Source organism: Trachinotus anak, unplaced genomic scaffold (assembly GCF_046630095.1).
Source record: "Trachinotus anak isolate AG129_WGS33_773 ecotype Australia unplaced genomic scaffold, CSIRO_AGI_Tana_v1 ptg000015l, whole genome shotgun sequence".
NCBI lineage: Eukaryota > Metazoa > Chordata > Actinopteri > Carangiformes > Carangidae > Trachinotus > Trachinotus anak.
The window spans coordinates 6,010,148-6,295,710 of record NW_027273866.1 but is presented as its reverse complement, the minus strand read 5'-3'; the positions used below and the strand labels follow the sequence as shown (position 1 = coordinate 6,295,710).

Genomic DNA, 285,563 nt, shown 5'->3' with positions numbered 1-285,563 from the left:
CATCACCTCTGCCAAAGGCCTCTTCTCTCTGCTCAACAGGTTTGTAAAGAGGGAGTTATCTAACTGTTATGTATACACTACTTCAAATCCTATTTTATTTTGCAGTTATTTTTTTTTTACTTAGAAATGCTCTCTGCTGTGTCTTCTAAAAATAGTTCTGGCTGTAGATGTTGTTACTGTGGGTTTTATGTGAAAAAAACATGGCTGTGGGCTAAAGTCATTTAGAAGTGTAGCCCTTACAGTACGTGGGGAATGTTTTGGTGTACGCACTGACTTGCTGTTTACACGTTGTCCCTTGTTAAGAAAGCTGATACCTGCACATTGTGTTTTCTTCCTTTCATTCTCTCTTTGTGAGACTGTCTTAGATCCATAATTGTCTTTGTTCATTTGAATTACCTGTGTGGAATTAAATCATTGTACTTGTGCTCACAGTTCAGTCCCTCCAGTTTCTATCCAGACCTTTTTGAAATGTAATCCCTGTCTTTCCAGGTATCAGTTTTTGCAGCTCAGTGGATGCACCTCCACCAAGAACATATTCAACTACTGCAGAGAGCTGGGAGAAATTGTTCACAAGGTTGGTCCATTTATGACTTCAAGCAATTAATTAAAAACTCTTGCACATTTGTCCATCTGCTGTTTTTATTTTCATCTAATAGCCGCCATGTGCCAGTTCAGTACATTTTACTGTATTGACTAATGTTCATGAAAACATGAGGTGTTTATCTTAAGAGGAACCACATGCAAGTAAACCGTGTTTCTAGTGGTATTTTCGTGCACACTATATTTCCAAAGAGGAACTACGACTTATCAGGTGATCAGCTCTTTCTTTTTAAATCAGGCCCCTAAAACGCAACAAGATAAACAGATACTACACAGACACACTCCTAGTTCTTCATTTTAGCCTGAGTTCTTTATCTTTACATTCCTGGCATATTTGAAGGCCTACCTTGAAGAAGCTTGACAGGACTGCCAAAGAGGAGAGCTGGGTTTTGTTTGTGTTTACCCCGTCATGATACTGTGAAATGTTTGAAGGAAAAAGGGAGGAGAAGGAATATTCATAACTGGATGAATGTAAAGTGGGTGAGAAGTTCTCACAGGTAGAAGAGGAGACAGGCCTGGATATGTTGTAGTGCCTCGGGGAGAGAAGGAGAGAGGGAGGGAGGGAGGGAGGGAGGGAAGGGCAAAGAGAGAAGCAAAGGGGACGGCAGGGAAAGGAGGAGGAGACTGCGAGAGGGATTGCGCTGCAACCGTTTAATGACTTTTGACTCCTGGGGGAGTGTGTGTGATACTGAATGCTCAGCTCAGCAGAGAGCAACAGGCAGAGAGAGAGGGAGACCATTAACTCTGAGACCACACTGTAGTGGCATTAGAGTTAAAGGTGAGATGACGGAAGTGAAGAGGACAAAAAGAAGATAGAACTGCAGAGATAGCAAGAGTAATTAGAGAGAGGTAGTAAGAGGTGCAGGGAAGCTGTGGGGGAGAGAGGAGGCTCAGTATTTAGAGGAGTTTATATATAGCACTTCTATAGCCCGCTCTGGACGCCTGCCCAGCACGACAGGTACAGTTCTCACCTCTTTGATTGGATAATTCTCCACAAGGTGATGCTGCTTTTGCTGCTCTCGCAGTTAGCTTGACTGCTTAAAATGGCTCATGCCGACACTTATGTAAAACAGCAAGTGTATTTTCTGCCTGTTTTTTTTTTTAAAGTTGACCATCATTCAGTGTGGTTTTTTTGGTTTTCTCTAAAGGGTTGATAATAATGTCAGAGATTGTTCAAACATCATATGAGATATACTATACTGGCCACATGAGGACAGTCTGAACCAGATTTTTTCAGTTTCACATGTTTAACCATTCACAGGAGTTAACAGCAAGCCTCAACTTTTGTGTGAGAGTTAAGAGTCACAGTTTCTGTGCTGGTGTATAGTAACAGTAGCATTATTCTTATGGACTTGGAGGACCAGAGGGGAAGGAAGGAAGTATGGATTTCAGAGAATGATTTAGCTTGTTGACTCTGATCGGATGTTTTTGCCACTATGAAGTGAATCAGATTTGGGTCAGTCGACTGTTGTTCTCATTCATTGTCTGCTCCATAAGTACGCAGGCAGGGCACTCAGTGAATGATTAGTAATTTAAGACCTTCACTGTTTTTGTGGCCGGTCCCTCTCAGAGGTTGATCATCGTTTGGTAATGACTGGCCATTGTTTGCTCAATTCCTGTTTTTGAACTTTGTGCTCACTTGTGTGTCTGTGTATGCAGGTGCGTTAAAGGTAAGAATTATTGTCCATAAAAAAGTAGTTTTAGCATTTTGTCCAGTGAGTTCATGGTCATGTCAGCTAGTTTTTGATGGACATAGGACATACAGTCAATGAAGTGAAAGCTCATCTTCTGGACTTTCCCTATTCTCAAACTTCACCCATTGAATGAGTGTCCAAGGTTTAAATTACCACATAGTAACTAATTCCATTCACAAAAAAGGAATTGCTAATGGATAGGTTAGATTCATATCTCTAAAACCTGCATATTACCCATTGTTGTTATTGCAGGTGCTGGCCAGTTATTAATTAAAAAGCCTTGGCAGAAGAGCTAAAAGGTCAAATTTGAGCAGCCATTTATAAGACAAGAGAAAATGAAAAAAATCTTCAGGCAGACTTCATCTGTCGAACTGTCATCATAGTATTATCAACCTGCAGGCTGTGGAGAGGACCACTTTGATTCACACACACTTGCGTCATGTACTGAACAGCTGAGTCGCATTACAGAAGCTTATGTGTCTCCCTATACCATAGCAATCACATCAGCAACGTCGCATTTACCATAGCATTCATAGCATAGTGTAGAGCCATCACTGCAAAATGATGTGCTGTCAGGAGGCCACAGCTTCATCGTGACGTCTTTTTCTGTGGAACTGCATGCACACAATCCACACCACATCCTTAACACCAAAGAAAGGGCTCTTGTTTCCTCTTTGGTTGTGTGTGTTTGAGTGTTTGTGTGTTTCTTCTCACACACTGCGGGGCGGTCAGAGTCATTCAGTCAGCTGGTGCTGTTGGGGGTCCCACAGTGGAGTTGCCACTTCTGAGTTTCACAGTAATGCACGCTCAGCTGAGCAGCAAGTAGCTAGCAAAGTTCAGGAGAGAGAGACAGAAGGAAAGAGAGAGAGAGGGCTGTGTGAACTATTAACTTGGATTTGACAGCAAAAGCATTGCATAAAGGTATGTGAGTTTAAAATGGTCTTTAAAAAAAAGAAAACAACAGCTTTTCTGTTGCATAATCTAACTTTTGAAAGTGCCTTTGACACGAGAATCTCCAGGTGAAAATGTGACTCTAAGAGATTTCAATGTTTAACTTTTAAGAACGACATGCCTCTGAGACAAGTGTGACTGCTTTTTTGTTTAAAGGGTGACATGTTGGTTATGTAACATTTTTGTTTGTCAGTGAAGATATGATAGACAATGCATGACCACTGATTTTGAGCTGCTATCGGATGACAGGACAGACTGAAAAGGTGTCACCTCTGTGAGCTGTAAGAGCTGTGATGTTTATTATTTCTGGGGCTAAAGCAGAGAGAATAAGAGAAATCCAAGGCTGAGAGGAGTGATAAAAAGCAAGAAAGACAACATGGCTAGGAAATGAAGAGATAAGGAGCAGGTGTAAAAGAAATCTAACATGAATACAATATGTCTGCCAGTCTTTTTATAGCAAGTATGTGACCTGGTGGCAAATAGGAAATATCTACTGGTGAAGTCCAAGTACATAAACAAACTAGCAGACACGACGGGGCTTGGGTAGACAAGGCTTTTGATCTATTTGATCTATCTTTTGATATATTTTATTGTTGTGCCTATAACCAGCAGTCTGTTTGAACATGCATGTACATCCATGTGTGTTTTTGCATCTTTCTGTGTTAGTTTCAGGTTTTTGGGTATGCATGTCCATGCATAGCTGTGTACATTCTTGTTGTCTGCTTTTTTTTCTGAATGCAACACCCACATAATAGCTTGTCTTTGTTTCCTAGACAACTACAGAGAGAACAGCTTTCAGGCACAGACCACTGCTGTAAAGTTAGCTCACCGCCTGATCAAGCCACACACCATGCTTCACAACACAACACAACACAACACAACACAACACAACACAACACAACACATCACAAGACCTTTATTTAAAGTGAAGTAGACGCATGTTACATTACAGTGCAGAAGAATGCAATGAAATATTAGGGTATCTGTCACTGTGAAGCTCATTCTGCATGGCATCGTCTAACATTTAATGTTAGATTTTACAGTATGACTGTGGCGAACCTGTGACTACTGTAGTTATAGTGAAGTAGAATAAAGCGCGATCTTGAATGTTGATCAGTGTGTGATCCTCTTTGTCGTTGATATTGATATTGACACTTGTTTGGGTGAATGAAAGTCCAGAGCTGCAGTACTTGAGTGTTTCACCTCCGTGATCTTGGACCCCTTGTTCTGGTTTAGTAGATGGAGAACTGAAAGTACTTCAATTCTACAGAAAGTGCACTGTTTATGAATCGTCTCTCGCAAAACCTGAGGGGTTCCTGTGAAAACAGTAGCATTTGTTTTCAAGAGAGGTATTTTAATTAATATCTTATTGAGAGCAAAATCATGAAAGTGGAGCATGAACATGCTGGAGGCTGCTTGGAACTAAACATGTCCCACAGCTCTTCTCCTCTTGTCTCCTTTCCTCTTCTCTTGTTTCCCCTCCTCTTGTCTCCTCTCCCCCTCATGGGTCTCTGCCTCAGCAATAAAACAATGTCACATTGGCATCATATGCTTTACAAATATCACATGCTTTATATGTGCATGTGTATGTGTGTATGTGCAAACACCTCGTAGCTATATATGGAACTTAAAATTAAGGGGGATGTGGTGATAGATTTTTTTAATGACCTATATAGTATATGTCATGCTTATTATTTTTATACTGCATGTGACACATTTGTGTTTGTATGCAGGCAGACACAATGTCTTTGTATCTACATTCTCATTGCAAAAGCAATGGGAAGTGTTTGTGCTCTTTTCACACCACACCCTCCTGACATGACATCAGTTTCAGGGCAGAAGTGTACCTGTAGCCCACCTCGCACACAGGAAGGTGTCATTTCCTGTTCTGGTGGAGTTAGAAAAGAAATGCAGAACAGGTTTTGGTGTTGTGGGAAGCCTCCTGTGACATGGCTCTAATCCCAACACAAAACAGAGCTGATGTTTTTGTATTTTTACCATTTTTACCAAGAAGCAATAGTGAGACACTGGAAAGAAAGAGGTGTTATCAGAGAAGCAAAAGCAGAAGCGACAGTTTATGGTTGGAGGTGCAACAAATTTAAACCTTAGCTACATTTAGCACAACTGCCACTTACAATATGGATCTGGCCAAGTCATAAAAGAATGTCTATCCGAGGTTTTAACCCTTGTTTCAGCATTAACCTACATGTTACAGTGTAATAGTGAATCCTGCTGTATCTTCAGGCCACTGGTAGTGTGGCCTGGATTTACAGCAGTTAAAGAACATTTATTTTCGTATCTGAAATGGATCAGGTTTATCATAATGTTTACTTTGCCAGTCATTGCAAATTGTACTAAATGGTTACTAGCGTTGTGGCTCTGGGTTGGCAAAGTCATTATGTCAGTCTGTTAGATGGAATTGCCATGAAACTTTGTACAGACATTGATGGTTCTTATAGGATGAATCCCACTGACTTGAAGATCTTGTAACTTTTTCTGCGAGTTTACACACATACAGTTGTGAGATAAATGTGTCAACATCTGTCAGATGGGTTGGTTGGTAAATTTGGTGCAGCCATTCATTTTCCTCTCTGGATGAAATGTAACAGCGTTGATGAAAATGTTAATCTGTCCAATACTTTGATTTATGACCAAATGCCTGCAAAACTAATAACATTCCCATCAGCCTCTCTAATTGGTGTTCAGTGATAATTAGCAAATAGTGAGCGGTAAACATATCTGCAAAGCATCAGCGTTTTAACACCATCATTGTGGCTTTGTTGGTAAGCTAACATTAGCATTTAGGTCAAAGCATCACTACATACCGACTCTCAGGCTGTAGACTCTTTGTCTTGTTTGAAAACTCTTGTGATCGCCCTAATTTTCTTGTGGTATTGACATGTGAGACAAATTGCTCTAAGTGGCTAGAATTAATAATACATTTATTTTCAGATGCATTTCCCCAGGACTGTTCTGCACTAACAATATGTTTTGGTTATGTTAGCAGCAGGCTCTCAGAGCATTTGCACCCAGCTTTCCTCCCTATTGAGTAATATGTTTTTGATAACTCAATCTGTGTATGTCTTTTAAAGTCAGTCTTCTTGCTTAAGTTCTGTTTTAAATATCTATCCTTAATTAAATGTCTTTTATTCTCTGAATGAAGCCTAGCGAGCTAGCTAACTAACTAGCTACTTTAGCATCTAGCCAGTGGGCCATGACAAGGCTACTTTACTCAAGTAGGGATCAAGATGAAAGCTCCAGACATCTTTCAGTGTTTATACACAACATTTTGCAGTGCTTCTCTCAGGTATCCATACCCAAACAAATACCAGAAGGCGATACAGCAACATGCACACAAAACAAACACAAGCAGACCACTTGAACTGACCAGCATTCAGGACAGAAACCTCTCCTAGTCGTACCCCTCCCTCCAGCCTTGTGTCACGGCCTTTAATTAGCCCAGAAATCCAACCGTGTTCACTGTTGATCCCTTGTTACATTTTACAGGGATTAGTTTCCCCTTACAAGCCTTTATGTAACTCACACATCAGCATTGCAAATTAGCTTATGGGCAGTAATGGTTTGTGGCATTAGTCTATTCAATAAATATTCAGTGCTGTGTAAATATCTACCCTCCACTCTTTTAAACCTCTCATCATCCTCTTTCATTCAAAGCCTCCCCCTCACCTCTTCAGCTCCCAGGCCAGCTCTGGTGCCTGTAGGAGCATTATCAACACCTTCCTCCCAGAAACTAAACATCAAGCACTTTAGGTCCACTGTACTGATGCTAATAACTGTGACACTGACCACTGACCTCCTGCATGTGTGTTCATGTACTAGGTGCACACTTGCATACACTTCCTGTGCATAAAGTGGGTGCGCATGTGTGTGGGATTAGTGTGAATCCATGGATTAGGTGGAATTTACACACCATAAGAGGCGTTGCTCCCATGCCATACTGGAACTGGAACGATGCCCGTCTTGCCTCCGGATACCTGTGGCCTTTGACTTCCTGGCTCATGCTGTGAGAAGGAAATAGGACATGAGTTTTGAGTCAGATCGTCCCATTTCCACAAATCAATATCACCATCACATACCATAGGCTGCTGTGCTGTCGTTTGGATGTTCGGCTTTGTGAAACAGGCACTCACTTCATGTTGTTTCACTCATCCAGCAGGATACCACTGTCTACGAAAAGGAAAAGGACATAATCTCTGTAGTAAGTCTGCTAATTATTTCTCTATGTTTTGTCTATTTTACTTCATCTATAAGTAATTTGAAATATAATTTATTTAATTTATCAAGGATTGAATGAGATGGTCTTGATAGTATGCCAAACAGTGTATTTTCAATGTGTGCCAAATAAATAGACCAAACCGACGTCATCAGAATAAACTGTGTTTCAATCACCAGTGCCGTCAGTTGGTGGTGGTGTGTGACGAGATCGTGAACTCCAGCCCTGAAGCGCTTCTTACCCACACCGCCCAGCTTGAGAGTGTTGACTTAGTGCCTGTAGCACCTGGTGATCAGCTGGTAAGTATGTCTTCTTGCTCTTTCTAACTCTGAGCTTTTTGAGGTAGAGACAATGAAAAGTTTTTTTTATGTCTGAGCAAACGCAAATTTTCTTTACTATTTTAGGTGCCAACATTTTTACTGTACTGTACAGTATATTTGAGCATATAACTTGGCTTTCTGATGTTTAAATCATACAGCATTAGATGGGGTCTGTCAGTGGGTGTCCCAATGATCCATTTGATAATGTATAAGATGTATAACTGAAACAGTTAGCTGATTAATCAGTTAGTCAATCAGCAGAGCAATAGCTGGCAACTAATTTGATCATTAGTTGATTGTCTCAGCTTCTCAACTAGGAGAATTTGCTTCAGTGACTGTTCGCTCCATCAACTCTGTGCAACCATTTTAAAGTCTTTCTCAAGAGTTCTGCCTCTTCTTCTCTTTTTTTTGCAACATCTGTTCATCGTCTGCTCATCTGTGCTCCATCTTACCATCTCATTATTGTCATCATTGTTAAAATTCTTCTCTCCTTCTCGCACTTCACCGGTATCTTAACTACAAACTGTGACTCTCTGTCTCGTTTTCTCTCACTGTCTCTGTCAGTTCAAGTTTTCATTTTCTACCTTCATCTTCGCCTGGAGGTTTCCATCATCACTTGGTTCCACTCATCACCTCTTTCATCTAACTCAAGGTTCTCACTGTACCAGCTTCTATTCTCATTATTTTCTCAAAAACCTTCCCTCACATCCGGGTCTTCATCAACAACTTTCTATTCCCACCTCTTCTTTTCTCCTAATGATTATTCTTCAGTTTGAACATCTACATCTAATGTCCTTTTAGGATTCATTTCTAAAGAGAATTTCCGTTCAGTGCATTTGTATAGTTTCCTTTCCCTTTGTGCACTGTAGACCATTAGGTAAAAACCTGTCTTGTTAGATGATAATAGCAGTCCCAGCTCCTCGTGCTCACTCACCCACTTGATTGGCCTTTCGAATAATCCTCAGTGTTTTGCGTCTTTACGGACGTTGTGCACATTTTCTAGCCTCACTTCATCAACTCTGATGCTGTAGACAAGCATGCGCTTTGTTCGTGTTTGTGTCCATGGATGCATAACAGTCTGCGTGTCAACAGAGAAACACTGTTGCACTTAACATCTAGCAACAACACCTGATTATCCACACTTGACAGAAAGAAACAGATGGAGGGTAAACGGAACTAAAGACAGAAAGGGAAATGAGAGGCAGGAAGAATTATGATTCGCATAAATTGAATGTACAAAACGTAATTTACACTTCTTCAATTTATGAGGTAAACGTGAATCTGAATTTACAAGCTAGTTTCTAGCTAGATGAGAGAAGATATGCTGTTTTTGTAGCTTAAAGTATGGGAAGTAATGTTTTTTTATGTTTTCATAATGGCATAAATGCCATTTGTTTGGACTTAACGAAAAAATGACTGGGTAGTTAGCACAGGTGATGAATAGCTTACTACATTGCGTTTGGGAAGTTATCTCTGGGAATTGCAGAACCCTCCAGATGATTTACAATAGCAAAATCCAAAATTTACTAATCCAACCTATAGCTATAGATGGGTTAGCACTAATTACATTTGATAAACACAGCTGAAATGTTTAGTATTTATTAATGCACAGTATTTGTCAACAATTATAACTTATCTTACTTACTTATATCATTACATCATGTCTGATTACAGCTAAATCACAGTATTAGTTATACATTCTATAAATGTATGTATATGACATGTAAATGCTAAATGGTGGGTTAAAGTAAAGCGTTGCCATTACCATTAAAGACACCAAATTCACACTGACCTGTGCGAGAGAGTGTAATCTGGTGACAATTTCAGGTTTGCATTTGAATTTTATAGCCACAGAATTTGAAATGATATGATATGCAGTATGTGGTATACACGTGTCACAGCCTCTGCCAATAACACCCAGAAAACCTGGATATTTTCAGCCAATAAGCTAATAGCAATAGGTAATATTTGTACGTCCTATATTGTTTTTATGAGTGATGGGAGGAAATGGTCACCTAGACTCTGATCTTTTCAGTTCAAAGTTTAAATCTATCCATGTGTCTGTTGCCATGTGATATGTATTGATTATGTGATTGGGGCTGGTCTGGGGTGTGATTAGTTGGCTGTCCTTATTCCCATTATGACTAAAAATAATCAGTCAGGGCCGGCTGATGGGTAATTACAAGCTGTACCATCGATACATCTGGAGACAATCAATAGCTGCGCAGACAGAGCACTGTACATTATGGTGAATCATTTTGACTCAGTGAAGTGACATTGATGGCAAAGTATAAGGAGGTTTATCAGTCTGTATTATACACAGTCTGAGTGTATAAAACATCTCTTTCTCTTTCTCTCAGGGGATTGAGATAGCGTCCACTGGCTCCAGTAACCACTACGTGACCGGAACCGCTGCTGAGGTCAGGCTCTCCCATTTACTTTCCTCCCTCTCCTTGACTCACGAGCCACGCAGAGTTAACCATCACTGCCGTCTCAGTGCTCTTAACCAATCCTCTGAAGAGCAGCATGAGTCAAACCTCTGCCCCTCTTGAACTTCAGACCAAAACTTCAACTATAGTTTGCCTCTTTGAGGGAGCTCCATGCAAAGAGCTGTGGGTTACTTTCCAGAGAGTCTAGCCCTTTGTGTTGTTTCAGTTCTTACCTGGTTCTGTCTTGTTAAAAAGGTTGTTACTGTGTGGCCTGCAGAAGATAACACCTTTACACTTGTTTCCACTTCTGCTGAGCACAGACATTGCCTCTCATCTATAAGGAACTGGAAGTATTATTTTCAGTTATGTAAAGCAACTATAAAGAGTGGGATTGTTAGTTTTCCTTATCTGACTCACATGAACTCCTTCGATGTTTGTGGCGATTTCACTTAGTGGTTGTGGTCAGCGAATCAGGAGAATCAGTATACAATAATGTCTTTCTCTGCTTTGAATTCTGCTCTGCAAAGTTGCCTTTATCATGACAGCATGAGCTCTGTACAAGGCAGAAATCCCCTTGGAAGAGCTTCTGTGTGGCACATTATTTTTAGCTGTAGGCTTCTCTTTCTTTCTCTTTTGAAATTGAAACCAATCTGAGCCCTTGTGCTGCAAATACTTTGTATTTATAAATACCTACTTGAGGCTGCTTGTTCCAAATACTGCCGACAGCATGTAAACAATCATGACACAGCAGTAACTATGTCTGTGTATTAGTGTATTATTAGTATGTCGATTTTGTTTAGTTTAAATTGATTTGGCTTTTAATACACAGAGAAGCTTCTCTAGAAGGAGCACGGATGCATGATTTTCTGAGAAAGCCAAAGATCACTGAGATCAGGGGGGTTATAAAATAAACATGTGAGCCATGGGAGTATGGAGGAGTATTTATCAGCCAGAATAAGGAGGGCTTGTAAAATGAGTGTGAGGGCAGCACTCCTGTGGGACAGAAAGATGGAGAGGTTATTTTTCCATGATGTCAACAATTAAGTACTCTCCTGCTTCTGCAGTTGCATCATAATTGCAACTGCTATTAAGAGAAGTGACCACTGCCCACAAACACACAGACAATCAGTGAGCTCACAAAGTCATTGTTCCATTTAGGATTTTCCTCAGGTCCTGGGCAAAATCAAGACAGAGCAAAAACACTACCTCTACAATGTGAAATATAACATAATTAAATGAACAGTAATTGATGGAATTTTGTTTGTTACAGGTTTTTATTTGTGTTGGTTGTCTCTTCTCTTGTAGCCTTCGGCTGATGTCTATTTGAAGATCTTGGCTGGTGATGAAGTGATTCAAGTTAACGATCAGATAGTGGTGAGTGATCCAGAGTATGATATAGAGTATGTGTACACAAACCTGTGTGTATCTGCTCCATTGCACCGTATATTTCCGGTCAGCCTGTCAGTCTTTCAGCTTTCTTGTCAATATGAACCGTGAATTGTCTCAGCTACAAAGCAACACAGACAAAGTTCAGTACATTTACTGCGAAGGAATCAGTGTTATCCATATTCAAATAATCACCTGTGCTGCTGTGTCAGGTGGGCTGGAGCAGAGCAAATTTGGTGAAGAAGCTGCAGGAGAATCCCAGTGGAGTGACTCTGGTCCTGAAGAAGATCCCTGGGTCAGCGCGAATCAAAGAGCCAGTCCAGCAGATCTCCTCCACACAGGTCAGGGATCTTTGAAGTCTTTCTCCACTCACCTCATCACTCCACCAATCAGATTAACTTAAGTAGTCAGTGAAATGTGTGCATATATCTGCCTTTTAATTTGAAAAGGGTGTTGAGTTGTACACTAACCAAGAAATTGGTGGTAAGGAAATAAATAAAAACCTCAGGATTTAAACAACATTACAACCACCAGGAGCCACTTACAGAGTTTTAGATCAAATTTAGTTAATCCTATGATTACATCATTTGCTTTCTCATCCATGTGTCACACACAGTACTTTCACCACCAACCTCACTTGGCCAGAACCATGGGAAAAAAAAACTGTGCATATCATTACTGTATGCCAGTATTCAGATTTACTCACCACACACAGAGACTAGAACATTTTTAGGCGTGGCATTTTTTTTCTTGTTGCTTTTTTGCTCACAAGCCTCACAAGCTTGTGGGCTTGAAAATTTCTTCTGGAGAAATTCTAATCATTTATGAAGCCTTTGGAAGAAATCCCAGGCTGTTTTATTGTTGCACACATGCAGTTTTAATTATCTGCCACTCAATTTAAGTTGGTCGGGTGATTACATCCAGGGATTAAACATAAAATCATCCTTCAGAAACTGGATGGTTACCACAGTTTGTATCAGGGGAACCTGGACCTTCATGAGAATCCTCTTCGATTTCCGCTTCACATCACTGGGGATCTGTTTCCATAAACACTTGCACGCTTTCAGTAGTCACTATGCCAACTGTTGTTTGTCTTTGAACTACACAGTGAATTACACACTGCATCTGAAAGTACACACACACAGAGAGACACTCACACTCCGAACATTTCACACCCCCTTGTGACCATTGCCATGTTAATCGCAGATCTAGCTGGTGGTGCAGGCTGTGAGAATGCACATAAGGAGATGTGAATCGGCTGTGTGTATATCAACTCCTTATTGCCCTCACAAGATGCCCTGCTTTTAGCAAGAGTGTCAAGAGTTCTGTGTGTGCATTTGTGCTTGTGTGGTTGTGTTGTTATCTCATCTCCTGAGCCACACAGTGCACGGATGGAGAGTGAGGAGAAGACACCATTACAACCCACACGACATCCGCCTCCTCATCCCTCTACTAACCCCTGAGAACACATACACACACACATTTTGGCGTGCACACTCACATGCATGTATTTCTGCAGATTTCTATTCAGACAGAGGAAGCGGAGAAAGACGAGAGGTCAGAGGAGGAAGAGGAAAAGGACGAGGAGGAGAATCCAAGGCACTCCATATTTGAGAGGGTAGCAGCTTCTGTCAGGTCCCTGTCTTTCAGGTGAGTGCATAAATTTGCTTCTCCTCTAATAATTTGTTGTTACCTTTAATAATTGTGTGTATATAAGGTAGTCATTGGCAATAGTAGATTTTAATGTGGTTTTTGCATCACTGTGATGAGTTTTCAGATTTGTCAGCTGTTTAATTTAGTTATTTTTATCCATAAACAGTTTTTCAATTAATGTTTCCTGAATATTCTATATATAATATAGCAAGACATATAAATATCATGATATAAAATTAGATATACAGTGGTAGAGGATTACTGAGTTGCCTGTTCATAGACAAAGTAAAAAAAATAGAAAGAAAAAGAAAATTTCCAACCATTTGGAAAACCATTAGAAGAAACCCGAAGCCACAACATCCTTATAGTTGCATGCATACAATTTTAATTTTCAGCCACTCCACTCAAGTCCAGGATAATTACATCTAGGGGTGACATCAAATCATCCTTCAGAAATTGGATTATTTACATAGTTTAAGTGAGGGAAGTTTGAACTTCTTTTCCATGTCTTTTAGGTGAGAGCATAATTAGCTTTTATGCTAAATTAGCTTTATTTTAAGTTAACTTTAGGTGTTGTTTAGTTAAGAGGATAGATAGTTCTTACTTGTCCAAAGACAGTCAATGCATAAAAATGAATGATTCATACAATCAAAATACATTTTATTTTATATACTCTATTTTCTATGTATGTAAATTAAAGCTACCTTGACAGATTTATGACCACTAGTTGCGCTATTAAGCAAAGTTTGTGCATGTGGATACAAGTGACATTATACACCTTTCTGCTGTTTCACTCTATTTCACTGCACCAAGAAAAAAATTTTTGTGGAAAAAAAAAATGTAGAAAGAAGGTTTTTTAAGGTGCCTTTTATTGTAAAATAGCATGCACGATCACAGTATGCAATATGTTGTTGTTGAATGAATGAAGTTGATAAGTTGATAAGCAAATTTCTTAAAAGCAAATCATCTTGCCATTCTTCCATCTAGTGTCTGGGTCTCATCACAAATACGTTTTGTCTTGACTATGACAATTAGGCATTAGAATTACAGGAATAACCAGCAAAATGATCTGTGAATTGTGGGAACTTGCAATGTAATATCTCAGTATGCAGACAGAGCAGGTTGGACATTAGTTTGGTATACTAAATTACCAGAGATTTACTCAGTAGAGCTGAACCTCCCACGAACCCTTTTGACCTCGTTAATCTGCCAGGAACCGGTAGGTTTGCGATGAGGTCACACGGCAAATGCCATAAATTCCATTACAGACACCAACAACCCACATCTGACTGGAAATGAGTGAAAAGGAGGATGAGGAAAAAGATGAATAGATGAGTGTTTTGGATAGGTGACGAAAGACATATACAAGGGGAGGAAAAAAGAAAAGTATGAGAAGGGAGGAAAAAGTGATAGAGAGTCAAAAAGACACAGTGAAAGCTGATGGAGAGCAGGCGTACTCAGACAAATGGAGGGAGTATGCGTGGATGGTGCATTAAGGTTGTAAATAATTCTGTCACATGCTGATACAAAAAAAAACAAGCAAAAACGTTATACTGCTATCATACAGAGTCATATTAAATACCTTTAAAGGAGCTATTTATATGTTTTGCCAATTCATAGCCAATGTTAGCATTAACAGCTCTTTACTTACCAGTCTAGAAGAAACATTGTGAGTTCCGCATCAAACTTCATTCCTTTACTTGCCAATAGCTGTCTACAGCGTAACCCTCGTGTTCTATCACTTATTTTCTTCTACTGAAGTTAGCCTGCTAACCAGCTAGCTCTGGCCCGGTCAGCCCGCTGCTCACAGGGCAAATTAGAACCTCTTTTAAACGCAATGGTGGCTTAAGCTCTTGGCAAGACTGGTAAATAAACAGCTGTTGATGCTAACATTGGCTATGTAGCAATTGTAGCAAAAAACTTACAAATGGCTCCCTTAAGTGACAATAGAGGTTGTTTACTCTTTATATTACTATTGAACTTTTAACAAAAGGTTTCACTTCGTACTAATCTGTATGTATGGAACGTTTTTTTGTCAAACACACGTTTGCTTAATGATTATTTTTCTGTAAATTACATGTGTTTTGATTGCGGATTCTAAAATCTCAGACGTCTTGGCCTCTGAGAAGCCCCTGAATGCACCATCAGTGAGTTATTTTGATTGGTGTTGTGATGAGTCTTTTTGCTTTCCTTTACAGGAAAGCTATTCATGGCCCAGAGGTACATCAGCAGCCCATGGGACAGGAGGAATCAGAGTTGTCCTCAGACAAGGAGCTGGAGGGGAGTCTGACTCTCACTTCATATCAAAACCAGCAAGGGGGGTTGTCAACACTTTCAGCCTCAGGTAAGAAATGTACTGTAGAGGAAATCCAGGCCTTTTGCAAGATGTTTTCTTCCCTCAAAAGTCCTCAATATGTTTCAGTTGTTAAAGCAGGATATTGGCTGGAACATGGTGCAGAGAGGGTTCAGCAAAAAAGTAGTCTTTATTAACAGATATGAAAGAATAACTGAAGCTTAAGCCATTTAAATACATCTCTTGGAAAAAATTTGATGTTAAATAATGTTAAAAATGAAAGTCCATGATATACTATATGCAGGTAAATCAAAAACTCACAATTTACATTTGCTACTATGAGGCGTTTGAAATAGATCTGTCCACCTGTGATCTTTCCGTTTTAAATGTCTCCTCTGTAACTCTTATAGTAAGGGAATTTTCAGTTTTTTTGCCTCAAATTGTGACCCTGATTCTTCTTTAGTCATATTGAAAAATCAAGGGCTGTTTAGGTGACAGTGTTGGCTTTCATTTTACTTTGACATTAAAAAGGATTTCAGACTCTGACATCACAGAGATGCCAACAGTCACATAATTTTATCTTAATGGAAAACTAGTCTGAGAAATTGTTAGCTTAATGGATTCATTAGCCTTGGTACCATGAGATTCATCGCTTAGACACTGTGGTGTTAATTGAGGAAAAGATTATTTGATGTCGATCACTGACTATAGACACAAATTTAGTCTTGAATATAGTGTATTGAATAATCGCATTACTGTCATTTAACTGTCTACACAAATTTTCTCAGGGGAATTTGAGGGTTTGGATGGTTCAAGGCTCTCCCCAAGACTCAGACGTGACCGGTCACCATCACCCAGAAGTCCTTCACCCCTGAACTTTGGGTCATTCAGAAGTCCTTCACCTCAAGGAGCCATTCAGGAAAGAGCGAGCATCAGTTCCTGCCCTGAAATGGTTGGAAACGCGGTGAGCGGAAAAGAATAACCATAAATTTTAGTTTCGACCAGATCAGTTAAAGGGGTTTGTATTAAGCTAAATTTGAAACACTGACTGTTGGATTCTCTTTTCAGGGGAATAAAGACACTAAGAAGAGCTCTACAAAAGGTACAGTTCTTACTGAAATATAATGTAAGCAGAACATTCAACCAAAACCAGTACATGATGAATTCAGGATAGGGTTGACGGGAGTCTAGACCAAGTCAATTTAAAGGCAAAATGGAGGGAAAAAATATGACTTTCTTTTCTTCAGGATCAACAGATCTGTCTGCAAGACCTCAGTATTAAACCAATGTATACCAATGCTTATTCATTAAAAAAAAAGATAAGTTCATAAAAACAACTTTTCCCAATCTACTAATCAATGCATCAAGTCCATTTAATGCTACACCAACACCAATGTAAAGGCTATGCATTTGTGTATTTTCTAAAATAAAGTATGGGCTAGGAAGAGTGGAGACAAGGATAAGCAATTATTTTATATGTTTATCCTTTGAAAATGTACATTTACATTTACTCATTTGGCAGATGCCTTTATTCAAAGCAACTTACAAGTGAGGAACAGCACTAAAGTTTCAGTGCAGTAGGAGACCTTGAAGTACTAAATACAAAATCTGTTCACTAAGGCAAAGTGCAAGGATATCAAGGAAAGCAGTGAACTTGAAATGCATAGTAAGTGCTAGTTAGGCATGTTCGGGTGTTAGAGGTGTTAGGAGAGGAAGTGCTCTCAGAAGACTCGTCTCTTGTTTAGGCAGGAAAAGACAGATGCAAATCATAATAAATGTTGAAAATAAACTAGGTTTCCATGCTTCCGCAGTTCCTGGAACAATAAATCGAAAATATATATAAAATAAGTGCCAGACACAATAGGAAAGTGGTATTGTAATGAAATAAACACTCATATCAAAACTAATACTTTGTTACATTGCCACTCAAAAACTGAGATTACCCCTGGATGTCATTTCCTCCCAGGAATGACGACGGCTATGAGTCGGCGTCGCGTGTCCTGCCGCGAGCTGGGTCGTCCTGACTGCGACGGCTGGCTGTGGAAGAAGAGGAAGGAGAGCAGTGTGTTCATCACCCAGAAGTGGCAGCGCTTCTGGTTTGTCCTCAAGGGGCCGTCACTTTACTGGTACAACAGCCAGCAGGTGGGCATATGGGAGCAGGCACTGAATTTATTCCAGAGACAATTGTTAGTGGTTTGTTTTTAAATTTACGACTATTTTGTATGACTAGCAGTCAAACGCAATGTATAAGCTATTTAATTAACTTTACTCCTCAACTGTTCCTCTTTTCTTTAGTCAGTTTAGCTTTACTGAAATTGTTTTTCTTTTTCTACAGGATGAAAAGGCAGAAGGTCTGGTCAATATAGCCAGCTACAGCATAGAGAGCGCCGGAGAGCACAAGAGAAAATAGTAAGGATGAACTCAATGATAAATCATCTTAATAGGCTGGTGAACATTTTCTGTAGAAATATGCAGAACTTTGAAGTTTGTAGGTCTGATGAAAGATAACGGTGCTGAAATGGAAAACTAGTTTAGTCTTTTAGTTCGTGACAGAAACTTTATTGTCCCTGTGAGTGCAACAGGAGGAAGCTGTCTAAAACAAACCATTTTCCCTGTTTTCAAAATCAGCTGTTCAGGATAAAGTGGAGCTTGTACCTTATAAATTCATGAAGTCTCATCACTACTAACAAGGGAGGAGGGGAAGGAGATGTAATTTATGTGTATTAATTTCCCTGGGACAAGTGTCTTGTCCTCCGAGAGTCACGTCATGTTTGTGACTCCCCCTCTCTCTGTTCTCGCTTCACCAGCGTGTTCAAAATGTGCCACCAGAGGTTTCAGAACTTCTTCTTCGCTGCTGACAATGTCAGTGACATGAGCAAGTAAGTTCAGCCTGTCTTTGTTCTCTTTTATCGTCTGCCTTTCTCTTTTTTCCAGGCCTGAGGAAGTGTAATAATTCACGTTTAGCCACCAAAACTTAAATTCTTAGATAAATAACCAATGGTGGGCTAATACCAACAAAAGAGGAAATAGATTGTGTGGTTGCTGGGTTGCACCACCTCCACTACAATGTCGTCATTCACTCATTTTATTGCAAACAGTGAGCACGGCAAATCATACTGTGACAGGTGTTGGTCTGCACTGCCCCCTACAGTTGGTGTTTTAGGGTTTGTGCTGTTTTCAGTAAAGATCCAGACTCTAGAAAATATTGTGAATTGTATTAGTTTTATTTTTGATGTCTCGTCATTTTGTTCTCTCCAGATGGATTAACTGTCTGATTACAGCCATACAGAAGCACAAGAAGTTCCACGAAGGCCCTGACAGTGAAGAGGGTAGGTTGATGTTCTCCTTACACTTTTACCACACACCGCATCACTAAAACATGCACACTTAAGATATCCATTTAGCAGTTTCTTTTATTCAAAATTCATTACACCTCTGTGCCTATATTATTGAATTTGTTAGTAATAATGCACAGTGGGCAAGATGGTGGTGCTTCCTCCTCCAAGTCTTATCACTTATTCCATTATCAAAGGTAATCATTAAAGATTGTAGTCTGTGTTAATCTGTGGTCATGATAGTTTCAGCAGAGTCAAGTGGTAACACAGGATGAAGTATAAATACTGTTGCTATGGTTACCTGCATTTACATATATGATTTTAACCAAGCCAACCCCATCACCCAATTAGAAATAATCAGAAAAGTTGGATGTAGTACATAAGTATTGTCTATAAATTGTAATATGCTGTTCTGTCATATCACTGAGTTAAGACCTGTGCTGATTTGTGGACAGAATGTTACAGTGAAACTGAGTCGGAAAGCGAGAGATCTCCTTCACCCCGCAGGAGAAACAAGGTGAGTTAGAGACACACACACACAAACACACACACACACACAGACAGAGTATGATTCAGATCATAATGTGATTTCATTATGTGCCTCAGAAAGTGCAGTCCAACACTCTGCCTCGCCCCAAGGGGAAGATGAACAAGGTGCCATTATCAGGGACTCCAACAGGGGGCAGCAAAGGATCAGGTTTGTACTCTGTCTCCTCTTCTTTCTTGTTCTCCTCACTGCTTTCTAATTTTCTCCCTCAATGAATAATTTCTTTAATCTGTGAAGACTCAGTCCCCTTGATAAATGTTTTAATAGCTTGTGCTTCTTCTCCGTGACATGTTGTTTTTTCATCTTTACCCAGTGGCTATATTGTCCAATCAGCCATCACCAAATGGATAGTTCCAAACAGCTTCATGTGTATGATGCTGTCAAACAAATCCCACTGGCCATGTTTTGTATTTACTTCCTTCTCTTTCTCCTGTCACTTACATGTGAGAAGGCGTCCCGGAGGATGAGATGGGTAAGATGTTAAACAACATAAAGGAAGGAGGAGTTTCTCTGATCGGCCACGAGCAGCCGTTTACACACGACCACTTCAGGAAATCGTTCATTCGACGAAACAAGAACCCCGTCATTAATGAGAAGGCACACACGCTCCGGGCCCTGCAGAGCACTCTGAAGGTGAGGAGAAAAGTCACGTTTCATTTACTCACTCAACTCACAGCATCATATAACAATATGCTGACGTGGGTCCAACACCTTCACTCTGCTACATTTTAGCATTTACTGGACATATCATCTATAATGACAAATTCACCAGTTAAAAATGATGGTGTTGGTGATAATAATACAATCAGTTGTTAAGTCTTAAAAGCCTGTGTCTTTTGTTTTTGACTGAATTTAGGGGCTGCATATGATCAGGCTTAGATCAGGATAATTTCTTTTAATTTAAATTCTATAAAGAAGTAGATGTAATAGAAGTTCATCTGGGCAGAGGTCACACCTCTGTAGCATGTTTTTTCATTTGATTCAAGGAAATAAGCATCAAACAGGGTTGTTGTTCAGTCAAAAATTCATGTTTGAGTATGTCTGCGTTCTCACTGAAGCCCCTGTTCACTCTCCAGGCAAAGGAAGCAGAGCTGCTGCAGATCAACAAGATCCTGGACGACTCTGATCTGACAGCCTCAAAGTACCGTCAGTGGAAGGAGCAAAACGAGGAACTAGTTAAAGAAATCGAGAAACTGACCGCGCTCAAGGCCTCCACAGGAGGGGACAATGCGGCGGTGCAGGACACGCCTGCTGAGGAGGTTGCCTTGGAAACTGTCGCTAAGGAAACAGCCACGGCACACACAGAAGGCGCATACAGACTGAGCCTGAGTGATGGCGAGCAGCTAGTGGACGCAGAGCCGTCTGATGTTCTCCTGGAGATCCCACAGGGTTCTCCAAGCACAGAGACTAGTCCAGTGTTAGAACTCTCTCTGGGATCGCTGCAGGACTCGATAAACAAACAGCTGAGTGAGATGGTGGAGAGCGGAGAAGTTGCTGAGAACTACTTCTACATTTAAGACTGAAACAGTCACACCACTGCAGAACTGCTCTGTTTACGTAAAATCAGACGAATGGAAGACGCTGGTAATGCAACAGTGTGAGAGAGGTGCATCATCTGCTGATGAAAGGATCGGTTACAAACTGCCCCTCAATCAACGCTGTAATCAAGTATGTCGGTGAAATGCACCAGTTCACACTTGTTTGTCTTTTTCTAGAGGAAACACATTGAACCCTGTACTTGCTCACAACAAATATGACAAGTTTACAACAGAGAAAAGAACAATTTGCCAAGTGTCAATCTGAGTTCACTATATATTTATATTTTGTTCTTCTTATGATAAAAAATATCAAATAGAACTTTTCTTAGAATTCAGTGAGGACTTGTAATAAACGTTATGCCTCTTGTAATGTGATATGTAAATACAGTTTTGCTATAAATACTGTATGTGTTTGTTTATTACCTTAGTAAAGGTATAGATTTGAACTATTTTGCACAGAAAATTCAAAACAGAAAATTTACTTCTCACTGTTGTTGGAGCTCCTTGTTGGTCAAGGTTATGTCCTTGAGCCCTATTGTCTCTGTGCACCTGTGCACACCTGTGTATTTCAACCACATGGCAGAGCAGTATGACCGTTCTGGTTCAGTGTTCCTTATCGCCCAAGTTTGCCATGAATACAGCAAAACAAGTGAAGACTCCTTAAGCGCTCAGATGTCTAATGTGACCCTGCTCCTTTTTGCTGTAATCTTCCATCAGCTTAATAAAAAGGGGGCGAGACGATCACTGAAATGTGTTGTGAAGTTCCACCATTGTGTCTTCAGATTATTTTGATCCTTTTTTTTTTATTTCAGTGTTTGTTTATATGTGTATGTACGTGTAAGTTAATGTGAGACAGAGCGGGCAGATTATAAATGCATGCCTTTACATGTGTATGCCCACGTCCGTCTTTTTATGCGTGAATTTCAGTCTGTGATTTTTCTTTGATTCCAGCTCTTTGCATGAGCTTTCTGTGCTGAAGGTCACATCTCTGAATAAAAATAATGACAATTGTTCCTTTGCAAATGACTTTTTGACCTACCACCTGGTCAAAAAGGGAAACTTAAGGTTAAATTAATTTATAGATATAATAATTTCTATAATGGTCTAAACATCTGAGCCATTGGTTTGAAAATAGTTATGTATTTGATGATGCAGATTTGAGAAGACACACACAAATTGTGCGAAAAACACCAACATTCAAAGACATTCTTGTCCTATTTAAATATCCATAATATGTTAGTATCAATGAATTGATTTTCCAAACTACTTTTAAATTCAGTGCAATACTCTTCTTCAACTGCCTTTGATTGTGCTGCATTCACTATATTGCACCACTGGTGTCAACTAGATGTTTCCATTAACAATTAGTCACTCAATGGGTGATGCTGTTTGCTACTGAGATGTTGTTTCTCTCATCGGGTCGTGATCTGTTCACACAAGCTAGCGCATGTGATTCATTAAGTTTCAGCGCTGTGGCCTTGTCTGTTGTGCGTTGGCTGTGATGATCTCTCTGCCTCTCAGCTTTGTGTGGAGACGATGAATTTGAATCACTGTCCGACTCTATAAATAGCCTCAGTACGTTCAGGCGTGGCAAAAGATGTGCACATACAGCGTAATTAGCAAGGTATGATACGAGACTTAGTGCAGGAGCAGGATCAGTCTGTGCGCATTTATTCTGATAGGATAAATCTTATATAATCATTTTCATTGACTTCTGTTTGCATGAAACAGTAGTGTTAGGATGTAGCGCACAGTGAGGTGTTGTTGAAATGCTTTATTCAATGCAGAATGCACCAACGAGTAAGAACACGCCATACAACAAATAATATACCAAGAATAAACAACACCCTGTTGTACATCCTCCTCTTCAAACGATTCTACCAATGTTTGTGTTATCAAGTCAGTCATGTCACAATCGTCAGATGAAGGCTCCTCAGTGAAGGTGTCATACAAAGGTTTACACTGACAAACAGGCTAAGAAATTAGCAGGTTACTCGTGATGTGTTCACAGTAATCTGACCTCTAAAACTGGTCTTTTTCATTGCTTGCAGAGGCTGAATCTAAAAACATTAAAAGCGATTGCACATCTTTATGAAACAGACATTTCTTCACAATTGTTGGCTGAAACCCAAAGAACCGTATTTGCAAGGACAACGGGAATTAAAAATTCATTAGTTCAGCACACATTTCTGTTATCAAGTAACTTAAAACTACAAAGTACAGATGAAATCCAGTTTTTTTTTTTCAGTTTTACAGTGGTAATCTGTGTAAGTAAATCTAAAACTAGTTCCTCTGTACATCTCTGTTTGAAACCCCAACATAATCTAAACAACTTCTCTTATAATTTATCACAAATATTTGACATTTCACAGTTTTCTTCGGACACAGACAATGTCATGTTTCTTGCTAACAGTACAAAGGCATGGCTACATTGTAAAAGGCAGCACAGAGAGACACTAGAGTCATGTTTCACTACATGTCGCAGGTAAAGGCAGCAGGAACTTGAGCTCTTTTCAACCGTGATGATCTTCATCAGTCTGTAACGATCCTTGTCCTCCACCATTCATCATATTTTACGTGATATTTCTGCCTATGTCAAGAGGCAGCTGCATCCACCATGTTCATACAGATAGAAGCAATTTTCATTCATCATTTTTTAAATTAAATCATTTCTTCAAGTGGCAGATTTATCAGCTGATGATTTTGAAGAGACTCCAAGAAGTGTCCACATGGCAAGATTTTTCATCTTCACCCATTTTTTGAGTCTGAGGTTCACACTCTTCAACAGGTGACTTCGTATACATCTGTGTCTGGCTTAATCTCTGGGCATGAACGGCACGCAGGACAGACAGGCTGCTCTGGGCAGGGCGGGCAGCTCAGACATCTTGGCCGTTTGAAGCTGAACAGCAGAGCACTGCCTCCCAGCACCTGCAGACATGAACCCAGCCACCCAAAGTAGAGCGAGCCGGCCGGACGCAGGCTGAGGTGGGGGAACCTGTGGTTATTTATCCCTTGACCTGGATTGACCATTCCCAGCCTTCCAAGGTTGTGGGTGTACACCCCGAGGGCGGTCAGACTCAGCAGCCCGGCCATCACCACCAGGAGTCCACCTGTAGCTGCTACACCTCTCAGAGGTAGATCTGTCCAGCACCGGACTCCAATACAAGCCAGAACAATCCCAGTGCCACACAGGAACAAGGAGGTCAGGACCAAACCTTGCGCCAGACGAACCCGTGGGTCTCTCTGGTATGGACCTGCTACAGGCCAGCACTGCTTCAGCTCCGAGTGTTCCACCTGCAGGCAGCTCTCCCAAAGTCCATCAGAGCGCAGTAAGAGCAGAGCCTCCACCGACCCGGACCTAACCCCCATCCCATGACCCTTGGCTCCTGACCGAAGAAGTGACCCCGGCCCTGTCATGCCCAGACGTGCTTGTCCCTCTCTCCACTGAGGAGTGATGGCCGCAGTGAAGACAAGGACCAGTCCCAAAGGGGCAAAGACAATCCCCATCACCATGGAGGCTGGAGTGTGCATCGTAAGTGGTACAACCAGAAAACTCTCAAGACATACAGCTCATTTGTTTTCTGTAAGAAGGAACCATTACCTGCGTTCAGTGTGATTTCCAGTGCGGGTATTTTCCAAAAGAAGATGACAGTGGCTACTCCTCCTCCAGACACGGATGCTGCTTGTTGTTGTCACACGTCAATGTCATGGGAGCCCTTAAAACAGCAGCGCTCGATTCTGGGGAAACAACGTGACTGTGGTGATGAAGAGGATAAAATCTAACATAGAAGAAAAATCCAGTCACAGTTCACAAAAATCCCCCCTGACCAGACGCTGCTGATTTAACTGTGTCTGAGAACTTAAAACCTGAATATTTTCCTAACAAATATGATAGTAGCAAAGGCAAAAGAGGATAATGGAAAGATTAAAAAAAAGTTAATCAGTAATTACAGATTAATAAAGAGAAGTTCAGCCTTTACCTTATCCCTGAAACTCTCCTGTCTTTTTGCTGAAGACTCTTCATTCTGAATGCACGAGGGGAAGAGGAAGACTCGGTCAGAGAGGGAGGCGGCATGTCAGGCTGAAATGATGGAGAGAGAGTGAGGCAGAGACATCAGACGTGAGAGGAAACAGAGGTGTGAAGTGGAGCAGAGACAAGCTCCCGAGCAGCTGGAGAAAGCAGAAGGAGGTCTGGCTTCACGGCTCCAGCGCTGGACAGAAAAAGACTGAACGGTTGGTGCCTGTCTCTGTTGCTAGGATACGATAACCTGGTCATTCTCAACGTGACGGGGTGTGTGTGTGTTTACTTATTACAAGACCTAGTTAGACTCCTGGCCATACAAGAACCTTGTGCACACAAATAGTGGCAAGGTAGAATACAGTGTGTGTGTGTGTGTGTGTTAGTGTGTGTGTGTGTGTGTAGATGTTATCTCAAAGCTCGACGGGTGATGGCCAGACATGACCTTGGAAGAATTGAGATGGGTTGGTTATAACGTCAGGCCAGTGTCTGAATGCAGAGTGAGTCCAGCTACAGCGTCTCAGCCCACACGAGGAAAGGCAGAATGCCCTCGGGGACCGTGACAAGACAACCTGAAGATGTGTGTGTGACTCACGCAGACACACACAAACACAAGCACACCACAATCAGCACACATCTCAGGTGACACTCAAAACCAAGCTATTATCATGACATCCGTGTGAAAAAAGCAGCGCTGCCTCATTCAGTTTACAGTCAGAATCAATCACGCACTTTTCAATACAATCCATCTTTCCCTCCAAACTTTTTTTTTTATACCAAAAACCCAACATGATGATGAACAACAAGGCAGACAATGAACTGTTTTTGAGCTTCCTGTGATTTTTGGTCATTAATCCTAAAATCTAACCTTTACTTACCTATCATGGTTCACAAACTGCGGACACCATAGGATCATGAGCTTTCTTTATGAATTAAATGGTTGCAAAAGTCACAATACAATAAAACAATACAATAAAAGCTATGACTGACTGTTCCTGGCTGGGCATAGAGTATAATAATTAATCACAGGAATATTTTATGAACTGGAGCAGGCTCAGTGTAGAAGACTGTGAAAAATTTCTATCCGTCTTGAAAGGTATTTGTTTGTTACTGCAATATTGCTGCGCAACATAAAACAATGGAGAGGGATGTCCAGCCTATGTGATTCATATTTGTGTAATATGACTTGACTGATTGTGTGAAATCTATTCTGATCTCACTGCAGGGTTAATGACATTCAGCTTGAGAGTGCAGTGGATTTTCATAAACACATACCTGTGTCCATGCGTCATCAGTGTTTAAAATAAATTGTGATCACCCTGTGATGGGAAAGATGGCAGTGGTTCCTGTTTGTTTTGTTTTATTGACATGCCAGGAAAGAGAGACGATGACAGACACGGGGATCAGAGACCTGACCCGGCTCTCAGGACATCATTGCTTCTGCAGTTTGACAGTTGGCAGCTTGATGAAGTCTCACCTCAATCAGGTTCAGAGTATTTTGTACACAGGTATCACTTGTTACTCAGTAATATTTATGGCTCTTTCAGCGGGCTAAATCAGAGCTCTGTCAAAAAATCCTTTAGATCATGACAAACACTGCACCTGTCGTGCCCACTGCCACTGCAGTGATATACTGTGAACACACTGACTTCACAAGACGCCTGATTCATTTCTGTGCACCCATGGCCAGAGTGAAGTATGGAAGCATCTGCAGAGGCTGGTCATGATTAGAAAATGATAAACATACTGTAGGTTATTATTAGCCCCAACACTTTTTCTCACACATTTTGAGCAAATGCAAACACATGGTCTCTCTCTCTCTCACACACACACACACACACACACACACACACACAGCTCATGAAGTCACAGGCACTTACCATTCAGGAGGGGTCGTGTGCATCTCACTGCAGATCGGTGGCTGCCTCTCTGCTCTCGTCTGCAATGGTTAACATGTTTCTCTCTCTGGCAGCAGATGGTGCAACCACGTTTTCATTATTCTTGCTCTCTCTTCCTCCTCGTCTGTCTTTGCTTCAGCAGTCTCCCCCACTTATCCGTGCCCTCTTATTGTCTGTCTTCATGCCTCTGTTTGTGTTTGTCCTTGTGTCTGGGGCTTATTTTCCTGCTGCCTCCTCGACTGTCTGCATCTCTGCCTCTCTGTCTGACTTTCTGCGTGTGTGTTTGTATGTGTGTGTGTGTGTGCCTCTCTCGTTGACTTGCTGAAGGATGTCTGTGTTATATCTAGGACATCGTGCCTCCCTGCTTTCCCTGTCAGTGTCACCATATAGGGAATGAGACCAAAACCTCCTTCATGCAGATGGATTTCAAGCTTTTGTGTTTGATCTGTAGAGAGAACATAGTAATTAGCTGTTCCTACAGTTCCAATATACACTTCACCTCAAAAGGCTTATTATAATTGTACACGTGCGCACACACACACACACTCAGGAAACATTTCATCATTATCTTTTGTTTGCTCCACTGATAACTGATCCTGGCAGCTGTGTAATGGACAGCTTTGTACAGTAATGACTGAGAGTCCACAGAAGTTATTATACATTTTTTATTTTCTTATAAAAGGTGGGCAAGATTTGACTAAAAGCAGAATTGCCATGGTATAACAATGAAATATTACAAGGATACATGTTGGCTTTGAAATGATGCATAATGTATATAAGAAAAAAATCCTGCAACTTTTTACACACACACATGCTTAAAACACAGGCATACATATGAAAGTCCTCTGGCAGGCCTCAGGGTTTTAGGGGTTTGAACTTTTTCCAAGAAAAATCTGTGGTTTCACCATTACATACAGGAAATGTCCACAACTTTGGGCTAAATGACAGCCCAATACTAACTCTTGAGTGGTTTTATGGATGGAAATGTGTGACTTTTGGTTCTGAATGCAACCCAGTGGTGGGCCCACTTAGTCGTGAAACTAACAGGAACCTAGAGGAAAGGTTTAGGAGACAAAGATACTTTTGGCAGTGAAAAATGTTATCAGCAGGATGTGAGTGAGAAAACGCACCATTGGCTCTTGCAGAAGAAATGATGAGTACACTGAAAGCAGCAAGAATACCAACCTCTGAAAATGCTGAAAATGCTCTGTACATAAATGTACAGGGAACTGCAAAAACAATAATTGAAATACATAGCAATATGTGGAAAATGAATTGCAACATGCACATGGCTAGTTCATAAAACACTGTCATATTAAAATCTATTTACATTATCTATGTACAGGCTGTTCATTATAATTGCTCTTACGTTACAATATTAAATTCAAATAACAAAACCATAAGAACTGGATGGAGTGGTATTTACAAAAATCAAGAAACGATTTGACATCCTCTTCAATCCACTTCTGTCTTTGGTGTGGGCAGTCCATAGCTTACATTGTCTCTGACTGAGGGCAGTGCTTTGAGAGATGATTTCAACTGGCAGCTGTGATTTTTTTTTTTTATCCTTCAATAGAGCAGGCAGCTGACTTGTTCTCATACTTCAGTAAGAGTGACCTGGAACTGACCAGAGACCACCTCGGACATCTCGATGAGGAAGGCCGATTGGTTGGTGTAGTGTTCAATTATGTTATCGTCCATGTTGACGAAGATCCTGAAGAAAAGACAAAAAAAAAAAACTAAATGTTACTCCAGTGATCGTGCAGGAGAAAAATCTATGAGTGGTGCACAGAAAGTGGGACACATCTAATTGCCTTCACTAAACATTAATCTCCAAAACTAGAACATGCAAAATGGCTCTAAAGTGGGTTACCCTCTATTTTTCACTCTTTGTTTCCTGTTGCCTGTTCCTGTGCAACATGTCACTTGCTTTAAAGGAAGTTTCTCCAGTTAAAAAGAAAAAAAAACAGTGGTGGCATATCTCCTGCATCAGAAGGGGTAAATCAGGTCACTCTCTTCCTCCTCCCCTAGACTAACACTAACCTGCAACTCTTTAAGGCTTTAATGTATGAACGAGCCTCATGCATTCTGCCTGCAGGGATGGGGCTGATTGAAGACGAGGGCAAAAGAGGAGGGAGGGAACTGCAGCGAGAATGTAACCCAACCTGTTAGCTTAGCTGCTCCCCCTGCAGTGATAGCTGCCAGCAAGCAGCAGGAAAATCACCCAAAGGTGTTGCAGCCTTTGTCGAGAGGGCCTTACTATCAGCTTAAAACGCATCCCAAAGACATTTTTGAGACGTTTGACCTATAATGATAATTACTTCACAAGTAGATCATTCATCAAGAGGAGGTGACCTTTTCATTACCAGTGGAGTGCCACCTTTTTTCTTAATATCTTACGAGGAAATTAAACAAATTCGGCGCTGTTTTAGTGCACATCTTAAGAACTCATCTGACCTTTTGTCAGTGTTCAGCTGATATTAATGTGACCGCTCCCAGTTTAATGGCACAACCTTCAGCGGCTGACTAGAAGCGTCTGAAACCTTTATCGAGCCAGATCTCTCGTTCCGAAGAGACGAGGTTATGAAAGCTTAAATAAGCACAACAATTGCCAGTGACTCATCTGCAGGACTTTTGAAATGTTTTTATCCTCCTTCAGTCACCTGTCTTTCTTTTTGTGGGGGAGCTGCAATTAACACATTCCAGCAGCCCAAGCCGACTAACCTACCAACCCGGTCTGTCTACATCAGCTTCCTTTAAGGAGGATGAGATTAAACACACAACCTAAACCCTGATTTAATGCCCATCGTCCGTGTCAAACGCACGCCTTAAATTCACCCTGTGTGAGTTAAGCCAGTTGTATTATAGCAGTGCCTTAGACATATGAAAAGAAACAAGATAACTCACCCTCTCTTGCATTTTTTGTAGATTTTCCCAATGGTGTCTCTTTGCACACCGTACTTTTCTGAAATCTGAGGAAGAAAGGAATATGAGATGACAGTTAGCATGAACTCCCGCTGAAAGGAGGATGATACACTTGAGGGATTACATATGGTCAGGTTAATGCTATGTGAGCATTACGTGCGAGTATACAGTTCATTCAGGTCAGACGAATCAGGACCGTGTCTAAGTGTATCTGAAGTAGTCATGTGATACTCACAGCTTCTCGTAGGCCTGACAGCGTCGGCGTGCTGAGCATGAGCGCATCGAACACCTCGTCTGTGCCTGTCCTCACGTACAACAGAACTAATGGAAAGAAAGAAAAGAGAAAAAAAAAAAAACATTTAGATGACAAAGGCTCATTGGCTCATTATTGATGATTATCACCGTCACACTTTTAGTTTTCTATCTACCTCTCTGGGGGTCTTCTTTGCGGGCTTGCTTGCTGGGCGGTGAGCTGTTCTGGTCTCTGTCTGGGTACATCCTCTTCAGAGAACTCCTGATAGTCGCAAAAGAAAAACATTGAGATTAAACAAAAGCAGCCACTGTGTGTGTATTTGAAAGTAACTGATTGTGATGGACAGCTGTTGACACTGTTTACTATCTATGCTTACCTGTCGGTCTCGTCCATGGGAGCGGCCTAGAGAGACAAAGAGAAACAGAGAGGAGACCAGAGATCTGATTAGACACAACTTCACTGATAAAGACATTGCTTAATGTCCCCCTTCCCAGCATTATCTGTGTGCAACACCTTCAAAAAAAAAAAAAAAAGAATGTTATCATCACTTTAAGACCGCATTTCCCATAACCTCTAACAGAGCCATGTAAGCGTGGGCACTGATAGGCAGATAGGACCTTCCTGCACTTTATCGCACTGGACAATCAAAGACATTTGTCTGCTTTAGCCATTCAACACAGACTGTAGAGTGCTGCGTTGTAAAGTCATTTAGTAATTGCTAGTTTCTTTTTCGCATATTACTCTCTCTTTCTTTTTGTATCATCTCTTTGTATTGTCTACACACTGCCTCTCTCTCTCACACACACACACACACACACATCCCTCTACACTCCATACTGTGGGAAACCTGGCCTGCCTGAACAGCACACTCCCCTCACTGTTTTCGCGAATGTGTGTGAGTGAGAGAACACAGAATATGAGGGTGGTGCTCACTGAATGTCCGGTGTCTGTGTGCCTGAGTGCTGCTGCACCAGGTGTGTGTGTGTTATTGTGTAAGCCCCTATAGCTTAAATCTCACTGTCAGTAGCTGTAGCGGCTTGTACTGGTGCCTGGTTTCGACTCCAATTAGCTCATCTGATGTCAAGTCGGGGCTTCACCTCACTTTCGCTGACACCATCCCCTCCTCCCCTTTTCCCAGCCCACTTTCCCACCGCATACTTTCCCACAGTTTTTTCCCAAACTCTCTCGTGCCTGTAATATTGCCTGCAGGGATACGGACGGAGAGGAGAGGAGAGGAGAGGGGAGAAGAGGAGGAGAGGAGAGGAAAACGTGGCATAAAGTTGCCAGCAATAATAAAGTATAGTGAAAGGGGGACCTACCATGCGCTGTAAGTTGGAGAGGTGTGTTTCTGGGATGAAGAGAACCGGCTGGGTAATGTGGTCATCCAGAGTCTGGAAGAGGGTACAGTCACTGCCCATGGAGCTGCTCACTAAAGACTTGTTGGCTGGAAATGAAGCAGTAATGTCCACAATGTTAGAATACACTCTCTCGGATAGTGAAATTATCTTTAAAAAAAAAAAACAAAAAAGTGCTATTTATTTGCGACACTCACTGTTAGCATCATTAGCATTCTTTCCCCTCCTCTTGCTTCTTTTCCTCTCCTCATCGCGCATCTTCCTCTCTGCACCCTGGAGCCAACACACGCATTACACATGGTTACGATAATGACTTTACCTCAGTGGATGCCGCACTTTAATTGGAGTGGGTGAATGGAGTGAAATGACATCACTGACATACCTTATCACAGAAAATCTTGACCTGGCAAGCGGCTCTGTGCAGGAGCTGGTTGTTTCCTGAGCTGCAGTCGTAAGTGTCGATCTGCAGGTTCAGGGGCAGGCCTTTAACTCCCTTCTGAGAGGAGAAGTCTGTGCTCAGGGAGTTGATGCCGATGTACACCTTGAGGATAAGAAAAGAGGATGTTTTGAATACAGCGTATTGGCATCGGGCCATTTGAATCAACTGCTGTTCTCGCTGTCCTTTCTGGTGCCTCAACATGTTTATTTCACTCTGCCTTCTTGTTTGTTTTTTTAAACAAGCACAGTGTTAGGCTTCTTTATCTTCTCCTAATTTTCTCTATCCTCCTCATTTTCTGCATACACTTCCCTCTCCTCCTGCTTCCAGCAGGTTTGGTGGCCCCACCCCAGTGCCTTTGGGCCACAGACAAGCTTGTTTAAGCCATCGGGGCTCTCGCTTCTCGGTGTGGTGAAAGGAGCCTTGGGGCCAAACACATATCTTGGATTCCTCCCCTCCCTCCTCAGCCACTCCTTCTCTCTCCACCTCCCTTTTCTACCTTTCCTCTCTTTTCCTCTAAACGTTCCACCTGTTCTGCCACTTCTCTCTTCAGAGAACAAGCCTGCTTGTCAATCACACTGTTTGATAGCGTGGCGTGTTTACCTTGGCTTCTTCATTGGGGTTCCACACAAAGGACAGAGCGTTGAACGCCACCTCCTCAATGTTGCTAATGCCGCTGAACACTTCTTTGTAGTCCGCTATAAAAGAAAAATATTTCAGGTTTCTAATCAGAGAGGAATGACTGGTTAATTCTCTTATGCAACACATAACACAAGAGGAAGAAGAATCTTTCGCTGTCATTAGTGTGAGGGTCTGTAAAAGGTGGACAGTGATTTTACATGTGTGTTTTCGTATGAGGTGAACATACCTATGTCAATGACCCTCTGCTTGACGGTTGGCTGCCGCGCATGCCAGTGATTCCAAAAGCGGAGCTGCATTTCTGGGCTCTTGTCATTCTCAAACACAGCCATCACCACTGTCTGAATTGGAGAAAGAAAGGTTGACAGAAAAGCAGAGAATTAGGTGCCTTTGTCAAACTGAACGTGACTCTTTACACCTTCCTATGTCTCCAACAATGACCCACTCTCCTTTAAAAGCCGCCATGTTTCATTCATCACTCCAAATCCCCCTTTTCTCCTCACACTGTCATTGGTTATTTGCAGTGAGCTGGTGTGTGTTTGTGTATACTCTTATCCTCCAATGCGCTTGACAAAGAAAAGGGTTGTCGTCTATGTTTTTTAAACCACACCACACCTTCTCCTGCTCCTCTTTTTTTTCCACTCTGGGCTGCACTCTGGCCTCATTACGCCACCATATGAATAAATTACAAAGGGCAGGACACTGTAATTTTAATGGCACCAGCCCAATGAGGAGGGTGTCAGCAAGGGATTAATCACAGAGGAGCTGGCTCCAAGGGAGGGACAGATATGTGGGAAGGGTTGGCTTGGTGGCACGCAAAGAATTTATGTATTCATGAGCATGTTAAAAAAAAAAAAAAAGCCTGAAGGGAAGGATGCCACTTGGAACAACAATCACCAATTTTTTACACCTTTTTCTCCTGATAATGTGTCACCATGACTCACTTTGACTTTGGTGGCATTGAGGCAGGCACTGCTGTCCACTCCCTGCAGAGTGATGGGGTAGAACTGTCCCTTGTTCAGGTAGACCATGGGCAGCTCGCTGGACTTGTAAGGGGAAGCCGGGGGAGCTCCCAGGGAAAACTGGAACTCACTCCTGAATCTCTCTGGTGGGGAGCCAGTGTAGGAGCCAGAGTAGTCGGGGCTGGACTGCTCGTCAGGGAAGGGATCGCTGTAGGGAAGAGTCTGACATCCACACAAGGAAATGCGTTAATAAAGGAAAGAGGGAAAGGCCCAAAGATGGACTAGCTGCACAGCTACTGCTTTCAAATAATGACAATGCTTACCTCATTGCTGGGGTCGGGGTAAGCACTGGCTTCTGGCCACTTCTGCAGCAGGGAGTCAAAGATGATATTGAGGTCCTGTTTGTCATAAGGTTCTGTCACCACGCTGGTTAGGGTGGTGAAGTTGTCTGAAGGAACAGAGATGGGCATGGAGGTGTTCAGCTTGGATCCCAAAACTTCCTGGGGATGGCTGGTGGGAATGCTCTCAGACAGAATCTTCATGACGTTGGCGGACGCCTCCAGTGAAACAAGCTCATTGGTATTGGTTGGAGTCCTGGTGGGTTGGGTGGGGGGAAAAAAAAGGTGAAAAAGAGGAAGTAGGTGGGAAAGAGAAAGCCACCTGCGTGAGGTCAGCATGACTCAGCAGTACTCTCAACATGGCAAGGAAACAAGCAGCCTAAAAGTCACCGGCTGTAGTGCCTCAAACATTACAGAAGCCTGCAGACAGCCTGTGCAAACATACAACGGTCTCAGCACACACAGCTACTGCTAGGTCAGCTCACAGGGTTTGAGTCTGGGTGGGAACTATTTGTCTCTTAATCCAGGTTTTTTTCTTCTCTGTGTTTGAGTTTCTCTGTTAAAAATGTTTGAGGGGACAACACTGCTCCCCAACAATGGCCATTTCTCACCCACCTAAGAAGAAGTAGTAATAGGGAGCTCAGTGAAGAAAGGGGGAGGAAAACATCCATCTGCGTGTTGTGAAACTCCTTAAGCAAGTCAGAGATGAGGATAGATGGATGGTGGACAATAATCCCTCTGACTGTGTTTGATTTGGGGATTACCTGCTCACCTGTTAATGACCTCCCAAAGCCCTGCCTTTCTCTTTCTGTGGTATTGACACTCTCTCTAATATGTTTTATTCAGTGATAACAGGGGGTGGGCCTTTAATTTCAGCAAAAAAAATAAAGCATAATGATGAAGACTAAGTTACACAAACATTCACAACTATTGGGTGAACAGATGGACCGTGTGTCTGTGAGCTCTTACCTGTCTGTTTTGTAGATGCTACCGCCACGGTTGCAGGCAGCTGCCTTCTGTTCTTTCTGGCTCTGAGAAAACAAAAACATAATTAATAAGCCATCAAAAACAAGATATTAAAATTCACCCCTCTATTATAGGTCACTGTGGTTTCCCATTGGCACTGAGTCTACATTTTCTACCTTGCACTGTTCATAAAGCATGGTTAATGCTGCCAGGTCGTCTCCTGGGTGGAGTCTGGGTTTGGAGTGGTTCGGGTCAGGTACAGGGCTCTCCAGGTACGACCAGGAGTCCATGATGTAGTTTGTGTAATGGTTATAGTTGAAGTTCTCGCTCTGAAAAACCAGTCCCAGAGTCCTGCAGAGAGGAGAAGAGTCGAAAGTGATTAATAGAATTGACAGGTTGTTTGAAGTATTAAAAATATTCACCCAAAAAAAGGTTAAAAATGTTGAATTATCCAGTAGTCTGACAGGGAAATAAATGCATTCACATTATGTTTATGTTTATGTTTATTTGATAAAGTGAGAGCAGGCTGGAGTCGAGCTGCAGTACCTGAGCCTCGGAGCACTGTACATACTTGTCCCTGAGCATGAAGGGTTTCGATTGCAAAACCGCAAAGCTGAGTAACATCCCTCAGGAGCAGCGGTGTCAAAAAAAGCCAAGGGCCACCCACCAACACACATGCACATACACATATCTAGTGTTTTGTGGTTTGCAGTGTTGTGAAAGAAAAACAAGCCTGAATGTTGTATAAGCTTTCTTATTTGCATAGATCTTAAAAGACATGAAAAGATTTTCTTACTAAGTAAATAGAAACCCACAACCGTCAATGAGGTGTGCTCTGGTTTTCAATATCACTTGTAAAAAAAAAAAAAAATAAAGCCTGGGATTCTGAGGATTGGATTTGTTTGGAGAGTCTCGCGCTGATATTGGATTGTAAATATCCTGTCTACTGGGATAAACCCCCTGTTGAGTTTGTCTGAAGTAGCTGGTGAACAAATAGTGAGTTTGCTCTGGTTAAACAGTTAATTAAATGTGCTGACAGGAGGGAAAGAGCACAGGTGTTCACAAGCAAAGCTTAAAGAGAAATCTGAGGACTTCTCACAAGGAATAATGACATCTTATTGACACAGCCCCTCGAAAACTAGAAACACAGCAGTTGAGCATGGACTACTGTACATCCCAACTTTTGTTTTGATGCAGAATTATAGCTATAGTTTTTAGTTGATGTGATATTTCAGCCCATACACCTGCTCTAAGATGCACCTGTCTCTCCCTCTCACACTCAGTAGCTTCAGAAAAAAACTCCACCAGCCACTCTCCATTTTTCCACTAAAACCAGTAAAAGTGCAGATGTTTTTACAGACACAGGGGTTGGGGGGGGGGCTTGCGTCTAGGGTTTCACCATTATGTAATTCAATGCATTACATGCTGCCATTGCATTCTGTCACCTCAAGAGGAGATTCTTATTTCCCGGTCTCCTTTTGTGCTCTGTGGCCCCTAGGTGAGTGACAACACAAGCTGAAACAGACCTGCCACAACCCCAGACTTCTGTTCGTGTGTGTGTGTTAAAACTATCCATATCAATTTCCCCTGCAAAACACCCCTTTCTAAAAACAGGGATCTTTCACATGGGGGTCCCATTGCAAATAGAAACAAGGGGGGTCGACCCCCCCTCCTCCCAGACTGGAATCTAGCATAGAACATTTACTGTTATAGCAAGTCTATGCCAAAATGTTCTACGTGAACTGATGAACAGAAAATGTTGAGAGAAAAAATCTTGACGAAGCACAATTTAGACCACAACAGAAGAAAACAATCCTCACAGAACTTACTCAGTCTCTTTGGTCATGTCTCCAGTCCAAGTCAGCTGGAATAGATTCCTTTGATTTCAGCTCTTCGCGGTTTGTATGTGGTTCTCTCTCTGAGCCGGTGAGTCTATCAGTCTAGCAGAGAAGAGCAGTGACACACACACACGGATGAGTCAAGTGTTGTGATTCCCTCTGAACGAGGCCCAGATTTATTTCATTCCAGCACTGAGTTTTCCCTCTCTCTTCTGATTGGCTGAGAGCTGAGAAACAGGTGTCTGATAGGACAGGTGTAGGATTATTAACTCTTCCTGGGCTGGAGAGAAACTGGCTTGCATGTGTATGAGTGTGTGCAGCAAAAGAGAGCACTTTGCAAGACAATCCAAGGCAGGAGTGTTTTGAATCTCATTATCACACTGGATAAAAGAGTGAGATTGGGGATCCCAGAGGTGTGAAAGGTTTGGTAATGACTCTGAGAGAGACAGGAGAGGTCTGGAACTCAGCATTAACATGTTAATAGTTTTTCAGTATCATTTTTCACTCTCCCCCTTTATTTCCATGTCATACACAGGTTTTGGTCTCTTTATTTTCCGGCGATCATAGATGCAAAAACGAACGTTTCACTGTTGTGGTTAAAACTGCAGAGGAGAGGGAGGCTTAAGGGAAGCTCATCAAGAAAAAGATGCAATTTAAAGCCAAACTGAAGTGGAAAGTTGCATGCTTCAAAACCTCAGTGTATTCAGCATTTAAACAGAAACATTTATTTATTTATTTTTACATTTTGAATAATGCATTGTAAGGTTTTGCTTTTTAGTCAATATAGTTTTATTTATTACAAAATATGTTACAAGTTACACACAAATGTATATTTAAAGTACTCATTGTGAGTGGTCTCTTTAAGAAGTCTATAGGATCAATTTGATTCTAGATTTGGTCCCATTTAATATAGTGTTGGGCATTTTTCATCAATACCAATAAATCAGATTTTATGATTTGTGTTTGTTTTGAAAATAAAGATTTGTTCAGTAACTACAGGTGTAACTATGTAGTGGAGAGTGTTTCCTTTGAAATGCAGTAGGTTGGAACAGAAATTATAAAATGGAAATACCTGAGTGCAGTACAAGGATCTCACATTTTACTGAAGTACAGTACTTGAGTAAGTGTATGAGTTACTCATACACTCATACTCAGTTACTCAAGTGTATGAAATGTTCACCTTCACAACAACTTAACAGTAAAACACACACACTTCCTGACAAGTAAAACCAAAGCTCAAAGCTCATGTCAATCAGGGATATAATCTTCCACCCACACACTGTTCCACACTTACACACACACACACACACACACACACACACACACACACACAAACACAGACAGAGAGAGAGAGTAATGTGCGTGTGTACAACTGTATTTGTATTTGTTGATCTGTAAATTTTTGTGTGTGTGTGAACACCTCTTGCGGCTGACACCTGAGGGAATCTGGCGTGGTAACACACAAGAGTGCGTGCTGTGCAGCTTGCCCATACACTCACACACACCTCCACCCCACTGCATAGAGCACATACACACACACAAACACATATATACACAAAGCCCTGAGGGCAAATTGGCTCAGAAGAGAAAGAGAAAGAAAAAATACTTTCTGTGTACGACACACCTTCATTACTCCACCGTATATGTCCTGAACAGGCATCTACATAATTAAAGTTAATTAAAGTAACTCAAGCTGTAACTTTATCCTCCTCTCAAATGCAACTAAAGTGACTAAGTAACTAAAATGTATTTCTCTCATTCAATTTTGTACATTTATGTTTTACCAAATATCTCATTCAGACATTGTGTATTAAGAGAGGATGGCTGGAACTGGAACTTCACTTCTCATCAGCTCGTTGAGGGTGTGAACGGCTTCTCTCGCCTACGGTTTCTTTCTCTCTCACCCCGTCTTCTTCATATTTTCTCTGTCACTGCCTCATTAGTGTTGTGAAATTAACACATCAAAATGTGTCAAACTCTTTAATCCTCACTTCAGTCTCTCTCTCTCACTCTGTCATTGTCTGTGTTTCTCTCTCTGCAGTCCAACCACAGGAAATACCCTGAAAGGTTCACAAACATATAAACACAGACCATACACTCCATCCTCTGAAACACTCATTCAACACAAGAACTGTATCTGCTGCTCTAAAATGTGCAGTGATCTATAAGAAGGAACTGCTGAATACTTAATTGTACTTAATCATTATAACAGGAGCGGGAAGTTCTACATTTATAATTTATGTTATGTCATATGATACTGATGAAGATTTTTATATACATGAATGAGTGTACTGTATGATCTAGTTGTAATTTGAAAAGGGTGAAATTAAATTAAGATTTGATTACCAAATCATTTCCTAACGATTTCACAGTGTAATTTTGGACTAATTATAGTGAATTTGTCAATTTATTGCTAATTTCACATGAAGAGTATTTTAGCCAGAACACTGTTTTCAAAGTTACATCCTGTAACAAAGCATTAGCAAATTCTTTCTTTCCTTTTTTTTTCTTTTTGTGGTTACGTTACACATTTAATGTTTTAAATTATCTAAAATATATACACATCGTTAAATCTAAAGGAATATAAGGAAGTCGAGTTTCTGTTGTGTGTCTCATTGTTTCCAAAATTTATTACAAAAAAAAAGAAAACACTCCTACAATCAGAAAGAAACGTAGCTTTGCACAAACCCTGACAATAACATGCGTAAAAGTTCAGTCGAACATCCTCAAAGTCTTTCGTTTGGTGCGGTACTTTCATGTCTAATCGAGTACAAGTGTCAATGGCCCCATAGAGACCTCTGGCCTGAACTGATAAGCTAGGAAAGATGGGGAAACGGAAGATGGATGGACGTCACAAGATCTTCAAACGACTGCCTTTCATGCCGTGAAACTTGCCTATGGAGTAAGAAACCAAGACTGTGCTGGTGCTTTAATCTGTTGTGTGACTGCTTGTGTGCGTGTTCATGTGCGCCTGCTCTCATGCATGGCAGCATACAAACAGACGTCAGTGCTGGCTCTACGCACCAGTGCTGCTGAGAAGGTACTCTCTCATCACCTCTCTCCTCCCACGTTAGCTCTCTCTCTCTCTCTCTCCTTGTCCTGTCTCCCACTTACTCTTCCTTTCACCTGGGTTTCCTGCTCATCCTTTTCCCTTACGACTGTTTGTCCAATACATCTTATCCTGCTCCTACTGCTTGAAAACACTTTCAACGCAAGATGTAAAGATCATGCAATTCCAAACTCCTAAACCATGGTGCACGAGTCAAGCAAGGTGAAGAAACCGATAAAAGTAGCAGCCGGTTCTTTTATTCTGTGCCTGATCCTGCTCATCAGCTCAACGCACCGTACATATCTCTCCATCTCTTTGCCTTTCTATCTCTCCTTCTGCTCTAATGCCTGGTTTGTATTGGAGGAATGTGTGCTGAGGGTTGACAGAGATATAAGGAGCCCGGGGCGTGTTGCTGTGCTGCTCACACTGCGAAACTAGTGTGAGTGGTGCACCTGTTACCATAAAGCCCTGACATGTTTACTTCAGCTGCACTGCTTCTCCTTTTCCTCCAAACACTGCTTCCTCATTAAGAACTGACTTGACTTGTCTACCTCCACCCAAAGTGTTCTGATATAAATTCAGTCTAATTAAGAATAGCCAAAAAGAAAAAAAAAAAGAAAAATCAGTGCATTGTCTGGCATAATTAAATGTTTCTGACAGGTATAAAATCTCAACAGTATGGAGGGTCTAGGTTTCCATCTCATTTTCCATCAAATGTTGTCTCTTCCTTGGCTCCTCTGTTACTTCACTATAACCTCCTGACTTTATCACCGAATTGCACTGTCTGCACATAATGCTGGACATGAGGGCCTGTTTGGAAATTATGACACCAGCCTGAACACCAGTAGCACTGAAGATACAACAACTTCAAATCTCTACTTTCCTAATAATGAGGCAAAAATTCCAGAAATCACTGAGATACTGAAGTTATGATGTATCTAAAATATCATTTTACATGACATGGTAACTTCCTTTAGGCCCTCTCTAACAATTATTTTTCCAAACATCTGTTCTACAGTCAGTTCAAGTCTAATGATAAGGACTGACAGCACTACAAACAACAAAGGTACTTGTTTGCTACTTGAGCATTTTTATTTCCTGCTACTGCACTGCACATATTGTCCTTTCCACTCCACTCCAATTATATGACAGGTGTAGCAGCTGGTTATTTTGCACACCATACAAAACACATGATCAGCAACATGATCCAGTCTTTGGTGAAGTTATAGGACGGCAAGGCCCCCTGGGACAAATAAAGTTTCTTGAACTGCAAAACATGTGTGCTGATTTTAAGTATCAAACACACAAGCACACACACCCCTTCTTTGCCCAGCAATGAACCCATGAACATCTTTTGGTTTAGCAAACCAAAGCTGAAATGAACATTTGAAAGTTGAACACTCTAGGGACTAAAATAAGCTCTGTGCACAGTTAGTTTACCAATGTGTGTGTTTACATGGTTGGTTGACCTCGGCCAGGTGCTCTGACCTCTTCAGACCTGTGATACTGAGGTAAGTGGGGAGACCCCTTTAGCAAAATCCTGCTGTCACTTTGTTTGGCCAGGGATAGAGAGGCTCCAAGAGTCTGAAAAGACTATCTAGTCCCCCACCTCAACTGCCCCATTCCTTTCTCCTATTCCACCCACCAGCCAGCAGCAGCCACTCCCAGAAACTCCACATTGCCCCAAGTGAGGGATCAGGACTTGGGGGAGGATAGAGGGGTGGGGAGGATGGGGGTGTAAGAATAGGGGACAGAAAGGGTAAGATTAAGGGCAGAGGAGGTGTCAGTAAGAAAGGATAGGGCAGGAGATGACAATGCTGACAGGAGGGAATGGCAGAGTTTTAGAGCTCTACGGCCACTTCAGAGTTTCAGCACTCTGGCATTTGCACATTAGCTATTGGAGGTTAGGACACTACTCGCCTGAGGTGGGGGCAACTGCAGAGGAGGATATGGTGCCTGCATTGCTCAATGAGAGCATATTACTCTTAGCGATGCTCGAGGGCAACTGTGGTGCAACAGGTGGACTTCACGAGAGAAAAATTGGGAGCCTAGTTTCCTATAATATTATGAAATGAGCACAAAGTCATGAAGAGTAGTTTAGGTGAGATGGCATCCAGGCATGAATTCGATGAAATGAAGAAGATTTCTATGGTCATTGAAGCTTTGATTTCAAGGTAAAGGGGGAAAAAAAAGAAGTCTGTTCCAAATCACCAAATACTCTTATTTGCTCAACTTAAACCAAAATCTGTGTCACAACTTTTTATGAAAATGTGATTTATGTTTGGTATGTTGTCCAAGAAAATTTACAATGTCTGAGCTTTCAAACGTCTGCCTGAAAAAAGACCTAATTTTAGCTCCAGAGAACAGAATTGTCTTCAAAGACGCTCAACAGAGTTCAACAGAGTGGCACAGGTGGAATCTGGATAAAAGGAAAGTCCACATACCGAAGGTGCTTTCATGATTTTGTCTTTGAAAATGAAAGAAAAGTGAGAAGTCAGAGGACGATTCACAGGCGGTGCACTTTCATTAACTTTATAGTACTTGTGCATACCCCCTGTCCTTCCAACCTACTGCATGTTTCTACAAGAAGACAGGCATGTAGGCCCATTCCAAGCATATGGAGAAGAACTGCTTGTTTCAGATAGTGGGACGTCTGCTCGTATATGTAGTCTGTGTCATGTTTGTACACACTCATTCCTCTTTCATTTCTGTCTCAGACTATGCTTTTGTCTTTGCAACACTGGCATGAACACAAATGAAAAGGACGGTAAGATAACAACATCTGCTGAGTGACATGCGCACTGTTGATGAACACACGAGCTCACACATGCAGCTACAATTAACTTTTGCTCTTTCATATGAGAAGTCTCCAAGAACACACACATACACGGCAACAGATACACACACACACACAAACACACAAACACACACACAAACAAAGGTGGTAGATACAGACAGGTGATAATCTAGTCTGTCACATATCTGCATCATCTCTTAATTCTTCCACTCTGCCATGTCGACTAACAGACAGATTAATAAAGTAATGCCAATCCGAGGGAAACGTCTTGTGCTGATATAAATCTCAACACAACTTGGCTCTCGTGGCGGACCTATTCTAACCAGTGTTGGAATATTGATTTAGTATCTGAAACTGGCACCAGCTGATATTTGGAAACGGAGAACAGCAAAACGGAAATATTAGAGCTTTGTGAGTTCATTTATATTTGGAATGAAGACTGCAGCAGGTTGACAAGAGCATCTCACACCATGAGATGCATCTCACATCCCACACATACACACACACACGCACAATTTATGGTGTCTAGGCCACTGATTGTGGGCCCACCCAAACAGAGAGTGAGTACATCTCCATAACAGGTTTCATTGTGGACCCTGAGGCCAGAGAACTTCCTTTCATGGTTTGCCTCTGGAGGACACTCTCATCTGCAGCGACTAATGAACACTTAGAAATGTGCATAATTGCACTTTGACCGGAGTTGATGGAACATTCCCAGATCTGTAAAAGTCTGCTTTACAGAAAGACACAGTATCAAATCTATTGTCTAAAATAGTTTTTGCAATGCCAATAGTTTTCTGAGTTAAAAAAATTAATAATGGGCCATTTTGGTGAATAACTGCTTTGTTGTCAAAAGTTAGAGAAGACTGATACCACTAATCATGTCTATACGGTGAATAATAAGCTATTTGCAATAGCTGGTTAGCTTAGCTTAGCTTAACAAAACCCTCCTATTAGCTCCTTAAAGTTCACCAAGTGACCATTTTTAGCTTGTTTGTTTAATCTATTTACAAAAGGTTTTACTTGACTGGGCACAGTGACGTCTTGTGACGATTTTTTCTTTATTCTAAGCCCAGCTAACTGGCTGCTGGCTGTGGTATTTTAATAGCTACTGTACAGTAATGAGAGAGGTATTAAGCTATATGTCTAACTATTGGCAAGACATTGTATAATAACATTTCCCGAAGTGTCAAACCCCTTCCTTTAAATACAAATCTTATGAACTTCAATTTACAGCAGACTATTCCCTGAAAAACATATCATAGTTTGCATGTTGGGGGATCATCAATGTCAAACAGGTCTCAATTATCTACATGTTGATCTATCTGTTGGAAAGCACTGGCTATCTGCTTGGGAGAACGCTCACATTATGCAGTAGGTACAGTGTTGTATATGAGCTGCTTTAAAACTACTGGTATGCCCCTTTACAACTACTGGTATGGTCTTTTACATAAGACCTTCCTAATGCACCAAATGCCACACATCACATCATTACTGGCCTAAATTTAATGCAAAATGAGCATCTGCCAGGTGAGCTCACTGCATCCTCGTAGCCTCAAGCCAACACTGAGCCTGATATTTTGGTTAAAATTTCCCGCAGGCAGTAATACTACACACAGGTGGTGTGAGTTCACAGCATATACAGCACGGCTCATATTCTCCACAAAGAGATGTGATATGCCGGTTGGTGTTGCAACAATCTGCTCTTTATCTTTGACAGAAAGGGACACTGTTGCAATTACAAGAAAAAAAAATGTTCCTTATTGTTTCACTTGTTTGTATGAGTCAAATGTAGGTGCGTGATTTTTTTTTTTGGGTGTGTGCCCGTTGTTGCATGTGTATGTACAATCTGTTACATGTCAGGCTTGGATGTTCACATGCAGGTCAAAGTCAAGTGGAAATTGAAGAAGATGAGGGCAATACTGAGAATAATATGTTTGTGGGAAACGAGACTCGATCAGGCATACGTGCAGGCGTGATCAATTATCACTCTTATTTGAAGCAGGAACCACTTCTCTACACATTATTTCCTTCCCCTTACGATAAACATCTCTTTCTATCTCTCTCTTCCACCCTCTCATCACCCCTCTCTTTTCCCTCCCTCCTCCAGCTTCTTTTCCTCTTCCACCCATCATCCCTCTCTTGTAACTCTTCCTCTATGGATGAGTGGTGATATTCCCGTGGGATAGTGGAGGAGGAGAGCTTTCCAGGGACTTGTTGCTTCATCTTCCCAAATAAAGCAGGGAACATGTCCAGACCACCTCACCCTGGGTTCAGTAATGAAACCCTCTGACAGAAACTGATTTTTTGCAGGTATGCCCTCCTTGTACACACAATCCCTCCATTTATAATGTTCTCTCTTCTGTCTTTCTCCTTTTTGTCAGTTCAATGTATGTTGTCATTTACAACCCACTCTCAATATTTGGATAAAACCATAATATTTTCATTGCCTCTATAACTTTCCCTTATTTTGTTATAAGAAATAAAAAAATATATAAATAAATGCAATTTAGAATAAAGTTTACACGGACTTCCACCTGGCAAAGTTTCACACTGATCAGAGGAAAGAAAAATTTTCCATCATCACCTGTGATACTTCCCCATGATCTACTTCTCTCTCTCTCCCTCCCTTTTCCTTTCTTCGTCTCGCGCCCAGTTTCAGTCTACATGTCTTGTCTTGTCGGAGAATTAGAGGAACCACACACTCCTTTTCTCCTCAATCCTCTGGAACAATTACAGCGTGTCCTGCTCAAGAGCCGCAGCAGGGTGCGCCCCATCGCAAACCAGGGAACAAGGAAGGTTGACGCATTGGTGCATGGTCCCTGTAACCTCTAGGCTTGGTCCAAAGCCAGAGTCTGTTACCATAGTGATCAATTCATCTGTTTTTTCTCTGCAATAAGCTGGCTGCTTATCTATTCTATTATCCAGTAGGGGTGTATTTCAGAAACTTCCTTCTTAAGACAAAAGTTCACATCTTTTCCGTCTAAATTTTTTTTTTTCTTTTAAATCTCCTAAATTGTAACTTTTCTAAATTCCTCTATGAAGCTCTGGACTAAAATATCTAGGGGTAAATATTTAAAAGAGGATTTAGGATGTAGGCCTTTTAAAAAAAAAAAAAATGGAATCCTTGCAAATTAAAAACTTAAGTTAGTTCAACAATGCTAGGTTACCTTTAGCAGTATCAAAGGGTTTTTTTGACCTGATGTAGGTTATTTATTTATTATAATTTTACATTTCATTTACTCGTTTAACCAATGCTTCTATCCTAAGCAACTTACAAGTGAGGCCACTTGGGGTTCATTGTCTTGCCCAAGGACAATCTGGCACAGGAGGAGCTGGAGATCGAACCTGCTTTATCACCTGAGCCATAGCCATCCCAATAATTTTGTTATTTACCCAGACTAAAATATGGTTATTTTGATTTGACACAACAAGCTAATGTTTAAAAAGAGAAGACATAATAAAAGTTGGCAGTCATACAAAGAGTTACATAAAAAAATACCACTAACACCAGATCAAAACAACGTATTCAAGTATGTTGGCCTTAGTGGGTAGAAATGATCTAATAATATCTCATCTGCTGCAGAGCAGCTTACCTCACTGACATTCACATTTTATTCATGTCCTCATACTGCAAAGCGGATAAACTACTTCTTGGGAAGTATCAACTTTTTCAAAAGAGGAAAAATGACCGTTATTAGGAAGCATCAAATAACGTGGGGAGTGTACCAAAAATCTAATTTGTGAATAAAGGTGAAGATTCTTAGAAACTGAGATCTATCAGACCATTTTCAGGGCACAATTTACATAGACTGAAATGTTTTGATTTGAAAACAACTGACACAATAGGAATATGAAACTGTTGTGTAAGAAACATTTTCTGAATACTTTCAATCAAGTCAAAAAGAAAAACTGGGCTTAAATATATTTAAAGGGAGGTGATCTAATGTAAAGTTTAGATGCAGAGATGTAGCTGTGTGCATGGAAATGGGAACACTGTAGGACAGACAGCTTAAGTGGCATTAAGTTTTAATTAGACTGAGGTTAAGAGTTGGGTTATTTCAGTCCACACAGTCTTTTTGAGTCAGATCCGGCAGATATGCACCTGCTATTGTATAACTTAAGCCTCTCCTGAAAGACAATTCACCTGCCAGTGCACAAGGAGGAGGGAGAGAGGGACAGACAGAAAGAACAGAGGAGGCAAGCAGAGAGACAGTCATGCCTTCAAGACAAATGCAGTTTGTCACCTGTTCAAAAGAAAACGCAAATCAAGGCAGAAATGCGAATGGAAGAGTGGGGAAGTTGTGAGGAGATGAGGAGGTGTGGAGGAGAGAGAAAGATGAGGGGGGGGGGTGGGTGGGAAGGGAGGGACAGAGTTGTCGTCTCCCGCAACAAGTTTAACCTGAATCCAAAGCTAACAAGATGCCATGATTGCAGGGTGCTGAAAATATGAAGGAACAACCAAAGACAACAGAAAAAAAAGAAAATTAAACACAGGCTTTTGTTCACTCTGGTCTCCCCTCTCTCCTCAGGTTTCAGACAGATGAGGGTCTGTGTGTTTGTATGTGTGTGTGTGTGTGTGTGTGCATGTCTCTGTCACTGACACAAACACATACACAAACAGACAAGCTCTCACTCCTGAAAAAAGGCAGGTTTTCTAGCCTGGAAAGAGATGTAGCACACAAGATAAAGCTGCACTGGCAGGCAGTTAGGATGCACGTAGGCGTCTTCTGTCAGTCTGCACGAACACACACATACTCCAAGTCAGAACACAGTCAGATTTTCATGCATACATACAGTAACACACACATCTCAACCAAAGCAGCTGCAAAACATGGCTTACATGTCGAACCACTGGTGAAGAAGTATTTAGATATGCTTAAGTAGTATAGTACTAGTTTTCTTAAGAACTATTATCTGCAAAAGGAAAAGCTTTCATTCTGCTCAGTGACTGCTTTTTGAAACATTTTCAAATGCTAAGGTTATTAGTACTGTTGCACTGACTCATAAGCAGCATTTTAATGTTGTAGCTGGTCAAGGTAGAATTTTGTGAGAAAGTGCAAGGGCCTCAAAATTATACTTCTGTGCAGTACTTGAGCAAGCATTTTTGTTAGGTCGCCAAGTAACCACAAACATCCCAGTCCAATTTCAGATCTTGGTGTAATGCTTTTCTTCTCACCTTTCCACATGTTTTGTGTCTGTACACTGTCAGTGGATATTATGCAACACAAAACACCAGAAAATAGTCTACTGCACACTGAGCACATGTAAGCTTTGCATCAGAATTATACAAACTTCTCATAACGATCCAACTGAATGTAAAGTAGAGAACCATGGAGGGAGTAAAGAAAGACATTCATCATCTCATACACACACCCACGTGCACAAACAGCATTATTCATTACAACACTCAGGGATGTGTGACATATACAGTATGCAGGGGTCGAGAGTTGACACAAAGTGTCAGCTTACATTACTCAGAAATGCGGGCGAGAGAAGGAAAACGCTGCAAACCATGAGTCGTGTTGAATGTGGGCTCTCACAACAGCGTCTTTAAGTTACTGCAATAACAAGTCTGGCACTTCGCACTGTTTAAGGACATCGTGCACTTACTACTTAGAGCAAATGTATAACAACAGTTTTGTAAATTTACATTTTTGATCATTTTTGGTCATTATTTGTAATGTAAGATTATACGCTGAATACAAAACACAGAATCGAAAATGTCAGTTGAAATGTTAATTACTCATGTGTCAGACTGTCATAATCCATCATGAAGCATTATGACTCTGGTGTGAAACTATCAAGAGATTGTTTCAAGTTGTGCATCTACAGCTAAAGCCCTGAGACATAATAATTACCTAAGTCATAAGATTTTAAGAACAAATGATTTATGAGAATTTATAATTTTTTAGATTATTTGGAATTTATTAGGGGGAAATGTAATTCATGGTGTGGTTTTTAAGCAAAAATAAACCGTCAATTTTATCTGCATTATATAAATTTGCCTCAGAAGACAAAAGGATATTGAAATGGAGCATAATTACGCTATGGAGAAACAAAATGATGAGGATAAACATATAAAAAGTATAAAATCTGAGAAAATGTTGAGCAATTTACAAAAACATCTAATGTTATCTGAAGAATTAATTTTTAAAATTGTGATACATTCATTGTGTTTTAATAATCATCATTTTAATTCTTCTGTTATACCAAAATACAAATAAGGCAATATTAAATTTCACTTTCAAACTTACTAATTAATAATGACATTTACTGTCAATAACATTATCACATTGTCTTGTCTCATTTTGGAATAGGGCTTTAAATTCTATCATCTATAAGTACTTCATAATTATAATGGTTGTATAAAGGCCCCAATGACCACAATTACATATGATCTATACAAGCAACCTAATTATTCATGAATTTCCCTCCACCTGACACATTCCCTGTCTTTAAAGTCTTTAATGGAGTTGAGGAAGAAATATCATTTACAGCCTTTCAAACCTCTCATCTGTGTTCATGCAGTAAAAAATCTTTAATTACAGAGATTAGCAGACTGTAATTCTCCTCACTCACATAATCACCAGGTATAACACACAGAACAACAAAGCTGTGACTGAGCAGGGCATGCACAGGGCCAGCAGGACGTAAAACAGACACAGTTTTGCTTTTTTGATTATTATCCCAGCAGTCAAATGTTTTGGCATGTGTTTGGAATTTAAGGTAATTTGGCTAAAGGGGATAATCACTGTGAATTTTAACAAAGCCAAAAAGAGGGCAGAGGTTTAGTCATGAGAATCTTTTAATGAATGAAAGTGCCCTATGGCTCTACATTTGACGTGAGAAATTGCGTTTGGGAGAGTAGCAAACAAGCAAATGCACAGGAACAATCTTCCACATGTGAAAAGTCTGATCCCTCTGGTAAAAGTCTGAAATTATGTGATGTGTCTCTCAGCTTTCAGCCCAACACAGGCTCCAGACGCTCATGGCAGCAAATAGAAATGAGTTGCTTAAGAACATCCTTTTGTCATTGTTGTAAAAGTAATTTCACTCCATTCTCGGTCGATATCCATGCGATTATTGTGACTAAACACTGATTCCTTTGTCATGTGTTTCTTCATCCTGTTTGGCCAATGGTTAAAAGCGCACACAATGTCACCGAAACCAGTATTCTGGAGGGATGCCCAAAAATCACAATACACAGTCAGCATTACACCCACAGTTGTAAGCTTTGCTCGGTTAAACTCAAATATTCAATCCAGGATTCTTTATAATGTTGTCACTGTCACTTAGGAGTCATCGCTAGAAATGTTCCTGACAAGCTGGGACTTGCAGAGGTTTTAGGAAAAGCCTGCTCTTCCACCACCACTTTTCAACGTGTTAACATTCCTTCGCAAGATGGAGTATCACCTCATGGAGAAATGACTTCCTGTTGCATGGTGCGGCATAGTCATGAATACATACCCTTCATCCTCTTCTCCAATCTAACGTACACGCATTCTTCAGTCATTACAAATGGATGCTGGTCTGTTTGGTTTCTGAAAGTGGGGCCTGGCAGTTATTAAATACACACTGCCATGCTCGTAACTAACGTTCACGCATTCCTCCAGAGATAGTGGAAGGCGCCCACGCAACACGAGGAACTGGTGTAAGCAATGATTATATTTTGTTGATAGGAAACATAAAGCGATAACAAAATGTATCATCTTTTAAGGTGTATTATTCTTTTAGGTTGTAACGTCCATTATCTGGGTTGACAAAAGGAGCTGAAGGTAAGAAATGTAAATTAAAGGATGCCAAAAATGCTCCCCGTCACTTGTAAATTAGAGGAGTCAAATGCATTAAAAACAACACTGGTGCCTCAACCGGGCGCCAGAGGTGTAAACGTTCCACAAACTTGAAAGATGTCAAAAGAAACTTCTCTGTAACCTGAAGCTAAACAAAAAAAAAAAAAAAAAAAAAAAAAAACGGAAAGAAAAAGCCTTTGACTCAGTTTCCTCTATGACCTCTAGCCTGCAACATGCTCACGGAAGGTAGGTTGTATTGGATGAAAGCTGAGACAATAAGCTGATTTAATTATTAGTCCATAAACTCAACATCTAGAAGCTACAATTTTGATAATCAATCAATCGTTTAAATCAATTTTTTACAGCAAAAATGGAAAAATTCAATGATTGAAGCTTTTCAGGTGTGAATATCTTCTTGTTTTCTGAGTTGTTCATGATTGTTTGGACAAACCAAAACATGTGAAGACATCGTCATGGGATCACAGGCATTTGCTGACATTTACTGACAAAGCGATTAATTGATATATTATGAAGATAAATGGTAGATCAATCAACAATGTTTAAAAAAGTCATCACTAAAGGAGCTGAGGCAATTGCTTCATTCAAGTGAAGAGATCAGTCAAGCTATCTATCTATAAAAAAAAATTGCAACTGTTTACTCTTGCTATTTTCAGTAACAATGCTAAACATTTGCTGCTTTTCTTCTTGTAAAATTATACAAGTCACAAGACAAATGAAGTCATCAGCTTGTGCTCTGAAAACATATCTCACTATTCTCTGACATTTCATTAAAAAAAAGAGACTGAACTATCAGTCATTTAATCAAAAAAAAAAATCAGTAGATTGCTCAGTAATTAATCTTGCATTAATATTTCATTCACTCATCTGTACACACATCAACCTGTTAATCCATTCATTCTTCCACAAGGCCTTCACACACACACACACACACACACACACACACACACACACACACACACACACACAGCAGTGTCTGTCCACTATGCAGAATGACCTACACCTTTATCTGCTTGGACTTCTGACTTCTGAAGATGACAAAACTCCTGCAACCTCATTAAAAATTTGCTCACATTTAACTTTTACTATCATGCAGTGTAATTAATGAATTAATGAAAAGTGTTTTTAGGAGCGTTGTAAGGACAAGATAATTACAATTGCTGTATGGTGCATTAGCATATCAAATATCATAAAAGCACATTAAATGTAATGTCTTGATGTTTCTGTGATGATGTTTGTCTCTCAGCTGTATAAAAAAACATGAAAGAGGGTTCTGATTGTAAAGCAATGAATTATTGCATTGCATTACATTAAATCCACCATAAACACGTTTTTATTAACAATAGACAATAAAAATGACACTGAAGTGACAGTAAATTACAAAGAATTTGTACGTGCTGATTATACTTTATGTGTTGTGTGTGAACATTTTGCTTTGGAAATATAGATTTTTTCTTTCTTTACTGTTTTCTACATGTTGCATTTAGACTTTTTCTTCAAGTTTCATTTTCTTGCCCTCATTTCCAGTTTCTTTTTTAAACATATTCTCAGATTTTTTTTTACTCCAATAAATTTATCTATCACATTAATGCATTTCTCATTTTTAAACTTATCATGTGTGTAACAGCGCTGCCATTAAACTGAAGTGCAGAAAACAAATGAATCGACAACATTTAATTAAAACTAAACTGAACTAACAAAAATACACACACACACACACACACACACACACACACACATATTTTATATATATGTAAATCAATTTCTCAAGTTTTGTGTTAACTGCAAAGCAAACTCTTAATTTACAGCCTTATTATGTGAAGTGTTCGTGCTATACTATCTTTGTTTGCAATCATTACATCCTTGACATTTTGACTGAAAGGTTAATTGAAAGATACATTCAACTTGGATAAACATGATTTGTGGTTGATATGAGGCAGCAGAAAAAGGCATTCACCTGCATACCTCCACACACCTGTTAACACCCTGAGGAAGAAGCACCTGTTTACCATCTGTACTTATCTCCCCCTACACACTGTCTGTGGGCTGTAATCAGTGTCTGTGTGATAAATATCTAAGGTCAACAACACCACATCTCATTCCAACAAGTTGTAAAGGACTAAACTAAACTTAAACCAGCAGGCATAGAATTTAACTAGTCCCTACAATGCCTTTAAAAATGATTGATCTCTGTATCATATATTATCCATGCAAAACCTAACTGTTATCCATTTGAATAACATGCACAAGTGGTCCTGATTCCTCTTTTTCTGGCTAAAGATAAAAGGTAGTGCAACTCTCACTGGATGTAACAATGACCTCAAGGGCTGTTTGGGCTCTGTAGAAGGAGGAGAGTGCATTCAGCATTCAGATGTATCTATAAAAATGCCATCTGACATTCTACGGCAATAATCATAGCTCTGAGCAAATAACTGCTTAAGACAAGCTCCTGTGACCTGCCAGTCCGAAAAGGCACAGCTTAGTTTCGCCAACTACTTTCATGCATTCAGGAATTAACAGTGTCGGATAATTGCAAGATAAAAGCAAAATTAAATGACAATCAAACATCAAACGAGAAAAAAGAAAATTTGCACAGGGATGTCTCGGCTTTGATTTGAGCACAGTGGGAGAAGCTGGTGGTAATCTCCCGGCTGTGGTGTTTCACTCCCTCTGCTGGTTAGCAGAGGCAATTTGACGACAGAATGTTATTTGTGTCTGTGTCAAAAATGTGTCAAAAATGGAGGAGCTCATTTTGTTGGCTGACGAAATGTTCACATAATCAAGTAAACATCCGAGACCAGACTAAACAGGTTTTTATTCTAAGTTGCCAACTCTAGTTTAAGTTAAATCTAAGAAGCAGAGACACTTTGTTAAAGCACAGCTACCACACTAATTTGAAGCAATGACTCATCAGCTGCTCACATGATTTCCACCTGTTTTTGACATGAAAGAAAATTAACTCTACCGTCAGTAGCTAACACCCATCATTGACCTACCTTTGTTTTTTTTTCCGCAGCTCCTGTTATAGAAACACTGTTGCTGACGTATTGTTGCCATGTCCCTCCTTCACTGCTGCAATGACACAAAGGGAAGATAAAACATACCATCAGTGTTAGTCAGGATTAATAGGATGATCCCATGGTGAGATTGTCATAATCACGCTTTTTTCAGGCAGAGGAGGGGCTGCCTATGATTAGTTAAAGATTCAGTTTCAGGGATGAATCTGTTTAAGCTTATGTCACCTAATTAATGAAAATGTTGCCAGGTTGTAATGGATATATAAAAGGTGAATTTAAAAAAAAATAATTAGGCTTGGATTGGGATCTGGGTAACGCTCTAAACTGGACCGAAGAATTAACTGGCAATTAAGCACCAGTTAAACTGACCATTACCCTCCTCAGCTGTAAATTCTCTTGGATCAATCACAGCTCAATGACGCCGTCCATAAACCTCAAGTGGTACTGAAAATTACAAGCAAGACAACTGCTAAAAAAAAAACAACAAAAAAAAACAAAAACAGAAATTACAATGGACATTGAGGAAATTGAAAGTTGAAAGTCAACCCCTTTAGTTAATCATATAAAAGGACATAAGCTATCAACTGTTCCTGAAGTATAGTTATTTATCAAATTTCAAAATAAAAGAAAAATCGTCATAGTCCGCGATCACGTGATTTAAGCGTAACATGCGTCTTACGTCAGAGCGCAGCCCAAAACAAGTGACTTCAATGAGGAAGTGAGATGCCCCTTGTCCCAAAAGATGGTGTCTTCCACAGCGTAGAGCCACATAAACACATGTAAATGAGCGGTAGATACATCATGTCAAATTGACAAGATGAAACATCTGGTGTCTGAACATCTGGCTATCGCGGAGAATTGATAAACTGCCTCTGGAGGCGAACGGGATGGATATCAGAAGAGCCGACGGAGGCTCCTACACGGTGAGACGCTCAGCTTATACGCAGTACTTCACTTTTCTATTGTCTGTTACTCCGTTCAGTCGACTTTTTTTTCGTAGCAGTTGTTAAAACATTTACAGAGACGCTTTATTTGACTGTATTTTGTGCCTTTTCACGCCTATAAAGAATCAAATTAAACCAAAACTTTGAAGCTACATATCAGAGCACTGTGGATGCCGGTAGGACTGATGATAAAAAAAAGAAAAATAATATTTAACCTGACTGAATTCAATTTCTGTTTTTCTTCTTTAGGACAATCTCATTGGGACTTTACTTGCCATCTTTGGAAATGTGCTCGTCAGCATCTCTTTAAGTATTCAGGTAAAGAGCTCCCTCCTTTATTATAACTCTTGGATGTACCTACTCTGGTGCCTGCTGTGCCATCCAATCATCGCGATGATAATAACAAGTATTATGTCTCCTATACGGAGGAGTTTTGTTTCTCTACTTTCTGTGTGTCATGTACTTTTATGTCCGTACTCTGTGTAAACATAGCAGGAGGGTCACCTTGTTAGAATAACCCTTTAGGGCTGCAGGCTGTCATTACAGTAGCATTATCAGCCTTCAGTAAAAAAAACCTTTATGGAAGACATATACAGTTACCACCTTGCGAATATTCATCTCTGTCATTTTTTTATTCGCACTGCCCTTCCTGTCTGCGTCTGATTTGCAATATCTCTGCTACAAAACAATTTTACCTCGTTTATTTAGTTTAAGTCTACCTTATATGTTTGCATTGTTTAAGCCATGTGTACTGCTGTTGATTCTCTGTTTACCTTCTGTCAGTTACTAATGTGTTTTACCTAAATGCTTACTTGCAGAAACACAGCCATGTGACATTAGCCGGAACAAAGGACCCGCGTGCCTTCTACCGCACTAAAACCTGGTGGTGTGGTTTTGTGCTGACCTGTCTTGGGGAAGGAGCAAACTTTGTCTCTTATGCCTTTGCCCCACTCGCTCTCATAGCACCTCTCAATGCCGTGTCTGTCCTGAGTGAGTATTTTTAATACTGCTCTCTAATATGTTCGTGGTGATGTTGATGGACATAAGTTAGCATCATAATTATTGACATGTTTTTGGCAAAAAAAAAAAAAAGAAAAAAAAAAAGCAGCTACACACGGAAATGCCCCAATTTCACTCTCAGCATTTGTGTTGCAACTGACATTATGCTTTTCTGTTTCCAGCAAGCTCCATTTTGGGTCTTATTTTTCTGCGTGAGAAATCTAAGCTAAAGGACTTTGCAAGTAAGTTCAGCATATGTGTGAGACTGAAGATGTGCAGTTGCACTGACACTCAAATGCAAATAACATGGAATTTGTGCAATTATATGCAAATTCTTCAGTAACCTCACGGCACTTGGCAGACTACATGCTGCCTCCTCTGCTGCTGTAATGACTGAAATCACAAACTCAAAGAGCTTGTTCTGCAATTCTTTTCCCTCTTCTCAATATCTGGATGCTCTTAAATGGTTGTATATTCTATCTTATTCCAGAGCGCTATGGGCTGCCCTTCCTGGGCTGTGTCCTAACCATAGGAGGAACGTACCTGTTTGTAGCATTTGGACCAAACTCTCATGAAAAACTCGCAGCAGAGAACATTGTGAGGCACATTGTAGGATGGCCTGTTCTCTTGTATCTGGTAAGATATTTTCATTGACCGACGAGGTTCAGAAGCACAAGGCTCTACAAACATTAATCATTTGTTTTCCATCTTCCCATCTACTGTGTTTAATTTCCAACCCACACTCAGTAAACAGATATAAAACAGTTGATTAATGTGTAGCAGCCAAATGGGAATGTACGACATAGCATATTAAATATAGACATACTGTGTACCCTGAACATAAATGAAAGATGCAAAATCCTCTTAGAAATTTTCAGTATCATTAGAAATAAGTGGTGTACACCTATTGTAGCCATCATTTATATTCTACCAATATAACTCTAAAGCAACACACAACCCTGCAGTACAGGTTTGGTGACTCATGTTCTATTTTTCCTGAGAGTGTCAGAGGTGTTCGTTTAACACTGTGGTTTTTGAGGCCGCAGTCTGTCATGTTAACTGGTGAACATCCTGTGCCGTGAAGGTCTGTTTGTGAATGCTGTTTGGCATTCATGTCTTTTCACCTTGCGTGACTGCAGGTTGTAATTGATCCACCAGACATTCAGACAGTGTCTCCTTTGAATCACAATTACAAATGAACCTGCACAAGTGAGTCATATTAGGTGAAAAATCATTTCCACTCTCTTATTCGATGTAGAAAGGGGTAGAGGTCTGTGGAAACCATGAACACAGAGCACACAAAAACACTGGACAACTGCAGAGCCATAAAAGTGATTGTGGTGTTAAATCAGCTCCTATGACACATTTTACTAAAGTGGCTTTTACTGCAGGGCTGCTGTATTGTACAGTATGTTGTGTTCCTGTTGGTGATTTTATTATCAGGTCAAATCAAATTATCTCCTATAAACTTGGGCTGAACAGCAAGTTTCTCAGCCAGCCGTCTTGACCTGTGTTATTATTCAGCACAAATGTTTGTCTATTTCATTGTGCTATTACTGAACATTACCGCGCTTCCTGTTCTGTTTGTTTGGGATCAATTTTGTGTTCATTGTTGCTATTATCCTTATTAACAGCTCCTGGAGATTATCACGTTCTGCCTGCTTCTATACTTCTACAAACAGCGCGGCGCTAACTACCTCGTTATTATTCTGCTGCTGGTGGCTCTACTGGGTGAGTCCGCGGCATTAAAGCCAGTCAGTCTCACACTATACATCGCCACATTGTGAATGCTTAAAAAGCACCTAAGCTGTGGTGAAACTATTTTTAATGCCTTATTTGTGTCGTGCCTGACTGTTCTTTTGTTGGTTGGTGCACAGGCTCTATTACCGTCATCACAGTGAAGGCGGTGTCAGGCATGTTGGTTCTCACCGCTGAGGGCAGCATGCAGCTTGACTACCCGATCTTCAGCGTCATGTTTGTGTGCATGTTGGCTTCTGTGGTCTTCCAAGCCAGGTGAGATACTGGAAGATCAGACACACAGTATTTTATTACTCTGTGGGTGAACAAAATGAAGTCATGGTCTTTCAGTAAGTTTTCTTAAACGATCATTGTTTACTATTTTTGTGTTTTTGTCACCTTAGGTTTCTCTCCCAGGCTTGTAAGCTGTATGACTCGTCTCTGATCGCCAGTGTCAACTACATCCTCTCCACCTTCCTTGCTGTGGTAGCTGGTGAGTTACAGCATTCTTTATCTGGGTTTGCCCAGGCTGCTGCTGAGTCTCTACTTTGACAGGCAGCTTTCAATTGGACCTGGAATTACAGGTGAATGCAGTTCGCTGCCTGGCAAAATAGAAAAGAAGCAATAGTCCTGAAGCCTGAAAAGCTCTCTGAAGAGTCACAATATGGAGGTCATGAAACGGTTTTTATCTCTCTCGTCTCTGCTTTTCAGGCGCTGTGTTTTACTTAGAATTTAAGAATGAAGACGTCCTTCACATCTGCATGTTTTTGTTGGGGTGAGCGCAATGCTATAGTAAACATAGAAAACAGATTTGCAGTAAGCATGTCAAGACTCTGTGACCTTCTTTTGGATAAAAGCTGTAGCTGATAATTTTCTGCTTTGTACAGATCTGCAATGTGTTTCCTGGGGGTGTTTCTCATCACCAAAAACAAGAAAAAGACCAAGAACTTTGAGCCGTATGTCACTATGGATATGACCAATGGTTTGTATAAACTTAACTTGAATTACTGAAAAGTGCACAGGTGTCTGTTTAGCTTTAAAGCTACACAGAGCAAGCTTTCTCAAATGGAGAAGTGCCTTTGAAGATTCATGCAATTCAGTATGTCTGCAGGCTAAAAGAGACAGTGAATGTAATTACTTGTAAAACTTTTGAATAGGTTACCTTCCACCAAACCTGTCTAGTTTACCTTCAAGCACACGTACAGGGACTGTGTGAGATTTTAACTCTGCAGTTGCTTATTGAAGTTATGTTGAGAACATTATCCTACCTGTCCAGGTGTCCCAACTATTCACGACAAGGGCCTGGTGCTTCAGCCAGACTTCAATGGTTCTTTCTCCTACGGGGCTCTGGTCAACAATGATGGAGTGGCTCCTGTGACTCTACCAGTCAACCTGGAACAACCACCAGTCAGCGCCAGATCCACTGATGCATCTCACAGCCCACCTGACCTGAAAAAAGATTAGAACCAAAGATTCTTTTACTCCCCCCCCCCCCCCCCCCCCCCCCCCCCCTCCACATTCACGGGGTACCACAGGGGTATGTTCAGTTATTTTCACATATACACAAGACTAGTATCCGTCCCTGTAGGAGGTCTCCACTGAGTGTGTTTAGATGCTCTTATCACCTTGCGCTCCTCCCTACAACCTTTCCTTTTTGAATTCTCTAAACCAAAACATGACCTTGAGAAACTTTCCTTTTTTTTTTTTTTGAGATGTCAACTGTGGTAATTCCAAAAGTGGACACAACAAACTTGAAGCTTCTGGATGTTTGAGTGGATTCACAAACGTGGCTTCAGCAAATGAGAGCAGAGAGTGCTTTGCCTCGAAGCTCACTGCCTTGTACTGTGTGTTAGCTTTCATATGAACAGTAAGGACTCACTTCCACGACTGTTAAGCTGTTTTGTTCCCATTACAGGGGAACATATAGTAATCTGTTCTTCCATTGAGGATTGTGAAGTCCAGGTGCAGACTTTTTCACAATACTTGCCAATGAACATTTTGACTTTAAATGTTGTCTAACTGTCCGTCGACGAGCAGTTTTCACTCCACAGTTTTCCGACTCTCGTACCTGGGATTTCATTGTATTATTGCATTTCCTGATGTGACCAAAAATTGGTGCAACTGTTTTAATTTATTGTAATGTATTTATTAATTTTCAAGTTTGCTTTTATCGTGCCTTGAAGAGTAGCTTTACACTGGATAAATTACTCTAAGATGGCACATAACCCACGTAGTAGTGATGAATCACTGATCAGTTATTCAAAGGCAGCTGTGATCTGTCAGTGCCTGTCTGAGTCAAAATAAAAATCTGAATCCTTTGAGAAGAAAAGTGAGAATGCTTTTGATAAGTCAAATAGAAAGCAAGCGAGAAAAATGTGTGTCATGAAATTACTAACAGTGTAAAATTAAAAGTGACTTACAAAGGTGTAAATTTTAATGTTTTTGGGCGATAATCATTCCTGATGACAAACAAATTTAGAAATAAAATTTGGTCGTTAATGTTGCTCAATAACTACGTTTCCATCCGGTACATTGTATTTCAAATGTGACATCAATTTATTGACAAAGCTGAAGAATGATGCTGCAATAAGTGAAACACCCATGTGTATCATACTTAAACTGTCCATGAATAATGAACAGCTGCATATATTGGGATATGTTTACAGAGGTATCTTCTCCACATGCAGCACTGCATCTCTGGTGTTGATGAAGCAGAGCTACACGGGGGCTGTATGCCTTAGCCCAGTATTCAGCATGTGGTAATTTTGATGATATGGACTGCTGTTGTTCACTGAAATGTTTTGTGTGTGTATATATAAGCTCAACATTAACACCACTGTCTAAACCAGCTGAAGTCTGCCTTGTTATTGACACTGCCTTCTAAAGAAACAAGAACAGCTGCAAAAGTTGTAACTTTTCCATTGTAAATCATATGCAATCTTGTGTCATATAAAGTTCATGTAATCCACTTCTGTTGTATTTGGAGTAATGCCTCATGTACAGAAGATCCGCAGTAATGTTGGCACAGGATTTGTCTTTCAGTCTCTATAATATATATATATATATATATATATATATATATATATATATATATATATATGCATGTAGTTATGACCTGTTTAATGGATCAAAAGTAAGACCTCAACCTCAGATCTACTTCAACTGCACATCCCAGCCCACACAGTGAGGTTTACTAATTGTGGGAGCAACAGGTGGATCCAGAGGACTGAGCTGAGAGCCATAAACATGAAATGTCTGCAGAGATGTCACTTACTGGCTCATTTAACACAGCAGGTGAGAGGGCGGGTCCTGACACCGGCCGATTTCCCTCCGTCTGATGTCGACTATCGCAGGGAGCCGGGGTTTGCTGCTCGATCGCCACCAATCTTGAAGCAGAGCGTCCTCCCCCCTGCTGCAGTCTCATTGGTCGTTGCGAGCCTCCGCCGGCATTTCATTGGTCTCACCTGCGGGTCCTGACGCCGGAGTAGGCTGCGTGCAGATAGTGTCCAATAATCCAGTGATAAACAAAGACGTGTCTGACAGCAGCCTCAAAAAAAAACAACAAAAAAAAAAACAACATTATCAGACCAGCTTCACTCTGATTAAAGAAAGTCACCTGAAAATCCTGCTTTTTTTACTCCTCGCACAATGTTTCGTGTGGACCGCCTTCACTGACAGGTGAGGTGAGTGATCGTTCCGTTTTGAACCGACGAGGAATTAAAATCAAAGCAGCAACTTCACCCCGCATGAGCCCTGCCGCGACTCTGTGGCAACTTTGGTACCGATTTCCTTTGCAGTATAAATTAAAAAAAAAAAAAATGGATTTGGCTTTTGAGACGCACAGGGGAAAGTGAGGGCTGCTGTTGTAGTATCCAGGGGTTTCCGTGGACCCCCCCCTTCCACCCCCCCAGGTGTACTGGAATACACGCAGTACACATTTTGATGTCACGATCCTCTCCGGCCATTTACGCCGGAGACATGTGATGTTGTGGTGCGGTTTGTAGTCAAACCATAGCGATGCAGTTTATGGTCTATAATCAATATCCGCACTGTGTTATCTAAATGTTTGACATCCGGTGGATTTTTTAGATGTTATCGTGATTGAAATATTCATTGATAAGCGTCATTCGATCATATCGACCTCTAGATGGCACTCTACCCTCAGTACAGTGAGTCTGAGAGGAGAAGTTTCAGGAGCCAAACTTGGCTTCATTTAACAATTTTCATTTATATTATCCATGTTTTAATGCGTCCCCACCCCTTCCTTCCTCGGATACCTCATAAAATGATTAGATCTGAAATATTTAGTCAATTACTTGTTAATTCAGTCAGAAAATGAGTAGCAGCTACTTTGATAGTTGGTTTTGAATGTTCATTTTGGTTTTCTTACCCTTGTATTATGAATTAATTAATCTTGAATTCTGCACTGCTGGTTAGACAAAACAAACTATTTAAATATGTCACCCTGGGTTTTGGGAAATTGTGTTTCTTAACAAATAATTTATCTATTAAAAGTGAATTAATTAAAGGCTGATTAATGGCTGAATGAATCATTAGTTGCAGGCCCCAAATAGTATATAATGAATTCATATTTAGGTTTGTTAGACTAATATTTTTGAAAGTGAAGGTAAAGCTTATTTATATTGTTTTAAACATGAAATACCGTACCTCATGGCATCTGTGAAAGCTGCCTCTCTAAAGCGGCAGGCACATATAACTGAATCATGAAAAAGGCCTATAAGTATTTTTTGCCTCATCTTTGCTCCTGTTCATCATTATTTCCTCTTGTGATCTTTAACTGTCACCCTTTCCTTCATCATCCTTCTTTCCCTCTCCGTTTCTCTCTTTTATCTACCCTACAGCCTGTGTAGTGTCATCACTGACATTTTAATGCAACCCTGTAATCTTCACGCACCAGCGTCTCACTATCACCTCATTCTGTCTATGCTTTTTTTTCTGCAAACATACAGCCAGTATGTTCACCTCATCTCCCAACTTTCTATCTGTTTACCTCACCTCTCCTCAGTTGCAGCCCCTGTGGTCCCCGTGTCCCTGTCAGCAGTCTGCTAAAAGGCTTCAGCATGCTGCGGGAGAGCTCTAAGGCATGGAGCAACGGCTCAGAGGCCTACAGCAGTGATCCTGAGGAGGACGAGGAGGAGGAGGACATGGTATTTGGGGAGAACGATCAGGACGGCATGGCGGAGGAGATGATGGATCTGAGCGACCTCCCCACAGCGCTCTTTGCATGCAGCGTCCATGAAGCTGTGTTCGAAGAGGACGCGCACAGGGTGAGATGGAGCAAACTCATCTCCTGGGTCATATTTTGACTGTGTGTATGTGTGTGTGTTTGTGGGTAGGTGCGCCAGACTTTGTACTCTTTGAGTCACCTAGCTGAATGTGTCAGCGTGTTCAAGATTCAAGGCCCAGCAGCACATGTATGATGTCATCCACAGCTTTTGCTCCTGTCTGTCCAAGTCCAGTCATGGTCTCAAGCTGTGTTGCTGATTGCTCAGCCACAAAGGCACACACACACACACACACACACACACACACACACACACACACACACCTGATGCTGTCATTTATTTGCCAGGGAACATGAGAGTGCAAGGCAGCGGATTACAATATGACTTGCGCAGAATCCTGAGCCATACTCCATGTGCCTGTGCATATCATTTGATCATCACCTCATGCGGCGTGTAATTTATGCCCACTTATAGATGGGGCTCACACAGAAGCCCACAAACACATGTTGCAGACATCAAACACCATTACGTGTCTGCCCATGCACACATGTACTGTATATATATTCTGTTATGGCCTCTCTGGGATGTGTAGAGGCTCACAGTCACAGCTTTATCAGACTGATCAGAGCAGGGATACGTGGATCACTGGATCCTGTTCGCTGGAGGAGGATACAAAGAAAATACTCCTAATTTTCTGCCCCTCTAATCCAATTATGGTGTCCTACCATCCCTCCATCCTTCCAGCTGGCATGTTTCACATCTCTCCCTGTCTCTATTTGTAAGTCACTTTTAAGTCATTCTCCGTCAAGCCTACCCATCCATCTCTCTACTGTACGTCTCACCTCCCGCCTCATCTTCTGCACAAGTTTTCTCTTTCTGATATGAACTTTATGCTTCCTCAATTCTTTAAATAGTCCCCTTCTGTCTCCTTATCTGAGGCCTACTTTATTTATCCCTTCTATGTATGTAAATGCAAAGCAGAGAGGCTAAATCTGGCGCATGCACAAAATCCCTTTAAATGAATCACTCCTGCTTTGTGAGTTTGCTGTTTGTACACCCATTGCTGCTAGTGCTGGAGTCCGCCCCCTTCCCTCCCTTTCGTTTTGCCTCCTCACTTCATTACGATTCACACTCCGGCTTTTAAGTGGAAATGCCACCCACACACCCTTCACTCAGAGCATGTCAATAGATTGTTCTCCATATGGTTCGATTAAATGAGCTCGGCTAAAAATAGAACTTTTGACATTTATTTAAACTTTCAAAATGAGGACAGGAAGGGATGAGGCATGAAATTAAAAAAAAAACAAAAAAACAGGTTGCTTGTGATATTTTCAAAGCACAAACAGGGACTTATGAGGTTGTTTTTGGCTTGTAGCAGTGTTGTTTGATTCTGCGCACACACTCATACACTCACTCACTCACTCACTCACTCACTCACTCACGTAGTCTGTAAATTCTTCTAAAATTGCAAAAAAAAATTCCAGCTTTTTTTCCTGACTGCTGAAAACTTGACATCTCTACATCCAGCACCTACATCCTCAGTGAAGTACAGGGACATGGCAACCTACATTTTTGTGTCTTTGGGCTCTTGGCTCTCTCCCAACACCGACATTACCTTCTGTTTCAGTTCTCAAAGGCTGGGGCTGGAGGATGGGCTGTTTCTGTAATCACACTGTGCTCTTTGAGAGAGAGAGAGAGAGAGAGAGAGAGAGAGAGAGAGAGAGAGAGAGAGAGAGAGAGAGACATGTGCCCTCATATTTATAAGAAGCTCTTAGCGGGCTATGAAAGCCTTTCCCTTTCTTCTGCATTAGTGAAAAGGAAGTAAAACCTAGTGGCACACTTTCTCTCTTATCTGCAGTATTTTGTTCCCCTGACCAGCTTTTAAGTAAAAATGGAGAGAATGTGCTCACTGTTTCGTCAGGAAGTTCAGCTGAGGTCCGGTCACATCAGCCCACCCTCTCAGACTGAAATGACTGGGTGTATTACTCATTCACTAGAATTACTTCTCATGATTGGCTGATATCTACGCTTAATAATTTGAATGGTCTCTCATGGAGCTCAAAACATCAGTCTTTGAAAGCTACAATGCATAGTGCAGGATTTTAAATGAATGAACATGTTCTTCCTGCCTTCTTGTCAACCATTTACCATTAGTAAAAAAAAAAAAAATCAAAACTTGCTTGAGAAAAAAAATTCTTCAGAATAAACAGTACATCTGCAAGCCTTCCCTGTTGCTTGTTAGATATCTAAAAAAAAAAAAACGGTATTCTTTAGAGAAACATCACACTGAATACATCCTTCATTTTATTTTCCTCCTGAGAAAAAATTTTGGACAAATTATCCAGTTTTCTAGTTTTTTTTGTTCCTGTTTTCCAATATTTATTCATGTCAGACATCGAATGCCCGTCTCCTGCTTGATAAAGGTTTGTAGACTATAGACAGCAGAGACAGTGAGGGAAATAGGTCCTGGAATTATTTTTTCTATCACACACAAAGGCTGATATTTGATATATTTTATTAATATGTGCATAAAAAGGTTGTTATTAATCCAAACCAAGCCAAAAAGAGAACCTTCACCCACCCTCCAGTGGTAACCCAACTTTGATTGCACTGAATCTGTACTATGTCATATGAGATTCAACTTGAAAAATGCTGCGTTGCATATAACCCTGGTTAACCACAGTGGTTTTCAGACGATTGGTCAACATACGATTAACAGTACTGCACAACTACTGCTAATTTAGACGTGATTCATTATCTATAGGTCCCACAGAAAACAAGTGTGTATAAGGAGGGAGGGAGTTAGAGACCGAGGTGTGGCTAGTGTGGGCACAGTAACAAGGCAAAGTTGTTTCTTTGCTTGTCAAGAGAAAGATCAGAGAAGCCATTATAAATGGTCCCTCATAGTGCCCAGTGTATATCAGGCCTAATCAGCACAGAGCAAAGCTTTCACAGCTGCTCCTGCTGCTGTCAGACTGAGCTCCCCTCAATCCATAACCAGTGCAATCAAGCAAGCACCGGCTGCAGCCTTAATACAACACCAAGCAAACCAAACATCTCAAACCAACTCACTTCCAGCAGACAGCTGCTTCCAGAAACGAAGCTCTGATAAAGCCACTGTTCAGTACCTGCACGACATGACTGACAGACAAAATGAGCGACTCGCTGGTGAACACAATGGGGCATTTAGCAGCTGCAGAGAAAACTGAGTGAAGATGACTTGAATTTGTTGGGCGGCCATAAACGTGACTCCACATGAATGCTGATGTTACTCCTATGTCTGGATGCACAAAATACCTAGGCAACTGTTTTCTTTCTTTTAATGAAACAACAGGTTGACAGATAAGAACAACAGATAGAACAAATTATAATTCTTCTTATTATATAATATTCCTTCAGTCCAGGAAAACCTGTGCATTCAGTCGCCTGTGGGGAGTTAATATTGATCTTTCACTGATGACCTTTGAGGCACAAGGGGCAATGTAATTTGACAGTTAGTGTCAGTCTAAATGTGTGTGCGTTCAGTTTTATTGTTAGTGTGCTAAGCTTGGAGCGAGCTGGATAAAGGCCGGGCCACTCAGCTTGCTGTTAATATTGTCCCAGTGGTCACTCGTGGTAATGCAATAAAAAATAAATTCCCTCAGACCCAAAGATCATTTTCCCCACAGGGTCCAGTCCAGTATTCAGTTCCTGAGGTGCCAAGTCATTGTTTCAACACCTTTGATTTTCTCTAGTTAAAGGAATCATTGTGTTTTCTGACTTTCATTGAATTTGTGTCCAGTTTCACGACTGTTTCCTTTAAAAACAACAGACAACTGCTATTTTTAACATTGAAGGGAAGTGTGTTTAGCTGCATAGCTGTGCTCTGACACACATGGTATAGATAGAGGACACAACATGACAGCAATGTGACATTTAATAGCAACATCTTATTTCCCTAGTTATCGTGCTCCTGTTTCTGTGGGTAATCCAAAGTGCACAGATTTCACAGGGACTGTTTCAATGGGACTACTTTTTCGGTTTGGTTAGGATCCAGTAACTAGGACATTATTTCTGGAAAATAAAAAAAAAAAGCTGAGAGCACGACAAATGAAAATGAATTAATTTCCATTGTCTTGAGGTGGAGGCAAAAAAATCAGGTGTACAGTATATTAGGGGGCTGCGATAACTGGTACTGACAAACAGTGATTTAAAAAAAAAAAAAATTGTATTGTGCTGATAATTTAGCAAAAAGAGACAAAACACACAATAAAGTTAGAGATGAATGTTACTGATAGCATTTTTTTTTTCTCAGATTTTTTATGAATATCGCTGTCATGACTTCTTCTGGCTATGATAATGGTGTAATGATAACCGCACATTATGACAGCCCGGCAGTATATTAGTAAAGTATATTGCAGTAGCCACCAGCTGCAGTTCTCCCACTTGCATCTTTAATGCTGTCCCACTTAGTGATGCATTAGCAGTGTAGCAGCGATAGATAACTGTAAGTATGTGAAAAGTTGAACTCCTGCGGTGAACACATCTGTCCCACTCCACGCTAATGTGTTTGATAGTGTGACTCGTGTGTATCGGCCGATAAAGTAAGACAGCCTCAGCGCAGAGTGAAGCAATAAAACACATCAGGGACTAAAGATAGCGTGATGGAGGATGTGAAAGGTGAGACCTAAAGTGAGTGTGATCGTGTGTGTATGTGTGTGTGTTTATGTGTGTGTGTGTGTTTTATGTGCACACACAATACACGTACATGCAGTGTGCATGCATGCATGCATGTGTCAGACTACAGTCTATTTTTGGGTGTGGGACTCAGGGGGGTGAACGTGAGGGAGCGGGTGCTTGGCAGGCTGAAGGTCAGACATGATGCAGTGCAGAGTGAGTGAGTGCCGCTGGCCTCCCGCTCCTGCTGCGGCCGGGATATTATTCTGGTACGCTGACCGGGGTTGTCTCACCGACCTGGTGTGCTTGTTTTGCCTTTATTTATCCAGCAGAAGAGAGCAGAAAGCAATCTAAGACAATGGAAAAGCACAGTTTGGCTGAATTGCGCTGTTGTGGCACTCAGGGGGGCAAAATATTTTCCACATTTGCCATAATGACAGTGCTTTGTTTTGCAATGGCAGTTTTCCACTTTTCTCTGTTAAACTACATTACCCCTTGCATTTTGATGAGTATCTCAAGTTGAAGTCAGCTACTGGGTTTTTTCAGTAAAATCTGAGCTTCTACCGAGGCTGCAGATACAGCCAGGCAAGCTAACACTGTGCTCGTTAATACTGTGTGTGCTACAATGGGAAAATAGTTAAACAGGAAGGAGATACTGTGACAGAAAAGGCCTTCTGCAGCCAAGGTTACCCCTCATAGGTGATTTTAATTATTTTGGCTGATTAGTCTTTTCTTTGTGTGCTGTGTGAGTGAGTCTGTTCTTGATTGACATGTAGCTTTGTTGCACCTGTTACTCTAGGGCAGGACGAATTTCACCTGCTTGTGCTCCAAAACCTGACCTCTGTGTAGGTTTGGCATGGTTTCCCCTCCATTTCTAATCAGCACTCAAAACAACACATGCAGCTTGATCGAGCAGCACTGTTAGCTCCTAACAGTTACAATACAGACGAGTAAACACGCAAACATGTTGTTGTTGATGTGGCTGAAACCAATTGGAAATGCCACTGTGCTACTGTATCTCCACTGCCTGCTGCTGTTTGATATCAGAGGTACCTGCCGCCTCACTGCTTTTTCTGTCACTACGTAACAAGCAGCGTGGCCAAATATTCTCATTCTGACGTGTCAGAGTAGGAAAAGCACAGGTGTAAAATAATAAAATCAATTATGGCTGAATTCCGTTTCAGGGTCCTGATATTGTGCGTGCTGACTCTCTGTCACACAGTCATGTCTTACTGGGACACTTGAATCGTTCTGAGACATTGTTAATGTTGTTCTCCTGCATCGACAAGTCAAAAAGTCTCACTGTGGAAAAGGGCCTGTCCTTATTACTAACTGGAGTCCAGTGACTTCCAGTAAATCATTACTGGCCCACCTACAGCCTGAGCAGAGTGACTGAAAACACCTGTGGGTTTGTTTGATTCGAGCCTTTGCAGCAGTCAAGAGGTCAACTCTCTTCTTTTGTTCCAGGGCAAACAGAAGCCACCGTTCAATTTCGACAAAGGTGGTCATTTCTGATCGCGTGGAAACAAATGGTGACCAGCTAATGGACGATACTTTCAACAATCTATTGATGTGAATTGTGACTGCAGGTGGGAGAAAACAAGTAACTTGAGGATGTCACCTGATGGTCATTGTATGGATGAATGTTAGCGGTTGTGGCCCTGACCTCTACATGTAGCTCTTATTTCTCTGCTTCTCTTTATTTTTGTAGTTCCGCTTGGGAAACGCACATTAGTAATATCTGCCGTGTAATATTAAAAAATTATCTTTTGTTAATGTTAATGTGATTTAATTATATTGCACCTCACACAGCTGGTCAAATCCAGTTACATAAGTCCATGATGTCATGGTGTAGTTCTATGCCTCAGACATATCTGCATCTGTTTAAAGACAAACATCCTTACAGTCTGCTTACTTACAGACTGCACCTTCAGTGTAAGCTTCAGGGAAATAAATTCTTGCTCTTTGATGTGTGGTGATGATGATTGGTTTTGTGTTTACGGCTGCTTTGATTAATAACGACGGCTCGTCTTCCGCAGCCCCGCCCCTCGCCCGCCTCACAGGGGCTGATTATGAAACTGTAAGAATTGAAATGCTATGTAAGCCGCTGCGCTATTTGTTCTCAGTCGTGCTCCTGTGATTCTATTTAAATCAAGATTATTTTCTGGTTCAGTCTAAAAAAAGAAACGTTCCGTGGGCGCCTTCAAGAATGGCAGCTCACAATACAACAACAGAGTATGAGCTGTTATTTAACTGCTGCCAAGTAGAAGCGGACCCCTGTGAATTGAGGCGTAGCTGCAATCATACAGTTCGAGAAATGGATAATGTTTTGCAGATGACTGATTTAAGGCATGAAAGTGTAAAGTTAAGGAGCCGGAAATAAACCCGCGGGCAACAAGAAGTTTCGTTAGGCTGATTGAGAAAAACAAATAAAAAGGAGTGTATTTTTGGATCTTTTTGTTTCTTCGTCCGTGCTCTGTTCTAACTGTAAAGATATATTTGAAAAATGAAAAGCTGTACATCTGACTGCAGTTACTTGTTAATAGAAACACTGTACCTCGATGTACTAGCTCTAGTTTGGCTCCGGTCACGCCCTTATTTCTTTTTGCTTTTCTGTTTACCTTCAGAACTTTGTTGACGTCTTAATATAGCGTGTGGCCCCCGGGTCTGCACAGCCTGCCCCCCTGTGAGGCTGCTTCTTGGAGTTATTTATTAGGAGAGAGGAGAGTGGAGACCAGCATTCAAATCAATTTCTGCCAGTTGTCATTTACAGAAAAGGACTATTGACTGTGTTGTTGATTTTTCTCTTGGCACTTGTTTTCGCTGCTGTTACTTTGCCAGAAAAAGGGAAAACAATCATGTATGTATGTGACTCTCCCTCATTCAGTTTAGTTTACTTTGCTCCTTGTTTATTCCTGTTTTTCATTAGATGTTTCATGTGTTCATTTCCCCCCAGGGTGCTTTTTTTCCTCGTCATGTAAGTCTGTCTCCGTCTGCCTCTCGCTGTCTCCATCATGTTGCTCACTGATGGTGTATGCCCGAGTTGCTGGCGCCTGTGTGGCAGTTTGTACAGTTTGAGCATCTGCTGCTCTGGGGGCTGGTGGGTTGTCTGATTCGAATCTGGAAGCTATAGCACAACATTTTTTTTTTTTTTTTTCCCATTTCATTCCGCTTGCTTATAGGCCAACTCCATCCTTCTAAAGTTTGCTGTCTCATCGCACCAGTTCAGCACCTGTGCTCATCTCAGTTGCCATGAGGATCCCATGGCTTTAGATTAGATTTGTTTGAAGTGAAAGACTAGGGAGCTCTTCCTGTCCTCTGGTGAAGAGTCTATCATTTCGTTCTCCTTCTTTGTTTGCCTGCCTCAGAAAATGGCACCCACTTCTCAGAGCTCTGAGTTGTCTTCCAAGCTCTGAGAACGCCTTGGGTCCTTCCCTCCTTGTGTTTTTTTTTTTTTTTTTTTCCTCTTATTTGTTGTGTCTGGTATTCTCTCAGCATGCAGGTCAGAGAGTCTGCCTAACCCATCAAAAGATTTGACCTGATTTCAAAGCAAAGCAATCAGTGGAACCATCAGCACGTGTCGCTCTGTGCTTCCTCCTCCTCACCCTCTGTCTCTGTCGCATTCACATAGCTATATGGCAGCTCATCTCTCCAGCTATTAAGCTGCTGGACTGGGTTAAAACGCTGAACAGCTGCTGGTGACCGACCAGATGTGGGCTGTGAACCAAAAACATACTATGCTGTCAGCTCTCATGTTTGGACAGTGTCTGATGCTGTTTGTAAAAGCTGTGCTCTGTACATAAAGCAGCTTTTGTGATTTTATTTATTTACTAATGTAGATACCCATATTATTAAAAGATATTCTCACAGCAGTTTTTATATCCTTCAAAAACAAACGTTTTCCCACTATACCCAAGCAGCCATCACACATACTCTATATTGTTCGGCCTTTTTTGGTGTAAACATTAGGCTTAATGTATTTGACCCTGTAAACTCAAATGTCCATGACTGACTGACTGACTAACTGGTGACGGTACACCATTGGTCAACCCCTGAGTATTGGAGTCTCCCCATTAGTCGCTGCTTACTTAAAAATGGATTGCAAACAATTTCTATTACATCATCAGGGTGTAGTTTACAGGCGCTGTTTCCAACTTACACAGACATGAATGACCCCCTCACTTTCTCTCTGAGCGATCGTTTTACAAGTACATACAGCGGAAATCACAGCACAGCTCTCGTCTTTAAATTTGGTGTTTAGTGATTTTGTCAAACCAAGTACACATTGTCTGACAACAGACACAGAAAAACATGTAAATGAGATCAGCTTCGGTGGAAAGTCATCTGTATTAAAATGTTGTATATGTGAGCACACAGAGTAGGAGACAAGCAAACAGATAAGGGGTTGAGAACAGCTGACACCAGGCAGAATGCAAATACTACATGATTATGTCATGATTATGCTAATTGCCACATTACGTCATCGAGCGACATTAAATGACTTTTTCAGCGGCTTTAGCTACTTTCCATTGAAAGTAGTTGTTTATAGCTGTTTCACAACAGTTTTCCACTATGTCCTCGATTTTGCACGTTGACCCTAAGTGGCCCGGCCACATGCGAGGTTCTGACATAGTCTTGTTGTTTAAAGTGGGGTTCAACCTTAACACTTCCAACTTTGGCAGTACTGTGTCATATATATATATATATATATATATATATATATATATATCCAGTTGCTTCAGCTATACACTGTAGCTAATTCTGTAGTGATGCAGTCAAAGCCACAGTGATTTTACAGCTTATTGTTAACAAACCAAATCTATGGATACATCATGGCGCGCAAATAAGATGGGGATTGTGATTGATGGAGATTATATATATATATATATATATATATATATATATATATATATATATATATATATATATATATATATATATATATTCATTTATAAGAATACTTGATATTTTACCTGGGCAGTTGCATATATAAATTCTGTATGATAACAGGCTCATTTTTGTTAGTTAGGAGGGAAGAGTTACAGTCAGAGATCCCCTCTGGGAGTTGTCTGCCACTGTTCATTAAAGCTGGACTGTCAGAAGTCATGTAAAACTCTATCGACATTTTTCCACATCCACATGACTAACCGCTGCAGCAGCCGCTTTCCCTCCCTCACATTTCTTCCTGTCAGCTCGTCTGCAGAACTCAAACCACCACAGAAAACAAGTTTGGAGCCGTGATGATTGCTGATGGAGGCTTCATGTGTTTGTCATTTACAGTTGATGCCGGGTGTCTGCTCATGCTCAGGTATTCATGCTGTCCTTTGCACCTGGCAGGACCCCTCTCTTTTTCTCTCCGTCTCTGTGTCTCTTTCTATTTTCACTCACCCTCTCACCACTTTTATTCTCTCGACGCCATCCCGCCTCTGTGTGCTTCTCTGTTCTCCACCGCTCTTTCTCACCTACACTCTGTAGATCTGTCTCTCTGCCCTGTAGACACTCTTTTATCCTCCCATCCCTCTGTCTCCCTCTGGCTCTCTGCGCCTGTACTTGGCTGCTTGCTTTATAAATAGCTTGGCCTAGATTACAGCAGCTGCATTGGCGCTGGCACCATGGGTTGGTTTGCCTGGGCCAAGTGAGGTAGCCTGGTGAAACAAGAGGTTGGCATTGAAGGGATGGAGCCTCTGTGCGTGTGCATGTGTGTGTGTGTGTGTGTATCTGCGTGCAGGTGTGTGAAGATCATGAGGATAGTGCAGCCGCAGCCTATCTGCATGCCTGCAGAGGCTGAGCTCAGGAGTTTGTTTTTACACTGTCATTCCTTTTATTCTTCTGGTCTCTCTCTCTCTCTCTCTCTCTCTCTCTCTCTCTCTCTCTCTCTCTCTCTCTCTCTCTCTCTCTCTCTCTCTCTCTCTCTCTCTCTCACTCACACACACACACACACACACACACACACACACACACACACTCATATGGACAAAGCCCATGCTTGTGTGTCTGTGAGAACTGTTGTCATATTTTCATGCCTTTCTATTTCAGGTGCATTCTTGCCGTGAATACATGTTTACTAATGTGAGTCTGTGCATGTGTTCAGTCAGAGATGTTAAAGCACCAATACAGTCTATCGTCACATGCAGTTTTGCATTTTTGCTTGTGTGTACGTGTTGTATTGTTTTGCTCTGTGTGTGCCGGTGCGCATTAACATACATGTGTGAATTATGAGCATGCGTATATCGGCCCACCGTGATGATCCACTGCCCTGATTTCCTCCCTCCTGCTCCTCTGCAGAGCTCCGCTTCAGAATACAAATACTGCTCGTCAGTGAGTCTGAGACACAGCGTCTCACCCTTTGAGCATCTCTGCTGCCTCTCCGCCTCCTCCTCTCATCTCTTATAAACCACATCATGCACCTCAGAGACTCTGCAATAACGACATTTCTGCTATTCAATTAACTGTTTGCCTTATCTGTGAATTTATGCTGCATGTATGTTCATTTATTTTTGCATGCACATAAAGAAACAGAGGTTAAGTGGGGGAAAAAGGAGAGGAAAGATTTACATTTCCTAAATCTCACAATCTCCATCTTATTTGCGCGCCATGATGTATCTATAGATTCGGTTTGTTAACAATAAGCTGTAAAATCACTGTGGCTTTGACTGCATCACTACAGAATTAGCTACAGTGTATAGCTGAAGCAACTGGATTATCCTTGAATAAATATTTCAACATTTTGGAAAATACACATATTTTCTATTAAAGTGAGCCATGAGGTGAATCCAGAAATCCACCAAATCCACCATTCAAATAAGAAATGGCAACCTGCTGCTCTTAAAGTGACATACTGATGTTGAGGTTGTCAAGTCTTACAAGGTGGCACCATGTGAAAGGTCATAATCATTTGTGTTTTGTCAGAGATGAGCAGTGGCTCCTCTCAGTCTTATTTCAGGTGGATAAAGAATGTATTTGGCGCTTGATGTTTTGCTGCATGGAGTCTTGTTCAGGGCGTGCTGACTGTGAGATCTAACAGAGGGAATTGTGAATGAGGAGAAGAGAATGGAGAATGAGGAGGAGGAGGAGGAGGAGGAGGAGAGCCGCAGAATGAGGCCAGAGAGGAGGAAAAGTGCTTCATCATCCACAGCGATCCATTCTTCTTATCAGCAGCATCAAAAGGGGTCAGAGGAGCGCATCAACAAGGCGCTTTGATAACCAAAATCATTCAATTATATATCCAGTGCACTGCATGTTGATAGCAAGGACCATATTCCCAACCCCCACTGGCAGATGAGCTTGGCGCCCTTCATCAACACAACCCATCATGTTCATTTGAACTAATTTCAAAGTGGGTATTGACTAACTCTGAAACTGAATTGTCCATGTAGGTCAGTTGGATTGTACTCAGGCTTGGGCGATATCCAAAATGAAATATCTGGATACAGTGGAAACCTGTTTTCTGAATAATACATTATTACATTATTATATGTGTATCTATTATATGTTTTTTTTTAATAATATATAATTATGTTATGTTAATTTGTGTTTCAGGTATAAATAATACTGCCGCTTAGTGTACAAGGTAGAGTAAGCAAAGCAGTGAAATTGCAAACAAATAAATAAAGAAATAAAACATGATATTATGAAAAGTATTGCAGATGGAGGGAAATATTGCGATAATTGATATTATTGAATTTCTGCCCAAGCCATTACATTATTATTGCTGCATCAGTCATCCATCCATTAACCTTTAGCTTTCTATTTCAACCATTTGTCCACTACTATCTATTCTGAATGCTCTGCTAACTTGCTAACTAGCCTACTGGGGTAGGCAACAAGTACTCATTTTTGGGAAGTGCTGCTAAACAGTACAGCAGTGACACTTGAGTGAAATAGATTAGACTCGATCATGTCAAGACTAAAAGTCAGGCTAAGTACGCACAGCATGACTTTGAGGACCCTGGTCCAAATCCTCATATGCATCAGAAAAGCATCTGCTCGGCTTGAGCAAGAGTGAATCTCTACCATCTTCTGTTGACCCAAGTCTTTGTAAATAGGGGCAAGTGAAAAGAGAATTTTCCAACAAGGCATAAATAAATGATCACAACCTTTGGCAAGCTAAGTCTACATTAGATCTCAGAAAACAGAGTGGATTTAAAAGAAAAGGCGGCACCGGGCGCGCTGCTTTATCGCTTCTGAGCTTGTGATTAATGAGCTGTGGGGATGATTTTGAAATGATATCTAAACCTGTCAAGTAGCATCTTCTGTACTGCCTGCTCTTACTACCGTGACTTGAAAGAATAAAGCAGATTCACTCCCAGCAGATGAAGCAGCTGACGACGCTGTTCAAGCCCAGGCCGACATGCTACAGTGTCTGATGCGTGGCGTTTTTGGCATTTAGAGACGAATTGTTCCAGACTGGGTGACTAGCTGATGCAGTCTGGTGGAGGAATGTCACAGTCATCCTCACATATCTTTCTCATGTTCTCCGTCTGCACAGCGTGGACAATGCCTGACACACGCAGACATAAATAGCCCTCACCGCCTAGAGCCTTAATATTAATGGCTTATAGGGGACTTAGCTGTCTTGGCCGGCCTGGCAATTATTATTATGAAACGGAGGGCGGTAGAGGGAGAGAGATGATCTGACTGATGGAAAGAAGACATGGTTTGTTGGGATATTATGCAATGGTTTAATGTCTGTGGGAATTTTTTTAAAATGATTGGTCTTTAGCTGGAGTGGAAACTTGAACTGTATCATCATAGTTAAAAGAAAAGCTGTGGCAGCAGTGGTACACGCGTCTTCATCAGCTGCTTTATTGTGAGTGATAAAGAGCCTCGGTACAGTTAATCTCCAATCAACAAGTCAGCAGAAAAGTACTGTACAGCTCTCTGAGACGTCCTTTTGAAGTTTTCATATCTGAGTCTTGCCAGGATCAACAAGGCTTCTTGCCCCGAAGACTCTTAATGCCCAAATTAGGTGTCTATTAATTTTCTGTATCTATTAACAGCATGCAGGGAGACAACCACTTTGGCACTGAATGCATCAGCGTGACAGCCATGTAACCATGTTGTTTGCCTGTTATTCTTAAGCCCCTGAAGCCACAGACCATGTCAACTGAAGGCAGCTCTAACTCTGGAGCATGCAGCTGACAGGCACGGTTATGCAATTATGCTATGACAGGAGAAAAGAAAAAAAAAAAAAAAAAAAGTGCAGTAGATGCCTTCAGTGGGCGGCGGGTTTTTGATGCGCAGTGCTGTGGAGATCTGTCAGTTAGCCATTCGTTTGAGTTCATGATCTATACAAAACAGTGTTTGATGTTTCAAATATAATTCCTACGATTGTTCAATTTGAAGTCAAATCAAAGAGAGATTTCCCCTTGTCAGAGGATGTAATTTGACTAATTTTCGAGGCCTTAAGAGATAAAACATGATTTTTCAGAACTATTTTCAGTTCAGTTTATTTTGGGCCTTTAATTATACTTAGAAAATACACTTACAAATAAAGCACAACAGTAGTGCTTGAGAAGCTGTAGGCTGAAGCTATAGCTCATTACACCTGCCCTCTTTAGGACATAATTGCCATTACTGGATAGTCAAATACTGAGATAGCAATCAAGTGAGAGAGATATGTGAAATGATATGAAATATATAGGTCCCCAGCCAGGTTCACGTTTGGTGCCTTTCACAAGAAAAAAAAAGCAAAGACTGGAGAAAGGTTTGAAAAATAACCTTAACATTACAGAATTTTTGATTTCCCAGTAACCTCCTGACCTCTGAGATTCATCTTGTGACCCCACCAAGAGGGTCCACAACCACAGGTTGGGAACCACTACTCTAATGCAATCCAGTGTTTTTGACCTTGTAATTCAGTTTTTGATGTGAGATGAGAAGCATCAAAACTAAATCCCAGGCTCTCTCTTGGAATACACTGGGGTTTGTGACACTGATGCTGATATGATCTGATGGACCAAGCACATACAGTTCGGGAGATTAACAGAATTTTTTCCCAAAGTGGTTGTGACACTTTTTTTTTTTTCTGTCAACATGAAACAAAAAAAAAAAAAAAAAAAAAACCACACACAAGAAGAAGCGGTATAAACCGGACCGTGAATTCTGCAGTGCCCCATTGTGTGGCTCGCCAACCACTGTAGTGGCGTAAAACACGACGAACATTGGGATGGTGATGACGTCAATGTGTGAGCCGTGGAGGGGGGGGGGGGGGGGGTGCAGGAGAGAGAGAGAGAGAGAGAGAGAGAGGGAGAGGGAGGGAGAGTTTGTGCGGCTGCTGCAGCATCACTCACAGCAGCGCAGTCAGTGCGGTGAGGAGTCCAGCAGCAGCTCTCCCAGCTGATAGAAGCAAACACCACAGTCCGCTGGACCTAACCTCGAGTTTGTGGAGGAACAACTGATCTGACTCTTTCTCTGCGACCCGACGAACACAGGAGGAGAAAGACTTTTACTCCATTTCTCTTTTCCTTCCCCACCCCACCCCCCCCCCAACCACGAAAGGGAATGCCATCGATAAATATGAAACTGGAGATGGTGACCATCATCGCCTGCGAAGTAGACACCGAGGTATTTACGTCAGACAAAATGCAGGTACGGTTTTTACACAACCAAAAAAAAAAAAAAAAAAATGCACGTTGCAAACAATCATGGCTTTGCCCTTGTTGTGTGGTTGTGCAGCAGTTTGCTCTCAGGACCGACTGACTGCATGCTGCCCTGTGCAAGTGCATGCCTGTGTCGGTGACGTTAAATGCAGGATTTTTATCAATGGGAGCCGCAGCTCCCCAAGACGCAAGTCCCGCTCCGCGCACACGGACAGTGATTGACGCTGGATGAATTGCAGAAATGAGTAGACAAGGCAAGAATGGAACACGCACACACACACACACAAGAAAAAAAAACCCTCAATGTCCCAAACTGTTATATGATTGTGTTGGTTTTTTATAGCGTTTTGAGGTCTATTTGAGATGGTGCGCAGGTTGAAGAGGAGGGTGTGATGAATTGAATTGTCCATGCAAGGCACATGCAGGGAAAGAAGTGAGGCAGTTTTTTTTTAGACGCAGTGGCGGACAGACCCTCTTCTCCCCCCCCTCTGTGTCTCTGCTTTCTCCTCATCCCAGCGGCACTGCAGGTGCATTAGGTTAGATGAGATACTGAGAAAGGAGCCATGACAATCCAATGAAAGATTGATTATACAAGCATCAGATTAATGTTAAAATACTGTAGTTTAAATAATCCAACCGTAATTGTCGGAAAGGTTTGTTTTTGACTCCACAAGGAACAAAAATAGAGTAAAGCGGTGTGAGTTTTTACCCTTTTTGATATAAAACAAAAATGGCCTTGGCTTGGAGAACATTTAGGTCACTATAAATTCAGAAGTGACTAACCTAAGCACTTGCCCTAAACAACCTCGCAGTAATATTTAGTCGGTTTGTCCTAAGGTGTTGATATGTTGCCTGTCAGTCACAGGACAGGGAAGCGTTTGCACTTACATGTGTTCAAAGTGAGCCTCGGGACCCCACCTTTGGCACTGCAGCGTGCCAGCTTTGGGGCTTAAATGGCCACACAGATGGTCTCCCAAAGCTTGGCTCACTCACTAAACCCTTTGGAAATTCCATGTCAGAATATATTCCCTCACCTGCTGGCTGCTTGTCAGCTTGTCTGATTTGACTCATGACCAAAGAGACGCAGGAAGGGAGAAAGAATAAAACCAAGCCACAGTGCAGCTCGGGAGGCTGGCACACAGTTAGTGCAGTAGCATACACACATAGTTCGTCACAAGCAGCCAGTGTAGGTGGTGTTTTTTTTTTTTTTTTTTTTTCTTCTTCCTCCCCTCTGTGCCACTTGCTCTTCAGTGCGGATGCACTCTCGTGTGATGACGGCTGAATTCAGCTATTTTTTGCGAGCAAAAGCAGCAGTTGCAGGTTTTAAGCACCCAGTCACCCCACCCTCATCTCCACAGCACCTTGGTCAGCCATATTTGATCACTTTTCTGCAACTCCATGTTTATCATTAATCTTACGCTAGCTGCCCGGGTGTAAATGTCCTGTTTCTTGTGTCTGGGATGGTGTGATTTGCATGTTAAGAGCTGCATGTGCTTGTAGTTTGATGTCACTGAAAAACCAACTGCACATATGAACACAAACCATGCACGTCAACACCTAGAGTTGTTCCAATACTAATACTAGTATCGGAGCTGCCTGGAATACTGTACCAGGTATTGGCAAGGATGCGAGTCTATGCACCGATCGAAAACCATATAATTAATTAATAAACTTTCTAGTTTCGCCCTTGGATAGAACAGCAGTTTCCCCAGTTCTTCTTCACCACTCTAAAGCAGTAGCCTACACAGAAAGTTGTGCTCTGCAGCCACTGGAAACTACTGCAGTTAGCAAAATGCAATATTTTCCACTAGAGCCTCCCATCAGTAAAAAAGCAATGTGTACAGTATGTGCAGTACGCAGGGGTGGCACTAGTGTCAGGACAACAAGTATAGGAATTTCTAGATTTATTTATTCGATAATAAAAGAAAGATTCTCTGGCATTTATGTGTGTATTCATGTTTTACCTGAGCTATGCCATGCAACAATGATAGCAATCAAAACACATCCATACAAGGTTAGTGATACATAGCTGTAAAAAAATTAAATAAAATAAAAAAAATGGACGTAATGGTATTGGATTGGCACCTTATATCGACTGATATACAAGTTCAGGTATCAGAATAGGTTTCTGGAAGGAAGAAATGGTATTGGAACCTCTCTAGTACCACCCTTTGGTATGCATCCCCACAATGAGCCAGGAAGCTGCTGTGTTTACTCCCAACCCTCATTACTCTCTCTATCCACTGCAGACCAGCCAAGGTGAAAGACACCAATGTGTCATCCTGTAGTTGTCCTGTAACTATAGTGGTGATGGTGGGCATCATACCAGATTTTCTTGGGACTGTGGATGACATGAAAATAACTGTGAAGGTAGAGATCTTGATCATGACATATTGTGACTGTCTTTTTATTTACCGCCCAGGACTAGTGCTGGCGTGTTGCATCAGGAGTCATTTATTTCATTGTGATGTACTTTCGTTAACAAAACCTTGTTTGCGCTCATAGATCAGCTGTCCTCTCGAGACAGGCTTGACACAGCCATTGGCAGGACAGTCTGATCAGAGCCTCCTGTCAAGCAGCTCTTATCAGCCCGCATCTCCCAGACTCACCCAAAGAAAACGAGGGGTCTGTGCACAATTAAAAGAGCAGACAGAGGGGCTGACTTTCGAATGGCACAAAGAACACCACTAATCCTGGTTTCTGGCGCACAGAGAGCAATGGAGAGCGCTGAGGGAGAGGGCAGATTAAAGCAGGGCATGTGAGGAGCGGCCTCTGATTGAGCTCACCTCCCTGTCTGCCTGCTCTTGTTTTTATTGTCGCTCAACAAGACCTGAGCCCGTCTTAAGGCCCCTGTTTTTTTTAATATCCCCAGATCTGAAGATGAGGAACAATAATCTGACTCCTGTTTCGTTGCAAAGCACTGTGGGTGAACTAATATGCGGATTGACACTATTTATAGACACGGCACGGAAAGATTAAGGCAATGGCAGTGGTGTGTGAATGGGCGACATGAAGAAAATAAGTGAATGGTAGGTTTTTAATTAGAGGAGATGCTTTGTTGAATCGCTGTGGTGTTTTGGAGCCATTGTTTTGACACTGTTGAAATGGCTTGCCCACGCCTTGGCTCAGTCCCCGCCGGTTACATCATTAATGAGCCAAACAGAGAGGCTGTGGACAGGGCAGGTTGTTGTTATAATAGTGGCTCTTATTCCATAGTGCTCTGTTTCCGTTTTGGAGAAAACAAACGCACTATTGTGGCTGTGAGGTTTGGCATGGCTCAAGCTGTGGGTTGGTGGCAGACACTGTAGTACGTGTATGTTCATCACAACACTATCATTACCTGGAAAAATCTACCAGCATCAGCAGATGATCGCACAGGACACATGGTGAAGGTCATAGCATGTTGGCAGGTGCATGTGTTACTGAACACAGAGTGTGACGCAAGCCTTTACAGTCACCTCGCATGCTTGAGCTGATGTTGGCATTTACGTCTAATGTATTTATTTATACACTTGCCAGTTTGACGGCCTCCCATTTGTTTGCTCCTGTATATGTATAAAAAATTAATCAGCCTGTCAACCTGTTCTTTCTCCTGATATGTGCCTCTCTGGCTTCAGTCTGTCACTGAATGAAATGTGTATTTTTTAATTAGGAAGCGTTTAACACATCAAAACCAGGATTTAGACATAAAGACCTGTTTACACTTTATTATGCAGAAACCTAAACACTACAGAGGCTGCACTGCGAGTCACAGAAGACTGCTATTTTCAACTTAAGCCTGCGCTCTCCCACATATACAGAAAACTGTAGTAACACTGACACAGTCACACACTCCAACCACAACAGTGAGTCAGCGGACTCACAGACCTACAGACAGACACCTCTGTCAGCAAAGACAACTGCTTGCTGAGGACGCCTGGAGAAGTTTCCATCCGCCTGGGTCACTTTCCATTTGTCCTCCTGTCTGTCTGTCTGTCTGTCACTTGTGTCATGTGTCTGTTCTCGGGCTTCATCGTCACAGAAATTATGCTTGTTTTGAGGAAGGAGGAGATATTTGATGACTAATCTGTTATTTGTAGTTCATCAAAACTGGAGGGATGTTGCTGACGTCTGTGATGTTTTCATTCCTTCCCACGTTCTTTTGTTAATATACAGCCTTATATAACATGTTGTCATTCCCTTTCATTTCTGGTGATTATTTGGAGCATCTAATCAGCCAAGCGAGGCACAAAACAATGGACCATTGTATTATTTTCTGTGATTTGATATCGCTTATAGCCCTGTAATGGACTGGCAACCTGTCCAGGGTGTACCCCGCCTTCGCCTAATGTCAGCTGAGATTGGCATTTTTGCTTGAAAAAATACTTAATTAATGGGTTAGTTAATTAATTGTTAAAATATTTGCACATTAATTTTCCTTAAATTGAGTTATAATTGATTGTTGGGCTCTATAACAGACATTGCTCATAGTCTCTAAATCAAAATCAAGTTCAAGTATAATCCTGATGAATTGCTATTTGCTGTTATCAGTCAATTGGCCATTTAGTTTGTAACCCTTTTCTTTGCGTTGCTTTATTCTCCACTGCTCCATGCTCATCAATCATGAATTAGATCCGAACATTAATATGATCTCAGGCTCACATTTAAAAACACTTTGACCGGTTGTTGGGGTGAAGGCAAGAGGCAGAGGAGCAGCAGCAGGACAGACATGATGGATGTAGACAGTGACAGTATCATTTTCTGTGCTGGTAGGAAACCAGATCTGCATCTTGGCAAGGTTGAGCGATCCTGGGCCAGAGCAGTGGGCTCAGGTGTGCCTGCTCCCCCAGTCTGGGCACTAGGCAGGTGGAGATGGGCAGCTTACATTGGCCTGAAACCCTAGAGAAGTGTTGTGGCTCAGGTGTCAGCTAAAGGTTAGCACTGTGTCCATTAGGGTGACGTAGAACAAAGGCCAGTCTCCTGGGTGGGGTGTCCGGTTACCAAGTGGCCAAGACGACACGACTATGAAGTGATAAGATTAGAAGCAAAGAAAAAGGCCTTGCAGTGGAATGTAGAGGCCCACAATTTACTAGCCAATGAAAAAGACTGACACACAACGTCATACAATGATTGGCCTTTGTTGCTGAAATCACTGGTCGAACATAATTTTGCTGTCAGAATTTCCAATGGGATTTCCAGTCCAACACAAATGACTCTGGAAAGATGAGGCAGTTGTTGTGCCTAAAATAGCAGTGCCAAAGCCATTACCTTAAGACAGACGCTGTGTCCACAGCCCACTGCAAGCTAAAGGTGAACTTTAATGATGTTTTGTAGCGTTTCCATTTTTAAGTACCTACAGTAGTGCTGAAACAATCAGTGTTTCCATTAACAGAATTAGTCAATCCACGCAAAATTAATCAACTGCAACTTGATAATTGATTCATTCGTTTACTTTTTTGTCATAATGAAGCAGAAAGGACAAACATTGGCTGGTTTCAACTTCTAAAAACATGAGGATTTGAGCACCGGTACAAAAGCACCGGTATCAAAATATACTTAAAGTACCAAATGTTAAAGCACTTATTATACAGGATGTCCCTCTTCAGAATAATATATATTATATTATTGTTTTATAATTATTTTACATTAATGCAGTAATGTATGCATCACTTTGCAACGAATGGTAATTTGATATATAATAACGCATTATAATTTGTTTGTTGACGAGTAATGTAAGCTTTTTTATATGTGTATAGTACAGTAAAAAGTACAATGTTTACTTTCTAAATCTAAGTTATGGAAAGTGCCTCAAAATTGAACCTAACTACAGTACTTGAGTAAATGTACTTAGTTACTTTCTACCACTGTCCATATGTTTCAATACTGAACGACAACATGCATTACACTTGCAAGCTGTGCAGCCATGCTGCTACCTTTGCTCCTGTTATACATCACTAGAGCTGTGTACTGCATCCCCACCAACGTGAAGCACTGATTGCCACCAGAAAGGTAGAGAAAGAGGGTAAAATGCAGGAGAGGGCAGAAGGTAGCAACAGAATGGCGGTGAGTAAAGAGTAAAGAGTTCATCTGTCCGTATGCTGTTGTGGCAATGAGGTATGAGCTGTCAATGTAGCATCTCTTAGCCACCTTATGTAATGTTGTGTAACCCTGTGGATTACCGGCGCCTTTAAAGTGTGTGGATCTGTGTGGGAGCCTGTGTGGACATACTTGCATGTTAAGAGTGTGTGATGTAAGGAAAAGGTGTGAGTGTGTATGCGTGTTCATCCGAGCCTAAGTGCTGCAGACGAGGAAAAGCTTCTGCCTCAATAAAAACCGTAACGACCACATTGGTGGTAATAGGATTAATGTGTCCCCACATGCTGTAAACTGATTTCAGTCCCCCTGCCATGGACGCTGTCCCAGAAGGAGCGGCAGTGCAGTGCAGCAGCATCGGCCCCTGTCGATACCACTCCCCGCTCGAGCTATTGATCTCACTGAAATAAGACTTCAGCCCATTCACATGCTTCTCCTGTGCTTGTGTAGCCTTCACAGTGCAGACAGGGCTATTAATCATGAGTTGTGTTTCTTGTTTTGTAATACTGGGGATTTATTGCTATGCTAATAGTAATGGCTGCTTTGACAGAGGCCATGTTTGCCTGTGTGTCCTGAGCGTTGGGTCACCACGCGCACACACACACACACACACACACACACACACACACACACACACACACAACCAGAGTTTATCCAGTGATATCAAGTCTCTGTTTTTCCTGTGTCCACACATTACCTAATTTTAAGCAGTCAGCAAGCTAATTTGTTTTAATTTGTTTACTACTTTCTTATAGAGCAAATTGTGACAGTTACATATTTAATTCCAGACCCTTGTAAGATGGACATCCTCTGAAGCAAAAACATATTAAGCAACTTAATAACCTAAGTGGTTGTTTTGGAGCTGAAACTCAAAATGATAAACAGCTGGTGGCAACTTTTCAGCTTTTGGTATTAAATTTACTTTTCAAGACATTAATTTCAGTTTCTTGTGCCCCACTACGAGCGTAGGTGCACAGCTAATCACGCGTCCAATAAAGGTTGAAGACCAGATATTTTGTTTGAAATTTAACTGGAAGACATTGTGAAATGGTGAAAACAGTATTTGACCCTATATCCGGTGATCGCACAGGCACTGCATGAATCAATTAGTACAAAGCTATTTCATTTATTGCATTGTCCCTAATGCCTTGAAGAAACAAAGTGTCACCTGTGGGTCATTTGTATGAATTTGACTGCTGGACCGTTTGTGTTTACATTTCGTGTACAGACGTTAGCTTTAAGCTAGCTAGCGACGGACACACCAACTATGTCTACAGGAGAGTGTGTGTGTGTGTGTGTGTCTGTGTTTAGCTCAGCCTCAGACTGAACTCACCTCTCTGTTGTCTCCTTCCAGAGTTTCTTCTTGTCTTCTCGCCTCTGTATGATTATGAAGCAGACTCACAAAGGCGTGGGGCGCACTCAAATGTCTCTCAAACACCGAACCATTTTCAATGCACCCAGGCTCTGCTTCACATCAATTCGTGCCGCCCTGGCAAATGCATAACTGCATCTTTCCATTGACTGAGTATGGAATCGGGCTGCTGCTAAAATTCACTTTGCATTCTGCGTGAACCCACAGTAAAAGAGTAAAATAGAACTGTGTTTTTGTTGTTCAGCAGAGATATGATTAGCCGATTTAATACAGAATAGTACTGGATGAACTTTTTATGTGTAACTTAACAATGTTTTTAGCACATTAGCTTCACAGTTCTGGGTCTGTGAAAAATCACTGTCAGAAAAAAAGTCTCTCTCAATCGACAGTCAACACCTCATATCTTCTGCTGCTCATCATAACCCATTTTTAGGTTGTAGCTACAGGTTGTTAATCAAGACGGCGTAATTAAGATAGCTTAATTAATCTTAATGTTGTAGTAAATTGTGCATTTTAGTAGCGACCACTAAAACTGTAATCTTTTGTGGTTTCCTGCCCAACAACAGGCGGTCACAGATCTAAAGTGAATCTTTAAGGTGTAGTTATTTATAACTTTAGATAACTGCAAGTCATGAAAGCTAAACTTAATGTGATTCAATAAAGGGTTCAAAAGAATGTGGATTTGATGAGTAGATTCGGATCTGATAAAATGCCTTTGAACCCCAACCTTGCATAACAGTTAATCCAGCAATTATTAACAGTCACTTAGAGCGCTGTATTAGCAGCACATTAACAGCAGCACTAGTGTAACGGCGAGCTTGGTTAGCGATGAACTGATTACTGAAAAACTGAATTAACAAATGACAAAACAGCTACAATGAAAAGAGTATCTACAGATGATGCTCCAGAAGGGGTAAAATCAGATGTCGGTAAATATTTGCTCCCTCACAGATCTGACAAAAGCTAACCAGCAAAGTGCTGGGGAGCTGCAACATTAGTGGTTGCTGCTACCGCCAGAACATTCGACTGAAGCCGAACACTTGTGTCAGAATGCAGTTCAAATGAAGTTCCGCGCCGTAGAACAAGGCTGAAATCCTGAAAAATGTAATGAAGACATCTTAATATTGTGAGTATTTGTTTCACTTCAGTGTTCATAGTAAGGTTTAAGCAGCTGAAAAGATCTGCTGTGTTTTAAACATAATACATTTTCATGTCAGCAGTGATAGTTGTGACTGCACACAGGCAGAACTGCAATGGAAAGTTGGCTCCGGTTTATGGAACGGTCATGGAAAAAATATGGAATGTGATAAGCAAAAATGTGCTGGAACAGACGTGCATGCAGGTATGAGATTTTTCATCCAGCTCCGTCTGTTATCGCAACAATCTGCCTTGCTAGTTCGACCTCATTAGACTGGTTCCAGTTTGGCCCTTTAGGGAGGACGGTAATTAAAAATGATGGTCCACACACTTAAGAAATGAATTTTCTTAATTATTCCAACATGGTCTATTTTTAGTGTAACACTGTCCCTGACTCACCCAGAGGCTCCGTGGCCCAGTTTGTTGGTTTTCACCCAAATCCCGTTCAAGCGCGAGGGTCTGGATTAGACTGTGCTAAAGCCACGCACGTGTCTCACAGAAAGATGAGTGATTCACCAAAGGGGGGGGGGGGGGGGGGGAACAAAACACTGAATAACCCTTCTTTACATCTCAATTAGGCTGGGTTAATCTTTTCATTTTGATCCAAAATACCAGATAGTGTAATTCAACATAGAATTGCACTATCTTGTGGATTACAATTGTGGATTTTGGTATCCGAGCACCAGTGTGATTTAAACACTGCACGAGCTTAAATGAGAAACCAGATTAAAATAGGGCATTGTGATTCTGTCAGTGAATTTAAATGCTTTGGCTGCGGATTTTTGCACAGATGAAGCTTGCATCTAGATACTATATCAGGGCTGAAACCAATCATTATTTTCATTACCGTTTAATCTGCTGGTTATTTTCTCGATGAATCACTTAATCTTTTTTTTTTTTTTTCGCTAAAAGGTAAAACTGAAGTTTTGAAAGTGCTTGTTTTCTCCAGGTATTCCGTTTACTATCATTAAAAGATTGAGAAAACTAGCAAATATTTACATTTTAGAGGCTTTTTTTTTTTTTCGCTAAAAAAAATAGCTTTTTTTGACTTCTTGCATGAATAACATACAGCAATCAATAGAAGATCTCTACATGCTGTACTCTCACTCTCCTCATTTAGCAAAAAGCTTTTATTTTCAAATTAGAATTAAAATTGGGACAATTTCTGCCTCTTTGTGTGTGCATGTTGGTGCATTTTCAGGCACGTCTGATCAAAGGAGGTGATGGGACGTGTCAGCGTGTTTCAGCTGATGTGACTCGTTCACCAGCGACAGAGTGCAAACGGCTGAATATCTGGACCTTATTTAACTCCTTAAAACAGCCCAAAGAGCCGACGAAAGCAACAATGACAGGCGAGGGTACGCAGGAGCCTTCATGGAACATCACAGTTTGGACACAATTCGCTGAAAATATATTCAGAATCGAATATTTATGCGGACGTTTTCGGTGCTGCTGAGGTTGGATTCAGCGCGTGTTTAAATGTGACTGTGTTTACCCTGCTAACAGAACAGGATGGACCTGATGCTCCGCTAATTGTCAGTGATCCCTACACGTTGAAGAAACTTAATCCAGCCTTTACATAAGGAAAACACTTAAGTCACAGTCATCTGTCACAGGGTTACACCTAATTCCACCACTTGACTGATTCATTACCTGGAAGAGGTGTGGGGTAGATACATGCTACAGATTTGCTCGTGCCTCAGCTTTATCGCCCTGCCTGTCTGCCATCTGCCTCTGCACCGCTCTGTCAATCACTGCTGTTTATTGTTCTGCCGCCTGACTTCGCCCCAGATGAAACCCTGTCGTTGACATCACCCAATAAACCTGCGCCTCATCCTTAAGCCAGCTGATCTTTTGTTCAGACGGTTGCGTGTCGGGACCACTAGCTGGCTCTGTGCTCGCTGCCTCCCTGTGCCGCTGAATGTGAGTCATGCCTGCAGTCATGTCCTGTTGCCACTGTGATGACAGCCTTTCCATTACCGTCAGGAACATAACTGCCTCATTACCCAAGAGGCAATCTGCTGAAGGATAACCCTGCAGCTATCAGTGGAGTGGCTGCAGTCCACTAGCAAGCTTTACATTTCTCCACATGGGCTTTTTTATAATCCTGGTTTACTTTTTGTTTGTTTGTTTGGCCCCTTTGTATGTTATATTCTTGTTGACTTCGTTACTACTATAAAATTACAATCAGCAGTTCGTCTATTTTCCCCAAAATTTTTCTTTCACTTTCTACTACCAGAGGCATTTTCTGAGCTATTGAGAGTGAAGTGTGGCCATCACTGTCCTCTTGCTGTAGGAGACAGGACAGCTTTTGAGTATCTGGAGAAAGAAAATCCAGGTAAAAGTGCTTCATAGTAGACTAAAAATCTAGTATAATTCCCTGTCATAGAAGTTAAGTTGGGAGGAAAAGATCAGAGATTCAGTGCAACAGCTCAGTGGTGCAACCTCAGTGCAGTGTAATGCAACAGTTTAGGACAGGAAGGGAAGGGAATTCAGCCCGTTGAGGTACACCCAGGATGTTATGTAAAGGTGACATGGAGAAACATGCAGTCAGCAGGAATGACCGCACTCGCCGTTTCAATCAAGCCAAGTTGTCGGCTATTTGAGAGCTGTGACTTCACACCTTCCTCCTCCTCTTAGCTGCCCCCGCCCGAAACACATCAGATTTCTGTTGGTAGAAAAACAAAACCTGTGAGTGAACTTCGATGTGTAAGCATGAAGGTGAATTTCGGCTTATAAACTTTTTTTTTTTTTTTTTTTTTTTTTTCATGATTTGTTTTCCAAATATATGAAGCCTCCTCTTGTTTCCTGTTACCTAGCTACTGTAAGTGAGATAAATCATATTTTCGCCCAGCTTCTTCAATAGATGTTATCTGCCTTGTTGACAATGAAAAACAAGAACATGCTGTTCTCTTCTCCTCTCTCACCTGTTGTCCTATAACTCTCACTCACTGCAGATACAGTAGTAGCAGGTGCTGGATCAAGCTGTGTGAGTGTGTGTGTGTGTGTTTTGTGTGGTTATCAGTCTATATCTGCTGACAGTCAACGGGTCGTCCTTCAGTTGTGCTTAGATACTAATGGTGCTACCTGTCACATTGTTTGACCGCACACACATGCCCTCTGTGCGTGTGCATGTGTGTGGGTGCCTACAGAAATACCAGCTATTTAATTCTGGAAACACATTGAACACACTGTCCACATCACACACATGCTTACCCACTTGCTATCTCTCTCTCTCTCTCTCTCTCTCTCTCTCTCTCTCTCTCACACTCACACTCAAACACACACACACACACACAGACACAAAGAGAACAAAGCGAGCGGGTCACGGCAGGGAACGTTGCGATGGCAGATGAGCAGGCCACTATTCAGCCGGGTGTAACTCAGCACCCCCTCTCCTCTTCCTCGTTTCCCCCTCCTCTTCCTCCTCTCATTCCCTCAGGATGTCCGCTCATAGAGACCACATAAATTAGTGATCAGCACGCTCACTTGTTACACACCAGTCGGCCGTGGGTGTGTGTCAGCGGGGTTAAAAACAAACAGTACATGCTATTATGGAACATGATCTTGGAGCTTTCCCACATATCCGCTGATGCCAAAACATCAATTTAGGTTAAGGAAGTATCCATTGTGTGTGTATGTTTAGGTGTATGTGTGTGTGTGTGTGTGTGTGTGTGTGTGTGTGTGTGTGTATGTGAAAGATTACCTTATCGGTTATCACACATGGAGTTTGATGACATGTGAGTCACAGTAGCTGACTAAGGCTCATGGAAAATTCACGGTTTGAATGAAAGCTTAAGTGGGCTCTGCAGATAGGCCAAACAAGTGCTATCGCTGTTATTGTTGTTGTTCTCAAGCTAATTATAATTAAACCCAAATCAGGAGGGTTTGCAAACAAACAGTAGCTCATCGGTGTAAAATGTCTTGAGTTTGATTGTAAAGAAACTTAGTTTTTCTCATTTCAGAAATGATCAAGATGTAGTTTATGATTTACAATTGTTTAGTTCAATTTCTTACAGCTGCACTGCAATATTCTTGTCAGGACTTGGTGGAGAACAAAAAAAAAAGAAAAGTGAATATTGGACTTAATGTTGATCAGATGCCCAGAAACACGACTCCAAATGAATGCTAATTTTGCTCCATATCTGCTGGATTTATCAACAGTTTGCTAACATGTTGCTAACATATCATCCTTATACACCGATAGTATGATAATAGGTCAATGATGTGTTTGTTTCACTGCTCCAAAGTGGCCAAAAAAAAAAAAAATCAATTCATGTGAGTTTAAACACCAACAGTGTCCATGTGAGTGTATGAAAATCAAAACTATGCCCTATCAGGTCACTGAAAAATCTGTTGTGTCCACCTCAAAGCCTCTTATAAACAGTTCTGCTACAGGGTGTGTCCTGGTTTCTCTGGCTTTAACAGGGGTTCAAACGCCGGGAAACACGATGGAAAAAAATAATAAGATTCTTAAAAAAGGGGGCTCACAGGAGATGGATTAAAACACAGATCTGTGTTGCAAAGGGTGACTCTGTAACCTCTTTGATAAGATGTTTTGATATATCACTCTTTATACTATAAACAATTAAAGGGAGGAATCTATTTGGTTTGCTTCAGTTTTGCAGCCGACTGTTGTCTGTGAGGACGAGAGAGTCAATTTTAAATGAGCACGCTTACCACTTGGCTGTCCCTGCATCGCGGTGAGTCACACCCTTCCCTCTCCTCTGGCTTTTGGAGGTTCTTGCCTTCTAGTTGCTAAGTTAGTCTGTAATTCTCCTCAAAATGCTTAAAAGGAGTCAAGATATTCAAACATTCCTGACTTGACCTCTTTCCCATGCTTCTGCTTTAGAATGCACCTTGTATGGTGAGCTACAGACCTGGCTAAAAATGGTATCACGGAGCTCGGAGGTGAACTCAGCCCTGAAGTTTAGCCAGCTACCCCGAGGTGTTCAGCAAGGGAAGAGCAGATGCACTTACATGGGGAGAAAAACTGGAAATAAAACAAGAAGGGAAGGAGAGGGTATTATGAGTAAAAGCCTTAATCTGCTTATTTTTGAAATGCAAATTGCATTACGACAGTGTACACCACACTGCAGCATAACTGTGTTTCACAGCTTGCTGAATCATTAATAACTCTGCATGTGTCAGACAGGGTGATGATGAGATTTCTCTTCAGAGATGCGCAGTCCAGCCAGTATTTTAGAGCATATTCACTGCCTGACACTGACAATAGCTAAAAATTCTCAGCACTTAGCTGCATGGAAACAGTCAGTCATCACAGACTGAAAACAGTAATACCTTAATTAATAATTGTAACATGTTTTGCAAATAATGCCTATCGTCTTTCTCTTTACTTTCCAGTCCTGAAGTAAAATATAACAATGTGTTTCATATTATGACAAACTCAATATCTTTGAGTTGTGGACTGTTGGTCAGAGAAAACAACTCAAGCAACTCAATATGACTTGGACAGATTTCAGTGGGCATTTTTCACTGTTTACTGATATTTTAGAGACAAAATAATTGGTCGATTAAAGAAGAATAAATAGCAGGTTACATAATAATGGAAAATAATCATTGTTGCAGCCCTATGGCAATGCACAGCTTACGTCACACATATGGTGAAGAATATGTCATTAAAGCGTGTCCTCCCTCTGATTATGACATGACTTTCACATTGGCTCATTGGTTATGACAAGCACACCCAAATCCTTGTGTTGTGTTACATAATGTACAAAATAAATCCTATTAAGTGTTAAAGTATAATAGAAGTATAATAGCTTTTTGAATCACAAACAAGTTTATTTATAAATATATATATATATATATATATATATATTCTACATGGATATTCTCTCTCTCTCTCTCTCTCTATATATATATATATATATATATATATATATATCTAACAGGACACATAGACAGAACTATGCACTCATTTCATTGCAGTGTGCTGAGTTTATAGACACCTGGTGTTTCCCATCACAAAGCTGTCACTAATGTGCAGAGACAGATCTCACAGCCGACATGCTGCCTTCAGGTAACAGGTACCCTTCCCATCTCGGTGAGAGGTGCTGTGTCAGCCGAACAAAGGAAGTGCTGTGGGAGTATTTCAGTTTTCTGTCTCCCACGGCCTCTAACGGAAAACAACATATATTCACATAGAAGGTGTCATTCAGCAGCACAACCGGGCAGATTCAATAGTGGCACGTACCAATTGATAATGATGCCACTGAGTGCACACATGTGGCTCTCAGGACACTGGGCACATGAATAAAACAAAGAGTAGGAAAAGGAAACAGCACGGTCATTTGCTTGGTATGCTGTGTAAATTTGGCTGTCACAGTGCAAAGTGATGAAATTGTTGTGTGAGAATGTGATTGTGTGGCCTAAAATGAGTGGAGCAAACACTGAATAAATGGCATGACAGCACCCTTGGGAAGCACCTGTGAAAACTTGCAGCGGTCTAGATCAGGCCTGTACAGTTCATGACAAGTCTTGCCATTCAACTGGCACATTCAGTCAATCGTCCATCTTGATTCTTGGACAGAAGATTCGGCTCCATAGTCATGTTTCTGCCTGTGCTTGGAGATGGTCGGCTAGGAGACAAAGAATAGCGCGACTGATTACTCAGAAACCAGCTCTCCCGGCGGCCTTTTTCCTTTTCCTTTCTCCCTCCTACTGAGCTGCTTGATTGAGTTCACAGCTGAGGAGGCCAATTTGGTGCCCGTGGAGAGGACTGAGTAAAAAACATAGGAGATGTGGGAATATATCATATGGGTATAGTTAAAAACAAAGTGTGATGCATAAGGCAGAGGGTGCAGTGATCAGAGACGGGAGAGAATTACATAAAGATAGAAAAAATCTGGAAAGGGGGAGTGAGAAAAGAGAACTGTGAGACAGACAGAGAAGATTGCAGGAAAATGACATGAAACAGGAAATGTAATTTCCCTATTAACTTGATGGCAAATGAAATAGGTGCAGAGCAGTTAGAGTCACGTCTGCTGCTCAGACAGAGATGTCGGTGAATAATAACTGAAGTACCAAACTTTACCTCAGCATGAAATGTGTCATCCTTCAAGAAAAAATTAAAGCGCAGCACAATTTATGTGGGATATTTAAAGAAAATATACTTATTGAGAGTGATTTAGTAAAGTTCATTTGAAGGTTTATTTATACACTGTGACAAATCAAGTAATAGAAGAATGATTGACATGCTCCAGTGGACATTTTGCCAGAGGGCAACCACTCCCCTGTGTAGCTACTGCTGAAACAATTAGCTGATCAACAGAAAGTAAGTCAACAACAATTATTCACCTAATTAACTAAGCAAAAATGGTTAGTATCTGTTGGTTCCAGCTTTTGAAATGGGAGCTTTTGCTATTTTCTCTGTTTCAGATCAGTGGAAATTAAATATTGTTTGGGTTTTGAAAAGTTGGTCAGACAAAAGAAGAAAGAACCTGAAGATATTAATTCAGTTCTTGGAAATTGTGATGGAAACTTGTCACTATTCTTAGACAATTTAGTGGCTAAACAATCAAAATATAATATAGTTCAGCCCTACCTGTAACTCCTGCCTACTCGCTGTTGATGCCATTTCACATTATTATTATTATTATTATTTCCATGAAGAGTGTTTTACCTTGAGCGGGTAAATTGAGTTTCCTCTACAGTGTGCAAGATGCTAAACAACAGTCTGCTCAGTCATAAAACATAGATATCAGTCACTAATTAATTTGTACGCTTGTCTGTTTTCTTATCTTCTACAGGAGAGGTTTGAGGCGTTGTTTAGGATCTATGACGAACACACGACTTTCCAGATGTTCAAAAGCTTCCGGAGAGTCCGTATCAACTTCAGCACCCCAGAGGCCGCTGCCCGCGCTCGCATCGAGCTGCACGAGTCAGAGTTCAACGGCAAGAAGCTGAAACTCTACTTTGCCCAAGTGAGTGTCAGTTGAGAGGTCTGGGAAAGGGCAGGCAGGGGGCCTGGGACGAGGACCATCTAAGAAATAGCACTGCTTATTTACATGGACGATTATGCCCTAGTGCATCATTCTCTCCAGCGTTTTCAACACATGAATTCTTATTTTCTTTTCCACCATAGCTGTATGTGTGTGTGTGCCTGCATGTTGCCCGTGGGGAAACGAAGCGAAATGTGTTTTTAGTACAAACACAAAATAAGAGGAGCACAAAATAAGAGTGCGATGTGATGAACTTGCATATTATACTCTGTCATATCTGCAAACAATGAGATTAGAGTGGGTGTGGATTTGAATGTTTAGGCATCTCATTTGTTACATATGACCATTGTTTCAGCAGCATTTAAATGACTATATTTCAAAACATAATTGATTGAAATGTCACTAAAATATGTCAAAACAGCAGTTAAATATAACCAGGATGTCTTAAAAAAAAACACACACACATTTTAACCCAATTGAACCTGGTTTTAGCCCAGATACTTAGATGCCATATGGTCTGCAAACAATCAAATTCATGCTCGCTGGGAAATCATGAGTCAACTTATAATTGATGCCCACTTTGTCACAAATACATGACCCCTGCTGCACCTCTCAGTACTTTGATATAAGAGGATTAAGGATTTTACAGCTCAGACAGATGCCACATGTAGGTATTGTAATTACGGCAATTGGCAGCTATCAAAACACCAAAATCCCCTCATGGGAAGGAGCCTGCGATTTGAGACTAAAAGACTGAAGCTGTGACTGTAAACCTAATGTGCTTTTAAGTATCAGGATTCCAATTTAAAAAGTACAGGACCTTCAGCAGCTTCACCCAATTTGACTCAATTTGCACAGCTTCCTACTAGTGTTTCAAAGATTCAAGAAAATATCAATTTACTCGTACTTCTACTCATTGTACAGAGATCCAGGACAAGCTATGTCCAATAATTATTGTATTGAAACAGTGAACCATGAGATCTGTACAGAGTAGAATTAAATACAAGAAATACTCTTTTAGAGGAATTTTAACAACTTCACACACTTGATATCACTGTGATGTTCTGTTTAGATCACCACGGCCCTCATCAGTTGTCGTCTTCTCTCCAATAGGTCCAGAATGGCGATGAGGACATTGACAAGTCGTACCTGGCCCCTCCCCAGCCCGTCAAACAGTTTCTGATCTCGCCACCTGCCTCGCCACCAGTGGGCTGGAGCCAGAGTGAAGATGCTACACCCGTTATCAACTACGACCTGCTGTGTGCAGTCGCCAAGCTAGGACCTGGTCAGTACTCATTCGCTTCAATAAGCTAATGCTGTATGCACTTTGACACTGAGAACACTCAGAAAGCAGTCTACGATAAAGAAATGTAATCTGAGTCATTCATCTCTGAATGGTAACCCAGATACAAACAGGAAATCTTTTCACACTTCTCTGCCGGGTGTTATAGAAAAGCTATGTGTGTATGAGGCAATTAGGACAATGCAATCGGGGGGGCGGGCGTTGAATCATCACTGCTTCATTCTTCACTTTTCTTCACCTTTCATGTTTGTGTATGTGCCCCTTCGCAAAATGTAAAGTGACCATTCATTACATCCCTCCACCAAACCGTGATCTTTGGATTTCTCCAAATGCAAAAGTGGGATAGCAAGAGTGACACTTGGCATTTCAAGTTTTTTAATGGGTTTTCTGAAACCAAAAACCACAAGAGCAAAACAGTGTGTTTGTTTACTCCTTTTTATATACAGTCTATGGTTTAATCTAACATAAGATACCATCATTAGCATGTCTGGCTAACGAGCTTACCACCTACAGTATTAAACAAACATTACTTCCATGGCGAAAGCCCACCTCATTAACTAACTCCATTACTTTGTGGAGCTAAGCTTTAGCTAATCCTTTCAGTTTAGGACACAACTAACTCGACCCTTCAATACAAGAACAATGTGTTTCTTTACTTTTCGTCCACACAGCTCATCAGCTGATCATCAGGTGAGAAGGAAAACTTTTTGTTCGGGAGCTGTTAGCTTTAGCCTCCCTCTTTTAGCATCATGTAGCCATGACGTGCGTATGTAAGAGACAAAGGAGCTGACGTTAGCTGAACCCCTTAAAAGCTATCCTACAGCTGATTAACTCGTCCAGTTACACTTATTTCAGCCAACTAAACTGACAGCTGCAGGCTAGAAATGAGAAGCCTTCTTTTGTCTACCTGTGTCTGAAATCAAAGGCACATTGTTTCTGAAATGACTATGTTCATCTGCTAGATTTACCGCTATTATCATCGTAAACAGTGTGTTGTGAGGAGGGAATACAGTCGGTTCCTATAAAGAAAGCAATAAGTAACACTACCCCACAAACCAGTGTAATGATTAGAGTGTAGATCAGTTTCACAGCACCACAGACAGATCTTTTTGCAGTTCATGTCCCTTCACAATTTTAGCAAGTGTATTAAATGTGTCGCAGCTCAGCACAGTTAGATTTGGAGGATTTTAAGACCTTTCCCTGCAGCCTGGTTCCCCAGCCGCTTTTGTGCTCAGTAATGTCTCCTCTGTCTGAGTTGTCGACAAGATTTTAGATTGCAGCAACCTTTATAAAATGTCACCCAACACACACGGAAAGGTGTGCCATGTCCACAATGTCCTTCCATGTTTGTGTATGTGGGTCTACTCATGCTGATGAAGTGGAAAACATTGTGTATAAGTCTGTATTCAGTTGAACAGTGTTATCTTTTTTTTTTTTTTTTTTTGTTATTCTCAACAAAAACATGATTAAACTTTCCACGAACACACACACACACACACACAAACAGTATCCACCCCAGAGGACCACTTTTGACACATTTTGCTGTTACCATAACAACACAAGGCATCAGGAAATGGCTTTGTTCTTCGCCTCACATCCTGGCATCTAAAATCAGATTAGCACCGGGCTGCAGCACAGTGCGCTGACTCCCTCTGTCAACTCCCTGCGGTAACAGCAGGACTCTATTCACTGTCCATCTCTCTGTTTGGCACAACAGTGAAAAGCTACTAGACCAATTTCCTCCTGTCTGCCAGCTGTCTGATCTCATCTCCATGGCAACTGTGATACAATCTCGCAAGTGTATGTCCACTGAGTTGGACATCTGGACAAATGGCAGCACTATTATAAGGAAAAGTCTATTTGTTTTCTCTTAAATCCATGTCCTTCCACATAATGGAGTAAATTATTATGTTCTGTAAAAATTCTCTCAGTGCTCTCTAAATAAATCTCAATAGTAAATAATAAATTGCATAGTCATGTAATTCCAACTAGAGCCTGTCTTACCATTTGAAAAGACACTTGTTTTTGTCTCTCTAGCAACAGTGGTGAAAGAAATATTCAGATCTTTTGCATAAGCAAAATTAGTAGTCAAGCATTCAAAATGGTACTTAACTAAAAGTACAATTATCAGCCAAATGTAGCTGCTAAAGTATTAAAAATGAAAGTCCTCCCCTATGCAGAGCAGCATTATTATTGTATATATCATAGTAAATTATTATTATCACATTATTAATACAATCATTGCAATTTACAAGCTGATCAAAGGTATATTTGTAAAATAATAATCTGCAACGTAATCTGCTAAAGAGCTCTGAAAGGCAGTGATTTAAAAGTTCAAGCAACATCAAAAAGAAATGCTTGAGTAAAGGACTTCAAAACTGTAGTTAAAATATCAGGCTGTCATTTTTCTATATTTTTCTTGTTGTCACCAAGTCCCATGAAGCAACCAAAACCCACAATGTGTCAGTCAGTATATCAGTTTCAACCATTATCTAGAATGGGAAAGTGGGGTATTTAGTTTGGAAATATTTCACTCGTAACCCTTGCTCTGCCTTTCTTTCCATCCCTTCCTCCTTGCCTTCCTCCCCACAGGTGAAAAGTATGAGCTGCATGCGGGGACAGAGTCCACCCCCAGCGTGGTCGTCCACGTGTGCGAGAGCGAGACGGAGGAGGATGAGGCGGCACGGCCAAAGCAGCAGATCGTCCAGACCAGACGTCCCGACGGACCCCCCAAGGTCTTCAATTAGAGAGGCCTCCCCCCACACCCCAACATCGGCGCGGCCCCCGACCGCCCTTTAAACCCGCAACACACCTGCCCTCTCTCTCTCTCGTCTCTGCACTCACAGAGAGCGTTGATGCCCCTCATTTCAGTTCAACTACAAGCAAAAACAAACCAACAAACATTGCTCGAAGACGGTGTTTGTGGGGAGCGTGGCAATGGAATGAGGTGGCTTGAAGGGGATGGATGAGAATCACACACACACTCATCACATTCTGCGGACAGTGTGGGGAGCGGCGGGCACGCTTGCCTCCACCCCACCAACGCCCCCTCGTTTTCAGCAAGAGGGGTCCAAATACCTGTCCCAACGCAGGCACCTGTCACTTATCACACACACTCAGCTCTCATTGCTAGTCCTGCTCAGTAGTTTGCTAGTTAGTTAGCTTGTTAGCCATACCTCTCCCTTCGTCTCACAGTTGTATGTACAATAACCTTTGGTTGAGGACATGTAGTACCTCCAGACAAAGACATTTTTCTGTTCTTTTTTGGAATAAATTGTTTTCCTAGAAATATATCTATATGTGTGTACATATAAATATATATATATATACACATTTGGTATATTTCATCCATCCATCATATCTGCTGGTTTATAGCTTCAGCTTGCATCAAGATTGAGTGTGCGATGTTCCCGCTCTTGTCTGCATGTATATACTGTATTACAAAAAATACGTACAGAAACACAAATACTAACAAGATATATCAAGAAAAAGGAACCTATTTAACATCACACACAGCACGAAGCACCATATGTGACTAACAAAGTTGTGGTGGTTGTTTGATTTTTTTTTTTTCCGCTCGTTTTCGCTTTTTGTCTTTTTTATTTGGAGAGGTGTTGTTTTTTGCTAAACTACTAGATGTGTATTCTTACTATGTATTTGATACCCCAGCACTTTTTGCATGCTTAGTTACTGCTATAGATGAGGAGCTGAGGTGTTTTTTTATTGTTCTTTGTGATGACAGGGAAATGGTGTGATGCTTTTGACGCAAGTGCATATCCCCACGCAGAGTTTAAAGTGATGTCTTTGGAAAAAAAAAAAAAGGCTTAATGGATTTTTTTTGGAAGATTGACAGTTCAGTCTTCAATGTGATGGCAAATTTGTCCTTTTTGTTTTTTGGTTTTTTTGGGGGTATTTGATGGATAAGGAACAGTTCATCCCCCTAATTTTGTTCAAGGGGTTTGATATTTAGTTTTTTTTTTCTCTGATTCTGTAATTCATATCTTTAATGTCTTGGTTATGTTTTTGGATCTTACCCACTTTCTACGTGTCAGGTTTTCTTCTGAAACCTGCTGCTTGTTTTGCACTGAGTATCTCTTGATATCTCCAAGCAATTGCGGGGTTCTCGAACGTCTCCTGCTGCGCACCAGAATACTGCGCTGCTTTTTGCTGTAAATAGCTGAGCATAGCATAGATTTGTGGAAATAGTCCTTTTAGATTTTGTAGTTTACCTGGAAGCATTTTGCTGAGAAAAGGGAAAATTAGGTAGCCTCATGAGATATCAACCAAAGCATTTACTCACCTCACATTGTCATCCAAACATAAAATGATTTTTCTTACTCAAAGACACTGCTGTATATTTGTTAAACTAACAAAGAAATCATATTTTCCCAATCTAACTGCAGTGCTTTCTTGCATTTTTATTTTATATTAACATAATGTTTTTTCCACTAAAAATCATAAGGTTCTTTCTTAAACTTTTTTCCTCTTTTTTATTGAATTCTTCCCACAGTCTCATATCAGATTAGTGTATTTCATTTACGCATTTGATGAAATGATTCAGTGCTTTAGAAGCAACAGGAACAAATGTTTCTAACAGGGCTTTTGGGTGTCAGCAGTGAGTCTAAACCTTATTTGTCATTAGGCAGCAACTAATCTAATCTAATCCAATCTAACTTTTTTGCAATATAACAATATTAGTAGGCAAAAGTCCATCTGCATGTGAGCACTTTATTGTCCAGTGTTTTGTTTGTTTCCTTGATATACTACTCTCTTTCTTGAGACAAAGTAGGAAGCACATTGCATTTCTTCTCTGTTTCTTTCTTGTGTTTTTTCTTTTATCTCAAGCTGAACACCTGGTTAGCCTTTTCACCAGCATATTGCAGTGAGTGAAACACTCCACTTCCTTTTTGCTAGTGTGAACCATGGAGAATTTCAGGCCTTTTGGATCAGTTGGAGTGTTGCTACTGAAAATGTGTAGACATGCAGTACAGTTATAGGTTTAAAATGAGACAGGTTGAACAAAATCAATGTCTTTGTTTTCTTGTTTGTCCACATGAAGCATTCATCTTATCTTCTGAGAAAGTTAAACAGTTCTTTGAAATTCACCGTGCTGGCAGAGTGCAGTTTTATTGGCACTACAGTGAAGCTGTCACGGTTATCTAAGCAGATAGCAGATTGGTGGAACTACTGAGGTGGATTAAGATAAAGAGGAAGCAGTGGAACAGGAGGAAACAATTTTATACTCTGTTCATGGTGTTTCAGACTGGGTGCATTTTGGTGACAGTTGAAATGAAATTGTATATTTATGTACATATGCCAAGTGGTTTTTTTTTGGTTTGTTTGTTTGGTTTTTTTTTTTTTGTTGCTGAGGCAAGTCCCAGTGTGCAGTTTGTTACGGCTTCTCTTGGCAATGTTGTAACGGGAAAAAAAAAAAATTACAAAAATGTGTAACTAAGTCCTGAAGATGCTCGATCAAAACCAACTGTCATTGTGTTGTGTTCAACATGGACTCTGTTTGAATGTTTCTTTTATTTCTGGGGAACGTCTACTAAAAAGGTCAATAATACAGTTCGTCACTGTTGTACTGTTTCTGTTGAAATATGAATATTGTGTCTTGTATTGTAGGAATCCAGAAAACAAAGTAGCAAAACAAGCAATAATTTACAGTTCTATAATACCGGTATGTGTATTTTCATGTTCTGTACTTATTTCTCGGAGATGGTCTCTGTCTCTTACAGTATCCGCTTCTATTTGTGTAGTATACTAGTCCTTTGTTTCACATAGAGAAATACATAAAGACTTATTCTTAAAAGCCATGTTTAGTGTTGTTTATTTTAGGGGTTTCTTTACTTTAGGGGCTATACTTGACATGCAAACAAACGAACAGAAACAAAATGTAGATTTATTGTTTGACATATGTTCATCTGAACATATCTCAGCTAAGCACCCCTTTTTTCTGAGAAATAATCTAAAGAAAGTATTTTTTGTAAAAATCTTAAGGTTCTGTAAGAACACTATTTTGAAGGTATTTCCTGAATCCTTTAGTGAATCTGAAGTTATGTAGCAAATTGTTGCTATATTTCCCAATCGAAGATGAGCCAGAAGTGCTAAGTCGCAACTTGGAGATTTTTTTTTTTTTTTTTTTTTTAAATCCAGGAGAGTATCTACAGGTGAAAATGTCACCAAAACTTTAAGTGTTGTTAATCAACCTTTTTTAGTTAGCCACATTAGCGGTATATTTTTGTTTAGTGTTAATTACCAAAATGTTTGCATGCTAACACACTAAACTAATAGGTGAACACGATGAACATTATAAAATGCCAAAATGAATGTGTTAGCATGCCGGAGTTAGCAATTAGCTCACTACCATGTCTAAGTATAGCCTCACAGAGCCGCTAGTGTAGCTGTAGACATTCAGTCTTGTGTAAAAGTAGCAAGAAAACACCCCTAGGTTTGTGACTGCAATGTAATAATAATACATTAAAGACTCGGAGTGACGCGTTACATCAGTCCAGTCATGCAGATGAAAATATCAAATGCTATAATAAGTTTCCATCCACACATAGACACACAAAATGCTGTTCCAAACATTTATCATCTTAAAATCTCTAGTTCTTTTCTGTTTTCTTGTCACTATTCATGAAAGTGTCTCAAAGTGTTTGAATTCCTATTGGTTTTGTGCAAACCACGCAAGGTTATCAAATACACAGAAAAGCCTTTATCACTGCATTGGCATTTATTTAAATCTTACTTTATAATGCTAAAATAGGGAAGTAGTACTGTCACTTGCAGTTAGCACCTCATATTTCCCCCCAGCGACCTACAGTTAATATTCTCAGAGGTCAGGTCCTTGTTTCAGTGGTAAAGACAATGACAGCAATGTTGAGTTAATGATTCCTTTAGTGGGCCACACTGAAAATGAAATTTATAAAAGGTGAGGTGAGTGTGTGGAAATACAGCCATGACTTGCACTTTAGCTGCCTATTGATTTTCACAGCTGCAGTTTCCTTGTGTCAGTCACGAAGAAAAGACAGATGACTGCTCATGTGTCCTGTAACAATAGATTTCTCTCATCCCTTTCCTTCTGACAAACTGCATCTTATTATGGCATGAGGAGAGAAAAAACAACAAAGCCAAAACTGGCACGCTGTCATCTCTCATTTCACAAAAACATGTTTTGTAAGCACACGTTTTGCTCGCAAAGGAGAGGGTGTCTAGAAGATCTAAATGAGTTTGTTCTAGTCTGGACAAAACTGTACACGGTTAAAGCACGTACACAGAACGTCCAAGGTCATAAAGGTTACCTGTGTCACCACTGACATACTTAATCTAGTCAATCTTAGAGATCAAAACAAAGGATGACTGTTAGTTAGAGGACTCAGTAACAGCAATGAGATGAGACCTGCTCTGCACCACTCTGCGTCTTCTTCTCCATGATACAAAAAGCCTTCTCTTCACGGTGCGGGGATTTGGAAATTCCTCTTCACAATAACCCTCACTGTTGAACGTGACGATGCATGTGCCCCTAGGGGAGCAGATCGGGTTAAAGTGGGCCCCGTGGATGTTAATGGAGCCAATACCTCCAGATTCCTTTAAAGGTACTCTCCAGAATTACGCAATAGAAACATCTCAGTTGCTCAAGCAGGAATGCTAAGTGAGGCATTAGTCATTAGCAGACAGAAATACACTGTTAGTGTGTGTGTGTGTGTGTGTGTGTGTGTGTGTGTTTGTGTGTGTTTGTGTGCAGTTTTTTGGTAAAGCAGATCCTTAAAAGCACACATAGTGGAATCAGTAGATTCTGTAATGCATAATATAAATAATTACATAAATAAATGCTGTAATACAAGTAATAAGTCCTACAGTGAGTGGACTACCTACTGTTTTGGATTTCAATGGCAATTTATTGTTTGTGGTCTGTAAGAGATTATGATGTCCTTAAACACCCTCGGGTTCTAAATCAAGTGAATATTTAGCAATGCTTTAGCCAAGGCTGGATGGACGCCACTGTCAACTGCTCCACCACTTTGGTTCTGACTTAAATAGCAACAGTTAAATGGATTTCCATGACATTTGGTAAGTTACGGATGTTTGTGGTCACCAGAGAATAACCTTAACGTTGCTGTGGTCAAACTTTCTATTTGTTCAATGCTTTGGTTTATGGTGGGCTAATGACTTGAAAAATGAATGAGCTGCACTGTGTGTTCAGTGCCATTAGCATCAGTACTGTTATCATCATAGTTTAGTATAATTTAGCATGCTAACATACTAAAGTATGATAGTGGTCATGTTTAGGGTTACACCTGCTTAGCATCACCACTGTCATTGTGAGCATGTTAGCATAATGGGTTTGGTTAGCAGGCTGATATTAGCCTTTAGCCACTGTGTCTAAGAAGCTGTAGTATAATACATCCATGACAGCGTCACAGAATCACTAGCTGATCTTGTTGAAAACATCTAGAGAGCAATTAACCCAACCGGTATAGTTAATATATCATTTTATTCCCCAGTTCATAAGCTATACACAAGAATTAATTATTATTTTCCAGCAGACACAAACTATATGCCTCATGGACTGAAAATACAGTAATATAATAATTTTAGACCACTGTACTTTTACTTTTACAATAAAAGTTGACATTATGAGACAAAAATGAAAAAGCATGAAGACAAGAGCATGTTTTAGTGTCAGAAATGCTGATACTTCTCCCTCCTTACAGTTGGAAACCTACCAGACAGAAATATCTCTTACGGAGCTTTCCAAAGAATGAAAAATATAACAGGCAGATTTAGAAACCTTATTAGACTGTTAGATAAAGCAAAAGCCAAATAGGAGAAACACAACAAAGTTTTCCTAATAAAAAGATTTGATTAATAAATAGTTAATTTTTTATGGATAAATGAAGCTTATTTATTCATCTATTTATACACTCCACCTGTTGTTTCACCTTCAGTGGAATCAGACAATATTAGCACACAGGCTGTTTACGCCATTTTCACTGGACTGAAACCAACACAATACCAGGATGCCATTTTGAAAGATGTATTCTTCTCCATGAAACCTGACCTCTAGCTTTTGGACTTATGTAATGGTCTTCCATCACGGTAAAACGCAGAGACATGGGGACACCAGTGCTGTGCACAACTGAAGTCAGCGCTTTCAGCCCGTTCGGTCAAGCAGAACAATGTGTGTCTGCCCAAATGAAGTTTAGTTACACTTTCTCACAAAGGCACAACACTGACTTGCTGTATAGTCGTGGGCACCACCTAGCCCCTGGAGGTAACATGAGGCTCAATCCTGACGACTTGGCAGTGTTGGGGGAAAGTGTGTCACAGGAGCTTATGTGTGAGAAAAAGAGCAGGACAGATAGAAGGAGAGTTGGAAAGATGAGCAAATTAGTGCCAGTAAGAACGTTTTGTTTGTTCAGTGGACAACTTTCACACAGATGTTGCCAAGTGTTTGAATGGACCTTGTGTCCCTATATTTGGATAGGAGAAAAGAAAAGGCCATTACATACAACAGTATCTGCTCTACAAACACACCCAGCACCCTTTGAACAAGTATTGTAATTCACATAGTTAATTTTCAACTACATACATAAAAACACATTCATGAAGGGATTTGTGATAACACTGAAAGCGCATACTTTGTCGACACAACAAATCAAAATTGCACATTCAATACATGTAGTTATCTCCATAGGAGATAGTGATAACGGTTTTTTTGGGGGTTTTTTTCAGTTTAATAACGAGTGCATACCGTGGATTTTAAAATATGAGATTTTACTTTTGAGATAATTGTATCCTCTTTAACAGAGTGCACAGAGACACACCCTCCACACTTCACGTGAGACATCCTATCAGATGCAGACAGACTGATTTTGAGAGGCAGTAATCATGGTGAGAGCCGACAACAGAGCAGACAACTCTGGAAAGGGATCCTTGCTTTTTTTTGATCAGCGGCCGCGGCACGCCTAGGGGCCAGGCGGAAGGACCTGAAAAACCAGCTGCCTCACATTATTACTCTCAGCGAGGAGCAGCGGGTGAGCAAGCGAGGTGCCTCCTCCTCCTCTTCACTCTCCTCCTCCTCTTCACATAAACACTCTGATTCCCACAGAAACCACACACATACACACACACACGTACACACACTCAGGAATCCCTGCTTGTTTTTAGACTGTTTTGTCCTTTGTTTTTGTCTGTCCCGTCTGCTTTACCTGTGGGACTGTCACTTTAGCAGCACCTGGGACTTAATATTCCTCTCTTGAAGTAGCTCACACACTTTACTAGTCCCTCGTGTCTCCCTCCACAGAACTGTGGACTATGCCCCCTTCAGTCAGCTGAGGGAGGGGGCTCTGCGCTGTTCAGGCTCCCATCTAGAGAAGGCAAAGAGGGGACGGTTAGGTAAGTCACAAGGCTAATCACAGCTTATGTCTCCTTTCTCTTGGTAGATTTAGAGTTTCCACCTAAACTTTATCACTTGCGGATGAGAGTCATTTTTCACTGTGATTGTGTGTGCGTGTGTGTGTGTGTGTGTGTGTGTGTGTGTGTGTGTGTGTGTGTGGGGTGGGGTTCCCCCAGACAACATGGCGAGACAGCGGGTGAGTCTCAGGTGAAAGGGAATAGCTCACATTCCAGGTCTCAGATTAATAAAGCTGCTGTTACTGTTGAACCAGTGGAACGACACAGATTTATGTCTGAGTGAGGAAGATTCAGTTTCAGCTCCCATCACTATCTGCCTCTGTATCTCTTATTGATAAGTGATTGTTTGATGGAATGGCTGCATTTATCATCACATCAGTTGCCACTACGTTGTAGGAAAATGTGGCCGCAGCTTGTACAGCACTGCTGCGCTAATTCAAAGCTCAACGGTCTCAGTTTGCATGTGATGCAAGTGTAATGATGGTGATGTGATAATTTGTGGTTTTCTGACCAGGGGGAGTTGACTGTGTAGTTCTAAGAATAGATTTTAGTTTTCTAGTTCTTCTGGTGTGTTTTACTCCTTTTCACGCATTAAGTCGGGCTATAGTCCTTCTTGTAAAGGTTATTGACTGTGTTTACATGCCAGCTGTGCATAAACTGCTTCAGCAAAAATTGGGCTAAAATTACAGTTTGGATTACCATAAAATGTCACTGGGACAGAGACTAGTTTGTACAGTATGTTAGTTAAAGTAATATGTTTTTATTGTTTTATCATCTAGTTATTGGTGTGTTTTTGTTTGACACATGGGTAGACTGTAAAAAGACAGATTTAAACCCCCAAGGCACAAAAACCTGAAAAACAGGCAATAAAGGGCAATAAACAATCTATTGCCTCTATCCAGGGTTCACAATATGACATCAGCTCATTTTAATGATTAAATTATTCAATTAAAGAGTTTACTAAGCCGCCAGACTCAGTCATTACCACAACCCAACCCTACCTGGGAAATCAGAATGAAGTGACCATTTTCCCATGAAAAAGAAAATAATCTTCTGGCTGGCTCAGTAGATGATAAGCATGTAGTTTCTTTTGTTATCATTTTTAACTCTGATAAGCATTGTTTGGAAATATGTGAGTCTCGAAAGCATACTGTACTGTACACCAGCAAGCCAAGTTTCTGATGAAAAAAAATACAATAGTCATACTAAGCTATGAAGTAGCTCAGAGCAATAAACTCAAATTTATTATGAAATGCTAGATAGAAATTGATCATTTTAGATAATGTAATGCAACTCCAAAGGAAACTCAGCTCTACTACATGACTTTATCGGATCACAAAACTCATGAGGAGCCAGAATATCCTGATGGGATGATCAAAATTTCATCCCAACCAGTTTGGGCAGGTCTCTCAGTTTTCATCAGGCTTAGAAATACCTAAATAAATGACTCCCACGGAAGCTCTTGGCAGCCTCTGATTACAGTAAATAAACTCAGAAAACCATCACTGCCTGACAGTAGCTGTCAAAATGTCAGTTTTTAAAGTTTTCACAGTGAAACAAACCAACCAGCATTCAGTCTCATCCATATCATCATCTTCATGTTTGAAGAATGATAAAGTTTAGTTTAATTCATACAAATATCAGTCCAGTATTTTGTATCAAAACAGACACTCATCAATCTGTTTCAAACTCGGCCACTTCACACAATGTGACGTCTGGAAAACAAGTGGTACGGGAAGTTTACATCTGACAGATGACCTCTCTGCTGTGACTTCCCCCTGCAAGCCTGCTCTTCCAGGCGAAGCTGAACTAATAGCTCCACATATGTCTTATTACCCTGCTTCAAACTGACTGCTCAAATATTAACCCCGACTGCCATTCGATGAAGGTCATGCTTTGAATGTGTTCATGAACGTGTGTGCACAGGAAACATGCGGAGGGGAAACAACTTCACCTGGTTTTGCCTCATATTAAAAAAAAGAGGAATCTAAATTGTTCCTTTTCTGTGTTGAGAGACATCTCTCTGAACAGACCAATAAATGATTTGTTTACTGAGGGTGGAAGAAAGGATATTGAATGTGCAGTGTAGGTGAATAGCTGCAATTTGTAGAACAACAAACAAACTATTATTACACTGCAGAAGATACTGACGTCTGAACATAATGTATAGCCTCCAAAAAGTAAAGCTAAATTTAAAAAAAAAACAAAACAAAACTATTCAAATTATAAATAACTGATTAATTCCAATAAAGCTTATCCTCTGTAACTGTAACACGGATGCACATAAGTGAGATCAAATTTCACAGTGAGGTCAATGTTACCTCCTGCACAAGATGCTTTTATGCTCACGGTATACATATTATGACGCCAAATAAATGAATTAATATATGAAGTCACACTTACCACAACAGCTAAAAACATATCAAGTCTGTAATATCTTGATGCAGCCAATGAATATTCAGTATACTTGACTTTGTGGTTAGCACTGTTGCATTACAGTAAGAATATCCTGGCTTCAAATCTGTGCAGGTTTTTATGATAATGTTGGTCTCTACCAATTCTTACCCACATTTTGAACTTACTACCTGCTATTGTTCTTCACAAAGTCACTGAGCTTTACTGGCAGTCACATTTCAATTTCCCCAATAGTTTTCCCTTCCCTCATTGTGACAATAGAGAATGTGACTCAACACTTCTTCTGTGGGTGACTAATTTGAGATTAATACTGTATTTCAGTAGTGTGCAACCTGGTAGAGAGATATTATGCAATACTAGACATTGTTATACTGCCATTCCCTCCATGTTGGTCAATTCCTTTTGGCTAGACATCAGATTTCACCTTCACCTCGGGCGGTCGTCTTTCAGAACTTTCAAGCATTTCTTTGTTTGTTTGTGTTCATGCGTATCACTTACGTACTTGTGCTGTATGTGCTGCTCAGGCAGAAGCGAGCACAAGCTGTTTCTATTCTAGGAAGCCCAGTCATGAACTGGCTGTAGGATGGTGATCAGTACACGGATTAGTTACGTATTGAGGGGGAGCATGAGGTGTGTTCACTGTAACTGTTTCCTCAAGTGAGGGTACTCCCTATACTTACATGACCTTTTCCACACCAAACCTACACCTAAACCTAACCTGCAGTCACTCTGATGAACAATGTACGACACACCCACCCATCATTGATGTAATGCCAGCTTTTGCCAGGGCTACAGTCGCATGCGTTATACATGCCATTGAGAAGCGTGTGATTTTCTAACTAGAGGTTACGTCAAAGAATCATTCAGGTATTTAGTTCAGTAGCAACAACATAGTGACATACAACAAAGGTTTTAATAACCCAGTTTTGCTAGAACATGTGTAGGCTGTGAAAACAAATCTCCCTCCTGGAACAATAAAGAACGTCTATCTGTCTTTTGCTCTCTGCAATCATGCCCTCACCTCTTTTTGACAAAAGCTGGTTCAAATAACCCCTGGTAGAATTGTGTTGTGCTGGCCAAGACAGTTTTTGTTTGGAGCTGGCAGTGATGTCCTCTGCAGCGGCTGCAGCACTGCTATGACAACGCACTACAAATAATCTGTATTCAGTAGCTAGTAACTTTGTTAAAACTAAGTGCAATTTTAAAACCGAGCATCAAAGTTTAGTTTCCAGCTGACTTTAGATGATGTATTTGAAAAAATAGTTTTTCCTCACAGGGTAGCTTTTCTTTCATCCATCTATACATTATTAAAGGTTTGGCAGAAATATGATTAAAGTGGTGATAAAAGCAACAGTAACAAGGAAATGTTCTAATATCATCCTTTTGTTATAAGAAGAAAACAGTTTATCAGTCATCAAATTAACAGCATGATTTGATCATGTTTGTCCCATTAGCATGAAACTTGCTAATTGCCAGTACAATCTTGTCCATCAGAATTATGACACTGTGAACAATATATATCTTGTAAGTATCCACACAGGGGTACAAAGTCCATACTGTACAGGCAGAATAGAATTGGGTCTATTTTATGTGGTAAATGAATGTCTTAGCTTATGTGTCTTTGTTTGGACCTAATGTTCAAATGCTTCTTTATATATTCATATTTACTGTACATTCAAGAACTGACGGTGTCTACAGATTCAGAAAAAAAAGGTTGATAACTGTTCTGTAAATTATCACTTGAGGCAATATTGTTAGTATTGTGCCCTTTAAGCATAACTTTGCCAACGTCATCAGCACGCTGTATTCTCCACCATGTTACCAAAACAGAGGTGTTACTAACCTTATACAGCATATGATCACTTAGCCACTTATCAGAAGCTGTCACCTCTGCAAACAGCAAACATGATATATGTCATTACTAATCTCGATGCTTAATAGTATGTCAACACAGGGAGAGTTGGTTGTGCAATATTTGCTGTGGAGCAGGAAGCTGGATAAGATGTACAGTACACACGAGTATTGAGCACTGGCTGTAATTAAAACTCCTTTCATCACATCTCAGTGAGAAAATGCCAAAATCCTAGTTTGAGGAATATGTTCTACAAATGATGACCCTGTTACAGAAAAAAACAGGAAATCTAATAATCTGTGTGAACTCAAGTGGGTATAATCTAAAAAAAATGTTTTAAGTGCTGAAGATAATACCTAATTTAAACAAACATCTACGGCATGGAGGAAAGAATGTTTTTTAGAACAATTGCTCGACATTTTGGGAAGTATACTTCTTCATTTTTTTGCAGGCAGTTAAATGAGCGGATCAAATATGTAGCTGGTTAGCGTAGCTTAGCATTAAGAATGGAAACAGGAGGAAACAGTTAGCCTGGTTCTGTCTGAAAGTTGCAAAATCTACCTACAAGCACCCATGATCTGAAGCTCACCAGTTAACATATTTTAGTGCCCCAGGCAGAGAAATAGTCTAACAATCCTCCAAATTGTCATTTTATACTTTGGCTTCAGTTTGGATTAAACAAATGAGATACAACCTGTTAATTAATGAGCCTTAGGAGCCAGGCCAACTGTTTCCCCCTGCTTCCAGTCTTTACGCTACACTAACCAGCTGCTGGCTCCATCCTCATTTTCCATACAGGCACGCTACTGTAAGCGTGTGTGAAAGAGAGAAGAGAAAGTGTATCTCCCAGCAGCCAGGTGTTCATCCCACATTTTATTTTAAGAAGCTTTTTGTGACCACACCAGCTACATACTTGAAATGTAACAATGGAGTTATAATATATTATTCGGCCCCAGGGTTTCATGTGTGAACTCATTCAGTAAAACAAAGGTAGAGCTGTCTTTTTTTTTTTTCTTGTCTGTCAGAAACCTCTCAGTAAGTCAGCCAGTGGTTTATATCATTGATAGTGTTTGGCGGTAACTTCACAGATTGTGGTGCTATGGACCTGTGGGTTCTGTGCATTTTATTGTGAATTTGAATGTAATCAATAGAACAGTCAATCTAACTTGGAGAAGAAAGACAGCATGTATGGGCCTTGTGTGTGTGTATATGTGCGCGTTTGTGTGTGTTCATGCGTGTGTGTGTGTGTGTGCACGCGGCTGCTCTTCCGTGTGCCAGGTTTTTCAGCTTTTTATAGCCGATGCAAATTTTGTCCGCTTGACGCACCTGCTCTGATTGTGCTGCTGTGCTTCACCCCCAGCAGACACAATACAACGTCACTCTATGTCGTAGTTGTGACACTGTATTGATGCAAAGCCTCTGTTTTCTTCCATGCACCGTATAATGTGAAGTATGGTAGTGTATTGAAACGATGACATGTTTACACACTGCACTGTTGGGATTAAACGGAAGCTGCTGAAGGTGAAGAAGCACCAAAAGACAAGTCACCACTTATTTCAGAAGTCAGCAAGACTTACAAAAGTACCCGCAACATGATGATTGTAGTGCAAGAGATGTGGAAACTGAACTAATATTTTATAGATCTTATCAACAAAGTGACTATGTGAGTGAGTTTCCAGAGCATGCAATATTTTTTTTTCATTAATTTTAACACATTAATTTGCATTGTCTGGTTTTAATTCTTTTTATAAATCACTTTTTAACCTTGTTAAGAAAAGGTCCATATAAATAAAGGTTATTATTATTGCTATAAAGGCAAATTATCTGGACTCAGGGGGAAGTATCAGTTATGGGGACAGCCCTGACCTACAGCTCTGTGCAGATTGTTTCCTGAACAGTATCAGTGATCCTCCTAAACGAGGATCTCGGCGTGACGCATAAGAATTGCATCACAGTAGATTATATGTCGATCAAGATTACGACATTTGAGAGTATGCATTGTTCAGGATGGATGACTATAAAAGTTATGATCAAGAGAACACGAATCGCATCAATACAGCGTTTTATTAGGAAGTGTACAGCATTATAAAGTTCCATTATAGATATTCAATAGAATGATTGAATAGTTCATTTTCTAGGTGTGTGTGCCACTTTTTCTTCACCTGCAGTTTTCCTTTTACAAGCTCAAACTAAGAAGAGATGCAGAAAAGATTGTTTCTGATGAGTTCATTAGCATTACACTGAGGAGAAGAGAATCTTTATAATTGCTGGTCTTATAAAATGGTTAAATAGTTTCCTAAAACAGCAGAGAGATGTATGTTTCAGAAAACAGGAGTACAAAGTGCATTGTGATGAGTGATTTAATCATTAACATGTGTTTTGATTGCTAATAAGTGTACAGTATGAGCTGTACTTAAAAATTATTTTAATAATAGCTGAAGCATGGCCAGGACATCATTCCTATACAGTAAGTGGTTCATACATGATGTTCTGTTGAGGATCCTCATTCCTGTAGTTCCTACAACGTGTTCATTTATTGCCACTCCCTCAGCTACTGGTTTTATTGAGAGCTGTGTTGCACAGATATTTTTGTCTTCAAATCACATCAATTCTTTCCTCGTCCTGTTTTTGTTTCCTTATCTAATCTGCAGAATCTGTTTCATCCATGTGGATATTATCCTCACATAAGTGTAGTGCTGCGTAGTCATGCTTTCACTGAGTATACAGTTGGCTAAAGCGATTTCTTTTTTGTTCTTGCAGGTTATTGCTGAAGATGCAAGCTTCAACTGTCTCACCTGTGACCAACACTACAGTTCCTTCAAACACAACCTCTGTCACAAAGTCCAGAGAACAAATTCTCATCCAGAGTAAGGATACCTCACGTGTGTGTGTGTGGGCGCCTGCTCACACATTGCGTTCATGTTTGTGTTTTGTCCTCCTTGTCCTCTGAAGTTGCATATTGATAAGGCACACCCTTGTGGATTAGGTTTTTGTTGTGGATACCATCAGATCTTAAGGAGTGTCCTCTATGGTGGAGATTCAGATCCAAAATACATCATATGATAAACCAAGCCTCCCTTTTAACAACCTATTGCATCATGCAGTCTAATCTAGATGGTTTGTGCAGGAGTGGCACTCTTGCATTTTAATAGAAACTATTTGCTGTGTTCTGTTTGCCTGTGAGCAATGCCGTTGCTAAGCTACTACACTACTTCTGGAGGATACACAAAATAAGTTGCACCATGAGAGACGCACATGACCAAAAAAACAAGCTTTCAATGTGCTGATCGCCGATTCCTCCTCTCTGTGTGTCTCTCAGGTTCCGGGGCTATGATCGCTGTCATTGTCATAGGTATCATCATCATTCTTACCATTCTGCTGCTCATCCTGAAGACATACAACAGGTGGGGCCACATTCCTGTTTCACAGGACAATTCCTTTATTCTGAGCCACAAAACAACAAGGATGCTATTTATATCTGCTTCTAAGAAGACTGCTACTAAAAAGCAGCAGCCTTTACATAGAAAATAAACATATTCATATTTATCCTATCACAGCAAGTCAGAGTTTCTTTGGCTTTTAACCTATAAAGTGACACAGTGTTTACTCATAACCCCTTTTACAGATCATATGTATCTGTAAGTTGCACAAGCATTTTTTTTTTTGTTTGTTTGTTTTTGTTTGTTTTTGTTTTTGTTGTTTTTTAACTAAATTCAAGGAAGGTCAAACAAAGTCTGAGAGGATTGTTGTTGTTCCCATTCTGCACTGGTGGCAGGAGTAGTTAGATCTTTTATTTTAGTAAAAGTAACAATAGCAGATTGACTGGTATTGAAGTCCCAAAGTACTGTCAGCAAAATGTACTTCAAATATCAAAATTAACAGTACTTTTTATTCAGTAGAATAAACCCTGTCAGTTTATTATAATATTACTGAATTATCATTTTTGAGATATAATTTGTAGGGTGCATTTTGTTTTGTAGCTGGTCATGAGATAATTGTAACTACTATCTAGTCTGTTGAGGAGTTTAATTCACAACAGTTCATCATATATTATAAGATGGTTTGTCCTGTGTGTGAAGTCTTAATCATTATCTTATTAATCATTATTAAGCATTATCTATCATGTCATGAATCTGACGGGTTGTAAATGATGAATGTGATAGAAGAGAATCAACTATTTCTTCCAAAGACTTTTCCATATATTTACTTAATTTATTTTTTTTGGAAAATACTGAATAGTTTTACTCTTTCAGGCTTCTTCAAATTCAAATTAAACATCGCAATTTGCTAAATAATTGTCTACCAAATAGTATGTGAGTAATGTGAGATTTGTTTTAACATCATGGTCTCATTGTTGCCAGGCGGACACATGTATCCAGAGTCCTGGGAGCCCGCGGTGGCTCCAAACCTCGTCCGAAGATGTCGCAATCCACAGGTCAGAGCAGCATGCCACTGAGCCCCGTGGGAGTCAACTCTGTGTCGGGAGGCATCGCCAATTCAAACCCAGCCACAGAGAATGGCTTCCAGCTGCCCAGAGTGGAGCTCAACAGCGTGGAGGGAAACCACATAGAGCAGTTCAGCACCACCAGCAGCTCCACTGTGGTCACCATACATGACACTCCATCATTAGGAAACACATAGCACCAGAACAGGCTAGCCTCACAACGGGCATTGACTGATGTGTTCACCCATGAACACATACTGTGTGCTGACTGAATCCTGTGGAAATTCAATCTGTGACATTAGTGTTGTCACTGTCAATCTCCACCAACTGAGCCACTGCTGGTGAATACATGGATAACGTCCTTTTGATATACAAAAATATACATCATGAACAAAATGGTACCAGAAACAGACACAATGGATTGCATGAAGGATGTTGCATGACAGAAAACTGAGACTTTCTTGTGAAGTGTTGCTTTTAGGCTACATTCAGTGTTCAGAGTTTAGTTGCCATACGTTTCTTACTGTTTGTATTCTTTGTTGGAGTCCCATCACCACTAGTACAATGAAGAAAATATGTAGTAAAGACTGTAATGGTTTGACAAAGTTGGTACATTTCTGTATTAAGGAGAACCATACAGGTTCAGGAGTAAATGTAGAATTAGTACAGTATAAGACAAAGACAGTATGACAGAGCATAACTAATGTGTGTAATGGTTACCAGTATAATTAAAGAAATATGTTGATATTTTGACCAGCAATATTTTGTACTAAATCCGGTTCATGTTGCATCATACTGTCTTAGTCTTCTGCCTAAGGATATTTTTTTTTACCATGTAGAATGAAGGGACCACAAAGCGACACAGAGTGCCTGTGTATCACGCTGACATGAATCCTTTTTAATTTGACGCCAAAGGATTTTGCACTTTATTTTCGTTGCTCCCTGTATTTGTATTGTTTGTGGTTCTATATGAAATGAGAAGAAGTGAAAATAAAATGTAATATTTGTAATTGTGGCTGACCTGTTTGTGATTTGTAATTTGTTGAGGAAAGCGTGAAGTAAAACGGGGAATGAAGTGTAAAATTATGCTGTAAAAGCCTCAAAGGCCATGAGGAAGCAAGAAAAGAAAAGAAAAGAAAAGAAAAGAGGGCTTGGGTATTTAAAAGGGTAAAAATGTATGTTTATATAAATTATTGCGCCATCAGCTGGTACCTTTTCGTCCTACAACATTGAAAAATTGTAAAGCTGCATTCAAGGTTACGCGAAATGTTGCAAAATATTGTGTTTCACAATAACACCTTCGTTATTGAATCGTTCGGTACGTGGGTTTTGTTTCCTTTAAGATAATTTCATATAATATCAATGAAAAGATATATTTGAAGTTGTTTTATTCATTTTGCAAACGTTTAAAATGTGTTAACTAGGAACTGGAGAACAGTCATTGAATGCGACTCCACAGCCGCTGTTTACCTTACGATGGCGACCGTAGGTGAGTGGCTAACCAGCCAGTTCTTCCTCTTCTTAAACCATGATACTGGCCAAGATTTTAATGGCTGTTTGTGTATTTTTAGTAACGCAACTATACGCTTCCTTCCCAGCATTAACAACACAAAACTAACCCAACGCGAGCTAACATTTCGAGGTCCATGCTAAGGAAGAAAGCTAAATAGCTAACGTTAGTACCTCAGGTGCTAACCGCACTCTTCTACTCTTTGCCCCGTTTTCGTCGGATCACGGCTCGGCTGTTGTTGACCACATGAGCCGTATAACGTAACCAGAAAATAATATAAGTAGGATATGAGGTGACATGGCGATGGTAAGTTGCTGTCGTGTTTTGCAGTGGAACTTCTTAGTCTCCTGCTGGTGTCTGTGCTGTGGGGCTGCACCAACCCTTTCCTGAAGAGAGGCACAGAGGGGTTAGAAAATGTGACAGGGACCAACAGAGTGTCACAGCTCCTGGCTGAGATCAAGTTTCTCTTCCTCAACATGAAGGTAAAGTCGCGCACATGTGTGAAATCATTACTTTTTCTTATAATTGGTCTAATTACGCCCTCTTCTTTGTCCAGTACCTGATCCCCTTTCTTCTGAACCAGAGTGGCTCTTTGATCTACTATTATACACTGTCCACCTCAGGTGAGTCATGCACTAGAGGTTTCTCTTCATCACTGTCTGATGGTGGCTGTTGTTATACTGAAAAACATAGGGTTCATTTGCAACATAGGGTGGTAGCCATGAAAAGCACGGGTGTAACTAACATCAATCATAGAACAATTCTGTCATTGACTCACCTAAGTGCAATCCTGCTGTCATTAATGTTACTACTCACACCTATGCTTTTCCAGCAATGACACATCAAAAATGTATTGACAAATTGCTTTGTTCTCATTCCATAGCCTTTAAATTAGGGTTTAATTACACTGAACATTGGTCTTTGTTAATCATATGATTATGTCTATTTTTCAGGAAATTCCGTGTCAGTAAGCACCAACTTGAATACATTGGAGTTGTCGAGTTTCGTAGTTGTGTTATGGCTTAGAAGTTGACATAAACACTATTTACAAGTCAGAAACACAAGCCCTTCTTGTCCACACTTTTATTGATTTATTTAAAGGAATGTGTTTTTGGAATATTCACTCTTCCTGAGTTAAACTAAAGGGGTAAATGACTTTCGAAAGTAATCATTATTGTGGGTAGAAAGCAGTAGAGACCCACCTCTGACCTCACCGCATTTCTGCCTAGTGCAAGAGGCCTTTTTCACCGCAGATGTTTTCAATTGTCATAGAAGGAAACGCACCGGGGTTATTAATAACTTTAACGATGATTCCCTTTTGTTCAGGTGTTCCAGTAAGTCATGACAGTAAGCCAGCATGCTCAATGGCAAGACGGGAAGTGCAGCTGTCATTAGTTTATTATTATTATTATTATTCATTATATTATTATTATTGTTTATTCATTCCTTTGCTTTTCCTACTGCAACATGTCAACATGTCTTTAATGGAACTTTACTGTTCCAGCTTAAACTGTGTTTTTCCCACATAAGTAAGTATCATTTGGTAGATAAATGCAATCTTATGCAAACACTACCAAGGAGATTAATGTATACATGTCAAGAGAGGTTAAATATTTAAGGGCAGCTGACTGAAGACTGCAATAAATGGTTATTTTTGTTACTGATTCCTTGTTGTTTTAAAAAATAATTTTTGAAATACATTTTTTGCCAATTCTGTTGATCCAAAGCTGTTGATTTGAAACAGCAGTATAAAAAAATCCTTACATTTGAGGATTTCGAACATTCAAATATTTGGGACTTTTGCTTGCAAAATGTATTTAAACAGGATTATCAAAATAGTTGCTAATTCATTTTCTGTTTCAGCTCTAATCTGATCCCACACCATGGTGTAAGAAATAATGGCCCTGCTTGCGGGAACTGATATTTCTACCAGCTTTTGTTTTGTAAAAAAATGAAAATGACTGTATTAGTAGTTTTCTTGGATAACATTAGATAAAGAATATTTTCAAATATAGGTCTTGTTGGAACAAATGGCTGTAAATGCTGATATAATGCTATATTATTATAGCTGTGCCTCTGTCACAGTCATCCTATCCTTTCTTCTTAGCCCATAGATTCATCAAAAATAAATTCAAGCTATGTGAATAAAGAAATACAGTTTAGAATCTCAGGATCTCGAAATTGCATGTGTTTTGCAAATCCTAATTAATTCTAATATTCAAATTCCTCTTAAGTCTTTTTTCGTGTTTTCTTAATCACAGCGGGCATTCTCCATATAGTGCAGAGTTTTGCATCAGACCATGTGTCTATAAAGTACATGATGAGTTGAAATTAGGGCAGATGTGAAGATGTTGGCAAATAATCCTTGAAAGCCTTAGTTAGGAAAATGTTAAATCAATTTTTCCCTCACTTCTCTTCTTATCCAGAGTTATCGCTTGTTGTTCCTGTGGCCAACTCTCTCACCTTCCTTTGCACTCTGCTCACGGGCAAGCTACTGGGTGAAGAGTTTGGAGGCAAACGTAAGGCACACATGTTGATGATACTGATGTATAATCACAGCCAGTGATATAAATTCTCATAACAACAGATCCAGGAATTAAGACGCTATACGCTTTAGGATCAAACTTTAGGCTACTGGAACACATTTAGAGATTTTATTGACTAATTCAGCAAAGTCAAAAAAAACAAGACACAAGTAATGTTTACCAAACATTAATTTACTGACTTGTGAATACATTACTGAGCAATGAATTATCTCCTCTCCTTTAAAAATACCACACTGATTGTCTTATGTCTTTTTTCAACTTTCATTTTCTGTCAAATCCTCCACCACGCACCTTACTCTCTGCAGAGGCCGTCGCAGGAATGTTTCTCACCACGGCCGGCATCACTCTGTGTGTTATAAGCTCCATCGACAACCGAGACACTGGGAAGCAGGATATGGCTCAGACTGTGCACTAACAGAGATCAGATTTAAAGGAAATTTCTCTGTACCTTCAAATGATTCCTTAGCAGGGAAGGAAAGAAGGACATGGCAGACTTAGAGCAGGACTGCAGGGGGCAATTTAGATTCAGGCAACGTTTCCTTAGAGCTGTGGTTCTGATGGGAGAGCTGTGCCTGAATGAACTCAGCGTGAGCTTCAGAAGTTGAAGTTGAAGGGGAGCGGGGTTCATGTAGGGTTCACCCCAGAGCTAGATTAGATTTATGATGCTCACATAGAAATCAGTGGTAGGTGGTTGTTAACTTTTGCTTGTAAGCACTGTGCTGCCCCGCCATGTGACTGCTATCTGCATAAAAATAGAGACCACTTTCAAATAAGGCTGGAGTTTGAAATGGACCAATTAGATGTCACCTCCTGGTTTAACAGGGGCATTTTACTGCTGCTGCCTTCTGTCCAATGTGCTGTGCGTTTAGACACAGGAGAGGACAAATTGCTGTTTAGCAGAAGGATAGTGCTGTTTTTCCTTGTATACATGATGTATTACTGGGATAGACACACCACTGTTTTCACTGTTTACTAAAGTAAAGATTTCTTCCTTTTTGAAGGAAGCATAAAGGTTGTAGTTGCTATAAGGGTGAGTGGCCTTGTTGTTTGCTCTCTAAACATATTTGGAAAATTTGTACGGTACTCAGAGATAAATTACATGCATAGTAATATATATTTTTATTGTCACAGTATTTATTTGACACAGAGCACTGTACAGATGACTTTGTTATTGTTGCATCTATTCAGCTTGTCATGTTGCTGATATCTTAAGAATAAATTGTTGGCAAAACATGATTCTTTGTCTGTGCTTTTCTCCATCACAAATTTCTGCAAATCAAAATACAGTAAGGCTTAAAATGTCCCAAAACACTGTTTCCTATGTACATATTGTAACTGGAATTAATTGCATCATTGATCATCTGCTCAATATCTGCATCAGAATTATCCCAGGAAAACAGGATGGACACAATATCATAAACATGTACACAATACAATGCAGTCAGAAGCAAAACTCAATAACTAATACAACTTTGTGAAGCTAATAATGTTCAGTTTTTTTTATTAGCTACACCCGCAGTGTGGTAATCTGGGCCACCACTCTCAACAACTATCAGACAGATTGCTATTGAGTTTTATGTCGACATTCACAGTCCTCAAAGGATAAATCCCTCTGATTTTGGAGTTGTTTTTAGTAAAATCAACAGTCCTCTCACTTCTCATTTTACACCATCATCAGGTCAAAACACAAGTTTGTCCAATACTTTGGTTTATGATCAAATACCTGCAAAAACTAATGAGATTCTTCCTCGGCTACACTTTGCGTTTACTGCCAATAGGCAAATGTTAACATGCTTACACACTAAACTAAGATGGTGCACAAGGTAAACATTACTCATTAGCTGTTTACCACCAGCATGTAAGCGCTGTCATTGGCAGTGTGTTAGCACACTGAGGCTAGCATTTAATGCAGATGCACCGAGGTACAGCCTTTAAAAGCTGCATGGCTGTATTTCATGCATGACTGTAGACTTGTTTTCTTCAGAGGTGTTGATTTTACTGTGTGATCTTTTTCAGGGTTAGTTAATGGAGTTGTTGCAGTGGACTGTATTGTACTAGAATGAATGATATTGCATCCACCCCCTGTAGCCTTTGTTCTTTTTTTTTTTTTTTTTCTTTGATGAGCAAGTTCACATTTTTGTCTCCTAAATTTTCTAAAACAAAAAAACAACATAAATGAATGTTGTCACTTGGCTCATTACCGCAGCTAAAGTACTACCGGTTCTAACATTCATTTAGCCACACAGGTCATGTTGAAGCAGTAAACAGTAATTGCTTGGTTATCTGCCTTGCATTTGGCTGTTACTCTGCTGATGTGACCTCCTTGATGAATCCTCTGTGCTCGTCATTCACCAGTCGTCCTGATGATGGTTCTGTTCTACCGTATTTGACAGAATGTCCTGTGGGCCGTCCTGTTAGAGAAAATAATTAAAACAGAGTAATTAAGCAGACATTTTCATTGGGCCTGTTTAGAGAGGAAAACTGGTCCTGCGCTGATTTAAAACGTGAAGTGGGTAAACTTACTTTTTCTTCCTTGTTCTTTCCCTGAGAAGTGGACGATGAAGGCCTTGACGTTGAAGGGGGGTGCTTCTGCTCAGGTTCCTTTTTAAATGAAAGACACAGTGATTGCTGACTATTTTTTTGGTATCTGTGTACTACTCAATGTAAGCTGTTACTTATTGTTGGGTTTGGGTTAGGGTTACTTGTGTATACCAGTATTTCGGCAGCGGACTTGTCAGTCCTGGCAGAGCCTTTTGTCCGTTCCACACCACTTTGTTCAGATGACTGAGCCTTTTATAGGACAAAAAGATGACATCCCAAACGCGTTCATCCAGAAAAAGTCAACTGAACCTTTTCATTTGGACACTTGTATTCTGATTATCTACACGTAACCACCCACTCACACATACTGTACCTGTTTTCCGTCATATTTGTGTAGGTGCTCTCTCTCATTGTGCTGCCTGCGCTTTATAATTCGTGCATTTGGTTTCAGTATCATCCATGTTTATGACAGTGAGCAAAGGATTTTACTCTACATGGAAATGAAGGAATACTATCACAGGGACTCTCAATGTCCTATTCATCGCTCACATTGTGTAGACTATAATCTAGCAAGGGCACCATAATAAATGAATACGTGAATTCATTTCTCATCCGGACCATCATGGACCCATCATCTTCTGGTGTGATCATTGTCTAAATTATACCCTTGGTGAACGAATGTGGAAAAGTCATGCCTACCTGCTTTGTGCTGTGCAGGGGATCATCTGTGTTGTGGAGTTCCTCATCTTCCACCACCTCTGCCACTCTCTTAAAGAGGAAATCATAGACAGATCCAGATCAAGTGTTTTAAGCACGTGCTTACATATAATTAATTTATCTCCTTGAAGTATTGTTTTACCATATAATACAAATACAGTAGCAGCATTGTATCACACAGTTATAGGACAGAAAGGACACAGAGATGACTGGTATGTTAACCTGGTCAACAGGAAGCTCTGTAGCTGTGTTTTCATCCTCCTGCACCTCCTCGGCTCCTCGCACCTCCTCTCTCCTCTTCCGTGCTGCTCTTTTAAATACGCTAGGCTGGACTGTAATAAACACAAATCAAAAAGCTGCTGCCGCGTCACTCATTAACACGAAATGAATGATGCTCATTTGGAATGTGAAGACATTCGATTGTAGGTGTGATAAAATTAGATTTGATAGGGCTCCTAACCAGATCCACTACTGAGTGGCAGTCTTGTCAGACCTCTGTTTTTGCGGATCTTGACCGGCCTGGCAAAGAACGCAGACGTCTCATCTGCTCCCTGTCTCCTGCTCCTCTGCTGTGTGGCTTGTGGAAGTGCAGCCTCATCTCCTGTCGACTTCACCCTCCGACCATCTGACTGAAACTCATATGATGCAACTGAATATTACAAGAAGCCTCCTGCAGTGTTTGTCTCACTAGTGTATTCAGTGTGTTATGCAGTATACAACAAACAAATTAACAGCCCTGATATAGCTTCTGTAGTGTGAATACAATACAGAGGAGGATTTTTTTTTTTTTACCTCTGGGGAGTCGAGAAGAGCTGAGTCACTATACTGGTCTTCTGGACCGCTTCCTGCTTTCCTGTTCTGAGAAAAAAAAAAACACAAAAGAGGTTTTGTTTTTCACTTATTATCTTCTGAGTCCTCTCATACAGACCTGAAATGTGACAAATGAACTGTAGGCTGTAGTATAACAATACTAAGATATGAAAATAATGTGTGTGAGTTACAGTATAAACTGAAGGTACCTCATTTCTCCTCAACAGCCTTCTCTTTCCTGGGTAATATCTACAAAATATCAACAAAACATTGTAGTGTGAAGAAAGTAAGTAAAAAAGTGCACAGTATCTTTCTGTCCATGTTCCCTCTTGTCTGACAGTCATTGTGTTATTCTATAAAGCAGAATAGCCGAACAGATGCACACAAACGTGACCTTGCATAACAATACCTCTCTGTGGCTTTTGAAACCAACAGCTCCACATATGGAAGTTTCTTGAACCTCTCGGTTCCCACGGCAACATAGCAGCGGCCAGTCTCCAGCTCCCCAGCTGAGGACACAGTGGCTCCTTCCAAAGAGCACAACCTGATAAAGCAAAGGGGTTAGAGAGGTGTTTAGCTGATTTGTCACTCACTCTCCGTCTGTATTCCACAGAGAGTATGTGTGTGTGTGTGTGTCAGACAGTGTCACTGACCTGCGCACAGCTCCAGTTCGCAGGCTGACCTTTTCTGTGACCAGACTCAGGATCTGCTCCAGATCCTGCTGCATGCTCCGAGGAATGATGAATCGAAATGGCGGACACAGGAGATCTCCGTTACGGAAAACACTGAACAGAAGCATTAAAGGAGAGGTTTATATTTTTTTTAAGTCTGTCTGAAACAATATACTCATATGCCCATAGGAAGCGTTTTTGATCACTATAATTGTTCCTCTTGTCTCTACTGGCCTTGATGAGACCTTCTCCTGATGTTATTTCTGCATAAGACATGGGGAACAAAATCTAGTGTCCTGGTTCTGCAGAAAAAAGCATTTCGAAGTTCAGCCAAAGCTGTTGTGATGATGGTGCTAGTGGAAAAGTCAGAGTATCACCAAAGTCATTAGGTGCCATCATCTGAGGACAGGGTAACTGAAAACTGAGGCACTGGTGGCACCACAATGGATCATTAAAGTCGCCAGGGTCCACCCTCCGGGCATCGTGAATACCTGAATCAAATTTCATGGCAAACCATTCAATAGGTGTTGAGATATTTTTCCTCAAAGCCAAAAGTGTCAATAAGCTGGTCAAGAGGAAATGTCAGGGGATCAAAGTAAGATGGACTCATCCTCAGGGGATCAACATCTAACCATCTAACCAGTAACCGTTGAGAGTGTCACTGTGGACCAAAGTGGTGGACTCAGTGGGAGAGTGACATTGCCATCCCTGCAGCTATATGCTGCTTTTAGACTTGACTAAAAACAATTAATAATTCAATTTGGAAGACAACAATCGGATTTATGTAAGTCTGACTGAGGCCTGAACATCCCTATGGACACAAAAAACAATTACATCAATGACTTTCAATATTACTACTTCATTTTAAGACATACTTTAAAAAATGTGAACCTAGCATTCAAAGAGAGTCTCGCAGATACAAGTGCTATGAATAATTGTATGCGTGTGTTTGCCTTTTGTTTGTCCAACTCACTGTATAATGCAAGGTACAGGTATAAACTTCCTCCATTTGGCTGAAACAGTAGGCCTCTGGGTTACTTTTGCCTGGAGGGGACATTCAGAAAATCAGATGCATTGTACAGCAGAACATCATAATCTTGTCATTTTCTCAGCAATATTGAAAATTCCCTTATTAGGTTTACGTCATCCATGTCCTTCACATCAGTTACATCGCACGTCCGTCAAAGCTAAATCAGTTATCTCAAATGTGAAACGACTGACTAACTATTCTGCTCATGTCAGCTCGAAAGCTGCAGCCATGGAAACTAACATCACTTCAAGGCTTCTTCAGTGGCACTTTCACACGGCGTATCTGATCTGAGGGCTCCTCTCCACGCTGTTACCCATGTCGTCCCATATCAATGAAATCTGGAGCCAATATCCGCGTCTGCCTCTGATAACCTAGCTGGAATAAATCCATCAACTCGGAACAAAAACAGACATTGATAATCTTCCCTTATTGTTTTTACTTTTAAGGGGGCAGGCATTTAATTTATAGTGTGTCTGAGCAGAGATGGAGGCATGGGGAGGTGAATATAGGCATGAGGCCTGCCCAGACATGCACATAGCCCTGATAACACTGTGTGGAAGCATAACTCTTTGTTTCACCCACAGGATCAAACACACTCTTATACAGACACACTTCCTCCTGCATTGCTCCACAGCAACCACAACACAGGCATTTAAGACTTTAAAACCCACGAAAAAAAAAAAAAAAAATCTCTCTTCCAAATGGCAGACATCCAAGGCACACACACAATTACTCTCCACTCTTTTATGTTTGGCAGAAAAGTAACACATTGCTTAAGACTGAGAGCACACTCTGCGTCTGAAAACTCGCTCCTGCCAGATGGTCAGAATACAAAGCGAGCACTTGGTCAGTTTCAGTGGCTCTATGTGTGTGTGTGTACTTGTGTGCGTTGCTTTGAAATCGGTTTTGAGTGAATTTTAGGAGTGCTTCTGCCTGCATACAGTCATCATCACGCTCCATCTTCCTGTCAATTTATAGGAAAACACTAAAGAGTAAAGGATCATAACTTCTGATACAATTTGTAACGCAATCCAGATATAATTACTGACTCTAATGTCACATGAGAGCCTTGAAAGGCCAGCCCACTGTTTGATGGACAACACAATCATTAGCCTATTATTAACAGTAATTTACATGACAACCAGTGACATCAATGGAAGGGTACATGCAAAGGGTGACCCATGCACACACACACACGTACACACACGTACACACACACAATGTGCATCTAATCTAACTAATGCCAACATAACAGTGTCATCACATTTATAAGCAAATATGAGCTTGTCTCGCTAATGGAAAATCCTGCACTCAATTTCCTATTTGACTTGGCAGGGATTCAAATGGATCAACTTGATATGAGCGCAGTGTGGCCTGGTGGTGCATTCCTCCTGGTTAGACTGGGATTAATGAGTCATGGACTGTGCTGTAGGCCTAAAAAAAAAAAAGAAAAAGGAGGCAGCCCATGTGAGAAAATAAAAGCCTACCTGGGTTTCTTTGCGGGCAGCAGGCTGCTTTTTTGCTCCTACGTTCAGGTAGCTATACATGAAGACAACACATAGACAAGAACAGAGGGGCCAACAACAAATTCATTTGCCATCATTTTAGAGACAGAAAGCCTTCGTTAAAGGAACTCGACCCCCGTCAGCTATCAGCTCTCTACATGGCTTTTTTACTCACTCCAGTTTCTTGAATCTTTCAAAGCCAGCAGCAACATACTGGGCTCCTGTCTGAAGGTCCTGGAGCTCTGAGACCCTGGTGCCCTGCCTGGGGGTGTACAGGGTCCTGACAGCAAGAGGAGCACCAATGTTCTGGGTCACTTCATTCAGAAAAGCCTCCATAGTGGTCACTTGTCGCTGGTTGACCACAAACCTCCGTCCGTTGTAGAAGGGGTCACCATTCCTGTACACCATCACGCTCTTCACTGGAGGCAGGACAGTCGTGGCTGCAGTGCTGGCAGCCATCTCTGAGCCAGCTGTTACTCCACTGTTAGCTGTTAGTCCACACACAAACACACACACACACACACACACATACACATACACACACATTATTCTCTCCACTCATATAGTTTCCAGTTACATTTTTTGATCATTTTCATACAGAAGACACACTCTACAGTTTTGGGGTCATGCTCCCTCAACAATCACACATTAATACAAACACATGATCTTTGATCCATACACACTGCTCAGTCAGTCACAAGCCCGGTGGAGGATGAAGCAGGGAAATTGCAGGATTGAAGGCAAAGGTGAAAATTAGTCCCCTCTGTTGTTGTGGTCTGTCTGGACTCCCACTCACGTTCTGTTCCTCTCTGTCCCCCTAACACACACACACATACTACTCCACTGACGGCGGTGAGTATTTCCTGGTTGCTATGGCAGCACAGCCAGCAATGACTGGCTTCGCTGGCCAAACCATCGGCAGCAACCACAACAAAAGACTCAGACAGAGGAGGGGAGAATGGGTGGGTCGCTGTGTTGTGAAGCTGAATCAATAAGATAACTTCTACACCCAGTTGTCTGTATTTTCCTGAAAATAATTACCAAATATATCACGGATATTAGCATTAGGAAGCAAGTGTAAGACCCAGAAGGTGACAGAACCATGACAGAAGATCCTCACAAGTGACTATTCTTAGCCTTTAAAAATTGCTTCTTTCCATGGGTGCTCTTTAATGATGTTAATACCATAAGACAACAGCAGCCTAATAGGAGGCTCTCGTCAATATTTGTAAGATGAACACCTCATGTGCTGAGTGAAAGCTCATTCATTGTAACCCACATGGGAAATTTGAGCTTCCGTGAGACAACTTGTTTAGAGCTGAGGATCTTCCCATGAATTGCTTTCAATAGAGATTCTACCTATACAATAGTTAACTACCTCAGCCTCTCAGAATTTATACTATGAGGACAATATAAATGAAACAACAGCAGTGACAAAAACAACAGAAAGAAACCAATGTGGAAAAATAACATTTATTCATTATTTTACATTAACAAATAACATACACAGTAAAGGCCATTGGTCAAACACATGATAAATACTTTTTTGAAAGCAATTTCTTTAAATAATATATAAAAACAGGTTAAACATGTGCTGTCAGAGTGAGAGCTTCACATTATCAAATCCAGTTCACACTGCTTCTGCTGTCAGGATATAGTCAGCCTGTTCTTCAGTGACAAGTACTGTAGGGGAAGAAGAAAGATGGGAAAGCATTAAAAGCTCCACCTTGTAATCTAAATTTATGGGTTAGCACACTCCGTGTGCATGAGAACAAATATATGAAGAGTTTTCCGTTTTGTAGCTGAAATTATAACATACATATACATACATGTTACAGTATGTAGTTAAGATTTTCTGTGCACAGCTGCATTAGAAAATCAAAAGCTAAAATACATCAGCACAGTTCAAGTGCAGATGTGTTGTCTTTGCTCATTACTCCATGTCTTGGCACCTTTATGCCCTCTGTAGCTGCTGAGTGCTTCACAGCTTGATGGTTAAACATAAGTTACAGGATTTGATCGACACAGAGTCTGAGTGCAAAGGGTGCAGCCAGTTGAACATGCTAAACACAGCCTTAGAGATTTATGCCCTTAAAACACAGACCAGACTTTAGGAAAAGCAAACTGAATCATGTAGATAGCTTCAGTATCCATATTTACAAGTTAGCAACTTAACAGCTTTCTGGCCATGTTGATTGTAGTCAATAAATATCTTCTGGCTATGGTTATTATTCTGATACTGATACTTACAACGCAGGTATTCTTTTCTGTGAGAAATACTGCTTCTTGGACCTGTTGTACTGACTTATTCTAGAGGTCACAAAAATAAATTCTGGGGTGCAGCAGAAGCAATTTTCTTACAGCAGGTGACTGCTACTGCTGAATAAACATAAGGAAACACTATATCTCTCCGTTTCTCCACCTTACCTTTTTCCTGCTGTCTATGGCCTGTTGTAGCCAAACCAGCTCCATGGTCAGGGTGTTTCTATGGAGACGCAAGGCCTCTGGTGTATGGGGCACCTCCTGAGCCAAGCAGTACTGCCGGGGACCTGGAGTGGAGATGGCAAATTTGAAGTGTCTTCTCACTACACCGGATATAAATCCCCTTGTCCCCCTCCTTAAAGTGACAAACCTCCCAGTGTGATAACACTTGTGAACTATTTTATCTCCTCGAGCACCTGGAAACTGAGATAGCCCTTTCTCACACATTTTCTTATATTTTATAGGCTTACTTGATTGTGAAAATAAGGAGGTGTGAGGAGAAATTTAGAATTCCCTTTTGCCATAAATGACAGATAAGCCAGAAAAAAATAATAATTTTCTCTTTTCAAAACTTTTAATTATATATATCACATACACATAAGATAAGCAGTGATCCCTAGTATTATGTGCACAACTCTCACCCTGGTGAGACTGACTGTAGTTAACATCCAGCTCCAAACTGCTCCAGACGGTGGTGGAGTCTTCAGTGCTCTCCATCACCCCTCCATCTTTATCTCCCTCCTGATCCTCAACACCCCTCTGTCTCTGGCCCTCCCCATCTCCTCCAGCATGGCTGCTGGGGAAACGGTCCCTGGAAAGAAGGTTTTGGCCTTTGGGTTCTGAATAATCTCTTTCAGCTTCTATCTTCTGTGAAATGATACCATGTCCTCCCGCTCTCTCAGGCTTTAAGGCTGCTGCTGCTGCTGGGTAATGGAGACTGGTGCTGACACCTAACCCTGGATCTGCAGGCTTGCTGGCAGCAATGTTGGGTCGTAGAAATGAGCCGTCCTTGATGATACGTGAGCAATAAAAAAAAAAAAAACAGCATGAGAAAATGATCGAAAAGCTGATTAAAACCCACTCTCATAACAGTTCCAGTCACTTACAGTGTCTGTAAAGTGGGGGATGGGGATAACCGCCTCCCTCCACCGCAGGTGGGTCAAACCTCCATCGATCTCTCTCACGATGTCTTCAAAGTCTTCATGTGCACGACGCACCTCTTCTCTCACCAGGTATCCAAGTGCACATGCCTGTCGAGGAGAGGAGAGTAACTATAGTAACGGTAACTATAGTAACGGTACTACTTGTTACGCCAATGCCAAAACAAAAAAACAAAACAAAACTACAATCAACATTAGCTGCCGTTGTCAAGGGTTAGCTAAAAAAAAAGTAGCTAAACATCCCGAACTAGCAAAAACACAACTGGCTGGAAGTTGTTGAAGGTATAAAGACAAAGCTCGGTACTTTACGACTTGAAAGCAGGATAACTGGATAAAGTTATTACCTGAAAATGGGTGAGTATCTTCTCCCATTTGCCCCTGTCCATTGCTATGGTAACATGACAGCGGTACTGCGGAAAGCGGGAGATGAACTCGAACTCTTAATTTTCTTCCGGTGTCAGACTCAAAAATTAAAAGCTTGTCCATCTGAGATTCATCGACGTACGTAAACCATGAGGATTTAGCTTGATATGTTGCCGTTGAAAGAACAAAACTAAAATTTTACAATCGGCTGTATAGTCAAGCGCTCGAAATAACAGTGGAATTAAACCGTCGTTTCGTACGTGGTGTTATATTTTGAAAAAACGTTAGCGGAAGAAACCCAGTGTTTGTACATTCAGTTTGCAATGTTGCTGCTCGTCACATGGCACTTTTTCTCAAAGTTTTTCAACACAGCTGAAGAAAATGAGTACTGGTTCAAATCAGAGGACTTTGTTCCAGACTTGGGGTGCATCCGTCTCCCAAAACAAATGTGTTCAACCAGAGAGAGATGACGCTCGGGGGCGCAGAACAACCCCAAGCCGTACTGCTCAGGTAGCTACATCACAGACTCCTCGAAATCCTTTGTGGACTGAAATAGGTCAGGGGTCCACATGTACATCAGACAGCGCAGTCAGGACAGAGGACCCCATACCTGCTTATGAAGATGGAGATGACGACGATGATCTTATGGTGGTTGCTGTCTACGAGGCTGAAAAGAGCCTGCAAAGTGATAATGCAAACTTTGTTCAAGATGACAACCCTGTTGGACCAGAGAGCAGTGCCCTTTCTCCCATCCCATCAGGTGTACAGACATATCCAGACTTACCTGGCTTTGACAGCTCCTCAGCTAAGGTATGGATCTACCCCACTAACTACCCTATTCGGGAGTACCAGCTGAAGATATCAGAGGCTGCCCTGTTTCAGAACACACTGGTGTGTCTTCCCACTGGTTTGGGAAAAACCTTCATAGCCTCTGTGGTTATGTACAACTTCTACCGCTGGTATCCATCGGGGAAGATTGTATTCATGGCTCCCACCAAACCCCTGGTGGCGCAACAGATAGAGGCCTGTTATAAAGTGATGGGGATCCCACAGGCACACATGGCTGAGCTGACAGGTAAAAAACATATAACACAAAAAAAAATCACTGTCACCTATTACCTATTATTAACAAGACAGCATCTACCAATTCACAGGTAGCACAGCGGCAAAGCAGAGACAGGAGGTGTGGAGGTCCAAGCGTGTCTTCTTCCTCACCCCTCAGGTCATGGTGAATGATCTGACCAGAGACACCTGCCCGGCTCAGCAGATCAAGTGTGTGGTGATTGATGAAGCACACAAAGCATTGGGCAACCATGCTTACTGTCAGGTACACAAACCCTCCAACCGATGATCACAGCTTGCAATTTGATTCGGTGAAATATCGCTGCTGACTATGTTTTAAGGTTATAGTTTTCTTGCAGAGTCCATTTCTGATTGTGAAGTGATAATCCACCGTGAATATTTCTCCATTAAGTAACACTCACCCTTATAAATGTGAAAGGTGGTTTCAAAAAGTGCATAACAGAGAGTGGAGTCTGTGGTCAGACTTAGGGAGCAAATTATTACTAACAGATACAATTTTGTTAACCCCTCTTTACTCAGTGCATCATTTGGATGTTCACACACCAGTGATGGTGCTGTTGCTATGACTGTAGCTACATAGAAATGTGATATGTAACAATCAAAGCATCTTGATATGATTGCAAAACTTTACTCACTTTTTAAAAATGTATTTCTTAGAAGTATTGGACGATATGACAAAGTACTGTATGCCAAGGCAGCTATCATTATAACATTTCTTGTTGTGCTACCATTGTGGAAAATGTATATCAATGACCAGGCCTGCTTCCTGGCAATTCTTATGTGGTTTTCCATCAATGTAATGTAGTTCCATGGTTTGTCAGGTTTTAAATTCATTTTATACACAATACACTTACTTTATCTGTTAACAGTTTCTAAATCGAGTTTCCAGGAAATTTACTGCATTATGATTTATATCCACATTGTGATATAAAATTACATATATCATAATAGCACACTTTATCTAATATCTATCTAACTTCTGTTTTTTAACAGGGAAGCCTCTTTAGATTTGCATCCTAACACTTTCAGTTAATTTAATACAATAATCTAAGCATTATAATTTATACAGATAAGGTGTGAAATGGTCTTTACTTGCTCCTCTCCCTGTTACTCAGGTGATCAGACAGCTCGGCAGCCAAACTCTACAATTCCGCATCCTGGCCCTTAGTGCAACTCCTGGGGGAGATGCAAAGGTGAGAACAATATACAGTATCTGTGCCTGTACGTTTTTGTCTCTCTGGTCTAATGTGCCCTATTTTTTTTTTTTTTTAAATTCTCAATATAACTGTTTTTAAATCTGATTCCATCATTCTTCTCCCACTCCATCCCTGCAGTCGGTGCAGTCGGTAATCTCTAATCTGCTCATCTCCCACATTGAGCTGCGTTCTGAAGAAAGCCCAGACATCCGGGCCCACTCCCACCAGCGCAGCGTGGAGAAAGTGGTGGTTCCTCTGGGAGAGGCCCTTTCTGCTCACCAGGCACGCTACCTGCAGGTAGGCCCATGCAGTGATGCATCATATTTAGCACAGCACCTTTACAGCTTCTATTTTTTTCCCCCTACAAATAAACACTTCATGTAGCAGTCGGAGTTTAGGGAATTTGAAAAAGGTCACTTTTTCATTCAATGCCAAGCACCGAGAATAGATTTCTTCCTTTCTGATACCAAATTAGCTAACTAATTAATTCTATCAGAGTCTTGTCCATGATGTTTTCAATATCGGATTTATATTAATGATAAATACACAAACACACAGCCTTACAAGCAGATTCAAACTTAGACAAAACTTACTTCTATATTCAAACTTCCCCTGTTGGTTACATTTGGTTTTTCATTGTGTTGAGCTTTTTTTGGTGATTTGCTGCCATCCTGTGGTTACTGTTTGCTCGCCTCTGTTGTAAGAAATCGTCTGCTGTAATTCTTTCTCTGTATCACATGAATTTCCTTTCACTGTGTGGTTCTTACTGGGTCAGTTAACATTGAATAGATTGATTTGTCTTGAAAGCAGCATTCTGGTACACTCGTGGTCTGGCTGTCAACGGTAGAATTTGCAGATTATTAATAGACCCTCTTCCCTTTGGAGGCTGGTTCAATGCCTGTGTTTACTCTACTGTAAAAGTGCAGCTAAAATGTATCTGTCTTGGTGGGCTTGACAACTGGAATGTGACAGCTGCATTTGAAAGTTTAGACCTGTTGTATATTAGCGTCAGATTATCCTTGGGTCTTCTTAGATTTGTAGTAATAGTCACTACAGTCAGTGCTTTTTATTCTTTTTATTCTTTAGTTACTTTGACTTTCATTTTTCACCTTCTCTTCATATTACCTCCCGACTGGCAGGCGTCTGCAACCTGCTTGTTAACCTCCATGCCCCACTGCCCTCCCTTAATTTGACCAGACAGCACACAAAATAGAGATAACACTGTGGTCAGGTGTGAAATGAACATTACTGCAGCTATTCGGTTGGAATTTAATGACTGTTGGGCAAATCAGAAAAATGAACCAGTCATGCAGACAGGTTCTTTTGGCTTAGTTGTGTGTTTTTTGGCCCATTTTATCACAGCCATTAGTTAGAGGCTAGTATTTGTCCATATAACCCCTAAAGTAGCCTCCTCCTTTCTCATGCCTCAGCACTGTGATCTTGATTGAGTGTGGAAGGTTTTTTTGCATGACAATGCGTGTAATGTCAGTGAGCAACTAGGCCACTGCGTCCAAACAAGTGCTGAGATATCCGTCATAAAGTTTACACCCTGTGTTGTGTTGTAAGTAAGTAAAGAAAACCTATTTATTTAAACCAATGTGCTTATGTTTGTCATTAAGGGGAAAGGAATTTGTACTTTCAGAAAAGCAGTTGTCATGTTTTAACATGCTACAAGTTCTATATTTATACTGTTTCTCACATCTATTAGAGTACACTGTATTTTTAGTTTACCTTTGCCTCAAACGTAAATGTATGTCTGCTACACATTTTTTCATGTTCCCTTTTGTTTTCTTGTAGGATCTCCATCAGACACTGTATAGAGTGTGCTGTATTATATAATGAGCACTACTGTAATGTGTGTTTGTGTGTCCCTCTTCTGAGAGGTCATCATGTTACTATGGTCCAGTAACTGAGCACTGGTTCTTTTTGTGAATTGGGTTATGCTACACGTCCCATAACGAAGTAGGGTGTGACCCCTTTTGTTTGACACATTTGATCCCATAAAAAGGAATCCCTTTAGGGATTTTCTGTAGTACATTGGTGCAGAAAGGTAAGTCTAAAAGGCAACCTACTATGCCTGTCTTGGTTCTGTTTTAACGCTGAGCATGAAGCAGAAACTGCACAATTGTTGCATTAGTAGGAATGTAAATCGTCAAGTTATATACCACATTTTAAACTTTTGAAATTTTCATGAAGAGCCTGTGAAGGGTTTTGGGTTTTTTTTCTTATTTTCTGTAACATATTTCATTTTTTTTTGTAACATTGAACATCATTTACACAATGCAGTTTCTGCAGTAATAGAATGTGTAGAATGTGTGTAAATAAATGAATAAAACCCAGGGTCACTGTAGATTTCAAAAGACAGGAGACAAGCACATTTTTATTGAACAAAGAAAAACACAGTAGCTTCTGCTGTTGTTGCACTTGAATTTTCACAGTACAGCACACTTTTGCAAAACACTAAAAAAAATAAGCAAAAAGAAAGGAAAACAAATTAAATTCTCACACTTGATGTTCCCATATAACCAGGCTCTTAAAGGGAAAACAAACCTACACATATCATGGCTTTGCAAGTTTACACACTACAGTTGTCATAGATCCACTCTTTAATCATTAAATGCAAAATAACTTCTTTGGATCTGAATGTCTTGATGTCAACCAAACTGCTTGACTTTAAGACTGGGCAACCTTCCCAACCCAATATTAAACTTTCTTAACTGTCAGTTCCTTTACATTTTTTTGTGGATTAAATAAGATGAAACCAGTTTTCTCACAGCCTGAGCTGCCTAAGCATTTCAGAGGATGCCCCTGCCCTGGTAAAAATGCTCACACAGTGATGATTTGGCTAGTTCACTCCCAGTTTTATTTCGCTGGCACCAAAACAGTAAATTCAATGTAAATTTCCAAAGCAGAAGAAACATTCCTACATTACTGTGAACTCTACATATAGCTGGTTTGACGCTTTGTTTTTGTTGCATTGCATTGGTATGTTTTATTTAAAAATATAGTGAAGATAAACATACATACTCTGACTTCATAGATTCTTGTTTAGATTGGTGATATAACATTAAAACAGTTAACTAAATCAGAATTTAACTTTTCTCTATGAAAAAAAAGTGTAATCACAGTAGAGATATTCTCTAAGCTCTATTTTTCTTGGTTGCATTGTTTCTACTCAGCAGCAGTGGTATTTGCAATACAGTAGTGAATGCATACTCACTAACATTGACACAGCGTAGCAAGTAGAAAGAGCATGAGAGAAGAGGTAAAGAGGTCACTAGTCCTGTGTGTGAAAGCGGCTTGAAACATGAGGAATGCATTGACTTTGTTACAGCCGTTGAATACAGGAAAGGATGTACATAATATATAAGTACTTCCTGATTGTCATTCAGCAGTAAAATCAGTGAGTTCTTCAGCGTTTGGTTTGCAAATGTGTGGCATTTGTTTTCACCCCCTCCCTGTACTTTTACATTCATATTTTTTCTAGACTATTGTCACCTATTGTGATGAGCTTATTTATGGTTCAAGCCACTAGTTCTGGTCTGGATGTTGTTTATCAAGGTTGTGTTGCATGCTGCCTCCAACTAACCCACAATACCTGCGACTGAACACACCCTTAGATTGGGTTAGGTTAGTGGCCCAGGAACTGTAATCACTGGCTTGTTGATTATTGGTTATCTGATGAATATTGCACTTATTTTTAAAACAAAATATGCAGTGTGACTGGCATCACATAGACAGGTAAACCTGTAGTGAATCATGTAGTCCAAGGATTAAAAAAAACAAACAAAAAAAAAACAACAAAAAGAAAAAAACAGCAGATCAATAATGACAGTCATCTCAACAAACTAGCGAGAATGATAGAGAAATTGTTTTTTCTGTTGTGCATTGACCTTCACCCCATATGACAAGACATTGTGGCTCTGCAAAAAACAGAAAGGGAGCACAATAAGGCTGCATGTTCACTGGGAGCCTGTTCCCACTGTGGGAAAGACGGGCTGTTGCATGTTTCTGACAGTACCCAATGGTCACTGTGTTCAGAGTACTAAGACTATTTCACCTTTAAGAAGAGAGCGCTGTGCTTAGGAAAGGTTTGAGTCATCTCAGTGAAAGAGCAGTTGATGAATGCTACACTTCACCTTAGCATCTGGGTAGTGTCAATAAGAGATTGGCAGTGGTTTAGTTAGTCATTTAGTCATTTTAGTCATTTAGCAGACGCTTTTTATCCAAAGCGACTTACAGAAAGGGGAGGATAAGTTAGTTCTTATGAGTGAAACGAGGCTCTATCTAAATGAACATGAATGGCAGTTCACTGAGAGTAGAGTAAGGGCCAACTGCTCTGGAGTGTGTGGGGCTGGTGGTCGTTTCAGGTAGAGGTGATGGCTACAGAGGATGTTGCACCTGAGGCTGTAGCTGAGTTGGGGCAGTGTTGAGGGAGTCCTTATGAGGTTCGAGGGTTGGATAGAAGGATGCTGCTTAATCCTCTCGTCCTTCAGCGTCGCTCTAGGAACCAGATCTCGTTCTGACGGTTGCTGTGAGCAGGGTTGGTGTAGCCAGCCACGATGAATGAGTCGTTGACACACAATCCAGGAGATTCTAGCAGCTCCGCCATCGTATTGATCTGGTTAATGATGGTCACTTCATTGGTGGGACCGGTGAAGCCCCTGGAAGCAGAAAAAACAAGCAAACAATTTATTCTAGCACTACTGATCATTGATTCACACAATTATGTTATCTCTGAGCACTAACAGGGGGAGGGAGTTGACTTAGAATAGTGGAACTGGTCATTTTTATTTCATTCTCCACTGACCTTGTGAATACAACAGTGGCAGGCCAGATCTCTATGACGATCTCACTGTCATGAGGTTGTGGGGGCTGGGCCTGATGATGAGCAGGAAGGTAATACGCCACAGTGATGTCATGGGAGATCACAGAATGGTTCTCATCTGTGCGTACCACTGTGACGATGGGGAGCGTCATGCCCAAGTAGTCACCTAAATGAAGAAAATGGCAGCCGTCAATATTACCAGTTGGGCTGGCGTGAAATATTATTGGTTTGGAGATGATCATCAACAACTGAAATAGAGGACAAGGCTGGGATTCAGAAAGCCAGACTCTGATTGTAAGAACAGTCTCTTGTTTGTGGACTCACCTAAAGAGTTCTGTTGGCAGATGTATCTCATTATCCTCATAAAACCATAACAGATGCTCTGTTCGTAAGTGTCCTCACGCATTGTTATGCAAGCCCAGTGACCTTTTTCGTAGTGGCGCTTCTCATAGAGCAGCTCCCCACACTGACAGATGTACAGATGATGGAAGACGAGAGACAGAGTTAGAACTTTAACACTTTAAGAATATTGTGTTAAATTTAATTAAGGGTCCCTGTGAAACAGATTTTGTCATTAGTGGAGAATGGTGTTGAAAATGCCAGCAAATGTTTTGACAAATGAGAAACTACCTCATATCTCATACAACCTTTACTACTGGCAATTAAAATCATTCTAGAGATACAGTGTTTTGACCTTTTGAGCATACTCAGGAAATGACATCATGTTTGTGAGAGTTTTCCCACAGATTTCCAAAGCTCTATTTGGGCAAAATGTATTTCACAAGGGAGGTTGTGTAATTATGACACGTGTGTATCTGTGTCTTTGATCCTAAGTTTTGCATACTACTGTGCCAATAAACACCCTGTCTTTTACCAACTATCACATAACCTGAGAATTGTACCTTAGGTTATAACAGTCCTGTCCGATTGATATCTCTGAATTGTTCTAAATATAAACATGTAGATACATTAGGTGTGTACATAAATCAGTGATGAAAATAAGCTTAAGTTTTGCTGTAGGATATTGTTATGTGATTAGTTTTTCTTTTTTGGACATTGTGTTTGCACTGTGACCACAGCAGCTCAGGTTTAAGACCCACTGCTTCAGGTTTGCTTGCTGTCAACGTGCTGTCTGCACTGAAACCTGCTCTAAGAATAGAGTGCCACGACTGTCCTTTGTCTAACAAGGGTGTCCAGCCAAGTTTTAATGAACTAATTAACTCAAGTTAAACCAATTAACCCTCTTTATTTATATGGTCCCCTAAGGAGTTTAAAAGGCTTATTGTATTGAGTGACACAGTCATCTTGTCGAAAATAAATAGCTGACCTATACTCACACAGAAGATCTCTGTGTAACCGTAGACTGAATGCCTGAGACGCTGAAGCCTGATTTATTTGATGTTGCTGTATGTGCACTACAATATGTTAAAGGTTTATAGAGATGCTGTTAAGTGTGTCTCGGTATTAAAAAAAAAAAAAAAAGATTATTGGTTAGAACTATGAAATGAAAGTTGTTCTGCAATCATCATAATCTACATACAACTATATGTTCATGTACGGGACACTTCTAACCTAAAATGAACAGACAAACAGCTAGAACTGCAGAAAAAAGGGGCTCTAGAATAGTTTGCTCCTCCAAGAAAAGATTTAATCATATCCTAATATTATAATATCCTTATACTTAAGTTATTTCTGCCTTCATGGTGAATCATGTAGCTCAAAGTTGATTTTATCAGCTACTCCTTTTCGGATGTTTTGCAATGCTGTGGGATTCTTGCAGTTGATTATTTTAGTAGTCCTGTCAGGTAGATTAAGGTTTTCAACTTCTACTCTTTAAAGACTGGGTTGTGATGCAAGATCATAATTTGCAGATCTGCTCCCAGGTGCAGACACAGTTTTCTATATTGAACCATGTCATTGCTAACTCTTCATGTAGAACATGGTGAAAGATGTATGAGTTACACAGGCTCAGTCTATATAAATCATTTATCATGATTAAAGCAGTAAAATTCAGGTGGCTACCTTCTCTTTGCGTGCGAGGAGAGTGAAAGGGATGCGTTCTCTGGTGCTCTGTCCTTGGTTGTTGCTTGTTAGCTGCTGAATGGGTTCTGCCATATCTGTCAGACAGACAAACAAACAGTACTTGGTCAGTTTAAACCATGGTCCAAAACAGGACCTTGAATAAACATAAAAAACATTTTCAGAAGAGCAAACAAATGCTCCTATTTATTTGTGTGTTTTTTTGCGACAGTTGAAAGCCTTTAATTAAATGCTTGAATCAGATGCCAACTTTGGCTGCGTAGCAATCAAAAGACAAAGAAAGCAGATGTTTTGAGCCAGTCACAAAGTGCAATTATGCCTCTCTTGCTGATATTGTGTGTTTTTGGCCTGCATGTTGACACCATTAAGATACATTGCAACCTCTCAAATGATTTTTACATACTCACAGTGTGCATACAGTACATAAACTTCCATATAACTTTATTCCACTCACATCATTTGTACGCTTGCATTCACCTCTCTCTAATCTATATAAAAACACCCTCATTTCCAGTAATCTGCTGGCAGGCCACCAGATGGACAAAGCACTGTTGCAGGATGTGGCAGAGAGTAATGTTTATTAGAGCTGATGGAGAGAACACTGACTAAAGCTGCCCAGGGCCGATATAGACTGGCAATAACAGAGATGTGCTACTGTAGTGGCCGGTAGTACCTTTGCTGTACTTTATTTATCAACAATGGAGTTAACTCTTATTGAGCTGTGACTTAAAGAGCAATGTTTGTCCAACCAAAGAAATTCAAACCTATTATAGACTATTTTATTGGACTCATGTTACAGATATTATATTTACCTGCACATGCTGAAAAACAATGTAGTGTGGACCCTAATCCCATAGAGGCAACTTATACACAAATATGTCATTGCATCAAACATTAACAGCGTAAATGCCCAGACTCTTGTGTCATATTGTCAGATTAAATAACAGCATTATGTTCCATTGTTGAACCGCCAAATACGAGGCACTCAAGGTGAACCCAATTTAATCACATTCTGTCAATCAATACAATGGAGGACAACTGGGTCAGAGGAATCTGTGGTATTTAGGTGATCAATCATTTGACAACAAACAGAGCTGGTGGTTGGGGTGTGAGTGTTTGCCAGTGTGTACATCTAGTGTGTAAAATGTTGATTAAGGAAGTTGCTCTGGATGGCTCATAAGCATGAACATTTGACAGTTAAATATGACCTTCTAGTTAGCATGTGTTATCTTTAGTGAGAGTGACAGGCACACCTACACCTACCTACCCACCCACACCCACACCCACCGTACCAAAGTCACGTATACTTTCTGTCTGGATCCTGTTACGCTAACCTGTTTTTTTTTTTTTTTTTTTTTTTTTTTTTTGAAAAAGCAGCTATGTGTAGTTTAAATAGGAACACATTTCCTTAACTGTAACAGAAACAGATTTTGTAAAGTATACCCTGTTGACATGTCTCATCTTAAGAGAGATCAAAATACAAAAATACATACTAAAGCAGAGGTTTAGATGAACAACAGCAAACTCAGAGGTGAGTTCAACTCTTCGTAGGTAATGAGAGTGCTATCTATTTGTGGCTTTGATTATATGTAAAATTGCGTAATGTAACGCAGTGTAAGGCACAACAGTAAAACAGGTGTGGAAGTGTTAAGGTAAGAAGTTATGTGAGACTCTATTATGAGCATTACTGTCAAACATGTGTGTACCAACTTTAAATACATCACTGGCTAGACAGACTCCATCCATACACACTAATTAAAATGTTTTGAATTTGGCAAGACTGCATCCATACTTTGCCAACCACTGCAGGGTGTTGACTGGTCCGTAATATTGACACTTGCTTACAGTGGCACCAATGATAAAGCACTGATGGGAACAGACTAAATACACATGCTAACACTTGTTTTCAATTAATCTGTTTCAAACACGCTGACAAATTGGAGCGATTTTTTTTTTTTTTTAAATCAGCATTGTCACAATAGATTAGTGCTGCTTTAAATCATCAGCATTCATTTGGGTTGGCATGAGGACAGTGCAGTTTAATTTGTTTGTATTTTTTGCATTGAGCTAATGCACTTATTACTGTCAGTATTTATGAGGGGAGAGTGAGACAGATGGACAGTTTTGTTCATTAAGTGTTCATTTGGTGATAACTGATGTGAAGTTAAAAAGAACACTGCGCAATGGCCATTTGAGAGTGCTCTTGGCCTGCATCTTTGGAGCAATAAATGTCATCTTGTTTACAAGCTACAAGGCCTTCATACATCCACATCAGTTGATGATATCTGCACCTTTGGCCTCCTTTTACTTTGCAATGAGCTATTGTAAATATCCACTGCAAATAATATCATCTTTGTTTCCAGTAAATAATGTTACTGAGAAGACATGGAAATCATACAGTCTGTAAAAGACTTTCATACTGTTTCATGATTGTATGAAAGAGTAAAAGATACAAAAAATGTAGATGGCTTGAGCACCCTAGATTAGTGCTTACAGCCATCTTGTTTGCTGGAGGCCACAATAATACCTGTTGCCATGGATACCATATGAACTGTGTTGGTTGCGTCTCTCTCTGTGGCTTTTATTTATTTATTTTTACAGTACTTGACTTAAAACAATTATTAAGTAGATACAATGGAATCGAACTTGTATATGAGGCAGTAATAGCTCCAACTGCTCCATGCACTCAGCAGCCCATAGCATTTCTGCACTGACGAGCTGAACACCAACCTCACCCCACTTCATCTGACTCCATCCCAATTAGACTAAAGGAGTTTACTGTGGCCTTGGCATGCGTCCTGGACAACAGCATTGTAGTGCAGGACTCAGCAGCTACAACCTCAGTACCAGTGCCGGGAAGGTAACTAATCCCCCCTGAGTCAGAAAGGCCCAGCAAGTGATTTTGCTCTAAGTCCTCAATTAGTGCACTGGTCTGGGGACGAAGGAGAACGAGGATGTGCCAGTGTTTGTTACTGGATTCTCATAAGGCACCCACAGAGTTACAGAACAGATAGCCTAGCCAACCAACCAGACCCCCTCACCCCCCCAAATCTGAATAAGAAAGAATCAAAAACATGTTTCTTAAATACAGATCTTATATACATATTTTTATATTAAAAAAAATATAAAAAGTAAATAATTGCAGGGAAACTTAGTTTACTTGTTATAGACATTTTAAAGTAGTGTAAAGAGGTTAGACGATAACAGTGGTTCACATTAAGGGGACACAAGCCAAAAAGGCTGGGTGTCACTGGCCTATATTATACTAAGAGCATTTACCATGCACAAGTTGAACTTGCAAAGAAGACTTTGATATTCACTTTGTTTACTGGTTTGTGTCCTACAAAGCAAAATTTGATATCTGTTGTGTGTTTTGAAAACAGCATTTTATTGCTGTGAATGGGGAATTAAAATGTCGAAGTTTCGCTTATATCAATGAGTCCATTGTCCAGGTCTGCGTTTCCAAGATCTGTGATTAGCAGTGACTTGGAAGGTTCCAGAGTTCAAAATAACTGCTGTCTGCAGCTGCGCACAATGTCTGAACTTGTATGGTACAATCACACTCCCAAAGCTACAAGTTGTACAATGTTACTACGTCAAATTAAACACTAACTCTTTGAATGGGAAATAGAGAGTATAGACCATTGTAGAACATTTTTCATACTCCAACAGTGCTGCCTGAGGTACAGCTCAACTGCATGCTGAAGTCAGACTCACTCACTGGATTGATCTAGTAGCCATCTTTTCAATTCAGGGGTTGCTAAGCAGTTCAGCCTTGAGCAGTCCTGACCATGTTCCAATTAAAAACAACAAAAACCTCACACCATGCTCCTGTGAAGCTGCAGTCGTAGACTGAAGTAAACAAACCAGTAATTAAAAACAGAGCCTGTCATCATCCAGTTAGCTTCACCTTACAAGTTTTAGGTCAGAATTAAGCAATTGTGTTACTGTACAAACCTCAAAAAGTGGCAATATAAAACTGTTTATACAGTCGGCTATATGCTTGATTTTGTTTTTACACCCACATAACCCCACTGTGTTACTATTATGTCAGGATGTACGGTAGTGTCATATCAAAGGTGGAAGAAAAAAACCTCATCCGCTTCTTTAACATGTGATGGTTGGTGTTTATCTCAGCCTATCCAATTTGTTAGGTTTTTTGATGCATGCATAACACATTATCACAACATGCTTTTTTTTCTTCCTTCTTTGATATTTCATATTGCAGCTAATATAAACAATATTAAAACATTCACAGAAGCAACATGCCTGACAGAATGGCAGACATAGTGCTAATTCATATTCTTAAATCACTCCATGTTTTGCTTTCTCTGTGTCTGACAACCAAGCACTTTAAAATCCTTACAAAATGCCAATAATGTATTTTATTTTACCATACATCTTGTTAATGACTGTTAACTGCTGGATACCACAAACTCTAGTATTACTGCACCATTAGCCATACTATTACTGCTTTAGTATGAGACTGTACTCCTACAGTAATATCACTACTGTATTATTATGATGTCAATGATATTATTACTGCATTTTAAACTACAAGAAGAAACGGTTATTTCCTATTGTATGCCTGATAACAAAACATATAGTCATGTTTACAGACTGGATCTGACCCAAAGCAGTGCCTTACAAACCCTATATTCCTGACCCTAAAACAAATGCTAGCTTACATGCAAATGCAATGCTTATTGCAAACACCACAGTTTAATACCAATCTCCTGCTGTCTGTGAAACAACATTAAGCGCCTAAAAAAAGTATATACAATTGACAGTAAGCTGGGCAAAAGAAACACATCTACAATGCCTGAATGCATTTAATGCATCAATATCCCTACAGTTTAAAAGTTGAAACGCATGGATGTCTTGAAGGCAGGGAATGTGTTGTCCAGGCTGGAACTGGTTTAACTATGTGCCTCACTGGAAACTAGGTCAGTGTACAGTGGTACAGTGGCTGTATCCCATGAGGAAGTTGAGCAAAGTAACCTAACTTAAGTCAGACACGTTGTTAGTTGTTGTTTTCGCTTGTCTGTACACCTCAAGTTAAAGATAACACCCCATAGAGGAAAGGTGGGGACGAAAACATGAAAGTTATTTGTAATAGCGTCTATATCTCATTGTTTATTTAGCTTCTTTTTTGTTTGTTTTTTTTTGTTTTTGTTTTTTTTTTTTTTACCTTGAGAAACTTCCACTTGGTGTCCCCTTGCTACGTCCTGCCAGTAATGCAGCAGTCGGTCTTGATCTTCGTCTTCCTCCATGGTCTCTCCCTCTTCCTCCAGGCTTCCGTTGCCGGAGTCTGACAGCTGGTCTTCGGAAAAAGACTCGAGGTCCTCCAGTGTGATCATGCCGTGTCGGTCAGGCCCGCTACCGCCGCCGCCACCGCCGCCTCCGCCTCCGCCTCCGCCACTCATTTGGCAGCCACCTCGGTCCATTTCTGTTAGTAAGACCTGTACCTACCGGGGAAAACACCTCAAAATGTTGACTCAAAATATAAAAAAGCCACTACTACTCATGAATCGTCGCTGAATTTAAGCTTCGGTGAAGTGCTAGTCTTTTTTTTTTTTTTTTGTTTGCTCTTTTTCCTTCGGACCTCGATAGGACAAGCGTTACTTTCTGGCCAAGAAACCAGGCACTACAAAGCTTTCCCCGACGCATTTAGCCATATTTACATTCGCTGTATTACATCTGACTTGAATGAGCCATACTCCTCTGCTGGGTGCACTTTTCATTCGCTTAAAAATAAACAAGCAAGACGTCGTCTTCTTCGCCTGTGCGCTGCAGCGTGACGCCTCCCTCGTCGTAGCCGGAGGTGGAGGCGATGTTTATAGGAGATCAGGGCGAACCACGTGACCCTGCTCCCCCCCCCCCCCTCCTGTTCCCGGAGTCGATAAATAAGCGGGACCCTCATTCGCGTGCTTTTCATCGGGGTGGGGGGGCAAGATGGTCGTACTAATGTGAGGACAGAAGCCTTGAACAGCATCTTCGCAGTAGTTCCCATGCCTATTTGTGGTTATTATTTCTTCAATTCACACACGGCTGCAACTAATGACTATTATCATTATCAGTTCACGTTTAGGTTATTTTCTTGATTAACCGATCAGTCATTTAGTCTATAAAATATTAAAAAAAACGTGTGAAAGCGCGTCCATGTCTGCTGCAAACAAGCAATGGGATTTTCAGTTTAAAACGATTTAAACCAGAGGAAAACAGAAAATGTCAGATTTGAGAAGCTGAATTAGTATTTGCTCTTCACAGATAATTAAACATTTTATTGTTTATCAATGTAGTTGATGAATAATTTTCAGTTAATTGAATAATCAAAAGGTATTTCTGCTCTATTTTTGTATCCTTATATGTTGTTTTTTTAAAGTCATTTTATTCTCTTTTACTTTCCTTTTAATGTGTTTTTCACATTGTCATTCAAATGCATTTGTTCACCTTATGTAAAGCACTTTGAGTTATTCCTGTTTTTGAAAGGTGCTATGGTCGCATAATGATTAGGTAAGGACCTTCCATTCATCCCTCTATCTTTTGATACATTTTTGTGAAATTTTACACTCAGTATAATAGAAAGGATTTTGAAATCTTTTTAATTTTCTAACTTTTTACATCAGTATATTAAAAATATTGTATATGCGCACAATTATTAACACTTATTAACCTCAGTCACTGTCTACTTACAGATTAATAAAGAGACTCCTTTTGGATGAATGCGTTCAGTTACAGTGGTATCTTTATCTTTAGTGGTATCTTTAGCTTATTTGCCTGTGACACCCTGTTTGCAGTGACAACTTGCTGCATGTCACTATTTGCACCACAACCCTTTAAGAAATTGATGAGTGCCTTGACAACAAGACACCCAGGGGTAGGAGGTGGCGGGGAGTGAGTCAGGAGTGTGTGTGTGCATGTACACATGTCTGCGTGACAGTCACATCTGCCCTCGTAAATGTAAAAGGAGCGGGAATACAGGCTCACTGCAAAATGCTGCAAAATACAAAAGAAACTGTAAGGACCAGAAAAAGTGGCACGATAAGGCATTTTAAATAATTATGTGTTATTTGCTTTGGTACATCATTATAAGTAGTCTTTTATTGTGGATGATGATAAATAAGAAATTCCCAAGCAGAGGATAACAAAACAAACTTTAACTTGTGCACTAGGGGACAGACTAGGCAGGATTTCCTCTAATCTGTGTCACTGCAACAGCCAGCCACCATGTTGCACCCTTCAACATGCACGTAGAGAGGCTGTTACGTAATCTTCTATAGTCCGTGGGGGAGTCTCCATATAAATACACACATGCAACCATGCAAACACAAACATACATACACTAAAACACACACATCTGACAATCGTCTACAGGGAGGTGGACCTAATAGGGTCCGTGTATCTATTCACTTACACCACCACAGGGGTTGTCTTTGTCCTCATGTTTGTTCCTTGTAAATCCACACAACCAGACAGTGATTACATTTTGGTTTTTAACAGCAGCCTTGCAGCAACAATAGAGTTGTATCACATAATTAAGTATAGCATATTGAGATTTCCACACTTTATTTGAGGAAAGCAACCCCCCACCCCTCCCTCCACCCCGCCAACCCCCCCACCCCCCCTCTCCCCCAATTAGTGATGGCAAGGCAAGCTTTACCATGCGCACACATATATACACACACACTCACACACACACACACACTAACATGTCCTTTGCATTGTTGACATATGAGAGTGAGTTCACCTTAGTGTAGTTTCTGTTATTAATAGCTTTCTACAGTCCAGCTTTTTCACTGATTCCTCACGTCACTTAGCTCCATGCCCTTCAACCAATCAGCTGTTGGCCCCTGCAGAGCATGCTCAGTGAGACTCCCGTCGACGATGTTGTCATTTGGTCCATGTCCTCTCCTCTCCTCTCCTCTCCTCTCCTCTTTTTATGAGAACCTTACACTAATTTTTTGCTAACCCACAACATGCCTCACCTTATTGGTGCTACCTTGAGCCTTTTTATAAAATCGGTGTAATATTATCATTATCATCACCGTCCCTGCTTCACATTAAATCAGCTCTTTTCCTGTGACACCAGCCTGTCTTATACAGTGTAGATACAGGTAGCTAAAATTAATTGTAGTGTATTGTAATCTTTTTGTCATCACTTATCTTTTTATTATCACTGTATGCAAGATTTAAGCAGTAGATGTGAAGTGTGTGGTAGATACTTTTTTTTCCCTTTCTGTCATTACGGTCACTTTGTAAAATATTTGTTAACAGTTTTCATCTACTTGATCTTAATTGTGACAGGTTTTCCATACATGTGTTTTAGTGCTGCAGTTTGCTGTACCACCCAGGCACACTTACTCCTGTAATTCTTAACTGTGAAGGAGAGGCCCACAGACCCACTGTTATTAGAACATTAATATCACCCACTTAATTTTTTCAATGTTCTAAAAATGTCTTCTCAGCATGCCATGTGACATTCAGCAGTAAAGCGACAGCAAAGACTGAATTTACACTTTGTGTTTTTCGGATTTAATGGCTTCCTCTGAGCTAATCAACAAACAGCAAAACTAAACAAATTAATAATCCATTTTTGAAACAAACCGGTCCTGACAGTACAGAAGTCAAAATACACCTCATGACATAAGGATAAATTTAATCAACAGGTATAAAATCAATTAAATCGAAGTGTAGGTAAGAAGCAAATTACACTGAAATTATAGTTGAACTAGCACACTGTTTTATTTCTGCACATTTTGTCATTTCACTCCACATTACAACCAGACAAACACAGCGGCCTCGCTAATCTGGTTTTGTGTAATCTCATAATCTGGCCCTGACCGCTGCACTCACATTCCCACATTGTGCTCCACCTGTCAATTAACTAGAGGAGGGGGGATTGTGCCTTGTAACCAGCTTGTGGCCCTTTCTCTCAATGTTGTTGTGTGAAACCTCACAGGATGAGTTCGAATAGGTGACTCTAAATTCTCTTGTAGAAGCAATTGCGAGTGTGAATGGTTGTTTTGCGTTTTTAGCGACTTGCTCACCCAATGTGAGCAGGGATAGATCAATCAGAAAAAAAGGAGCGGGTTTAGATTACAGATGGGTGCATACATGTTAAAGTGTGAAGGTGGTATGATCAAATACTAAATACGGTAGCTTTAATCCTGTCATGAGCTATAGTGTTGTTGGACAAGTGCAAGTTAAAAAATAATAAAGAGTTTTGCTCTTAAGACCAAGTATTTCTTTATCAAATGGTCATATGGTCAAGTAGTCATCAATCTGAACCAAGGTGTTCGATGGAGGATGAATTAATCACATTACATTGTTGTCTCTACAGCAGTGCTGCTAAAATGAAACCAATTCAAGTGTCTGAGGAACAGGATCAGCATTTACTTTATGACATTAAGCAGATTGCCTGAGCACATCTGCTGCTCATCATTTTGCAGAGGATGTAATTCATCTCTCTGAATCAGTAATGAAGAGGCTGTGAAATATGTTGAGCAGTAGAAAATGTGACTCAGTGTTTGCTAATATGAACTCAGATCCTAATCCTGGGTTGTTGTCATCACCCATCAGGTTGAGCAGGAAATGCTTTCTACGCTACAGGTTTGAATCACAAAGTCCACAGTATTTTCTGGCCCATCTGGTCTTTCTTTTTCTGTACCCAGAATTACACACCTTTACTGTGCAATTAAATCTCCATCCATCTTCTCCCATCACTGGGTCCATCATTCCCCTCACCTGTCACAACTATGACTGAATCATCTTGTAACTGAACTGTTTGATTAGCCTGAAAATAGCACCTCAGACGTTACCATGTAACACCAGGTGTGGTACTCTGCAGTATGTAAAAGAAAACAAACATATAAAGTAAATATAACATAAACTACAAAATATAATGAAAATTTAGATGAAGAGATTGAATGAAACATGCAGTTCACATGGAAATACACATGCTTCACATGCCTATTGTGTACATTTACCTACACACTGAAAGTATTACTTGCTCTAGCTCTTGGTCTTAACATCTTTGCAAGTTAACAATTTCTCTTTGTTTTCAAAGTAACAAAACTAACAAAGAAGTAACAAAGAAGTTAAAAAACTTCTCTTTTGTTCAAATAAACCTCTGTTTTCTGTACCTTTTTAAATTAGTGAACACTTGAAATCTCACTCTACTGCACACAGCATTAAAAAAAATAAAAATCTTAATATTTTGAGTATTTGAAGAATATAATTTGGTTCCTCAGTAAATCCCCTTTGGCAACACCTGTTAAGTGATCTGCCTTCAGGTTTAAACCATATCATGTGTACTGAAGGACAGACCGAAACAGATGGACTGGCCTCCTCACACTCTGATGAAAGAGCATTTAGGGCTAGGTGATATAGCTGTTGATATTTTCTGAAAGGTCAGAGGAATTAATGGTTGTTATTTAACCCTTTGCTTTTGTTTCCATAAGCTCTATGAAGTACACTCGCATTTCACCTCGGAGAAACGGGCTGAGGTTTAACAGAAATAATACTTCAAGAAGGAGGCTTAATTTCAAATTTTTCCTCGCTGCTCTATCTGTTATTGTCACTTGCTCTTCCAGTTGCGATTGTGAGGGTGTTTTAATTATAAAAGATATGTGTAATGACAAACAAAACGCAAGTAAAGAAGATGGAACAGTGGCTGCAAAATGAATAAAAATAAATAAATATATGTATATATTTTTTTAGATCAAATAACCATTTTCTTTTCCATTTAAAATGTTTGAACACACATTTTTTAACCTGTACTTTATCTTTTATATCTTCTGCATGATATGTCAAAATGAAAGATGACAGTCAAAATGTTTTAAAATAGTGTATATAATCTCAAACATATAAAAATATATAAAATTTATAAATAAATAAATATTAAAGTATACCTTAAATATATCAACAGTATAGCATATGATCTTGTTGTTGTTATTGTTCTTCCTCTGCTCCTCCTCCTTCTCCCTTTGACCTACTTTCTATCACCATTTACAAATCAAAACGCCGGTCAGCCCACTTCTTCTTTCAGGACAGCTTTTATTCTGTCCATTTTCCAGAGCAGTTGTTCCACAGAGCTGAAATTGAAATTGTAATGACCCAGCCTCCCATCATCTGTGGTCGTGAGGATGAATAGATATTGTTAAGATTGTCTGTTTGACAAACTGCCTCCATCTCTCCTTCCATTATTACGAATTGAGGACAGGGAGAAAAGAAAGAATCAAGCACATTATATATGATTATGTGTCTCTTGTTGAAGACTTTCATTCGGTCTGTGCAGGTCTGTTTACCTATAAAGGAACACTTGTGAATCTCAAAGTGTCACAGAGGGCGTGTGTGTGTGTGTGTGTGTGTGTGTGTGTGTGTGTGTGTGTGTGTGTGTGTGTGTGTGTGTGTGTGTGTGTGTGTGTGTGTGTGTGTGTGTGTGTGTGTGTGTGTGTGTGTGTGTATGCACTTTCCAGCCCTATGCAGCAGGGTGCTGGCTTTCAGTCTGATGCATTACCGCCTAAAACAGGAAATGGCTCATTATTGATGACCTACAGTACTTACTGTGTATGTGTGTTACTCTTCCTGACAGGTGCTGGAGAAATTCATGTCTCGTCTGGTCCAGAACCGGGTGATGGCACACAAGGACCTGAGGACTCTCACCAAGTACCAGCTCATCCTTGCCAGGGACCAGTTCCGCAAAAACCCACCGCCATACATCAAGGCACGGACTCTGCTCTGCTAATCATTGGTTGCTACTTTGTGCTATGCTATGTGCTATACAGCAGTATAGGTAGTTCAATAATGTAAATGTAGAACATAAAAAAACGTTTGATTTTGATAGACACAAGAGACCTGCTCCTGAAGATAAGGTAATGTTATGAAGATAGAAGTATGGCATCTGTTCAATTCAGGAAGTATTTGGTCATTAACTTTGTTAGTGTTAGCTTGCCAGCTGAGATGTGTATAAATATTTATATGATGTATAATATGAATATAACCCCTCTAGACTACTGGATTTGTCTTCAGAGAAATGTCTGTTAGCTGAATTGAAATTGACAGATTTTCTGTCTAAGTTTAGATTTTCCAAATAAGATTGACTTCATAAGAAAGCATTGTGTTTGTATTTAGTGGAAATACATCAGATGATATTATAATTTTATTGTATCACATCCTACTTGCAAATGGAACTCATGCCTTAATGTATTTTTATATACAGCAGAAGCAGGACAGAGGATGTTATTCTAACATTTGATACGCATAAAGTTCCTAATCTGAATATTTTATTTATTCACACCTTTGAAATAAATTTACATTTACATTTACCCATTTTTGACACTTTTATGCAAAGCGACTTACAAGTGAAGGACAATAGTAAAGCTTCAGTGCAGTGGGAAACCTTCATGTAAGTATTAGGTACTACATCTATATTATATTCAGTAAGTGCTGGGAAATTGTATAAGGTAGTGCGTCAAAAGTGCATAGTAAGTACTACCATTGGCCTCACAATGATCTCATAGACTCACATAACCTCACATAACCTCCTGCTCTCTACAGGGTCCACAGCAGGGAATGCTTGAGGGCGACTTTGCCCTTTGCATCAGTTTGTACCATGGCTACGAGCTGCTGATGCAGATGGGGCTCCGATCACTCTTTTTTTACATCCAGGGAATCATGGATGGATCAAGAGGTCAGACACCTTACCTCTGGGCTTATTTCTTAAACTTTGAATCTTTCATATGCCAGGTTTTTCTTCCTTGCCACTGGTTGTATGCGTACTTAATAATACTGTTCAGTTGTCTCTCCATGTGCTCTTTGCTTCAGAGATGTCCAGGGCGAGGAATGAGCTACAGAGGACTCCCACTTTCATGGACCTCTACCATGAGATGGAGGCAATGTTTGTGAAGCCGTCTGCTGGTACCTGAGCACTTACTCACACCATATCAGTCAAATTTCTGACCCTTTATTATTAGATGAGGCATTTTGATGGCAACTTCTTAATTTGGTTTGTGCAGCAATCTGGATTCCATTTCTCCTCAATTTAGACACAAAATGCCTCAATTTACCAAGTGCTTTAAAGTGTAGGTCGGAGTACACTGCATCTGTGTGACTAACGTCCTCTGTGATTAATATTTGAAGGTCCAGATGAGCCATTCATTTACAGTCACCCCAAGCTGGAGAAACTGGAGGGGGTGGTGCTGCAGCACTTCGCACTGTGGGCTGAGAGCTCAGCAGACAATACTGGTGATTTACTTATTATAGCACTGCAGTGCTGTGACTCATATGTGGAATGATTCTGACTTAAAGCTGAATCAATAATTCTCTTTATGTTCTAACTACAGCAAAGAAAAAGCAAATAGCATTGCGATTTAGTGGATTAGATATGTTCTTCTGCTTACATTAAAGATGCAACGGAGTATTATCTTGTGGCTCCTCTATAATTCCTGGTAACTATATAATACCACAGTGTCCATACAGTACTTCAAATCCTCAGTTATCTTGTCCAGAGTCCTTCTGAGTTAGCAAAAGCAGTAAAAAGATCCACAATATAGGATTTTTTGTAAATAGTTCAGTCTGTAGAAATTCATATCCTGATCCTAAACTTGGGAGCAAATACCAAAATAAATTTTGATCCTCCATTTGGAGAGGATCACAGAACACAGCATTCCAGCATCTGAATCAAATGGGCGTACTGTATGTTCAAGTGCCATAAGAAATTGGCTCATGGTTACTGAGGCAATTTGTAATCAGTCTTTTTTTTATTATTATTTATTTATTTATTTTTTAAACCTCTCTCATTAATGTCCAGGTTCAGGACCTCAGGAAGTAAACACACGCGTGATGATCTTTTCATCGTTCCGTGAAAGTGTACAGGAGATCGCAGCCATGTTGAACCGCCATGCTCCGCTGATCAGGGTCATGACCTTTATGGGCCAAGCCTCAGCTGGGAAGGGGGTCAAAGGCTTCACCCAAAAGGAGCAGCTGGAGGTAGAGACTACCTGCATTGTCCTCTGTTTTAAATCAAGGGCAGATTTTTTAGTAATTTTCAAATACTATAGTGTTGAAATTTATATGTTTACCAGTCTACTGCTCACCCTTCATCTCTTTTTCACTGTCTTGGGGATAAGATCAATTTTTGAGTTTGACAGGTCTCATTTAAGTCTGGTAGTGTGGTACTATATAAATGTACCGAAAAAGAAAAAAAGATGTCTGCCTGCTGGTACATTGACTCTGTCTGTGCCATTTCCTCTGAGTAAATAATGCAGGAAAGGCACTTGCATGCAGATTGTAAATAGCTTTGTTTTTGTTGTCACTTGTGTTTTAGGTGGTGCACAGGTTCCGTCAGGGAGGCTTCAACACACTGGTGTCCACCTGTGTGGGGGAAGAGGGGCTGGATATTGGAGAGGTAGACCTCATTGTTTGCTTTGATGCACAGAAGAACCCTATCCGCCTCGTGCAGCGAATGGGACGTACTGGACGTAAGCGGCAGGGACGCATTGTTGTCATCCTGGCTGAGGGACGTGAGGAGAGAGTGAGTGTTTCCTTGTGACTTGCATCAATAAAAGCAAGACAAAGTGAGCCTCAAATTAAAAGTTTGGTGCACTGTTCATTTCCTTATTCTGTTTCCCTCAGACCTACAACCAGAGCCAGAGCAACAAGCGCAGTGTGTACAAGTCCATCATTGGCATCAAAAGTGGGTTCCACATGTATCCCAACAGTCCCCGCATGCTGCCCGAGGGGGTGAACCCCACCCTGCATAAAATGCACATTACCTGTGGCCAGTTCGACCACCGGGAGAGCAGCAGGCGGTCTGTCAGGGGTCGACGGTCCCACTCTGAGGGACGGGCCTCACTCATCCACCCTCAAAACCTGAGTAAGGGGCTAGGCAGTTTTGTTTTGGTTATTTGAAATGGAGATGAAGAAAAGAAACTGGATATGGGTTTCTCAGTTTCTGTGTGTCTAATGTGCTAGTTTGGCAGGGCAGTTCAACGTCAGACGGGTTTCTGAGCAGTACAGAATATTCCCTGTGGGCGTCCACCATGAGGCTGGAGGAAGATGAAGCTCATCCAACCTTGAAGCAGTCACACTTCATGTCCATACCCACTGATCTACCACCTCAGGTATTCTGTCTGCCTTTATTTATGATGATGTTGATTTTCTTTTGTTGGAGGTCTGAAAAGTACGGAGGACAACGTACATGAAGAAAAGCTGCTCATTTTAATACGCATCCATGCAATGAAAACCTTCACACTAACTGTTCTTTCTTTTTTGTGATTAAACCTCTTTATTGCTTTTTTCAGTTTGCGAACATATAATAAACACAAGATTCACACATATAAATTATAAGGTAATTAAAAAAATAATAATAGTAGTGATAAGATAAAATAAGAACACAACATGCACATTCCTCAGTGTATGATACAGCCTGTTAGACATCCACATTACACTTCATGTTCGTCCATAGACACTTGTATGATACATAGGGACGGGATACGGAAATATCAGTTGTCTTGGCGATCATCTCTACCTATTGCACCCAAATATGGGCTTTTTTGTTAAAGAATATTTCAAACTGAAACAATAAAATTAATTTTTTGTCCTCACTATACTGTCTTCAGTATTGCTACAATGACTTTAGAAAAACACACAACACATAAGGGGCTGTTTTGCCTAGATTTGAATTTACAGCTTGTTGCCATCCTGGCAGTCACTGGCTAATACTCCTGTTTGTCAGGCAACATGCTCTCTAGCATACCTCACCTTAGACTGTAGTATCTTTTGATTCAATACATGTTGTCAGATTCAAATTCAAAAAGAAACACAGTGGACGTAGTGAAACTGCCAACTGACACCATAACTTTTGAGGAAAAAAAAAACAACAAAAAACTGACTGAACATGTAAATATTTGAATGAATTTCAATGGATTTGAATTTGTTTGCACTCTTCCTACACTGCATACTGAGGAAATTCTCCACTAGTTCCAGTTTACAGCCATGCATTGAGTTGGCCATTGAATTTGCCATGATCTCAGTTAGCAAAATCTCCTGCCCAAGGTTGGAAAATTTGCATGTGGAAAAGTCAGGAGAAGTGTAATATGTGTCCTGCTGTATTCCTGCCTGTTGGCCATTCATTATTGGCGTGAATATAATGCTACTATTTTACTTAAAACCATATATTTTATGACATTTGATTTTCCAACAGAAGGAAGTTTCCGAAATAAGGCCCCCATCCAGAGAGCTGTCTTTGTGGGAATGGAGACACTGGCAGCACAAAGTGCTTCCTACCCATGTTGTTGATCATTCGCTCCGCTGCCACCACTTCATTAAGGTGATGGAGCTCATAGACGGCATGAGAGAGGAAAATGAGGTGAGAAGAGGAGCAGTTTGCTAATCTATGATCACATTGTTTTGATATCGTGAACATCAAGGCAGACGCTAATGTCGTGCTGCTGCGTGGCATGAAGGAAAAAAAAACAAAATTTGAGCCTTGAATGTGTCAACTGGTTAATAAGTTAACCAGATGACCGTGTGGCCACTAATTAAAAGTATACATCACTTAATCAAAGTTTTCTGGGGTTTGGCAAATAAAATGGCTTGAAACACCTTGAATAAATCCTGGTTAGTTTCATAAAAGAAAAAAAGTAGTCTTTGTTCATGCAAAGGAAAAAACAAACTTTATGAACTCACCAGACTGAAAGGAGTCAGCTGAGGTGCATGTGAAAATACAATTGTCATTTGTGTTAAATTATTACAATCGTCGTTTAGATTTCGAAGGCAAATTCCTGGCATGATAAACAGGCTCCATGGCATGACTGTGGTTTTCGTCGGTATTCACCAGGGTGTTTTCAGGCCGCTCCTCCTCCTGTCGTCTTTCTTCTAAATTAGATTTAACAAAAAAGAAAAGATAACTTTTTCCCAGTCTATATCATTTTCTAGTCACCTGTATTCAAATTTGTGATCAACATTCATAACATTTTTTTCTGGAGAAGTTCACTTGTTTTTCTGCCTCAGTAAACAAAGCTGCTAAAAGAGAAAGTTTGGATGTTTTTCAGCTCATAATTCATCTGCTTTTGCTGTATGCTGACATAATAGCAGCTTGGTTCATGGTCTTAGCTGCTAGTCAATAGCAGTCTTGTTTTTCTGGTAGCTTGAATGGATCAATTATATCAGAGAGGTCATCAACTAGTCACGTAACAGTTGTTATCATGTTGAATCTACAGACCGTCTTCAACAGGGATGACTTTTAAAAAAAAAAAAAAAAAAAAAAAGCAAATACAGCAGGCTCATACAACTGTGTGGTTATAATGTGGTTTAATAATCAGTATCAGACAAGTAATTTAACCACAAGACTCTTCTATTACTCTCTTCCTGACCTTGTTTACCTTTAGCCAGTCCCTCATCATTGCACACCGTATCTCCTCAAATATCAGTTTAAAGAAAGTTCCAGGCTTCTTTGTCCCACCATCTGCTGTTGCACAAGATTGTGCCATCGATAAGACCCCTGAATTTATTCAAATCCTTGAAATTGGGTCAGAGATTATGGTAAAACTGACTATTGGCTGAACTAACAAATGGGTTCTTATTACATTTTTTTCTACCGTGGGTCTTGACTATACAAGGAAAGGGGAGAATTAGCCCACCTGTAAAAACAAAACAAGTTTACATGGCGAGATGGCAACTAATGCCTCACATGCCTCCATGGATGAATTCAGGTCATGAAAACACCAGTGAACAAAACAGAAGTTATATTCAAACATTAGATTTTACATGAAAAAACAACAGTTTCCAAAAGTAAAAAAACAATACGCTGCAGAACACATAAGTGCATAAACCCGAGTTATTAAGCAGTGCTTGTTTAATGGCAGCAAGATACTGTGAATACTGAATAGTTCTGCTTTGTCTTTGCTATTTGGCTAGATTTGCTTCAACATAAATGATGCAGTGTAACCTGGCAGTTTTTCTTCAGGGCATTCAAATAATTCTCAGCAGGTGGAGTTGCACGTTAGCTTTATTTTATATATTATTTTATATTATCCCATAACCGCCACCTCGACACAATCTTCTAATCTTGTAACCTTAGTAAAAGGAAATGTGTAAACATTTTCAAGTTCAATAAACTCAATGAATTTGGAGTCAGATTTTTCCCTGTAAAAGTTTGCTGTAGTGTGAGGAAAAGGGCTGAAAAATATTCGAATCTTGCAATGCTGAGAAATCTTGGTAAAGCTTTACTTTACAGATCCGTTTTTTCCTAAAACTTTCTTGAAAGATTCCTGGAAATAACCATGTTGTATTAATACAATTAGTTGTGTTTATTGCTGACTTCCAGATTAATTTCCATAAAAGAAATTGTCCTGACTTGACTTGCTGTCCTCTCTATAAAAAAACCACATGGTCATGTGAAAATTTTTGGATTATTTGGAAGTTAATTGGAATGTTTTTGTTTTTTTTCTTTTTAATTTCACCAAACAGACAAACAAATTGGACTAAGAAGAAAACCTTCTTGGAAAAGCTTAATTAGTTTATAATTTATTCAACAGTTCTGGGGAAAACTACTCTGTTATGATTAAACAAGCAAGTCCTTTATTGGTTTGTGTATATGTCAGTTTTTTTTCTTTTTCACAGTCTATATGTTTTTCTCTTTAAATACTGCAGAAGTTCAGACGTCCAAGAAGACAACTCTGCTTACAGATTAACAGATGTTAAATTTGACAAATTGCCAATCCTCTTAAAATATATTACTCATTTTTAAACATGGTTTGGTGAACATCTACTCTCCATTTAGTGCTGATGAAAGCAACTTAGACCCCAGCTCTGTCCTACACTCATCTGTACTCTGTGAGGAATAATGTTAGTCACAACTTACTTGCTTGGCCTGAATTTGCGCGGAGGTCTTCTGACCCCTTGCCCCAGAAATATAAGCGGGGGAACACGAAAAAATAAATAAATGAAGCACCTAAATGAAAATCCAAACTTTATTTTTCTTATAAATCTTGCCCACACATATTCTCCGCCCTTTAATAGCCTTGCCCTCCAGAAGCCATTATCCTCATCTGGGGCCATTTTCTGTCTGGGTGGGTTCAAAACCATGCTGTGTTTTTCATTGTGCTGCCACTTTCTCTTTATGATGAGGAGACACATGGCAGGCAGGCCTCCCCTCCTGTGATTATGTAACGATTCTCTGAACTGTTACATAAAGCCAGGAAGCTAGAAGTAGGTCATGCTGTAATGACCTAGATGTATAGTGTACGGGCTGAAGAGGCGCGAGTGGGAGATCAAAAAACAGATGAAAAAAAAAAAAGAGATTAAAAAAAGACAAATACAAATCTGTTTGAAAAGAATTAAAAAGACACAAAGTTATAGGGTTTGCATTTTCAGATGAGCTGAAATTTACAAGTGAAGTCATATTGTTTGCAGCTAGTAACTGTAGCTGTTTCTGTTGTGTAGCAGCTTCATAGCAACTGTTGCTAAAATGTCTATAATCAGTTTTTAGTTTTCAGTATTTATAGACGATCATCATTTGAATTAGGGCAGCTGGTGTCGGTCCGAGTCAACCAATCTGAGGACAAAGAAACTCAAGGAATTCTTACCCTGTAATGTGGCATGTTTGGAAACAAAGTCATGCAGACTAATTTATACGGATGATGCATTCTTTGTGTGTGTTCATAAGCATCAAATTCTTATGACTGTTGTAGTGCAATGAGATAATCAGGAGAGAGGAGTTTCCACTTTGCTGCGTCCTCCTCATGCAGTCTGAACAACATAAACCCTCTGACCCTCTGACAGTCTCTCTCTCTCTCCCTCTCTTTCTCTCTCTCTCCCTCTCCCTCACTCCTTTTCATCAAGTTTATTTCAGTCTGCCACATCTCTAGATCTAGAGACGTAATCTGGTCATTAATTAATTGTGGGCTAGGGCTTAAGGTTAATCCTGTGTGAATCGAGTTCAGTGCATTATTTTTCAGCAAGACAGGCTATTAAAACTTACTATGAGTTAGATATTTAAATTTTTCTTCCAGGGAGGCACATGACAATAGATTCCCCCCGATGTCCAGTGTGACTAAATCCTTGACTGCCTAAAAGCCTCTGTTCCACTTTTTTTTTTTTTTTACCAGGATTGTGATGCTCAAAGGACGTGGTCTGCGGCCTTGGTGGATAGTAATGACTAAAACTGTGTCTGAGGGATACAGGAGTTTTAAGGATTTGTATAAGATGGATTACCCCAAAAAACCTGTGATTTATTTCTCAGCTGGAGGGTAATACTTTCACAATATTTCACAGCCGCAGTACAGAAACTTCAGTGAGAGCATGTTATGTTAGGAAACCTGCACTTCATGTGTCTTTATGTGATGTGATGATTTGTTGACAGTCTGTGAAAGAAGTACCTGACTTATCAACTCAGCAGTCAGGTGCTTCTTTTACTTTTGACTATCACAGACCCAAAATTTGTGAAGAATGCAGTAACACAAACCTCTAATAAGAACATACACGCTCATGCATGTAGAATAGCCTGTGGAAATGCCAAGACATTTTTTACTTATATAGCAAATCACAACAGACCTCGTCTCAAAGCACTTCTCACATAGAGCAGGTTGAGACCGTGCTCTTTGTTGTTTGGTCTGATCATTCAAACTTCACCTCTCTTCGCTCAGGTCACTGAACTGTGGACTGTGTTGATGCTGATTAACTGCAGGGAGTAATTATCGAATATCTCAGTTGTTAATTAAGGCCAATTTTCTTGACTGAGTTGTCACACAGGTGAAAAGGCGAATGTGTTACTAACAGCATTATAAAGGCTCTGGATCAACTGTCCCAGAAAGAAAATTACAGAGCTCATCCAGCATTAATTTTATTATTTACACCTGCTTTTCCAACTGTGATATTTCAAAATGTCTCTTTTGTCTGTGAAAAAGGGCTATTATTGAATAATATTTATTTTTTCAGTAACTATTAGAAAACCATAAAATGATTAATCATTAAATGGACAAATTAATTCTTTCGTTAGAGACACAATTTGTGATTCCAATGTGAACAAAAGGGCAGCGCCACCATCAAAATTCAGAACCCACGACTGGAAACCAAATCTCAGTGACAGATGCTGAAATACACAAACTAATACTAGACTACAACTAAATCTAAGTTATTGATATTTTATGAAGCTGTTATTAGTCAAATTAGTAACGATCATAAACACAAGTGTAAAAGTGTCCACAGTCTACCGTCCATGAGTCTGAGACCACTGTATATTTTTAATAATGATCAGTCCTGATTTAGAATTTAAACTGCTCAATGTTCTGTGTTAATATTCGTTTTTTACAAACAATTTGAAAAATGTGTAAAATGTAAACGCATATAAAGACAAATCTATATTATTAATAATGAACAGGAAAATACAAAATCCACATTTTTCATCTAGAATCCCAAATTTTCAATTTTATATGTGAGTATGCAAATAATTTATATGGTCAAAAGTATTAATGAATAGTAAAAAAAAAAAAAAAAAAAGATTGGTTAAATGGTTTAGTAAAACACAAACACAGGTGGAAATGGGTATATATTTTTATGCTATGATCAGCTAAGAAAACCACAAAATCCTGATATTTTCTTTTAAAATTCCAACTTTTAAATTTTATATGTGAATGCCAGTAATTTACACGGTCAAAAAATACAAATAGGGAATTAAATGATAACGAAAATTATTTTTGATTGGATCGGTAAAAAGACTTTTCAAGTGTCTTATTCCATTTAATGTTTTTTTTAACTCAGAAACTGATTTTAAAAAAAGTCATACACGCCTACATTTTGAAATCACATTAATACATTTAAGAACATCCACTCTTTTAGTCTCCTTGTACTTATGTAATCACACTTTTTTCTCTTTTTAAAATATAATAGCTGTGATGTGGTTATGTTTTCCATCAGATTTGTTGTAACATGATCCAAAGCCACAGCAGCAAATTAAAAACTCCAGTGATAATATTTGCACATTACTCAGAGACTGTTCAGAAGTGTAAATAGATTATAATCTTCAGGAGAAAGCCTCGCCTTGGAACAGTGTTCAGCCCTTTATGGGAACTGCTGAGAGTTAAAGTGTTAATTACAGCTCTCATGCTTTGGCTGCAGGAGTGTGACACCTGCAAGCTGTTGTTTGCTTCCAGGTTTGTTTGTCTAATTAAATCCTAGGTGTGAAGAAATAAATGTACCAGAGTTGTCTTTATTCTTTTATGTGCTTTTCACAGGAAATATGTGTGTGTTTTAAGTGCTATTTTAGATGGCAAACCTGTCATGTCAGAGTGTAATGTAAGTCATTTATTAATGTAAAGTGGTTGCATAGATTACCTATGTTTTATATAGGTTCTACAGTCTCTATAAAGGCTAAATCTCACTCCCAACATTGACTTAATTACTTGCCTGGCTGAAGAATTCAGACGCTGTTCTCACATGAGCATGTTGGCGGATAAACATATCAGGGACACAATGGCGTGCAGATAAGGTGTGAAAGACGTGAATAAAAAAATGTTAATGACACACAACCTTTGATACTGGCACCATGTCTCAAAGCCGAAACCTGTTGATCAAGATTCAAATTCATTTCATTTCTAAAATGTCCTGTGTGTTGTAATGTTACAAACAAAACTATCTGCTGATGCTAATTCAGCTGCACAATTAATCAAAAGTAAATTCAAAATTAAACGAACAAAGCAAAACAAAAGGAATCAGTAAATCAAATCCTTTTTGACTAGTTTGTAGCCTAGCTAGCAGCTCCGATCAAAAAAAAAAAAAGCAAATACATGGTCACCTTCAGCTGCAAGTCTAGATTTAGGAATTGCATGAGCGCCCTTGTATGGATGTATGTATGTATGTATGTATGGCCTTAGTAGGTCAGAAATATTTAACACCCAAGTGATTAATACAGTTTTGGACTGTATTCTGAAACAGATAGGAGACCACTGAAAGGATGCTAAAACTGGGTTAATGTCATCTCTTCTCTTTGTTCCAGTGAAAAGGCTTGCAACTGCATTTTGGACCAAGTGAAGACAGTTTATCACTTTTTTAGTGAGCACTGAATATAGACAGTTAAATGATCAAGACACCAGGTCAGCGTCAGACAGAAAATGATCCAATTTTGAAGACACTTATATGTTTGAGTAAACTTAGTTGGTATTGAAAAGATTGTCTTAAAAATGACTAAAACAGTTTCACAGTCAGTGCTTCTGCACTATGTTGAACAGGTTGTACAGTGGACAGGTGCTACCATGCAGTGCTTACTACACTTGTTGTGTAAAGACCCAGCAGTGTCTTACCAACCCTGTCTGCACCAAAAGGCTGTGGCCTGTTTTCTGCACTAATACACAGTTTAATAACAGAATACAAGTGGAAACATGTTGATTTTCATGTGAGCTGGAACAAATTTCCTCGTCCTAAAAAGGTCTTTTACGCAGTTTCCCATTTTTAACAACACCAGGGGCCATTTGTTCCCATTTAAACCATTCCCACTCTATTTAGTGTGAAGCTTTATCTAATACAGTGACACAAGGCCTCCTCTCATTCAATTTATTGCCCTCCTCCGAGGAAAAACCGGAATTTTGCTCTCCACGCACACTCACGCCTTTTCTGGCTCTCACTCTACACAAGGCTTCTTTTTCTTTTTCTTTTTTCTCTGTATTCATGGAAACACCTTCCTCCTGCTGCTCACAGGGCACCCTGCCGTCCCATGCAGGGTGCCACTCTCGATGAATCATTTCCAGGTCACATGGTCTGTACATATAAGTGTTGGATGATTACGATGTGTATGCACCTGTGCGTAACATACAATGAGAGAGAGATGGAGGGACGACAACGTTTTTTAATTTTTGGGGCAGATTCATAGTTTTATTGTCCATTAAAACTGTTTTCCTGGGGAACAATATCTAGTTGTGATGACACTTTCCCATATCTGTCTTCGATGTTTCACAAAAACTAATTTGGGGAATGTTACATCAGACGTTTGTATGTGCCACATGTGTGGCTGCCATGTGACATCTCTTCATAGGACACTTCCTGATTATATTACTGTTTGATTGCCGAATTCGCCGCTGTGGATATCACATGTGTTCTAAAACGGGTTGGCAAAGTCCAGAGGTTGATTACAGCTTCCTGACCCTGGTTCTCCTGCTGTGGGATCTTTTCTTATACAACTCTTCTGTGTGTGTGTGTGTTTGCTTGTGTTCAGGGGGAATGCCGTTACGAACAGGAGCTTCTTCCTTATCTCCACAAAGCCGATGCTGTCGGCCACGTGAAGAAGAAACAGAAGAAGCAGAGGAGCACAATGACCTGCTCTAAAACTACCAACAACAAACCCAAACTGTCTTACTTGACGTTGTCTGATGCGGAATGTCTCGACGAAGAAGCAGAGAGGGAAGAAACGGAGAGAACGAGTTTAGTTTCCTCGTTAGCTGTGACAAAACAAAGACCTCCAGCCGAACGTGATACTGAAGCGCCTTATGAAGACTTCACAGACCGCCCAGGAACTGAGGCCATTTGTCCTCTTCCTTCAAGACATGACTGTCCAGAAGCTGACATGGGCGACGACTGTGTCATTATTAACGAGGATGCCATAAATTCAGAGTGTGCACTGACAGAGCCTGTGAATTTGGACAGTATTTCACAGCTGATCACAAAAATTGACGAAGATGAAGATGTGGAACTTGAGGCTATGTTCTACCTTCCTAAATGGGCATCAGCGCCTCCTCCCTCCTATGCTAAACCCCTCCCAGGGAAAGATGAGAGTGTGAAGGCCATCCTGGCCAACGTGGCGGAGCTCCTGTCCCGATCTCCACCGTCACCATCTGCAGGTTTAGAGGCTAACGTGGCTGCTCCGTCACTTCCTCCCTCTCCTCAGCGGCTTCGTCCACCATTTCAGGTCAGCTTTACCCTGGATGTAGATGAAGATGATGATGATAATGATGAAGTGATGTTGAGTGACGCTGACAGTGCACTCGCGAGGGCAGAGTCACACCAGCCTCCAGTGGGTGAAGAGGAGAGTAAAATGGATAATGATTGGCCTCATCAGGAGCAGAAGCCTGTCCACAGAGCAGCCGACAGTCCGACCTGGGATGAGGTTTTTGAGGATGAAGAAGTAAACGATGATCACTGCCTCAGGGAAGACGGCAAGGAGACAGACGACGAAATGTGCAATAACGTCCAGGAGGCACGGACTGGTGAAGAGGATGAAAAGAATAAGGAAAGCTGGGATGATGTGAGGAATAGGGAAGTGCCAGACTTGATGGATGGAGGGGTAAAAGACGACAGGGTCTCGCAGTGCAGCTTTCAAACGGACGAGAGCATGGACCTGTTTGGGGATGACGAAGCCTTCCTGCAGATGTCCATCCCAGACATCCCCACTCCTGGCATCACACCCAGGACATCCCCATGTGCCGGAGACGTTTCTAATAGTACACAAAAGATGACGAACACTGCACAAATGTATGAATCAACAAACCCATGTAGCAGTATGCACACAGCAGCCAGCACACATAGATTAAATACAGTGCGAACAGATGAATTGTCGCACACAACGCTGATAACACATACTCCACATGCCAACCTGACATCCCAGGATGTAAATATTTATAACACTACAAAACATAACACAAACACAATAGCACCCAGTAAAGCTGTAATAGACAGTTCGGTGACAGACAAGGTGTTTACAGCTCATTGCAAATCTCCCACAGTGCAACAAAATGCCGACACCTCCCAAGAATACTTCTCTGTCAACTTTGACCTGGGCTATTCACTGGAGGATTCTGAGGATGAAGCAGAGGTAGAGGCCGCCCCATGTATCCTGACCTCTCCTCAGCCTAAAAAGCGGACTGACTCCCCGCCATCTTTGCCGGCCGTCTCTAACTCGTCCACTCCCTATAACAGCTTCACTAGACAGAGCCCAGTGCGCAGGCCTGCACAGTTCAGTGGATCTAAATTGCCTACAGCACAAATGTTTTCAGAGCGTAGGAAGAGAGAAATGTCTTCTCCTCTGACTTCACCTTTGATGCCTAAAGGTGGGGCACTCCCATCTCCAATCACGTCATTGGGAGCAAGGAGGACGCTCATGCCTGGTCCAGCCGGGCCCCGCACACCGTCATTACTCTCCAGCTTGAAACGGAGACGACAGGTGGGTCGCGCCGTCGAGGCTGAGAGAGGATCCAGTGTGGAAAACAAGTCACATCAGGAACCTGTTTGTGTGTCTGACTCCCCTCCTCATCCAGGTTTGTTTACCCTTCAAAAAAATACGATTCCTAAACTTTATATTTCTTTATATTGGCTCAGTTTATTTTGCCCTGATCCAGTTTGAACCTACTGTCATTTTTCTGTCTCCCCCTTTTTTCTTAGTGGGTTGCCACAGTGATAGTGAAGATGAAGTTGTGGTTCTTAAACGAAGACATCAGAACAAGGTCAACCCCTTGTCATCCCCAGAAGTGGTGAGCAAGGAGCAATGCCTGTTGATATTAGGGCTGCAACTAATGATCATTATTTTATTAATCTGCTGTTTGTTTTTTTCAATTAATAGATTAATCATTTTGTCTGTAAAATGTCTGAAAATTGTCTGGTACCTCACGGAATTTAAAAAAAGTCCCTGTCCAAACAACAGTCCAAAACCTAAAGATTATTATCATAGAGACTAAGAAAACCAGAAAATATTCACATTTGAGGAGCTGAAACTAGTGAATTTTTGCAAGGTCAAGTTTAAAAAAATCATCATTGCTGCAGATTAATCTTCTGTCAACTGACTAAATGTTAAGTGACTAATCGTTGCAGCTCTTTTTGATATATATTTGCTCTTTCTTTTAATTCTCACAGGGATAATGAGGTGCACACAAGACATGCTAACTGAATTCATAATCTTTGTTTAAACATTACAAATAAACAGTAAACAATAATCACGAGGTCACCTCTATGTGCTGGTACAAAAACAGCAGCCAAAACGGGAGATGTGGGACTCACGACGGCTCAGGCTGCCTCTGTCCATCATCTCCAAGGTACCTGCAGTTGTCATGGCAACCAGCCTTCAAGCTTTGAGAAGCCTTTCAGCTCCTAAAATGTCTCAGCAAAACATGTTTCGATTTAAAAAAAAAAAAAGAACCATTCTTATCATAAGCATTGACAAACTTGCATTATTCACAAGTAATGAGTCCAGAGAGAAGATTTATGTATGTATGTATGTAAAAGGTGACATGTCTTGTCTCTGTTAGTCCAAGGTCTTCAGCGACGTGGACTCTCCGGTGGTTGTGAGCAGGAAACGTGCAGCTGCACTTAATACTGTAAGATGTTCTTCATTAGTAATTAAGTATGCCACACGATTAAACCATTTCAACAGCTGATTTGATTCAAATTCTTGCACTCCATGCATTACATGGAATCATTTCCCCAAGTGCTCATTATTTAGTTAATATGCAGCACAATAAACCATTAACAGCGTACAGTATTTGACTAATTTGCTCTCCTCATCGTTCTCCAGTCTGGTGAAACGGAGGGCGAAGTTGCTTCTGATGATGATTTCCAGAATGAGAGTGTGTTCACACGCCGAACCACAGCACAGGGAGATCAGAGGAAACAAGTCCAAGCGGCCAGAGCCAAGGTGTGTATGCTGTGATCTGAATCTGAATCCTGTCATTTAGTCATCGTGTTTTCATATAACCACATGCAATGAATGATTCAAAGAGAGATCTGGTTTGTTTCTGCCTCCGTTTGAAGTGTAAATCTGAGCCCTACTCTCCTTCATTTGATTTAGCTACTACTATTTGTCTCTTTCAGAAATACAGTCAAAACAAATTTCAGATCATATTTGTGACCATGGAAATGCCAAATCTATAAATATCTGTTATCAGTTGCACCTCTAGCATTCGTCAACCTTGACATTTTCCATTGCTCCTTTGTTAGCACACTATATCCCGAAAAGGGCGTCAGTTCCTGGATGAAGAAGCAGAGCTGTCGGAGGATGCAGAGGGGGCAGATGTGTCATCTGATGAAGAGGATGGAGACGAACACAACCAGTCTCTTGATGGGTTTGTGGTCGACAACACGCACCTCTCCCAGGGACTGAATGGTACAGCACCAAGAAACGCAATTGTACTGTAATCTTTAGCATTTAATTCTAATCGGCTTCACTGAACTAAGTGTTTGAGTGTTTCAGGAACCTGAAGGTGTTTTGCTGTGACATTCACACTTGGGCTTCCTGTCTGTTCTCCTTTATATCAGACTCAGAGATGCATGGGGTTTACCTGAAGTCAGTGAGAAGCCCTGCAGTCCAGGGCAAGTTCAAAATGTCTTACAGAAACAATCACGTCGACATCTTTTCCCAGGTATACTATATATTTTATCCTCAGCTTTTCTTTACTCAATGCAAATAAAAATTTTCCAGTGTCCAAACTTAAACTATCCATGTTGCTAACATTTATTCCCAGGTGCCTGAGATGGATGAAACATACGCAGAGGACAGCTTTGTGGTTGGCAGTGAGGTGGAGGAGGTGGAGAGCAGCGAGGAAGAGGCTGACGACATTGAGCTGATGCCTGAGGACTCGTATGTGGACGGTAGGAGGCAGTATGCCACCAGACGACGTGTGTTCCTGCACAAAGTCAGAGCAGAAGCCGGAGCCGGTGCTAAGACCAGGACTGAAGCTCCACCGGAGCAGAGAGCCAGGGTGAAAACCAAGCGTCACCGGGTCATACGCATTGATGATTCTAGTGACGAGGAGATAGATGAAGGTGATAAAGAGACAAGAGGGGATGTTGCTGTCCCCTTGCAGCTAAAGGCGGCACAGCCGGAGCCCAGCAGGCCTCAGCAGCAGCAGAGAGCTGTTTCCTCCACATCTTCAACAATAGCATCCAAGGTCTCGTTGTTGAGTAAAGTACAAAGGACCTCAGTGACTGAAGAACAGCAGAATGAGAGGTAAACAGACCCTCATAGTTGTACACATGTACAAACAGTTAGCAGTTACTAGGGTATTGATTGTGCTCTCCTGCAGGTGTCGCCAGAGGTTAGAAAATCAACATCTCCTCTCTGATGAGTTGGACTTTGTGGAGTCAGTATCACTGTTATCACCCAAGAATCAACCCCAGGTAAAAGAAAACAAAATCAGATATACATATATACATACACACCTGTTCGTAGGGTCATACAGTATGTGTGGAAGAGTACATAGACACACATTGTGCTATTTTATTTCAGATCAGATACCTAATTTCTAATACTTTCTCCCTAAAACAATTTCTTTAAGACTTAAAAGTATCTACTTTTGACGTTTGATTTCTTATGTCCAGGCAACCTCTGCCACCCCCTCAGTGCCTCAACCCCGCAAGTCCATCGGCCAGGATGTGTCAGTCAGTGAGCCCCCTGCTCCACCCGGGTCTGTCTGCATTCTGGTTGACAGTCGCTGCATCAGTACCGGAGTGGACTTGATGACAATCCTGCGTCAGCGCCACGCAGCCACCGTCCACGTCTGCTCACTGGACGGCAGCTACTTCATCGTCAGCAACCGCATGGCAGTGGAGAGGCACAGCCAATCAGATCTGGCCGCAGTGCAGAACCGGAAACGATTGGCTGAACGAGTGAACAGCTTGCAGGGGTTGTTTGAGCGTATTTGTCTAATTGTGGAGAAGGACCGTACCAAGTCAGGTCAGTTGGTGTATTGATTATGCGACTTATTACGAAGCCATATTTTTTTTAAAATATGGGAGCTATACTGTGACTTTTATAGATGCTTTATAATTGGTTTCTCCTGTAAATACTGTGACTTCAAATCGTTAGATAAGAAGATTGTCAACACTGTCATGTCTCTATACTTAGCTTAAGCTCTTATTTGCTTTATCTGAACTAAAGCCCCAAAGTTTTATGGCGATATAGAGGGTTATGCGCTCGACTGGATCTTAGCTAGATGCAGTGACTTCCTAAAGTTTTATCTGCTTTGCAGTCAGAGACGCCAAAACTCAAGAGTAGTCACTACACCTTACGTCAGGCCTAGAATATAAAGTATAAAAAAATAAGTAAGGTGAAGATTGGATGAACTGTGAGATTATGTTTCTGATCTTTATGAAACCATCACTCAGGTGAGACTTCACGTCCTTTTCAACGGACACGGTTCTATGACAGCACGTTAGTGCGGCTAGTACGCACCGGAGTTCGCTTGCTGTGGAGCGATGGCACTGAGGAGAGTGCCGGCTTGCTGGCGGACCTAGCACGGCTGGAGCAGCGTAAAGGTCATGGTATCAGTGTGCCGCTGGAGGTCAAAGGGCAGCACAGGCAGCAGGCCCTGCAGCTGTACTTGAGCCTGCCTTCAGTCAACTATGTCCACGCTCTCAACATGAGCCACAACTTCAGGTCAATCGCCCAACTAATAAACAGGTAAAAGAAGTGTGTGTGTGTATATCGTGGTAAGACAAGAGCATGATACCTTCTTTCCCCTTTTGTCTACACATTATAACATCTACTCTTGTTTACTTGTTTGCCTCCTGCAGCTCCATTGAAGCCATACAGAAAGGAGGCTGTATGAGTCAATCCAGAGCTGAGGAGATCTACCGCGTCCTGCGCTACTCCTGTGACTCCTTCCTTATGAACACATCCAAAGCAGGAAAAACCAGTTAGCAGCCTTAGGCAGACTGTAGGAATTCCACAAGTTGAAATCCATCTCTGACACTGATTCCATGTATTTCTTTCTTTCTCCTTTTCTCCACGTCATACTTTGTCTTCCCTTTTTTTAACCAAAGTGTCTTTACTTTTCTCTGCCCTTTGTTTTGCCTTCTGTAATTTTCAGTGCGCCTCTTCCTCTGCTGAGCGCAGTAACTGCTCTATTTGATGTTGCATCTCAATGAGAGAGGAGCCTCAGGGTATCACCTCAACGTTTTTGCACAAGTTGAAGGGGAACCCCACTCAACCTGATATAATTATTATATAATGCAATGGGTTTGTCGGTATAAGACATATTATTTGTTTGAAATCATTTGGGTAAGTAGTGTTTCCCTTAAGACTTGTACTGGCACTAATCCTGTCAGACAGTATTAGACAACAATGATCAGAAGAATTCAATCAATATTTGATTGATACTTAAATAACTTATTTTCCTATAATAATGAACACATTTTGTTTACAACTGTACTTGGAATAAAAAATGTGTTGAATTTCTTTAATAAACAGTGATATTTATTGACATGATGTCTGTATTTTTGTGACTGAAAAATATGGATGAGTCTAATCCAAACACCAAATGTAGGTAAAACCTGTGATTTCCACATATAACCACTAGAGGTCAGCCTCTTGTTTCTTTAAGGGAACGTGGATCAGCACATGTTGGATGACTTTCATCCATTCCTTTATTCTCTGTTCGTTTCAGGTCGTGGGAGGTCTAATTACTTAGAGTTAACGTTGGATTTTTAAAACTCAAATGCTCAACATGTAGCGAAAGCTGTAACAAGTGCTGTGTCTTTCAGAATATGAGAAAAAAAAGTGGCTTTTATTTCACCATTCTCTTGAAGAACTACAGACTGGGCACACTACTTTGGTACACAATATTGTACATAGACAATTACAGAACACAAAGGCAATATTAGATATTTAAAGCATCCCTTTTACAACATCGCAATCATGTATCATCCACCAATAAAGTGAGACAAACCAACATTTGTATATAAACATCATGAAATAGAGAACTGAAGTCTTGAAACAGAAATACAGAATTGTAATGAGGGTAAATTTAAAGTCCAGAGAAATATCACACCTTCATAAGTAAGAAAAAAGATTACATGTGAACATAAAATGCCAAATTCACAGTATGCACATTGTAATGTCTTTGACAACTCCAAAGCAGTTTCAGACCTGCATATCTGACCCTGCAGTCCCAGTCTACACTCTGCCACCCACTGGTGGGAAAAGTTGAAAACAGCAGCAGTTGACAACCGCAAGTGTAGCCATGAAGATGTGCAGGGAAAGTAATAGCTTATGTAGTTTTGACATCTGTGCCACCTGCAAGCCAGTTGACCTTTTGGTTATCTTGTACGTTTACATTTTAAACGTGCAAACCTAAAGAGTTTTCACTTGTGCAATTGTTAACGGGGTAGAGTACAGAGGTCACATTACTCAGTGACACTGTCTGTGCCCTCTGTCCTCTGTTTGTCCACAGATTAAAAAAATAAAAAATAAAATAAAAAGGACAACAGAAGCATTCACAAAATGTGTTGCTTCTATATTTAGTGGTAAAGCTTTGGACTTCACTTCTTTTTTGCGGAATAATATATTTTTGACAAGTGACTATTTCTCAATAAAAATAACACTTGTGAGTCTGGTGGTAAAATGTCTGAAAATGTCATAATGTTGTTTCACGTTCATAAATGTTTAGAGACAGAAGTAAATGATTAAATCATTTACAAAACTTTTCCTAGTTAACATGTTTGAAGCCACAAGTTGGATTTTATTTCTAGTTGAATATTAAATATCCACTGAAGTGATGTTTCATCATTATAACTGAGCTAACAGGTAGCAGCAGCTGTACTTTCTTAAACTCACAAATAGAAGCTGCAACAGACAAAATATGCAGCTCAAAGTGTTATGAACTTTCTCTGCCTGGTGCAGCTTACTGTGTACGTGACTGGTCTGACAACGCCTCCTTGTGGAGAACATGGAACTTGATAAACGTGCTTCACATCTAATGACGAGAGGAAGGTTTAAAAATGCATTTAGGATTTTAAAAAGCTCACTTTTTAAATAAGCCATCATTTTTGCTCGACACAGATTTCTGCATTAGTGGTAAATACAAAATATAAAATCTATTGAGTGTAGAAGTAAAAAATATGATTGCCAAAAAAAAAAAAGTAACCATATTCTTAATATCATACCATAAGGTGCTTTCTTTGGACACGGTACAGTGTCCAAAACAACATTACAAACTGCATCAGATCTGGTTTTAACACAATGATTGTTTCAAACATTGTTTTAAACATTTTAAAGAAATTACTAAATATCATTATTCTCTCTGACTTCTTCTAAACTATGTGTGTGTCCTACTGCATTGGGTCAACATCCAAGCCTGTAATATGTTCACTTTAAAATTCAGAATCTAAAGGTATTATATTAGAGTGGACAGTAAAAAGAAGACAACCTCACACTCGCTTAAAACATCAGGCACCAGTCGCAATTTGGATTAAACTACATACACAGTTGTAGCTTCAGACAATGAATACAACCATATCTACATAAATGTACATGTATATTTATAAGGTTCTCTTACTTGTAACAACACAATGCTGAAATGCTGTGTTCACAGAGGTAAACAGGAAGGGGATGATTTGACCTGGATGCAATGGAGAGAGTATTTATTGGTCAACCACTTACATTTTATATACCAAATCATATTTATTTCATTGATTGGAGTTGCATGCCCAATTGTTTTTTGTAAACTGTAACTGTGAGTGATTACTCTACAAATTCAGGCTTGTTGGTAATAGTGGAGACCAGTTGTTAAAATGACTTCCAGGTGTAACACAGCATCGAAGAGTTGTGTTCTTTGACTCCAAATTCTAGGGAGAACTGTAACCGTAACTGTTGTAACTGTCAAGTTTCCTAAATTACTTACAACTCAACAAAATGTGTATAAAACCACGGATGTTTAAAAAGAAATCATATTTACAAGTGCAGATTTTATCTTAAAATATATATTATTTAAATACTACGTGGTCACTTGGCTGAAGCTCAGATGCTTACCTAGGATCAGTTTACCTTTGTTACTATGGATACCAGTTAACAGATCACAGACCTGCCAGAAGCAGCACAGTGGCTTACATGCTGGTTGGCTGTGTCTGTGTCTGTGTCTGCAGAGGCTGCAGCTGGACGGACTGTGGCTCAGAGTCCTGAATGCTACACTCTTCTCCCTCACGCATGTACATTAAAAATAGAGTCACGGTGGCAAATGTGGTAGCATTCACTGGAAAGGCACGGAGCAAAGTGGACGTGAGTCCACGTGTGAACACACTCCACCCCTCTTTCTGCAAGCTCTGTCTGACACAGTCCATAATGCCATTGTACTGGTTGACACCGCCGACCCCATCTGCCTGCAGGCGCGACTTTATCACATCCACGGGGTAGGTGGAGAGCCAGGAGGCGATGCCTGACATTCCGCCAGCAAACAACAGCTTGGGGATCATGTACGGGTCTTCTGGCTCACAGCCCAGGGAACGTGTCAACACGTCATACGTGAGAAAGTACACGCCGAAACCAGGTGTCTCACGCAGCAGGGTGGTCACCATGCCGCGGTTGATACCTCGGATTCCCTCCTTCCTGTAGATTCTCACCAGACAGTCCAGGGAGTTCTTATACATCTTCCTCTTAGACTTTTTCTCTCCAGTGCCCTGCATCTGCATGCGTGTCTTGGCCAGCTCCATTGGGCAGCAGATGACACACTGAATGGCTCCAGCAGAGGCTCCAGCCAGGAACTGGTTGAGCGGTGTGTCGCGGCCCAGCTTGCGCATGGCATTGCCCTGGACACCGAAAACTATGGCATTGATGAAGGTCAGCCCCATCATCGGAGAGCCAATGCCTTTGTACAGGCCGAGTGTCTACAGACACAAAGACACATTAGTGGGGTCACTGAGGGCACACCAAAGAGTTAGATCAATACCTCAGTACAGAACTGCAGGAATCAAAGGTTAAGTTTTTTTAATAATTTATACTTTTTAATTTTCTACTTATGTGCACTAATTTGTGATTTATTCCTTCAAATTGATAATTTGTATCCATGAATTCCATCACAGTACTTAATTAATTCCTTTAAATTAATCTTACAGTTGTGGTAGCAACTACAGTTCCTATAGTTGCAGTGGTGGGTGGTGGGTAGTCCAGCCAGTTATGGGAGAGCACCCAGAGTGTTAGTGGCAGACTAGCAGCTATAGAGGTGCAGTCAAAGAACTTCCTCAGATACTAGTGTTATTTTCATCCTATGCCCCCTCTTTGTATTGAGTCTGGATTTGATGTTAAAGCAGTGCTTCACTCTAGCTTCTGCTGCTAGGTGAACACATGCAGCTGTCACATCATGGCCAATCTAAATGGACTGTGTGGGTTTAAAAGTTTTAATTTAGACGCTGATGGATATACTTAAGATCTGTGCTCTTAAACATAGTGATGTATCTTATACAACACTTTTTTGTCCTATGAATTCATGAGCAATTGCTACTCATCTGAGGAAATTAATTACTATTAAGAGTTTTGTAATTTCTTCACAAAAACTGGTGATTAACTGCTCACAAGTGATGTGACACTAACTCACAATTTTTTTGATACATGGCTCAATTACAAATGGCCCTTCTATTAAGTCTTAGATCAATACATGGTTTCAGCTCTGCAATGACCATTAAGTTATCAGAAGATTTTCAGTCTAGGCTCTGAAAACCTCTGATGCTCTCAACTAAAAAAAGCAACATTATGAGCTCCGCCAATCTGTAGGAATACAGTAGTGCAATGTTGTTGTGTGAATTTGTCCCCAGTGTATGTATGCATACGCTGGGGACAACTTTGTTAAACAAGTGTACTTCATTTGCCCAATATTACATATTGGCCAAGATGTTGGTATCAAACCCTTTGACAATAAGGAGCCTTTCTTCAATAAGCTTTCCACAATAAGATGAATGTTTTGGTGTATCAGAGTGACCTTGATGCAGTGTGCTTATTTAACAGTCAGACTAACAGAGGAACACCTACCAAATGAGATGCCATAAGTTATGATGAAACAGCATTGAACATGTCAAGTTTTAAAGCCCCTGGGCTATTACGGAGACATTGCTGGAATACTGAAAAATTACATAACCCCGCTGATACAACTAAAACGAAAACATGTACAGTCAAATGTTATAGCCTGCTGATGCTTTTTAGTCTCCAAAAATTATCATCAAACTTTCAAATTAAGATGAGAACCCACTCAATTTTTACATCTATATAATATTTTACACATAGATTACATTGTACTGTGGGAGGAATACAATCCAATGCTTCCATGAGAAATTCACTAGGACTGAGTATACTCCACTCAGCTCAAATGCCACGACATCCAAATCTTTATTTAGCCCACACAGGAAAAAGGTCCTCACCGTCCACCCCCATTCACCCCTAACACCCCATGTTAGGAATATGCTGGCTGATCCTGGGATGATGAGACTGTAACTGGACACTTAAATCAGTGCGGTGGCCATTCTCCACACTGGCACAGTAGAGAGCACATGGCGAAAAGCTACACACAGTTTTAAATGCAACTCAAGGATCCTTTGACATTAAGTGGTAAAATATTAAGAGTGATTCACAACAACAAGCACAAGCTTACCGACTCCTGGCGTATGATGGATTGGAAGCAGTGCAATGTCCCACGGTAGAGAGGTTTGTCCACATTTTGAACTTGAAGCCGCACCTGTGGATGACAGGCCTCATGTTAGGGTTGTATGACAGAGTAACAAGGCCAAAGAGAACCACAGCAACTAAAAACCACATATTGTAACACATTCTAAAGGGAAGCAAACAGGCAACGGTGTTTTGAAATGGTTGCTTTTTAGGGTAAAAGGATGCTTAAGGGGGTGCAACATGAGGAAAAAAAAAAAAAGAAATTAACCAGGAGTTAAGTTATATTGTTAAAAAACAAAAACATGTCTTCTGTGCTTTATATTTCTATAGCCAAAGACAGGACATTGGGTGAGAGAAAGAAAGACCTTGACCATACTTACTAGGTCACATTTCCGTCGAGAGGTTGTTTATTTCTCTCTCTCATCTACAACACAGTGACACTGTTGCTGTTAAAGACAGCCTCCCCCGGCCCCCAAACAGACACGAGCTCAGGGAGAAACAACATTGAAAGCAAAGTATAGAAGAGCTACAACCAAACCATTCATTAACTCTGTGTGCCTTTTAAGTGGATGCTGCAAATTCATGCAATAGTATTCTATATCAAGTGAGTGAAAAGTTAAAGTCAGGAAGAAAATATTTCTCTATTATTATTAGTTTTTCATTAAATTTGATTTTAACAACAAGCTTAAGGATAAAGGGGTAATGCATTGACAAATTGACTAACTTTATTTTTCCTTCGCAGTTAGCTGAAAATTATGACTGTACTGGATTAGGGAGTTTTTTTTTGTTTTTTCAGCAAAATGATACTAACTTGATAAATGATCATTTCAATGAAATCTAAAAGGCACTGAATGCACCTTTATTGATAAGAAGGTTAAGCATACAAGTAGCCATGAAATGGAACAATATTGCAAACTTGTCTGGTGGTAGACAACAATACAAAGACGCTGTAGCTACTAATCTATTGGAGGTTTTACTCTTTCTCTAAACTGTATATGTAGCACTTGCTTGCTGACAAAAACTTACATTCAAATGATCATTTTAAATAACTAATACATTTAGTAGTAGAGAAACTCAAAATCTGATATACACAACAATTATATGTATTTAATAGTTCTACAAATATCTTTGTCCTATCCCTATAGTAAGCAGATGGCCAATTACCCGTGCTCAGTTAAGCCATTCCTGTTGTATGCTGACAGTGTAACTTTAGGTTATCTGGATGCAAATTCAGGCTGCCAACAGAGTGGTCTGACTTACAACATTTTAACAGCACAGTTCCTGGATCATGATATTGCCTAACGTGAGTAAATAATGAATAGGATGAAACAGACACCCACCTTCACAGTGTCAAATGGATGCCCAACCAAAACCCCAGCAGCACCTGAAAAAGAGGAAGTAGGATTTAAATCATGTTCTTTAATTTTTTTATTCATTAATTTAGATCAAACCTGTCATTGTTTAATTGACCCACTAAAAGTGCATCGCTAAAGCTATATGGTACAATTACAATGTAGCCCAGTCTTCAAGTCATCACAGTGACACACTGCAAATAGATTATGGTTTGATTTTGGGAAGAAAAATTGCTTATGATTACGTGGTTCATCTCGCAACAGTGGACAGTCCACCCATCAACAGACTAATCAGCTGGTCACTGCACTGTACCCAGTGACGTAAGCTTGACAGTGCGCTGTCCTTGACTTATGCCAAGGAGCAGAAAATCCATTATACAGCAGCAACTTCTGACCATGTCTTATTAGGACTATTTAGCCCAGAATCATCAGAGGTATCTCAAATGTAATGCACTACTCCATTGTAAAAAGACTGTATTTTAGTATCAATAAAGATTTTATAGAAATTATATATTTATTGTTTGTGCAAAAAAAGTTAAGATAGTATTACAGTTCAGCTTCGTATTCCATTATGCAAACAAACATCTCCAGGCTTTCACTGATTAACCACAGATATTGGGTATGTCAGTACAGTCAGTGTACTCTCAGGTTTTTGGTTTCTTCAAAACAAAAAGCCTTTCGAATGAAATTATTATTTCAAAACTATTACTTCAAGACTTGCATCAAACTTTTGCATGGATGTTTGTAATAGTGAATCGCAGTCCTAATGTACCAGTCTGCAGTTTATGATTACATATTATACACACACCTGTTCTCACTTGCAGGTAACCAGCTTGCTTTGGGGAAGGCTTTGGCATGTTTGAATCACAGAATGAAAAACCCTATGTCAGTGCTGGAGTGAATCCAGAGTAGCTGTAGGGAAATATATTGGTGACTGTCGTTGGCTCACATCAGACTACAATGTTATGTGCCTGCCTGTTATTCAGTCATAATTTACTGCAATTATCAGACTAAGGCGTCCACGAGTCCTCATCATTTTAAATGCGGCTCTGGTTAATTTAAATGAAACATATCACAGTAAAAACAACACAACTCCTTGGCCTGGCTCTCTGGAATTTTATCACACCAGGACATGTGAGCCTATCTGGGGTCCCTGGTGTACTAAAGTTTGGGAAGACCTGTCCTTGGGCAAAGACAAAACAGCTGACAAGCTTCCCAAGGGTTTGGGATTGGGCTTTACTGAAAGCAGTGACTGCAAGCTGTAAGATCCATTCAAACGGGAAAGCATGAACTCAGTTAACTTGGTGTGGCTTTTCTCTAGAGGGCTACTCCCTCATGTGGAATGGAGAGTGTTTATCAATGCAGGATGGGAGAGACTGTTATTTAATAACCGTGAAAAGTAGGATGATGCCACATCCTGATGCTGACAGAACTATTTTGAGACCAAAAACAAAACGTTTCTTTCATTTTGTGTTAAGTTAAACGTGTTAAAGTTTAAGTTCCTAGAATCATTGAAAAAAAACAAACAAAAAAACAACAACAAAAAAAAAAACAAACCACTCCTGTGAGTGAGCCACAGGTGTGGAATGTAACTTCGCAATCGTATTATTACATCCGGGTTTTACCACATAACTCCGAAAAAAAGACCTTGCAAAAGGTCTGAGTCTGAGTCTTTAACCTGCCACTCTTGTTTGCTTCTAACGCTTCTCAGGCGTGGCAGCCGGCAATAAATCACTACGGCTTGACTAGCTGGAAAAAACACCGACGGAAGGCTTGCTAATGCTAACGCTAGTAGTCGTTAGCTCCAACTTGTTAACCTGGCTGCTAACGTGGCTAACTACTTACCTCCTACGCAGCCCGCGGCGAAGTCCAACGCCATTCCCTCAAAAACTTTCAACGGCTAAAACCTGTCAAGCTAACTCGGCGGCTGACAATTCACCAGGTCAATTTACAAGTCCCAAGAGAGCTCTTTGATGTCGGTGTCTGTCTGAACCTGGTATTTCACGAAGCCCAGCTTGCTGTTGAGCCGAGCTTGGTACCCTCTTTTTGAGTTGCGGACGCTGCTGATGCTGAGCAAACGGCGGATAACGATCTCCGGGGGCTGGTGCTAATCGGCGGGACTCGCAGCTTGAAACCGTGACAGATTTATTTCGATGATGTGTCCTCTCTCTGTCTCTGTGTCTCTACAAGACGCGCTCTTTCTGCCAAATCTTTCTATTTCTGTGCCATCGGAGGAGGCGGGGGCTGAGGGCAGAGGAGAAGAAGCGTGTTTGGCCTTTTTAAGGCAGCCCAATCGGACGACTCGGAGGCAGACAACTCCCAGCGGCCGCTGTCCGCCCCTCGTACCCATTGGCTGCTACCGGGCAGACCCGCAGAGGAGAGCTTGCAGTGGTCGCCGCCGATCTTCCTCACCCTCAAAAACCAACACTGTTATCACTGTGGTCCTCATCAGCATGTACTATATGACCGTCCAGCTGGGCTGCTTCAGCAGGGCCGTGTGCAGCATATTGTGCTAAGTTTAGGAGACAACGTCAGAGAGCTATTTGCAGTGTGGTGCAAATCTTATACAAATCTTAAATATTATAATCAAGAATACAGATTGAACTCTTGCTTATGTTAATTTAGAGTGCACACTAATACTGGCTGTCAGAAATGGATCACCACCTGGCTGAGGCGGGCAACAGCCCAGGGGCCCCAAAAGCCTCAGGTTCACTCCACATAATCTGCATCTAAAGAGCCTCCACATGATTTCGGTCATCGTAATTGCAGATTTTGAAATGTACACCTCTTGAGTGCAGTGTGATGGTCCTCCCTCATACAGGAGTCCTATAAAGCCCCACAGACTGCAGCGACCAGTGAATCATCTCTCACAGTTTCAACACAAAATAATTCATATATAAAGTCAGGACTGCAACGGTTTCAGCAAGGCCTGCGTAATAAACTAACAAGTGGGTGAATAATATTTGCTTTAAAAAATGTTGTTCACACTTATAAGGCTGGCTGATTCATTTTGAGACACCGCCCGGTTCTGACGTTGGAGGTTACGTCATGACGCATAATAGAGCCGGCTGTGAGCTCTGTGGGAGCCCATTCACTCTCATTTAAGGAAAAACGTTTTACTTAACAAAGTGTATACAGACAGTGAGAGCACATGAGGTCGGAATTTGGGCTGTTTAGCAAAACAGTTTAGTTGGATGCGAGCAACCAAACAGCTAAATTATTTACTAACATATGCTGCAAAACATAAGAATAATGGATTTTATTGCTGGATCTGCAGGAGGTATGATTATGCTTTTAGAAAGTTAGACTTTGGCTAAAACTATTGACTATTTTATTGATATTTATCATTTATTTGTTTCATTTTTATATATAATATAAGCATTTCTGACTTGTATTGGACTCAGAGAACGTTCACTATACTCTTCACACTTTGTGTTCATCATCTGATCTGATGCTTGTGTTTGCAGGGGCATTTGGTGTGATGGTTGGCTACCCTTTTGATACTGTTAAGGTATAGTTAAATACACACACACACACACACACACACACACACACACACACACACACACTGTCCTTACTGCTGCTTGAGATGCCACATCTTGAAAACCTTCTCTCCTTTATGAACTCTTTGTAGGTGAACATTCAAACCCAAAACATTTACAGAGGAATTTGGCATTGTGTCCAGTCGACATACAAAAACGAGGGGGTGAGTGTCTCAGAGTGTCAGATATGGTCAGTGACATCTGATTTTTCACTTCTGTGGCATACTTTAAACTTTCTGTGTATCTACACTGTGAAAACTCCCTGTAACCCCACCACCTACCCACATAAACACACATCTGCAACACTATCACCCTTCTTAGGTGTGTGGTTTCTACAAGGGCATGACGATGCCAGTCATAGCTGTGTCCCTCAGCTTCTCTGTGGCGTTTGGCACCTACAGGAATGTCCTGCAGTATCTCTGTAAATTACGTCATGGGACACCTGAGGCCCGGCCCGCCACATGTGATATCTTCCTCTCAGGCCTCACTGGAGGAGTTACACAGGTAAATATTATTTTGAAGTGTATTTATTCAACTTTGTCTGCAAACTGTCACGCTGACGTCTTATATTCAATAGCATTCAAGAACAATTCAGATGTTTCTAGAAGCACTTCCACCTATACAAATGATATTTGCACATGTAATTCCTGTTTATATTTGTTTTGCAGCACATGTCTCATGTAAAGCAAACACATTTAATTCTTTACAGCCTCGAAGAGACTTTAACATGTGTCTCCTTTGAATGACTGGAGGCTAATTTCCAACCAACAACACCAAACAACCAAAGCAAAGAGGCAAAGACCTGTCTGGTGTAATTGTTGTGTTCTAGAAAAATATTGAAATGCATTGTTTTTCTGACTCGTCAATACAGGTGGAATCCAGATCTTTCATTTTCAAATACTTTAATACTTCCATTTCTTTTGCTCAGGTTTTGCTGGTGTCCCCAGCTGATATGGTGAAGGTGCGTCTGCAGTGTCAGAGGGTCGCGTTTTCTAAACTCACAAGAGAAGCCCCAAAACCAAAGTACCATGGCCCCATCCATTGTCTGCGGACCATCGTCTGTGAGGAAGGAGCTCTGGGCCTCTACAAGGGAGCCCAGGCTCTGGCTCTAAGAGATGGACCTTTCTTTGCCACCTTCCTCACTAGTTATCATATTATCTGTGAACAGCTGACACCTCCAGGACTGACTGAACCAGGTAAATCCAAACACAAACTAGAACACAAATTACCCGTCAAATACAGAAATATAAATATGGATTGAAAATATGGATTGCACAATCAGAAGCCAGTTGTTTTGTTCGTAGCTTTTATAGTGTCATTTGAATTGTATCATACAAATGTTTCCTTTCTGTACAGAGTGGAAAGTGGTGCTTCTGGCAGGAGGTCTGTCAGGGATGTGTGGCTGGTGTGTTGGCACACCGATGGATCTGATCAAAGCTCGTCTCCAGATGGACTGGATTGGGCAGCGGAGGTACCGAGGCTTTTTGCACTGTATCACAGACAGCGTCCGCTCTGAGGGTCCCGGTGTCTTTTTCAAGGGTCTGATTCTCAACTGCACACGAGCCGTGCCTGTCAACATGGCGGTGTTCTCCTCATATGAAATAGTGATGCGCCTGCTCAAACAAAAATATTAACTCAAACTTGCTTTTCTAATCTTAATGTCTATAGTGAAAGGGGATCATTTGAGAATTTTACTTCCCACATTTGTAGCAGGGAATTCTCAACAAGTCTGACAAGGGCGATGGATGCTGTTTGAGAAAAATTCAAATAATGCTGTAATGAAGGATTTTTTCCCGAAAGGCTGTGCTGGATAATATATTTATATTATTTTTGTATGACACAAATTTATTAAGTAAGTAAATGTGTTTTTATAAAGAATATTCTATGAGCTGTGGAGTTGTATGAAATTGACAATGACAATCTGTAGGGGTTTTCAGGTACCTTTGATACTGGTTCAAAGTGAAATAAAACGTCAAGAAGACAACCGTTTTTTAGTATTTATGCACATATGGTTCACTGTGAACTCAGATTTTAGGGCATCGTCCTCAAAAGCATCTCATTTGTCTCACTCCATCTTAGCACTCAGAAAATGTTGAAATAAACCAAGATTATTGCATATTCTGGTTTATGAAACATGTTGCAGTGTAACATTCTTTTGGCCGTATAAATCATTGAGTACTAATATATTATAGTTCCTTATTTATTCATTAAGTAATCTATTGTTTTTTGCAGAGAACTTTGCTAAATGTCACGTTTTCGACATCTTTGATGAAGCTGATATAATATTCCCTTTCTCGAAACCCTTGCAGAGTCATGCAACAGATAAAAACAGTCTTCATCATTCAGTCATTGATATGTTGTTTTATCTCAAATTACAGGTCTATTCAGATTATCTGTGGATCATAGATTTTGTTTTTAAAGTAACAAAATATAATGTAATACGTAATGTGGTATATATCCATTGTTCAATGCTCATATTATCTCCATGACAACAGGTGTTTTTCACAGCAGGCATTTTGACTTGTGGGTGAAAGTACACTAGGTACACACTTATTGGAATTCAGCCTTTATGACTTTTACACCTTTACTTTTCCTACTGTGACTTGTCAACAGGTCTAACATGAAAAACAAAGACCTGTGGTGCAGTCATCATATCACTAAATGCCTGTCTTCATGTTTGATGTGTGTGATACTGTGGAAAAAATGGGTACTCTTTCTGTGTGACCCTAGAAATATTTAAAAAATATTACTATTATTATTAGTATACACACACTATTCGACACTTACATGAAGTCAGATATACAGATGGGTGACAAAATAAAAACCTGAAAAAGAAAAAAATGAAAATGATGAGAATCATATGCTATGGCCTTAAAAGTCACCAGATTTGGGTCTAGAATATGAATACGTTTTCAAATAAAATGTACTTCAAAAAGTTTTTTTTTTCATTTTTTTTTTTTAAGTACAATTAAATTTTTAATCTGGGCATAAATTGAATGAAGCGTCTTGATTTAGACCATGCTTAGAGAAAAAGTTGATTCAAGTCCCCTTTGCTGAGAATTACATTTGCTTTAATTCCCTTAATGAAGACAGATGAAGACTTATTGGTATGTGCTCAAACTCTGAAGAGAAGAACGTATCATAATATCTATAATATATTATCATACTAGGCCTCTCTCTTCACACCATATACAATGCACCTGTTTTGATGATCACAAAGTAACAGTTACTGTTCAGAAGCCCCCCCCCCCCCAATGAAAATAAGACTTCTTAACCAACATTCAGCAAAGTGGATGTGCAGCTGTGTTATTGTTGGTCACAGATCTTGCCACTAAATGCATTTGTACTCCACTTTAATCTTCTTTCACTCCTGAACTGATTTCAGGACGAGGAGCAGGGCTCGTGTGGTGTTACAGCAGCGCTGCAGACACTCAATGAAGATAAACGTGTACATTTAACAAGTAGCATGACAAGTAGCGTGAAGGCGTGGGCAATGCCATGCTTGACACAGAGAAGCACATCATCTCCAGTAATTTACATTTACATTTTTCTCCAGTTCTGGTGCAAACTGTATGAGAGGATGTCCATCTTCCCTTTTGAAATTACATGAATTTTAGATGGAAAAAAGATGGATGCATTATTTGTTCTTGTATTGAGATTAACAACATAATGAGCCTCGACATCTCAGAAGCTCAAGCAGGCTAGAAGTTAAAATTCAAAGGTCTTGGAGTCATGAACTGCTTGACTGTCTCCTCTGTAACTTGTTTGCGTCTCTCTTGATGCTGAGCAATCATCGGCTGCAGAGACTCAATCAAAATCTTCTTCAGTTCTCCTGTGAGAAGAGCTCCACTTGCATAGTCCTGCAAAGAGAGAAGATGTGCAGAAAAAAATTTAAGAGCAGGATGAGTGAACAGAGAGGAATGATAAACAAGATGAAGAGGTCATGGGACAATACAAAGAGCAGAGAAAACATAACAAAGAAGAGTGTGGTTAGCAAAGGAAAACTCCTATTTAATTCCCTTGTTCTTTACAGCCTTACCTGTCTGATCTTCTCCAGCTGTTCATCATCCTCCAGGAAGAAGGTCAAGTACATGAAAGAGACATCTACGTCTGGGTTTCCACCGTACTTCCTGTGCTCTTCCACTGTGTCTTTCCCCCCCGAAAATGCGTGTTTGTTGATCTGTACGTAACGGTTACACAGATCAGCCATTCAGCAAACATAGGCAAGATTCATCTGACTGTTAACTGTTGACTCATAATAATTACTAATAGCAGCACCTTGTTTTTGATCTGCTTGGGTGTGTCTGTGAGGAAGATGGAGGAGTTAGCATCACTGGCGCTCATTTTGGTCTGTGCCCCCTGCAGGGCGGGGAAGAAGGTGGAGTGCAGCAGTGCTGGTTTGGGATATCCAATCCTTGGAGCTACATCACGGGTCATCCTGAAGTAAGGGTCCTGCATGAGTGAGAGGACAGATACAGACACGTCACTGTAAACAATGAATGCCAGTACATAGTGTCGTTAAGAAGTATTAGTGCAACGCTGTCCTGACCTGGTCTATGGCGCAGGGGATGAGGCACTGTATGTCCTTTCTGCCTCCAAAGATCTGTGGGAAAGAGTTGCTAAAGGATGGGGCTGCCTGGATGGCTGGGAAGCTGATCTTTCCTGGATGGACAAAAAATAATAAACAGCATAAATACCAACAAAGTGTTCATACAATCACACTTCAGAAACAGGACATAATAACTTACAACCACAAGCACGAGATTGTCCATCGAAAATATTAGCCAAGTGCCAACATTTGCTGGTAATTACCTCATATATGTGAGCTTTGTTATGACACTGGCCTAACAATGACTGCAATTACAGAACAGCTTTTTGAACTCTGGCAAACAATTTTTGGAATCTACCTTCTTACAAATTAAATTGTTGATTTAAAGAGAATGAATTGATCACTTACAAAACAACTGAAGCATACTGCGGCATTTAATAGTTAATAACATGTTTCCTCCTCTTTCCAAAGTATTATGAGAAAATTTGAAGGATTGCTCAAAGTCAAATGCTTTGTTTTCACTGAAGACTTTTCTGTTGTCTTACCAATGCAGTCACTGTCTGTAAAGCCAAAGATGCCTTTGACCTGGTTAAATGTGACATGCTTCTGGATCTTAACCACATTCCTGTAGAATTCGGGGGATGCTCTGTGAAAAATAAGTTGAAGTGAGTATATTAAAGAACAAACAATTAAGGCTACAATAAGAAATTCTATAATGACTCAGGTTACATGAACAAATAAGGTGGATCTTTCATTGCTAAACGTGGATCCTAGAAAGCCTCAGCAGCAAGGTCTGCCAGAGAGGAATATAAGATAGCTTTCCGTCATATTTTACCCCATGTAATCGAGGTCAGAGAAGATGAAGGTCTTGTTGACATCAAAGCCACAGGCGATGATGTCCTTGGCATTTTCCACGGCAAAGCGGTGGCAGTCTTCTATTGTTAGATCCTTCCACAGATACTTTTCATCATCAGTCAGCTGGATCACCAGGGGGATGTCAAATACATCCTGAAGCCACCTGGAGAAATGAAATAAATTTCAGTTATGAATTACAATCAATAAATAAATCTCCATGCAATAGCAGGTATACACGCGAAAGACTGAGATCATTGCTTGGTGAGAAGAACTCACTTGGTAAAGATGAAGGGGATGAGGTGACCAACGTGCATGGCTTCAGAGGACGGACCTCTGCCAGTGTAAAGGTAAAAGGACTTGTGCTTCTCATATGCATCCAGCACCTGATTCATATCTCTGTCAAAAACAGCGATAAGAGGTAAGTGATTCATTGATGTGTTATTGCCCATGAACTCTCACATTTTCACCACCATCTATTTTACCAAACAGGAAAAACCTGAATGATACTGTCAAGGTAAAAGGTTCAGAGTGGATATCTCTATGCTGACATGCTGATGATGTTCCGCTCAGTAATTTGTGAAACACCCATCCATTGATGCTGATGAAATATGTTCAGTTCCTAAAATGCTGACCTGTGTGAAAAGAAGATTCCTCTTCTTAGGAAGCGGTGAGGTTTCTGTCCAGAGACTTTTTCTATTCTGTCCACCAGTTCCTTTTCAATTTTACTGCTGCCAAACCTCACTAAACAAAGACATGACACAATGTAAATTATTCATTTTGAAGTAACCTCAAAGAGCTGCATAGTTAGCGCTCTATTGCTGACATTCATATGAGTCCTGAACTAAGAATTTAACATAGAACTTCAGCTGTTTAAGGCCACGTTTGAAGCTCATTTGAATCTTACCTATGAGTTTGTCGTAGTCTACCCCCTTGGCATTGGTGGTGGAAACATTCCATGGGTCAACTGTGTCTTCATCATTTGCACCATCTGCTGCTGGCCCATTGTCAGGGACAACAAAGTTTTCTGAGGGTGGACATCCTGCCTTGTAATCCTGACCTGTCATCTGTTTGTAGTCCACCTTCAACTTTAGCAGCAACTGGACAGCAGCATCAATTTCAGCCTGGAGAACCCAAACACTGCTGTCAGAAAAACCACACGAATAAAAGCAGCCAAATCCCACCAGAGTCAGATATAAGATTTATATTTGAAATGATCAGTTCATCCAAATTACACAATAGCCTTCCAGATAGTGTCAGTTTTAGTTCAAATATCTGTCTCTAAGATTTCTGCTTCCCCCTATTACAGTGGAGATGAATGGAAATTTAGTTTGTGGAGTAGTGGCAGAAAATCTCAATAGATGTTTATCTCAAAACCCCAAACTGGCTATAAGCAGTAAGTAAGAATGCACTGTTTTTGTAATTTGGTTTACCAACCCTTAATAACAAAACAATAGAGTAAAAATATTGTTTTTCCAAGGTACTTTACAAGCACTTACTTTCTCAGCTTTAGCTGTTTTCAAGGCTCTGACTTTGTCTCCTTGAGCGTTCAGTTTCTCAAACAGCTCCATTGGACTATTCGCTCCTTCCCCGTCACCCTGACAGTCTGTCATCTTCTTCGCACTGCACAAGCGATAGGATAAAACTAATTGGTTACAAAACACATACCATAGGTAAATATGACATGTTCTGAATAACATCTGGATTAAAGTTTAACAGTATTAGTGAGAGTACTCTTAACACCCCCTACAGCAGTTTGAGAAGCCTCCCATATGTGAACACACAACAGCTAACTTAGCTAGCTATTTAACAGCTAAGCATCGGATATTACCCATTCTTTAGATTTATCTAACCCTGACAGATGTCAAGTATGATACAGTTAGTGAGAATATAATAAATGTTGGAGTAGTGACAATATGAGAGTAAATAAAGTGACCAGCCGGCGTACCGTGCAATATTCTTCACACAGATGACTGACAGCTTGCATCAGCCTGAGTGAGGTAGTGTTCGGATCAAATTCTTCCCAAGCAACACCGCGTCCTCAACAGTTCCGATATGGATTCGATAATGCGAAAAAAAAGGCCACCTTGGGAGCTGCATTAAATAGTCTTATAGCATATGAGGCTTCTTTTTTTTTCAAAATTAAACCAAAAGCCTAAATATCATGGAAGTAAACCTAATGCTGACATATGTGGGAAGAGAGGGACCGACGTTAATACATCCATGGTTCCTACCGGCTGCTTTCAAAATAAAGGTTTTACGCGTAGGATGACTCTGTCACAACATGAATGGACAAAGCGAAACGTCACTTTTATTCTGAAACGTTGCGTTAACTCAAATGGTTTTGCGGGATGTTAGTACCAGGTGTGTGGCTGTTAACTTTAACAAATCGGATATGTTGATGGTTTTACCGGACTGCTGGTATAAAGGGATAACGGGAGATTCACCGGATAGTTTTTTTTCTTTCTTTGTTGGATATATTATGCTTTGACTCAGAAATGCAAATGACTGACGTTAGCTAATTTTGCTACACTAACGTGACGCTAAGACTTGACGTTAAACCTCGAGATTTAAGTTAACGTTTGTAGTGACAGCGTAAAGTCTGTACGTTCATACGTCAGGTGACATTATGAGAGAGTGTATTTGCTCTGTCTGAACATAGTAAATTGACCTAGCTGGCTATTTGCTCTCTTTCTGTTTTGGCTTTTGTGTTGACTAGGTCACACAAGACCACACAACTATTCGCGTAGCGTTACTTAGCCTTGCCTAACTCTAAATTCAGGGCTCTCCCGCTATCTGGGCTCTCAGTTATCCTACTATCCTGTCCTGCTTCGTTTGTTTTATTAAGACGAGTCCATAGTGGAGCTTCCTTCTTAATACTTCTCCCCCATGCTGCTTGGCTGGTACTTCACCAGTGACAATAAATCCCCATTTGTAAACTTGTGGTCAAACTGCTAGCCCAAGTTAAATTCATGTCAACAAATCTGCCTTAAAGTGACAAGTGAGTATGTTATTTTTCGATGCAGAAATCCAAGCAACCACTAGATGTCACCCTTGGGTATCTTATGGAATTTTACTTAACTTTCACTTGATGTCCCTTTTATTTTCCTGTCATGTGAAGATGTCTTCATTAGTGGCCTATGAGGATTCAGAGTCAGAGGATGAAGCTCTGGATCAAACAGAAGGGGGAGCATCAGCCTCTGTCCAAGCTGGATCTTATGGACAAAACCAAGAAGTTGTGATGTGTAATAGCTCAAAGGAAACACCCAGTCCTCAAAGTTTTACCCCTAACCCTGAGCAGGCAGTGTTTGAGTATCATGGGAGTATCTCAGACAGAAGAGTTTACTCACTACAAGCCCATTTACAGCCACCGAACTGTTTTGACAGGAGCAGGACAGCACAACATAAGAATTTTAAAGATGCTGCATTTCCTCCTAGTTTACCTGCAACTCAGGGGAAGATCTTACCACTGCACAGTGTTTCTCACATGTCACAAAGCTTTGGTGATAGGACGAACCCAGCAAAACGACAGAGCACTGTCCCCTCTGGTGTCAGGCCGTACATTCCCAAGAGACAGAAACTTGCCACTTCAGTCAAGGCAGTGGACCAAAAGTATCCAGCAGAGCAAGCCATGGGGAATCAGACCAGGGAAAGCCAAATTCTCTCAGATGTGTCGGCGATAGTGAAGCCGTATCTTGCTCACAAGCCTGTCACAGCAGGGATACCAAGGAAACTTCTGATGAGCCTGGGAGGCCACCAGGGCCCGGTCAACACAGTGCAGTGGTGTCCTGTGCCTCATCTGAGTCACCTGCTGCTGTCCGCTTCCATGGACAAGACTTTCAAGGTAATAACAACTAGAATAATGTATTCTCTTATTATTCTCTTCTCTTATTTAATTCAAACTGGTTTATGAAATCCAAGTTATAGCTATTAGTTTTAGTTCAATGCAATAAAATTTGTCATCCTTTCTCAGGTTGTCTCTTACGTATACCTGGTGGTCTGTAGCACAAAAGTCCATTTATCAGTATAGTAACAGGCAGGTGTCAAGCGCATCAAGGAGGTCTAAGAAGATAATCACTTTACCTGACATTCAGCGTAATTGGCATGGTGTTACAGGCAGGGAGATAATATCTGCCCCACTGCCTCAATCTATAGATGCACCGTAAACCCCCTTCTTTAGAATAATATCTGTCACTGTCAGTTGAATGTATGTCAGGACCCATGGGACTTCCTATTTTTTCTCCCTCTCCCTCCCCGTCTCTCTCTTTCTGATTTCCCCCTCCCCCTCTTTTTCTGTATTTCACACCAGGAAACAATCCCTCATTTCCCTACTGCAAAGGTCAAGCAATGCAGGTGTCCTCCAGTGACTAAATATTTCTATCCGAGTGCGAAATCACCTAACCCACCAATATCCTAAGAGGACTCAGAATAATTAATATTTAAATATGCATGAGATCATTTGCATAATCACACAAGTGCAGCAATATGGCAGCCACCTCTTCTGGCTCCTGGAAAGGGCTGTTTGGAGCGGAAGGTGGAGACTTGTAAAAAAGGGGAAGAAAAGACTTTGTTGTTTGTATGCAAGGAATTTTTTTCTTCTCTATCTCCAGCCGCTGAACCCAGTGTTCTCTGTGAAACCAGTAGATAGAGGAGCTTTTGATGCACTTTTACTTATCTACATAAGTGTTTTCAAATGGTATTTTTTCCCTACAAGTTCATACTGAGCTCAGAGATCAGTATTCAGTTATGGCATAAAAGTTTCAGTTGTCATAGCAGCATGTATTTTGGTTTGTTGGAATCAGACTTGGGAAAGAGAATTGACTTGATATTGCAAGACGCTATAATTATAATGTTGTATTTTATGTTTCTGTTGCTTTTTTAAATAATACACAATAACATTATTGTATTTTAAGTTTCAGGTGTTTTTAAAATAATATATATTACATATTACACTGAACAGTAGTTCAAAGTTTTATTCGTACAATGTACAGTAAGCCATGACTAGGCAGGAGGGAAGCCAAAACTATTAATGATATTGTGAAAAAAAATGTATATGGCAGGAAATACTGCAGTATTCAATAATACCGAATATCAGCCCAATCCCAATAACAACTGCATTTTATGGCCAAAAATATTTGTTTCAAATATGATCGTTGCTGTTATAACATGACACCTCAACACAGTTCTGGGCAACAGTTTATCCACTCTTCTAAATCAACATGCAAAATACAGTACAATAAAGTGCAGGTAACCATAGCAACAGTCCTTTAGTTTCTTACAGTGTTACCCAGTTAATAAAATCTAAGCATGGATTATACTAAGTAGAACCTTTGAAAGAAGTAGGGCTGTAACTAAAAATTATTATCATTATTAATTATTTGTAGATTCATTGATCACTTGCTTATTAAAAGGCAGCCTAGGACTGCAGCTAATTAATATTTTCATTAATTAATTATTCCAATTAATCTACAGATTATAGTCTCTATTAATTGTTTAATGTACAAAATGTCAAGAAATTGTAAAAAAAAAAATAACTATATGCCCTTCACAATTTCACAGAGCCCAAGATGACATGTTGAAATTGCGTTTTTGTTCTTATGGTCCAAAACCCAAAGATGTTCTGTTTAAAATTATATAAAACAGAGAAAAGAAGAAAATCATCACAACGGAAGAGTGGGAACCAGTGATTGTTTTGCATTTTTGCTTGAAAAACGACAAATATCCCAGACAGTTGTGAAAATATGGCATTGTTTATTGTCTTCATAATCGCTTGCCATGCATTTTATTGAAATACTGTAAAGCAATATTGATTATGTCTTTGAGCACTTTGACAACAGCATTTCTGTGCTGTTTGGCTGAAGACAAAGAGGGGGCACACTCTATATAAAGTCTTGACACTTTCCTCTTTGTGGTAGTATTTCTTCACCAACACCCTTCAGGCCTCCGACTCCTCTTCCTCCATCCTGTCTGTCACTTCCTCAGAAGCAGAGTCTGACTATTATTATTCCAGCCTGTTTGCAGCTGTCGTCACCATGGCTACAGCAGGTGTAAGGCAGCAGTTTTAAGTTGATAACACGAATACCAATTTAGTTTTAATTACTGAGAGTCATTTAAGACGCAGATTACCCCAATGAGTCATCTGCGAGAATCCGCTCAGCATGTCTGTTAAGTGGCCGGTAAAATTAAGGGGGATGCAAATAAACAAGAGCTCAATTTCACCCATGCACAGGTCTCACATTGTGTTGGATTATTGCAATTGTGTGTGGATTGAATGGTGTTGTTATGGTGCATAATCATTAACGCTGTCATTCATAGGGAGCAGCCTGGAGAGAGAGCTTAAACAACATGCTACATTGTCAGACTTGTTATGTAAAAGTCTGTGCTTAGTTTAAAGCTTTTGTGACTATAGATTCTGTCATCAGTGGCTGTTTAACAGATTTTCATGTTGCCTTGAGATGGCAGTGTTTCCCTAAGCCTAAGATTTTACAGAGAATTGGTGTAGCCTGTTGCGCAATGAATGGAAATATTCTTAATAGATGCATCGCTCGAATATTTAGCTTTTTAGCAATCAAAAGTGTGAGTCTCTGTCTCTGTTTCTCTCTTTGTTACTTGTTTTTCACCCTGGAGGCATCTCTGGCATTCTGTTTGTTAAACTACTGCCTGCTGGATTGATATGTCTCTCTCCCCCGTCCATCTTTCTTTCCCCGCCTGTCTCCTGTGAGAGCTGTGACACAGTACTTCTCAGTGTGTTTCATATGCTGTATGAAGGAGTCATCTTTAATAATGAAACACAGAAAGAGGCAGAGAGGGATCTGCAGCGCAGATCTTCAAAGTTCCTCTGTGGCCATGGCAATGCCGGGGAAGTAAAGAATACTTCATCATTAGTGTAATACCTCATCTCAATGGGCACCAGACCACCCACTAGTTTTTAGGCTGGGCTTCAGGGAGAATCTTTTGTCTTGTGACATGCCTGACAGAAAATCATTTATTTTTATCAGCCCAGAATCAGATGAAAAACATGTTACAATATTGACCAGCCGGTTTGCCAAGTGATCTTTTTTGAAACACAAAAACTTCACACCAGTGATTAAAAACAAAGCCAAAATCAACAATAGAACAATCTGGCAGATTAACACCTCATTCATGAATCAGTCAGCTTTTTTTAGGCCCCCTTTTGTACTTAATTCACACTATGATATCACATTTTTAACCGGCAAAGTGTTAGATAGCAGTTATGGCGACCACAACAAACAGAAGGCGGCTGGGTGCTTTTCTCTTCTGCTCTGTCTCTAATCAGAGAAATCTCTAATAGTACAAAACCATTAAAGCCATTACATCCCACAGGGCACTGATTTATAGACATGCTCAAAGGTAATTAGTTTAAATAATTAATCACAAAGGTCGCTTTTGCTTTTAAATCCTGCAAATAAGCCTGATTTGTATACGTATTATGCCAATTTATCCGGCGGCACACAGAGTAATCTCATTTTGTTTCATTACAATAGAAGTCATGTGAGCAAGGCTTAGATTACATCTTTCTCAGCTTTGACAAAGAGACAGACTGCTTTCACTAATTCTCATTTGCACAGGAAAGATTTTCAGCACTGGGGGACACGTTACATGCATAATTTGTAAAGGCATAGCAACATTTTTTTCTTTTCGTCTTTTTGGTGGGGAGAGCAGTGTCCGCCAAGTCTGATCCACAGTATTTGATTCTTAAGAAACTTGAAACCTCATCCAAAGAATGCCGGTCCTTTCTTCTTGTTTGTGTGAAGGAAGCACAGTGTGTCAGTGCCGTCTGATGTCTCCTCTTTTCCACTGCTTCTATCTGTCATACTGCATATTGTTACATTAGGTGTCTGTTTGCTGTATAAAGGATGCAGGGTTCAGTGTAACCTTTTAGCCTTTCAGCACACTTACAGCACTTTTTGCTATCACATACCTCATTCTTAAACTTATAGAAAACGCATCCTCCAAAGACTAAGAACATATAAATCACATCTTCATAATCATTCTTCTATTCTGGATTTCACAATTGCTCATTACTCGACACCAGTTCTTTTCAGTAGAAGTTGTTCTATATCACACCCCCTGTCTTCCATGCAGTGGAGGCAGAACAATGAAAGCTTTCTTCCAGAACTATTTGAGCTTGTACTCAGTCAGTAAAAAAAAATGACTTTGTTGCTGCAGTTGAGGTGTATTTGTGACTTTGGCTTGATGCGATGTGACCATGTCTGGCAGGTGTGGGATGGAGCAGAGAGCGGGCGATGCCTCAGGGTTTACACCTGCCATTCAGGAGCTGTGCGTGATGCCTGTTGGACCCCCTGCGGGCGACACCTTCTCACTGGCTCATTTGACAACACGGCTGTGATCACAGACGTGGAGACAGGTGAATAGCAACACTTCTCTCTGCAGGTTTGAAGAACACAATGTCACATAACAAAGCATTAGATTTACTTTTTGTAAAAAAGTATGTTACTGTATTTGTCCTCAACTGAACTAAATATTATATACAATTTTACATGTGTCTACAGTCCAGTGCTTCTCACCTGTGGCTCAATACATTGAACCAGGACACCTGTGTTGTGCTTCTCTATTTTCCTCCAATATTAAGAAGGTTATGGTCAAAACATCTTATTGCTTGTGTTGTGGGAAAACAAAACTTCTTGGCAACTTTACTTCCTACTTTTAAAGTTGATATAGTAATTTATGTGTGGACTGACTTTAAATTGCCTTGGGCACCAAAACCTGTTACAAGCCCATTGTACAAATTACAAAGCTCTCTCTCGCTCTCTCTCCTGGTAGTCGTGACCCATTTCAGGGGCCGCCACCTTCAAAATCTGCATTTTTAGAGTGAATACATCATAACTGGCCAACTAACCCATTCCAAAGACTCCCAGCCAAGAAATGCTGGCCTCTTTTCTCAAAATTGAAATGAAACAACTGGTATTCCCCTTTAAGCCTGTGGTATCCCAGCCACTTTTTAACCTGTGCATATAACAGTTTACCACAGAGTTTGTACAATAGTAATATGCCTTCCATGTGTCATCCAATGTATGTGATTGTATGATTTTAAGGGTAAACATGAAGTGACCAACAAAGCGTTCCTCTGTTTGTTATTGTTTTATTGTGTTATTATAAAATACCTACGTCTATAATTATTATTTGCATTATTTACACATCGCAATTATAGCCCCTAAAATGGCACATATCACTCTCTTTATGTCTCTCTCTCTCTTCTGGTATCTCACACTCATATCACACACTGACAAACACACACACACATGGTATATGCCTAAAAAAGTATTCTTTAGTTATGAAAACCTTTTCTTGTGTAGACATTTTTGTCCATCAACAGTAAGCTTTGAGCCAAATTCACAGGCTCGCTGTTTGCAAGCCCTTTGTGTGTTCAGTTGTTTCAGCAAGTAAAATGACATGAACTCATTTCCTCCATCTGAATTAATATTTACTTTTCTTGACACCTGAAATTCAAAATGTTTGTCCATGTTTTTGTCCATTCTGTCCATTCACCAACATATAATAGTGACATACACACACAGAAAAAGACCAGATAGGCTCAACCGAATGAGCCAACATACAATAGACATTGTTTCGAAGCCCTGTGGCATCTACATCTCCAGGGTCAACACATTGCTGTGATGACTTGCTGCCGTATGCACTTCCCCTCTCAGCATGTCTGTCAATACTGCCAATAAAGCCTACCGGATAATAGCTTGGCCAGCCCATTAAACACACAGGCAGCTCCAGGAAGGGGATCAATAATGGATACATCACCACAGGAGCAGCCACCATGACCTTATACTGAAACGTCACCTACCACAACCATAAACAAACAAATGTTTATTTTGGTCTTATACTTTGGTAGCTGCAATTGCCTTGCTCAGCACTGCTGGAGGTCCTAGTAGGGGCAAACTAACAGCTTTGAAGGAATGTCAGATGTCCAGAAAGCCCTCACACATCAATCCTGCAACAGTCTTTCTATTTTTTAGTGATATTTTACTATTCTTATTTATATTCCTACTGCTGTTATTACTTATTTGTGTTTGAAATTGAATAAACCATATTATTTCTGAGGAAGAGGATGTGCAGATGTGTGCTGGCATGACAGAGCAATAAGCACGCATTCCTTTCGTAGTGTGAGATGAAGAAAATTCAATTTAGTTGCATATTAATATGGGAGTTAGGAGTTTCAGCTCAGTTTCTGCTCAACTGTGGAGCAATTTAATGTGGTGGAGCTAAGACTAAGGCACCAGCACCAATCATGCTCGATGAGTGAACAGAACATGGAGGCCAAGCTGCATGTATAATTTGCCTCATAATGATTTAAATACAGACCGACATAAGTGTAGTTCTCATCACATCATGGTTAGTATATTTCTTTTATTTCTGACACATATACGAGGCTACACCAAGGTGTTGGCATGATTATGACAGGGATACTGAGGGATCTGAGTGTTTGTCGGCTCATTGTCAGACTGTAATCAGGATTAAATTGATCTTTACATACTTCACAATACTGCTGTGCCTCTCAACTCTAACAAGGAAGGCTGCTGGACCTATTCTGCTCAATTGAGCAAGAGTCTCGTAGGACACCTGACCCCTTATTTCACCACAGTATACCTAACCAAATAAGTGCACCAATCGGTATGTTTACAGAGAAATGGAGTTATAGGAGAACCTGTGCATTCAGAATAGTGTGTGGGCCCATTTTCCTTGGCCATCTTTGAAGTTGTTCCTGTGTCCAATTTAATTTGTAGAATCTTACATCCACTCCCAGTGGGCCACAGGCAGGCTGTCACAGCTGAATAGCAATAGTAGAGAGAGCGGAGGATATAGGGAGGGAGAGCAGGTTAAGAGGCATATTGCAGCGAGAGAAAGGTAGAGGAGAGCAAGAATGCAAGAGAAAGAAATCAAAAGAGGCAGAATAAATTCAGAGAGAGAAAAACAGAGAGAGTAGGAGTTGGGGAGTGGAATAAATGAATTTCATCTGGAGGGCATTAGTATGAAGTGGCAGCTGTTGTCCAATGCTTTCACGGCTGTCCTTGGAAAAGCTGATTGGTGGAGGAAAATATTCCCGTATGCCCACAGGCTGCCACAGGTTGATGTGTCAGATCATGCATGTGTATGCAGGACTTGAGTCTTCTGTCCAGATCCCCTTCAGGCGCTGGCAGAAAGGAGGTTGTCCTTGCTTTCCGAAAACCAATAATACACAAAGATAGTGCCAGTACTGGAGTGGGCTTGTGTATTGTATTTCCACCTCACGTTGCCTTTGCAGAATCATATTTGCTGAATGTCGCCACAACAATAGTTTGGTTGTAAGATGGAATTTCACTTTATTGCAAATGCATTACTTTCAAAGAGGAGCTGCAAGCTACACACACCAGTAGTGCGAAGACAAAATACCGAGTCATACTGTGATGTTAGGGCTGGCGTCATCTCACAGAAAATTGTTTGTTTAAAACATATCAGTACTGTATCTATTTGACCCAATTGGCAATCCAATGCAAGAGAAGTGGCCAGAGGCTTTTAGCTCAATATTGTGAACTGGGACAGGGGTTTGTTTTATGCATCATTGTTTTTACACATTTAATAGTAATAACTCCAGCAAAAAAAGTCATTTTAACTTGAGTGAATTTAACATAACTTAACTTGAATGGATTTTCTTTGATATTTTTCATTTTACCAAAACACCTCATTCATACTTTCAGGGAGGTAACCAGTACAATATGGCTGGATAAACGCTGGAGACTTATGCATTGCACGCCAGGAGCAGTAGCACAGACAGACACACACACACACACACACATACACACACACAGACTCATTTACTCCAAATGCCACCGGCAGGCTTATCTGCATTTTGACCTAGTTTGAAAGCTGTATTTTACAGTGGTTACCTGCTTAGTTGCCACACGTTTTACCCTGTTATGTGACAGGAAAAAGAAGCAGACCCTTGTTTGAAAATGTTTAAAACCCAGACTGGTCTTTGGTGCATTTATATCATACATTAGTGAAATTACTTTCAACAATGAAAACATTTGTAGGTTTGTAACATAACTATAGCAGCAACATGAAGTAGGAAGTGCAAGCAGTGTTTTGAAGCTGCTTAACACTAATTTTTAGTTTTTATTGTTCTGTCTCCCTACTCCCCCCAGGAATTATGTTTTAATACCTTTGTAAATATCTACAGTATTTAGCACAGTTTGCAGTTGTGACACCCATAACTCTTAATGGGGAAAAAAAATGATGAGTGATGCTTACACTTTGAAAAACCCCCAAATATGCAGACTTTGTGCACTGACTTTTAAATGGAAGAGGGCTAATTAAGCACATGATAATTACAATGCACAAACATACTTTTACTTTGTTTAAGAAGTAAGTCTGTGTTTGTGGATGCATGTTGTGGCAATTGATGTGAAAGCTTGGTACTGCCTCACCATGTTTTCTATGGATAGTCAGGCCAGTTGCTGGTTGTATATTTTTGTCCAGTTAAATTCCAGTTGTCTTTTTGCCTGTGGTTCCTATAATGTTGTAAATTTTGAGTATTGTTGATGTCATAATCATTAGCTATAAAGTGTCTCACTGTCACTATACAATAAGTCTTGAAGCTCTCTTTGTTTATGACACTCGCTGTGCAGTGTTGAAGGAAGCACATGAAAAAAAAAAAAATTCTCACCTTCTCCTTTACCAGGACTCAGCACATACTAAATGTGAAATATCTTTAAAGATACAAATTAGTTACAAACATGGCTTATTAAGACTATTTCCCAAATATTTTTTGGATATGACAAACCAAGTAATGTCTCTCTAACCTTTCCTTATGTGCACTGACAGCAGCCTGCTTTGGCGGATGTGGTAATGAGGCAGAATATCCACTTCATCCTGCTTCCCTCTGCACTAAGGGGCTCATCCCTGCTGTCCCAATCACCCCTAACATCCTCCTCTCTGTAGTCCGCCACTGTGTGTCAGCTCTACAGTATGATCACAGTTCTTTCAGGACTACAAAGTAAACTATAGCAAGGGAGGGACAGATCACTGCAGTCTTCCCTTATCTCCCCTCTCAAAAGCAAGCTAATTAATCTTGCTTAATTAAAACATGACAAGGCCCTATTTATTATGAGAAGAATGTTGATTTCTCATCGTCTTGCCAAACATGAGTTTCAAATCTCGACGACAGATCTTCTCCATATCGCTACGGGTAAGCCAATTAAGCTGGAAGTGTGAGCTTCACGAAATTGCCTGTTAAAACTTGGGATCAATGCAATCAAATGTGGGAGCGAGCTAGTCCACCATTAAGCGAAAGAATGTCCATTTTTGCTGTTCTTTATTAGCTGTGACTCATTCTTCCCTTCTAAAATGACTTGGTAGGAAAATCCTAGAACAAGTGTGTAATGAAGTGTGTTTTTTTTTTTGTGGGTTAACTGCCTAAGACTGTTTTGGATGTGGTCTTTGTTGTTTGTTCGATGAATTAATGAGGAGCTGTCGAACCCTGAGGTATACTGCTTTGCATAGCCTTTGACGGAGCTGCTGGCTCATCGTCTGGCTCCTCGTGTAGCCCTCTTCGTGCTTTCCCAGGAAGCTAATTTTTGGTCACACCCTGTCAGACTTAATTATATTTAAGCCCCTCAGTGTTTTTGTTTTGCTTTTAAGTGTGACATTTTTTAATTGATTTAGATAAAGCTGCCTCCAGCCAAAACAGTTTTCTACATCGCTACAGCTTTGTCAGATTAGATTATCTTTTTGTCTTGAGAGATTTTTAAATCAAGTACCTTCTCAGGGACTGATAACTATGATACGACAGGCAGGCTGTGGCAAACCTGCTCCAACCGGCACACTAAAGCGTCAAAATCCATGCAGTCATTTTGGTAAATCCTGTCACCCACCATCATTACAGTGCTATGTCAGTGCTATGCTACAGACTCACAGTTCAGTTGTTGAACTGACCTCGGGCATCTAATGATAAAAATAAAAGCTTTATTTTATCACAAGGAACTCTCCACGCTCTCTTGTGAGATTATGTGCATCTTTTTTTGTGACAGACATGTGATCAAAACCTGAAGCCTTTACACAGGCATAGCTGCTGCCTCTGACCTGAAATGATCACAGAAAGCTTCTCATCTCTTTTAGTTCAATGTCATTCCCTCATGAATTTCAGAAGGTTCTCTGAGTTGGGAACACTATCTTTGGCAGCAGCTTACAGCAAGATTTACTGTATCTTTTTATTAGTGAGCTTGTTCTTGAATCACTCGGTTTATCAGCAAATGCGATGGCACAATTTAATTAATTACACACAATGTTTACTGCACAGGAATCTAATGGGCCTGGGTCCTCACAGTGAGCTCAATTAATAAACCAAAGAGGAGTTTGAGCAGAATTTGAGTCTGGCGGGGAAATGTTGTTGAAATTTATGTTGTGTTTAGTTTAGTCTTGACAGCTGAGAGAGACAATTAATCAAGTTAATCAAGCTTTAAATGCAGAACAAACAGCAACAGTTTGTCTGAAAACATTATTTAAAAGTCTCAATCTTTTTATTCTTTTTGAATCTATAGAAGATTATCAAAGATGGGAAGACATCATGAAAGCAAAGAAACTTTAGTTTTACTGATAATACTTAAGATTGATTTTTATAATTTTTAATGTTTTATTATTATATCTGACATGAAGGGGTACTGTCGGAGGTTATTTGAAAATATTTTTAAAAAATTTTAAAAATTAGACTAATCAGGAAAAAGTAAAGGGAAATCCACTGTATATATAAATTGTTCTTGTCATACAAATACAACTTTTATCACAAGATGTAACATATTAAACAGATATCTTGTTTTTTCCATCATACTTCAGTTAGTAGTGCATAATCCAAGGGTTCACTATTAACAAAAGCTGCTAAGATTTATTGTTTCAAAGAAGCATTGATCTTGTTCTTTCTTTCTCTCTCTCTCTCTCTCTCTCTCTCTCTCTCTCTCTCTCTCTCTCTCTCTCTCTCTCTCTCTCATTTCTTCATGTCTACAGGGGAGCAGGTAGTTAAATTGGACAACCAGTTCAAGGTGATGTCTGTGGCCCTGCATCCCAGCAACCCAGATGTATTCTTGTGTGGAGGTTACAGTTCAGTGGTGAAGGCCTGGGACTCTCGCAGCCGCAAGGTCAAACTTATTAACCTCCTTACAGTTTATCATTTTTATTGACTGTGGTTCATGGACTATTGTTTGACCTTAATAAATCTAAGCCATGTAGGCGTTGAACACATGCCCCTCATTCACATCTCCCTCCTACACACTCAGATTTACACAGCAGCACAAACAAGATAGTCTACATTTGGCCCTGCACAGTGACCTGTGCTATATTTCACTAAAAAGATCATATTGCCGCAAACGCATATGAGTAACACTGCAGGTTTTCTCACTAATAATTCCAAGCTAATTTTAATTTCATTCAAGACTCATAAATTGTTCCCATGAACCTGCAACCTAATATTGCTATTAAGCTTAATGGGCTCTTTTATATGGTAATCCTATTCACTTCCTCAGAATCTGAATGCTCACATGTAATTTTTCCCCTTGGCAAACTAATTCGTTTCCTGGCAGGGTTTTAGACTTAATACAGCTGGGATTGCTTCTGCTAGTAGGTGTCAGTGTGAATAGCAGAGTGAGTACAGACCAGTTCTCAGCAAATAGGTTGTTAATGCTGTAGCATCCTGGCTGCCTGTCAGTCTTAGCCCTGGGCTGTGTGTTTCTTTCGCTGGGGTGAAATTACCCCACTAGATGAAAAAGGCCTGAGACCAGCTCACCCACCCACAGGCACAAAATTAAAGCTCTCTGAGGTCTGAAGTCTCGCCAGAGGGACTCATGAGGTTGAACTGGATGAATGGGATTGCTCTACTATGTTGTGTTAAAACTTCTTGTAAAGTGCAAGTGTTGTGGTTAAAGTCACAAAGTAGAAGAATAACAGTTAAAGTTGTAGTTAGGGGTCAAAAGTTAAATTGTCTGATGTAGAGTGTAGCCGCTTGCCACTCGCCCAGCGGCTCTGAAATTAAACCTAATGCGATCAAACACTGTGTGAAAATCTGGTCTGATAAGACTGGTCCAACAAAGAAAGGCATGAGTAAACTCTTCTCCTCAGTTTATGTTATGACTGATCGAATCTCACCATTTCATATCTTCCATCATCTCTTCTCTTCTCTTAACCGAAACAAGTTGTAAGATGCCACAAGTATCCATGTCCATGTGGGTCAACAATACATTGTTTTTCCTGTGGCTTTTGTTTTGGTGTTGAGTCTAAATTTTGTTATTCATTTTAAACCTTTCTTCTCAAGATCATCATCATGATATATTTTGATCCACTCCAATCTGCACAAGCCTCTGGTTTGAGAGCAGGAAACAGGCAGGAATCAGTTGGTTACGATAACTTTCAGTTATTGTAGGTGCTTATGATAACCTGTTAGCACTGTTGGCATGAATAAAAGTTTTACTGAAATAAAAAAAAAAGTTCTTTTAGCCTGATATATTTAAAAAAAAAAAATTTGATTAATTAATTGCTGAAAAATATCTAAGACAGGAGCAGTGTTTCAGAGGTCTGTAACTAGGTACTGCTCCTCTGAGCTGAGTGCCATGAACAACATGTATTCAATCAAGAAGTACTGCGCTGTAAAACCACAGTACTTTTACAGCTTCAACACTAATTCTGATTAAATTAAATGGCACTAAATGTACTGAACGTGGTATACACAGTATAACTACTTGAGATTCTTCACACAGTAACACTTCCCACTACATCATAGTTTGAACTGCTTTTCTCCATTTTTTTTTTCACTCTGAATTTTAAATAGCTTGATGCTACTTTCTGTGTGTGTGCATGTATATGTGCGTGTGTTTCCAGATGGTGAAAGTGTACAAAGCAGGGATCCAGCAAACCTTGGACATCCTGTTTCTGAGAGGTGGTGTGGACTTCATAACAAGCTCTGACTGTGTGAGCAGGGACTCTGCAGATCGCACCCTCATCGCCTGGGACTACCAGACCACAGCCAAAGTCTCCAACCAGATCTACCAAGTAAGGAAATCTGTGTGTGAATAAAAAAAAAAAAAAAAAAAGAAGTGGGCCCTTAATAAACATAGTGCTGTTTGGCACAAATCATCAAATAAAAGGCTTAAAAGTGGTTTAAATTCTAACAGGCAAATCACACTTCCCATTTAATGTAAAATCCATGAAAATGTGTGAACCTCCTGATGGGAAACAAGTTGGTAACGAGGCATGTGGAACTGGCATATTGTGACTGTTACACAGTGCCAAGTGTGCGCTCGAACGAGTGCCACCTATTTTAAACGTGTGTTTCTCAAATTGTGTTTTTTTTTTGCTGATCTCTGAATCAGTGTTTCTGAAGTTGAATTGGGAATTTATTGTACAGTACCAAAGTTTTAGGAGACCTGCAAATTCTCCATACTACTCTGAATATTAATGAAAGGAAGGACAAAATACCAGGAATTTCATCTAATGCTTTACAACACAATCCCTTACAACACAAAGTGGGGACTCAGAAATCACCATATTAGACTGATTGCATTACATTATTAAGTGTTTCTGTTACCTTGTCCACCCACTGCACCTCAGAACCGAAAGCTTTTTCAAATTAATAGACTAGTTAAAATGCAGTTGACTCCATGGTTAGTAACAGCAAGAAAAGGTCAATTGAAGAATTAATTTCCCCTCTGGATTTTTCCTTCCGCTCATTTGGCCACCAGGAGAGATACACGTGCCCGAGTCTGGCTCTCCACCCGCTGGAGGAGTCCTTTGTCGCCCAGACCAATGGGGACTACATGGCAGTGTTCTCCTCCCAGCAGCCCTATAGAATGAACAAGAGGCGGCGATACGAAGGACACAAGGTCAGTAACGACTGTTGCCTCGGGGGGGGGGGTTTCAGAGGGCCTGATCAATATAAAAAGCGCTGCAGTTGGATACACACACACACACACACACACACACACACACACACACACAAACAAACAACTTCAGCACAAAACTGTGCAAAGCCAGAATAAACGTATACACACAGATGAAACACTCATCATAACCTATACCACAAGTAGATCTATAGCCTCCAGCATTTCCTCTATAGTCCCCTTCCCCAAAACAAACACACTAAGGACAATACAATATTTCCACTGAGGGCAAAACAGCAGAATATGACTGTAGGTCATAAACATCACTGACAACATGCTGAGCTGCTCCTGTGGTGTCTGGATTTTTGATTCAAGAAAAATACAAACGTGGACAGGAAATAAGTTGATGTCTCAGACTCCACAACCTGTTTTTTTCCATTGTTGGTGACCCTGAGGTACAAAACACAACAAAAATTTCATTTTTCTTTTTCATCTTTTCTTTATTATATACTGTTTTGAAGCAAACAGTTAAAACAGTATACATGTGTCTGAAGCCAATCAATTTATCGCATTGATTATAAATACTTTATTGCAGTCTGGATGCAAATATCAGTCATCAAATCATATGGTTTGTGTCTGTCTCACATGTTTATTTGGATGTGAAAGAGTTATTAGTCCCTGTAATCATTTCTTCTCTACACTAGCCCAGTAGAGCCCTGACCCTGTGTAGAATAGATGGGGAACAATATCAAACTTCTGTCCTTGATCTGTCTGTCCTTCTGTCCAGCCAAAGTTACAATGAGCCTTTAGCTGTCTGAGTTGGACAAATCAATTGGTTATCCTCAAAAATGAATCTTCTTATGATCATACTGCCTCTTTGTGTTTCCCAGGGATGTTTCCTTGCTGAGCTACAGTGGAGAGATAGTAACACCATTCTGCTCCTGCATTGTTTTAGTCATCTGCAAGTTACATACTATTGAATTTTTAACCACAGCAATATATTTAATAACATTTATTTTGATGTCAAAAATACTCAAAATACTCATCAGAATTCTGAGGATATGGGATTTTGATTTTGTTTGCAAATTTGTCTCAGTGCCTCATTTTTTTTTACCTCCTGTAACCAGGCTAGTGGGTTGCAATATGGACAAAATCCTCTGTCTTAGAATATCTAATTTTACATTATTGATATATACTCATTTAGTGAACTGTATTGCATCATACAGAGTTTTCGTTCTTTTATTAGCCTAGCCTCATTGATATATATAGGGTGGACAAAATAACACCTATCATATTGCAGTATAGTTAAACAGCACCATAAAGTACAGTCTCCAAAATGACTTGAAGTGGAATCAGCACCACTCTGAAACACAAACTGAACATTATAACCTTCATGAAAGTATGATTTATAGTAGGGCTGTTGCATTAGACTGCATTAGTTTTAGCTTGGTGTACCTAATAAACTGGAGAGCGAGTGTGTATTGACATATCAGGGTATATAAAGCAGAGTATATTCACTGAGCACAAGTGCTCTTTTCCAGGAACATCCTGTTCCACCTACATTCAGACCTCTGAACAGCACAGTCTTATTACAACCCACTGAAGTAGCCAGGGTCCTAAGTGCCTTGTTCAAGGACACCCAGAGCTGATAACATGGGATAGTCAAGTGTACCTCTTTTACTTCCTCAACACAGTTTTATTCTGCTGTTCCAAGCATTAAACTGGCAACCCTGTGATCACATGCACATTGCTTCTTTAACATTTCAGCTGCCCTAGTCTGTAATCTACTGGATCACAATACACTTATCCTGCAGAAATGGCTCCTGGTTGGAGGTCAATGCATCATAATAAATATAATATATTAGATATATATTTTTGTCCTAGGTGGAGGGATATGCAGTGCAATGTGAGTTTTCTCTGGATGGAACTATCCTGGCCTCAGGGAGCGCCACCGGCTCCGCTCACTTCTACGACTACCACAACGCTAGGATGCTGCACACTCTCCGCGCCCACAGCCAGCCTTGTTTGTGTGTGTCTCAGCATCCTGTCCTGCCCGCCACTGCGGCCACCTGCGACTGGGCTGGTGAGATCAAGGTCTGGCGCTGAGGACTGTGATAAAAGTTCCAAGATGTAGCAGGTTTGCCAAGAGTGACTTGCCAAGGCTTTGTTAAGCTGCAAACTCATGTGCACATACATCTTCAAGACTATATCCCTTGTAATTTCTTGGTATAAGATGATGTGAAATTCTGTCTCCTGCCTTTGGAAAAGAATATTTTTACACTGTGTATTTTGCAATGTTTTTGTATTATTGTTTAATTTTAAAATTTCTTTTGGAAACCACCCACATATTCATACAGCTTGATCTGAACTGATGATGGCACAAGAACAGTCATTATTGTGTAAATCTTAATGTAAACATGTTATTCATATTTGGCCCATCTTGTATTGTTTTAATATCCTGAAATCAGGTAAAGTTACACTGCATGAGAACAAAGGAGGTTTCTTTACAATTCAAAGAGTGAACTATTGTTATGAGTTTTACCTACAGTGGTGGGCGGTGAGAAAGCAGTCTAGCTGCACACACACACACGATCTCACTGCTTTTATATTCTGCTCCCCACTCCAAATACAGCAAGGGAGATTATGATCATTATTATCATCATCATCATCACGTTCTTAAAGTTTTTGTCAGAACAAAAAAAAATGTCTGAGCATTTTCTAATCAGAATTGTTTTTCATTGAATGTTCTGCATTCACATCACTTTCCTCTGTGGCCTTTTGTTCTCTCTGGCTCTAATATGACATTTCCTTTCACACTGACAGCTTAGAGCATCACACAGATGACCAGAGATCTTAAAACTTAAGGGAAAAAAATAGGTCGAAGTCTGTCAAAGCACTGCCAGGTTCTTCCACAATCCTGCCAGTCAACAACAGAGCAGTTACGTGCAGACAGAAGCGTGTGATCTTTATTCAGTATCTTGTAGAACAGTCGTTAAAATACACGCTGTTGTTTGGCAGTAAGGGAAATTCTAATGGTTCAATACTTTGTTCCCTTTTTCCAGCCCCTGCGGTTGTTTACCCTGTAGTTAATAATAGTTACATTGACATCGTAATTGTCTTTAGGGCCACTAAGCGAATTCCACACGGGTAAAAACTGCTGCTGTTTGTAGTGGGTGCTATGTTGTTGGTTTTTTTTTTAGTTATCTAGCAAGTAGAAGATCCTTGTAAAACCTACAATCAGACACAGGAGAGAACGAAACAACAATGAAACTCAAAAGTGAGACAAAGATTAAAGAATGAACTTCAACCAAAGGTCATCTCATTATCTATTATTAACTATTATTGTGATAGTTAAATGCAAAAACAGTGATATATTGGCAGTTTAAAAGTGTGTGAGGAATCTTGGGAAAATCACTTCTGACAACTCACCTACACATCAAGAGTATGGAAGTTTAGGAAAAATCTTAATGTCACCAGATTCCCTTGAAATAACAATAACTCTAGAAATTTGTTCTTAAAAGGAATAGAAGTTTTTGGTCCATGACAAAAGACAGGCATGACAAACTCAACTCAAAAAACAAAGAGACAAAACACTTTACACTAACTGCAACACTTCCCCAACTGATCACTGCTAATCACACTGACCTTTGCAAACGAGGAAGAAGTTGAATTGGATGTTGGCTAGAATGACTTGTATCTTGACAGGACAACAAGCAACAACTTCCAAGGAATTAAGGATGAGATAAAGACAAAGTAACACAAGGAGCGGCTCCAATCAGTCAAGGAAAATCTGGACATTTCTAGGATCTTCAAGGTTCAAGGTGCAAGGTCCTGGAAATAAGTAAAGTAAAATAATATCTGCAGAATTCTACGATGTATTTCCCAACAGCCATCTTTATTAAATAAATAAACATACAGCAAAAATATATAACCATGCATCAGACAATACATGTTGACATTTAGACAGCTGGCCTGTTGTTTGTGGAACAGGACTGGAGGTAGGACGGGACAGAAACACTTCAGCCTCTTCATTCAGGGTCAAAACATTAAATAAATATAACAACAATTGAAAACTGGATAAAAAATATACATAGTGTAGTAACAACTGTGTATGCAGTATCTATATCTCTTTTTATACATTATATCCACCACAAAAATACCATATATCCTCTCAATCCCCCTGTACAGTGGTTACATTTTTGATTGGAGACTTGTGGCGTGTGGTGGTGCAGTTTCACCCTCATAAACATGACAAAGCCAAAAAAAAAAAAAAAAAAAAAAGAAGCAGTTTTAAAATCTTAAAAAACAGCCTTAAGCCAGTTCCCAGATCTGCAGGAATGGGAGAGGTAGAAGCATGGCCCTCAAAAAAAAATCTATGCATGACTGCTCAAGGGCAAAGCTGAGTTCCCGTTATTTAGCTTATACATGTCGCTATCCCTTTCAGATCTATAGAGCTACACAGGCAGGAGGAAATCCTTTAAAAACCATCATGCCAAACTGGTGCACAGACACTGGAACTTTGTACTTTTGATCCCATCTATACTAGTAACATAAGCAAGTGGTAGCATGATTGCGGGGCAGCAGGGCAACCTCTCTGCAACTCTTTATCTAACATGAAGTACAGGACAGCATCTTCTTTGCCACTTTCTCTGTACATGTCTATACACGCTTTGCCTATTTTCACAGTGTTTCCTTTAAAATAGCCTAATTGAGCATGCTGGTTTAAAAACAACACACTTGCTATACATTTTGTCTTTAATCGGCTTTGTTTCTTACTACCTGTTCAGTTAACTTTCCTGTCCTCCCTTTTGCGCACACATTGCAGATCTGCCAGCTTGCCTGGAGAGTTTTCCAATTAATCTCTGCTGAAACCTAGAACAACCAGCACTTTTCTTTTGGTTTGTGTAACTGGTGCCAACAGTGTTGAGGAGCCATGGTAGAAATTCGGCAGCACGTCTCTGATTTCTAAACAGGGATTAAGTCTTGTCATCTTTAATTAACACTAATTTAAATGGAGAACTCCGCTGAAAAATATCCCCAGACTAAGAACATACATAATCCTCCAAAAAAACTGGCCGTGTGTGTGTTCTTTGACAGGAAGAACGAACGCTGTATGTAGTAACAGTAGTGACAGTAGCAGTAGTGATTACGTACAGTAACGATACAGCAGATATAGACTATATACACTGTTGTTAGATGCTGTAAAGGAGACCATCCAGTCCACTAAACAGGATTAAGGCAGTTTCACAAGTGTCCTGGTATAACAGTGACTACTGTGCAGTTCAGTCTCAGACTTGATCTTGTTTTGATATAAAAATAAGAAAAAATCCAACTGAGTAAATCCTAAAAATCTTGAAGCTCATCTGAATCCTCAATATATTACTCTTTAATTCATGTGTAATCATTTCTACTGAATGTGTACATTGTGGTATTTGTACATTTCTGGCAACCAACTGTAATTGTGTCATAGACTTGTATATAGATTTTTTTTTTTAGAACTATTATACCAACAAACAAAATCAAGGGTTCTTAACTGGATCTAACGTGGAATTTTTTATCTTTTATGCAGCCAATTTAAAAATATTTATGAAACATATTGCTTATAGTAAGTGGTGCTTACAGATAATGTCCCTATGAGAAACAGTTTAGCTGGAAATATGTTTTGCCATCTTATTTATGTGCATTATACAGCATGCATTTTCTTTAAGAGAAAATAAGGAATGGATAAATCTTTGTAAGAGCTTGTAGTTAGCAGGGTCCACTGTACATAATAGATAACCTCTCCCCTACATTAGTAATTATTGTTACTCCATTGCACACATTTTGTCCATTATCTGTACTGTATATATTAAAGCAGGGATTAATTGTCTTTTGCTGGTTTTACTAACAGTTCTCAACACCAAAAAAAAGCAAACAGCACAGTATGTTCATGGGTCTGTGCTGAATTTCTTAGGGAGTATGGTTTTATCTCAGTGGCTCTAATTGTCATCATCTCTTAACATACTGAATAGCTGCTCTCAGGTAGCTACACTGCATCATGACACACAATAGAAAAGTTGTTGCAGACTGCATGAAACGTGCCTTGGCTAAGAGATACATAAAACGGCAACATCTTAATACCCCATCACACCATGTATGTTTGCTGCAGGGAGACATACAGTACAGTAAGTTAGGAATCATCATTATCATCATCATCATCATGCATAAAATGAAAAGCTCTCTGTCTTCGTTCAGTTCAGCAGTGTACCATATAGCTGTGCCTTGGTCAAACTGTCCTTCCTCGTCAGTCCCGTGCTGCCAAATTTTTGGTATCTTGGAGAGGTCTTCTTTGGGAGCGCAGGGCCGATGCTGAGAGCGGAGCTGGAGCTTGGGCGAGGCCGGACGGTTGGTCGGGGGGTAGGGTAATGTTGAAGGCTTGAGGCCTCGAGGGAGCTTTGATGTAAGGACTCAGCTGAGCTGTCTGCACTCAGATTTACATAGTCCTTCTTGGTGCTGCTTCCTGCCATCACTCCTCCACTACTCTCCTTGTCTTTAGAGCTCCCTGAGAGGAAAAGACTGCACTCAGAGTCCTGACTGTCATCCTTGGCTCTATACAGCATAGAAGTTTTCTCCTGCTTACGATGCTCTATAGGTTTGGGACTGCGGCTGGGTGAATGGGAACCCAAAGCAAAGCATTGGTCCAGCATGCGGCTATGGAAGACGTCATCTCCTTCTTGGAAGCTGCTGTAGAGAGACCCCTTGACCTTATTGGAGGGGCCCATGGCAAAGTGGCACTCAGAGGAACTGTACGGAGAGACCCGCCCTGTGATGTCACGATAGGAAGATGAGAAGGTGTTGATGTCTTCCACACTGAGCTGTCTCCAACGGCTGCTCAGGTCATCCTCAGAGACCTGGACGTCACCTCGACTGTCATGACCTCCGCCCCGAGCCAGGCCCAGTCCAGTTGTGGATCCCATACTGTGAGAAGAGGCCAGGCGAGGGGTGCTGGAGTGGTATGGTTCACTGAAGCATGAAGCCGTCCTTGTGTATGCTGGTGAGGTGCCCTTTTGCGGGCTCCTGGAGGTCACCATGTGCTGGATGCTGTGGGACTTAGGGAAGCTTGGGGCGTCTTTATCATATGAAGACATGCTTTTGCGCTCATAGTCCCCACTTCCACCATCTCGCCAGTCCATGTAGAGCCCCTGGTGGGAGGAGGATAAGGTGCTACTGGCAGTGCGCCCACACCCAGTGCTAACTCCTCCTTTTTCATCTGATGCAAGGCTGAAGCTGGAGTAAGAACTGGAAGCAGGGAGGCTGCCAGTGCCAAAGTCGTCCTGGTGGTGGAAGGAGGATGGAGGTTCATGGTGGGAGAAACTTCCAGAGTGGTAGGCCTCTTCATCTGGGTTGCTGTCTGTGGAGTTCTGGGCGTGGAGTTGAAGCAGTCCAGTGCCATGAAGGTCGACGCTCTGCCTGCGCTCTGTGTCGTGCCATCGTTCAGGGCAGTAGAGGGCTGTATCGCTGCAGTACAAGTCAGATGTCTTATACGAAATGCGGCGGTTCAGGTGATCAGTGCTCCCTGTTCCTGTAAGAAAGTCTCCTTCCTGCGGCTGTGGGCTTGGTGATCGTGTTACAGGGCAACTGCTTCCTGGTTCCGGCTTCTCCAGTACCTTTGCAATTATGGACGTGGGCACGGCGTCAGAGTAATTGGAGTGGCACATTGCCATGGTGGCTCCACTACCCCGATTATGTTTCTCCATGTGGGAACTGATGCGCTCCTGGAAATCCAGCGGCAGCTGGAAAACAGATATACAACGAGACAAAAGAAACTTGATTAAGATGGGAAATTAAAGGAAAAACATACACAGATCTGTTTTGTTGAAATTGTGACTGCAGAGTGAGCCAGTCTTCAGATTATGCCAATTAAGCTCTAAAAAATTCCTTAACAGTTTTTTCTTAATTATTTATTCAATCAACTTGATGTATAAATAAATTCTATGCTTTCTGTGTCCGCACTGAAGGTTATTTTTTGTTCAAGGATTTCAGTCTATGGTTCTGGTTTAGTAAGGAATTAATTCTCACAAAGCCCACACGGTCCAGACGAGTTCACACATGCCAGGGGAGTTGCACAACTCGGTCCTCCTAATGAACTTGTCAGAAAATTGCCAGTTCATTTATTTATTTACTTTGTCCCAAACACTATAATGCTTTCCTTTTTGAACTATTTTTTTTCTGTCATTCCATAAAAACAAATGAGGATATTAATAGTATAATAAGTTGTTCACATCTTAAGTTAAATTAAATATTTCTTAGATATACATAAATATTTCCTCTTTCCAAATGATCTCTCCTCTGCTCTCTCCCAGCTTTTCTCAGTCTCTCTTTCTCAATCTTTTCTTCCTCTCTTGCCGTGTCTCTCACACAGACATAACATAATCTGTTTGATTGGCTCATGTTTGAGAAAACACTTCCTGTTAATTACAGACGGGTTCTTTGTGCCTATTAAAGCTGGTCAGGGGTCAGTAGCTGCTGTTCCTGCCACACTGAGTTCTCTCTTCTCTCCTCTCTTTCTTTATCCTTTCATCTTTCTCTTCTTGCTCCACTGCCTTCTCAACCAAAAAGCCCTCATTCCCTCTCTCTCTCTCTCTCTTTTTCTCAGTGTCTCTTTCTTCTGTGTACCATCAAACATATATCAGTTCCACAGGGAACAGCTTAGATTCAAATTAAACCAGTGCTCTGGGTCTCCAGCTGGGAATGGAAAAAAAAGATAAAATACTGACTTGGCTTTGTTAAGAAATAGAAGCTCGCCTCGGCATAAAATAACCTGCATCTTTTAAGTCGATGCTATTTTTAGCAGCTGCTGCCTCCCCAGAGGGACTAGAGATGGAAAGTAGGTGAGGCTGGGGGGGGGGGGCACAAGATAATATACAATGTGTGCTCCAAGTAAGCTAGTTCAGCATTAGGTGCTATATGAGGCAGATTTTAATTAACAGTCACACAGTTCTGCAGTGGTAATCCATGTGACAGCATACACGTCTACAGGTCTTATTGAAATAAGTGGTTTAATGGTGTATAATGAAACTGGCATTTAGTACTTTAGGCATTCTAGTAGTTCACTGTAAAAGGTTCAATTTACTCCACATTTGAAAAGGTTTCACTTTTTTTTTTTTTTATTTACAGTGCGACTATGTAACCTCAGAAAGAGGAAAAAACGCAGTCTTCTTCTAACAGACAATTTCAATTCATTAGCGAGAAAGTGCACCCGACCATCTCTGAGCCTGTCCCCGTTTATAATTTCAGGTCACAATGATAACAAGGCAGATTTATTACTCAACATTTTACAGTAATTTATCAAACAGTTGGTCTTCAAGTTCACACAGAGGTAAACAAAAGGGGTTTATAATTTCTAGCCGATGATTTTATCATTTCAAAAGACAAATGTTGCGACTGGTTTTTATCAGGCATAGCTAGGTAGCGTAAGATAATGCTAAAGCTTGACTAGTTAATTGGAAAAACTCGTTCTCCAGCTGACTTTTTAACGTTTCCAGGTTACTTGTTTTTAAAACCAAAAGTTTGTAAAACAGTCTTAAACATGCACGTGATGGCTGAGATGCTAAAGCTACATGTCCCAGTCAGTGACATCCTCAACAGACGATGAGCTCTCGTAAACAAAAATAAAAGAGCAGCATTGTTTTTGTACTGCAGGGTAGAGCTATCCAGCCATCCCTTATTAAAGTACACAAGTAATGATTTCAGATTTAATCTTGGTCTCGTCTGACCAGTAGCTTGTGGTGGTTAATGTTGGCTAATGTTAGCAAACTTAAGACAGGTATTTCTGTTTATCTGAGTCAGTTTTCTGACTTACAATTAAAAAGTTAGCATTATGTTATGTTTTTTACCATTATGTCATATTTCATGTATTTACTGCTATCCTGTAGCCACTGTTTAATCAAAGTCATCAAATCATTATTTAAATGAAATCTGAATTATAAAAAACAAAACAAACAAAAAAAAAAAAACCCATCTCTTTAGAGGACTAACAAGTTGAGTTCACTGTTGTCCCATTTTATTTATCTCATCATTCATGATATTTAATGTCAAATGTATAGTGTTCAGTACTTGCGTCAATTATCAGTCCTGTTTTAGAATATTACTTTTATTTTTTTGTGCATCAGGTGTGATCTCAGGCTAGCCTTTCAATCATTCATTCACTTATTATGTGCAGGCAGGCTGCAGAGAGAGAGGGCACTTCAGACAGCAGACCTTCATCAGTCTGACTGATGAGGCCATGAGCACTGTGACTGCGTCTTATTGTGAAAACCACTCACCAAGGCTTTTAATGGTACACCGACACAACATGGAGAGCCTCACTCCATTACAGGGGTAATTCAGAGAGAATTTCAATTTCATTAGTACACTAATGATGTACAGCAGAGGTTCAGTGATGGATGATGTAGTTTTATTGATTGAACTCACCCCTTTGAATTTTGTATTATTTGCTTATGTTTTATGTAACAGTTAAGTTCTATTTTTTTGTAAATTATATTTTCTAACATGAGGGTCTACATGCTCTTTAAAAGCCTTTTCCAAACAGCCAGGAATGAAATTCTGGTGGTGAATTGCTGAGCCATTGATGAGCTGGGTATTGAACCGTAATACATTTTGAGCATCGACCAAAATGTGTTTTTAGTGTTCAGTATCGAGAACTGTCAAGTACTGCAACTGGGTTTTGAATGCTTGGCTGTCAGATACATTGTTTCATCAGATATTTCCTGCTTTAAGTGAGGCAACCTTTCTAATATAGGCTAAAATGTATTTTCTTCAATTGAAAAAATAAAGGCATCTTATAGGCACCAGTATTTTTTACCCTTCACATTACTAAACCTAACCTCAGTGTCCTTAATGACCGCTACAGCCCTGATCAAGCTGCTAAATCTTGATCATTTTCAGCCCTCTGCTACTGTACAAGAAGTAAAACACTAAAAATTCAATGTTTTTTTCAGTATTGGAATTTTTCAGTGTTTTTTTACTGACATTGTTTAAAATTGTTTTTAAATCTCATGTCAGAAAACATTATTTTGCTGCAGCACAGATCTGACTTGACACATTGATGCAGTTGTAGCAGCAGTGCCGGGGAGCTCACCTCGGACATCTTGTGTGCTCTGTAGTGAGACTTGGAGCACTGCAGCAGCTGGGCTGCCAGGTTGCAGTCTTTCCTGTACAGGTCCTGTAAGAGGCAGAAAGATTATCCTAAATCACTGAACTCATGCTTTGAACATATTTTGGCAGCCTGATGGTTCGAGTAAGCTTTTGACCAAGGGTGATTATATTTGAGCAGCCCCTGGGAAAAATCTGTAACACTTTATATTATAACCCTTTAATTGTGATTTAATTATTTTTTTAAATAATTGGGGACTTAAGTTACTATTTATGAGGGAAATTAATTAGGGTCATGGGGGAAACAAAACTAGAAACATGGCATGACTGTGGCAACAATTGTTTAATTATGTGTAAATGTTATTTCTTGAAAAGTATGCTTAATTTAAATTCTCCAGAAACATAGGCACTAGATTTAGCAATTCATTGATTTAATGGTGTGTCAAATCAAAGGAACAAATTCATCCATTGAAGCTGGAGGAGTTTAATTAGTTCGTATTTTTCACCTTGGCTACATTATTTCACTGGGTCGACATAAGGGGTTTGCATACTCTTAACAACACTACCAAACCTTTTAATACGTAATATATCTTCTACAGTCTGTGCTAATTTTATTATAGTTATCTAAAACAATGCATTCACTTATCTCCACCTTCCAGTCTAGGAAGCTAGTGCAACATTATTTACCCCTTTCTCTGTGCTTTCTTTCTATAATGGATGTTTTTTCAGATTTGTAGTTAAATTTCAGAGCAGAGTTAGGGTGGTCCACTGGCACGGCAGATGCTTGGTTTATTTGTTTTCGCTGACTCTATGCATGCATGTGCTTGTGTGGGTGGTTAGCTTGTTTTTTTTCCCCTCTAACTCTGTTAGATCCATCCACTTATAAAGGTCAGACTTTGCTGCATTGTAGCCTCCTCCTGACAATAATTCCCATAACATCAAAGCCTTCTCTTTGACAGTTTCAATTCCCCCACCAGTCAACAGTGACTGCATTTTGAATCACTTTATTTCTTTTCATTCTGTTGCCAGGGGACATTCGGGCTCCCTGTAGTTTTGTGGATGGTTCAAATAGACCAGTGAGACCTCAGTGATGTCTTAGTTAATGTGAGTTGTGTGGTGTGTTTCTCCTGGGAAAGACGACCGCAGCTGTGTGGTGAGCCAGTTTTTGTGAGGTCTGAAGATGAGATCTTAACATACTTTACATATTTCAAATGTAATAATGACAATTTCTTGTGGCTATATATAAACCTGGTATTCGTGCAGTCTATTCACTAGTAATATGCATGGACAGATAATGAGACATGTAGAGCCCCCCCCCCCCCCCCCCCCCCCACTCCTACATAGGAGCATGACTCAAACTGATAGAGACACAAAATGACTACAAATGACAAGGCTCTTTTTTCTCTTTGTGTCCTTTATGTTGTTTTGTTTTTCCATGTGGTCCTTTTGTGTTTGTAGTTATTTTGAGTCTGTTTGTGGTTCTTTATGTCTCTTTGCTGTCATGTTGCATTTCTTTTTGGTCATTTTGCATCAGTCTTTGTAGTCATTTGACTTTCCAACAAAAAATGTTAGGAGTCACTTCAAATAGAGGCTCTGACTCAGGCGCTCCCTAACTGCTTTGGATACTGGGTTTGTGCCTGGTAGGCCTGTTTGCTAATCCATCCATCTCAATAACCTACTGTAGATTAAACTGATCTATCACATAAGAGCAGCACAAATGTCTTGCATTTCATTTAATATGACATATTTGCTTTCCTCGTCAGGACTTTGGTATGTCACGTGAAGATAGATAGATAGATAGATAGATAGATAGATAGATAGATAGACAGATAGATAGACATGTTATTCATCCCCTTGGGGAAATTCAGTTGTCCAAATCTCCACCCACTCAAAATGACTCCAATCAGCCTGGATAGATCTGGAGGGATTGTCAAAATACTCTGTGGCTCAGAAGTGCTAAAAGCTGCCATAGACCAAGGAGAGAAAATCTAACCTAACCTGGAGCCCCCAGTAGAAATATCAGTAAAATCACATCAGAGAAAGTGAGGCACCAGATTGCCACATGGCCCTGAGCTCAGACCCACGTGGCCCTGGCTCCAATTCCTGGCAGCCCTGAGGATGCCCATTGATTTCACGATAATCACTATAAAACACCCAGCGGTTTAGAGTTAATTCCTCTATCTGCTGTGGCACCTTGAAGCACAAATATCCAAGATGTTGCAGAAATAAAGTGGATATGAGACTTTTTAGCAAATGTGTTCACAGAGACTGCTGCCAGTGTGACCGGTGAAAGTTTTTCCATAAGGACAATTAACTTTTCGACAAGTTGTCATTTCATTCTTGCAAGCGAACTGTTGTTTTGGGTGCTAACAAGGCTGGATTTCTGACCAATCAAGGAAAGCAACAGCCCCAGGGACCCACATCTCTGTAGCTCTGAATGCTCCAGGCTACTGCTTAATTTTTGAGCCTGTAGGCTAAACGTAATTTGGCCATGCCCTCAACCAAAAAAGTTAAGATACTGTACAACTCAGCAACAGTAACCTTACTTTCGGTTCTTGCACAGGTGTGACAGGGATGTCAGTGGGAGCCCATAGTACATGATGCAGCCCTGAGTACTCACATTGTCCTCTCTGAGTTTATTAATAGTGATCTTCGCCTCCATGAGGTGGTTGTTGAGGACGATGATCTCCCGGCTGAGGGCTCTCTTTTCCTCTTCATGGTGCTGGGACTGCAGTAAAAGAGAGAGGGAGAGGAGAAATTAGAAAGAAAAAAAAAGGAAACAAAGGATGATAGTGGTAGACAGTGTAGATGATCAGAAGAGGGGTACAGGGTTAGTGGAAAGAGTTGAGTGTTGAGATAACAAGAGAAAGCTGGAGCCACAGTTGGAGGAGCAATAGAGGAAAAATAAGATGATAGAAGAGGGAATGAAAAATGAGTGGAAAGGAGCCCTAAGTTACTATCAGTCTGAGGCCAGTGCCAGCAGCAGGTCTTAATTAAAAGAAGATTACACTTGCCAGAGTTCATATCATATCAATTACTCTGGGAGTAAGAGAGAGGAGAAATAGAGGGGGAGGGAGAAAAATAAAGAGGGAGAAAGCGAGATGGCGAGAAAGACAAATGAAACACTCGTTCCATTTTCAGTGATTACTGTCAAAGAAATGCAAAATGACTGTGCTGGAGTGACATTTTAGACCCACTAACAGCTGAGCCTAATGATGTTGATGTCTGCTGGCTGGCTGGTCTGTCTTTCTGTCTACCCACATTTGTCTCAACAACTGTTGACCAGACTGTCCTGCTGTTCATGTTGCCCCAAAGATTGTTTCTAATGATCTCGATGGCCCAAACCTTTCAACCATTATCATCAGCCGAAAACTTCTACTATGAAACTAATGATACAGACAGCAACACATCTTATAACCTAATAAACAGACTGTCATGGAATAAACTGACCACATTCATGCTCTCCAAGGGATAAACTCTTTTGATTTTAAGGACGCCATGGACTAACACTACCCTCAGGATAAATTTGGCGTTTCTTTATCCATAGAAATTATGTCCGTATCGGACGACTCATGGGCACCTTACGATGTACACTCAGTGCTGATGGTCAGTGCAGTGGTAGAGAGTAGTGCACCGTTTATGTTGTGAAGTGGAAAGTAAGCAAGTGGTTTCCAGGTTTGGTTGTATGGGTTTGTAGCACATCTGACTTTCAAGCAGGAGACTCGAGTTCACATTTTCATCACAAACCTGCTATTAACATTTACTGTTTATTAACCATAACCACAGTCACTCCCTGACCTTAACTCAGCCTAATTTTAGTTGCCTACCACTATCAATATCTTAACCATGCCTTGTTTACTATAACCATTAACCTAAACTTAACCATACTGTGAATGAAAGTTACTGAAGTAAGATTTTTAAAAACATTGGCACTAGACTTCAACATTGCATTCACTAAAAAGGACATTTTGATGTTCTAAACCAACGATTGGGTTGACCAGTTAGGCCCAGGTTGTATGAATTAAAATTATTCTGCAGTATTTATGACAGCATGGTCTCAATATCAGAATGTTACAATATTTACTAAATTAACAGTAACAGTTAAACTTGTGCCCTTCTATTTAAATCAAATGATTCATGAAGCAAATCCTTTAATTTTCAAGTGATTTTCAAAATCTCAATATTTTATGCAGGGAGAGATTTTTCTAAAGTTTAGCTTATTCTTTAGACATGAGAATGACTGTGTTGATATCACACTTTTGCCATGATACACAGACAATTAATAGTCCTAGATTGTAAACATCATTCACAATGCATGGTAACTGAGCTGTAAACTCAATCTGATGATTAAAGCCCCAGAACAAGTGATTAATTGGATCTTGATTTGAGATGATTAAAATTATTAGTTCATTTGTTAATTCTAACTTTTTTTTTTTTTTTTCATTGTCACCTGCAGTTAAAAATACAGCCTCTAGGGGCCAGTAATGGGTTCTGTTGTCTAAGAAATTGTGTTATCTTTTTGTCAGTCTCTCTCTCTCACTCACTCGCTCACACACATGCACGCGCGCGCACACACACACACACACACACACACACAAACACACACACACACACAGTAGTAATTGTAAAAATGTACCACACAGCAGCAGCTGACAAATGATACAGCTCTGAGCACTTGCTTGGCCTCCCACCCTTCTCTCTTCTAATCTCTCAATGGTGGTGATTGTTTTGAAATACAGGGGTACAGAGCCAATCTAATAGGTGGCAATTAATGTCAGTTTAAGCAATAGGCCAGCATTGATATTCAAATCCAATTCTGTTAGGGTCTCATTAATCAGCTGTCGAGACATAGGGCTCTCCAGCACTCCTTCTCCAGCTCATTACTCTGAATTTCTATTTAATATTTTGCAATGCTGACTGTGCGGGTGACAAAATCAGGGCATTTTAAAGCTCCAATATGTAATTGCTCCCTGTTTTGTCTTTGTTAACATGATGTTTTATCGTATCAAGGACAATTTTTCACTCATATGTTAACATGCATAAAAGTGTTGTAGATTAACACATCGCTGCTTTTGGTCCAATGCCTTCTGAATACAAGACAAACAAATCTTTCAAAAGATAAGAGCTACTTGTGTCCTCTGACCCTCTATGGCTCAGAAGGAGAGAAAAATATACTACTCATGAAGGCAGTGGCGGATACTGATATGGGCGATATGGTCAGTCGCCCAGGGTGGCATCTTGCAGAGAGGGCAGCACGAGCGCTTGCAAAGGCGCAGGGCGTCATAGAAGCTACAACCACTGCTGCATTAAGGTATTATAGGTCATAAAGGCAGAGTGCCAATTATACAAGGACAATCGGGGGGGAAGGGGTTGGCGTCAGCATAACTGTCAGCAACCTTAAACTTATACAATACATTGTAAGGTTTTCTGGGAGATTAAAAAATACAAGTGTGATGTGATGTTATGATATTGAAGGAGACAGAGCTCAACTCCAACGGGCTCAGGCCCAATTTAACCCCTGTGAGCCACTAATGGAATGAGGCAGATAGAGGTGACGTCCAGCTAATGTAAGGTTAAGAAATGGTACGGTCCAGTCTTTAGGGGTGTCTGAAACTGTATTGCAAGATTCTTTCAGGCATGAATATGGGGAATATATTGTAATATTTACTGTAGAACTGAGGGGAACTTCAGATTCAATATTATAAGATAATTCTCTGTGGGTTTGTCAGCATGAACAACCCCTTTCACATTACACATGGTCATTTGATACAGTGTTAATTTCAAAATATTGACTACTGCAGATTTAAAACCAGTTTCTTTTAACTATTCTTTAAACTATTAAAAATAAGGCCTAAGTTGTTTTAAAAGTTCTAATAAAGTGCTAATATCATGTAAAAACATTACTTAGTGCAGCCTTAATATTAGCAACAATCGCAACAGTGATTTTTTTCATTACTTCATTATCCACTCGGAACACTGACGTTTAATATCTGATTCTTCTAATGTTTAAAATCTCTCTTGTGATAAACATATTTCAGACTTGTGTGTTGTGTGATGCACTGCCACTGTGAAAACAGTGTTGTACATTTTTTTAAATGAATCTTTGAGGCCAGGTGTAATTATAGCTGCTGGCTTTCATAACTTTCATATATCCAGTAATTGCTTGGGTCTTCTAACACACTGATGCTCCTTTTGCGGATGATTAGAGGCAAAACTTTTTACCTATTAGACTAAAATTGATAACAGGGAAATCTTAATAGGTCTGATATGATGAACATGATCTTGTGCTGTATTTTGGAGAGTGGGAGAAAGTGTAATTTTAATTACAGCATTATGATCCAGCGGAGGAATTACAGCTGTGCACACTGATTTTTGCAATCTCCTCCTCATTAAGCAGGATTTTCAAATCAAGACACCAAAGAAAATATCTGGCACACCCGAAGTGATTACTGTTTGTGTCAACTTCTCACGTGAGGCAAACAATGTTTACTGCAATGAATAAGACTCCGTTTTTGACTGATAGAAATCAAAGAATGAAATTGAGCCTTACAGCCATGGTTTTACAAATCGTTTATATTTCACATCACTGGTGGTTATTGATTACATTTTTTGTTTCCCCCATTGTTTTATTTGTTAAGCAGCCAGTGCGGTTCAGTTCATCTGCTAGAAAAGCATAAATCTGGCTTGAGATACAGTAGATAATCCATCATGACCAACATCTACGCCACATGAATAAACTTTTTATTTCTTGGGGTCAGTGTTGTTGTTGGAGATGATGCAGGCGTGAACACAGACTGGTTGGATACTCCTCCTTGATGATGTGATATTGCTTTGTATATGGCAGGAAGCATCACGTGTATGAGCTGCTTTGTTGGGAAATCAAACCTTGAAGGCAAAAAAATAAGCAAACATGGGCTTAAAATAGTTGCCAACTTGTCAAAGATAATTCTGTTGTTTTTCTATGTTTTATTAATGTGTTATTCTATCTTGAAATACTGTCTGAAATCTCTACCTTGTTTCTCACTTAGCCCACTGGGCCCTACTGAAGCTGTAAATGTTTAAAAATGGATCATAATTATGTAATTTCACATTTACAAATGGCTCCATTCTTTCCTAAAACAGCAGGGCATTGTAGTATTTAGCAAATGTTACTAAAAACAGTAGTAAATACAGCATTTTGTTGGGGACTATTTTTGGTTGCGGATTATAACACAGTTGGTGCTCTATTGAGCGTGGGATTGACTCAAAATAAACAACAGTGGCCATATTTATCATCATGGAGGAATATTCCACCCAGTGCAGTACAGTGTGGCTCATTAATGTGTCTGTAATAGTTTTTGGACAACAATTGTGCTTTATGGCACAGAGGAATAAACTATATTGGGAAGTGGCTACAAGACAATACTTGTTAACAGTTCATTGTTGGTTTTTATCTTTTCAATAAAACAATAAGAAGAATGTAGAATAACCCCAGAATTATCCTTTAATTACTACATTTTTCAATAGTGAATCAAAATAACTGACTAAGAATAAATGAAAAGTTAGAAAGTTGGCCACTATCTGGATATCTCAAAACTAATCAATATGTCTGTATTTTAGAACTTGTACTGAAATGGAACGAGTGGCTGGCTGTAATGTAAGAATAACATTTTTAAAATAATTTTATGGTAACCTATGGAATATGTGTGTGAAACAAAGAATTCCATGACACTGGGTTTAACATTTTTTTTTACTATTCTTTTCTGCTCCAGAGAGAAAAAGGAGTAAATAATCATGTGCATTTACATCTGCCCGGTTTCACTATGCTGCTGCTCCCCTGTGTGTAATTTGCACTTTTCACTGAAGAGTTATGATTAACAACTGCAGTGTTAATGGCTTTAATTAGTGCACTGCAGATGCACCCTGTTGATGCTCCACACATATAGAAGGGTACACTCATACAGAGCAACACATTAACACACAAGGCACAAAAGGTTTCCTCACACATCTCTCACTTACCAGCAGGGCTGATATTCATCTGACACATTTCACACTGGTAAACAGAGCCATTATTTGCTATTTGGTTATTCTTTTGGGAATCAGTGACTTCAAAACAACAGTAAATGCTTCTCTATCTGAGGTTTCTATGACTACTCTGTTCACCAACCACACACTTTCATGTTTTAGATTTAGATGTCAGCTGCACACACAATTATTGGTCTGATATAGCCAATGCAAGATAAAATGCATTGATCCAGAATCAAATACTATTGATTATCTTAGTGCTTTTTGTGGAGGCTTAGTTCATAAAGAACCAATCATAAGCCCCCGAGATCAGACTGAGCCTCTGTTTCATAAATAAACATAAATAATTCATATTGATTGTGACAGGTGATAGATTCATACATCTGAATAGAAACGAACTGCATCCAAAGAACCAAGGTAAACCAAGCAGCCACTCAGGGGGATACTTAGAGGAGGGCTGCAACTAGTAGTCATATTTCATTATTGATTTTTCTATTGATCAAACCTTCCATTGAGAAATAATTTTAGTCAATAAAGTATGAAATATAATGACAAATGCCCATCACAGGTCTAAAAATAGCTTATTCTGACCAATAGTCGGTTCTGAACTTTTAAAAATCCCCATCATGTTACACCTGAGGGGGGATCTGGGAATCTCCTAGATCAGTCAGCTTTCCACTTAACACTTCAGATTTGAGATTTAGCATCACCAGTAGCAGTGTAACATCACCTACTGTAGGCTATAATATTATGGCTTATATCTTTGTGACTTGCCACATGGCCGTCTCTCATATTAGTTATAGACCACTAACTCCATTAAACCATTCCCTCCTTAAAGTTTGATTTTTCATTAAAAATAATATAAGATTGCAAATAATTTCAAGTAAATCATGGCAGGACTGTGTTAAGTGATGACAGCTGCCGATGAAGTCAAAATTATCCTTATTAGGAGGGCAGTCACTGAGTAAGTCTTTGATTTCCTGGCAGTTCTAGGGCAGTTATTAGTGAACTGACCCTGCCAAAGACTCATTCTCATGAGGATTAAGAAAAACAATGGTTTTCAGCACCACGGACAGCTCCTTCACAACTGAAGAACCTTAGTACAGCATCTTGTTAAAAAAAAAAAAGATTGAATATTATACTTAAATAACCCATATTATATAAATATAAATTACACAATCATAAGTATTAGTAGAATTTATATCTTACATTATTATTACAGACTGAATCTTTCAGGTTCCTTCTATTCTAATGCAGTCTATATGGTATATTTTGGGCGCTGCAAACAAAAAGGCTACCTGAATAACAATTGTATGCAAATATGTATTTTCTGCTTGAATCAGCACTGTCTCAGAAGGAGCTCAAAGATTTAATTTGAACTCCCACTAAAAAGTCTCACAGACACCAATCTATAACTAGTCCAACACCTGCAGTTTTTTTAAGACAGATAATGTGTAATTGCATCCATGCGAACAGCTTCCTCTGCAGCACAGTTTATCTACACATCAGATCCACACTGACTGCAGCTGCTCCAATGTCATCACAACGTGCATCTTGTCAGTTCTTCCAGGCGTTAATCTCTTGCTTTGCTCTTTATGAAATGTTTTATTCCTTGCTTTTTTTTTTTTTTTTTCAGTTGACCTTGCCAGTTGAGGCCTCTCAGAACTTTTAATTATGTATCTGATTTGATTGGAGCTGCCTTTGTCACTGCTTGCCTGCCTGGGTTGTCTTCTACAAAGGAACATATTCCCCCCCTTGAAATGCCATTGCATGACATGACATCAAAAGAAATGGCAATCCCAATGAGGCCTGCCTCCAAAAAAAAAAAAAAAAAAAAATTCCATGCTGTCTCTAGCCATGAAGAACGATTTGCTTCACCAAGGTTATCTGCTAGATAGACAATCCCTTTGAAAAGCCAACAGTTTCACATGACTAGAATATGTTGATGTGTTTGTCTCCTGTATGAGGGAAGACCTTGTGGGCTCTCAGTCAGTTCATAATATGGCAAAGCAAGAAGGTTTACGTTGGAACATAACAAATAATGGGCTGCAAATGCTACAAGATGGATGGCTGTTGTCTGAATGTACAGTCCTGTGTTTCACGTCAGGGTTGACTTATCTCAATTTTCATGGCTCACTGCTCGACCAGCATGCAGAAGTCCACAGAAAAATCCATCCAAAAAACCTCCATTATGTGCCACAAATAAAAATATAAGCATTCACAGTAAGTTCTCCTAACAAATTACTCATAGTGGTATCTCGTAGGGCTCTTTCGAGTAAATAGTAATTGATTCTGTGGACTGTGAACATGAATGCACATGTGCAAAAAATGTGAACGTGGGAGTCATATTATGTTCAAGAATGAGACAGATTACATGTTATTGACAACATCAGATATTTCAATTTTAATGTAAAGAGTACCAGACTTGCACCAGCTCCAGCAGATTCTGTTGCATTGTGATGATTGTTAAAGGCGTTGAAGGCGAGTTCAAAACCACAGTCTGAGAAATGCTGTTGTAGATAATCATTTCGAGCTCTCTATTTTCTGAATCTTTAAGGTTAAGGTTGGGCTAAGATTGAAAAAGAAAACATGAATTTCAGGTCTGTGGAGGGATGTGAAAGTTTGTTGCGCCATCATCCATCCTTACTTCCACATTTTTTCCACCTCTCTAAATAATGAGCCCACTTTTTGCTTTGTGAAATGTGTGAAATCATCGAATATGAACGTAATTCTTGCAAATGCATGGCTACAGTTCTTTCTGGAAAGTTGCAAAGAGCAGTTTGCGGTATTACAGGGATTAACTTGCTGTAACTATTTCTTGGTGACCAAAAGCCGAAAGCAGTAGAAACAGATAAACAGTCGTTTGTCAACAAACAACAATTCCTTTAAACACACAGTATGTAACGTCTGCTGATAAAAATAAGTGGTTCGCTGACGCTATTCAGAAGACACAGGACATCAGGGAGTGGTAAAAGCTTTAATGTTTTTGCAGTTTTTAATAGAAATGGACAGGCAATGCATTTTATCTCACTATTTAGCTCACCATGGGTCAATATTCTGGCAACTGACTGGAGGTTTTCTAATAACTTCACATAGTCTAATTTCATCTGTGTGTGTGCTGGGCAGACAAGCCCCGCAGATCAAACTTCTGATGAGATTACGATCCACTTTAATCAAGATAGTGTAAGTCATGAGGATGGAGCCCACTATAGAGCCGGCTCATCTTCTGCTCTGATTCTGGCTGATAAGTCCTAAAGCTGAAGCTGCGCGGGGGGAAAACTCTTTGGGAACCTCTCAACCTGAAGTGATTGGACAGCTGCTGCTGAGGTGACCAGAACAGCAGTTAGCTATAATCGTTTTCTAACGGGGTTGCATCGCAGAAAAGACCAATTACACTGGACATTGATTGCACACCCTGTCTTTGATCACGTAATTGCTTTGAGAGAGACGAGAGTGGTTCTGCTGCTAAACAGGTGTGTTCAAATAGATTATAGCAGATTTCTCATTTCTTAGACAAGAGACAGAGGGAGAGAGAGAGAGCAGAGAGTAAATGTCATCATCACTCTTAAATCTTCTGGTATGTATGAGACCATAATTTATCATTATGTAATTTATTATGATCACTGCATCTGAGGATCTGAAGCCTGAGAGTGTATTGATATTTTGTCTTTCTATCTGCCTCTCAGCTTTAAACTCCAGCCTTGCACTTTTCCAGTCATCTTCCCTTTCAACAGGGGCCAAGGCCTCTCAGCATAGTTCCTAATACTCAATAAAATACAGTAATTAAATTATGTTTGAATATGTGGGTGGTGATCACATTACACCACACTCATTTGGCAGATTCTTTTGTCTATCTGCAGTGTTTATCTCCAACATAAAAGAGTTGTAAAGTGGGCACATGCAGTGCTATTGTTTGTGATTGGCAGTTGGTACATTTAACAAAAACTCTGCTGGTTTAATCATCAGCACAAAAGATGAACAATTTTGTTAGAAAATGTAACCCTGTACCCTAAATTATGTTCATGCAGGGTTTGCACCTGTAGTGCTGCGCGAAACAAAAGCACTTATGTTAATGTTAGGGGAACGTGATTTGATGTAAACATGTCCTGTCTCATGCTTCAAGTCACTGCTGGCGTATTCAATATTTAACCAACTCCATAATCTTAGTGCTCTGTGCTTAAACATAACCATAAAATAAAAGTTTATTCATGGTGAAGTTGCTATGAGAGGATATCACATCGTAAGAGCGGAGATTATAAGAAAACAAATCAAATATGTTGCTAGTGAATGTTTTGCAGACACTGTACATTTAGTTTGAACAGTTTGCAACTTGGTAGATAATGTAAGTTTATTGGTAGATGCAATAAATTTACTCATAATGTTTCCTCAGGGATGTAAAATATCATCCTTTGATAAAAAGTCACAGGTACAAGCATGTGTACATAAAAAAATACAACTCCCCAGGATCATTTCGTGAGTAACATCCTATCACTAAGCTGGTGCCAAAGGTTCCGCCTTGCAGAAATCTCTTAATACAGCCATCAGTTTAAATGTGATTGTTTTTCGATTCTGCATCAAATTAATGATACTGGTAACTCTGGATTTGTTCCCTAATGGCCCATTGAAGTTTTCTAAAATTGCTGCAGCTCTAATTCACTCCTCTTACTGGCCTCTTCAGATAAGAGTCCTTTTTTTGTTTTGGAGTGTTAAGCACCATCCACCAACATCCACCAAACAAGGCTGAAATACTAAAACTGATGGACATAACATAAACATATAGTATCATCAAACTATCCAGGAAATTCCTGAGTATTTGCATTAGGTAAAAGTACTTTAAGAACTAACTAACTCTACTGCACTTACTGTAAGCCATAGGTATCTTCTTTTCAAGCTGCTTTTAATCGGTTTTCCCTGGGATTTAACTGAAAACATAATAAACTCTTGAAAGTACAAAGTATGAAGCTCAGGAAACACTTGCTGCCAAGACAACAAGATTTTCTTGGCTGTCCTTGTTTAACAACTGGTGTAACCTGAGAGGGAAAGAAGAAGAGTTTCATACCCTAGGCAATGGTTTCCTAGTAACTACACGACTTCTATGTTCTTGAATAAATGATTCCAGGTCAAGCTTTGGGGCAGAAGCTGTTTGGCTCTATGTGTGTGTGCACACAAGTGTGTACAAGCATGTGGATAAGTTCACAAAACCCCAACATCTCCATACATCTTTTATAAGAGCCTTAGTGAGAACTCTGTGGTGCTTACAGACACCATTAGGAGTTTGCACTTCTTGCTAATATCAATAGCAACAACGACAGCAGTCAGAAATGTGGGTGAGAGAGAGAGAGACTGAAATGTGGTCAGGCACATTGTGTTGAAACCTGACGGCTGGAGAGGATACCTGTTTAAATCTGTAACACCTACTATGTGGTGGACAAAGTAGTCCCAATATTTACTTCAGTAAAATAGTAACACCACAACAGAAAAATACTCTATACTAGTTGTATTGAAGTAAAAGCACAGTAAAGTAAAAGTAAAAATTAAAAAGTATTATCAGCAAATTGTAATGGGTGTTGTGGGGGAGTATTTACAGCATCTATATCTATTTATCCTAAGTCAAACTGTCAAAGTGATTTTTTTTGAGAAACACTGTAGAATCAGGCCTTTTCTCAATATTTCCTTTGTATTGCCAGAGAAAATTTTCTCTAGACAGGCCGAGGTTGTTTTTGATGTTTCCTTGCACCATCTCTTTACAGAACAAGATATGATTTTGTACCAGATAATTTTACAGATAACATTTGTGTTTGACACTGATATCTTAGTCCCAATAAGCTGAATTTAAAACTGCAAACACCTCAGCAGGAGTCTCTTACCGTCCTGTGCATCTTGTCCTCCAAATCCTGGTTGATCCTCTGTAGAGCTGCATAGCTACTCTGGATCCTAAAAGAACAGAAGGGAAAAGAGTTGTGCCCTGTTAAAATGCAAATCACAACATATGATGACTAAAGAGTGTTTTACTGGCCATAAGCCTGAATAAGCACCAGTAATCTCCACATGAACGCAGACAGAGAAATACATAAATTACTACATCAGGGTACTGATGGAGAATCGTGGAGGGGATTTGCAGGATATTTTAAGTAGTGACTCAGATTTGAAGATCACCAGGATAAAAATCCGCTGAGCCAAAACACAGTAAATTAGGGCTGATGATATGTTTAAGTGCCATGACAAGAAATAGTGAGGAAAAAAATATTATGTGATCATAAAAAAAAATTTTAATCCTTAAATATTTAATGATAAGAAATCAATAAACATGCAGAAGCAGACACATAACACTAACTCTGCAGCTTTTAAGCTTTTTCTTGTCTTTTTTTTTTTTAATTCTCCCTCTTGCTGTTCTTCATAACTTCTTAGCCTCCTGTTTTCCTCTGCTTTTATATCTCTTGTCACTATTGCTCTTTGGCAGACTTGCAGTGCATTAGTAACTGTCTATTTGTTAACTTGTTCCTCGTATTTTATTATGTCGCCTCTGTTTAGTATCACATTTTCACTTTAGCTCTTGGGCCTAAGAGAGTGCTGATAAACCAGCATTTATGACTCCATTAACCGGACTGACATGGAGAGTGTGGGCAATGGAGACAAAAACCAAAGAGAAATCCTACAACAAAGAGTTGAAAGAGATTTGACAAGATAAAGAAGGAGTATCACTGAAAATTAATGGCACTGGGACAGAGTGGTTCGCTGATTGGTGGAGAGCAAAAAACGGCCATTATGAGAGGCAACACTTAGTGCTGGTACTGATTTAAGAGGAACTCCTTTCCTGATCTGAGTCTGTCGGGCAGCACTTCCCGTCTAACAACAAGCTCTACCAATCACACAGATGGTTAAAATTGGGGAGAGGGCAGGGGCTGGGCTCTGCCAATCATAACAAAAAAAAAAAAAAAAAAGACAGAATTTGTGCACAGCCTGAGAGGATCAGACTCAGGGCAAGAAAATCCACTGGGCTCATCTAAACATGGTCCATACTGTCTGCTTTCCAAGTTTCTAGCCAGAGACAAGCTTCAAGGAAGAGTTTCAGTTCTATTTAAACAGCATAATTACCACATTTATTTATACCATGGCCACAGAGAACGCTCTGTTCTGTCTGACCAGAAGGTTTGCAATATTTGTGGATAATCTCTTCGCTCTGAGGTTATCATCACACTAAATTAAAACTCATAGCAGGAGGGCCACTCATCGATTTGTGACTAAACTACAGCTCCCTCTTCTTGTTGAAATAATAAATGTAGATTTATTTCAAAGTAGTCATTGACGGTGCCAGCGTACTGCCCTAAAGTATGAATGAATACATCGCAGGCATGATTCACTCCATCCCATGCAATGCATAAGGAAGCACCATGATAATAATGCATTATTTTTCCATAATCACAGGTCTTGTGATTATGGATTACAATTTAGCATAACTATGGTCAAAGTGTGACTAGGCAAGTAAAACATATGGTGAAATTTAGGGAGAGATCCTAGTTAGGGTTAATAAAAAGGCATTAAATATGGATGTAATTATTCGGAATACTGGGCTGCAAAAAAGGCCTGTTTACTTAGAAATACCCATAGAATATCACACCGTCAACGTCACAGCTCGACTTTTGTGGGAGAATTACACAGCTGATAATCTGGGCAGAAAATGTAAAAAGGCAATCACTCCACACAGTCTCACACATGTGCACACACACCTGCGTAGTTTCTCTGTAAATTTCTCCAGTTCCTCCTGGGCCCGGCGCAGCTCGGTCTCGAGGTACTGCCGGGTAGAGTCAAACTCCGTCTCCACCATCTCTAGTTTGTGGGTGGTGTACGACAGGCGTTTACGAAGGTCATCCTTGTGGTCGTGGAGAGAGCTGAAAAGGTGGCAGAGAGAGAATTTAGTGAACAGGATTCAAGAAGACAGTCAGAAGGATGATGTGCATTTATTGGTGTCAAAGTTAGCCAGACTCACAGAGCCAAGCAAAGAGAGTGGGGGGAGAAAACAGACAGGGATGAACAGAAAAGGCAATAGAGTAGTAAGTAAGTGTGCCTGTGTTTGTGTGAGAGGAAGAGAGAGGGATGAAGTGTTGCTGGAGTGTAATTCAGTTTGGAGAGAGAGAGAGAGAGAGTTCCCAGGCAGGGGGAAGGCAGGGAGGCCAGTGGGGAGGAGGAGACGGATGGAGGAAGAATACTAATCATTTTCCATTCACAGGGAGGGAGCAGAGCTGGGAAAGGAGCTCCCATCGGTGTAATGGTGAATTCCCTCACACACAACCGTCCTTATCGAATCTCTGAAAGAAAAAGAGAGATTTTTTGCCCCCAGACACAGGCCACGGGTGATTCATAGAAGAAGAGGTGAAAATATAGAATGGCTTTGTGTTTGAGTGAGCTTTAGAAGAGGGTGAAAGAGCAAAGAAGAAGAGAGGGAACAAGGGGTCAGAACACCACAGTTTCAACACCACCACCATCAACAACAACAACATATTAGGTAGGGAGCAATATTCTGGCCGTGTGTTTGATGCAGGTTTGAGCGCGGGGGATGAAAACACACCAACAGGCTTGACTGTGGGAATGGATGTGGTAATGAAAGGCTAGAGATGGGGAGCAGGGGCAGTTTGAGCGCTCTGAGGGATTTAGCATTTTGCCAGACTGATGGAAACTTGGCTCACAGAGAGGTTCGACGGCTCAGCACTGCCATCCAGCAGGCGCAGTGAAAGCACCTCCAAGTTCACCTCGGCACAGAGCCTCAATTAGGAAGCTGGCACTAAAGGAGGAGAAAATGGTCTCCACAGAAAGACTTCAAGACTCTGTTGTGTAAAAATATGTGAGAGCCAAGGGAGGAACCTTAATGTTTTAAGTAGTTGGTTTAGGATCTCAACTTGTTAAGCATAAATCAAGTAGGTAATCAGTATATACTAAGTAGCCAAAGAAAAAATTGGACCCTGATATTGGAGTAGTAGATAAACTTCTGGCCCTATATCTTGAAGAATACACCAAAATTTGACAAATACATTTATTTGACTTCTTTGTGAGAGTGTAATGAGAAGACTAGTGTTATCATCTGTGTGTTAAAAGACACTGTTTTACATTTGGGATTCACTTTCTTGCTGAAGGTTAGATGAGAAGAGCTAACTCTCTCATATCCACGTGTTAAGTACAGGTTAGCTTAGCTTAGCAAAAGACAGGAAGCAGGGGGAAACAGCTAGTCTCGGCACTCCTTAAGTAACACGTTGCATCTCCTTTATTTAACCCGTACCAGAACATACATGTAAAACAGCAGTTTGTGGTTTTATGAGTTGAAACTATTCGTTGCCAGAGAACAGAGTTTAGGCTGGTGAGGGTTGTTTCCAGTCGTTATGCTAAGCTAAGCTAATTGCACCCAAGGTCTAGCTATCGTCGTCTCATAACTCTTAGTAAGAGGGTGAATATGCGTATTTCACAAAATTATTCCTACAAATAAAGAGTTGAAGCAGGGAGAAATATAAGCTAGCTTAGTTCAATCAAACTGAAATGTCTGCTGGTAGCATGTACCTGGAAGCCTATGCTATGCCCAGACATGATAGATAGATAGATAGATAGATAGATAGATAGATAGATAGATAGATAGATAGATAGATAGATAGAAAGATGAGTTATTGAATAGTTTATGCATCTAACGTGCTGAGGCCTGCAGCATTAACACACTCCACTTGCCCGACGTTGCAACAAAAAAAAAATCTTTACAACCTCTCTGCTGTCTAACAGCTGCAAGTGATGTTGTAAAATCACATGGCAGGGAGCCAGAGAGCTATTGTAAGTACATGTGAAAATTGCTCTGGGCTCTTATCAGTAAGTCATGCTGGTTTAATTAAGTCTGAGAACACAGCCATTGATTTTAATTTTTTTTTTTTTTTTTGGGATATTAAATTCTTTTTTTTGTAAGCATCCAGATGTGTTAAGACTGTTGTCGTTAAAATTCAGTGCAATGTTAACGTTAATGTAGATGTCGGCTGATACATGATCAAGACATATGAAGATGAATGATGAGAATACATGCCACATTATGTTTTTAATGGCTTCTTAATGGTCATCCCGATGAGAATCCATTTCCATTAGTCAAAATGAATGAAATGAATTCCCCAATAAGACTGACTCATCTTACCTTCTTTTCTGATGTTTGCAACCATTTCTCTGGGTTTTGAGGGCAGTTTTGCCAATATATATCTTTTTCATATTTTTCGCTCTGCTTCGGCTCTCATGTGTGTATCGTTGTTGCCTCTGCTGCTGCTTCTGCTGGCCGGCTGAATGTTGAAGCCAAGTTTGAACTCTAACCACAAACCAACAGTCAAAGCTCTAAGTCTTGCCTGGGGAGGCAGATAGGAGTTGGCTATCTGTGATGACCCTGGCAAGAGAGCAGAGAAAAACAGCTTTGAAGTCCCACAGATTTAGCAGCACATTTAGTTCTGTTGACTCCAGAAAAAAGAAGTGATTTTGTGTGCATTCAGAAAATGAGCCAGTCTGAAACAGAGCTGGGGGATCAATAAGATAAATTCAGCAAGCAAACGTAAATAGTATGCAATACTTCGAATTATTGCATCTCCAGATAAACTTTGCACTTCCTGTTAAAATATCTTTTTCCTATAAATCAGTTATTCAAAATATAAGCACATTTGAATTTCTAAAACAGAAATCTACAACATTGAATGTAGAAATATCAATATTTCTATCACTTGAGTCTCCTTTTTCATAATTTCTTCTCTTTCTTGTTGTGAATAATTGAATGCAGCCAGGACCTCATGGAATAGTGAGTTATTGACCAGCTGGTCATAGAGGTTATTCCTCAATAAATCAGTCTTATGATAGGTATGTGTTTCCATTTCCATCCTTCATCATTGCTTGGTGGTTCGGGGCTTGAACTCAGGTCTCCTGCAGTGTAACAACTTAATAACCTGCCACTGGCAATCATAAAATGCCAACATAAACCTTTGTAGGTGTCTTTAGGCGGCTGCATTTGACAAGTCTTGACATAATTGCAACAAATATTCACTAAGCCTCAAACAGTTATTGTCCAAAGACTCAATATTTTTAGTATTTTTTTAACTGTTCCAAAAAAAAAACCAAACAAACAAAAAAAAAAAACATGTGCTAAAGTGTAAATAATGCATTAAACAGTTTGTATATTTGTTTCTACAAAAGCTGAAAATGTTAATATGTCCATAATGTCCTAATTAGCACACTGCAGTAAATTAATGGGGCGTTACTTCCGAGGCCAGCTCCATTCACAACTGGATCATCCACTGTGTAGAATGAGCTACAGTGTCCATGATGCTAGCTCAGTGTAGGCTAACCTTAGCATCTCTATACTGCTCTTTAATGCATTTGGGAAAGTTTTCACACCAGCAACAGCAGCCAAGCTCTTTTTGCAAAATAGTGACACTCATTAATTAGTTCTCATTTCAAAAGCCATTTAGTCTTTTTCTCTTTATGTCAAAAGAGAAACATACACATGCATATTTAAGACCCTTTTACAGGCTTTGGGTTATTAAATGAATCAGCTGGAAACAGTAAAACGTCAACAGTGGACAGTTCATTGAGTTTAGGCATCAGCATTTATGTTAGTTAGCTACAGCTGGTAAAGACAATTAGCAGCAGTTGTCTCGTCAAAAAAATCCACAGTGTTTGGCTTGAAATGCAAAGCTGCTTTTGTCTACTGAGAGAAATCAAAGACCCTATTGTTTCAAAAATTACTGCACACTGTGAATCTGCCACTGTTGTCATTGCGAACTGCATTATGTGTCATGCCATACAGTCTGTATCCCATGCAAACACAGCTTGACAGGTGTCGCAACAGTAACAATGGGGGGACCTTTGCGTAGCGAATGGTCAATTTACCACCACACCTATCTTCTCTAAACATCTCAGACTATAACTGGGGTGCAAACATTTCAATAAGTCCATATGTTTGGCTTTTAAAACCCGCTCTGTTCAGCCCTTAAGAGCCAAGTAAGCATAAATGCATAAATACAGACAGGGGTTGCCAGCAGCATAACTTTTATCAGTCTGTGCAGAGATGCAGGGTAGCAGTTCAACAACAAACTGGAATGAATGTTTTGTTGCCTGCTGCCATTTCTAAAGGCACCATTATTTATTATTTTTAATCTCCCTTCAACATTGGCTCAGGAAACAATGGCAGTATCTGGAAACTCTGATAATACGGTTGCTATAGCCATTTTCTTATCTGCAAGTCACAGAGGGAGGGAGCGAGAAAGAAGACAGAAATAGTTGCTGAATTGGTGAAGACATGCAGTTGTATAGAATCCATTCTCACATACACACACAAACACAAACCTCTGTGCAGTGTATATGAAGTACCCTCACTGTATCATAACACCTCCTCCAGGGGGATAAACAGCAGATCTTAGTGCCTCAGGTGTTGTTTGGCAAGGTAAACACAATCCACATGAAGGAACAAATCTTAAATCCATAGAGAACCTCATGATAGGCTCACTGCTGTTTCTACACCGCCAGAGAAACACAAAACGGCAAAAGAAATGTAAATCAAACACACTTTTCTCTCCTCTGAGTTCACTCATAAGTATTAAGAGGATATAGTGTGGATGGAAACATGAGTAGATCCTGTTTACCTGAAATACTTTCCCCAAGTGTTACAACTTGTCATAATGATCACACAATGCACACTACAAGCTGTATAACAAATGGTTGTTGTGATGCTGCAGACTCTAACCTACTTCGGGCAGACAGTTTCCACCTACCACTCTGCCCGTACACTTTCTCTCTTTCATGAGAATGCTTCTCACAGCAGCTGACTCCAGTTTCATTCAGGAAAAAAAAAAAGCTTAATGCAGAACCTACAAAAGGTCACCATCAGCCTGCATCTATTGTAGCTCTACAACAAGGAGCCCTTATGGTGCCTGCAGGTTGATTTACTCGTAATGAGCGACAGGAGGTGAGCGAGGAAGAGCTACAGCCTGCCAGATATACTATTCACAGTGACCAAATTAGGTCATTAAACTTTAATGGCCAGAGTGCCATCGCTCCTGAAGTCTGAAATTAGATGAACAGCACACAGATACACAAGCACCTTATCTACTGCAAACAATAAACCTTCATATTACGTCTTAGAAAATAACTCTGTAGATGTTATTTTTGTTGTTTTGAATCATGATGATCATTGTACGATTGCTGAACTTCAGAAACATGCTGCAAAGAAGTCTGACAGGGCAAAAGTAAAGAGAGGTCTGACAATCAAACAGGCTGCAAATAAGCCAAGTGTCCTGCCAGGTTATTGAAACCTCTATCAGCAAGTCTTTCAACAAGTCCTCCAAGTTGTTTCTTCCTTGTGTTGTTGAGAGTTAGTGAAAAGATCACTTTTAAAGCTCCAAAATTAATACTATATCTCGTTTGTAAGCTTGTAAGTACAAAAAAGTGTAGCACCCATGGTGAGGCAGGCTTTCCATATTCTTTAATGTTTTATTGTTCATCATCTCTGTAAAGCACTTTGTGCTACATTTCATTGTATGAAAAGTGCTATACAAATAAAGTATGATTGATTGATTGAATGAAAAAAAATGTAGCAATTAAAAGTTGCAAGGTTACCTGCAGAGACTCAAGGAAGTCACTGTCTTACCAAAAAATCTCTGGCACCTAATGGCCTGTAAAACCACAACTTTCTATGTTTACACTTCCTATTTCCTAAAATGTCAAACTACCACATTAAAGTTTGGTTAGGTTGAGATACAAAAACTACTACTTAAGGTAAAAGAAAGATTATCATCAACGTTGAAAGGAACCAATGACCACTGACTGCTGATAGGAAACAAAACGCTAACAGCGGTCAAAGTCACACTACTTCAGGTTTTGCTTCTGACAGACCGCCATAAGTCATAATCTGCATGTCCATAAGTGGTTCTTGTCAAAGTATTTGTCTAATCGCATTATTTATATTTATTATTTTGGTATAACCAAATGTAAGCACACCCAGAATGCTGGGAATACTGTGTGATTGCACAGGACACCTACGGTAGTAAGTTATATCAAAGATTAACCTGGATGTCTGTTTACTAAGCTACGTAGAAACATTTCCAGACCTTAGAAATTAACACGATAAATACACTGGTAATGTTACTGATATGAATGATGGCCAAAACTACAAAAGTAAGATCCGAGTTTTGATAAATCAAAAGCCAAAAGTGACCAAACATAAGCAGAAGTGATAATAATTGGTGCATTTTTAATTTATTTTTTCCCTTGGTATCATATACCACAGTGGGTGAAGCTTTGCTTGAGACCCATGTGATGTGTATTTCCTCTGATGCAAGAATCCAGAAATACAACAGTCTCTTGTGCATGCTCCACTACCAGCGGCCAGAAAAACAGCTCTGTGGATTACGTCACCAGAGCAACAATGATGAGTAGTCAACACAATTTGCAGCCTGGAGACAAGAACTGGAACTGAGGAGTGATCCCCACACTGTTTATCTCTCCTTTCATTTCTATCTACATATCAAAAGAGACTCGACCTGAAATGGTTAAGGAGGAAGAACTCGTTGGCCTTGAAACTAATAAAACTTGCAAAGCACTCCAACTTTTTACAATAAATGCCTGATGTGTCAATATTACTAAAGCCACTAAAACATACGAGGTTGAATTAAAACATCTGCAGTGTTGGACTGTGGTTATGTACAGTGATAGACAGAAATATCAGACCTGATGATGTTGTTTCAGGTGATGTCAAACAGAGTTCAGGGCCAAACAGTCAATCTGTTTGAATTCACTGGCTTTTTAACCATAATGCTGTTTTCCAACACAAAAAGCTCCTGGGGATAAATTAACTGATAATGAATAGGTTCCCCTGCTGCGCTATGACTCATCAAACTCCCTCCAGCTCCTTCATGTTTCCTTGGCCCTTTAAACAGCATGTCAGTCATAGCAATGAAAGTTTTATTTGTGTGAATAGAAGCTTGTGTGTGTGTGCGTGTACCACGCTTCAGAGTGAAACAGCGAGCGTTCAATCAATTTTGACAATTTGTAGGCAGATTTCACACTGTTCCTGATCAGATCAGATCACATCAGGGGGCCACAGCTGGAGTCACCACAGGGGATCTTTCGCGCATCATGCTGTGGTGTGTGTGTGTGTGTGTTGTGCAGTTCAGGGCTGGTTATGTTACAATCTCTGCATGTTTTTAAGGCTTTAGGAATGATAGTAGTCCATTTATCAATAAGACAAACCCCTGATCAGCTTGTCCATTTCTTCAGTTGATGTTTCCCAATGAGATAATACCATCTCACCAAACCAAAAGTGCAACACAAAGTCCATTTTCAATTGAAGAGCTTCATAAGGCAGTTGGAGCTAAAGGCGTACTGTGCCTTTAAACAAGGAGCAAATTGCAGCCCCATTCGTGACCAACTTCTGCCAAACCATACAATGTGGTACTGGCAGCTCACAGCTCCTCGCAGTCCAATTTTAACTGACTTTGTTAAGCTGCATTGTGCCATATATCTTTACATTGACTGGATCGCCACCTGTCACAACACTCAATAAGATTCTGGTGTGTGCTTGGATTGGGCTTGGAGACTACACTTTTTTAGACAGTGTGCAGCACAAGCAGAAGGTGTGAAATTTGGAAGACATGGTTGTTTACTAAAGAGGGACAGTCTAACAAAAGTAGCTACAGTTGCATTATGGGAAGGCTAGGATTTAGCATTTTTGGAGCTTGATCAACACTAAAAATCAAGCTCACTAATCTGTGTCTGGCAAGTCACTGAACTTTGCCGACATACAATACTAAATTGCTGGAGTCCTCTCGTCTATTCTTTTGCATTTAGTCAGTAAGTTTCCAAACCTGGCAAAATCCACTGAAGGTAAAAGGATTATGAAAAAACTGGTTAACCCAAAAGGTGACTGTACACTACCTGCCTCAAGTGGAAGTGTGTGGAGAGGTGATTTGATCAGATTTAGTTTGATCTAGTTGGCTCATTATGTAAACCACAAATGAAACAGCTTGCAGTAGTCTGTTAGATTCTTACAGTTTTGTTGCATAAAGGTTTGACCTCAGGTCTGGTTTAGTTTTGACCATTTTCAAATATAATTTATCAATAAATATATCTTTGTCTCTTTGATTGTCAGTCCTACATTTCAATACGTGCAGATACATGTGCGGGAAGATAGAAAGAGTCCCTCTGTAGTTGATGAAATAAAGAAAAACAAAAGAGTTCGGGATCGCAGAGTTTATTGGTTCCGAAATTTGGCTGTTCCAGCTGGGCTTAGTCGTTTTTTGGCCAGGTTCACGCCTCGTTTTTAGCTCTGCTCAGTCTGGCCACAGTGACTGTGTAGTCGGTATGAGATCGGCCTTCAGCTAAAACACCAACTTCATCTTTTTTTCTGTGCTACTCAACAATTAATGTTGAAGCATACAATCTACCAGAAATGTTTTGTGGAAAGACTTCATGCCCCATAAAAATAGAAATTTTAAATCAGAATTCCTTTAAATTCAACATGCTTTTAAGGATTTCTCTGTGCTCTCCTTTTTTACCCTGATTTATGCAGAAGAATTCAAAAAAGGCTGTGAGAATAGGCAGAGAATTGCACAAGGGAGGATTTGAAAGCTGGACAATTTAGGTACAGCTGCACCACTTTCTTGCCCTAAATTTTACTTTTACTTTTATCTATAACATAAAGGAATAACATAATGTTGAAGGAATAACACTGTGTTGTGAAAAGAGTTCTCTTGGCATTGTGTTTCGTTCTTTACAGATAAAGGATGAAAAGATTTTCGATCTCTGCTACAGAGTAGTTTTTGACTGAATTTTTTTTTTTGCTAGAATACCTTCTGTGCAGCATCTTGGACAGTGTAATAGCCTTGAGTTTAATCAAGTCAAATGAAATTCAAGTCAGCTATAATTCCAAAGATGTTTACTTTCTCATGAAGAAAAACTATTCCAGCCCACCTAAATTTAATTCCCTTTTTAGCCAAAGGCACAAATACGAGATTGCTTTAAATTTTGACTCCTTTCCCAGTATGTGAAATTAAAAAACCTGATAAAGATTTTATGTTTTATACTGCTGTATTTGTCGACAGCATGTCTTCTCTGCCTCTCTTTCGGTCTGTGTTTCCTGACATAAGTAGACAATATTATGGCTCCAGAGCTACACAGTTCCGCAGGCTATCAGTTTATTGTGGCCTTCACCCCTTCATAACCCGTCAAACAAGCAGTGAGGGAGAGAAAAGAAAGAGGCAGCGCACCAAAAAGGATGATTCACACAATTTATCCATTTGTGTGTTAAGACCACATCCAGAGTTAAGATTTCTCAATTTCTCCATCTTGAGTTCAGACCTTGCTGAGGTTGCCACGACAACACAGTCGTGACATACCTGTGCTCCCAGCCTGGCAGAGGACCAGAAGTGATCCCCTCGCAGTCTGTTAAGATACAACGCTGTAGAGAGATAAGTATTTTAAAGCTCGAAACTGTAAAGAAACTGCTCCTGCTGACATACTAATCACTATTTATGTATTTAGTAACTTTAATTTTATTTTTTCATGATTCATTCTACACATAGTAAATGGTATGGTACAGTAAATATATCGTGCAGGGGCAGTATAATAAAGGCATTATTCAGGGTTTTAGCCATGCTAGTGGCTCAATCTGGGGATGGTAATGTCGGTCTACAGACATTCATGAACCACAATAACTTTGGTGAACTTTTCATGTAGCCCCATCACCAGGTCACAATTTTAATATGTCTGGATTTTGGTTTATAACCAAATACCAGTAAAAATAAAGACGTTCAGCCTAACCTAAAGATCAGCATGTTAGCATTGTCACTGTGAGTATGATGGGGTTCCGCTTTTAGCATTTGCTCATAAAGGCTGTAGACTCTTAGTCGTGTTTTAAGTTAGGTAACTACATTCAGCTATACTATACATCTACTCTTGTACTTCTGCCGGTTTGACAGTTCGATCAGTTTCTCTATGAAGAATCAATCATCTGATCAATCATTTGAACTGGCCCTATAGTTGGCTGTATTTAAAATAGACAGTGATTCTAAATGTAAAATTGTAAAAATCAAATTGTCACTTGGGGGCAGTTGAAACAAGCTGTGAACATTGATGACCACCTTTAAGGTGATATGACCAGTGTGCTAGCAAAGAGTAGCCTGTTTTACACACTCAGTAGATATGGAACAACATTAGCATTAATTTGGAGATGTGATCTTGGTCATATCATGAAATGTCAAGCTCTATATTCTCTTCTTTTAATACTGTTCTTTCAGCTCTGTTTGGTTTCCATTCCTTCTGGAAAGCATCTGGCTATTTAACCGCTAAATGCTCCACTGTATTCACAAAATGGGTCGCTACCTGTGTCTATCTGTGAGACTGAACGGAAGCTCGGACTGTAAGAACCAAAACTATGAGCTGAAAGATGCTAAAATGCTGCACAGCACTGAAGGGGAACTGGATAATTCTAAGTGTGACTATTTTCTCATACAAGTAGTCATTTGTTTGATTGTTAAAACAAATATATTTATTATTGTAGCTGTAAAATGATGCTGTCTGTATTTGTTTGTCGACACAAAGCAGTCTTTGCTGACATTGCTGTTGTCCACAAATTGATTGATTGAATATTTGTTGACTGGATTTAATAAGAAAATTTCATACAGCACATCAACCCGTGTCACACTCTTTTCTGCAAATAAAACTACAAAAATAAAAGCACAGGCATCCATTCATAATGTTATAGATAATAACATGAACTACTACTTCTTCCAAATAACCACCTTCTGAATCTGAACTGAGAAATTGTAGATTATAAAGTACTGTCCTTCCTGTAGGGCACAGTATGTGGAGTAGTAGCTCAGCTCAGCACTGCAGAGCACAAAGAGGTACAAAAGGCCATGACGACCAAATTTCGTCTTTGAAGAAAGAATCCTGCTCTTTTCATCTTCAAGCCTTTTCTCTTTATCATCACAGCCCAGCTTGGACATCTGGAAGTCCACCATGCTTTCGCTGCAGGAGGGGACCAGGGGTTGGTGAGAGTGTGTGCATGTTGGCTGAACATATGGCAGCATGCACAGCCCTCCGGGGTGCAATGAGGTATTTATTGAGGTGCACAGTTTGTTCAACACGTAGCTTGTAAGAGTGCTGAGTGCTTGTTGGTATGTGTCTGGTAAAAAGGCTCTTGTCTGTCGAAACAACATGTTTTTTGCAGTCCGAAAAGACAGAGGCTATATCAACAAATTATTAATGATGTAATATAAGCAGTCTCTGAACCATGACACTGAACAAGAGAGATCAGGACTGAAGCTAATGCATTAGTAAGCTGCATGAACAAAGAAAAAATAGTTCATCAATGCCAAAAAAGTCTGAGTGGGTACGAGAAGTTAAAACCTTTATTTTGAAGAGATGTATTTTTCTCTGTTTTATATGTGACATACAGTACATAGGCTCTGTGTTTATATGACACTTGAGGTCTTCTGTATGTGCGCTCCAGAGGCTTATTTTGCTCAGCTGACCCTGTCCTGTTGCCTTTGACTGAGCCGTATAAATGCTGTGTGGCAGACAGACGTATCTCCAAGAGTCCTGGGAGCGATGAGGGTGGTGAGGTGGGATGTCAAAGAGAGCAGGAGTCTTAAGACTTAGACATGTGATTCACCGGGGTTTAAATAAGAGAATACAGATGCATATGCACACCCAAAGACAAAGCCAACCCCTTGAGTATGCTCCAAGGCAGATTCCTCATCACCTACCTCTACATGCTACAGTAGTCCACCCTTTACAAATGGCTCCTGCATAAAGCTCTGATTTCACCGTCTTGGAAATAATTAGACAGAAGAATGAGGGAGCGGGGAGGTGGTAAACTGCTCTGGGCTAACCTGAAGGGAGCCGTCGTACAGCAGCTGCTTTTGAATTCTACGTGCCTAGCTTAGGGAAAGACGAGAGATGAACAAACAAAGCCTCTTTAGGCATATTCCTCAAAGTAGGAGTGAAGCAGAGTGGGCTAGTGATGTCTCCCAGGGGCTGTTGCTGGAGGCAAAGCGGATCATGGGTAGATACACCCGATGAAGGTAAGCTGAAACATTTGTGCAGACCTAATTAAAAGTCACAGAGAGTCAAGTGAAGCCAATACAACTTTTTTTTTTCATGCATTTTTTAACATCTCGGCTGTTTGTGCTGTTTTAATCACTTTTCTGTCCTTGGTTTAAAACTAGTCTCAGAAGCTATGACTGTGATTTTGTGCTCTCATGTACAGACACCTCCAGTACACTTGCGGAAAGTCATTGAATTCTTCAATAAAATTCAGTTTTTCTTTAGAGAAAAGGTGCAACTTTTTTTTTTTTTTTTACTTTAGAGGCACAGTGTCCCTGTACACGACACCCACCTTTTGGCAACATCATCATTTCAGCTTTGACAGTGATGTTTATATTTTAGTCTTTGGAAAGTTCAGCATTTTCTTGTGTCTGCCTGGCACCAGTGAACAGGCTCAGCACTTCACCTCATAAAGAGGATATTAATAGTCTAAAAATATATGAAGAATAGCAGTTACAGCAATCCACCATACATGAAACTTTGAGGCAGAAAATTGGATTAATTAAATTAATTAAATTAATATGGAAAATATGAGACTTACTATGAAGTTTCAATTATCTACTATAATCAAAAACTCATAAATCTCATAAAAACTGACTTCTCTGAATGTGCCCATTCTCTCATGTACAGTTCATACTGTTCATGCTGAATGTGAAGGCAGTGAGTTTGAAATGCTTTGTCAGCGCATGATAATCTCAACTTTGTTGGCACCGATCTAATTGAGCTTTGATCAAAACAGCTCTCTGTGATAAGCTTTGGCTTATTATCTATGACAAGAATCATTTCAGAAGACTGAGGAGGAGCAGTGCATGGTGCACTGCTGGTGGTTGTGGAGCTGATGATTTGTTTGGACAGCCTTCAACACTCATTAAGTCACATCTTTCGATGCATTTTAAGTATTTAACCATTAAAATAATCAAATATTTATGTAGAGCTTTTGGTTGTCGCACCAAAAAACCTAATGATGAATTATGCATGAAAATGTCATACACTGAGTTGTTATAGTGACAAGGGACATTGAATAAATGTAACACTGCCCGTCATTTCATACATAGTACTGTATTAAAGCTGCATGCCATTTTAGTGCAATCTTTCCACTCATGATACTTTATTTTTTCCTTTTCCTTTTATTTTCCAAAACCTGAAGACATCTTAACTTACATTACATCTATTAGTCCATCTCTGGACCATTAACAGTCAACACATTAATGCGATAAGCGATCTTGAACCTCTTCTCTCTCTCTCTCCTCTTGAGTTGGCTGAAGCCAAAACTTTTCATGCCTGCCCTTCCACATTCACCAACACACAAAGTAAATTAAGTAAGTAAATTAACTAATGTAACTCAAAGCGCTGAAAGGGTTAGCACACATTGTTTTCCCCACCAGATTAATTAAAGCTCTTTCCACTGTACAGGAAGTTTGAAACTCACTTCAAAGACCCAAAGTTTCCCTCTGGACAGCACCTTATTCGAAGTGCTGTTTGCTTTAATTATATAACAGGAAGTGGGGATCATCTCCAAAATCAATGCTTCCTCACATGCTGCGAGTTAAGACTGGAGGTGAAAGCAATTAACTTCTAGATGTTCTGATCATGTTATGCAGATTATGAAGCCACCTAAAGGCACCATATGGAGGAAGACTTCATGATGTGCTTGCTGCATCATGTGCCTTTTTGGAACTCATCAAGTGAAAGGCAACATTACGGATCTCTTTCTCTGTCAATCTATACAAGGTGAGGAGTTCAGTTTAATGAGAACAACTTTCTCTCTCATGATGCGCTTGTTCGGCCATAATTGCCTCTCTGTGGTATCATCTTGCCCAGTGAATGAATATGAGAGTTAATTGAGGGTTGTGAAAACATTTGGTGACCCATTATTCTCACACTAGTACAATCCAAATGACAGCTGAATCAACTGAGCAAAAAAATATTTACTTCGACTAAATTAGATAGTCCTGAGCAACCTCACTTCTTTTGCTGCAGAGATCACGGTGACAAAAAGCTTCAGTGTGCTCACACACGCTGCACAACATGTATTCATATTCTCCAGACATGCTGTACTGTGGATTGCACAACTGTCTACCCAACCCTCTTTGTCAAACCTCTCAGGCTACGCAACACATGGACAGAACGGCACAAAAGCTACAAAAGAGCTCGCGCAACAGTCATTATTTTTCATAAGTGTGGCAAAGCAACTACACACACTTATCACAGAGCAGCTAATAAAACCAGGCATGCACTTCTCCTCTCTCTCTCATCTTACCGTTTATATGCTTTTCGCCTCATTTTCAGCAGATAAGATCACAATATTCATGTGCCTGTGCATCCCCTCAGAGCGGCATGCATTTAGAAAAAGCCTCCTCTAATTCTGACTGGAGACAAGCTGGTAGGCAGAGAGAGAGACAAGGGAAGAGAGAGAGAAAGTGAGAGAGGGAGCTGAGAATTGAATGGAGCAGGAGGAGGTGTATTGGGGAGGGGAGGGGTTACATGGGAGTGATGGAGAGGAGAGAGAGAGAGGTGTGGTGGTGGTGTCACAGCCGGGGAAAAGAGGAGGTGAGAGTGAAAGTGACTAACCTCGTGTCATGCTGCATCTCTCCATCAGATTCCTGGTAGGAAGACAAGAAGAGAGGGTGAAATGATTAGATTTATTTATCAAGCAGATTTATCTGGCGCCGCTGCTGCCACTGCATGCCGTGGAGTGCCTCTTATCTGGTGTTTAACGAGCTCTCAGTGGCTATGTCTCGGCAAACAAATATATCCATTATTTCTCACTCTCAGCACTCATGCTATATCAGTATTGAGAGCATTAAGTGAAAGAAGGAGGAGGGAGAGAGACACAGAGAAAGAAATGACAGATTAGCAGTGCTAAAGAAAAATGCTGTGTGCTGCAGAAGTGCAGAGAAAGTGCCCAAGGCTCACATACTGTAGTTGTTGAAAGGGAAAGAGAGAAACAGAAAAGATGAATGACAGAACATGAAAAGTTCTGTCATTCAAAAGTAAGACGGTAAACAAAGTAAAAATAACTGCAGGTCAATTTAAAAGAAGCTCCGATGTAGGGTAAATATCAGCAGCAGGTTAGCTTGTTGTAGCATAAAGAGTGGAAACAAGTGGGAACAGCTAGCTTGGCTCTCTGCAAAGACAAGAAAAAATCTGCCTAGCAGCACCACAAAAGCTCACTAATTAACATGTTTCAACTCCTTTGTTTAATCCGTGCAGAAACTGAAATGTAAAAATTACAAATTGCGTTTCACCCAGGGTTTCTATGTGGCAGCTAGCCGTCTAAGCTAACTGGCCTCCAGCATTAGCTTCGTATTTATTTCACAGGCTCCCAAGTGGTGTCAATCTTCTCAGCTCAGTCATAGCAAGAAAACAAATAAACATGTTTCCCTAAATGTCAACATACAGCGTGATTTTAAAAACAGAGTGGATGGGGGTAACACCCCGCTCCCACTCTGTTATGCTCCATCACGCGCTCATATATTTGTAAACTCAAATAGAGTTGAATTAGACAACAGGACCTTGCATACATTTGTTTGTTGCACATACATTATATATGGCTTGGATTTCACACGTGCCTTTAACATCTACATTTTTCTCTTAGGCTTAATTCTTTGGTGCAGAACCAATTACTCAGTGCAGTTCCTGAAGTCCTGAGTCGACATGGTAGAGCATATGTGCAGTCAAGGTCCACAACTAAGAACAAAATAATAATAATAATTTGACTTAACTGACACTACAGTGATAAAACCTATATATATATATACATATGTGTGTGCTGCAGGAAGTTACTGTTTGTGTTGTGGTTTGTCCAGCTTCAGGACTTATAGTTTGAGGATTCAGCGAGGTATAATGAATGCCACAGGTATACGGCTTCGACATGCAGTATGTGAGAGTGCAGTGTGTATTTGTGAGCATGTGTGTGCTCTGCCTTATGGTGTTGTGTAGTTTGCGTGGGTGTTACAAACAGTTTCGAGTGTTACAGCAGGATGACTCATACTGCTACTGAATGAGACAACGCTCAGTAATCCCCTCTGTCCATCCCTCCATCCCAGCATCCCTCTGTGTGGGGAGGGCAAGCCCAGAAAGAGGGAGGAGGAGGAGGAAGAGGAGGAGGAGTGGATTGGCATTCCTGGAAGGCAACACTGAATGATCATCTGCAGCAGCAGCTACTATGGATGTGCATTCATTTAGTGAAAAGTGTAAACTTAAGGGTAACCTACCACCACCAACTAACTGCTGGTTCCCAGTTAGTTCACATCAGTAATAACCGTAATAAAACATATTCATATTCTTAACAACAATAAGAATAAGATGACAAACACACAAAAAAAGGATTTTAATTAATCATTAAAGAGCAACTCAGCAGCAGCTAAAAATCATGTTTTTGCTGACCTCCAGTGGTTTAACCTTCCACCTTGCTACAGTGATGTAGAAGTGTCCTCCTGGATGTGTCAGTACCTTGTCACATCACTGTTGGGTGTGGTTACTGGTGCAAACACACTTGGGACCACACCCATCAATGGGCATGCTCATCAGAGGTGCGACAGACGTGAAACCTTCAACTAGAGGGAAAACTCTGCTTTTCAGCCCGATGTTTCTTCAAAGTTACACTTTGAAGTAATATTGTAACTCTTCAGATCTTCATTACACCAGAGCCCATTTTTGATACTATTTACGGCCACCACTTTTTAACAGTAGTAGTCTTCATGATAACAGTTGGACCACTCACAGGAAACAATGCATGCTTGTAGTATGTGATGCAAAAGACAAAAAGCTGTTGCAAGCATGTCTTTAATGTTAAGTGGGAAGACAGCATTCGATCATAAGTTAAGTCTTACCATGAATGAGTCCTGTAAGCCCTTTTTCTTTTTAACTGCTTTGTAAACACATACACTAGCTGGTCTTTTGTTGTATGTCTCGCAGTAGCTGCTGAAGGTTTGTTTGCTGCACACAGCGGTTGATAGTTGTGACATTTTAAACAAAGCTCTGGTACTTAAGATGCTGTTACAGTAACCACATATGTTGCCAAATCCATCAGGACTGAAACTATTTGTATGCAAATATTTGGACAAATTGCATTTTTTTATTTTTAAAGTGAAAAGAAGTAAATACAACTCCCGCAGCAAAGAGACATTAAAAATGCGCACATGCTAATTTACTGTTTCTTTTTATTTAATGTACTTTAAAAAATATAATATAAAGAAAAATTAAACAGTGGCATCAGTAAAAGTTTGACACCTTTCTCCTGGCTACAAAAAGTGTTTGCAAGCTTTGATATCTGCCAATTACTAAGCACTCACTTAGTGGGGTGCCCGAACCTTTGCACAATGTCACAATTACTGTTAAACTTTTTACTGTTTTAATTGCTGCAGATGTTGTGCTTATCTCTTTTCACTGCAGAAATAAACGAAACATCTCATGTATCCAAACATTTTCATACATCCGTGCTTTATATGATCACACTGGGGTGACAGTGGAATAAGTTAGTGTACAAATTTACCATTTTATTATACTGGATTTAGGAACGTCTAATTTGCGTAAGTGTAGAATTCATCACTGATATTACAAAACATGTGTTTCCTCCAGATTGCCTTCACAGAAGACCAATTTTCACATTTTTGCTTTCCCTCCTCTTGTCTGTTCAATGACCTGCTCTCAAGTCAGTAACTGTGTGAAAAGCTGCCAAACAGCAGTTTTGTGTCTTCATACCAAATGTATCCCTTTCACCACATACACCCATTCCTCAGCTGAACAGTTGCTAGGGAGCTGCCATCCAGTGAGTAAATTCTAATCAGGGTGCTGCATCTCAAACATGTCCCTGCTTCCTCACTGTTGGACATTGGTCAAGGTCCACCCATTACACAGCAGAGCATTAGTACAACCATGGAGCATGGTGTGAGAAGGTATAATACTAAGTGGCATTTCTAAGCCTGAGGCTCAAAAGCACAAAAAAAGATGGAGGAAAGCGTTTAAATTATTAATATATTAGCCACCTTCACACAGGCAGCCAAGCAGCATAGTGAAATTTGTTGAATCCCAAGCCTGTCTCTTTTCTCTAGGCTCTGAGTAAATAAACAGTAAATAAGGGTGGATGTATTTTTAATATCGCATGCCAAAGGGACCAATACTTTCTCTTTGCTATCTCTCTGTTGGATGTTTGCAGGGCAGAAAGATGCTAATGCATTTAAATGAGAAGTAATATAGACCTTTACCGTAGCACTCCTTTGAGAACATCCTGGCTGTGAAAGTGCACATCTAGTGAGAAAAGATTCATTCAAACTGCAGGTCATGCTTTGAGTTTGTCTTTGAATAGAGGGAGTTAGAGCGAGGGTATACTCTGCACATGCACTACATTCCTATGCATGTACAGCACTAGATAAACTCAGATCCCCCATTCACATCAAGTTAATGAATAATCATGTTGGCAGATTTTATTTGGTATGGCAAGTGGGTGATGTGTCAGATGCAATTAAGCAAAACACCAAACATAAATGATTCACCTCTAATAGGTCTGAGAAGAGTAATATTGAACTAACAAGGCAGAATGTGATGCAATACACTATATCAAAGCCTTGAATAGAGACTGAGTGAAATCATCAGAGGCTTGTGTAATCTTATTCAGTTTGCTCACGATTTTCAGCAATCTACATCTACTCTTACTGCACTATGAGGAGACATGGCTCACAGCTGCGAAGAGAGTGTGTTTTTCTCTCTGAAATAATTTCTTAGAATTATACTCACAATAACTCATAACGAAGTAACTGTGCATGACATAATAAGTGCATATGATGTAATAAAATCTCAGCTACTGTAGATGTGGTGTGTATCTGCGGTCCTCAGCTTGATCCTGTGTGTTGAAGGTTTTCAGTCAAACTGTAGTAAGAGCCTGTAGCTCTTTTCCTACCAACGTGCTGTTTAAAATGCTGTTAAAACATCCTAATGTAGGTTTAGAACAACTTCTAATCTTAAACTAATTTTAGAAACAATCACTATCAAACAAGATACACCTCTGGAAATGATGAACGGATCTGAGTAAATGCAACCCTGCTGTATGTTCATAGGGCTGAGCAAAGCCTTTATGTTCTTGGCCCAAAACTCCTCACTATCATGTTAAAAGCACAGAGTGGCACATCAGTAGAGGCAGACTGTAGTTTACACTCTTCCACTGCCAACAGAAGTGTTGAGAGAAAGACAGTGGGATGCAATGTCACCCAAGTTAGTCCAACAACAACACTACCAAATATTCACAATTTCTACCAAAGAAATAGTCCTTTTTCTTTTGTTGTCAAATTGTTGACATGGTGTTGTGCAACCCAGAAGACTATCCCAGGAATTCCATTCACACTGGACAATTCTGCTCCACCTGAACTAGATCTAGTGCCAATATTTGATTGTCACTGCGGGAAGTAGTATGCCTTCTATGTAGTGAAGAACATTAATGTTCATTCTCTAAAAAACTGTAACAAAATGTTCTTATCTCTTTAACATACATGTAATTACCATTTCAGATATTGTGGGAACATGTCACTGAATGTGGCAGTCAACATTCTCGTCTGGTGATAAGGTTGTGTTTTGTGGACTCTGTGGTGCAAACAGGGCCCTGTTTTTTCAAATATGGCTTAACTAATTCAGGCTATCATGCTGTTATCGGGCTAAACTGATCCTTTTAATTCTTATTCAGCTAGTTTGATCCTTTGAATGTTGTTAGAAGATTGATCTTATAAATAAATTTTATAAATAAATGCAAAATGAGAGGACAGTTGAAACCATGATCATCCTCTGTTTGACTGGCTGAGTGCTGATCATGCAATTGCAGTTACAAAGTAGGTGTGTTGGAGGATGTCTCATCTTATATGAATTCTTGCATTGTTACTGGGCTCATTTATTATACATTGTACTCCACAATATGTCAGCTGTTATGATTAAATACAATCAGTGAATGTGGTCAGACTTTTAATAGTAAGGTTGTTTTACCTGAGTTGATATCTTTTTGCTCCCAGTATCTCAAAACTTGGTTTGTTTTTACTGTAAAAACTTATTTTGTTTTATTTTTTTTTTCTAGTACAGCATGACCTTGTGTGTGTGTAACCCTGATCCAGCTAACTGTCAATAAGCCTGCACTTTTGCAGATTTGGATTTGAGGACTCATTGTTAATAATTTCTGTTAAAATTTAAACCAGGTTCAAAGAACTACAAAAATCCTTGAACCCTGTTTTTTGAAATAAATGTTATTGTCAAACTTTTAAATGTACTTTTATTCCGTTATGAACAGTTCAAATGAAATTCTGTTCAACTCAAATCACTGCAATACAACCAAAACTTCACTGCTCTACCACCAGAGATAAGTGAGAAAATATGTATTTTGTAAATTTAGGTGAACCAACTCTTAAAGTGTAGGTGTACTCACAGTGATATTGACAGGTCTGGGCAGTGAGGTAGACCTGTAGGACATTCTGGGAAATCCCTCTGGCCAGCTGAAGACAGGGCAGGGGTTATTCCGTCCACTGAAAGCTGATTGAGGAGGAGGGGTCTCATAACCGGTAAGTACCACTTTCTTCTCTTTCTCTCTCCCTCTTTCCTTCCCTCTGTCTTTCTCCAGGCAGGGCTTTTCTCTCCCTTTATCCTTTTCCTTTCCTTTCTCACCGCCTCTGTCTCTCTCCCAGGGGTTTTCTTTTCTGTTCTCCCTCTCCTTCCCTTTCTCCATCCCCAAACCTCCATTTCTCTCCCTTTGAATCCTGTTTTCCCTCTCCTTCCCTCTCTCCATACCCTTCTCCAGTCCTTTCTCATTCCTCTCCTTCCCCAGGGTGCCATTAGCTACAAGCTCATCAAGTCGCCTCACTCTGTCAATGTCTGTCTCTAAATAGAGTCTTCCAGTGGAGGGCTGTGCCTGGATCTTCGTACATTGCTCCAAGTCGTGCTCTTGGTACAAGTGACTTTCCCCTTTAACTTTCCTCAACACATCCCCGGGCTCCAAGACCTTACAGCTGGGTAGTGTCTTGCTCCACTGGTGGATGGAAGTGATAATGTCCTTTGAATCATACTCCTTGATGGTCTGCAGGTTTGCACTGGTTGGGCTATACCACAGGTTTGTTGCTGATGCAGATGGTGGTGGTGGGTTTATTGGTGTTGAATGTAATGTATTTGTTGGTGGTGGATGAGATAGAGTTGGTGGTGGGGGTGGTGGTGAAGGAGATGGGTGGCGGTTTCGGAGAGTGGGTTGTTGCTGAGGAGGACCACTGTTAGATTTCAGCACCCTGCAGGTCACCTCATTCAGAAACTGTGAGAACTTTCGCCTGTCCTCAGTCTTCTCGTCTCGCTGATGGCATGAGACTGCAACAGCAGTTTTACTCGGGCAAGGCGAGGAAACACTCTGAGTTCCCGCGTCTTTCCTTAAGACTGTGGAAGCCCTCTCAGGAGCAGAATCTTCTTTGCTTTCAGCCTTCGCAGCAGGGCGTGAGAAGATAAGATTTTGGTAAATTATTTCAGGCTCAGCTATTGCAGTACCAGATGCCTCGTCAGTGTTGCAAGGCTTTCCACCTGATTCCCCTGATGCCTCAGTGCTATCTTGCTTAACAGGAGTCCGTAGCAGGCAGGTGGCCCCTGAGCTCCAGCTATTTGTGTCCCAACTGCCATCATCATCACTGGAGCTGCCATTGCCACTCTGTAGACTAGGGCTGGTACTTCGCTCACTGGGGCTGGGGCTTGAGTTGTCCAGGCTGCCCAGCGACCGCCTCTTCAGCCGAGACACTGATCTACTCAGGTTGGGTAAAGAGCCCTGGAAACTGGCCAGAGATCCTTGGAGACTTGGTAATGATCCTTGGAGGCAGGGAATAGACCCCTGGAGGCTAGAAAGGGAACCTTTTGGACTTGGACTGCTAGAGTTGTGGAGACTGGAAAGAGAGCCTTTGAGTAGAGGAGAGGACTGTCGGCGTAGTGGAGGGTCTTCTTCATGGTCACTGTATGGTCCAGAGAAGACAGGGCAAGATGCGGTGGAAGAACAGGAACCACGATCCTGTCTAGTTGAGGATGTCCTGGATCTTGGTTGGCGTCGCAGAGTAGCCATGTCATTTGCCTTCTTTCCCCTACTTCGCACACTCTTTGGTGATCCTTTCTGTATAGACTCGAGTCTAAGACCATCATCTGAAATGGACACACACAAGTGGACCATGTCAGGCTAAGTAGAACTGATTTCCAATGTTTTTCTGTCCTCTGGCTTTGCCCAATCTCAGTTGTCTGCCCTAGTTGTCCAGGCCACCAACAGTGCACCCAAGCTGTTGCAGTGTGACACACTTTCACTGCTCCAGCTCAGTATACAATGAGATCCCAAAGAGGTTAGACTCTGATAGTCATTTGGACGTCAACTAACCTACTTTCATCACCATTCATGCTGAGCTGTCAATTCTATTTTTTCCTTTTTAAAATAGCATTATAGATCAACAACTGCACGACCAATCCTTTGTCTGTGGGCATCATCTGTAATGAATTTGTGTATCGACACAGATGGTGTTGGAAAGCTGCTGGATATCCAGGTCAGAGATATTGACCACAGCTACCACGTGAAAGCTGCTTTATGGGCAGCAAGCAAGCAAAGTGGCCACAGATTGATCGGTTACACATGGTATTTTTAGTAGTTTGTTGTTGTGTTTATTGTGCTGGGGTGCATAAATGAACATGTAAAACTATGTTCATTAATTTTAACATGTCCCAAAAGAAATACTATTAATTTGTCACTCCCACAGTCTCTTTCGTCTCAAGATAGAGCATCTCTGTGGAGGTGGTGTGGTGCAGAAGCAACATCTGTTGCCTCTTGCTTGAATGAAAAGGAGCCTCCCCAGCAGATGTTACCTTGCCCAGACACCTGGTCTTTAAAGATGCCACTCCTATCAGAGGCATCAGCTCTTCGGGTGAAATGATGATACAAGTTTGTAGTTCATCAAAGTACAACAGTTTTTTTTCCATGAACATACTGTAACACTCACTGAAGTCTTACACAACTACTTTATTTGAGTCACAACAACAACTCAATAGTTAATACCTAAAAGGTATATATTGCACAAAGAGCAGAACAACACAAATTGACATATCATGTGCTGAGCCTAAAAGTTCAACCAAAAACATCTTGTAGAGGAGTTCTCAAACTAGCACATCTATATAGATACAGGATGTACTCAGAAAAGAAGAACAGAACTGAAAAAAAATCAAAGACAATAAGGGAAGAATTAGGGACAGAACAAACATACCCTGAATCAGTGGCTTTTCTGCTTCTGCTGTTTGTGTACAATGTGACCAAATGCAAGGTTTGGAAGTGGGACATCAATAGCGTCCTAAGCAGCCTTGCGTAACCACAGAGCAACTAATGGCATTGTTAGTGCAAAGATGAAACCTTGCCTCTATTAACAGACTCTTAATGGAAAGATCAGCATTAAAAGTATTAAGTGCATAGTAAAGGGTAATTTTCTCTCATCTGATTTAAACCCATTAAAACCAGTGAAGAACTGCAGAATTCAAATGGGAAATTTCCATGGCAATAAACTTTTGTTGTCACATTATCCACTCTTAAATTGTTTGTCGTCAGCTGTTTTATGTGAGAGGATGAATTTGATTTTTTACTGACATATATGGCTGTTTCAGTTTAAGTTCAGTTAACACAGAAGTTGTGTTCAGTTAGTTTACACAGAATAGCAACTGATTTTGAGATACATGTTGTTAAAGTCACTATGTAGGCCATAGTGTAATGCAGTAATGCATGCCACTACTCCCACCACACACTATTATGATATTATACCAGTAGTAACTTTAAAGGAAAAGGTGATTTGATGAAAACATTATGAAAAAATGCAGGAGGAACAGAAAAAAAAATCCATATTAACAATAAGAGATTGCTGCAAAATCCATTGTATCAAATATTATGGTAATTTGACCTGTAGTGAGCTCTGAGCCAAAATGTTGTAGTGAGAGATGGACAGAACAACTAACTGATCATCACCATCCTGCTAGTGGAGGTGCCAATAAATGGCTGTAGAAAAAGAAAACCATCAGTAAGAACATTAGTTTATTCTTTGTTCATATTTCCATGTGTTTGTTTTAAGTGTCCCCGGGTATCATTTCTCACACACTGTGCAGGACTGATTACGACACAAAGGAGGGTACTCAACCAAAGCAGGAAGAAGACTGGCTTGCTGTGAGTTAACAGTGTGAGGCTACTCTACATGGCAGATGGCGGAACCATTGAAAAAACACCACTCTCAACAGCTGTACCCTCTTTAATAAAATGTAAAAAAGGAGCGTTTGAAGGAGGAGGCATGCAGAGTGATGATGCAGACACAGAACCTGGGGTCGACCAGAGTAAAACTTGGAGGATGTTAAAGTGTAGGAATACATTTGGTCTTCTCTATTTTCACTGGACAACAATTTCTAATTAGATGCGAGTCCAGATCTGTTAAGAGTGACTTTGATGCTGTTAAGCACTACCTCTGAAGGGCTCTATTTGTCTCTAAGTAATCAAATTTAAAATTCTTCTGGTGAGAGCTTTGATTACAATTAGCTTATAAGCCAGGAGGTAGTCGTTCATCACCAATACACAGAGCAACCGCTCTGTAATAAATCTTGTCCCCATTTCCCTTCACCCAGCAGAGCAAGCGCTACTTTGCCTCATGGTTATGAACACAAATTAAAAATCTGGAAAAAAAGGTCAAGTTATAGACCAGTTGTGATAACTAACAGTTTTTTAAAGATGGGAGTTATTTGGGAAATTCTTTTTTAAAAGCTACACTATGAATACAGTATCATGCCTATTTTAAGCCATGGTGGGGATGGCAATACTGGTCTGTTTAGCTACCTCTTCGGTCTCAGATTTTTTGTGGCATTTGGTGCAGATATTAATGTTATTGACAGGATAAATCCAACTGACTTTGCCCAGTACTTTAATTTTGCAGATATTTGATCATAAACTTAAGCCTCACATCCTCATATCTACTATTACTGGGCTATGCCCTCAATGATTTTCAAGTTTCAAGTTTCAATGCTGATGTTAGCATTTAACTTGAAGAGCTGCTGTTCCTATACAGCCTCATGAGCTGTTAGCATGGCTGTTGACTCTTTCTTGTTTCTATACTTTTGCTTTACTGTTGTGCACAATTGTTTTCAGGTTTTTGACATCCTGTATCAAATGAAACTGAAAAGAAGACATACTTTGTGATTTGGTGCTATAAATTGAATTGACTTCATTTTGCTCACTCTTCACCACAGGGGGAAATTTGTGTCACGGTGGTTGGAATAAGTAACTTTGAGGATTTTGAACCAAAAATGGTGTAGTCGTTCTCTGTTGAAGAGGAGCTCTATCAAAAACTCAAATCAAGCTCAACAGGATAATAATAATTTAATCAGATGCAGCAACACAAGCATCCCCCAGCTCTTTGAATAATACACACTGGTTTTGCTAATAAGATCTCTGCCGACTCATCATATCCTCTGAGTGTGTCCCGATTCCCCACAGCCTCCACAACTGAAACAAAAAGATCAGATGCCTCATTTCATCCCTTCAAGCGGCTGGGCTGCCTGATGAACGCTGAAAAGATATGCTTTGACATCTTGCTAATGCTTTATATTTACCGTTTGGGAATACTGCTAAGTATTTGGTATTTGCTGTGCCTTATGTTTGGCCTTGTTGATTACAATACCATAAATCAAACCTATTAAAATGTAAAACAAACTGCCTTCAGGGTCATTAATAGTTAATTCTATTGTCGAGCATGAAAATGGCGTGGTGTTATCCACTCTTATGTATTTTGTGTCAGGAGAGTATCGCTATCCTCTGGAAGAGTTTGTTCTGTTAGCTCACACAAGGCAGTTTATTTTTCAGCTGAAATCAAGAGATGGCTATTTGCTGTGGTGTTATGTCTACTGTACAGAGGCCTGCAGTAATCTGCATTAGGACCCACTGTGAGCCTTCCCATTGCAAACATACTTAAGCCTGTGCACACTGATACTTGCGAGTCCGTCTGCTCAACTCAGCATCAGACATTGATGAAACAGCCGACTGTGAGCATAGCAGCACTCACTCATTCAACTTTAATGTCATTTTAGCCACCTCCATTTAGTACCCACATGTTGTTTTCTTCTCTACTCATTAATGAGCACTCACACAAATGGCAGACCCCGGTTTCCCCCTGTTGTCAACATTGATGTTGTCATGGAAACAGTGATTGTGATCCAGATGCTTTTTTTTTTTTTTTTTCTGTCCAGCTCTGTGCCAGAGAGATCTGCTTTCACTTCAAATGCCAAGGCAATAAAACAGACACCTATAGGAAATGTCAGCAGCACCATCTGAGCCGGGTATATGGAGCCTGACAGCCATGACAAGCAATATTTTTCATTTCCATGTCAAGAGGAGCCCTGTGGTGGTGGTGCATCTTTTTCATTTAAAGAGAAAAAGACGGTAAGCAGCATCAAATTGAAACAAATGGCACTGCTGTTCACTGAAAGCCTTGGATATCAAGTTACAGGTCTGATTAACATAACTGAGACATACCAACTTTTGCACATATTTGTGTATGCACATGCTCACACACTCACATGCTTATACGCTATGTGCATCTGCAGAATACCTCCATTTGTAATCGCACACGTCCATTGTTTATGCATGCAACAGTGCTCTCTAGTGGCCACACATGGCAAAACAATAATCATATCAATTTCTCTCAGCTTCTGTAAGACATAGAGATGCTTCTCGCTACTCAGTCTCCTGTGTACCACTGCTTGTTGACACAGACACAGTCAGGTGGCTGCAAAACTGCTGTTTGATAACATACTAATGCCTCAGTTTCACAAAGTTAAAGTCTATATTGATATAGATGTAAAAGTGAAGTGGTCAGAAAATGTTTTAAACGTTTATAAAGATACAGTCAAGGTTTGTTTTTCCTCAGAAAAGTCCTTTGAGGCCAGTTGTGAGCTTTAAAATCAGAGTTTTGTGGCCACTTCCTTGTTTTACACTGTTAAGATCAAACAAAGAGCTATATAATGAATATATTGAAAAGGCTGGCTCTATAATTAGTTTGGCTCCCAAGATGTTGAAACAGTTTTGGGAAAAAGAACAAGGACGTTCAAACCATGCCTCAGCATGAAGGAAACCACCAGGTTTTTATAGTAGCCTAAAAAGTGTGCTGAGTGACCGGTTATGATGCCCACAGAACAATTTACATTTGTACCAGCAGCTTTTTAAACTAATAAATGTTGTATTTTCTTTTTGTCTGGTTGTATTTTTGTTTTTCTTTTCTTCTTTATTACAGATTCATTTACAAATGTTTGCCTTTTATTAATTGTTGTTTCTTTTTATTTAGTGGCTAGGTGAGCTGCTAAGCCGTTCCTCTGAAAACACGTGTTAGTTTGTGTATTACTCTTACTACCGTAAAGGCAGCTATATATGTTGTCTGATGTGACTTGACAGAGGAAAAAATGCTTTGCACCAGGAGTGTAATACAACCTGCAGAAGATGGAGACATAAATCCTGAAACGTGAGATGAAGAGCTGTCATCAGTGTTCAGTGCCATCTTTTACAGCTGGTAATGGTCACTTTATATTTCTGAACAGGATTCATTAATATTAATATGGAAATGACTCGCAGCATATTCAACAAGAGAAATAAGACTGGCAGAGATGGAAATTATTATGCTGTGACAATGATCTAAAGAAGACAGTTTCTTTTTGTACAGCAACAGCGTTCAGCCTGAATGCATATGGCAGTGGTGAGATTAAGGATGTTTGCAAGGATGCAAAGGCCTTCATTTATAAAAGCATACAGGGTGCATAAGAAAAGAACTGTAGGATAAGTTTTGGTTAATAAAAAAAAAAAAAAAAAATCTGAGATTTTCTCCTTTATATAATATCTGCACAACTATGACTGTAAATTAAAAGAGATACTGTAAAATTTGTACTACTTATTCTACACTAATACACTATGTTTAATACTTTCTTGAGTGATTCTGAAAATCAGGTAACACTGAGCAAAAAGTGAGTTTTCAGAAAGTAATGCTGAGAAATTTGAATACACAGATATTACAGTATTAAAATGTGTCCAACGCTAAGACTCTTCACCGTTTAAAGATCACAAGATTAACTCAATTATTAATGACAAAATTAGATTTGAGACATTTTATCCTTTAATCTCACAGTTTGAAATGATAGTTTGGGGGATTCAAACAAGATGCCAAAACCCATTTTGTAAATGAGGCCCGAGGGCAGCTGGTATCATCTGGCGCAACTACAAAAAGTGAATTACACACTGGGGAAAGGAAATGCTAGAGTGTGTTTATCACTAATTAGCTATATAATTACAATAACCTCCTCTGTGGGACTTTTCTTATAATCATTATCTACATTAAAGAGACATAATGGCTAAATGAAAGTACAGCAGCTGCAGATGTGAAACTGCACTATGACTTTTTGTGTGTTGTTTCCTGGGAATTTCACCATCAATGAGAAATAGTTCGGTGCAGCTCAGACACCAGAATTCTTTCTACAGATTGTTATTGATCTGTGCTGAGCTCAAGTCATCAACTGTTCTTTGAGCTTACAATGACTGGTATAATACAAGCTGGAGAGGAAAGTTCCCTTAAATCAGAGTGTAAGTTATTAGATTTGCAGTATTACACAGGCTTAATAGATTTTTAAAAGTCTACAATTCTAATGAAAAAAAAACCAGTTTAACTTTCTGTAGTTCGAACAAAGATTTTGATCATGACTTTTACAGAATGATTTTGCATTGTTTTGTAAAAAAAAAAAAAAAAAAAAAAAGAAATAGATATCTTGACATTCTGACATTTTTGTTGACACATTTTTTGGGATTTAAAAAGTATGAAAAAGGTAAATTAACACCAGCTGAGATGTTGTGCCCACACATGTTTGGGACAGCACAATAATATGCAGTATATTCCACTATTGTGCTGGACTCAAATGTCTTATTGTTCCACATTAAGCACAGCAAAGTGACAGTGATGGTATTTTGAAGAGTATCTTGAGTGGGAAGATGTCCGTGTGTATCCACTGAGATTTCCACTAATACCCGATGTAAATGGATTCTAAATGATGCTGTCATTAAGTTGACAGTTGACGGTGTTGTGTTTAGCTGGATGGTTATAATGCCAGTGTTATATAATGATATAGATAGATATGACTGAAATGTGAATCAAACTACTCCTTGACTGCTAGATTGTCCCTTTAATTTGTACAGAGAAACCTGGCAATCATTTGCACAACATTACTGCCTCAAGAAAAGGACAGTGATATTCTTACTTCATATTTTCTCAGTAAGAAAACATGAATTACAGTTTTAATAACCTCAGTGCTGGAGTGAAGCAGACTGTAACTGAGCCTTCTCCCTCTCTCTCACTGCTCATCTTGCTTTGGCTTTAGAGGATTTTTCTCAGCAGTGACCTTCAGCTCGTTGGTGAAACCTGCACAGTCTGAGTCGACTCATTAATATCCAGATTTCCCACAAATCTTCATATTGTCTTTTTTGTTGAGCCAGTGAACATGTTACTATCTGCAAGAATGTGTTTTTTAAGCAAGCTTAAAAATGAAGTGAACAGATGGACATAATGAGTAGGCGAATTTTCAAGAGAGTGCACATACGGAGAGAGAGACACAGAGGGATCTAGCAGCTTTATGGTTTTATTGATGTATGTTTGCTCAAATAAAATTGGGGTATCAGTGCAACTCTCAGTTACCATGGCTACAGCAGAGGCTCTCTGTGCATATATAGTGTGACGACTGGTGTGCAGCCACAGAGGGACCAATTATCTCTTTTTGAATAAAGGTGGTATAACGCTGTATCCTCTGTGCATACAGGGATACATCTCAAGTGGTGTTCATAAGTTGGTAATTGTGCAGATTATGAGAACATTTATGGCATTAGAATGATAAAGAGAACATACTGAGGATAATAATTTAAAAAAGCAAGGTTTGAGTCCGTTTTCGTCATTAGAGCTTGTGAATTGACAGAGAGATAGTTATGTGTATATTCTCTATAAAGTATGTCCAATCAGTTCAGTTGTTCTGAATTATTTCCATTTTAAATTTAAATCTTTGTATCCAACTCCACTATTACTGTGTGGAAAATGAAATATACTTAATAAAATAAATTAAAAATGAAAATAATATATAAATAAAATATCTGCCTCTGCCTCTGCCAACCAGCCATGTTGCAGGAAATATGGTCACAATCTTCCTTCCTGGGTTTCAGCATTGAACAATGTGTTTTTGCAGAACATTATGATGTGACAGTGAATATGGATTAAAAAAATGTCATCACATTATGGCAGAAAATTTGTTTTTTGAGGTTGCACTGACCTTGACCTTTGACATTTGACCACCGGATTCTAATCAGTTCACCCTTGAATCCGAGGGAGTGTTTGTGCCAGATGTGATTGAATTCCCTCAAGGTGTTACTCACAAGAATGGGATGGACAGACGGACAACCTGAAAACATTATACCTCCTGACTGTCAGCGGTGCGGAGGCATAATAAATTCATGGCTGTACATTAATAAGATCATGTTATTCATTCACATCACTTCCCTCCACAAAAGAGAACATCATATCGACTGAATAAATAGACACTCAACACTCATTAAACGCTGGGTGGTGCAACATGATATAAAGCAAATGGAAACATTCACGTGGAGATGTCTATGTAATTATGTTGATGGGTATTTTATGTAAATTGCATGTCATATTTTGACAGCTGCATTATAAAAAGCTGTTGGAAACATGAGACTAATTTAGAGGAGCAGCTCCCATTTTCCTTTTCCAGGTTCTTAGTGGATGTGTGTACCTCTTAAAAACTTGCAAAGCACTGCTGGACTGTACCTGCATAAATACACCTATAGGTCATGCTGAATCAGCAGTCCTTTTAAAATGAACACTTTCACTGTGTTCTTCGGTGTTCCCCTTGCTTACTGTATGGTGAGGAGAAATATTTACAACAATCCAAACTTGTTACACATATTTTTATGTAATTGTGGACATACATATATGTCTGTACAGATGACACTTGCATAAACTGTAGTAGGTGTGGTATGGGAGGGTGGAAGAACCCTTATATGTAGGTCCTTGTTAATGTTGATTGTTTTGTGTTGTTGTATTGTTGGAATTTACAGAATTTTTATTTATGTACTTATTTATTCTTGTTCAAATTCGTGTTAGCCTCAGTGTTGCCTGGGAAAGCTCCTTGAAAACAAGATGCTGCATCTAAAGGGGTTTATCATCTAAATACATTTTGAATGATGATGCAAGAGGAAAAATCAGGGAAAGGTTTTTTACAATTCATCATGAATTTAATAGATTCTTGTCAGTCTTGGAGATAAAGAATTAAATGATAACTCAAGGAACCTTTCTAGCTGATGACTAGATTTTCATTAATAACCTGTAACCTTGCAGCATAGATAAGCTCTGGCCTCTAAAACTCCCTCCTGCTTTTGATAAGCTGATATTTAATGGAAGGTCATAATATCTAATTGAAAGCAAAGCTATGTCGTTAACGTTCTCTGCCCTCTAACAAGGTTTGGTGGGTGAAGCCTAATACCTGTATCTCATGCAGTGAAGCTGACAGCATGGATTTAAGAAAGATTTAAGAGTATAAGAGGTCATCATCAGAAAATGAAAAGATGGGCGCCACCACATGCAAGTTCATCAATCATTAAAGCTCCAAGCTGAGTTGGAAGCTTTGATGGTTGAGCTGGGGGAGTATTGGGCCCCCTTCGTTTCAACAGCAGGGGCCTCGGTAGAGGATCTGAAAACGGTAAATACATGACACGTTTTGACCAGAGTAAGTGGTGGAACACCCAGAAAATACAACTTACCTGCACCTTTGAGGGCACCTGGGGGGGGCAGCTATGCCACACAAAGACTGGGGCCAGTTCCATGAAATAGCTCATGACAGAGGTGAAAATCTCCTGCTGATGCTGAGGTATGGCTTGTTCTTAGTGTCAAGATGCACACACTGAACACAGCAACTGTAAGTAGCTGAACACAGCCGGCCTGCATGGGGGGGGGGATTCCAACTTCCAGACGATATGCAGACCCAGGAATGAACTGCATCACAATCATGTTAGCTGGTGGGAATTCCTGCAGTAAAATCATCAATCTCATCCCCTGCACTCTGATGAAATCAAGGACACCATAAAGAACTCTGACCCTTTGCTTGAAAGGGCACACCACCACTGCACATTATGAGACTTTGATGGATCAGGGAGCAAAGATGCAATTGGCCCTTGATAGTGAGCCAGAAGGAGGCAGGAATCTCAGCAGCCAACTTTATTACAGTTAGGAAGCCCTTGCTGTTTGACTGATAGGGAGGCACATGATGCTGCCCTGGTAAAGAAATCTTTGAAAGGGTGAACAGGAGCACCCAGTCTATTAGAAGGACAGAAAAGCAAGGCTCAGGAGAGCTGGACCCAAACTGGACCCTGCTTCTCTGCAGCGTAGAGCCACAGAGAATAAATCAGTAGATGTTGTCCCACTATTTCATTACATTCTCACTGGATGCATTACTGTTTCTGGTGCCAAAGAATGTGAACTGCGATAACCAAGGCATGACTTTCTTCTGACATCACCATCCATCCCTGTCTTCGGCTTCTACCGGAGAAAGAGTCGATCAATCTAGGATCAATCTATATTATTTATGAGGAGTGTGTTGTCTTTTTAAATGGGCAGCCCTCCTCTCATGGGACTGAATAGCCTGATTCTGTGAGCATGCAAATTCCCAATGCACAGATACGAGTGGATCAACCTAATGAGCTCCACTAGAGGCTAAAGCCAGTGTAAAAACAAAAAGAGCTGTGCCCCGATCCTTCAACATCACAGCACTGAAACAGACATTTATTTCACATCACTCCCCTTGGATTAAAAATTCTCAAGAGGTGCAGAGCTACAGCTGCAAAGCAGTGATGTTGCATCTGTAAGTGCCACTCAGGTGCACAAATCAACAGCAGCCATGAAGCTGAAAGCACACAAAGAGCTGCATTTGAATATAATCGAATACATGCGTTTCTAAGGAACCTTTCCTTTTTGCATTGCTGTCTTTTATATTGTGAGAGTGGAATCTATTTGCAATGTGTTATCACAGGAGCAGAAAAGAACCTGCTTGTAATCTTTGAAGCTCAGACTGTAGCATTTTCTCACAGCAGATGTATAACCCCATGATTGTGGATACACTTTTCCCTGACATCAGGGAGGCCTTGTGCAATGTGAAATGGCAAATGCACAGCTTTTAAATGGCCGTAACTCTCACTGATAGTCTGTCAACAAATTTGAATTGTGTCTCAGCTTCTCCTGTGAAATTAAATGCTCAGAAGAAAATCACCTGGAACCGCTCTTGAGTCATGCCAGAGGGCATACTAATCAGATGCCTGATTCCTGAGGCTTTTAGGTACCTAATGAGATCCCTTATTGCTTTTTCTGTTCTTTCCTGCTTCACACCCACATAACCATACATTCAGCCACTAACTGCACAAACACACACAGTTCTCTTCAGGACCGAGAAAGGCAGTTTCTGGTCTAATTCGGGTGTCAGTCTGTTGGGTGGCATTTCTGCTCTGGTGAGTAGGACAGGGGTGGGTTAGAGTTTGTGTATAGTAAGGCTATAATGAGCACCCACAGGAAAACACCATGACATCATACTGAAGCAATTACACAAAGGTGAGACTGTACCACATGAGCATTTTGCAGGTCACCTCTCAAAGGTATTTAGGATTGTATTTGAGCAGGATGAGCAGGCTTTAATCATCACTGTTTTTATTTAAGAGAGGTCTCACTCTCAAGAATTGCCGCCTCCTCCATAGCTGTCACTATGACATTGTGTCTTTTCACACAGGTGCGATTTAAATCCTGCACAATTATCTTCGCTACTGTATACAGTTATTGGAGTTGACAAGGCATCCTTGGCACACAGAGCTGTCTGTTTCTAAGCAACATGGTGAAATGGTCGCAACTTTGCAGATATTATAATTAGATTACATGTCAATCAAATCAGTCTTTTCATTCAAGTCATAACACACAGACACGACAAAGGAAATGACATGCTCGGTAAAGATCATTATCATTCTACTTGGGCGTTGAGCTCTTTGTCTTTCATTTTCAATTGCGATTCACCGGAAGACAATCACATCACATTAATCATATAGTGTGTGGTGTGTGATTATAAGTTGAATACAGAATTCAAATTGAATGAAGCATTAGGGGGTGGGGAATGGGGAGGTGGGGGTATAGCGGTTAGCAAGAAGGATCCTACCTGTGTCACTGCTGTGATGGACTTTATTTTCCAGCTCTCCTGCCGGGATGAAAATCAGCTTTCACCCTGTAAAGGATTTGGAAATTATTTAATAACAGCATTAACGACTGCAGTGTGTGTATGTTCACTTGATTCTCAGTCAAATTTACAGGGAAGTCATAAACAACAGAATCTATTTTCCACGCAAATTTGTTAAAAACTCAGCAGTGTCCGTGATGCTTCTGCATCATCGTGCCAGCACTGAGGAAACACTCAAAGGCCACACAGTGGGACGCACTGCCAAAGCAATGCACCGCACGCTGAGAGGAAAAGATGATTACAGAGTCAGAGACAAAAACCAACAAGCTCATCGAGCACCTGATGGATGTGTGTGTTAGCGCTGAATCCGCTCCTTCATAACCAACGAGGCCGTTCTGTAATATCTGCTGAAATGAGGGGGAAATGAGCAGAACATTAGGAGGTCTGCAAAACTGAAGACTTGCCTTCCAAAATGAGACATTTGGAAAATATGGCTTCTTCATTGTCAAGATGACTGCTAACATGAACATAAAACCCAGCATGGGATGCTATCCACATTATGAGTCATCTTTGAGATCTTCACTCTCCCCTCCTCCGGAAGCTTGAAGTGACAAAAACTGAGCCAGAACCATTTTGGAGAGAAAATGTTCACATCAAACAAAACCAAACAACAAACAAAAGAGCTGGAGGCTTAAAACGCTGACGTCTGAGAATCATTATGTTAAACATCTTGTCAGTCAGCGTGAACAGTGATCAGGCTAAATGTGGGCCCTCTATTAGGCTTCCAAGATCAAACAGTGGAATTCAATTAAATTGCCATTAAGGCTGACATTTCCGTTGTCACTCTGCAGAGGTAGACATTTCTTTTACATTTCCCAAGAGATTTCATGGTAACTTCTTTTTATTCTGGGTCATTAAATTCATAATATTTTCATAGAAAGCTTTGTGGAAGGAACCATGTCATTTGGCAGTAATTGTAAGTAGGATAGAGACAGCGCTCAATTTGTAGACCTCCAATTAATTAATTCAATTTAATTAACTGCTTAAGAATGTGCAACCTGAAGTCTTTTCATCAGCGCACAGCATGTCCATTGCTAAAAAGTCAGGTGAGGATACAACTGGACATTTTCTGTTTTACTGTTTCGACTGATAAATTAAGGAAATCTTTAAACCGAAAGTCTAACTCAAATAACAGAATATTTGCTCAAATTTGACGATAATTAGTGAGAAATTGCAGAGTTGTATGGAAGATGTATGGAAGTCTGTGACATTGTGTTAAATTCATTGAAATAGTTTTTTTTGGCTTAATAAATGCTTTGAATATAAACCGCTCTCCTGAACTGTCGTACACATTTGGGGAGCTCCACAAGCTCGTCATACGCCGCCCTTTGTTCCTTTTGAGGTTCTTACTGTGGAGGATATTAATTATGTCCTCATAATATTGTCCGGCTTTACTGACATTTCAGAATATTATAATACTGTCGAGGGAGTTTTGATGTAGAGTAATCGTGTTTCTAGTACAGACTCTTAGGCCAGCGGCATAATGCAATGATAGGAAGTAAACCATCAATCATTTCTATTTGCACCACATTACTCTGACATTTACTGTCTGTTAGAGCTGCAATGATAAGTCAATTAATCGATTAGGAGAACAGCAGAAGAAATAATTGCTAACTATTTTAATCAATCGTTTTCCAACTTCTCATTTGTATCATGAGGATTTGCTGCTGTTCTCTATTTCATTTAATTGTAAATTTAACATATTTGGGTCATATTTGTGTATTGATTTAGCTTCGGCAGTTGTGGAGTTTCTATTGTGCCAAATTCTAGCAGCATTACAGCTTCCAAAGATTTTTACTTGTGGTTGTGATTGAGGGGAAAAGAGTCAAAGGCAGTTTGAACCGTTCCGTCTGTTATTGCATTTAGTCTAATGTCAAAGGTACAATATTATTTCAGTGAATACAAGTCATTTTTGCAACAGTAAAATTTTTTACTTTAAAAAAATGGCTGATCCATCGATTTAAAAAAGTTATTGAATGGGGGTGATATTATTGCATGAGGCCCATCTTTGTTTTACAGACCTCTCAGGGATTTCAATGCAATTTCTTTATCCCAAAACGAATTGAAAAATCTTAAAATGTTCATGAAACAGGAGAGTTTAAGGGGCTTGTTTACAAGCAGAGGTGTGATCGTTTATTCTGTTCACATCTTGTTTTCCTCTCTCACAGTATGCCTATACAGGAGGTGAGTTTCCCCCTCTGCACTGTTGCCCCTGATTGCGTTTTTTTTTTTTTTTTTTTTCATCCAGAGGATTTGTGACTGCACTTTCTAGGGTCTGACCACACTCCACTAAACAAGCTTTATATTATCAGCAGCCTCTCTCTCTCTCTCATCTCTCTCTGCCACCCCTTCATCTCCCTGCTTTTCATCACCCTCATTTTTTCATCAACACCTCTTCCCTCTGTGGTGTTACGGAACAACCAATTCCTCCTGTGCCTCCTCACCTCCATTTTCAGCTTCCGTCCATTCACTAGGTCTTCTTTCACCTCTTCCCTTTTCAGCAGAGGTGAAAGACTTCGTTAGTGAAAGAAACAGAGAGAGAGAGAGAAAGGGAGGGAGAGAGAGAGAAAGAGAGAGAGAGAGAGAGAGAGACAGCGACAAAAACAGAATAAGTAGAGCAAGGTCAAACTGTGCCTTCACTATTATGCATATCTGCCTGCGTCTCCTTTTCCTTTCAATTTAGAGCAGTTTTCACATTGTGTTTGCATTTTATATTCAGTTTCACTCCTTTCCCTAGACAGACTTCTGTAATAAAGTTGAATAAACCTGCTCTAAAAGGAGTGTGTGGATGCTTCTGCTACACACCTCTTCTACTCCAGGGTGATGTTAGTTTCATTGAGATTTTTGTATTGGCTGAAAAGCTTTTTTATATAATTTGTTGTGGGCATGTATCCTCTGTGGAGCGGTGATGTTGAAAAATAAATTCAGGTGTGCATGTTGTTCAGTAATTTCGCTGTTTGTATAGTTCAGCTGGGCTGACAGAATGGCTGTCCTGTTGCATTATGGGAGATGGGAAATGATTGAGGAAATTAGGTCCATCGTGTTGGTTACAGTTGGAGGAGCACTGGCACTTTCGTTATCTGGATCCAGTCTGTGTGAGGGGGAAACTGATGGAAAATTGCAGGAAGGTCATGAGTACGATCTTTAAATGCCAGTGAACCGCAGCAGTTTTGGTGTAAAACCGTCTGAACTGGGCATCATCTCATCCATAAGTATGTTGTACAGCTGGTAGAGTGGCCTCGTAAAGCACAAAACACACCATAAACGCTACAGGCGAATGTGCTTCCTTGAAGAATGTTTTATCCACAGCCTGAGTTTATCTTGCCTTGCGTTGGCCTCTTTTCAGCTGTGACTGTGCATGTGAATAATTCATAGCAAGGGACTGTAGTGAACGAGAGCGAGCGGAGAGACAATATCAACCCAGCCTTAACCTTGAGCTGGCAGCCACAGGTTTCTGTTGAGAGGTGACATTCAATTAGACGAGCGGAGCAGCATCTTATCCCGTGTGTGTTTTCTCCTCCACTGCGTCTCAGCGGAGCACAGGTGACTGTCGTGAGAGCGGTTTACAGTGGCGGCAGAAAATCAATAATAAATAATGATCATTTTCAGAAAATGTGTCTTCATTAAACGAGCAACATGTGAATGTGGAGTCACATCGATATTTCACAGTGTGATTGATTCAACAGCAGAGTTGCTGAAATCAATTAAAAACATCACTTGTTCACTGTATTTGTTCAGAAATGTCAAATTATTCTTTCAAGAATGTTTCTCAGCCACTGTAAACGGCTGTAAACGGCTGTAAGGTGCCAGGGCACAGCCTCCACACAGCAGAGAGGATTCCCAGTAAAACCACAGAGCCTGCCCAGTTCTGCCTGTTGCTGAACTCAGAGGACACTGAGGTAACAGGCATTGATGAGCAGCACTTGTGAAACCCTGCTGGGATATTATGGCCAATTTGTGCAGAGAGCCAATAAAATACTTTACTGATTACTGATTGCACCTTTAGGCAACAACGGTTAGGCCTTAAATAGCTCACTGAAGAGACATTATAGGGCGGCTGTGAGACTGTGTGCAGAAGTATGCAGTTTCCTGGGGTGTTTTTGCACAACTACTCATCTCCTTATTCTGGCTATTGTTTGATGTACCATAAACAGAGTTTAAGGACAATTTTCTTCTTCTTGTCAGGTTTTCTCTTCATCTCAGCCTGGCTGTTAAAAAGTACTGAGAAAGATGTACCATGTAATTCAGTTTGACACTTTCAGCCATTACTGATCAGCTTCCCAGACCAAACAACCGCTGATCTTGAAGCCATCACTAACCCGGACCGTACAATTTACCCCTGATTGCCTATGTTTGTCGCCCACTTTCTCAGCAGCCGCAGGTGGCTTTATGGATGCTTTTACCTCAGCCTTGACAAACAGTGCTGCTGCTTAAAAATGTTCGTCTCATCATAATGAGTGGCAGTCGCCGGGCCTTGGACACGATCAGGTGACAGAGAGGAGGGCAGGATGCACATTGTGTTTCTTTCTCAAAGAAGTGAGAGCAGTTTTAAATATAGCGTCTCATGCCTGAGGACGCGCTATACAGCATTATAGATTTTTGTCAAGCTGAACAATAATTGCTTTTATATTCTGTGTGAGAGGGGGTGTCAGAGTATTTGAGATGAGTCATGCAGGAAAACGGGTGAACAGGTTGAGTGAGTGATTGGTGCTTTAAGTATCACTGAAGGCTTCCTGTTATTGTTGTGTTAGCTCGCGTTTTTTCTCCCCTCTCTGTCTGCCTGCTTTCCTCCCACTCTGCTGTGTCTTTTAATACTCTTTATATGTGTTCCACGATAGGATGCAGGTTGGTAATGGATAGAAGTTGAAGACAAAGAGTGGGGGGAGAACAAACCAGGCGCTATAACAACACCATTAATCTCCATTATATTCTGAGGCAAACACATACACAGCAGTGGCAGTGGTGCAGCTCCAAGGCACATAAACATCCTTCACATTAATAAAATAAAGCTGAAGGAGTGCCAGCTGTATAGACAGAGGTAGAGTTATGTTATCGTTGCACTAAGAGGCACAAAAGGTTTCAATGCATTCACCTACAAATTCACAGACCTCGATCAATCGGCGACATTAATCACAAAATGTGGTGCCAGGGGTTGTGTTTAATCTGTGTCTGGGGAAAACTAGTCTATAGCAAGCAAATTCAGTCAGCAAGTGTTGTGGGCTTTTTTTTTTTTTTTTAACAATTCTGTCTGTCAGCGCTGGTATTTATTTGCTTCAGTACCTGGCTATCAGCTCTAACCAGCGCCTGTGCAATTTTGCTTTCAGCCTTAGGTTTCTAGATAAGTCTGCAAAAACTGCCTTAGAGACCAGTCTAAGAGACAGACACTTTAACATACATGCATCTTTGCATGGACACTCACATACAGTCCATACAAAGAAATGTAGGCGAACAGAAATGAATGCATATACACAAACACTTGTGTGGAAATGCCAACGCAGATGTTCAAAAAGGTAATAAAAGAATTTGACAAAACAGCCATTTAGCTAGCAAGAAGGGGAGTAAGCTCTTCAGTACACATACAGTTTTATAGAATTGAAGTCGGTGAAGTTGGTGAGGATTTCAAACAGATGGATCCATTAACAGCTGAGCTGAATGAGATGGAAAACATAAAACTGATTCTCTGTGCACCAGCGTGTTCAGAGAATCAGTTTCTTTACTAAGAGCCAGCGAAGCATTAAATAACTGCTAACAGGACATCAATTTGTGCTGTGACTAATACTCACCACATTTACTTTTTACTTAGAACCCATACAGAGCGGCGCAGCATCAGTTTTTTGCTTTATTTGATGTATGTAACTCTCCCTCTGATAACCCTCTGTGTCTCTGTCACTTTTGGATATCACACTATTTCTATTCTTTCAGGGTGAAAAGGTGATGTGTTTGTTATTTCTTGATGATGCAAGCTAATGGCAAGGTGCAACAAGCCCAAAAAGACAGCATCATCCTCCTGTTACCATGGTAACAAGACGGGAATAACTGGCATCAGGTGAAGGTGGCATCAGGTGAAGTCATTCCTCTACGTTTGCCTTTTTCCCACTCACTCTCTCTCTTCTCTCTCCTGCCTCAGTTTCTCCCTTTGACTGCTCCCTTTCGCTCGAAAACTATCAGTCTTGTCCATCTGCTTCCCCCATGACCTTATGCTTTCCTGACAATAAGAGGCTACAGTTGCTATGGAGATAACGACCACACTATCTCCATTAATGAAATTAAGTCAACATCTCTACACACTGGCTCACCATCCAAGCAGATGGCAAATTCCACAAATATCATCGCTATGGTTCTGCCTCCTGCCGTGTTTGTGGTCAGCAGCTACGTGATGTGATGTGATTGACTTTAACTGTGGGGATGTTGCATGTTTACATGGTTATTTTCCATTAAATATACTGAAACAAAAATCAATTAATCAGGCTGTGCAGTGTTGAAACTACCCCCCCCCCCTAATAAAAAACAATTATGTTAATATTAACAATCAAGGTTCTGGCTGAGGTTGCCTGAGGTTAAATTGTCATTCCCACATACAGCACTGTTGTCTGCAACTCCGACGTTAGACACATCATATCGATGTGTTTACTCTCAACAGGATATATTAAGTGGCACGCCACCAATCAGTGGAGCACTCTTATTTACTTCCTTTATATTTTAAAGGATGCCCCCACAGCCTGTGAACTGTCTGCTTGTATTTGAAGTATGAGGGTGCTGTTTGGGTACAAATGGTTGCAGATTAAGTGAAGTGTTGCAGCAGAAAATCAAAGGTAGTTTGGTTTCCAGACTCTGGAGCTGGAGGAGCAGCTTGTTCCGAGGTAGGCTTATAAAAAAAGGAGATTAAAAAAACCCTTCACTTTATAAAAAAGACTAATCACACCCAGTTAAAGTTCTGAGTTGATGTAACACCAGCGTAAGACAGGGGCTTGAGCCAGGTTCAGTATGTCCTGCAGGAAGAGAAGAGGGATGTGTAACCTCAAGTGACTCTAACCATTAACAAGGCAGAGGGTCTGACCTACAGACAAGAGAGGCGGTAAGGGAAATGACATCTCATCTGACATCAATCATTCTGTATGACCCTTGAGATCCATATATAGCAATTAAATGGCTCATCGCCTTCAAACGGTTGATAAGCCTCCCAATTTGTTAATACCGCCAACGCCATCAGTTTGCTATCATTTGACTTTTTAATTGCTGATACATGCAGGAACTTGAAATGAGGCCAGTGCTGAAGCTAATATTTTGCCCTCCAAGTTTTCTCTCACCTTTTTTCTTTTTCGAGGATATTCTGGAGCAGATTTTACACGAGCATGAAAGCCGGCTCTGAAGGTGCTTGAAGTTCTGCCAGCACCCTGGAGGCTGAGGAAGAGAGCAGTTAGCCCTTAGGATAGTGCCGGGAAAATGCATGGTATGCCGCCAGTCAGCAGGAAACAGATCGTCTCTACTCCACCTTCCATATAACTGGTATATTTGAAATAGAGAAATGTGCTCTCCCAGTTTTCTGCAGGAGTACACAGGCTAGAAAGTAAAAGTATTGTTTCTCTCCTCAGCACTCTGAGAATAAAGAGACTGATGTATTGTGCGAGTGCACCTGAACTGCGGTGTGTATGCTGTCATTGGTATGTGGTGCTAAAAGCACCTTTCCTCCAGAGCTCATGTACCAGAACTACCTAGGGGCCTTACTGAAGGAGATACAATGACTCCTACACCCTTTCTGGCAATCATAGGTATCCCAGCTGTTGAAGTTAATGTAATGAGGCTCAGAGTGCAGAAAGGAAAGAAATGAGGAGCCAAATCGCTGAGAATGTGACAGCGCCATTTCATCTTTCACCTTTCACCTAGCCATGCAATTAAATAAGTCACTCATCCCCAAAGGCAGACGCAGGTTTCTCCTTTGTGACTAATTACGGCATGTATTTGGAAGTTGAAAAGCCAGAAAATAGAATTAGCCGACATGTCACACACATGCCTCCCTCTCTGCCTGTCACCCACAAAGATAGGAGGAGTGAGAGCTGGCATAATGATGCTGTCCTGCAATCATGGGATATTATGAAATCTTTATGACAGTGAAAATTGTGTCAAGAGACCAAACTGACTGAAAAAATTGCCCCTGTCTATCAACTGTGGAGGATTTCAACGTGTGATTCTGAGTCCTTTGAAGTGACGAGGCGCTACATACCCCTCTCTGATTCAGCAGCACGTAGCTTCAGGTCTTTTGTACAATTTAAGCCCAGCTCTTCTACATGGGGTGGTCTACAATGTAGTGGTAGATATTTGCTAATGCTTTCGATTACTTCAAATTACTGTTTAATTATTTAGTACATATGAGGTATCAATGAAAATACTTATTGGGCACCAGGATTTACCAGGACAAATATAAGCACAAAAGATGTTAGGGGATAAAGGGGTAACATCTGTGTTGAAGAGGGATGTAAAAATAAATCACACTTAAAGCTCATTTTAAAAATGAGTACCCACTAAATGATAAATAGTTACAGCTGTAAATTACGGGGTACAATATTAACATTATTTGGAAAGATAGGAAAACATGGGAGGGTAACAGTGGTAATAGCTGCAATGAAATTAGTTACTGTCATTTATTCAAAAATGTATCTACTTAAAAAAGAATTTACTTTGGGAAATTATATTGTTGAAAGTTTTTTCATATATAGTTCTTACTTGGGCAGAAAGCTGTTCCAATGCAGCTGATCTATGAAATGGTAAGGTCAATGATTCAAAATAATGATCAAATAATATACTGTAGTTTTGAGGTCCAGTGTCAAATCATCTCATGCAAATACATTTATTTTGTGCTTTTACTGGAGACATGTTGTATAAAGAATAGTGAGGCAAACACAATAAAAGTCAATATAATGTTAATCCCCTATATTCCCTGTAATAACTTAATACGTACTGCGTAATTAAAAAAGTAATTATGGTGTAATTTATTTCTAGGTTTCATCTAATTGCGTTTGTATTTACAAACTTCTCCCCTTCACCTAACTTGTAGGTGTCCAGAAAATATTCTTCCAGTAGCCTGTATGTAAAATATATGTACTTTACACATGTTGTAATCAGTTTTAAAAAAGCAGGCCTGTCCCTTAAATGCACATGTGTGTTTGTTTGTATGATGGACAGTTGTTGCGGGATGGCAGGTTTAATGTTGTGTATCGTGTCTGTGAGTGAACCCCACTGCTCTCCTCCTGGCATGATCTCCTGTCCAATGATCCATCCCGTCTAATGATCCGCCTGAAAGCCACCAGGCAGGGAGGAACTGGACAGCCACATCACGCGTTATTATCCAGCTAATTGTGTTTAGAATTCAATACTCAAGATTCATTTCCTGCAAGCCACTGTGTGCCAACTGAGAGGCTGAATGAAATGATCTGTATCTAAACCCACAGCATGGCTGACACATATCGACAGAGTAGGGTTTTTTGTTTTTTTTTTTTTAATCAGAGAGTGTGCTGATAGACTTTTTCCACATTTTGAATCTGCCAGCCGAGAATTCAGGTGAAATTAGTTCCAATCTCCAGTGGACTTGAAATGAAATAATCTACACTGGTAATATACAGATCTAATGGTGCCCCTGTGGCATGTAATGTTTCCTCACCTGTGTGGAGAGGAGGAACTGCTGAGTGTGGGACTAACCTTCACAGAGTTTATAAATAAGACTCCTGTATTACTGAGATCGGGTGAAATGCCCCTTCCCTGCGGATGCATAATTACTTTAAATGAGGTCTGACTGCAGTGAGATTTAACCTTTACGGGTCACATAAACACACACACACACACACAAATACTTGTACTTCTATCTTTGTGAGGACACTCATTGACATAATGCATTCCCTAGCCCCTTACCCTAACCTTAACCATCACAACTGAGTGCCTAATCCTAACCCTGAACCTAACCTTAACCTAAACCTAATTCTAACCATAACTCTAAAACCAAGTCTTAACCCTCAAAATGTGATTTGAAGGTGTCTCAAAAAGTGAGGACCGGCCAAAATGTCCTCACTTTCCCAAAATGTCCTCACTCTGTTAGTAAAATCCTTTTTTTGGTCCTTACTATGTAGCAAGTACAAGTACACACACACACACTCACACACACACAGACAGAAAATTGTGAAAAATTAGACCGTTCTGTAAAAAACCAGCCTGTCGGTTGTTTTTGCAGCAGTTTATTATGACCCATCATTGCATTTTCTTATTAGGCGACATGTAGTGGCTGTAGTAATTATGACAGGAGCAAAGGGAAAAGTGCGTGAAGTGGTGCATAGAGCGAGAAAGTCCACGCCAGAAGGCGGTTGGGGTGGATTAATGGGTCAACGAAACACAGGAGAGCAGTGTTTGATTCCCATGTGAAAGTTAGCAGTTCATGTTGTTTCTATTATCCTTGACCGTTCAACATCGTTAACCATGTTGACAACAAAGATTGTCTAATGTTGAAGAAGTACTTATTTTAACCCGAATCACCATCTTTTCCTATGGGTCATATCAGGGGGTTGAGAAAAACGGCTTGTTCAAAATTCACATGTTCAGAAAGCTCAACTGTTTAAAACCCAAAGATACTGAGTTTACTATCACAAAGGATAAGAAAACTAGGAAATACACACCTCTGCTTTTTGTGTGGCTCTTGGGATTCAGACTGAAATAATGCAACAACTATTGGACGGATTGTCATGAACACAGAGCCTGAACCATGAGGACTTTGGCGCTCCCTTGATGTTCCCTTCAGCTTCACTTATACCTCACTGACTGCTGATTAATTCTTGACTAATGACGAACTGGGTAATCCTCTCAGTTTTAACAGTCACATTTAGACCAAAATATACAGTAAGTACAATATACAGTTTGAACCAGAAGCAACCTGGACTGGAGCGGATAAAAGATCAGATATGAGACGAGATGAATACTGGGGAGAAAAAAAAAAAAAAATCGATGGATGACTTCTTCACTTTAATCTTCAAGCACCTACAAACCTGAGACATTTCATTAAAAAGGGCTGACTGATGTGGATCTGAGAGAATCACATCACTGCTGTAATGCTACGCCCGGTGTATGAGCTCCGTCTCTGGAGGTTTGAAAATAAACACGCAAGCGAAACTGAACCAGTGGATATGAGACTGGAGACCTGTCAAAAGATTATCAGAGACTTATCCATTTCTACTCCACTCACATCTGCCCGGGCCTGTCTGTTTATAGCACGTGTCCTCGTTTTAGGCTGATTCTGTGTGAGATGGGAGCTCCTTTGTACTGTTTTTAACCCCGAACCAACTGGAAAAAAAACATTGATTTGCTGCTTATTTACATTAATATATGTATCCCCTGTGCTCTCACTGTCTAGACCGCACAACTACACACCTGTTTAACCAAAAACGTCTTCTCAAGATGATGTATTTGTAAAAAAAAAACAAAAAAAAAACTGTAAGTAGATCCACAAAGCTGACAATGTCTGGAATAATGTTTCTCTGTGCTGTCATTTAGCATAAACCCAAGAAGGAAACATATTCACACTGGTTTTCACTCACTGAAACCACAGAGTCTGGATGAGACACAGGCTACATCTTACAATTGGACGCTGAAAAGGATTAGTGAGACAGAGGAGCAGATTTCCCTAGACGGTTGCTTGGGCACCATTTTCAGGATCTTTAATGCCAATCTAATAATGTCTGAGAGACGTGAAACTCATAATTAGACCCTTACACTATGAGCCATGCTTCGTGGGAAGGAAAATACCATTCCCTGCCCTTGGGAAGGATAAGGGATTGTGGACAGCAATAAGTGAACTAAGAATTGAATAGGGCAGTATTATGTATGACAGGTAGGCTGTGTGTAAGGGAAGTCATTCAATATTTTAAAATAGGAGGAAGGACAGAATCTGAATTCCTTTGGTGGATCTAGTTTGTCAGTTAGTATTGTTGAAGTGTTTTGTGAGTGTGGTAAGGGTGATGGTCGGCAGAGATTATAAACTGCCTACATTTCCACAAGTAACTGTGCTTCACATTTTCAGTTATTTTAGACTTCTCCTTCACAACATTTCACAGGGAAATATATATATATTTTTTTTACCCCCACTACTTGTATCTGAAACCTATAGTTTTTATTTACTTCATAGAACATATGATCATCTCACTGGATGAGAGCTTTGATTACAGATTACATAGCAGGAGACTATATTAAGTAGGTGATATAAGATCCACCTCACCCAGCTACATCAGTAAGATGCTGCTTACAAGTTTATGCATCAGTATTAATAGTGACAGTAATTATATAATGATGTAATGCTGAAATCTGATGAATTATTGAATTACTTTCAGTACTTTAAGCACATTTAGCTCATAATATGTCTGTACTTAAGTAAAACTTTCAATGTGAGACTTTCGCTTGCAATGGAGTATTTGTCCAATGATATACTGTTAATTTTACTGGAATAAATGATGTGAATACTTCTTCCACCACTGACAGAGACTCCGAATAACACAAGTTAGTTGGATTGTGTTTAAATAAAGATTTAAGAATAAAAACAAACAAACAAACAAACAAACAAAAAAAACACAAGAAAATACAACACGCTGTGTTGGAAGTGTTAGGGACCTTCTTACCTCCCTGGAAGACTTTTCCAGGAGCATTAAGTAACGCATTTGTAAAATACAGGGACCTAATGTAAGCTATTGTGCAACAGCACTTCTCTCCTGGGGGTCAGACAGACATTCTCCCTCTGAAGGTGGGAGGAGCGTGTTACACTGGGACGCTGCACGATCCGGCAGTCCCGTCAAAACCTGCAGGTCCACCACCGGCAGCCGGACCACGGGCGCACCTGTAGTGTCACTTTCAGCAGGACGTCGCTTGGATTTAAGAAAGGGAAAAAAAAAAAAAAAAAAAAAAAAAAAGGTCAAATCAAATCCATCAAATATGACCTGAAAACAGAGCGCCGGTGCGACATAGGTAAGGCAATTTCCCGCATGCCACAAGACAGTTTAAGTTGATGAGATTTTTTGATGAAACAAATGTGTTGGATTTGAAATGAAATGGCTTTTCTCTTTCCCTCCATGATCGTGCGTAATGGAAACATGGGGGAGCAGACGCATATGGTTCAGGTGCGCCAGTTAGATTAAATTGCCTAAGAATAAAACACTAAATATTCCAGCAATATTGAGCCGTGCAGCGTGTGTGATTTTCTCTCTGATGGTTAAAATCTCCTACGATGCAGTATTTGACCACATATCCCAGAGATCCATGCAGAAATTCCCATGTTTGTAAACCACCACTTCTCCTTTGAAGGTTTATTGTTTTCGTAAAAAAATGAACTTTTGAGTTGTGTGATCTCTGTTCGGCGGAAAAAGCAAACCACAGAGCTCTTTCTGCGACTTAACTCGCTTTCTGTTTTGCAGGACAAAGAGGGTCAAGCTCGAAATTACGATGCATCTCACAGCGGTGGTCTCTATTCTGGTCGTGACAGGCATCGCCAAAGGTAATCTGAGATTTTGATCATGCCACTGAGACAAAGAGATTTGATTCAAAACAAACTCTTTTTCCTTTTTGATCCGATTTGCTCTCTGCGTTTGGAAGAAAGTATAACGGATGAATATTTTATTGCTCTGAATGTTTAATGTGTCTTTTGATTTTTGATGCAAACACGCTGCTGTCCCTTTCTTTCTGTCTCAAAGGTTGGGAATGCAGCGCAGGGTGCAACACAGAAAATGGGTTTTGTGAGAAGCCAGGAAAGTGCAGGTACAAAAACCACCTTGGATTCCTTTGTGGATGATGAGCCACATCCTATGGGCTTTTGCAAGCCTATTTTCAAAAATCGCTGGAGCTGTAAATGTTCCTCTGAGAAATGCAATCACAATCCAGCCAGCTGGAGCCTTCGGTTTTTTTTTTTTTTTCGAGATTTGTTAGGTGCTTGTATTGTGTTAAGTGCCAGATCAGCCCTTTATTTGAACAGTCAAAAGCACTGTTATCCTAACAGATAGCTCAAAAGCTTTTGGTTGCAAACCCTGCCCAGTGTGAAAGGATTTTCTGGCAAAGGCTATTGTATGTACTCTTGAGCCAAAATGCTGGAGAATTTAACCAATTACTGCACAATCAAACTTGAATCTTTCTCTCTAACTTTAAGAGTAAAGCCTGCAGACATGATAAGGACTAGCGCCTGACTGCAAAGCTCTGTGGGTGGTATATAAATAGGTCTGGATTGCTCCCTTTTCCCCCTCACTCAGGTGCAAACCAGGGTGGCAAGGAGACAATTGTAACCAGTGCCTGCCCTTCCCCGGCTGTCTGCACGGCACATGTGAGAAGGCATGGCAGTGTATCTGCAAGGAAGGCTGGGTGGGCAGCCTGTGTGACCAAGGTGAGTCTCATTAAGCTCCGCAGACACTCCTATCTCTATCCGCCTCCTGACATTTGCTGAGATACCAGAGGTGAGGGTGAGTCACAGAGCCCCAGGGACCCACAGGTTACCACCACACCAAGCCAGAGTCTGGAGGATATAGTTAACTGTATTTTGAAACGATCAAAGTTAGAGTAGAAAAGTTCTGACTATGCGAAAGAAAATAATAATGGAGGAATCTGCATCTAGGATGAAAGCTGGAGCCACAGAATAACTGCAGAAATTCTCAACATAAACTGCTGTCCTCTGCTTTGTGCCAGCGAGCAAGGCACATATGATAAACTTAAGAAAACCTCAAAAGAATTGTTCTGTGGCTGTGAAAATTCAAATGTTAAAGCTTCCTAAAAGTCACATTTCCATTTCAGTAGATACTTCTATTTAAGTTAAGCACTTATATAATAATCTCTCCAGTATCTTCAATGAAAATAATCGCATAAAAATGACTTGTGTTCCCTCAAGCAAAGGAAGAAAGAAAGAGAGAAGATTAAAAGAAGAAAGATTTTTTTGGCTTCTGGCTCAGTTTGACCTTCTTATCAGCTCTCACAGTACATCTCTTATTGTGTTGAAGCATATGAACCGCTCGCCCTCTGTAACGTGGTTGGTTGTGTTCTCGGTTTTGCTTTTGGTGACAAGATGCTGCGTTGGGGGGTGTGAGTGAGAAAGTGGAAACAAAGGAGAGAGAGAAAAACTGGCAGAGAGACACAGATACACAGTGAGAGAGATCTAAAAGCAGCGTGCTATGTTTTTTTGTTTTTTTTTTCTTCACAACAGATACCCGCCTGTGCTCATCCAGGCCTTGTGCTGGTAATGCCACCTGCATAGAGACAGGAGAGGGAGGATACCTGTGCATCTGTCCCCACGGATACACTGGAGAAAACTGCCACCTAAAGAGAGGAGCTTGCTTCACAAATGGGTACCAGCATCTTTAATTTGAGTTCCTATTTTAAGCAAAGGAAAACTCCAGTGCTTCACAGCCTTTTTTTTATAATTAGGAGCAATAATCAATACGTGCAATGTGGTGCAGTGTGTGTCAGCTTTGTCTGTATCGCCGAGGCATCCAATCAAAACCACCCTACACTAGTTAGTGGTTATTGTGTATATGGCTGGTAATGGTAGGTAGTTAGAGGAGAGAATATCAGATGTTCTTTTTTACCCTTAATGAGAAAACTGTGAGTTTGAGTTTGATTGCTGTATCTTGCAACAGGCAGTGGTGTTCATGCATTTGTAAGACAAACAGAAATGTTTGCTTTGATTCAGTTTCGCCCACAAACACGAGCGGAACTGGAACTGGCAAGTTTCCAAGTACGTGACGACAAACTCCACTTGAGGAGAACTCCAGCTCATTATTCCTACTCAGAAAGTCAACTTCTACCTCCTGAACCTTCTCTATGATGTTCCATAAAGGCAAAGAAGAACATGGTGCTTGGACTTGGAACCAATGGTGTGCAGACTTAAAGCTGCAGTAACTGATTTTTTTTTTTTTTTGCCACTTGTAGGCAGCAGAAACAAATTATGAGTTGCTTATTTATACATCAGCAGTTACGGAGCACTATTAGCATTCATTTGGAGTCTTGTTTCTGTCCACCTGGCAAATGTAAACCCTGTAATCACTTTCTTAAGCCCACCAACTCCTGAGGGAAATTTACTGCCTCTATAGCTGCTCATATATTCACCAGCTAGTCCTTAAATGTGTCGGTCTGCTGCTCGGTGCTGAGCAGCAGGGATGTCACTATAGCTGAATTTTGGCAGTCGGTACCAATTCCGTTTAAATTCCACAATTCTCGATAACAAATTTGATTCCACGGCAAAAAAAAAAAAACAGAAAACAACAGACGCTGCTGCACACAGCTAATACATAAACACATCCACACACACGCACACACACCCACACACACACCTCCATATAGTGTGCAGGCAGTAGATTAACTTCACTAACAAGGTGACAGACCAGTGGTGTGAAACGATTCATTTAAAAAGTCGGCGGTGCAATATTTTGACAGACTGAACAGGAATGACCTCGCCGACTGATGTTGTGAGCACCCAGCTCCTGCAGTGAAATGTCGCTGTGTTAGCCTAAACAAGCTAACCTTAGCCTTTGTGAACACCGTGTGTGGAACAGATGCCAGCTGCTGCAATTCACAAACAGTAATGTTAACATTTCAGGACATGAACATTTTGACATGTTGTTATTATAAAGTTAACAACCGAAACTCGCTCAGCCTGAATTGTGCGTACAGATCTGCATGTCTGTCTTTGAGCTCAGATAAGTTTGAGGTGTTCCATTTGAAATTCTCTGTGGCACCATTTGCATATAGATGGCTTTTGTTTGTCTCTAACCCGTCCCTTATTTTCTGTGACAAATGCAAAATAGATCCATACGCATAGTCTTGGCGTGTATGTTTTTTTTTTTTTTTTTTCATTTCACAGGTCGTGGCGGACCTTTTGCTGCACCCACACTTGCTGCTGCCATTCTGTGTATTGTTGTTATTGTTTACTCTGCCATCTTCTTCTTCTTGTAAAGTTTCATGTCAGACTAGGAGGCTTCTTGTTACCTGCAGCACTATAGAAAATCAAGCACTGTAACATTTTCAGGATTTTGGCAACGACTTGGTAGCTAACGATCAGTTGTTGTGACATCCCCACTGAGCAGGTGGTGTCCAGTGGGATTTTTTTTTAGAGATTCCGGTGCTGAAAGCAGCTTCCTGTTGCGACTGAAAACAACGGAAAGAGAGTGGTTAGAGTGAATCAAAGCAGTAAAGTTGTAAAGTTGTGTAGAAAATCGCAGTCCTTTAATACCGGAATTATATTGGTGCCTTAATTTAAAGTGGTTACTGCAAGTTTACATTTTATTATTACGAAAAATATGGGAAATTCCATCATTACAGGATTGTTTCATGAACTGTCATCAGACTGGGTTGTGCTGTTGTTTTCTGACAAGCAGACACCTCTACACAGTAGCCGACGGTGTATACTAGGGCAGCATCATAAACTGCCTCCCAGTTCAGGGACTGCATCCTTTGAAGTCAATATTTCAAAACTGAATACATCATAATCTCTCAGCAAGGCTGTCACATTTCAATAGCTCCTCTCTACAGTATGTGACCGGACACTTCTTTTTCCTGTATCTTGGGGGACACACTGGATGTGCACTTTGCATATCCTATATCACATATCATTGGGAAATACAATTTACCAGGAATTTGCTGTCAGGTGGTCATCAGTCACTGACAAATATATTGCATGAACTGAACCAATTATTGTAATGATCTCTGCAGAATGCTGGTAGCAAGGAATAAATGACACTGATCATATGTTTTACAAGCCTGGATATGTTATAGAACATCAGATGTTCCTACTAACCAGGAGCATCATGTGGAATTTATTTATTCTGAAACTGAAAGGCTGAGACACATATCATATCTGCAATCATGAAAACTGCAGTTTCACCAGATTTGCTGTTGGCATTTACCAGTATTTCAGGCACTGGAGGTCAAATTGTTTTGATGAGAAACACCTGAACGCACCAGGAGTTTTGTCCACATTTGAAGAGGTGAGGGGCAGGTTTAGTCAGGCCTTCGGGTTGTCTGAAAAGGACCCACCTTCATGGGTCATGTCCTTTACCTTGCTAGAATTGGCACACAGCTGAAGTGTGACAGAGTCTCTGAATACAGCTATTACAATGGATGTTGGGCTTTAAAAGCACTGCTCAGAAAATATATTTCAAAACAAGGCCCTCATCTGAAATTTCTGCTTTTAGATAATATTCAAGAATGACCTAATGTCTAGAACAAAAACAGCTGCTCATTCCTTTGAGCTCTTGAAATCAACATCTTGTCCAACTTTACCCACTGCTGACTGCAGACAGGGCTGATCCGTGAAGGAATCCTCCCTCTGCCCATCAGATGAATTTGAAAGAGTCTCTGGAGACGGAGCGAGCTGACACAGCTCCTCCACACTCTGAACCCCACCATGTTTGTTCTGTCAGGCATCCTTGTTATTGACTTGAACGACACACCTAAAATTCAATAGCCTAAAGCTCATTGTCAGTGAACTGGCAGCTCTCCTGCCTCACAGAAAAAAAAAAAAAAGATTTCAGTCTTTTCACAAATACGACGACTGGAGCCTCACTTGTATGTCAGGGGAATTCATCTCTATTAAAAACGCCTGCATGAGGTTTCATTAATCAGCTCCTCTACAAGGCACTGGAGATGTCTGCGAAGTATGCCAGAGCTATTATTCTTCTGACTCGCAGAGACAGAAAGCTAAGAACTTGTGTAATTACATGAGCTACTATAAGAGATATTGATTGTTTTTATCCTGGGTTTTTATCGGCGCACTCACTTGGCGAAGCACAGCTGCATTGATCACATGCTGCACGTGTCGGTGCAGGAAGAGGCAACGCGAAGACTCCTCTTATATGTTATTACTGGCACAGGTTTATAATTTGCAGAAAATGAGCTGCAATATTAACAAGAATTTTTCTGGAGCTGAAACAATTAGTAGATTAATTGATTACTGCCAAATATTTAGATAACAGATCATGGCAATCAGTCTCTGGTGTCAGCTTCTCAGTTGTGCTGCTTTTCTTTGTCTCATGATATAGTAAACTAGAATATTTTCTTAGGTGCTGGGCTGTTGTTTGTTCAAAACAAACAATTAGATAGTGTCACCTTAACCACTATAACCACTATTTTCTTTTTAAAATAGGCCACCACAAAAATATATAATCACCAGATTAACAGACAATGAAAATAATTGTTAGTTGCAAGACTATATTATTCCAATATGAATATGTATATCACAATATGACAAATGTACTCAAAATATTCTTATTCATGTTCAATGCAATAAATTGTGGACCACTATTATTATATGAGACAAAATCCTTTAAATATGTGAAACAAAAACCTCAATGACTCATTTTGTTAGTTTTTAAACTTTACTAGACATCATTCATTTCATAAACTGGATCTTATTATATGATCATATCATCTTAATATGATTTTACACAATACAACAATATTATTGCCCTGTTTTTCCAAATTGCTAAGATGAAACATAGACAGAGACTAAAATCACATGGAAGATAAAAGCTTAGTGCCAATGTGGTTCTTATTAGTGAAAGAATAGGATGTTTCTTTAAAATATTTGTTACCAAGATTTAAAACCTGTCTGTTAGCTGTTGCTTTAATCATCCTGCATTAATGCTACAGACAAAAACAGCAGGTTAGATGCCTGGGCATGTACTTTTACCCATGGAGCTACACAAACAAACTAAAAACAGAATTTTTTACACTGTAGATATGTACTGGGAGGTAATTTTAGTAAAACCCTAATGAGCTAATTTTAAGCAGTTTCTTTTCCTAGGTTTTGGAGAACTGTGGTACCAGAGATTAATTTTGCACTATCTCACAGTGCTACTTTCCTGAGCATGAATTCAGTCCTGACAAATTAAGTGCTTTTAGTGCCATAGCTTCCCCTGAGAGCTGATATCTGAAAACAAACCTAAATAATTAACGATGGCTTTTGCTGCAATTACAGTTTGACGTAACCTAACTAAAAAAAACTCTAAGCTTGATTCGAGATCCAAAAAGAGTTGCCTCAGATTTCCTATACGATGGTAAACTTTATCAGAGAGCTGTGTTGCAGTATTCCGCTGCTCAGCCCTTTATTAGTGGTTTATTTAGCTTTAGGATAATTTCCTCAGCTTATTAAGGACACTTTATCCTCCACTTTTTCTAAAGAAACTCAAAATCACCCAAATTAGAGGCACATGCTTTTCATGGACAGCGGTGATATTCTCTGTTTGTGAATCTTAATGTGACGTTATCAATGAAGCATTGTCTGCATAAGCTGGCACATCTTAAATCTTTAATACGTGACAATGGCCCAAGGACGCTCCCCTGGGGTACCTCACAAATTATAGATTTAGAAAGCTTCCCCTTACCTTTTGAAATCTACCTGTAAAGTAGCATAAATCCATTTGACAGCTGCTTTATAAGTGCGGGGTGAAATATTTTGTAGTAAAACTGTGTACATGATAGCAGGTCCTGTTCTCCCTGCTGTATTGTCACACTGTGCTGCTCTGTCCTCCAGCTCTCCTTGTCAGAACGGAGGCACATGCACGGATGCCGATGGCTCAGCAGCTTACTCTTCCTGTTTATGTCCCCCCGGATTTTCTGGAGACTTCTGTGAGATCAGCATTGACAGCTGCCAGCCTAACCCCTGCCTCAACGGTGGCAACTGCACCAACCACGGCCTGGCCTTCACGTGTGTCTGTCCGCGCGGCTTCACTGGTT

The 285,563-nt window shown here is 40.3% G+C and overlaps 17 protein-coding genes across 38 annotated transcripts in view; 9 read left to right on the top strand and 8 right to left on the bottom strand.

Annotated features, from left to right (window-relative positions):
* The window catches only part of cnksr1 (connector enhancer of kinase suppressor of Ras 1), a 25,662-nt gene extending 3,656 nt beyond the window's left edge, over nt 1-22,006 (top strand). The window contains exons 3-21 of one of the 3 annotated variants that reach the window (XM_071497567.1): nt 1-39; nt 490-574; nt 7,423-7,464; nt 7,659-7,778; nt 10,160-10,219; nt 11,534-11,602; nt 11,827-11,955; nt 13,134-13,264; nt 15,466-15,611; nt 16,349-16,524; nt 16,629-16,662; nt 17,527-17,702; nt 17,896-17,969; nt 18,368-18,439; nt 18,819-18,889; nt 19,351-19,412; nt 19,502-19,592; nt 19,894-20,075; nt 20,519-22,006. The exon at nt 1-39 is cut by the window's left edge and continues 164 nt beyond it. In XM_071497567.1, coding sequence (XP_071353668.1) covers nt 1-39; nt 490-574; nt 7,423-7,464; nt 7,659-7,778; nt 10,160-10,219; nt 11,534-11,602; nt 11,827-11,955; nt 13,134-13,264; nt 15,466-15,611; nt 16,349-16,524; nt 16,629-16,662; nt 17,527-17,702; nt 17,896-17,969; nt 18,368-18,439; nt 18,819-18,889; nt 19,351-19,412; nt 19,502-19,592; nt 19,894-20,075; nt 20,519-20,959 — 2,200 coding nt within the window. In that variant the 3' untranslated portion in view covers nt 20,960-22,006. Of the gene's footprint in view, nt 40-489; nt 575-7,419; nt 7,465-7,658; nt 7,779-10,159; nt 10,220-11,533; nt 11,603-11,826; nt 11,956-13,133; nt 13,265-15,465; nt 15,612-16,348; nt 16,525-16,628; nt 16,663-17,526; nt 17,703-17,895; nt 17,970-18,367; nt 18,440-18,818; nt 18,890-19,350; nt 19,413-19,501; nt 19,593-19,893; nt 20,076-20,518 lie in introns of all 3 variants that reach the window. The other 2 variants (XM_071497566.1, XM_071497568.1) reach the window with 2 other exon arrangements.
* A 733-nt stretch (nt 22,007-22,739) lies between these two features.
* cldn23l (claudin 23-like) lies at nt 22,740-27,179 on the bottom strand. Its single transcript, XM_071497578.1, has 3 exons — nt 26,879-27,179; nt 24,961-25,061; nt 22,740-24,718 (listed from the first exon to the last, which is right to left on the bottom strand). Exon 3 carries the CDS (start codon nt 24,509-24,511, stop codon nt 23,762-23,764), a length of 750 nt encoding a protein of 249 aa, XP_071353679.1. The 5' UTR covers nt 24,512-24,718; nt 24,961-25,061; nt 26,879-27,179; the 3' UTR covers nt 22,740-23,761.
* Nucleotides 27,180-27,543: 364 nt separating this feature from the next.
* Nucleotides 27,544-36,766, bottom strand: grhl3 (grainyhead-like transcription factor 3). Its single transcript, XM_071497906.1, has 15 exons — nt 36,600-36,766; nt 34,947-35,121; nt 34,774-34,835; nt 33,790-34,060; nt 33,449-33,688; nt 32,734-32,845; nt 32,469-32,563; nt 31,812-31,970; nt 31,627-31,702; nt 31,394-31,518; nt 30,451-30,476; nt 30,250-30,335; nt 30,057-30,142; nt 29,804-29,868; nt 27,544-28,610 (listed from the first exon to the last, which is right to left on the bottom strand). The coding sequence occupies exons 1-15, from the start codon at nt 36,614-36,616 to the stop codon at nt 28,493-28,495; spliced, it is 1,713 nt and encodes a 570-aa protein (XP_071354007.1). The 5' UTR covers nt 36,617-36,766; the 3' UTR covers nt 27,544-28,492.
* A 17,191-nt stretch (nt 36,767-53,957) lies between these two features.
* On the top strand, nt 53,958-59,931 carry nipal3 (NIPA like domain containing 3). The gene is made up of 11 exons (XM_071497907.1): nt 53,958-54,205; nt 54,476-54,544; nt 55,045-55,216; nt 55,408-55,467; nt 55,716-55,861; nt 56,860-56,956; nt 57,103-57,238; nt 57,367-57,455; nt 57,674-57,737; nt 57,850-57,944; nt 58,239-59,931. The coding sequence occupies exons 1-11, from the start codon at nt 54,170-54,172 to the stop codon at nt 58,424-58,426; spliced, it is 1,152 nt and encodes a 383-aa protein (XP_071354008.1). The 5' UTR covers nt 53,958-54,169; the 3' UTR covers nt 58,427-59,931.
* Nucleotides 59,932-60,261: 330 nt separating this feature from the next.
* rcan3 (regulator of calcineurin 3) lies at nt 60,262-101,129 on the top strand. 3 transcript variants are annotated; one of them, XM_071497908.1, is made up of 5 exons: nt 60,262-60,645; nt 61,989-62,250; nt 93,819-93,992; nt 95,124-95,295; nt 97,906-101,129. In XM_071497908.1, the coding sequence occupies exons 2-5, from the start codon at nt 62,044-62,046 to the stop codon at nt 98,058-98,060; spliced, it is 708 nt and encodes a 235-aa protein (XP_071354009.1). In that variant the 5' UTR covers nt 60,262-60,645; nt 61,989-62,043; the 3' UTR covers nt 98,061-101,129. The 3 variants fall into 3 exon arrangements, with proteins under 3 accessions (XP_071354009.1, XP_071354010.1, XP_071354011.1); XM_071497909.1 differs by having other exon boundaries at nt 60,498-60,640; XM_071497910.1 differs by lacking the exons at nt 60,262-60,645; nt 61,989-62,250 and adding an exon at nt 77,110-77,454.
* Nucleotides 101,130-105,153: 4,024 nt separating this feature from the next.
* Nucleotides 105,154-115,458, top strand: ncmap (non-compact myelin associated protein). 2 transcript variants are annotated; one of them, XM_071499021.1, is made up of 5 exons: nt 105,154-105,353; nt 105,623-105,714; nt 112,760-112,866; nt 113,319-113,403; nt 114,361-115,458. In XM_071499021.1, the coding sequence occupies exons 3-5, from the start codon at nt 112,773-112,775 to the stop codon at nt 114,638-114,640; spliced, it is 459 nt and encodes a 152-aa protein (XP_071355122.1). In that variant the 5' UTR covers nt 105,154-105,353; nt 105,623-105,714; nt 112,760-112,772; the 3' UTR covers nt 114,641-115,458. The 2 variants fall into 2 exon arrangements, with proteins under 2 accessions (XP_071355122.1, XP_071355123.1); XM_071499022.1 differs by having other exon boundaries at nt 105,197-105,366.
* Nucleotides 115,459-115,605: 147 nt separating this feature from the next.
* tmem234 (transmembrane protein 234) lies at nt 115,606-119,735 on the top strand. Its single transcript, XM_071499023.1, has 6 exons — nt 115,606-115,761; nt 115,868-115,932; nt 116,284-116,435; nt 116,510-116,576; nt 118,380-118,472; nt 118,805-119,735. Exons 2-6 carry the CDS (start codon nt 115,920-115,922, stop codon nt 118,912-118,914), a joined length of 435 nt encoding a protein of 144 aa, XP_071355124.1. The 5' UTR covers nt 115,606-115,761; nt 115,868-115,919; the 3' UTR covers nt 118,915-119,735.
* On the bottom strand, nt 119,614-127,082 carry dcdc2b (doublecortin domain containing 2B). 5 transcript variants are annotated; one of them, XM_071499006.1, is made up of 14 exons: nt 126,453-127,082; nt 125,949-126,261; nt 125,756-125,807; nt 124,212-124,282; nt 123,221-123,352; nt 122,977-123,111; nt 122,777-122,816; nt 122,550-122,615; nt 122,218-122,392; nt 121,980-122,089; nt 121,740-121,808; nt 121,212-121,289; nt 121,023-121,100; nt 119,614-120,910 (listed from the first exon to the last, which is right to left on the bottom strand). In XM_071499006.1, exons 2-14 carry the CDS (start codon nt 126,230-126,232, stop codon nt 120,848-120,850), a joined length of 1,353 nt encoding a protein of 450 aa, XP_071355107.1. In that variant the 5' UTR covers nt 126,233-126,261; nt 126,453-127,082; the 3' UTR covers nt 119,614-120,847. The 5 variants fall into 5 exon arrangements, with proteins under 5 accessions (XP_071355107.1, XP_071355108.1, XP_071355104.1 ...); XM_071499007.1 differs by having other exon boundaries at nt 126,457-127,082; XM_071499003.1 differs by having other exon boundaries at nt 125,949-127,082.
* Nucleotides 127,083-127,230: 148 nt separating this feature from the next.
* Nucleotides 127,231-129,630, bottom strand: iqcc (IQ motif containing C). Its single transcript, XM_071499020.1, has 5 exons — nt 129,540-129,630; nt 129,142-129,285; nt 128,677-129,043; nt 128,201-128,322; nt 127,231-127,456 (listed from the first exon to the last, which is right to left on the bottom strand). Exons 1-5 carry the CDS (start codon nt 129,579-129,581, stop codon nt 127,421-127,423), a joined length of 711 nt encoding a protein of 236 aa, XP_071355121.1. The 5' UTR covers nt 129,582-129,630; the 3' UTR covers nt 127,231-127,420.
* Nucleotides 129,294-170,801, top strand: fancm (FA complementation group M). 2 transcript variants are annotated; one of them, XM_071498993.1, is made up of 25 exons: nt 129,294-129,549; nt 129,976-130,633; nt 130,713-130,885; nt 131,757-131,834; nt 131,976-132,134; nt 150,302-150,433; nt 151,267-151,399; nt 151,534-151,626; nt 151,849-151,953; nt 152,519-152,697; nt 153,035-153,241; nt 153,343-153,583; nt 153,682-153,830; nt 154,913-155,077; nt 162,917-164,951; nt 165,076-165,164; nt 165,936-166,004; nt 166,202-166,321; nt 166,624-166,789; nt 166,942-167,045; nt 167,148-167,632; nt 167,709-167,802; nt 168,004-168,358; nt 168,790-169,084; nt 169,198-170,801. In XM_071498993.1, the coding sequence occupies exons 2-25, from the start codon at nt 130,204-130,206 to the stop codon at nt 169,322-169,324; spliced, it is 6,183 nt and encodes a 2,060-aa protein (XP_071355094.1). In that variant the 5' UTR covers nt 129,294-129,549; nt 129,976-130,203; the 3' UTR covers nt 169,325-170,801. The 2 variants fall into 2 exon arrangements, with proteins under 2 accessions (XP_071355094.1, XP_071355093.1); XM_071498992.1 differs by having other exon boundaries at nt 129,918-130,633.
* soul3 (heme-binding protein soul3) lies at nt 134,186-144,534 on the bottom strand. Its single transcript, XM_071499018.1, has 5 exons — nt 143,897-144,534; nt 138,688-138,782; nt 136,990-137,131; nt 136,648-136,831; nt 134,186-136,501 (listed from the first exon to the last, which is right to left on the bottom strand). The coding sequence occupies exons 1-5, from the start codon at nt 144,150-144,152 to the stop codon at nt 136,330-136,332; spliced, it is 849 nt and encodes a 282-aa protein (XP_071355119.1). The 5' UTR covers nt 144,153-144,534; the 3' UTR covers nt 134,186-136,329.
* On the bottom strand, nt 170,169-178,645 carry slc25a29l (solute carrier family 25 member 29-like). 2 transcript variants are annotated; one of them, XM_071499013.1, is made up of 4 exons: nt 178,249-178,645; nt 176,392-176,435; nt 175,038-175,121; nt 170,169-173,283 (listed from the first exon to the last, which is right to left on the bottom strand). In XM_071499013.1, exons 1-4 carry the CDS (start codon nt 178,280-178,282, stop codon nt 172,507-172,509), a joined length of 939 nt encoding a protein of 312 aa, XP_071355114.1. In that variant the 5' UTR covers nt 178,283-178,645; the 3' UTR covers nt 170,169-172,506. The 2 variants fall into 2 exon arrangements, with proteins under 2 accessions (XP_071355114.1, XP_071355113.1); XM_071499012.1 differs by lacking the exon at nt 178,249-178,645 and adding an exon at nt 177,212-178,232.
* A 446-nt stretch (nt 178,646-179,091) lies between these two features.
* Nucleotides 179,092-182,370, top strand: slc25a47b (solute carrier family 25 member 47b). Of its 3 annotated transcripts, none has more exons than XM_071499016.1 (6): nt 179,092-179,351; nt 179,871-179,914; nt 180,038-180,109; nt 180,267-180,449; nt 180,874-181,141; nt 181,302-182,370. In XM_071499016.1, exons 2-6 carry the CDS (start codon nt 179,885-179,887, stop codon nt 181,577-181,579), a joined length of 831 nt encoding a protein of 276 aa, XP_071355117.1. In that variant the 5' UTR covers nt 179,092-179,351; nt 179,871-179,884; the 3' UTR covers nt 181,580-182,370. The 3 variants fall into 3 exon arrangements, with proteins under 3 accessions (XP_071355117.1, XP_071355116.1, XP_071355118.1); XM_071499015.1 differs by lacking the exon at nt 179,092-179,351 and adding an exon at nt 179,427-179,683; XM_071499017.1 differs by lacking the exon at nt 179,092-179,351 and having other exon boundaries at nt 179,696-179,914; nt 180,347-180,449.
* Nucleotides 182,371-182,994: 624 nt separating this feature from the next.
* Nucleotides 182,995-187,558, bottom strand: wars1 (tryptophanyl-tRNA synthetase 1). 2 transcript variants are annotated; one of them, XM_071499008.1, is made up of 11 exons: nt 187,295-187,558; nt 186,846-186,969; nt 186,254-186,470; nt 185,982-186,090; nt 185,626-185,745; nt 185,330-185,512; nt 185,040-185,140; nt 184,495-184,607; nt 184,224-184,397; nt 183,985-184,125; nt 182,995-183,805 (listed from the first exon to the last, which is right to left on the bottom strand). In XM_071499008.1, the coding sequence occupies exons 2-11, from the start codon at nt 186,957-186,959 to the stop codon at nt 183,647-183,649; spliced, it is 1,431 nt and encodes a 476-aa protein (XP_071355109.1). In that variant the 5' UTR covers nt 186,960-186,969; nt 187,295-187,558; the 3' UTR covers nt 182,995-183,646. The 2 variants fall into 2 exon arrangements, with proteins under 2 accessions (XP_071355109.1, XP_071355110.1); XM_071499009.1 differs by having other exon boundaries at nt 187,200-187,312.
* Nucleotides 187,559-187,680: 122 nt separating this feature from the next.
* On the top strand, nt 187,681-209,106 carry wdr25 (WD repeat domain 25). The gene is made up of 7 exons (XM_071499002.1): nt 187,681-188,347; nt 188,468-189,190; nt 193,588-193,735; nt 200,377-200,507; nt 202,240-202,410; nt 203,100-203,240; nt 205,122-209,106. Exons 2-7 carry the CDS (start codon nt 188,468-188,470, stop codon nt 205,341-205,343), a joined length of 1,536 nt encoding a protein of 511 aa, XP_071355103.1. The 5' UTR covers nt 187,681-188,347; the 3' UTR covers nt 205,344-209,106.
* Nucleotides 207,112-268,018, bottom strand: LOC139633366 (brain-enriched guanylate kinase-associated protein). Of its 7 annotated transcripts, none has more exons than XM_071498996.1 (11): nt 267,278-268,018; nt 265,113-265,180; nt 264,756-264,821; nt 245,046-245,077; nt 244,735-244,854; nt 232,531-232,770; nt 230,102-230,263; nt 228,242-228,308; nt 216,991-217,098; nt 214,357-214,440; nt 207,112-211,009 (listed from the first exon to the last, which is right to left on the bottom strand). In XM_071498996.1, exons 6-11 carry the CDS (start codon nt 232,599-232,601, stop codon nt 209,468-209,470), a joined length of 2,034 nt encoding a protein of 677 aa, XP_071355097.1. In that variant the 5' UTR covers nt 232,602-232,770; nt 244,735-244,854; nt 245,046-245,077; nt 264,756-264,821; nt 265,113-265,180; nt 267,278-268,018; the 3' UTR covers nt 207,112-209,467. The 7 variants fall into 7 exon arrangements, with proteins under 7 accessions (XP_071355097.1, XP_071355098.1, XP_071355096.1 ...); XM_071498997.1 differs by having other exon boundaries at nt 265,113-265,177; XM_071498995.1 differs by having other exon boundaries at nt 265,113-268,018.
* An 8,286-nt stretch (nt 268,019-276,304) lies between these two features.
* LOC139633370 (protein delta homolog 1) overlaps nt 276,305-285,563 on the top strand; it is an 11,745-nt gene continuing 2,486 nt past the window's right edge. The window contains exons 1-7 of one of the 2 annotated variants that reach the window (XM_071499011.1): nt 276,305-277,823; nt 277,961-277,975; nt 278,270-278,349; nt 278,546-278,609; nt 279,095-279,225; nt 280,036-280,177; nt 285,361-285,563. The exon at nt 285,361-285,563 is cut by the window's right edge and continues 2,486 nt beyond it. In XM_071499011.1, coding sequence (XP_071355112.1) covers nt 278,298-278,349; nt 278,546-278,609; nt 279,095-279,225; nt 280,036-280,177; nt 285,361-285,563 — 592 coding nt within the window. In that variant the 5' untranslated portion in view covers nt 276,305-277,823; nt 277,961-277,975; nt 278,270-278,297. The remainder of the gene's footprint in view (nt 277,824-277,960; nt 277,976-278,269; nt 278,350-278,545; nt 278,610-279,094; nt 279,226-280,035; nt 280,178-285,360) is intronic. The other variant, XM_071499010.1, reaches the window with a different exon arrangement.

Excerpts from the sequence above, each read along its gene's own strand:
- LOC139633366 (XM_071498994.1), bottom strand. The coding sequence starts at position 251,235 with ATGGAGAGAGGGAAGGAGAGGGAAAACAGGATTCAAAGGGAGAGAAAT. Across the intron at positions 245,078-250,878 it reads CCAGACCTGTCAATATCACT|GAATCTGATGGAGAGATGCA; the intron begins GTGAGTACACCT and ends TCTTCCTACCAG. Across the intron at positions 214,441-216,990 it reads ATAAACTCAGAGAGGACAAT|GACCTGTACAGGAAAGACTG; the intron begins GTGAGTACTCAG and ends TGCCTCTTACAG.
- slc25a29l (XM_071499012.1), bottom strand. The coding sequence starts at position 177,260 with ATGCCAAAGCCTTCCCCAAAGCAAGCTGGTTACCTGCAAGTGAGAACA. Across the intron at positions 176,436-177,211 it reads TTACCTGCAAGTGAGAACAG|GTGCTGCTGGGGTTTTGGTT; the intron begins GTGTGTGTATAA and ends CCTCTTTTTCAG. Across the intron at positions 173,284-175,037 it reads CCATCATACGCCAGGAGTCG|ACACTCGGCCTGTACAAAGG; the intron begins GTAAGCTTGTGC and ends TTGTGTCTGTAG.
- iqcc (XM_071499020.1), bottom strand. The coding sequence starts at position 129,581 with ATGGACAGGGGCAAATGGGAGAAGATACTCACCCATTTTCAG. Across the intron at positions 129,286-129,539 it reads AGATACTCACCCATTTTCAG|GCATGTGCACTTGGATACCT; the intron begins GTAATAACTTTA and ends TCTCCTCGACAG. Across the intron at positions 129,044-129,141 it reads TCCCCCACTTTACAGACACT|GACGGCTCATTTCTACGACC; the intron begins GTAAGTGACTGG and ends CGTATCATCAAG.
- tmem234 (XM_071499023.1), top strand. Across the intron at positions 116,436-116,509 it reads TTCTCTTCCTCAACATGAAG|TACCTGATCCCCTTTCTTCT; the intron begins GTAAAGTCGCGC and ends TTCTTTGTCCAG. Across the intron at positions 116,577-118,379 it reads TTATACACTGTCCACCTCAG|AGTTATCGCTTGTTGTTCCT; the intron begins GTGAGTCATGCA and ends CTTCTTATCCAG.
- cldn23l (XM_071497578.1), bottom strand. The coding sequence starts at position 24,511 with ATGCACACTCCAGCCTCCATGGTGATGGGGATTGTCTTTGCCCCTTTG.
- grhl3 (XM_071497906.1), bottom strand. Across the intron at positions 31,703-31,811 it reads TCAAGATTTTCTGTGATAAG|GGTGCAGAGAGGAAGATGCG; the intron begins GTATGTCAGTGA and ends TGTTGGCTCCAG. Across the intron at positions 30,143-30,249 it reads CAAAGAAGACCCCCAGAGAG|TTCTGTTGTACGTGAGGACA; the intron begins GTAGATAGAAAA and ends TCTTTCCATTAG.
- slc25a47b (XM_071499015.1), top strand. The coding sequence starts at position 179,635 with ATGCTGCAAAACATAAGAATAATGGATTTTATTGCTGGATCTGCAGGA. Across the intron at positions 179,684-179,870 it reads TATTGCTGGATCTGCAGGAG|GGGCATTTGGTGTGATGGTT; the intron begins GTATGATTATGC and ends TTGTGTTTGCAG. Across the intron at positions 179,915-180,037 it reads ACCCTTTTGATACTGTTAAG|GTGAACATTCAAACCCAAAA; the intron begins GTATAGTTAAAT and ends AACTCTTTGTAG.
- fancm (XM_071498992.1), top strand. The coding sequence starts at position 129,940 with ATGAGTACTGGTTCAAATCAGAGGACTTTGTTCCAGACTTGGGGTGCA. Across the intron at positions 151,400-151,533 it reads AATCATGGATGGATCAAGAG|AGATGTCCAGGGCGAGGAAT; the intron begins GTCAGACACCTT and ends TCTTTGCTTCAG. Across the intron at positions 155,078-162,916 it reads GCATGAGAGAGGAAAATGAG|GGGGAATGCCGTTACGAACA; the intron begins GTGAGAAGAGGA and ends GCTTGTGTTCAG.
- nipal3 (XM_071497907.1), top strand. The coding sequence starts at position 54,170 with ATGGATATCAGAAGAGCCGACGGAGGCTCCTACACG. Across the intron at positions 54,206-54,475 it reads CCGACGGAGGCTCCTACACG|GACAATCTCATTGGGACTTT; the intron begins GTGAGACGCTCA and ends TTTCTTCTTTAG. Across the intron at positions 54,545-55,044 it reads GCATCTCTTTAAGTATTCAG|AAACACAGCCATGTGACATT; the intron begins GTAAAGAGCTCC and ends GCTTACTTGCAG.
- wdr25 (XM_071499002.1), top strand. The coding sequence starts at position 188,468 with ATGTCTTCATTAGTGGCCTATGAGGATTCAGAGTCAGAGGATGAAGCT. Across the intron at positions 189,191-193,587 it reads CCATGGACAAGACTTTCAAG|GTGTGGGATGGAGCAGAGAG; the intron begins GTAATAACAACT and ends CATGTCTGGCAG. Across the intron at positions 200,508-202,239 it reads GGGACTCTCGCAGCCGCAAG|ATGGTGAAAGTGTACAAAGC; the intron begins GTCAAACTTATT and ends GTGTGTTTCCAG.
- rcan3 (XM_071497908.1), top strand. The coding sequence starts at position 62,044 with ATGCTGCGGGAGAGCTCTAAGGCATGGAGCAACGGCTCAGAGGCCTAC. Across the intron at positions 62,251-93,818 it reads TCGAAGAGGACGCGCACAGG|GAGAGGTTTGAGGCGTTGTT; the intron begins GTGAGATGGAGC and ends TATCTTCTACAG. Across the intron at positions 95,296-97,905 it reads AGTCGCCAAGCTAGGACCTG|GTGAAAAGTATGAGCTGCAT; the intron begins GTCAGTACTCAT and ends TCCTCCCCACAG.
- dcdc2b (XM_071499003.1), bottom strand. The coding sequence starts at position 126,319 with ATGTGTGTGTATGTGTATGTGTGTGTGTGTGTGTGTGTGTTTGTGTGT. Across the intron at positions 125,808-125,948 it reads GAAAGATTCAAGAAACTGGA|CTACCTGAACGTAGGAGCAA; the intron begins GTGAGTAAAAAA and ends CTTCATGTATAG. Across the intron at positions 122,817-122,976 it reads GTTTCAAAAGCCACAGAGAG|ATATTACCCAGGAAAGAGAA; the intron begins GTATTGTTATGC and ends GATATTTTGTAG.
- soul3 (XM_071499018.1), bottom strand. The coding sequence starts at position 144,152 with ATGGACCGAGGTGGCTGCCAAATGAGTGGCGGAGGCGGAGGCGGAGGC. Across the intron at positions 138,783-143,896 it reads CCAAGTGGAAGTTTCTCAAG|ATATGGCAGAACCCATTCAG; the intron begins GTAAAAAAAAAA and ends TCTGTCTGACAG. Across the intron at positions 136,832-136,989 it reads CTGCCAACAGAACTCTTTAG|GTGACTACTTGGGCATGACG; the intron begins GTGAGTCCACAA and ends TTCTTCATTTAG.
- ncmap (XM_071499021.1), top strand. The coding sequence starts at position 112,773 with ATGCAAGCTTCAACTGTCTCACCTGTGACCAACACTACAGTTCCTTCA. Across the intron at positions 112,867-113,318 it reads AGAACAAATTCTCATCCAGA|GTTCCGGGGCTATGATCGCT; the intron begins GTAAGGATACCT and ends TGTGTCTCTCAG. Across the intron at positions 113,404-114,360 it reads ATCCTGAAGACATACAACAG|GCGGACACATGTATCCAGAG; the intron begins GTGGGGCCACAT and ends CATTGTTGCCAG.
- wars1 (XM_071499008.1), bottom strand. The coding sequence starts at position 186,959 with ATGACAGACTGTCAGGGTGACGGGGAAGGAGCGAATAGTCCAATGGAG. Across the intron at positions 186,471-186,845 it reads AAACAGCTAAAGCTGAGAAA|GCTGAAATTGATGCTGCTGT; the intron begins GTAAGTGCTTGT and ends TGGGTTCTCCAG. Across the intron at positions 185,746-185,981 it reads GGAATCTTCTTTTCACACAG|AGATATGAATCAGGTGCTGG; the intron begins GTCAGCATTTTA and ends TGTTTTTGACAG.